The sequence below is a fragment of the Choloepus didactylus genome, chromosome 6, assembly GCF_015220235.1.
Source record: "Choloepus didactylus isolate mChoDid1 chromosome 6, mChoDid1.pri, whole genome shotgun sequence".
Lineage (NCBI taxonomy): Eukaryota > Metazoa > Chordata > Mammalia > Pilosa > Megalonychidae > Choloepus > Choloepus didactylus.
The window spans coordinates 154,332,338-154,574,400 of NC_051312.1; the positions used below are offsets into that span (position 1 = coordinate 154,332,338).

Here is a 242,063-nt window from a genome sequence, read left to right on the forward strand (position 1 = left end):
GTCCTCAAGAAGGCAAGGAGATCCTGTCTTCTCCTTCTCATCTGCAGAGTAGATGGAGCTGCCCCAATATATCAGCACTCTGCTTTATGGAGCCACCTCCCTGCTGCACCTGGAAGGTCCAGGCTAGTTTTGCATCTCTGCCACCTGAAGGCCAGGGTGTGGAGGCTGTGGCATGCCAACAGTGTCTCTGCAGACTGAGGATGTGGAGGTGGCGGAGATCTGCCTTCCTCCGCTCTGCTTGTCCCTGGGCTCCCAGGTTCCTCTCTGTCCAGGGCTATTTCTTAGAACTCCTCCGTCAAGCCTCTTTGAGGGCAGGTGCCACTCGCTGCCTCCCTCTGCCTTTAGCCCACCCCATGCCATGAATAAGAATTCCTTGAGAGCTCTTTATAATTTACCAAGTGCTTGCGCTCACGTTTTCTCATTTAATCCTCTTTAACAATGCTGTGAGATAGGATTCTCCGTACTCTTTCTTGACAGATAAGAACCTCAGGCTCAGACAGATTTAGCAAGTTGCCCAAGACCTCACAGCTGGATCTAAGTGAGCTCTTCTGGCACCACATCCTATGCTTTTTGCAATTTCCCTCATTAAATTAGAGGGAGAAACTGCTTCTCCCCACTCTGTTCAGGGCTCCCCTGAAATGTCTCATCACCCCTGAGCAACAGGGTATGACAGCCTGAAAGCTGAGCCCTGAGGGGTCTGGGAGGCTCTGATTCAGCCCTCACCCATCTCCCTCATGCTGCAGGAGAGCCTGGAGCTCCAGGCACGGCAAAATGAGGGCTCAGCAAAGGAAGAAAAGAGGGAGAACAAATGGAGGAGAGTTGGCGGCCACCTTCATGCCCAGTCCCCACCCAAGGACCCAGTTTCTCAGGTTAGAGACGCCTGTTGGTGGGATAGAATGTTGAAAACTCAGGGTGCATTTTTAAGGGTTTGTTCACTTTCTGTTTGGTTTTCTTCAGACAGAACTAAGAAAACTATTAGACTTTGGCCTTGGAGTCCCATGTAAAAACTGCGAAGTAGCTAGGTGTGGAAGCAAAGCAAAGATGAAGGCAGAAGGCAGGAGTCTCAGAGCTGAACACCTTCTCCTGGCCTAATGGGGCTGGGGGGTGTGGGCAGAAGAGGGGCAGATCAGGAGCTTCCCTGCAGAGAGGAGGTGCTGAAGGGCCCTGCGATGGGGCCTCAAAGGTGATCCAGGTGGCTGTGGAGCAGGCCTGCCGTGAATGGATGTCGGGTCGGGTTGACACCACAACTCTCATAGTGTCCACCAAGAAGAGAAGCACACGGGGACCAGCCACTCTGGGGTTTAGACCAGAATCATGGACTGCAGGGAGGATGCAAGGCGGCTTAGCTGTGACCCATTTCCAGAAGGACCCGAGGGGGAGGAGACCTTGCCCATTCCTGAGCTGCTTCCCTGCCACCTGAAACAGCACGGAGAAGATACCTGCCAGGGCATCGGGCAGAGGCTTCCAAGGGGTTGGCCAGGGAGCCAAGAGAGGTCAAGGGAAGGGGGAAATGGAAGGGAGGTGGTGTCGAGGACAGTGACGAGGACCCCAGGGATCAGGTCACCTGAAGGTGAGAAGGAGACAGAGAACCAACAGGAGGAGGGGTGACACAGGCTGCAAGGAAGAAGACAGTCCTCCATCCTCCCCCTTTGCAGTCATCGTAAACTCATGGACAGGTGGAAGCAAGCACGGGTGGCAGGCTTGGGTTACTCGCAGCCCTGCCTGGCCACCTTCCTGCCCGGCCACCTTCCTGCCCACTTTCCTCTCCTGGGTGGAAGGGGCTCCACTCTCTCCCCACCAGCCTCTACTATTCCATGGGGGCTACGGCTCTCCCTCCACCAGTCTCTACTTTTCCATGGGGGGTGCATTTTCTGTTTTGCTGGGCTCCTTGCCCCTCTTATCCTTTAACTGCCACCATCGATGTTTGTCCAGAGTCTCTCTGTTCACTCACCTGCCTCAGTGGAAAGTTGAAAATCCAGAAGACGAGTCTCCAATTCCAGCTCTGTCCCTCAAGGTCTGGGTAGCACTGGAGGAGTGCCTTTTTGCCTGAACACCACAGTTTCTTCATTTATGAACCTCCCATGAGAGTTGTACAGGGATAATAGAGCAGATGTAAAGGACTGCAGAAAGCACCACAAGATGAGAGACTCTGGACAGTAAGTTTATTTTCAGGAGTGGGCTGGTAAGCTCGTTTAAGGGGAGATTATTGATCCAGATGTCAGTGTCCTCTCAGTGCCACTGACCACTGCCCCACGCCTTGTCCACCTGGTCCTTCACACCTTACACACCTGCATACTTACAAATCCTCCATACCCACACACAACCATACACCTACACACCTAAACACCTCTATACACTGTACATACCTGCATACCTTACACACTGTACACCTACACACCTCACCCACATGCACACCTCTACATACTTTACACACTGTACACCAACACACCTCACCCACATGCACACCTCTACATACCTTACACACTCACATACCTACATACCTCACATATCCACACCCCTACACACTTCTACATACTTACACACCTAGACACCTCTACACACCTTATGCACTTACACACCTACAAATCTTACAAACTTACATACTTCACATACCCACAGGCCGTAAGCACCCCACACACCTCTACATGCCTTGCACACCTATACACCCCCACAGCTCTACATACCTTACAGCCTTTGCAACTGCCTTGTCCCACAACAGAAGGATAGGCATTGCATGAGCCGGGCTTGGTTGAAGGTTGAATGGCTTTATTGACATTCTCTAGGCAATTAATCCAGACTGAGATCTGTGAATTTGACTAAGAGGTTTCACTCCTGAAGCTCTAGGCTTTTAGCTTCTAGGTGGATTTTCAGGGAGCCGCTAAATATGTATGAGAGAGAGAGAGAGAGAGAGAGGAATATGGAAAAATCCAATAGTGAAAGGGGAGGAAGAAGTGTGAATAGAGACAAAGGAGGAGAGGAAATGAGACCCCAAGGATTGCTGCGGGAAGGCTGTTGGGTAGAAACAGGGTAAGAGAATGGGGGAGAAGTGCAGGGCTGGGAGAAGATGCCAGGAGAGACAGGGAGGCTGAGGAGCTGCCGCGAGGCGGCCGGTGGAGCAGGCAGATGGTACCGCAGAGACAAAGACGAGCGACCCAGGAGTGGGCAGGCAGCGAGGCCCCGGCCGCCAAGCCCTGTGGGTTTCCGCGGGAAGCAGATGCTTCTTCCGAGCAGCATCTGACGGCCTGAGCACGTGCGTCCTGGTTGACTGCAGGCCCAGGCAGGCTCCTGGGCATCTGGCCCGAGCCCACGGGAGAGGCAGAGGAGGGGTAGCCCTGCCCCTAAGAGAGGGAGGGGGGGCTCCGCTTCTGCTCCCCCAACCTCCCCCAAGCTCCACCCACCCCCCTCCTTGTTCTCTCGAGTCTTCGTGGATCCCGGGACGCAATACGTTGCCGCAGCACATGCAGAAGCAGGCTGCGTTGGAGGTGAGTGTGCGCCTCGTTATCCCTTGGGTGGAGGTGTGCGCCTGGTGTGCAAGCCCGCGGGAGGGGCGCTGTGAGGAGAAGGGGCTCAGGCCGCGTGGAACCTGAGTCAGGTGTGGTGGGCGCGTTTGCTGTATGAGCCAGCGCTGCTGTGAAGATGGGAGCTGCGCATCCAGCCACCCAGGCCCCGAAATCCATTCCCCCCGGGGGCGACACCGGGGTTGCCCCGAGCGTCCTGCGGCTTCTTTACAGCCTGGCTGCCTCCGCCCCCCACCCCTCTCCAAGGATTCCTTATGGGGGTTGGAGAGAAGGAGGCCTGAGACAGGGAGGTTTATCCAGAACCTGAGCCCTTTCCAGTCCACCACCCTCCCCCACCCCCATCTCTCCCCCAGATGCTCTTGGCATCTTCAGAACACCGTCGGGACGTCCCGATCCGCCCAGCAGCAGGCAGCCCCCATAGACTGAGGCGTCCCAAGATCAGCGTTACTACCAGGGCCCTCTGAGCGGACCAGAGCCGAGCCCTGGGAGGGAAGGTGCAGAGGGAGGGGAGAGGAGCTGGAGAAGGAGGCACCATCCGAGTGAAAGACAGGTACCAGGGAGCAGATGGGCCAAGGAGAGACAGAAGTTAAGTGGGAAGAAACGGGTAAACAGCAGACACGAACCACCAGCCAAGCATATGTTCCTGCAGCAGGCACCCAGCACCCAGACAGGGTTTGGGGTGCGGGAGGGGCCCTGCGCTGACGAGGAGGGGGAGCATTGGGCCGACTGTGGGCAGACGGCTGCTTGGTCAGAATTACTGACTCAATCGGGCTCCAAGGAGTCCAAGAAAAAAAGGAGCTGCACCCCAGGCTAGCAAGGATGAGGCACTGGGCAGGGTGGAGGAGAGACACTCACGCGGGTGCCCAAGGGACTGGTCTCTGGTGGAAGAACCAGAGTTCCTAGATTTGGAAGTACGGTGGCCCGGGGCCATCCCCCGAGACCCCAGTGCTGAGACCCCTTAAAGGTCAACGCGACGCAGGAGAGGAACCGAGAATTGTTGCCTCCCAGATCCGGATCTCTGGAGCCCTGCAGGGTGCTCTCCTGGCGGAGGGGGGCGGTCCGGGCTGCAGCCTTAGTCTGGGTGACGTCATCCTTGGAGCTCCGACAGCGAGGGGGCGGGGCCGGGCTCGTAGGCTCCACCCCAGGCCGCTTTCTGCTGCCCCCACCCCCACCCCACCCCCCACCCCTGGGCTGCCCAGCTCCCTCCCCGCCGCAGCCTCCTAGCCAGTCTCGCGGTACCCTGCAGAGCAGCTGGAGGGAGGAGGGTCCCCCAGAGTCACAGTCTGCAGAAAGCAGGACACAGACAGGAGACTGGCTAACCTGTGGCCCCGAACCACCACACCTGCATTCACCTGGGGCCCTGCAGTCGGTCCAAAAATGCCCATCTGCTTGGCCACAAACCAGGGGTCCCACTGGGATTTCTTCTCTGACCACTGCTTCCAGGAGGAGTAACTGCAGGAGCAAGCTCTAGGCAGGGTTTAGCTGAGCTGAAGAAAGAAAAGCCCTAAGCCGAATCTGAAGACTGTTCTACACCTCAAAGCCAGCCGGCCCTCCTGCAACACCCTCCCTTTACCTCTCACATGCTCTGCTGGACATGAGCCAACTCTGGGCCAGCTGCTGGCCTCCTCCCATGCTGGCATGGGTCCTGACTTCCTGCTCCCTCCTCAGAGCTGCCCCAGCCTGTACCAGCCACGCAGGCCTCTGAACTAGGTAAAAGTTCAGCCTACCCCTGCCCACTTTAGATTTAAGGTGCTCTTGGGGATGGCAGCTCTCATACCTGTCCAGGGCAGCACAGGGGCCAGAGCCAGCCTGGCCCAGTCTGTGCAACTTGCCACGCAGCAGGGCCTCTTGTTCTGAACGTGGCTGCTTGGCATGGCCCAGGGCCCCGGAGCAGAGAGGAGCATTCCAACCCACAGGCCTCGGAAGCCTGGGGGCTGGGCACAGCGGTACCCGCATGGCTAGAGCAGATGCTCACCTCGGCTCCAGGGCCCGCCCAGCCGCTAAAGCAGTCAGCTCTGTAGCCACGATGTGTCTGGGGGTGAGGGTGGAACTAGCAAAAGGCAAGAAGGGACTGGGAGTCGGACTTCCACTCTGATTCACCGAGCCCTAGACCAGAAGCCTGCTTGGCAAAACCAGTGCCGGGATGGATTCATACCAGCATGTGCCACCCCCAACTTTGCTGTCTCTTGAATGCCATACATGCAACAAATCTCCCTAATGATCTATGTCACAATGCATATTATGCTTTTCAGGGGGGTTTTCTTAGAGATCTGACTTGATTGCCATAACATTTGCACGATGGAGATAGAGCAGATAGCATTTTAATCCATTTTATAGATGAGGAAACTGAGTTTACGGATGACCTATTAGATACAAGGTTTATGAGGATATACAGATGCACAAAAAGATTTATTAACACAGCTAAGATGAGATTCCAGTCACCCTGACTCCTAATTGGCCCAATCCTTCCCCCAAGTTAGACTTCTCTGCATACTCGACTCCAAAGGAATAGATGCAGTGAAGGGACTAGGGGAAGAGTTTCCCATTCATGGGATGGCTGCTCAAGGAGGGAGTGAGAAAAAGAGAGAGCAGGAAGATTTGTGTCTTGGGGTATACTGTCACCTAGCTTGTGGATATGAGACAGGGTGGGGGGCTGTGTGAAAATTCAGGGATGGTGTGGAGGCTTTCATTCCATTTGCATAGTGTATGCACATATAGGCCAGGTATGACTGTCTTTGTGTGTGTGCATATGTTGTGTGTGAGGAAAGAGTGCATGCACGAGTGTGTAGCAATGGTGCAGCACATGCATGAACATCAAGAAGTACAGACGAGGAAGGTAAAGGTGTTTCTATGCGGAGATGTGAGCAGAGCTCTATGTGTTTTTCTACGTGACTATATGAAAGAATGGATACAGCAGGTTCAAGGAATGTGTGTGTGCACACGAGCCTGTGTGTTTCGGTGCACAAGCATGCACGTGGGAGTGGGGATTGATGTAGTAAGTATAAGTCTAGCACCCTCTAAGAAGGTGCTCCCCACTAAGACTGCATCAAGTGCATCTCTGTCCTCGTTTGAAAGGAATTCTTAGAGGGTCGTCCTCCCTGGGACAAAAAGGACAGCTAGCCAAGCCCCTGCAGTGCCCAGCAGCCTCGTCTACCCTGCAGCACCGCCCCCTTCACTCCATACCCCTCCCAAGTCCGCAGAGGACCGGGAGAAACCTCGGTCCAGAGCAGATCAATTATAGCTAATAACATTTACATTCTGGCCTGGATGTGCTGAGGACGCCCTGGGAAAGAGGAAGGAAAACGTGGCATGGATTCCACAGGAGGGACCTGGAGCTAACGCGGAGCCTGAAGTATCCTCGCCACCCCCAGCTCCACCAGACCCCGATGCCTGAAACCCAATCCAAGCCCACTCCTGATTTGGGTTAATGCAGGGGGTGCGGTGGGGAAGGACCCACGTTTACCCACCGTGGAGCAGGCCAGTGCCCACCTGCCCACCTGCCCCGCTGCACAAGCAGGGCCCATTCCGCAGACCAGAGGGAGGGCATCCTCTGTGCAGAGTGGCTCTAGTCTCTTCCTGCCCAAGAAATTTGGCTTGTGCTGAGCTCTGCCCCCTGGAACTGAGATTGATATAAGGCTGCAACCTCTGCCAGACCATCCACAGCCTCTGCCCCAATCATGGATCGGGGTGCTAAATCTGAGGAGCTGCCACCACAGCCCAGCTCCAGCGGTCAGTCCCAGAGGGAACAGGAGTGATCCTGAAGGAGAGGCGGCAGGTCTGGGGGTGGGTGGGTGCCCATGGCGACCAGCTCCCCAGCTTCAGGGAACTGGGGGTTCAGCATCCCGGCAGCTGAGGGTTCAGGTCCCAAACCCCTCTGCAGACTGCAGCATCTGGAAATTGGGCTTTCTCTCCCCCAATCTCCAGTAGAGGACACACCCACATGGCAAGCAGACATGTCACACCAGGTCAGAACCAGAAGTACTTGAAAGGACAGTTTCCCGAATCCCTCATCTCCTCTCACAAATAAGAAAGCCGAGACCCCAAGAAAAGGGAGGGGACTTGGCCAAGGTCACAGAGCTCATTAGCTGCCACACCAGCATTACAGCCTGTTCATGAATGGATTTGCCTACAGTTTGGTAGAACTTAGACATTTGTCAGAAGAATATATGGCCCAGCATCCCCATATCCAAATGGCTGTCTCCCCCTCATCCGTGCTATGGAAGGAATGCTGTCTGATTAAAATTCAGCTGCATACCTCTTGCTGGAAAATGCAGTGCAGGGCCCAGGCAGCTGCATCGCCATTCTTAAAACAGGGCTTTTCAACCCAAGGTCCGTGAGTGAGCTTCCTGGAGCTCCCTGACCCCCGCAGACCGTAGGCAGGCTTTTGAGTGTCTGCGTTCTGGACATTTTTTTCCGGAGAGAGGTTGGTAGCTTTAATCGATTTACAAAGAGATGCATGACATTAAAAAGGTTAAGAATCACCGCCTGAAAGCATCAGGAATCCAGGCTCCAGAGAAATCAGATCTTAGCCATCGGTTGCTAGGCACCTTAACAGCGTTCGGAGACATGTAAGAGTTGACAAGATCATTTCCTAGATTTGTGATCGTATATTTTGTAATATAAAAGAGCTTTGAAGCTCTAGCATGGTAAGTCCCTCCAGGGCTCACTTCAGTGTCCTCAAGAGCCTGGATCCATGCCTGGGACATAAGAGGTACAAATAAAATTGGATTCATTTACTAATCTGTGTATTACTTTCCTCCATGCCCACCCCTACTTGGTCTTCAGCCATCTTAAGAATTACAATAATTTGTCAAGAGACAAGAATTACAAAAGTCATTTTTTAAATTCGATTTTTAGTTTCAGGACACTTTTGGTCTTCTCAGTCCAACCAAACCCCAAATTTAGCTCTCCAGGCTCCTGGTGCACTTGGGGCACCACATCCCATGACTGCCCAAGAACCTTCCGGAAGCCTTCTCCTTCAGCCTTTTCCAGCATGGAAAGGAGAAGCTCCAGAAAGCAGGTGGAGATGTGCTTGGCTTGCCTAGGTGACACGAGTGCCTGGTGAATGGAAAAGGCCGAGAATTCACTGTCTCAGACCCTGAACCCCAGGACTCTGAGTTTTCAGGTGAGAAAAGGGCAGAGTTCCATCTCCGACACGGATCGGGATGGACCCCAGCTTCCTTCCCGGCAGGGCTCTGACCCGTCTGCCTCAATAGATTCTGGTTTGGTCTTTCCCTTTCTTGGCCCACAAGGGGGATTCGGGAAGTGGGGGCAAGGGAGGGAAGCAAGGGAAGCCCATCCCGGGACAGTGTCAGTTTCAGGAGGAGGGGAGAGTTGAAGCGGATTCTTGGGCCTCACCAGGGCTGCCTCCTCCCCGCCTCAGCCTCCTCTCTCTCCTGTGGCGAGAGGAGCACTGAGAGGTGGTTGTACAGCTGCTGCTTCTGTCTGGAGCTAAAAATAGCCTCCTCCCTGCTGATGTCCAGCTCAGAGCTGGGCCAGAGCTGTGAAGTGGACTCCCAGGCAACGGGGAACAGAGGGGAGCGAGAGACAACTGCCTCCCAAAGGGGCGAGGAACAGGGAGGGGAAAGTCTTGGGGACCTGCATCTCACCTCTGATGTCCTCTCTCACCTGAGGAACTGCCCTTGGGAGGGGATGGGGTTTCTTACCCCTGGGTTACTGAGGGGGAAATGAGCATCAAAGGTTCAGCGTCTGACCTAGTTCATGCATTAAAATCTAACATTTATGAAGTACTTACCAGGTGCCAGGCTTTTTAAGCACCCAGAGGGTAAAAAGTACCTCTGTTGTAGGCTTATTTTTATTATTATCACCTTTGACGGGGAAACAAAGGCCAAGGACATTAACACATCAAACTCACAGAGCCAGAAAATGTTGGGGCCCAGTCTCAGCTTGCACGCACAAGATGTGGTGGGGCCCGGGCTCAGTTCACATGCACAGGACATGGTGGGGCTAGGGGCTCAGTTCACATGTGCAGTACCTGGCAGGGCCTGGGCTCAGCTCACGCTCATAGGACATGGCGGGGCCCGGGCTCAGTTCACGCTCGTAGGACATGGCGGGTCCCGGGCTCGGTTCACACATATAGGATGTGGTGGGGCCTGGTCTCCAGCTCACACGCACAGGACATGGCAGGGCCTGGGCTTGGTTCACACATATAGAACGTGGTGGGGCCCGGGCTCAGTTCACACATATAGGACGTGGCGGGGCCCGGGCTCAGTTCACGCTCACAGGACGTGGCGGGGCTCAGGCTCAGTTCACATGTACAGGACATGGCGGGGCCCAGGCTCAGTTCACACATACAGGACCGGACTCCAGCTCAGTCCGTTGGTCCAGAGCCCACACACTTAACCACAACAGCCAGAGACTCTCCGCAGAGGTTCCCATCCGAGACAGATGCAAAAAAGGCTGCAGTAGAGGAGAAAATGTCCCAGAGATTCCCAAAAGAAGAGCAGCATGAGGTGAGATTTCATGATGCCTAAGGCTCTGCCTTCTGCAAGAGCTCATTATAATCTTGGAAACTGATATGTTCCTAGGCCCAGGACCCATTTAGCCATTTCCTCAGATTTGCTTCAAAATTTTAGGTCCATCCTTTCTAGCTGCCCTTCAACTCTTGTGTGCCTCCATTTCCCCATATTCCAGAAAGGAGCAGGGCGTGATGCTCAGCTAACTCACAGGGAGCAGGGGTGGAGGAATGGGAGGTTGGGAGTAGAGTGGAGGGCAGCTAATGACCTTTCAAGCCAAGTAATTTAAACAGTATAGCAGATATGGATTTTGAAAGACAGGGTGAAGGTGGGGAGAGGATGGAGGGAAGGATGTAAAGGGAGAGAGGAAATGAAAGGAAGGAGGGTAAAAAGAGAACCATGGACTGCCACCTGCTTTCTCTCTAAAGTAGTGGAGCCTAGGGGCAGGGCTCTTCCTGCCAACCCTGAGAAGGAGCTGAAATGGAGAGAAAAAGCCCAGGCAGCAGGGACAAGCCCTGGTGTCAGCAAGACAGTGGGGAAGAGTGAGGGGGACGGTGGTGGCTCCTGGTCCCGGGGAGGCTCTGCAAACACTACTCCAGTCTTGTCTCCCCTACAGAGGCCTCCGTGGGTCTCACCTTGTGTAAGGCCATCCTCCCACAGCCCGCTACTGCAATTAGCAAACCCATTCATAAATCTTGCATGGCGTCTGTCTGGAGCTGCCTTTTCTCCAGGAGCCCAGGGCCAGCTCTGGAGCCCCAGTGCAGAAAGCTGCTGACTTCTTCAGCTTTCGAGCCTCCTGAAGGAAGCAGCAAAGCCCCATTCCCTTCCTGCAGGAGCCCCCTTACAAGAGGTGGGGAGAGGGGGGTCAGGAGACACAACGAAGTCAGAAGAAACTGGGGATGGGAAAGGGAGTAGGAATATGTATTTGGCAGTGGCTCATGTCTGTCAGGCTCTAAATGATGACATTATGCAAAGGCCCGCAGAATTACCCTCTACTGAAGGTGATTATACCCCGGGAGGACAGAGTGTGACAGGGCCTGAGACCGGGGCCATCTGAGCCAGGATGCCTGCCTTCTCTGGCCGCATGTTTGGGTGTCTGTGCTTTGTCGGTGGCATGTGTGTGTGTGCTTGCATGCTCTGTCCAGAAAGCTGGTGACTCACTGGAAAGGGGAGCTTTCTGATCTGAAGAGCTCATATTCTGCTATTTTTATCTCCTCTTGTCTCTGCCCATTCTTCCCCTTGTCTTTTCCACATGTAGGGGAATTTGGGACCTGGGAGGGCTGCGCATGCGTGTGCTGAGAAAGGTTGGTCTGGGAGGTGGAAGTCTGTGGGGTCCGAGGCAGATGCAAGCATGGGGCTCATGGGTGCTGAGTAGCATATTCAGACCTGTTTGTGTGCAACGTGCTAGCGAGTGTGACGCGGCCAGAACCGGGTCCCCAGCACTTCCACGCCTCCTGGCCTCTACCCTCGGGTGGAAGGTCATGTCTATGGCTGCCTCCCCCAGCTCCTGTAGCCACCCTCACATCTGCACATGCCTTCCCCAGATGGGGAATGCACAATCCTGGACCTCCTTCCTGGGGAGGGCCCTGGCCCCTTCTGCACCCAGCCACCCTCATCCTCACTGAAGAGTCCTGAACTCAGGCCAGTGAGGGTTTTCTCTGCCTCTGATGGTCAGCAGGGAATCCAGGCTGCTGCTCTGGGCTGTCCTCTGACCTGCCCCAGGTGATCCCACGTCCCTCCCCTACTCCAGCGGTCATCAAGCTCCCCGGGGCCAGCTCATCCCAGAGAGGGGGGCTTGGCGACCACCTGGAGAGGCTGGGCAGGGGCCTGGTGCTGAGTGCCTCCTGCTGCCGCATCCCTCTGACCCAGAAAGAGGGTGAAGGGGAGTGGGAGCGTTTTGATGCCTCTCTCCTGAGCAAGCACACCAGGCAAAGAGGCCCATGTGGCTCCCAGAGAAGGAATTCCAAATTGTTCTCCTCTGCATCTACCCCACTGGGGGCGGGGGTGTACCATGCTTTTCAGGGTTCTGGAATACCTGTGTGAGTGCCCACATCCAAGACTGCAGCATGGAGGGACACATGCTGGCAGAAACTTACAGAGCTGGTCCCATACGGGCTCCTGCGACCACCCCACAGGGACAGACCCTTGCTCCCCCCGATCCCATCCCCCCACCCCAGACAGGTGCATCGAAGTACACACCTACCATGCCCACCACGGGCACAACTCTGCACGTGCACTCCCAGCCACTATCCTAGGCCATGGGGGGCTCCCAGGTCCTCTAAGTGTTATCTAAATGGGCTGGAATCTGGCAGGCATCTCCCCTCAAGCTGGGAGCCCAGCGGAGGGGCACTTTTGTCTGTGTTCTCTATCCAGAGGCAAGATAAGAAAGGGCAGCTGTGGGATGGAACAGGGTGTCCACCAGCCCCCTCTGCTCCACTCCACACACCTCTGGGGCAGCCTGCACTCCCTGAGTGGTGCTAAGGAAGGTGAACCAGAGTCCCTGTCCCCAGGTTTCCCAGGCCCAGCCAGGAAGGTGATGTCTGTGCCACCAGCCACACAGAATGTGCCTCCTCGGCCGTATCTGGGCATGTGGCACAGGACCCCCTAGGGGGGAGCACCTGTTTCCTCCTTCCCCAAGAAGTGGGCAGGTGGTTTCGCCTGGGCCTTGAGCAGTGAAGAGATTCCACCAGGAATCTCTTGACTGTAAAGGTGCAGGGATGGGGTGTGCAGGGACTGAGCAGGGCCCCCAGCAGTGAGTGGCAGGGGTGGGGCACAGAGAGAAGTGACTGGGCTCTGCCATTGCCACACCAGGGGTCAGATTCTGCCTTGACCATCTCCAGCCATGTGGCTCTGATGGCAAGAAGAGATTTTGAATGGCCTCTCCTTTTACCCCGCACAGATGGGGAAAAGAAATGCCATTCTTGAAAGATCTGGCCCTTCTAAGTGGGGACATTCTAAGCATGTGAAAAGGGAGAATAATAATAGGGGTACCCACGTTGGTTTTCAAGAGAGGATGCTCTAAGTTATCAGTTCTAATCATTAGCCTGTTTTATGGACTAAGGCAGTGGTTCTCAAAGAGGGTGGGGGCTGGAGGGAAGATTTTGCTCCCAGGGGACATTTGGCAATACACAGAGACCTTTTTGGTTGTCTAACTGCAGGGGGGTTGCTATTGGTATCTATTGGTTGGGGCCAGGGACGCTGCTAACACTCTACAGTGACCAGGAAGTCCTCACAATCCAAAACGTAAAGAGTGCCAAATTGAGAGACCCTGGGCTAAGGCGCTTGGCTTTCTCCTGAAGGCAATGAGGTGATAATGACAGTTCAGCAGAAGAGGACATATTGAAATCAAAGGTTTAGAACGAAAATTCTAGCTAAGTTGTGACACGACTGGAGAGCTCAGGGAAGAGGCCACTCCAGATATGCAAACAAGCAGAATGTGGCATGAGAGGGATATAGTGTGGCAGTTAGAACAGAGGGGAGGGTACACATTCCAGGAGCTTGTGAAGGACAGAATTACGTGAACCTGCTGGGGGTGGGGAGGGGAGGACTGGCTGGTGGGGCTGGTGCTGCCTACCCATAGCTTATGAAGAGAAGATTCTATTTAGAAACTGCAACCCCACCCCCACCCCGCCCCAGGGAGATCTTTAATTGGGGACAAAACCACCTCCAACGATCTGGATGCCAAATGCTCCCACTTCTCTTGAGTGAGAGGACCACCCATCAGAGATCCCTGGCTGCAACCTTCTGGGCAGGAGAGACGGGGGCCTCCAGCAAAGCCCTCTCTCCCTTCTGTTCTCTGCAGCCATTGGATGGATGGAGCAGGGCAGGCAAGCCCCAGATCAAAAGATAGCCGTTCTGCATTCTGAGGGCCCAGGACATATCTGTGGCTTTTAATTATGATTAAAGACCCTGCAGCCAGCCTGTGGGCAGAGAGGAAGGATTTGGGAACCCTCAGGCAGAGCTGATCATCAGAGAAAATGAGCTCTCCTGACAACTTCACTTCCCCCTGCCCCTTGACCTCAACACTTGGATGAGCTCTGGAGAGAAGTTAGGAGGGTGAGGGAGAAGCCTCAAACAGTCAGTAAAGCAGCAGGTGGGCATGCTATGTAGGCGTCCTGTCTTGGGCTCAGTGCTGGGGAAGGTACTAAAGTGGTTTATAGTGTCATTCTACTCTTATGAATACTACAAACCTAATTGAGAAGGCAGACTAATGGGCAGAGGACAAAGAGGCAATTGTACAGGCAACCTGATATGTATGGAGTTTCTTGGGAGCTGACGCCCGTCCCTGCACCCTGGAAAGCTTCAGTTGCCTCCCCCATGATAAAGAGAGCTGCTGCTTGTCTGGATTATGGTTGGCTGTGGCATTTCTGATTCATGGGTGCTCACTGCCAGGAGCTCTGTGTTGAGAAGGATTCTGAGGCAGGATTCAGGCTTAGAGGAAGAGATGCAGTTGATTAGCAAGGCTTACCAATAATAGCTTGCTTACAACATTTGCTACTTATTAGCCATTCCTGATTAAGAAGGTCAACTGACTGGGGTCATTTCTATACTCTGTGATTCTCTCAAATTCTCCAATGCTGTGATGCTATGATTTAAATGTTAAATTTCAAGGCACTCATTTGAAGCATGATAAGTGAGAGGGGGAAGAGATTCCTGTGGGCTGGAACGATCAGGGAAGGCTTTGGGAAGGAGGTGGCACTGAAGCGAGGCCTTGGAAATGGGGAGAATGTGAATAGCTGTACAGCAGGTGGGAGGACATTTATGTGCATGAAAATGGGGCTGATCATGGCCTGCTCTTGATACAGGAAGAAGGAAGTCAGTACAGCTGGAATGAGCTGTGTTTGTTTGGGACACATAAAACATGTGAGTCTGTTTATGAACAAAACCAAGGGCTGACATTTATTGAGAGCTCAATAACTCTCCTTGCATTATCTCCTTCAAGCCTCACAACACACCCTCAGCTTAAGGACTATTGCTAGCCTTCACTTTTAGAAGTGGAAGTGGGACCGGAGACACCTCAGTGACTTGCTCAGGGTCACACAGCATGTTCACAGGCTTAACCTCGCTGCTCTATTGCCACCTACTCTGAGGAAACCAACAACACAGTTGAAACTTGATTAGCTATGGATTCTAAAAGAGGGGCTCAAGGAAGGCCTGGCCCCAAGGAATCAGTCATGCACAACTCTAAGCCAAGAATAAGGCAGGGTGAACACTGTGGCTCCCACCAGAGGCTTTTTCTGAGTCATAAATACTCTATTGGAAGCAACTTAAATTTCTCACCAATATGGGGATAAAGACAGGAGGTCTTTCCTGGAGAGAGTTAAATTCCAAGGGTGGATCCCACCACAGCTTTACCACAAGCTCAGCAACAGAAGGTGGCAGCCAGAATGAAGATCTCATTCCCGGGGAAGCTTAACCCTGCGTCGCCCAGGGCCGCAGCCTCCAGGCCAGCCCAGCTCTGTCCCTGCCTGGCCCCTGGTGGCATGCCGGGGAACTTCTTTCTTTTTTCCCTCCTCCCCCAGCCCCGTCTGTCTGGTTCCTTCCTTTCTGCTGGGGGAATTCTCCAAGCTCTCCCCAGCTTGGACTCTGCCCTGCAATGGGACTCAAAGAGGGGCACCTTCTCTTCCTGTCCCCACTGCTCCCCATACCCTTGAACCCCACCAGCCCATCAGCATCTGTGCAGATGGAAATCTGGGGCTCAGTAGGAAACAAGCCTGGTGCTCCCCACCTTCCTCATAGCCTCCCTCTCTGCCCCGTGCCCTCCTCTTCCTCAAGTCCCCCACCCCACCCAGGACCCCTTGAGGTCCTCCCCCTGGCTTGTCTGTTCGGCCTCAGGAGGCCTCTGACACTCTTGGAACTTCCTGGCCCTGGGGAGGGGGCAGAGCTGTACTGTCAGGTCTGGAGGCTCCCAGGACCCTCCTGTGCTCTCCTGAGAAGCTCTCACTCTTCTTGTTGAGTTCGTCCATCGATGGAGGGTCTGGTGTCCTAACTCCCCATCAAGGAGTTCTTTCCCCCCTTCCCAGCCACTGGGCATGCAACCATCCTGACCAGTCAGGAAATTTCTTCTCATTTCTGTCTCAGTTGCTCAAACCTACCCATCCCTTCTTGCTCTGGAGAGCAGCGGGTCATGATGCTGTGGTGGGGGAAATACCACTTTTTGGCCTCTCCTCCCCCTAGCTCCTCAGACCCGAGCCCAAGCAGGCACACTTTCCTTCCGGCAAGCAGCCTATGAGGTCAAACAGGCTTCTCCAAGATGACTCCTGCCACTTGAAGGGGCTCTTATGGAAGGCCCCCTGCTCTCCACAGATTTCTGAACTTTGCTATTTCTTCCTGATGGATCCAGTGACCAGATTCCCTCCTCCAGGTGAGCAGCCAGCAGAATCCCTGCTCCTCCCCACTCCTGCCCCTGAAAGCATCCTCTCCCTCCCTCCCTCTTTCCTCTTTTATGTATCTCTTTCCTTTTATACACACACACACACACACACACACACACACACACACATGCATGCACGCAAGCACATTATTTCAGGCCTTATCTGGAGCTGTCACGGACAGAATTCATGTTGCGATAGGCAAATTGGCTCCAGTGTCAGGGACAGGAAACCCGGTGATGCAGCTCTCTGCCTGGAGAGCAGAGGGAGGGCGGCCTCTGTCAGTGTCCCTGAAGGGGACCGCAGCCCTGGGATGTGCCAGGGACTCTGCGGCGTTCTCACGGCCCCATCTGACCACTGACCCAGGGAGGGACACAGCGGACATCCCCAGGGGGCAACCGACATTCCCATGGGCTTTGCCAAGAGAACCCAAACTCTTTGCTAGTGGGAATAAAAGATCCGCGGCCTCCGGTGCTGGAAGTGCTACTTATTGAGAGAGGGCAATTCTCTTGCTCATCGACAGAGCAAGGTCCCAGTTACATAAAGCCCTAGCAGACTTGGGATAAGCTATGACTAAAAAAACTTTCCAAAGACAGTTGGTGATCCTCTAGCCTCCCCCGGCTGGTGAGAACTGCCTCCACAGAGAGAGGGGCAGAGAAGAGGCTCCAGAGGGGCCTGACTCATCACGTACACAAGCACTCCCCAACACGCTTTCCCAAAACGGTTCCCCTCCCACCCAGCCACCTCCTACAGGCTGGGTGACAAAGATGCACGCCCCAGAGATCTTGCCAAGTTTGGGCCAGACGGAGTCCAGGGAACATGAAAAGGGGGGCAACCCCCAAAATGGGCAGGCCTGGAGGTGTGGCAGATTCCCCAGCCCACTCATAGGAAAGTTGCCACCTGACCCCACCTGAGCAGTTAATTGCTTTCTAAATGGCTTGGACAACTTTTCCTCAAAAAGCTCAGGGCTCTAATTAACCCTTTCTCTCTTTCCCTGTTTTCATGCATCTTTGCATCCATCTGTTTATCTCCTAATTCATTCATCAAATATTTATCGAGTTCCTACCATTTGCCACATACAGTCCAAGCACTGGGCTCTCCCAGGCACTCCTTGAGGACTTTGCCTTCAAGCTGGTGAGAAAGACAAGAAAAAAGGCTACAGTGGGAGGAGTGCAGGCTCCAGCAGCACCAAGAGGGCACCTGCCCAGCTTGGGAGGGGGTGTGCATGGATGCCTAGTGGGAGGGCTTGCCTCTAAGCTGAGATAGGAAAGGGAAAGAAATTCCATTTCATTCAATAAGGGTCTGTGCCACGCTTGCTGTGGCTGAAGCACAGTGTTATGCACACTCTAGGAAAAGGAATGTAATGTGGTCTCCTCAAATAGCAAGAGGGAGATAAAATAAGCATACAAATGACCCAGGTAGACTATGAAGCACAGTTAAGTGCCTCCAAGTCGAGGCTCCATGGAGCCCTGTGGAGGGCTTGAGAGAGCCGGGGAGACAGCCCTTGGGAAGATCTTCTTGGAGCCATGGGCCTGGGTTCATCAGGGGGATGGAGAGAGTTTGGAGGCAGAGATGGGGTGGAGAGGGCAGTCCAAGCAAAAATAATTTCAGCAAAGTTTAAGGAAGTGATCCATGGAAATATTAAGTGTTCAAGGAGCATGACGAATACAACCTACTCTCAAATGTTTAAAAAGTAGACAGACAGGTGGCTGGATAGATGGATGGAGGGACAGATTGATGGATGGACTGACAGATAGACAGAACGATGTAACAAATGTGACAAAATGTTAAAAATTGGTGGGTCTGGGTATCTGGGAAGGGGGTTATATTGGTGATCTTATTCGGGTACAGGTTTTTTAAAATTATTTTTGCAAAAGTCCTGTGTTTAACATTATTTCAAAATAAACAGTTTTTAAAAAAGAAAAGAAAGTGATTTATGTAATGGATTAAAATAAAGTAGGGGCTTTCCAAACTGTCATGCTGCCCTAGCACCTCCCACTCCTTCGTTAGTAACGCAGGGGCTCTGCCCTGTCCTGCTTCCCCCACATCTCCAACCCTGCCATTAGGTCCCTTGGTGACCAGCCCTGACACCTGCTCATACAAGATAAACAAGTTCTTCTCCTCCCCATGTCCTACCTGGGTTCATGCCCTGCCAAAGTCAGTCAGAAACCCTCATCCCCACTCTTGCTTGACCAACTGCATAACCGTGCCCTGTAATACTATACCCTATAATACAGTGGAAACAGCCCTGGGTTCACTGCAGCCTTTTGCCCTCTGCCTGCTGGGTTGAACACTTGCTCCAGTCATGTTTCCCTTGTGACCCCATGAGGCCTGCAGTTCCTCTCTGTTCCTTGAGTATTAATGAACTTCTCTTTCGTGCATCTCTAGTGCCACCCATCCTTGCCACACCTCACTCTTCATATAAAGAAACTTACCACTTAATCCATAGAAAGGAATGAAGTTTTGATACATGCGACAACATGGATGAAACTTGAAGGCATCAGGTTGAGTGAAATAAGCCAGACACAAGTGGACGATTCTTGTATGGTTCCATTTATATGAAATACTTAAGAATAAGCAAATTAAGAGACCAAAAGTAGATTACAGGTTACCAGGGGCTGGGGAGGAATGAGGAATGGGAGTTACTGCCTTAATGGGTGCAGAGTTTCTGATTGGGATGATGTAAACGTCCTGGAAATAGATAGTGGTGAAGGTTGCACGACATTGTCAAGCAAGGCCCAGAGAAGTTAAGGATTGTTTCTCAAGGTCACAGAGTTAGTAGAAAAGCAGGTTCAGGTTCCGTGCTTTCTCCCCCTTGGATGCTGTGGTCCTGTGGTTATTTCGTACCCCCTGCATCTCTTCTGGAACCGGGGGACTTATGGTGCGCCTCTGCCAGAGGAGCTCCCACTGCAAAGCTAGGAGTGCACACAGCCAGAGGCTGCAGTCCCCAGGCTAGCAATCCATCCAGACCCCTTCTCCCAAGCAAAACAATCACCCTTAAAGATGAGTTGGGTCTCACCTTGGCCCTGGCCTTGGCCCTGCCCTACCTGAAACATCTGGAATTAATATGGCTGTTCTTCCTTCGGCTTGCTTGCCCCCGCTCAAAGGCTGCAGCCTTTGAGCTCTAACCTGTTACTGTTTTCTGTTCATTCCCAGTTCCGTGCCCGTGCCCATTTGGGTGTCTCTACTTCCAACTACAAGCTCTTAAAACACCTGGATACTGCACGCAGAATTCCCTTTAAACATTCAAGCCTGGGACACCAAACAACTGAGCATTTAATGAGAGCATTTTGCTTGAGAGGAGAGAATGAGGAGTTGTAGTAGCAAGACGCGACCACAAGGTGGTGTGGTGAGGCCGGTGAAATGGGTTCGCCAGAGCGGGGAGGGGACACATCCCTTTCCCGCCTCCGCCCAGAGTGAGCTCGGGCTGGAGAACTCTCTCCCGACCAGGCTGAGGATCGGTGCTCACCGGTGGAGTCCTGGCACATGGAAGGAGACTTACAGGGTATTTGCTCTTTGTGCCCCTTCTCTCCTTTCATCAAACACCCGGGGCCAAGAACAGGCTCCTGAGGGTCACTGCAGTAGATCCTGCCCCAAGGGATCACCCCTTGGAGGAGGGCGGGGCAGTCCTGGTGCTAGAAGGGGACCTGGGAGGCTGTGCCCTGCAATGGAGGAAGGCTGTCTGTGTACGTTTGTGTGTGTGTGTGTGTGTGGTGTGTACACGTATGTGTGTCCTTCTTCAACGTTGAGAGCCTGGTTGGTGGGCAGGGGTTATAGATGCTCTTTTCTTAGTCTAATCAGCTTCTTGGGAGCAAAGCCAATTCCTAGAGGGAAGCCACGCACGGGAATTTTCTGCTGACCCTGAACTGGAAGTTTAGAGGCGTTGTCATAAGAAGGGTCCTTCTATTCTCCATCCAAAATCCATCCTACACTTACACCATGCAAATCAAAATTTCTTCCAATCAATTCACATCTGTCGTTAAATAAACGTTTCCACAAATGTCCTCTTCTAGATATACCTCTGTAGCTTTCCACAAAATGCTTTCAGAAACAGATCCATACAGACACGTAGCCATCCCCATCGTCATGTGTAGCCACGCCCACCCTCTCACTGGCTCCTTCCGTGCGAGGTCCCCACGGGGAGGATCGTGTGTTTGTCGAGCTCCTGCAACTCTGCACTCAGAAGGGCATTCACGTGTGCGCACACATACATGCACACTCACACAGACAAGCCAAGAGAGCAGGCACAGTGTGATTCACAGACAAGAATAGCAATCTCCACGGCGGGCCGAGGGCCAGTGGCCGTTTGGCCTTGGAGTGCGGAGGTGTTTTCCGCTGCGTGCACTGGTGCCAGGTCAGCGCGGTGAGACGGAGATGGGAGGAGGAGGGAACGCGGAGAGCCTGCCGACGCTCCTGCCTGCAACCCCTCCTTCTCAGCCAAGGGTCAAACATACATAAGAAAGGGAGCCTCTGATTTGGAATGCTCTGTGAGGTCAGCAAACTGTGAGGCAGACCCGCCCACGAAAGGCTGGTCTCAGCTGGGGCCCGGAAGGATGACCTCAGACCTTTGAACTTGGCCTTTAGCAGTCAACCAAGGGTCAGAGTGTTTGCTGATGCCAGAAGGAGAAGTTATGTGCACATGGGTCAGGGCGGGTGAGGATGTGTGCGGAAAATATGACAGAGCGAGGCAGCGGGGAGAAAGGCGAAAATGTGAAGATGGAAATCGGTGATTGGTAAAAGGGGAGAAGCAAAGGAGTAAGTCAGAGAAGGCAGAACCAACGGGATATAAATAAGGGATTGTAAACTTAGAAGGGGAAGAATGGGAATAAAAATAAAAAGCGAGAGAAGAGGGAATCAAATCTGAGATGTGAGCAGATACAACGAGAGCGTGAAAGCAGGGGAACTGGAAGGGGAAGGAACTGCGGAAGGGAGAGAGTAGCATGCTCCGTCCCCCGGCTGAGCTAAGCTGCACTGGAGCTGAGAGCCCCATCCAGGCCCGCGGGGAGGCCGCCCGGCTCATCTGTGACTTACACGCACAAGCTCCCCTCAATCCTGATTAACAGGAATTAAGCGGCAGATAGCTAATCCTCCCTGCCACTCCGTTATGAATGCTTCCAGCCTCAGACGCTGCCTAGAGGCCAGGCAGCCTTGTTACTTAGTCGCGGCTTCTCTTCTCTCTGCCCGGTACCTCCGGCTGCTGGCACGTGCTACCCAGGGTTCCAGCTAAGAGCAGGCGGGCAAAGAAGGTGGGAAACTCGCTCCAAGTCCGTGAAGAGAGAACTGATCTTCTGCATGTGTGTCCTTTGTTGTTCCTGCTTCCAAAGTATGTTTGTGCCTGTTGCTGCATTTAAATTATCACAGAAAACCTGTGAGGTACAGAGGAATATACATATATACTTCCCATTAGAAAATTAGGAAAACAAATCAGAGAGTAGTTGAAGGACTTAACCAAGGACTACTCAATATACAAGTTCCGCTATCCTTGCTCCCAGCCTAGCATCTGGAAAATGATGGCCAACTTGCTTCCACCCTGGGGTGACAAGAAAGGAAGAAGAGAGATGAATTTAGATAGTGGCTAGTAGAAAGCTAGGTATACTGTGAGCACTTAAGGAGTGCTTTGTAATTGGCCATTTGTTAGGCTCAGCCATAGGTGAGGCAAGACATAGACCAGGAGAGGAGGATTGAGGGGGAAAAGTAGTCCCACGAGAAAATCATAAAGGCACGTAGGAAGCTGGTCAGAGAAGGAAGGAAGTCAAGCAAGAATGCTTTCCAGACACCATCTCAGCCTCTGCAGATCCTGTGGGGAGCTTGGTGTGAAAATCACCCCTGAGAGTCTGTCCCAACTTGCCGGCAGCAGCTAAGGACCCCAGGGGGACATGCACTCAAAAGCCCTGCCTGAGCATGATGGACAGGGACTCTAGGAGCTCCCCCCGCCCCTCGCCCCTCCTGCAGTGGCCAGAAGAGAGCACGGGTGCAGGCCAGGAGAAGCCCAAGGAGACAGAAGCTGAGAGCGACAGAGCACCCACACCATCTGCTGCCGACGTGAAGCAAACTAGTCTCTGGTTTCAGAGGCTCACCACTCTACTTAAGGGTCATTGACTCAGATTTGTAGAATGCGTGTATCTTGAGAAGTGCAGAGTCCAGAAGAAAGGCAGTTGTGTGCTCTACACGTATATGCACAAAGAATGATACAACGTGATAGATGCCATTTCAGAGGTAGCTCCAAAGTGCATAGTGAACGCAGTATGTGTGATGAATTCTGCCCAGGTGGGTCAGGGAACCTAAGGTGCGGTTAGCTTTATCACATCATCTCCTTTAGAGAACCTTCAGGAACTCTCTATCCCCCATCCAAGGCCCTTTGCTAGATACCCATATCCCTGCTCTACTGATTTGGAAGTTGAAGATTTCATTTCTACCCTTTTTAAAATGAACTTAAATTTTTAACCAAACGCTTTAATTTTAAAAGTCTTAATTTAATCTAAACTCTTACCATCCTCCCAATACTCTGGATTTCTTCCAATCCTGGTATTTCATGTTATTAATGTCAAGTGTCTTAGTTTTACCTTTCAAAAAACTCCAATGGATTGGTTGCTATTATTTTCATTGTTTTTTAGAGTCAATGCTTACTTAGATGAATTTTTTGCTTATTTTTGCCTCTTTCATCCCATTGCTTCCTTCTGGATACAATTTCCTCCTTCTCTTTTTTTATGCTTTTCTTTTAAAGCATTCTTTGGTATTTCTTTCAACAAGTGAAGAGGTGACAAGCTCTCTCAGATTTTTTGCCCTTACTCTTGAACCATATTCTAGCTGGGTTTAGACAGCTGACTTCTTTTTTGCTTTCAGCACTTTGAAATTATTCCATTTTGTTCCAGCCTCTACTATTTATGTTGCTATTCATTTTTAAATAGCCAGTCTTTTCAGTGTGACTAATTTTGAGATTTTTATTTCAATCTTTGTGTTCTAATATTTTATAATGTTATGTCTAAGAATTACTCATGTAGCTGGATGTGACTAAACAAATGAGATATTTCTGTGTCTTATTTGGGACTCATGGTGCTTCTTCAAAGTAAAGATTCATGTCTTTCATCAATTCTGGAAATCCTTAGTCATTGCCTCTTCAATGAGTGCCTTTTCCTTATTATTATTATGTTCTCTAGAACTCTCAATCTATATGCCACATCTCTTAACATTGTTTTCCTATTTCCCATTTCTTTACCTCCCTGTGCCTCATCCTGGTGATTTCTCAAGATCTATCTTTAATTTCACTCATTTTCTTTAAGTCTACTATTTAATATATCCAGTGAGAGTTTTTTCCCCTATATGTTTCATTCCCATAAGTATTAAGAGGCTCTTTTTTTCATCTGCTTGTTCTTGTTCAGTGCCTTTTATTTCTCTGGGTTTCTTAATCTGTTTATCTCATTGTGATTTGTAAACCTGCTCATTTTATTGTCTCTTTTGGATTATTTTGTAATCTCAAGTTTTAGGGGAGCTGATTCTTCCACTTGTGATATATGCCAACTCTACTTAGTGGTGAGTTGTTTCCTCCTGTGTTTTTTAACCTATTGTAAGCTTGTCTTCATCAGGGATTGTTTTATTCTACATGGGGTCCTTTACGTTCTCAGTTGTAGAAGTACTGCTAGGAAGAGTTTTGCATTTGCTTCTACTTGGTACTCCAGAGCTTTCCTCAGTGTGAGAACAGGTTTTACAGTAATTTCTGGGCTTGGGGACTTTCACACCATTGGAGACAGTGTAAGTTCACGTCCTGCACCAGTCTGTGATACAGGCCTGGAGATCTGAGTTTCTCACAAGAAACTGTAGTGTTTTTTTCCCCTCACCCAGAGCTTAGGGCAGAAACTGACAGATGGAGTTTTTCTTAACCACCCTCCCTTGATGGAGCAGGTATTTCAATTCCAAAATTTTGTTTCAAATGGGCCTGAAGCCATGTTTCCTGAACTCACATGAGGGTTAAAACTGCACCCCAAGTTCTACCCTCCTCACAGTTCCATAGCTTTGAAACATTATTTTGGCTTTAAAATCTTTCCTTGTTTCTGTCTCTTGGGGAGCTCTTTCTTTGTTTCAACTAGGTACGCATTTTAACTTTGCTTTATATTTTATTCACAATTTCTCTCTGGGATGGGGTGGAGCAGTGGACAGTCCGTATTTGCTCATTCTGTTATGTTACCAAGCTCCTAAGTCCTAATTATTTTGTGCAGGAAGGTCTTTTTTTGTGTCTTGTTTCCTGATGTATCCCAAGTGTCTCTTGAGCCAAGTCTTTGTTGATTAAATGATTAAAAAGAATATTCACCAGGGTGACTTAACACTCCCTAACTGCTGTGCCATGTGGTTAAAAATAAAAAAAACATTTTGACAGAATTATAGTGAGAAATTTAGAAATCCATAATCATAGAGTTATATTGAACAAAACTTTTCCAGAAATGGATAGCTGAAGCAGCCAACAAATAAACAGGATACTAAAGTTGAGTACATAATAAATAAATTTAGCTGAATGTGATATATATTTAGAACCCAATACCTGATCATTAGAGAATACACTTTATTTGTTTAAGAACATATGGAACATTTAAAACAATGGACACTTACTAAGCCATAAAGCAAGTCTCACCAAATGCCAAAGTGTTGATATTATACAGACCTTGTTCTCTGACCACAGTGCAATAAAGCTAGAAGTCGCAATATGTCATAGCCTCTGTTTTAGTTCATTAAAGTTGCCAAAACGCAATACACCAGAAATGGACTGGTTTTTAATGATGGGAATTTATTAGCTTACAAGGTTACAGTTCTGAGGCCGTGAAAATGTCCAAATCAAAGCATCAACAAGATGATGCCTCCTTCCTGAAGACAGGCTGCTGGCAATCTGGGACTCTTTGTCACATGGGAAGGCACATGGCAGCATCTGCTGGTCCTTCTCTCCTGGGTTTTGTTGCTTTCAGCTTCTGGCTGCTCCATCTGTGACTTTCTTTCTGAGCTTCTCTTCATGTCCTTCTCTGTTAGCTTCTGTGTGAGCCCCTCTCTCTCAGCTTCTTATAAAGGACTCTAGGAAGAGGATTAAGACCCACCTGGGACATGTCTCAACTGAAATAGCCTAATCAAAAGTTCCCACCCCCAATAGGTCTACACCCACAGAAATGGATTAGCTTTAAGAACATGATCTTCTGGGGTCCATAAAACCTCCAAACCATCACAGCCTCCAACCCCATATACTGGGAAATTAATAAAGCAGACCTCTAAACAGCTGAGTCAAGTAGAAATCATAAAGGAAAAGAGAAAATACTTGGAACTGAGTGGCAATGAAGACAATATATATTAAAACTTGAGGGATGCAGCTAAAGCAGTACTTAGGAAAGTCATAGCCTTTAAAGGTATATGTTAGAAAAGAAGGAAGGTTGAGAACAGTGTTAAGTTCAAGAAATTTGAAATAGAGCTACAGAGAATATGTGACACCACAATCCAATGTGACAAGTTCTATTATAGATGCATGCACAGTGCATTACTGGAGGGCCACCAGAATCATCTCAGAGAGGACAGTGGGGTCAGGAAATTCTTCCTGGAGGACAAGGTTCCACAGAGTGGCTCTTAGTGGACATGCTGGAGTTAGAAAACTGACAAGGCTGGAGGGGAGGGTGATATAGGCAAAGGGACCACGTGGTAACTTCAGTGGCTTGAGAGAGCATGACTAATTTTAAGAACTATGAAGAGATCAGCGTAACTAGATGCTCATGAGCATAGGACTTATTTTTTTCAGCCAAGACTTTTTTTCCATACTAAGAGGTTTTAACTTTGTTTTGAAGGTGCCACTTAAGAATCTTAAGCAGAGGAATGACATGAGCAGATGTCTCTGCAGGACTGCAGGGGTCTTTCATGCCACAGATACTCACTGAACAGTATTGTTCCAAAATTGTGCTAAGCTTGATTTTGCAAAGAAAGGTCTAGATTCAGGAAGACCTGCTGGAGACCATTTTAACAATCCAGATGAAAGATGACAAGCCATGTATTAGGCCAGTGGCAGTGGGGGCACCCCATCCCCATGGTGGGTGCACAGAAGCATCTTGTGTCTTACCACTTAGCTGTTTTCTTCCTGACATCTGTTCTGGGCAGCAGCTAGTGGACGATGCCTGCCTGGAACAAAATATTCCCTGGAAAGGAAGAATGGGTTAAGGCATGAGCACAGACTATAAAGGATGCAGAAGCGAGTCAAGTTCTGTGATCCTTGCTGGGCTAAGAGTGGCTGGTCCCAACTGGAGCAAATCTCTGATGTGCTTCTTGAGTGCTCTGAGGACTCTGATATCACCCCCAGAGCACTTCTCCTAATCTTAAATTTTGTTAGAATACAATAGCACAGGATTAAACAGAAACTGTACAGTTTTATTCAGATCCCTTATCTGATTGCTTAAGATGCATGGTATTGAATAATCTCCAGAGGAAAGGCTTCCTCTGGCAAAACTCTCATCAGTGTAGAGATCTGTGAAATGGAATCAGTCTCCTCTCTTTCCAGTTCTGTAACGGAGCACTCAGAATCTCTGCAATGGCAGCTGAGAAAAAAAAAAGCCTCCCCAACCCTGGAAAGGTTCAAGCAGTGCAAGCTACCATGCCACCCCCTCAACCCATAGCCCTTGGGAATAACTTCTCCTTCCCAAGGTCCTGGAAGAGGGTATTGACTCCAGAAGGGACTCCGTGTCAGGCAGAAAGTTCCCTGCCGCTGAGGTGGGAGATACGTGCAGGCCCTGGCCTCTCTCCAATGCTGCCAGGAAATAAACACTCAATGGTACAATTTGAGTGAAGAAGAAATTAACTCTAATTGGAGGGCTGGGATAAAAATATCCCCAGACTGTAAACAAAGGAGTTCGAGCATCCTGGAGGCACATAAGGTTGAGCATCATAGCACTACAGGTACAACATGTCTCCACAGTTAGGGACCCCCCCAGCCCAGCCCACCCCTGAGACCTGCACACCCACCTCCTTGAGCAGTGGGTGCAGAACTCCTGGGTTTCACTCCAGGACAATTCCGACAGTGTCCTGGTGACTCATTAGTGTCCTCAGCCCCGAAGCACGGTCTAGGAAAACAGATATTCACCTTCAGGTCAAGTGGAGGGGAAAAAAAGAGCTAGTCTGTTTTATTTCACCACAGCTGCCCTTCCCTGAAGAGGCCTGGGGACTGTTGTTTACTAAATATTCTGGACACCCTTTCTCTGGCATCTGTAGGAGGCATCCATCCAAACTGGCTTCCCACATTCTCAGATAAAGCCTTGAGGCAGACATGTGGACAGAGAGAGCATGTGTGATATGAAACCCTGGAATTCTTAACTGGGAATTCCTAATCCTCAAGGACCTCAACCTTGGGGAAGAAACTTCTGTGTCAGGTGGGCCTCTACCATGAGATGATCACAGTTGCCTGTTGGTTTTTTTGTTTGGTTTTAATGTGCACCAGTGAGTAAAGAGCCCCTGGCTAATGGGGTTGTAACAAGGACACTCGAATCCCTCCTCTAGCGCAGGTAAGGGACACGTCTACATTTGGTATGAAATTCCTATTTAGAGACAGGCATACATGTGCATGCATCTATGCACGCACATACACATACACACTCACTAGCATAGGAATTCCTAGAATACTTTTAGTGAAACGTGGAAGGCTTGCTAAATATCTTCTTAGGAAGGTCTCTCTAGGAACTCGCTTAACAAAACCTTGGCATCAGTATGACCTTCCTTTTCTGGCTGAACCACTACGGAGGAACGTGCAGATAAATCCAATGGCAGAAGAACGTTCCTTCCTTGCATGTCATAAGCAGAATGTCTTGGAGAGGGTGGAGGTTCTGTCTGGCACTGTTTCTTTAGATGGGGGGGGGGTTCCTTCTGTCTAGAGAAACTTTCAGAGGAAAATCTTTGATGAGAAAAAGCAGAGGATGAAGTTGGGATGGAATGGGAGTGAACAGAGTTGGAAATATTGCAAGGAAGGCAGGACTTGGAGGGAGGGGGAAAAGGAGCAGCAGAAATTTAGCCAGGTCTTTGCTAAAGCCCCAAAGAAGAATGCTTTAATGGAACGGCTTTGGGGTCAGAGACTTATTCCAGGCAATGGATCTCACTTCTCGCATGCTGTGAGGGCTGATTTCAAGTGATTGTTCAGGTACAGAATGGCATGAAGAAGTAACAGAAGCCATATCATATTACTTTGTAAGAATCTGCAGGCATGACAAGAGAATAAACACAAATCAATGTAAAATTCCCCCTTTGCTTCTCATTACCTCTGACCTCCCTGCACACTGATGGTCCTTGTCTTTATCAAGGCTCTCCAGAGAAACTGTAGCCATTTTGCCTGATCAGAACAAAAGCAGTAGGGAAGGGAGGGGGCAGAGCCGGTAAAGCACATGCTGCTTCACTGATTTATTGCCCCAGGTGCTTTATCTTGCCTAACACTCACAGAGACCATTTGAGGTGGGCACAGACTCGAGGCTTAGGGGAGTTAAGTAACTTGTCCAAGTTTACGAAACACAGGAATTTGAGTCCTTGTCTGTCAAATTCCAGAGCCAGTGTTTTGCTTTCTGTAATCCGGGAAGGGCAGTCACCTTGCTTCTACTCAGAGATGAGTCTTACAGGAAAACCCTACTCTTTTATTCACCACTTGATTTGCAAGTGCTTTCTTTTTTTTCAAATTCAGTTTTATTGAGATATATTCATGTACTATGCAATCATCCATGGTGTACAATCAACTGTTCACAGTACTATCATATAGTTGTGCATTCATCACTGCAATCAACTTTTGAACATTTTCCTTACTCCAAAAAGAATAAAAATAAGAATAAAGATAAAAGTTAAAAAGAACACCCAAAGCGTTCCTTCTCCCCCAAACCACCATATTTTTTCATTTCATTTTTTGTCCCCACTTATCTACTCATCTGTCCATACACTAGATAAAGGGAGTGTGAGCCACAAGGTTTCACAATTACACAGTCACACCATGTAAGCTCTATAGTTATGCAATCGATTTCAAGAATCAAGGCTACTGGGTTGCAGTTTGACAGTTTCAGGTATTTCCTTCTAGCTATTCCAATACACTAAAAACTAAAAAGGGATATCTATATAGTGGATAAGAATGCCCTCCAGAGAATGCCCTCTCTACTCTATTTGAAATCTCTCAGCCATGAATCTTTAGCAAATGTTTTCTTTTAGCTTAGCACAGGTGTAACTAGTTACCTGAGTTTTTTTTTTTAGAAATATGTCTCTCTTCAGTAAGCCGCACATTAGAAATAAGCATCCTTCTATGGATAATGCTGTGAGAGAAGCACAGAATCCAAAGCATACTCACTGAATCCCTCCAGAGCTTCTGTTCTAGCCCCATTGAGCTCTGATTCCCTTCTGAACAGGTGAGAGCTCTCCAGGCAGCGATGACATTATAAGAAGGAGTAGACCACTTTCCCACCAAACACGTCCTCCCCTTCCCTAGTGCATCAGTAGCTGGGCCTCCATCCCAGGAATGTTTCAGCCACTGCTAATGATGTGCAGACTCCATCTATGGAGAAAAATCAATGTTTACAATGAAGCACCTGCCATCCACTTTCCTAGGAACTTCTGCCCCTTATAGAATATTCACGGAGCCTTTCTTTGTAAACTCATTCTGGGTTTCAAAAGATTCCTCAGCAGAGATGATGGTTTAACAGACAAAACCATTTCATAATGCAAACACAGGAAATCCAGCGGGAGAAAAGAGACACTGGTTAGGGTGACCAAAATGGTTATTCCGTTAGGCAAATAAGCCTGTTCATATGACCAGGAGCTAAAGGGAATAACAAAGAGAAGAGAGGGCAGGAAAAAAAAAAAAATCAGTTGTCTTAAGTAGAATTTTCTTTCCCTTATAATTTCTCTGTTTGATGAATGGAGAGAGGACATCACTATAAAATATCTTTTACATAGGAAATCACTTGTGATTTTGGAACATGGCAAACTGAAAAAGAAAGGTCTAGGGAAAGAAAGACAAATAGAATTGTAATGAGCGATTAAGTAATTAAAAATTATTCGATATTTATGAGATTTCTGGAAATGTAATTAATTTACCCTTGTAAAGATTTGAGCAATTAAAACGATTTATAAAGAAGATCATGTTATGATGGCAATTGAAGTGTATTTTTGACAAGACCTCATGTTTCTTGGCATATATAAAAATAATTTATATGTATTCATTATATATACATATATAGTTTTACTTTGTAATAACAAACTAAAACCAAAATGTAGGATGACTGTGTAAAAAACTGAAGTCCTTAATTTGAGTATTAAAAACATATGTTGTTGGAAACTCTGGAATCTTTTCTAACAACTCTATTCAGAATTCTGTTGTTTTGCCATTGTTTCCCAGAGTATTAATGAGGTACTTTCTATATTAGATATAATACAAGATATTTCAATAATCTGTCACAGTATTAAATGACACTTCAAAACTTCCTGCATACTAGGATCCAATTTTCAGTCAGTTCATTGTATCCTTCTTTTCATCATGTCCACTTGCCCTCATAGGATTCTTCTCCATTTTTCTTCCCTAGTCTTACCATTTCCAATATTCAGAAACCAGAGCAAAGAATCAGTCCACTTTTCTGTGGAAGGAACCATAGGCCGTACCATCACAATCTTTTGATCTACCACAGAAACAAGCTGTTTATTTTAACAAGACTTCACTTTTATGTGCTCTATAGTGTATGCCTTGCTTATGTTTTAAGCAGATTTCAGGGCTTCTGACTTTCATCATACTTGGAATCAGGGCCCCAAGAGATGCAGGCAAAAATGTTTCTAACATAATAGGACTGCATCTTTATTTGTAAAATAAGACACTTTGTCTCCCATATTTTAACTTGCTGTTTCTTCCCCGATCGGTAGTGACAGATTCATTCCACAGCTATGGACATGTACCCATCCCTACTCTTGTACACGGTTCTTTACCTTCCTCCCACCAAGATCGTTCGAAGAAACCCCGCTGGCCGGGGTCCAGAGCATCCCTGCATCCCTAGCAACCCGACTTCGGCTTCTGCGGTAGCCATGGAGACAGCGCCGGCGGGCCAGGGGTCGCCATGGAGACCGGGGGCGGGCTGGCCTGGGCTGGCCGGCCGGCGCATGCGTGTCGGGAGGCGCGCCCGCCGCGCCGCGGGCCCCTCAGCTCCCCTCGAAATGGCGCTGAGGCGGCGGCCAGGACAAGCGCTCCGCACTCCCACCGCCGCGCTGCCCGCTGCGCTGCTGTTCTTGCTTCTCAGGGGTGAGTCTGAGCGTTTCTGACTTTGGGAGAGGAGGGTCCGAGGGCGATGGGAGCAGAGGGGCCGGAGCGGCCGGAGACGGTCCCGGCGGGAATAACGGTCCCGGAGCGCGGAGGGGCCCGGCAACCCTAAGGGGGTCTGCCCTGAGGAGGGCCGGGGGCTCCAGGGACTGGGAGCGCTCTGGGAGGGGGGGCTCCAGGCGCCGGGGTGTAACGGGGATTCCAGGGGCCGAGGGGCTCCTGGGGTTGGGGGCCGGAAGGGATCGGGGGTCTCCAGGGGCTGGAATCCCCGGGCCCTGGGGAGGGTCGGGGAAATCGGGGGCCTTGAGGGGCTGTGGGAGCTGGAGGGCTCCAGGAGGATGGGAGGACCGGGTCGGGAGACTCCACGGGCCAGGGGCTGCAGGGGGATGGGAACACGATGGGTGACTTCCCGGCCCCGTGGGTAACCTCCCTGCCCGTGGATGACTTGCCGACCCTTGGATGACTTCCCGACCCGAGAGGGACGTGCTGGCCCGGGGGTGACCTCCGGGCAGTGGGAGCACAGAAAGGCGGACAGCACTTGGGTCTGGGGGCTCTGGGACACTGACCGAGAAGATATCGCCAAGCGAGGCCGTCCGGGAGAGAGGTGGTGGGTGAATCAGGAGGCAGAACTCCAGGCCTGTTTTGCTTCTTTGTCACAGCCCTCGGAAGACCTGCTCATTTGCACTTTTGCTGTAAACAAAGGAACTGAGTTGGACAAACCCATCTTTCCTGGAAATAAAAATGGCCTGGATCTCAATCCAGCACCTTCTTTGTCTCTGCCTTACAGAGGAGACCCAGCAGACCTTTACCCTGAGTTAGCATCCCGAACATTTTGATGAGGATGCACTGATACGCCTGGTGGTTTTGTGCATTTTGCCTTTTCCACTATTTGGAATTCTTGTTAGATCATGTGTCCCAGTACAGTTGGACAGAAGGGCTAAATAGTCTCCCTTAGTGAGAGTTTACTATTATACTAGGCACTTTGAAGTCTTCATCTCTCTTAGGCCTTAGAGCAAATTTGTGAGGTGGGTTTTGTTAATTTTCAGTAGGAAAATTAAGACTCAGGTCTATTTTTCAAGACTGCTTTCCTAGTAAGTGGTAAATAGGACTCAAATCCATGTTTTTCTAAAGACACTACAGCAGACTTTTCCCTGATTGCCATCCACAGGTAACAAAACCAAGTCCTTTTTCGGTGCCATGGATCTTAGGTCGTTTTGTTGTTTAACTTAGTTGCCACTGTCATCCCATGATGTTTTCCAGAATATGCAAAACAAAAACAAAAACAAAAACAAAAAACAAAAAACATGCAGTGACTGTTGGAGAGCCGGGGTGGACAGACCTAAAACAAAGCACCCCTGTATTTGATGGTCATTATCGTGTGATGTCCACAATGGTGGTAGGGAAAAGGGAGGGTCTGGAAAAGAAGCTGTGGAAACAGGGATTTGTGATTGAGGACTGTTTCAGGGCATAGTTGGTGTCCATACAGTTTGCCTGAAATTGATTCCAAAATCAGTGAGGTTGGAAAGTGGAAGTGATCAAAGGCTAGCCAGGGGACACGGGTGTCAGGAATGCCCAGCTCCTGCCTGTGTCGGCCACACTGACACTGAGTCCTATTCACAGACTAGAACAACTCCCCATTGTTGAAAAGATCTGCTCGCTCCAAAGTTTACAGTTTTTATTGCAGAAATGCTTGGCAGTTCAGGAATGAGTTTCAACTTGGTGGTTTGCTAATAAAACTAGAAAATGCTAAGGACTTCATAAACCGTTAACATCCGGTTTTGCTTTGCCAGAGGGGCTACTTTTGAGGTTTCTTTCTTCTCTCAGAGATTGTTACTATTGTTTTGCCCATTTGTGGAAGAAGTATCACATACAGAGTGATATCTGTTGCTTCGTAAATTTGGAAGTCTTTAAACATTTGTGTTATTCCAACTTTTAGTTACTTGTGTTATTTCATTTGACCGTGAAGTTCTTATTAGGGATCATTTTAACCAGATTCTCAAATGTTCAAAGCTCTGTGGTTTTATATACAAAATACTCTTTTGTTGACTTGGTGACAGGTGCAATTCTACTTTACATTCATTTTTGAATGACTATATAATAATTACTGTTGGGTTTAACAGTAACAGTATGTATTCTTGGGATAAGACAGTTTGTGAACTGAAGCTTGAAGTCTGAAAATCAAAATTTCTGGGAAAGTTTTGAAAAAAAATTTCTAATTTTTCCATTTGTGTCTATTTGGACTCCCGAAACCTTTTTTAGAATGTCCCATTCTTTTAAGTTAAGTTTGATTTCATTGTAATTATCTGACAGATAAAATCATTATCATATTTGCATGTATGTTTTTGAAGGCGAACAAAGAACACCTGCCCTGCTTCGAATCAGCTGTTCATTCCCAGATGACTTATTGATGGCATTTGTTCTTGAGGCTTTAGACGTGGGATACTGAATGGATGGCTAGTAGAGACCCTTAATTAAAAGTAATTGCAGTATTACATCCGGATGAAATTGTCATACACAGAAATATATGCACACACAATCCCTAAACCTTCCTTGACTCTATGTAGCTCGCTCTTCAGGCAGCCAGATATAGTAGATTTAAATCAATTCTTTTGAAAGAAACCAGATTTTTATCAAGCCACATAAAGTAACAGAAGAAGCTATGAATTTAGTACATCCAACAACTAGCAGCTGTGTGAGATGTGATACTAGCAAATTCCTTCTCCATAAATTCTTTGAATTTTTTAAAAGCACAAGTGGTTTAAAAGAAAAGAAAATAATGTGTGTGCATGAAGTTGGGATGTATGAGTCTGCTGAATAATCCACTAATCATGAAATTGGATTGTCTTTTAAGATATGTTTATAATCAGGTGGTATGAATGTGATGCTGTTAGGGCTGGGTGCAAGTTTCAAATCATCTGAATCGGCCCTCTGAATTCTTAACTGTATATGCACATAGCTTTACTGAGGTATAAAGAAATCCTGAAAGAAACTTTTGGTAAGCCTGTTCTTTTATACCTGGTTTCACAAGGATGGCATCCACGAAGGTACTCAATAAGAAGTCCTAAAGCTGTAATTTACTGCATCTTTGCCACTTGTTAGGGGTAACAGTGATACACAGAAAGCTGAGAATTAGCTTTGTTTTCCAGTGTTCGAGGAATGCTATAGTATTTTGTGTTTTGTTTTCTTTAAGTAATGCCTATTGCATGTCATATATGACATTTTCTATGAGTAGTTAATGTGGCATTAGGGGTTCCACTGCAGGTGGTGTAGAAAGATCAAAATTTTAATAAAACTAGGACTATATAAACATTTTTCTTATGTCTTCTTCTGTTTACAGAGTATCCCAAGGCCCCTTCTGTGGTTCAGCCAATCAAGTTCTGCCATAGCCATGATTTCTGTTTTGCCTAATGTAATCACAACTCCCAGTGATCCTTCATATGTCTAAATAAGTATATATCTTGTCTCTAATTCAGTTCAGTACAGCAGGCTTTTATTGAGAATTTATAATATTCCAGGCACTGTTCTCAGTGCTAGGGGTGCCAAAATGAACAAAGCATCCCTTGAAGAGCTACGATTCATGTACCAGTATGAGTGTATGCTGAATTGTATTGGTGTTTATTTGCTGGGTGTAAGTGCATTTTATCTTCTCAATGCTGTTAAAAATTTGTTGGAAACAGAGGCTGACTTTAATTTCTTTTGTATCTTTCAGAAAGATGACTGTAGTACATATTCAGTTTGTCTCTTTGTCGCCTGAAAGTCTTAAACACTTGCTGTGTGTCTAGGCATATTTTAGCTATCTTATCTTAGTTCTAGTGGCCACAGGAACTTTCAGAAGATCTTGGTTGTTACTATAGTAGTTTCTGTGGAAGAAAGAGAATGGTAAGTATTTCTTGACTTGGCTCAATTTCAAAATCTTTCTACTATCTACTGTATGCATTTACAAGGTTAAGAAGAAGAAAAACTTGGGGAACTTCTGATATGATTTAAGTGTCATGAGCAGCAGGTACTAGTAGTATATACCATATGATTACAATTATGTAAAAAAGCTTATGCTTAGGGGAAAAAATCTGGAAGAAAATGAACCAGAATGTTGAGAGGTGCAGTTTCTGAGTGATAGCTCTTATGGCTGATTCTTTTCTACTTTTCTCTGTGTTTCTGGCAGATTCTTTTAGTCTTATGTATTTTCCAAGTTTTCTTTGAGGGTTTTTCTTATGATGAAAAAAATTGCATATTGCTTTGCTTTCCAAAAGATACACTGGTGGAATTTTAAATTTGGCATTAGTAAGGATTTTCTTTTAAACTTACCTTGTGTAGTTTAATGTGATAGTATATGGATAGTACCTTTTTCTAGAGTCTTAATGAATATCAGCCCCACTGGCCAAAGGAGAGGCAGAAGTTCAGTTGTTAGATCATGCATTCTTTGGGAGTCATTGGAGAGATTAGCAGTCATTGGGGAGATTAGCTGTCACTGGCTTTTGGGTGGGGGAGGCAGCTGTGGCATCCTCAGCAAATGGATAACTGGAAGACTGAAAGAGCTGAAGAGAGCTGATGAGAGTCCACTCTCCCCACCCCACCGTTTTTTGTTTTTTGTTTTTTTCCTCCTGAAATTGTCTGAGTAATTGCCTTTGTCTGCCTCTTTGGAGTCAGCCAGCAATTACTGAGCACCTACTTTGTGCTAGCCAGGATCTCTGGTTTCTTTGTCTTGGGTGATAAGAATGAAAGGTTAAATTGACTTCCTTTGAAAGTGGAATTTGCAAGATGTTTCCCAACTTGAGCTGTCAGCTGACATACCCTTACCACTTTTTCCTGCCTAACATGGACTTCCTTGCTAGATGTTTTTTCTCTAAGGAAAATATTCTGTCTTTAGAATGAAGCACAGCTGTCTGGAGGATTAGAGAGAATGCAGCAAGTTCGAAGACAGCTGCATCATTTTTGGTGGGGGTGGGAGTGGGGTGTGGCATATTTTTTCCTCTCAAGTGTCTCTGTCAGGTGCTGAAATTTTTAATCAGTCAGTCCAATTTGTTTTATAATCTCGTTTTCATGGCAGTAAAGTTTTCTATTGGCCAAACAGGGAAATTTAAGATATATGCCTCTCCAGACCAGAATGCTTGTTAACAGCAGCACAGCATTTGGGTAAATGTTTTGTATGTTTAGAAGTAAGAGTACTTACTCTGGAATGGCTTTTAGAAGACTTTCAAGAAGGAACTAGACTCTTAGGGGTAATTTTGATTGATGTAAGTGCAGATTTGGGGAATGGTGTGGAGAGCTGGGAAATGGAGGAAGTTGGGGATGCATTTGTTGTGTCTTGTGACCAAAGAGTTACAACAATGATAAGTAATCACAGCTACCATTTATTGAAAATCTGCTGTGTGCCAGGCACTATGCTAATTGCTTTACCTGGTTTTCTTAATTGATCTCAGCAGTCAGTTTTCACAAGTATCATTTGCAGATGATGAATCTGAGGCTCAGGCAGGTTAATTTACCTGGCCCAAGGTCACAGCTAGTAAATAGAGGAGACTCTATTACAGAGAACATTAGAGAGTAGATTGTAAAAAGCACTTTAACTGCCAGGCTAAGAAATAGGGATTTTATTATGGAGGTTCTAGAAATTATTTGGCAGTTTGAAGCAGAGAATAATATGATCAAAATGTTTTTAGGAGTATTGGTCTGTTATTATATTCAAGAAGACTGGAGAGGGAAGAAGGCCAGTTAGGAAGCTTTTGAAATAATTCAAGCTAATAACTTCCTTTAGTGTCTGTCTCTTGATGTCAAACTCAGCTTTTGTTTATATCTAAACATATGTTTATTTTAACATAATTTTAGATCAACAGTCATATTCTCTTAGAGTTTTGACCTTATAACACTAATGCTTTCTGGTTTGTACTATTAATGTTGCAAAGTCTGCAGTCAGACATACTGTCAATTTTTTCCAGGTTGTCTGTCTTCGCTCTAGTTACTTTTAAGATCTTTTCTTTGTCTTTGGCATTCTGAAATTTTACTACAATGTGACTAGGCTGTATTTCTTTTTAATTATTCTACTTGTTATATGTTGTACTTTGTGTATCTGTGGGTTTGGCTTTTTTCTAAGAATTCTTAGGCAAATTGATTCAAATATTGCCTTGCTTCTATTTTCTTAATTCTCTCCTTCTGGGACTCTGATTAGATACAGACTTTCAATCTTTCTGTCATACTTTCATATTCTTGCCTCTCTGTGTGGCATTCTTGGTTATTTGCCTTTGCTTTATAGCTAACTACTGCTTCTAACTGTATCTAACCTATTATTTAACCAATGCACAAATTTTTTTTTTTTTCTTAATTTCACCTATTATCTTGTTCATTTCTAAAGTTTTTCTTGGTTCTTTTTTATAATCTGGTCATTTTAATAGTCTATTTTTGCCTGCTCATTTTATTCCATCATTTATGTTTTACATATTTGATGCACAGTTATTTTATATTCCAAATCTGATACTTCAACTGTCTGAAGTTCTTGGGGATCTAAATCTATTATCTGTTCTTTCTGACAACTGTTACTTACAATGCCTTGTTTCTTTGCTTGTCCGATGATATTTGATTGTAAACTCCTGTTTGGTTGATGTTATTGTGTGAAAATCTGGCCCTAAGCTGAGGATGCTTTCTTTGATAGAATATACTTCTGCTGCGTGCCGGGGCTGCCACCTCCTGGGATGACTCTAGCCCCTTTCAGGAAGCCTGGCATAATTTGAGGATCTCAGGCTCGTCTGGTCTGGCCTTCCCTACCTTCCTGCCACCCGGGGCTCTGCCTCCCCACTGAAGTATTAAAATGAGCATTTGCCCTCAGGGTAGCACCCCTCACCCATCTTCCTACTTTTTGGCTTCAGCCCACAGATTTTTTTGATTTGACCTTTTGGAGATTCCTCTACTTCCTGTGAGCCCAGAGATGCAGTCGAACTAGGTTGAGGCAGGATCTAGTTACTAGAGTGTGAGGGCCCGTCCAAGCCAGTGCACTGCTGTAATCAGGAATCACAACTTTCTGAACCTGTTACCCCTTTTGATTAACGAAAGAGTTACAAACCTTCTCTAAATGTTGGTATTATGAAGCTAATATTTTTATTTTTGTTTTCTAAATATAAAATACAATTAAAATATTGGCCCATGGAGATTCTGCCATGCTTGCCAGAAGTTGTCTGACTCGTGCTAAGAATCACTGAACACATATAGTCCTTCCACTGTCATCTGTGTGCTGGGATTGGTTTGTCTGAGATGCAGCCACCTCTCATTCAAGACTTGGTGACTTAACATTTGGAGAATTGTGGGTCTTCCACACGGATGGCCACCTGGAACCATGGCTCCTTACTCTGTGAGGAACAGTACTGGTGGTGGCATTCAGAGGCAAAGACCAAGTCACCCCAAGCTTTCTAGCTGAAATCTGATTGTGAGGTGCAGATTTCTACTGTTAGCTGAAAGGCTCAGCCCCTGTACTAAGAGGATGAAAACCGCCCACCACATCTTTGGAAGGGCCCCTTGTTGGCAGCCTTTCAGATACTTTTCTGGATGAAGGAAAGAGCTCAGCATCATGGGTGCTAGGCATTCTAGATTCATTTACCAACTTTGCATGGGATTCACTTTTGGACCTTGGGGAAATAATATTGGTTTTAATCCAAATCACTTGAAAGTAATTTAAATTCCACCTCTCTCACACTGCCATCAAAATATCCGTGTTTCTTTCCCCGTGTTATTAGGTAACTCACTTTAGCCAAATGAGTTTTAGATCCAAAGAAGTGATTTTTTTAGGCATATGAGAGAATTTTTAACTGACTAATTAAATTAACTCACATTTGCTCATTTCAAGTGTAGTTGAAGTTTTGGAAACCCTAGGCAAAAGAAATTTCCACTTTTGAAAGTTGAGAACTGTTTTAGAGTCAGGTAATCTTGGTTTGAAACCTACGTCCATTCTAAGAGCTTGGGAAGGTTCATCTTTCAGAGCCTCCATTAAGTTCATCTTCCAGGGCCTCCATTTTAAAAATTTGCTACAACCTTACTAGAGTTAGTGTTTGAAGAGTTCCTATGCATGTTTACCATGAAAAAATAGGATAGCTAATGGTTACGTTGGTGCTCCTGATTCCATTTCATTTCTTAGCATTAGATACACATTTTTCACTCTGACCACATTTGGTCTAGCTTTTAAAGTCCTGTCATAACAAATAATGAGGCTAGCACCTTAGCAGTGTGCCTGTAGAGCAGTGGTTTTGGTGTCTTTTATCTACAAGGTACTGTCTTAGACTTTGAGGGTACATCACTGAGGTAACTTATGCTATGAACAGCTTATAGAAATGGTGAAAGCTAGGGACCCTCTCCCAGAAACGTTCATCTGTGCACCCACGTATATGAAAGAGTTTATGTTTGGGGTGGGGGAAGGATTTACAAGCCCCAGAAGCACATTAAGAACCTCAGGTTAGGAAGCCTGTTCTAGGGTCCAGGTTCCCAATGGGAGGCAAGCATCCTTAGAACTTCTGGAATAGATTCTAATGGCATGTGGAGTTCAGGAGTGGCATAAAAAGTATGATTTTATTTTTCTGTTATTTCTTTGTTCCACTAATTCGTTAAAGCCTGAGTTTTCTGTTGGACTATTTTAATGTCAAACATCTGGTCATACTCTACACATTTCCAATTTAAATTTCTCTCTGTAGGTAGGTCGGAGAATTTACTTTGATTTAAATTGAAAAGCAAAGCATGCGGGTAATTGTAGATATACTTAATTTAATGGTGTTCACAGTGCTTCATCCTGTTGGTATACATCCAGGAGGTAGCCAGAGTTAAGGCACATGAAAAACAGAATGAAATGCAGAGATGGAAGTCCTGCTGGAATTCTTCCTCCATCTACCCCTGATGCTGTTTCTAACAGATTTGTTGCTGTCTCTCTCTCCCATAACTTAGGCTGCATTTGTGCTGAGAGGAAAGGCCTAAAAGGAGGGTTCATAACATTGGATGAGGATTGAAGCCAGAACAAATATTTTTTCCTAATGTTAACCCTATGGCTAATATCCCACATGCTGTTTGCAAATTCCAACAAAATATTCCTCCGAGTGAGTTCAGAGTTAGGTAACTTTTTTGAGGAGGAGTATATTTTGTTCTCTCTTTGACTCACAGCTTTGACTTTCTGTGCTCCTCTTGTCAAGTACGTTTTCTACGTGCAGAGTAAATAAATCTGTTAAAACTTTGGTTGCTTCTGTTCTTAGGTGTGAGCAGCACCTTTTAGCTCACATTTTTGAAAGCTCCTTCTAATGAAACCTCTAGAAAGAAAATTTAGCTAGAGTTTAGAGGCTCCAATTTTAAGCCTCATGATATCCTTTTCTCTAGCTCATCTATAGCAGAATTATAATTTAATATGCTTGATTGAAAAGCCTCTGTTTTGAATGGAGACTGCCTTACTTCTGCGGGAAAAAAAATCATTGTATTTGGCTTTCCAGATGACCGAGATGAGGCACTTCATTTGGAGAAGTTGGGAAAATAGAGTTGGATTCTAGGGAAGTGTTGCTTTTTCCTTTCCTTTTATAAGATTATGGCTATGTGATGAAGAGAAAGTTGATCATAAGGATTTAATTTATTCACTTTCTATTAGGGAACCAACAAGATTTGTAGCATAGTCTTTGGCTCTGTGGAATTGTTTCATCATGGTCTTCTGAATATCCCTTGTGCATTGCCATTTCTGTTCTTTTGTTATCATTGGCCCATGCACCCAAAATGTAGAGCACCCTCCTCTCTGCCTATTTAAAGCCTACATGTTCCCTAATATCCAGCTCAATGTACTTCTCCGTAAAGCCTTCTTTAGATCTCTGGCAGAAGTGATCTCTTCCTCTACTGAATTCTTATTTCTCCGGGAAGAGCATATTAGACCTGGTTTTGAATCTTAGCTCTGCTATATGACTTTTTGAAGTTAATTTCCTTATCTATAAAAGAGTAATAATAATGCGTAACATTGTAGGATTGTTTTGCAAACCAGCAACTATATGTAAAGCTCCTATCAAAGTGTCAAAGTAAATAGTAACAAAAATAGTGTACAGTAAGATAAAATTAACTACCTAGTTCATATAAAGTGTTTAGCTGAGTGGCTGTCATAATAGTAAGCTCTGACATAGTGTTAGGTTTTACCTCTCATCAATAAACGGTAGAGATTTACCACTGTTAGTAATTGCTGCTGCGGCTGCTACTGCTGTTACTGTTATGCTATACCACAATTCATTCGATCCTTAATTCTTTGGAGGCACATTTAGAGTGACGCTAATCAAGCTTAGGATTCAGGAATTGCATTTGCAAAGGGGCCCATTCGAAGGCCCTGGGATTCTCCCCAGCAGTGTCTTCACTTTTGCAAAAGTCAGATGCTTTAGGTACCATCAGTGAAGACCGCTCTCCTCTTCTGCCCTGCCTTCCCCTGTCATACCTCTCCTTGTGTTGGGTAGAGCTGGAATGGCCACAGGTATTCTTCCCAGGTTTTGTAAGTTACGCTGGGAACACATGTAGTTTGAGTGGAGTGGGATGTTTATAGTTGACATTGTTAGCCAGCCTGTGTAACAGGCACATTCCAAGCTGACTAGTTAGGCATTGTGACACAAAGTTGTAGGGCCTGATGAAACTGCCAATAAAAGCCATTACCATGCCACTGCAGGGAGGGCACAGCTGAAATACTCGGTATGAGTGTGCCTGTTTCAAAAAATGTTAAAGATTAGTCATTCTATAGGAAAACTTGAAATGGCCTGAAATGTTATAATTTAAATGTGAAAGAAATCTGGCAGAGGTTTCTCTAAATTTAATAACAGTCCTTAAAACTTTACATGATTTGTCAGTAATGAATATTGCACTTCCCAAATAACATAAATAACACAAAATATAGAAAAATAACATAATATTTTTATTAACTCCTTGGTACTCTCTGTAAGCTTTCCTACACATTTTAGGATCTTTGATCACCTCATCTTATGACAATGATTTTGTAATACTGTCTATGGAAATAACAATGACCAGTATGACTGGTCAAAAATTTAATATTAACAATGGTAATTAAGACTCCTTGAGCATCACTGGTCAAAAATGTAATATTAACAGTTTAGGAAAGTTTCTTTCCACTCATAGTTTATTATTCATTATTGATAATTTTTCAATTTTTTGTTATTAGTTAGCTACTTATGTTATTTGTTAGCTTTTAAATTTGTATTTCTGTGATTTCTGTTCTCATTCTTAATAAACATTCACTTTCTACCTAATTTTGTATTCATAATTTTGCATTCATTTTCCTAATGAGGGCCTCAAAATTGTATAAGCTTCAGGCCCCACAAAGCTTGGAATTCACTGCAATGATATTCTTTCTTGAATCACATTTTTTGGTATTACATCACCTTCCTAATCTAAATCTTTAAGGTTAATGTATTTTCCCTGTATATGTATCTTGATTCTTCAGTTTGTGACTTGGGGGTAGAAACCTTGTCTTATGCCTACCATAATGTTTGGAACATAATAGGTGTTCTGGTTTGCTAATGCAGCCATTATGCAAAATACCAGAAATGGATTGGCTTTTATAAAGGAGATTTATTAGGTTACAAAGTTACAGTTCTAAGGCAATAGAAGTGCCCAGACAAAGGCATCAACAAGATGATACCTTCAGTGAAGAAGGGCCTCTGTCAGCTGGGAAGACACGTGGCTGGTGTCTGCTGGTCCTTTGCTCCCCAGTTGTGTTTCAAAATGGCTTTCTCCAAAATGTCTCTGGGCTACTGTCTTCCCTCCTCCCTCTCAGCTCCTGTGTGTCCTTGCTCCTTTCTCCCAGGGCGTTTCTCTCTAAGCATCAGGGGGTTGTCTCTTAGCTTCTCTGGGGTGAACTCTGGGCTTCATCTTTAAGTTTAGCATCTTCAAATGTCAAAGCATCTCCAAGCATCAGTGTCAGCTCTTGAGCTCTCTTAAGTACTCAGTGAACTGATCAAGATCTACCCTGAATGGGTGAGGTCCACACCTCCATGGAAATAATTTAATCAAAGGTCTCACCCACAGTTGGGTGAGTCACATCTCCATGGAAAAATTCAATCAAATGGTTCCACCAAACAAGATTGGGTTAAATGATCATGGCTTTTCTGGGGTCCATGACAGTTTCAGACTGGCACAATAGGTAAACAAATATTCATTGATGAGGGCATGGTGCAGCCTAAGAAGATGAGTTTCTGTTCTTTAGTTGGGGGGTTGGAAAGTTTCCAAGTGCTTCACTAGCTATTGTAGACAAGGGACTGACCAGTATTTCTGCTGAAACAGATTATAACCTGGACAGGTGAGAAGCCATCTACTAGTTTGGATGTTTCTTAATCTTTATTTTAAAATAATTTGGAGTCAGAAGATCTGAGTTCCACTTTGATCTCTGACATTTTCTAGTTTCAAAGCTTCCTAAAATATCTGAGCTCTATTCTCTTTATCTATAGTGAGAAGATTATAATACCCACTTGACAAAATTGTTATGAGGACCAAATGAGACTGCATGTGAAAGTAGTATGTAAATTATAAAATGTCATGCAAATGTAAATTTATCATTCTCCATTTTATTTCCTCAAGGTCTTGAAGTTTCATTAATCCTCTGGTTCTCCAAAACCTCCAGTTGCAGTTCTGGTTTAGAGGAACCTCCTCTTGTAAGAGATTCCCTTGTAGATCATTTTGATGAGATAGCAAGTTTTTAAATTTATTTTTCCTATGTAGGAAGGATATTTCATCTAAAGAAAAGATTGTTGTCCTGAGTTTTTCTTAAAGAAAAAACAAAACTGGTTTTAAGTTTCAAGAGTGAAAAAGAAAAGTTTCTCTTTGACATTCTTGGGTTTAAAAAGTGGTTCAGTGATATTTGTAGAAAAGATTAGACCTCTTAGCCTGCGGGAAATTTTCATGCCTTGAACTAGCAAACTTGGAATAAGAAGGGTCAGTGGAAATTCCAGCAGATCTTTAAGGACAGGTGCTGCCAATATAAATCAGTGGGTTTACTTTAAAAATAAACAGCTTATTAAATAACTATTAAGAATGTATGAGTTAAGGGCAAGAAAAGGCCATGTGAATTGAGAGGCCGCTTTGTTCCGTAGGTTGTTTCCACCCGAGACTTTTAGTATTGCCTTTTCTCAAACAGCTCCTAATGAAATTAAGCAATAGAAATGTCATCTCCTGAGATAGTTGTGCTAGGCAGTGTTAGAGGCTCTTCTGAGGAAGGGAATATTTTTTTTTCTTTTGTATATTAGGGTTAAAGAGGGAAGAGTATGAAAGAAAAGGAAAACTCTATAACTCAACAAATAAAATACTCCTGTTTAAGACCTGTACAGTATATATTTTTCAAAGAATGCGTCAACAAACCATATTCTTGGATGTCAAACAAAAGGCATTAAATTCAGTCTCCCAGATCTCTCTCATGGATGAAGTCTTTAGTGGCTGCAAATACTCATTATTGCTCAAGAGTTAGAGACACTCATTGAAGAGTAAAACCTTGGAATCTGTCTTGTTATAGACCTAGCTAGATAAGATACTTTAAAAAAAGATTTCCTCTTCCTAGAAAAGTTGTTCATGTTGGGTTTCTCTGGAAGAAGAAACTAGGCAAAATCTAGTTTCTTAATAACTAGACTGGTTACCAGGAGACCCAGGTTGCCACTGATTTACACTGTGATCTCAGCAAGTCATTCAATCCTTTTGTGTAGTTTTCTACTCATAAAGGTAATATTTACCTTTCTCAACTGACATGAATTTTAGAGCTGAAAAATACTGTAAGGCAAGGTTTTTCAGCCTTGGCACGATGGACTTTGGGGCTAGATACTCCTTTGGGATGATGGCTGTCCTGTGCATTACAGAGTGTTTAGCAGCAACCTGGCCTCTAGATGCCAGTAGCAGTCCCCCCAGTTGTGGCAATAATAAATGTCCCTGGACATTTCTAAATGTTCCCTGCATGGCAGTAACTCCCCTGTTGAGAATTGCGATACAGAGATTGTTTAACAGGAATCACCTCAGGCCTAAAGGAGTTCAGTAACCAGTTTTCAGTCCCATCCATATTAACTGGTAGAGCTGGGACTAGGACCCAGCTTTATTATACACTCTCAACCCAATCCCCCAGTTTCCCCCTAAACTAATTCAGAGCTTCATTTAATGTCAAAAGCAGTGGCATAAGTTCAAAATGTTGTCACCAAAGCAAAACTGACGAATCTTCTACATTTACCAATGATGCATTACCTGCTCACTTCCACTTCACCACCCCCAAAGCTCTTACTGTACATCCTAAATAACCTGTTTTCCTGGACCCTTAAACACTTACACATGTATATCCAACAATTATTAAGAGCAATTGGGGGGGGTTGGTTTGGAAGGTCTGATGATAGATGTGATGTGTGGGGTATTGAAAACTTTAGTGAATTCACTGCAGGTGAAGAGTACAGGAGACTTTGTCTCTGGAACCTAACTAATGTTCAATTATCAGATAAAATTGACTTGTTACTGTAGGTTTATGCTAAACCATTTTGCACCTTTCATTCTTATTTTATATACTTCCTAATTTGTGGTTTTTAATAAAGGCAAATCGAAACACATAGTAGTAGCACTTGGTAAATGTTGCTTGGTTGTTTAATTCCATAGCTGTTGTGTCATTTTACCATCATATCCTGAGTTTTCAAAACGTAGAAATTGAGGTTTGGCTTGGGGACATGATGAGGAAGATATAGAAAAGGAAAACTAGATAAGAAAGAGCAAATTGGGTAATATTAGTTGTCAGAAAAGAAAATCAATGTCAGGTGGAAAGTTTAGAAGCTCTAAGTAAGGCTTTGCTCTAAGGTCAGGGTAACAGTCCTCTGAATTCCTTGCTCAGTGGTGGATTCCTGAGCTGGCCCCCTATTATATACCCCTATAGCTCTATTTTACCTTTAAAGCATTTACTGCAATTATGATTAATTATGTATGTAGTTATTAGAATACTTTTAGAATGCGAAGTCTGTGAGAGGGAATTATTCGATGTATGTATATCAAAAATGGTAGGTGCTCAATAACATTTAGTATTTGTTGAATAAATGAGTGGATGAATGGATGAATGAGCAAATATAGATGGTAGTCTTCTTCATAACACATTCATCAAAATATATTCTTGGCAAGTGAATGTCTGAAAGTCTAACAATGGTTTCTTTTCCCGAGAGCTAATAAATATACTAAAATCCTTAAGTATGCTCCCTGGAGGCACTGTCATCCTTGACCAAGTCACTGTGGGGTTCATGTTCAACCTCAGACATCAGGGGTGGGAAGTGGCTGCCAAAGTTGGAGCTCACCAATTGCTCCCTATTGCTTTGCAATTAGGTAGGTAAAGTCAGGAACTTCCCCTTTCCACAAGCTCATTGCTCCTTTCCCTGATCCCTTTTAATCTGGGTTCCAAGGTCAGGCAACCACAATATGGAAACTTCTGCTCTTGGTACCTGAAGCAGAAGTGAGGGAAACTGTGTGTTTTTCTTGCCACATCAGCAAGACCTGAGGGGAGCGTCAACCAGCTGCCAACTCTCACCCCTCCCCAATCATGATTGCCCAGGTGGGGCTTTTCACCTGGTACTCCTTGCCACTACCCATCTAAGATAATAGAAAAGAATAGAAGCGGGGGTGAGGTGGGGGTGGGTGGAATGGGGTGGGGTGGGCTTTGTTTTGGGGTGAGATTACAGTGCGCTCAGTGTACCGAGACACAAAAAAGGTGACTTCATGAAGCACTGAATTGGGGGAGGAAGAAACATGCCCTTAAGTGTTTTCCAACTGATACTGCCACAATCAACAGCGGTGCCTGATAGGTGCACTGTCAGGTTTTAACTCTAGTCATTTGGAAATATGGTTTAGGGCCTTGCTGCTCAAATGTGGTCTTCAGAGCAGCAGCTTGTAAAAATGAACAACCCCAGATGTATTGAGTCAGAATCACTAGTCAACAAGATGCTCAGGTGATTTGTATGTACAGTAATGTTTGAGAGACACTGGTTTAGATTATTGTATAATGTGTGGATTGAGTGGACCACCAAAGTAACATGAGCATTTGGCAACTTGAGTCTTACTTTTAGACTGTGATGTTTCAAGGTATTTGATATATTGAATATATTTAATATATTTAATTTCCTTCTAAGAAGGTAGGAGAGCAGTATCTAGTGCATGAGAAGAACAAGGCCACCTGACAAGTTAACGAAGCAGTCACAACTCAGGACTTCTATAGAGTGTTTTTTTTACCTAGACATTTCATTTCCATTTACTTTTTTATTTAACTTACCTAGTTTTGTATTTTATGTTAGCACAAAACTTTCAAAACAGTCTTCTTGCACCAGTGGAAAAAACAGGAGTTTTCTTTACTTGTATATGCAAGGAGATATTTAGAAGACATTTCAGATAGGTGTATTTTCCCATTTAGATTTGGACTGTTTTGTTACCAAGCCTGATTTTAGCAAGTTGAGGAAACAAGGCTGGCTTCTTTTCTCTCTTTCTATTGGGCCTTTTGTCTGTCACATTTGTTCGCCAGACTCAATGCTGACACTTTTCTAAGGTTTATTGCTAAAATTTAAGTTCAACACACAGCAAATGAATCATCTTTCCTTTGGTGGACTTAAATACATCCATTAACATTTGCCTTTAGGTGGTATTTATATAATAAGCTAATATAGCTAGAGTGAGCTCTACATTTAGTACAGATATCAGAAAGGGCCTGGATTCTCTGACCCTCTTCCTGGTCTGTTCAGTTCCATGCAGAAGCTCCGGATCTGTGGATTGGTATGGTGACTTTTTTAAGTTGAGACAGAATTTAAGGCAAGTGTTTTTATGCTCTTTGTCTCACTTCATCATACCCCAGGGTAAATATATAGGAGTGCTATGGGAATTTCCTCTATTTTAAGATTTTTCTCAAATCCAGGGATCAGTTATTTGGGCTTAGGACTCTTTCATTCAAGGGAACGGAATCTCTTTGAAGTCCCATTTCTGATAGCCAGAAGCTTGCTCTGCATTTTGCTTGTCCGTAGTCTTTCTTCCTTCAAGCAAAGGGTGGTTGTGTTTCGACATTTCCAGCTGTCCCATGCTTTGAATGTACTCCCTTGGTATACCGTGGTGCTCAGTTTATCAGTAACCAACACATTTGGATTCTTCTTTCCTTTGGCCAGAATAACTCTTTCCCTCTGCTGTATCAGTAACTAAAAGACTCCTCAGTTTGTGGTTTCTCAAACTTAGTATATTTAACTCAGTTTATTATTATCATTAAATGTTAACTGAATGCCCACATTGTGCTCATCACTTTCCAGAACTGTTTGGGGATTACAGAGAGGGAGGGAGTCCATCTGTAGGTCATGGGAGTCCTGGAGCAGGGCTGGAATATAGTCACTGCCTCTGAGAGGTTGCTTTGTCGTGCATAATAAGGAAGAGACTTCTTTATTGTCCCCATCCATATCCCCTACCCACTTCAGGCACGGTTCCTTGGGCTGGAGGGAAGCGAGGGGGAAAAGGGTGAATATGCCTTAATTCCCCCTTACTATCCTTCTCTCCCCCAATAGTTTGAACTTTACTTAGAAACAGTTTCTAAGAGGGAATTTCTCAAATTTGTATTATGGAAATTGGCAAATTGTAGGAACAGATTTTGATATGCAGTTGATGTCCTACATTTCAGGATGCTTTGCCTACTGGATTGAGTCTCAGCTGGTTATTTGTTCCACATCATGCACTCAAGAACAGTGTACATTAATGATGCTTTAATTTTAGAATTAGTGAGATTCTGAACAGGTACCTCTAGTGTCCTTTGATGAACCTCTTTGGAGCATTAATGACACAACTTATTGTCTTTTGCAGGGACACTTCTTCTTATATCTTATTGGTACTTAGCTTGCACTGGCTTTGAGGAGAAGGCTGACTTCTGACCTCATAGTCAGCTCTTGATTTTTTCCACTAGAGAAGGGAGGCATTGTAGGGAATGGAAAATCCAAATTGAGAGAATTAAAAAAAAAATTTAAACTATTTTTTACTTTAAATAACATTTATTCTGTTTCTGACCAAATAATGTTACTTTGGCCTAATGTTTTCTTGATTTCTTTTTATAAGATGTCACTTTTATTGTTCCCATAAATCATGGAAAGTAGTTTTAAGGAGTGATCTTAAGGTTTTTTAATTTAAAATCTATTCTTAATTGCCTTATTCCATGTATATACTTTACTTTGCATTGTAAGATTGATATTGAATTTATGTGCTCTAAGGGCTCTAGCCCTTGAGTTCTTGAAAGTTTAGTGCTTGCAAAATTGGGGGACTATGTTAGTTCTTTTCTAATCATTTTCATCTGTGACAAATTATAAACTTTAAGGCACACACAGGAAACATTTCCCTCTACCTCTTCTACTCCCTTCCCCTAATCATATGGATCAGATCCATGCCCTGGGACTAGTCAGTATTTATGGAGTGCCTGCTCTTCCTGCGGGGCATTGCATGAAAGTGCCACCCGGGCTCGGACCTGAAGGAGAGGGCGAACTGCTCCTTCCTTCTTCTGGAACCACACCGTGCATGAAAAGTACGGTTGTAGGTAGGCTGCTTTTTAGGGAGAGGGTAGATGCAAAGGTTCAACGTCAAAGGGGAAAAGCAAGAGCAATTCCAAATGAATTGCAGTTTTCTGTTTTGAAAGAGGTCAACTGATGAAACAAGCTAGTTCTTGTGAAAAGCACAATAACCAAAACTAGATGAAAACCATTGGAAGGTTCTTGTGACATATATGGGAGAAAGACAGTAAACTCTATCTAAGCAGGGCTTTGCTTTCCCTGCCTATCTCAAGTTAGAACCAGTGGTCTCCAAGGCTTAAATGCCCACTCATTTAAGGTAGGGAAGGTATACAGATATGCATTGTTCTTTGTAATTGGGTCAGCTGTTTTCCCTATAAGTGGTTCAGGCATACTTGTTTTTATTGCATTTGTTGTTGTTGTTGTTGTTAGGTTTTAACACATTAGAGGTTTGTGGCAACTCTGCACCGAGCAAGTCTATTGGCTCCATTTTTCCAATAGCATGTACTCAGTTTGTGTCTCTGTGTCACATTTTGGTAAATCAGACTTTTTCATTATTATTTTATCCATCATGGTGATCTGTGATCAGTGATCTTTGATGTTATTCTTGTAATTGTTTTGGGGCCCCACGAACCACACCATATAAGATGGTGAACCTAACTGATAAATGTGTGTGTTCTGACTTCTCAGCCGAGTTGCACGTCCCTCACTTTAAATGAAAAGCTAGAACCAATTAAGCTTAATGAGGAAGGCATGTTGAAAGCTGAGACAGGCTGAAAGCTAGGCCTCTGGTGCCACACAGCTGAGTTGTGAATGCAAAGGAAAAGTTCTTGAAGGAAATTAAAAGTGCTACTACAGTGAACACATGAATGATAAAGCAAAACAGCCTTATTGCTGAAATGGAGAAAGTTTTAGTGGTCTAAATAGAAAATCAAACCAGCAACACCATTCCCTTAAGTCAAAGCCTAATCCAGAGCAAGGCCCTAACTCTCTGCAATTCCATGAAGGCTGAGACAGATGAGGAAGCTGTAGAAGAAAAGTTTGAAGCTAGTAGAGTTTGGTTCATGAGGTTTGAGGAAAGAAGCCATCTCCATAACATAAAATTGCAAGATAAAGCAGCTAGTCCTGATGTAGAAGCTGCAGCAAGGTATCCAGAAGATCTAGCTAAGAGCATTGATGAAGGAGGCTACACTAAACACCAGATTTTCAGTGTAGACCTAACAACCTTATATTAGAAGATGCCATCTAGGACTTTCCTAGCTAGAGAGGAGAAGTGACTGTCTGGTTTCAAAGCTTCAAAGGACAGGCTGACTCTCTAGTTAGGGTTAATGCAGCTGGTGACTTTAAGTTGAAGCCAATGATCATTTACCATTCCAAAAGTCCTAGGGCCCATAAGAATGATGCTAATTCTATTCTACCTGTGATCTGTAAATGGGACAAAAAAGCCTGGATGACAGAACGTCAGTTTACAACTTGGTTTCCTGAATATTCTGAGGCTACTGTTGAGACCTACTGCTCAGAAAAAAATATTTCTTTCAAAATATTAGCGCTCATTATTAATTACATAATATTATATAATTAGTTTTATATAATATTATAATTTTCTTATTTAATAATGTTACATAATATTAATGCACTTGGTCACCCAAGAGCTCTGATGGGTTTGTACAAGATTAATGTTATTTTCATGCCTGCTAACAGAGCCTCCATTCTGCAGCCCCTGGATAAAGGAGTCATTTCGACTTTCAAGTCTTAATATTTAGGAAATACATTTTTTAGGGCTATAACTGCCATAGACAGTGATTCCTCTGATGAATCTGGGCAAAGTCAACTGAAACCTTTCTGGAAAGTGACTCATGGGAGAAGGTCAAAATAGCAACATTAACAAGAGTTTGAAAGCAGTTGATTCCAGCCATCATTGATGACTTTGAGGGGTTTGTGACTTCAGTGGAGGAAGTAAATGCAGATGTGGTGGAAATACCAAGAGAACTAGAATTAGAAGTGGATCTTGAAGATATGACTGAATTGCTACAATCTCATGATAAAACTTTCATGGATGAGGAGTTGTTTCTTATGGATGACAAAAGAGTGATTTCTTGAGATGGAATCTGCTCTTGGTGAAGATGCTGTGGACATCATTGAAATGACAACAAAAGATTTAGAATATTCCATAAACTTAGTTGATAAAGTAGGTTGGAGATGATTGATTCCAATTTTGAAAGAAGTTCTGTGGGTAAAATGCTATCTAACAGCATTGCACGCTGCAGAGAAATCTTTTGTGAAAGGAAGAATTAATTGATGCAGCAAACTTCATTATTGTTTTATTTTAAGAAATTGCCACAGCCACCCCAACCTCCAGCAGCCACCACCCTGATCATTCAGCAGCCATCAACATCGAGGCAAGACCCTCCATCAGCAAAAAGATTATGACTTGCTGAAGGCTGGGGTGATGGGTAGCATTTTTTAGCTATAAAGTATTTTTTTTAATTAAGGTACGTACATTGGTTTTCATAGACATAATGCTAGTGCACACTTAATAGACTACAGTTAGTGTAAGCATAACTTTTATATGCACTGGGAAACCAAAAAATTCATGTGACTCGCTTTAATGTGGTGGTCTGGAACCAAGCCTGCCATATCTTCAAGGTATGTTTGTAAAGTCTAACAACACTGCTGAAGTGGCAGAGCGAAAGCCATTGTTCCATCAAACCAAGAGCATTGTCAAATTGCACTAAACTGTGAACTAGACAAATAACAACCCTTTATCTTTTATTTTTCTGGGCTTGGTTTGTATGGTGTACTGGTTTTTAGCAGTATGAATTCAGAGCCAGCTTTCTGACCTTGGCAAAACCTTGCTTAATTATGGCAGCTCCACCTGCTGATACTTGTGAGGAATAGTTCAATAAGCTCTCCTTCCCTAGAATATCTTTCCCACCAACATTTCTGCTGATATGCCACCATTAGAGACATACCCTTGGTTAAGGCAGAGTATCCAGAAAGTCTCCATTTAAATGTACCTATGTTACTTTGGGGAGGAATGAGATGATATCAGTGTAAGATGAAGGGGTTAAAGAAAACCCTAAGTAAGCAATGGCACTTGGCCTTGAGAAGGCAGGCCCATGACCAGGTTTCAGAGTTATGTCGACACTATTGTCAAAGTTGTTTCCATTTGCTTAATTTTCTTTTTGTTTTATTTCACACTCTGTTCCTTAGAAGGTGTTCTGGTTTGCTAATGCTGCTGTTATGCAGAATACCAGAATAGATCAACTTTTATAAAGGGGTTTATTTGATTGCAAATTTGAAGTCCTAAGGCTGTAAAAGTGTCCAAACTTTTTGATGTTTGATGTTCAAAGGCATCAGCAAGATGATACCTTCATCAAAGAAAGGCTGAAGGCGTCCAGTACCTCTGTCAACTGGGAAGGCATGTGGCTGGCATCTGCTGGTCCTTTGCTCCCAGGTTGTGTTTCAAAATGGCTTTCTCCAAAATGTCTCTGGGCTTTTATCTTAGCTCCTCTCTCTCAGCTCCTGTGCGTCCTTGCTTCTTTCTCCCAGGGTGTTTCTCAGCATCTGGGGGTCCTCTTTTAGCTTCTTTAGGGCAAACTCTGGGCTTCATCTCGTAGCTTAGCATTACCATATGTCCTTCTGTCTGCATCTCCAAGCATCTCCAAGCATCAGCAAGTGTCTCTTCAAAAGTCTCTCTCAGCTGCTCTGAGCTCCTTCTGTCTGTGAGCTCTCTTGTATGACTCCAGTGATTTAATTAAGACCCACCCTGAATTGGCGGGGTCCACATCTCCATGGAAATAATTTAATTAAACGTTTCCACCCTAATCAACATACTATTTAGTATGTCCCCACAAGATTGCATTAACGAATATGGCTTTTGGGGGAATATAATATATTCAAACTGGCACAGAAGGGTATTAGAGGAAACATACCTAATGAGTCTATTAAGGTCCTTGTCTCTCACTCACTTTCCCACTCTCCATCTGGTGATGGTATTGGAGGAGGATGTTGTCATCTGGAATTAACTATAGTGTATTTGGATATTAAATTCTGCTTAACTTGATCTTTATAGTTTTCTTTCTAGATTTATGCCCTTTCCTTCTTTTGCTTTTCTAACCTTAACGTTTTATGCTTTGGTTAGCATGAAAGTGGAAAGCTTCCAATAAAGTTACCCTAAATATACTTTTAAGTTGATGTGCTGCTTTTTGAAGTTGCTTCTGCCTTTACTGTTAAAGTGACATGGGAAAGTGACATTAGATCTTTTATGAGGAAATGGAAATTAATCAATGGAAATGAAGATAAAAATGCATCCTTATTACTTTAAAGGGTTTCATTATACTTGATAAAGCTGTTTCCAGATTTTCATTTCTGGTTAGAAAAGTACTTTGAGGTAAATCCCCCTAAAAGCTCTCCTTTAAAATCATTAGTCGGATCCTTTCTCTGGGTCTTCACTGAAATGATCACATTTTTCTGATCAGAACAAGGTTCTACGACTAATTCTGTAGGGATGTGTCTTCTGAAGAGTGATTACTTTGTGCATAACATGCAGGGTTCTTTACTGCTTTCTACCCACAGAGACTTTCTTGCTGAGGAGGAGGTCCAATACAGGAAAATTGATGGCTTCTGAAATCCATATTGAATTCATGGCCCAGATGGTGAGGAAATTATCTTGGAGACCTAAAAATTGGTTGGGTGGTAGATTAAAAAAATTTCCACAATTAGACTCCCATCCTCCTTAAGACCACTTTATAGAGTTCCCACTCTTTTATTTATGCATCTGAGATCCATTTCCCAATAGACAGTGAGCTCCTTTATTGCACGCTTGAGTTTGTAAACCATGGACACTTGTGAAGTGGTTCTTTAATTGAATACCAATAATGGCTAACATTAGTTGAGTACTTTCTATGTGTCAGGTATTACACTGAGCACTTTACATAGGTTATCACATTTAATCCTTACAACATGATAAAAGAAAAGCTTTTCTTGCAATTTAGAATCTCATAGCATTACTGAGCAGTTCATGAATCAGGCAGCATCCCATTCAAAAAGTAGCAAGGAGCTCCGCCAAAGGGGTGGAAAGGGGAAGGTCATGTAGTGTGAACTCAGAATCAAATTTGAGGAAATGTTCTGATTGGCTGACATTAAGTTTTCATTTTACGTAGAAGGTTCTTATAAAGTGGGGAGCAGATATTCAATGATTAGTATGGTATGCTTGTCCATTCTGATAAGTTCTCCCTACTGGGCCAAAACCAGTTTTATCACCAGGGGTTGCTTATTGGCAAACCTGTAGGGTATGTTCCATTTTCTCAGAAAACCCCTGCAGGTCAATTGTTTTTGTCTTCTGAAAAAAGACCTTGGAAAGGGGTCCCTCCTGGCAATGCCCAATATAGGTAACCGTTTTATTTTACTTAACAAACCTTATGAGAGAAGTCCTATGATTAACCCCATTGTATGGATGAGAAAACTAGGCACAGAAAGGTTGAATAAGATCCCAGTCACAAACACCTCCAGTAGGGACAGGATTCAAACCCAGGCATTCTAGAGTAGGAACTCTTAACCCACTATGCTGTACTTGCTTCCTTATTAAATACTTATCTAGCAAGTGGTTTTTGAACAAATATTTGTTGAGTAAAAGAATGAATGAACCAAACCTAAAATTAATTTTCTGAAATTGCAGGGATGTTTTATGTCCTTTTAGGATAAACTGAGCTCATTGTAAGTGGTCAGCCATGTGTGCATGGAGCTGTGCTTGGTGCTGCTCACAACTCAAGAGGAAATTGCCTGTGTCATAAACAGCCAGCGAGTGAGTGATAACAGTGCAAACACTGCAAAAACGTTGTCTCTTTCCTTAGCCTTCTTAAAAACAGAAACACGTAGGAGCAGTTTAACAGTGAGTCTTGAGTTATGAACTTAACATTCAGAGCTTAATGGTCATGATGCATTGATGCGATGTTATTACCACTTATAGAATGGCAGAGGATTCAAATGTCAATTTAAATGCATTTTCATCCCTGTTGTACAGCAGATGGTGTGCTCTGAACCACCAAGTATTTTAAAGAGGGACAGCCATTTGACTATAAGTAGACTGTTGATTTGTTCAAAATAGGACTAGAATATTGTTTCTAATAGTGGAGGCAAGGAATTGATGTGGGTAGGGATACTACTTCCTAGTGGAGAGAGCATTGGGTTGTGAGTCAGCATATCTGAATTCTAATCCTGTATTCGTTTAAATTTCCTGTTGTTAGTTTAGCTAAGGTATTTCTGCTGTTAATACTATTGTCCTAGTATCAGAAAGTATCCTAACTACACTAGAAAGTAGTGCCTTTGTGCCTTTGTAATGATGTGGTGTTCTTTTGGCAGAATTTTCCACCTGATCAAATACTCCATTCATTTAGTCTTTTTACTCATTCCAGTTTTTATTCCTTGGTGTGTGCCAGGAATTATTATAAGTTCTTTATATGCAGTAACTCATTTAATTACCTCAAAATACCATATGAGGTAGGCAGTGATGCATTTCACAGATAACAAAACTGAGGGACAGTAGATCCCAAAGTAGCATGGTATGCCAGTTTGGATATATTTTGTCCCCCAAAACGCCATGTTCTTTGATGCAGTCTTGTGGGGGCAGATGTATTAGTGTTGATTAGATTGGAATTCTTTGATTGAGTGTTTCCATGGAGATGTGGCTCAATCAACTGTGAGTGAAACATTTGATTGGATAATTTTCATGGAGGTGTTACCCCACTCATTCAGGGTGGGTGTTAATTGGATCACTGGAGTCATGTAAAGGAGTTCACAGACAGAAGGACCTCAGAGCAACTGAGAGTGACATTTTGAAAAGGAGCTGCAGCTAAGAGAGGACAAAACACCCCAAGAGCAACACTTTGGAGAACGCCATTTTGAAACGCAACCTGGGAGCAAGCGGATGCCAGCCATGTGCCTTCCCAGCTAACAGAGGTTTTCTGGACGCCAATGGCCTTTCTTCAGTGAAGGTACCCAATTGTTGATGCCTTACCTTGGACACTTTTTGTCCCTAAGACTGTAACTTTGTAACCAAATAAACCCCAATCCATTCTGGTGTTTTGCAAAACAGCAGCATTAGGAAACCGGAACACATGGTAAGTGATGGAACTGGTATCAAACCCTGGCAATCCAATCCCAGAGCCCTCACTCTTAATTACTACCTCGTGCTACCTCTCAGTGAAACATTTCTTTCTCAAAATCCATTTGACAAAACATCTATGAGCCCCTAATATATGCCATTTACTGTGCTAGGTACTGAGGATTCAAAGGTGACCAAGACTCAGTTCCTTGTTTCAAGTCATGCCTGGTCTAAAGACAGCATTTGTACCTGTGTGCCATAAAATAGTCTAAACTTAAAATGGTATTTATTTAAGGCCCTTCCTGATCCAATCCTATTTAAGGCCCTTCCTGATCCAATCCTAACTCACCTCTGCATCCTAAAATTGCTTACTTTCATTCCTTGTCATCTCCTCCATGTACCCTGTGTTCCTGAGATACCTGGAATATTTCACTGTCACTTGACTATTTGAAGGATTTTCATCACCTTTGCAGAGAAGGTACACTTTCATTGCCTTCCAAATACCAACATGCTAAGAAAACCTGATTAGTTCTGAGAAGATTGTTTGGCGAGCATGGAATACAGTCATGGAAGTTGCCTGGTATCCAGGATTATTTCATTCTGGTCCCAATGGAATCTTAAGAAGCTGTGCAGTCTCCACTATGCAGTATGCCTTCGTAGTGACCAAAGATTCCTCTTTAACCACAAGAGCTCTCTTCCCCCTTGGTGTGCTAGACCAAGAGAACCATTCTATTTCCTTGGATATCTGTTTCCGAGTTTTCCTTATCTGACATTATTTACCTCACCAGCCTTATTTCAGCATATCATTGCAATAAGTAACAATTTTCAAGATAGACTTTTGTTTTTTAATTATTTCATTTGAGAGAAGCTGCTCCTGATAAGATTTGAGGGAAAGCATTTAAATTTCTTCTGTACCAGATCTCCAAATCATATCTAAATCAACTGCTAAAGAGCTAGTCCTGTCCCACAGTAGGAAAATTACTTTCTGTTTTGGTTTGCTAAAGCTGAAGAAATACAGTATACCAGAAATGGGTTGGCTTTTGTAATGGGGATTTATTAACTTACAAGCTTACAGTTCTTAGGCCATGAAAATGTCCGATTGAAGGCATTAACAGGCAATGCTTTCTCCCTGAAGACTGGCTACCAGCAAGCTTGGGCTCCTCTGTCAGATAGCAAGGCAGATGGCAACGTCTGCTGGTCCTTCTCTCTTGATTTCATTGCTTTCTGGCATCAGTGGCTTCCTCACCTTCTCTGGGGCTTCTTTCTGTCATCTTCTCTCTCTCTCTCATCCTCTTATGAAGGACTCCAGTAAGAGGATTAAGACCCACTCTGGGGCATGCATCAACTGTAATAACTTAATCACAAGATCCCACCCACGGTAGTCTGCACCCGCGGGAATGGATTAAAAGAACACAATCTTTTCTGGATACATACAGCTTCAAACTGTCATACTTTCCATCACAGAAGCTGTTTCCCATTCCCACCTAAGTGATTGGTAAAGAACAGGGCAGGTCCCTATGTGACTGGGTTCAAATCATCCCTCTTAGAGTAACATGTAATCGGAGTGCTGTGTTAATAACTGTTCTGGTGGTTTAGTCAGGAACTTGGGGCCACTCCATGTCCCACTCCATTACAGAAACAAGTAGGGTTAATTAGACTCTCTCTAAGACTAGCCTATGGCTTAGGGCCTCAGATGAGACAAGCATTTCACCCTTTACCCTCCCACTTTTATCTCCTGGTCAGAATATCCTTGTTGGCCCCGTCTTACACGATGAAGAAAGGCAGTGTGAATCTGGTCCAGGCAGAACAGCAGGAAGGGTACGAGCATGTACTCTGCAGTCACCACGTTGGCTCTTGTAGCCTCCACTTAATAGTGACCTGACCCCTCGAGTCAGTTTCCTCATCAGTAATTGGGATAATAATTATAGTGCCTACTTCGTAGAATTGTTGGGAACAATATAAAAGTTCATTGCTTATAAAGAACAAAGTGGTTGGCATGTAGTAAACAATCAGGAAATGTTAATGAATGTGCGTGCACATGTGTGTATAATGGCACATGGGTATATTCTATACCTGTAAGTATCTTTTGTTTATGTAATAGACATATGCTTACGTATCTGTAGGAGTTTTGTTTAGATTGTGATTGTAGTTTGACTTGAAACCTCCACTTCCATTTCTTAGGCTGAGTTTAAGGCCATTTTAAATTGCTTCCCCTGCAATAAAAATGTTGCCATATGAGTTGGGTAGTGTTTGTACAGAAGCTGTTCTTCAGATTTTAGTGATCCACTCATTTGCTGAGTTCTAAAAATATAATTCTTGTGTTTATGTATGTTGGGGTAGGGATGGAGTGGTTAGACTTTCAGATCTCTGAGTTGTTTGGGTGCTATGAGTACACTGAGTTTCCTTTATAACTGTATGTGAAATTTGGTGGGTGGGTATCCTATTAATTTATAAATCTAGAGAAGCTAAAAGTGAAAACATTCTTTATTGAGAGATTATCCAGGAAGAACACAGAGATTTGTGTTTTATTGTTTATCTAGTGAGAATAAAATTTTTTTTCCCCTAAGCTTCAGTTTTCTTTAAACGTGTGATTTTAACCATTTTTCCTTTAATCATTTTCTTACTTTCCTATTCTCCTTCATTGCACATTGTAGGATCTCATTCTGAAGTTCAAGGACAGAGCCAAAACTTAATTCTGGGATGGTTGGGGATTATCTTTTTATGGTTTGAGAAAAGTTAGAGTTCCTTCCTTTTTAACACTGTGATTTTACTGACCCCTGTCTTTTCCCTGCATAACAGTAGAAAATGAAATTGCCTAAATTTTGGTTGGTATCTTCCCATAGTTGAGTTAAATGATGGGTGTGTGTGAGGTGGGGTGCAGGAGTATGGCATAGATGTGGGAAAAGTATAGTAAGAGCAAAGAATCCTCATCTTACCAACAGCAGTCTGTTGATAAGGATGTGGGTAACAGTCTGATATTATTACACATCAAGGAGAAGGAGAAGTTTAGGATACCTCCATATTTTTGTCCAGTTTTGAGAGTGAGAAATTGTGGTTTTACAGTTACTGCTCCTTTATTTAGCAGATCAGAGCCATACTGTTCAATTTATTGACTTTTTGTAAAACAGCTTTATTGAAGTCTAATTGACATATGACAAATTGCACATATTTAGAGTATACAATGTGGTATGTTTTGACATTTGTACATCCTTGAAGCCATCACCACAATCAAGATATTGGACATAGCCATCACCACCAAAAGTTTCCTAATGCCGTCTTGTAATTTTTCCCTTCTGTCCCTCCATCTCCATTCCACTCTGTCCTACCCATCCCTAGGCAGCCACCTATCTGCTTTTGGTCACTATCTGTTAGTTTATATTTTCTAGAATTTTATATAAATGGAATCATACTGTATGTGTTCTTTTTTTGGTCTGGCTTCTTTCATGCAGCATGATTATTTTGAGATTCATCCATGTTGCGATATGCATCACTAATTCATTCCTTGTTTACTACTGAGTAGGAAATAGTATTCCATTGTATGGAAGTAGCACAGTTTCTTTATTCACTGTTGATGGTCATTTGGGTTATTTCCAATTTTTAGCTATTACGAATAAAGTTGCTGTGAATATTCATGTACACAGCTTTGAATGAATATGTGCTTGATTTCTCTTGGGTAAATGTCTGGTAGTAGAAGGGCTGGGTCAAAAGATAAGTATATACTAAATTTTTAAGAAACTGCCAATCTGTTTTCCAAAGTGGTTGTACCATTTTGCATCCCTACTGCAGAGGAAAAGAATTCCAGTTCTTGAACATCCTTGCAAACACTTGGTGTGGCAGGCTTTTTTTTTTTTTTTTTTTTTTTTATTGAGATTGTTCACATTCCATACAATTATCCAAAGATCCAAAGTCTACAGTCAGTTGCCCACGGTACCATCTTACAGCTGTGAAATTACTTTTTTTTTGAATTTTTAGAACATTTTCATTACTCCAGAAAAGACATAAAGACAAAACAAAAAGGAAAACTCAAATCCCCCATACCCCTAACCACCCCCCCTTCATTATTGACTCATAGTATTGGTATAGTACATTTGTTACTGTTGAAGAAAGAATGCCAAAATACTACTAACTGTATTATATAGTTTGCAATAGGTATACTTTTTTCCCTATATGCCCCTCTATTATTAACTTCTAGTTATAGTGTCATACATTTGTTCTAGTTCATGAAAGAGATTTCTAATATTGTACAGTTAATCATGGATGTTGTCCACCACCGGGTTCACTGTTTTATACATTCCTGTCTTTTAACCTCCAACTTTCCTTCTGGTGACATTCATGAGTCTGAGCTTCCCCTTTCCACCACATTCACACACCGTTCAGCGCTGTTAGTTATTCTCATAATGTGCTACCGTCACCTATGTCTGTTTTCAAACACTTAAGTTCAACCTAGTTGAACATTCTGCTCATAGTAAGCAACCACTCTCCATTCTTTAACCCTTTTCTATATCATGGTAACTTTTATTTCATGTCTATGAGTTTACATATTATAACTAGTTCATATCAGTGAGACCCTGCAATATTTGTCCTTCTATGTCTGACTTATTTCACTCAATATAGTGTCCTCAAGGTTTCTTCATCAACCCATTTTTTTTAAAGATGGTTTTGTTCACACCTCATACCTTCCATCCTAAGTAAACAATCGATGGTTCCCTGTATAGTCACGTATTTCTGTATTCACCACCCTCACCACTATCTATATAAGGACATCTCCATTTCTTCCACAAAGAGGAGGAAGAGTCAAAGAAGGTAGAGAGACAAAAGAAAAAGAAAAAGGGAAGAGGAAAAAAACATGACATCTAGGAAGCAACAAAAGGAAAGATAGAATTCTACTAAAGTAGAATAAAGATTCAGGCAACATCACCAATGCCAAGGGTCCCATAGCCCTCCCTTATGTCCCCCTGTTATATGCATTTAGCTTTGGTATATTGCCTTTGTTACATTAAAGGAAACATAATACAATGTTTCTGTTAATTATAGTTTCTAGTTTGCATTGATTGTATTTTTCCCCAATACAACCCTATTTTTAACACCTTGCAAGGTTGACATTCACTTGTTCTCCCTCGTGTAAAAGCATATTTGTACATTTTATCACAATTGTTGAATACTCTGGGTTTCACTGAGTTATACAGTCCCAGTCTTTATCCTTCCTCTTTCATTCTGGTGTCCCACATGGTCCTAACCTTCCTCTTTCAACCATGCTCACAGTCATCTTTGTTCAGGGTACTTACATTGCTGTGCTACCAATGTGTTCCAGACCTCTCACTTGTGTCTTTTCCTAACTGTCTGTAGTGCTCCCTTTAGTATTTCCTGTAGTGCAGGTATCTTGTTAACAAACTCTCTCATTGTCTGTTTGCCAGAGAATATTTTAAATTCTCCCTCATATTTGAAGGACAGTTTTGCTGAATATAGGATTCTTGGTTGGCGGTTTTTCTCTTTCAGTATCTTAAATATATCACAGCACTTCCTCCTTACCTCCATGGTTTCTACTGAGAAATCCGCACGTAATCTTATCAAGCTTCCATTGTATGTGATGGATAGCTTTTCTCTTGCTGCTTTCAGGATTCTCTCTTTGTCTTTGACATTTGATAATCTGATTATTAAGTGTCTTGGCATAGGCCTATTCAGATCTATTCTGTTTGGGGTACGCTGCGCTTCTTGGATCTGTAATTTTATGTCTTTCATAAGAGATGGGAAATTTTTGTTGACTATTTCCTCTATTATTGCTTCTGCCCCTTTTCCATTCTCTTCTCCCCTGGGACACCCATGACATGTACATTCATGCATTTTGTGTTGTCATTCAGTTCTCTGAGATGTTGCTCATATTTTTCCATTCTTTTCCCTATGTGTTCTTTTGTGTGTAGGCTTTCAGGTTTCTTGTTCTCCAGTTCCTGAGTGTTTTCTTCTGCCTCTTGAGATCTGCTGTTGTATGTCTCCATTGTGTCTTTCATCTCTTGTGTTGTGCCTTTCATTTCCATAGATTATGCCAGTTTTTTGAACTTTTGATTTCTACCTTGTATTTGCCCAGTGTTTTCATTATACACTTCATGTCTTTTGCCATATCTTCCCTAAACTTTTTAAATAGATTTAGCATTAGTTGTTTCAATTCCCGTATCTCCGCTGAAGTGTATCTTTTTTCCTTTGACTGGGCCATAACTTTGTTTTTCTTAATGTAAGTTGTAGTTTTCTGTTGTCTAGGCATCTGTTTTCCTTGGTTACCCCAATCAGGTATTCCCAGACCAGAATGGGCGCAGATCTCAGAAGGGGGCAAAATTCAGTATCAGAGCTCCCTGAGGGTGTGTCTTAGAAGATTGACACACCTTGTGAGGCCTCTAGCCACTATGCTTTTCCTAACCTACCCAGCATGTAGTGCCTGTCAGCCTGTAGCTCCTGACTGGTGCAAGGAAGTGTGGCTCCCTTAGTCCTTAGTTTCTGTTTTTGCTGTTTTCTCCTAGGCTCTGGGGTCTGGTTCTGAATGGAAGGCCAGTAGTAGGGCTGGGCACCACCTCCTTCCTCTTAGGGAAGATACACCCCATAGAGAGTTTTCATTTGCATTTAAATAGGTTCTTTGTCTCTCTGACTCTGATGTCTCCACCCTTGTCTGGGTCAGAGCCCTGTGAACTGAAAATATCTGCAGCTTTCTCCACTGAGCCTCCCAAGTTGAGAGAGAGAAAAAGGGACAGAAAGCCCCCCTTCAGGGCCAGTCCACTGTCCCCCCAGCTTCACCCACCAGCCAGAGATAGCACATGGTCCTCTGGGCTCCCCGTCCTGGCACAGAGAAGTCCTCTGGCTCTTTAAGGTCAGTTGTCACTAAAAGCCTCTGTCTGCTTGTTGGAGATTTGTAGCTTGTATTGAGCAGTCCACGTTTGTTAATCAAAACCCCAGCAGGAGCTGGACTGAGGTATGTTTGCTTGTTCAGAGACTGCTGCTTTCTGTCACAGCGAGGTTTGGCAGTTCGGGCTGTGGGGTGGGGGGGATTCCCGGCTTGAGTCCGCAGTCTTTACTTACAGATTTTATGCTGCAGTCTCAGGCATTCTTCCCAATCCATGTTGGTGTATGATGTGTGGACAGTCATGGTTGTCCCCAAGCAGTTATTCCAGATTATTTACTAGTTGTTCTTGGTTGTTTATTAGTTGTTCCAGGGGGACTAACTAACTTCCATTCCTCTCTATGCCACCATCTTCTTTTTCCAGCTGTGTCAAGTTTTTACATTTTAGCCATTTCACTAGATATGTAGTGGTATTTTATTGTGGTATTAATTTGCATTTATCTAATGATTAATTATGATGAGCCAAAAGCATCTTTTCTTGTGTTTATTTTCCATCTGTAAGATCTCTGTTGCAAATTACTCAACTCTGTCATTTTAGGTTGAAAGCAGCCATAGATGATAAGTGAATGAATGGGTGTGGCTATGTTTTTATTTACCAAAAAAACAAAAACAAAAACAAAAAAACACTGGGCAGCAGGCTTCGTTTGGCCTTTGGATCATAGTTTGCTGCTTCCCTCATAGACTGTCTTGTCGTCTGCAAATGAAGTCAGTTTTACTGCTTTCTTTCCAGTCTGGATTATTTTCTTACTTGATTGCACTGGCTAGAACCTCCAATACAATATTGAGTAGAAGTGGTGAGAACAGATTTCCTTGTATTATTCCTGATCTTAGGGGAAAACATTCAGTCTTTCATCAAGTATAATGTTAGTTGTAAGTTTTTCATGGTTTCATTTACAAACTGCAGGCATTCCTTTCTATTCCTAATTTTTGGTTTAATTGGACCACCTTTTGGGTTTATTTTCTCTATTGTTTTTTCTGCTTTCTATCTCAGGCAGTTCCCTTCTATTCCAAAATATTTATCAGAAATAGACATTGGATTTTGTCAGACTCTTTTCTACACCTAATGGAATGTTTGTATAGATTTTCATTTTTGGTTTGTTAAAATGGTAAATTACAGTGACTGATTTTTTTTTTTAAGTTCAGTTTTATTGAAATATATTCACATACCATACAATCATCCATGGTCTACAATCAGCTGTTCACAGTATGATCATATAGTTATGCGTTCATCACCACAGTTTATTTCTGAACATTTTCCTTACATCAGAAAGAATCAGAACAAGAATAAAAAATAAAAGTGAAAAAAGAACACCCAAATCATCCCCCCATCCCACCCGATTTGTCATTTAGTTTTTATCCCCATTTTTCTACTCATCCATCCATACACTAGATAAAGGGGGTGTGATCCACAAGGTTTTCACAATCACACTGTCACCCCTTGTAATCTAATTATTATATAATCGTCTTCAGGAGTCCAGACTGCTGGGTTGGAGTTTGGTAGTTTCAGGTATTTACTTCTAGCTATTCCAGTACATTAAAACTCTTAAGAGGTGTTATCTATATAGTGCATAAGAATGTCCACCAGAGTGACCTCTCGACTCCATTTGAAATCTCTCAGCCACTGAAACTATTTTGTCTCATTTTGCATCCCCCTTTTGGTCAAGAAGATACTCTCAGTCCCACGATGCTGAGTCCAGATTCATCCCCGGGAGTCATATCCTGCATTGCCAGGGAGATTTACATCCCTGGGAATCGTGTCCCACGTAGGGGGGAGGGCAGGGAGTTCACCTGTCGAGGTGGCTCAGTTAGAGAGAGAAAGGGCCACATCTGAGCAACAAAGAGGTACTCAGGGGGAGACTCTTAGGCACAATTATATGCAAGTTTAGCCTCTCCTTTGCAGTAACGAGCTTCATAAGGGCAAGTCCCATGATCAAGGGCTCAGCACATCAAACTGCCAGTCCCAGTGTTTGTGACAACATCAACACCAGTCCAGGCAAGGAAGTCCAACACTTCTGCACCTTTCCCCCAGCTCCTTGAGGCTGGGCAGGGTGGGTGGGCTATAAATATATTCTTTATTATCTGCCCAAATTACTTTGGGATGTGTCACTGTTTCACTCTAGCCTATACTAACCTACCGTATCTCACTTCCTATTCAAAGTTCCATGTAATTGTGGTGTTTGAACAAACCAACTATAGAGTTGTACTGTTTAGAAAATATATCTCCTGTACCAAATAGACATCTCTTCCCTTGGTCTCATATGGAAGTTGAAGTTTTAAAACACAGTCAGTTTTGACTTTTACTCTTTGGCCTGGTTTGCCCAGGTCTTAACCAGACCTGCTTCATTCATGTCACTAATTGAAGTCTGGGCTCTTTTTCAGCTTTTTTTTTTTTTTTTTTAAACAGTGACTGTATGCACTAATACTGACATTCATATCTGCCGAGCTCTAGCTCTGAGTTTCAGGTGTCTCAGAGATATGCATTGTTCCAGAGACCAATCAGGTTATACACTAGGGGATCAGCATCTCAAAGTTTAGAGATAGGCATTACAATTCAGGAATAGAGTTAACTGCTGTAAGAGCTTACAATCTAGGGGCTATTACAATAATCATGTCCACATTAGGCTATGTTCTAAGATTCAATTCTGAGTTTACACATTGTAGTTAGTCCATATTGGTGAGGCATTAAAGTATTTGCCTTTATTTCTGGTGTACTTCACTCAAATACAGTGTACAGGATCCATTCACCTCGTTGTGTGTCTCACAGCTTCACAGTGACTGATTTTTGAATGTCAAACCAACCTTGCATTTCTGGAATAAGCCCTTCACAACGGTCATTATATATTATCTTTTAAAAGATAGTTTGATTTGATAAGCTAAGATTTTGTTTAGAATTTTCATCTGTGTTCATAAGGAATATTGGCCTTTAGTTTTCTTGTAATGTCTTTGTCTGGTTTTGATATCAGGGTAATGTTGGCCTCATAAAATGAGTTGGGAAATATTTCCTTCTCTACAGTTTTCTGGAAGATTTTGTTCAGAATTGGTATTTTTTCCTTAAATATTTGGTGGAATTCACCAGTGAAGCTCTCTGGGTCTAGAGTTTTCTTTGTGGTGATGTGTTTAACTACAAATTTGATTTCTTTAATAGAAATATGGATATGCAGTTCCTCTTGAATGAACCTTGGTAGTTTGTGCCTTTCAAAGAATTTGTCCATTTCATGTAAATTGTCAAATTTGTAGCATATAGTTCTATATACTCTTCCCTCTCTACTTTTTTAATATCTGTTTAATTGTAGAGACAGTATCTCTCTTGTTAACTGATATTTTTAACTTGTGTCTTCTATTTTTCCTGGTCAGACTATCAATCTTTTCAAAGAACCAGTTTCTTGATTTTCTCTATTTTCTGTTTTCTGTCTTTTGATTTCTTCTTTACCTTTATTTCCTTTCTTCAGATTACTTTGGGTATAATTTGCTCTTCTTTCTTTAGTTTCATAAGGCAGAAACTGAGGTCATTGATTTGACCTTTCTTCTTTCCTAATTTAGGCCTTTTGTAGTATAAATTTTGCCCCTATCACTGCTTTAGAGACCTACCACAAATTCTGATATGTTGTGTTTTCATTTTGATTCAGTTCAAAATGCTTTCTAATTTCCCTTTTGATTTATTCTTTGATCCATGGGTTATTTAAAAGTGTGTTATTTTGTTTCCAAATATCAGGGATTTTTCAAACATCCCTGTTATTGATTTCTATTTTAACTTCACTGTGGTCAGAGAACAGACTCTATATGACTTGAGTCTTTTTATATATATTGTGATTTCTTTTGTGGCCCAGTCTACCTTGGTAAATGTTCCATGTGCATTTGAGAATTATGTTTATTCTGTTGTCTTTAGGGTGAGTGTTCTATAAATGTCAATTAGGTCAAGTTAGTTGGTAGTGTTTTTCAAATCTACTATATCCTTACTGATTTTCTGTCCACTAGTACTATTAGTTATTGAGAGAAGTATACTGAAGTCTTCATCAGTAACTGTGGATCTCTCACTTTATCATAACAGTTCTCTCAGTTTCTGCTTCATATATTTTGAATCTCTGTTATTAGGTACAGAATTGTTTCGAATTGTTATGTCCTCTTGATGAATTGACCCCCTTATCATTATGAAATGAACTTCTCTGTCATAGGCAATATTGTTTGCTCTGAAATTTATTTTGATATTAATATAGCCACTCCACTTTTCTTTTGATTAGTGTTAGTTAGCATGATATATCTTGTTTCTATCCTTTCTGTTCTTTGCTTCCCTTTTCCTCTTTTCTCTTTTTTTTTTTGTTCTTTTGGATTGAGTATTTCTTATGATTCTATTTTATCTTCTTCGTTAATTTATTAATTATAACTCATGACTTTTTAAAGGGTAGTGTTGGGTATTTTGTAGAATATCCCTCAATTTGAGTTTGTCAGGTTTTTTCTCATTTTTTGACTTGAGTGATGGATTTTTTTTTGGAAGAATAGCACAGAGGTGTGGTGCCCTTCTTGTATTATATCAAGGTGAATATAAGATCCAAGGTGAATATAAGATCCAATAAGACATGCTACTGGTAATTGCTGTGACCACTTGGTTTAGGTGGTGTCTGCCAGGCTTTTCCAATGGAAAGTTATTATTTTTCCCTTTCCACACTCTATTTGTTAGAAGTGAATCACTAAGTCCAGCTCACACTCAAGGGGTGGGGAATTAAGCTTCACTTCCTGGAAGAAGGAGTATCAGAGAATTTGTGAACATATGTTAAAGCTACCACAGTAAATAATAAATATTTTGGGAGAGATAGTCCGAGGCTATTGAAATATTCTGTTTCTCCCTAAATTTTCCCACTAATTTTGACATTCACTGATGGGATCTTGCCTTCAGCAATTACTACTGTGGTGTTCTGATGGAGATTTTCTTTTTCCCTCCTTATTTCTGTATTTGTTAATTGGAATTCTTCTACCTGCTCCACTCTCCCCACTCCCCCTCAACTTCTCAGCCATCATTGTCACCATAACTTCATAGCATTTAAAAAAAAATTTAAGCCCAGGTTTTGCAGTTTGAGTGTGTTTCCTCTTATTGATATGTCAGTGGAATAAAACAAAAACAAAAATAAAACAAACAAATAACTATTCTCTATCTTCTATACAGTGGTTCTTGGTACATGAAATTACTGTACATTAAGTCCTGGGTCCATGAAGTGGCTCATCCATTTAGATTCTCATGCACACTGCTTCTCATGAAAACAGCTAAGGCCATTTCCATGAATGTCTGAAGGACCCAACTAGAGGAGATATGCTGGATGGGATTATGGCAGTATGTCTGCAGTTGGAAGGCAGATGTAACACACTCCTCTCTTGGAATTCTCTGATACCATAATCTGTGATCACATGAAATAGTCTTTACAGGACTGGGCTCCCACAGAGAACTGTTTCATGCCGAGGTCTTATGCTCAGGGCAAGTGTTGGGGATAATGTATTTCCAGATGAGGTACTTTACAGTACAAGAATATGCCTTGACACATGTTCTGCTTTGAGTCATAATGTTTGTCACACCTCCCTCCTTCTAAGTAGGTCTCATTACAATGACTGGAATGTTTTATGTGTTTGTGCTTTGGAGCCAAGAATATTTTACAATTGGTCTGATTGGTCTGGAAGTAGAAAAAGTGACAGTGCCAGGTTCATGCAAATGATAGTGACTCCCTTTCCACGAAGCATTTGTGTAATTCCCTTCTCTTAACTTGAGTGTGGAACTAAGCTGTTTGTGAGAAAAGGGGAATGTTATGCAATTCTATTTAGACTCTGCACAGACTCTTTTTGAACCACGAAAAAAAATGAGAAATCATTGCAACATTACAATAGAAGTGGTGCCATTATTCTGGGCCATTCTTTTTTCTCCCGTCCTCCCCTCCCTTTTCCCCTCCCTTCTCCCTTGCCTTCTCCCTTTCCCCTCTGTTTTCCCCCCTGCTGTCCCTCCTGGGAAACAGGATAGTGATTTCTTTGAACACTTCTAGCTAAGGTAATTATGAGATGGAGTTTCATTCTGGTGTTATGTTTGATTTGATTAGTCAGGGATTTGTGGTCAAGAAATCTTTGATGGCTTTGGTTTGGAGAGAGTAAACAGAAAACAGGAGCAGCAAGATAGTTGTGATAGTTTGAAGGTGTTATGTACCCCAGAAAAGGTCATGTTCTTTTGATCCATTCCTGTGGGTGCAGACCTCTTGTCAGTGGGACCTTTTGATTGTTATTTCAATTAAGATGTGACCCACCTCATTCAAGGTGGGTCTTAATCCCGTTACTGGAGTCCTTTATTAGAGGCTAAAACACACAGAAGCTAAAGAAATGAAATTAAGAGAAGAGCACAGAATAAGCCCCAGAGAAGCTGGGAGGAAGTCACTGAAGCCAGAAGCTAGAAGCAACGAAACCTGGGAGAGAAGGACCAGCAGGTATCACCATGTGCCTTTCTACTGACAGAGGAGCCCAAACTCCCCAGTAACCCAGCATCTGTTGATGCCTTAATTGGGACATTTTCACAGCCTTAGACTGTAAATTTGTAAGCTAATACATCCCCATTGTTAAAGCCAGTCCATTTCTGGTATACTGCATTTTATCAGCATTAGCAAACCAAAACAATAGTGTACTCAAAACAATAGCATCTCTTCTGATAGCTTCCTGCTAGCTTAACATTGGAATACCACATGAGAATGCTCTGACTCTCCATTTAGGGTTGCCATTGAAAGAGTTTTTCATGGAGCGTATGTTCAGTTAAATTACATAGATTTTCCTCTAAAAATTGAGATATAAGACAAGAAACTCAGTGGTCAGATTTATCTGGATTTCCATGATATTTTGTTGGTCTCTTGGTATTTTATTTTTAAGGGTTCTGTTTGTTTACATAAACATTTAGTTTAGCCTCAATCGATGTGGGTAAGTGTAGCCAGGGCTTTGGCTGCCTGTGTTCATCTCAGAACCCATATTTGATTGATTTGCTCTGTAGTGTTGGCTGTGTATGTGGTGACTGGGTCTGGCAAATATCATTGACTTGTGTTCTTTCTCCTCCTACTCTTTCTCTTATGTTCCTTAAAAAAAGTGGGTAAGGAACTGAGACATTGTTGAAAAGGCTATTTTATGGGATATTTTCTTCTTTAAGATGTGTCCTGCTAAGTAAGCCTACAGAAATACTCTATCTTGAAGAATAAACATGTGGATGTGCTCCATCCACAATCCTGCTTGCCAGTTTAAATTTGGACATGAGCCCCAGTGGGCAAGTGAAGTCCCACAGTGATGCTTGCTGACGTGCACCCATGTGCATTTACGCTGCTGGAGTCATGGTCAGGGAAAAATTCTTCTGAGCAGGAGACAAACTGGACAGAATGCCAGAAGGCTAAATATAACTTGTTAGAGAGCCAGACATATAAACTAGTTCTTAGCAAGCAACACATCCGACTTAGAGCGAAAACATTTTCTACAAGAATTTTTTTTCCCTCTTGGTTTATAGTAATATGAATGAACCCAAAGTAATTTAATTTTTCATGGAGAGCTAAGACAGCCATTGATTTTTCTCTTTTAGCTGTCTCTGCAGTTAAATAATAATAGCCACTGTGAATGACAGACACCCCTTTATCCCCAGTATCCCAGCACTGCTCATGAGCCAACAAGCCTGTTTTGCTGTTTAGAGTAGTTTTATTTCCAGAAGAGAAAAAGACAGGTACTTTGCACTTTGGGACCTTTAGCTGTCCAGATATGGGTTGGATGGTCATCTTTGGGATTTAGTTTTTCCTGGATTCTCTTGGCTGTTTCAGGAGGCTTGCCCAGTGTGCAAAAGCTCTTTCAAAAACTCAAAAGAAGCTGGCCTCTACTGAATCAGGGAGTTTGTAGGCTGCGAATAAACATGGCCTCAACATCTGTTATGGCTTAAATAAATTTTTTATATAATAGTTTATGTTGTTGTTAGTTCTTTTTAATGCTCTAGAAGCATTTTATAGCCAGTAATTCTTCAGCCTAACGAAGGAAAACAGGCTTCATTTGTATGCCAACGAGAGAGCTATGCTTCCGTGGACACACATCCACAACTGACAGCACGAGTGACTTAATAAGGCCTCCCACAGGGGTCTGTACGTAGAATCATCAGGGCAGCCTGGAAAAAATATAGGTTCAGAAGGCCTTTCCCAACCTATGGAATCAGAATTTGGGGTGCACCTGTGCCCTAGCAGATGAGGAGATGGGCTGGGAAATGGTATTTTAAACATGTTTCCAAGGCGTTCTTCCTATAACTTGCCTGGCATCCTGGCATCAGATCCCCAGGCCCTGGTGGGATTTCTGAAGTCTCCCAGAAGTGAAATAAGAAACTGCAGTTGTTGTCACAGCTGCTAAAATTAGGAAAGGGAAGGGGAAACAAAGAATACTGTAGTTCCAGAGAGAGGATCTGAGGAGCTGGTGAGCCGGGGAAGGCCATTGTGATCCTCAGGGTCAGGATTTCCTCTCCTACCTTGTCCTTCCCAATTGCCTGGTCCTGCTCCCTCAGCTCCCCTGTAACTCAGTCGCACACTGTCAGGGAAGGATGAGACGGCTGTGAAGACCACAGGGCGGCTGTCCTTACAGGCGCCTTTTTTTTTTTTTAAGGCCATTTCCTTTGAAAATTCATGTAAGAAGGGATTTTGCTAGAACAATGGGATATAAATTTAGGCTTCAGGGTCTGACTCATTTTTTCCTTTTACTTCCAGGTTCACTTTACTCCTCTTTATTGCTGTCTCTTTTGGTTCTGCAAAGATTTTAACAAATGTATCTTCTTATAAAAATGATAAGGAAACAGAGCAGGGCAGTAGGGCCTGGGAGTCAAAACTCCTGGTGCCTGGTTTGTACTTTGTGCTAATAGACATGCACCTCTCTAGGATCTGATTCCCTATCAGGGAAAGGAATGTGGCAATCCTTCCCTACCTTGATGGATGCTGGGAGGCTTAATTAGTGTTCAGCCTGTGCTGCGAGACAACCCAAACGATACTCAGAATGTACAGTTTGTTAAATTCCCAGCAGCACTATGTACTTACCCTTTAGTTCCCTCCTGCTCTGTTAATTATCAGAATGTGTGTGGGGTGGGGTGAGGTGGGGGGAGAAGTACAGTGTCTGCTTTGTTCTCGTTTCCTCTGCATCAGTTGTGGATTCTGCAGGCAGGGCTGGCAGTCCCATTCACAGACAAGTGCCCCAACAGGTTTGTTTCCCCACTTTTAGCAGAATAGTGAACTAATCTGCAAGAAGCAGCTTATCATCACATTTGCTCCTCCTCAAAGGAATGCCTTTGCGAGTTTCATCATCTCACTTCTTTCTGTCTGTCCTTCACTGTCTGAGTGCTGCTAATTGGTTCCTTATAAGTGAACATTTGCCTTCCATATAGTGGACATCCCTTCTCCAGCCCACCCTTGTCTTACAAGGAAAAGCATCTATTTCCATTATACACCCGGTATCTAGTGGGGTGGGTGGGGCATCTGACATTGTAATTCTTGAGTCTAGTTGCTTAACTAGATGACACTGAAATCTAGAAATTGACCCCAAGGCCCTCTGGCTCTCTTCTGTGCCTTTGTTTTGCTCAAGCTCCCTAACCAAACAAGGGAAAGGCCCTTGTTTCTGGGAGATGACTCACATGCAGATGAGTGGCCTCGGTGTGCCCCACGGCTGCCAGCTGCTGGCTGTTTGTGTTCTCTTCTGCTGAGCCCTGCTGCAGTGTGCTGCCTGCAGATTGGGTCATATGCATGGCTCTGCCATCGATTTCTGACAGCAGAGAAGGAAATCTGACAAGGGAAGGCCCTTTGCTCTTTATTTGAGGGTAGTCCACATTTCTGGCATCCTCAAGGCAGGAATCAGAGCTGTGTTACTTTTCTACACGGTAGTCCATCTTTTCCTTAGACTGTTTATTAGTGTAGTTCAAACACATTGGTATAGGTACAGGGGGATAGGAGGGTTACTTACCCTGGGTAGGTCTGAGAACTGTGCAGATGAAGATATCAGAAAATACATGACAGAGCTAGGGTAGCAAAGTCACACTTTCTTGGTCAGGTCTTCCTGTAGAGGAAATTCTGCCAGATAACTGCTGTTTCTGGCATGAGGCATAGATTTGGAGGTAAATCTGTTCCATTTGTAATGTATCTGAGTCCTGGCTTTGTCTCTTTCTCCCTAAGTTCTCTTGTTCAACAAATCTAGTTCTGGCCTTCCCACTCTTTCTGCCTCTCCCTCTCCCTCTCCCTCTCCCTCTGCCTCTGCCCTCTGCATCTGCCCTCTGCCCCTGCCCTCTGCCCTCTGCCCTCTGCCCTCTCCCCTCTCTCTCGTACTGTGATGGGATAAGAATCAGTAGGTTGGAGATAACCTGGCACCGATGCATTGGACCATCTTAAAATCATTTTGGACCATATTAAAATCATTGAGCATTTGGGAAATAAGTGGTTAGATTATAGAGGAGAAATTCTCAAACTTTTTTTATTTGTTCTTGCCACATTTCTCACCAAGCACACACACATGTAGAACCAATCAAAATGTTTAATCCCTTCCATGGAGTCATAGGAAATAGAAGGGACTGTGGGCATTGGAGTGTGATGGAAAGAGTGGTAGATGTGGAGTCTGAAGACATAGGCTTTAGTACCTATGTCTTCCTCCCTTACTGTGGACCAGGGGCAAGTCACCTACCTGCTTCACCACCTGTAAGTGGGAAACAAGATTCCTTGCACTGACTGTCTTGATGGATGATGCTAAGGAAGGAGTCATCTTCTCTTCCTTCCCTACCACTGGAACTGTGACATTTCTGATGGTCCTGGTTTCAAGAATGAGAAATAATGCTATTATAATAAGCCATTGTAAAGCTTGATGTCTCTGGAAATACAGAACAAGTTCACTGTATTTCACATGAATATGTACAAGGAGAATGGAGTGACAACTTTTGCCCCTAGAATAACCTTAAGAAAGCATAGAAGAGAAAAACAAGATGAGAGTGATGTGAGGTTAGTTGGTGTTCAGCTGGCTTTTCCGTCCTTCCAAATGCCCTGTTGGAACTTCTCACTGTTCCTCTCTGCACAGGGTTTCTGAACTGCCAGGTCTGTCTTCTTTGGGACCAAGTTCCTTTGGCACATACTGATTCCCACGGTGAAGCAGTGTTCTGGTTTGCTGGAGTTGCCGTTATGCAAAATACCAGAAATGTATTGGCTTCACTGAAGAAAGGCTGATGGCGCCCAGAACACCTCTGTCAGCTGGGAAGGCATGTGACTGGCATCTGCTGGTCCTTTGCTCCTAGGTTGCATTTCAAAATGTCTTTCTCCAAAATGTCTCTGGGCTTCTGTCTCTCTTAGCTTCTCTCAGCTCTCTACTTGGTTCTCCTAGGGTGTTTCTCTCTAAGCATCTGGGAGTCTTCCCTTAGCTTCTCTGGGGCAAACTCTGGGCTTTCATCTCTTAGCTTAGCATCTCCGAATGTCCTTCTGTCTTCATCTTCCAGTGTCTCCAAGCATCTTTTTCAATGGCCGTCTCCAAAATGTCTCTCTCAGCTTCTCTGAGCTCCTTCTCTCCGTGAGCTCTCTTAAAGGACTCCAGTAAACTAATCAAGGCCCACCCTGAGTGGGTGGGGTGGATTTACACCTCCATGGGAATAATTTAATCAAAGTTCTCACCCTCAGTTGAGTGAGTCACATCTCCATGGAAACAGTCAATCAAAAGGTTCCACCCCATGAGATGGGATTAAAAGATCATGGCTCTTCTGGGGCCCATAACAGCTTCAAACCAGCACAAGCAGTGTTGTAGGTTTTTTTTTGTGTGTGAGTTTTTTTGTTTGTTTGTTCTTTGCTTGTAAAAATTAAATCGGAGCCATTTGGGTATTGTTTACAGCCCACCCACCCCCAACATACCCCCAAAATGTTCCCCTCCTGGGTTTTAGTCTTGGCTTGACATTAAGCTGGTATATTTTTAAAATTACTATGAGATTAAGAACACACCAGCCTGAGTTTTCTCCTTAATATAGCTGGGAATGCCATTCAGTATGGTTTTATAAATCTCTGGCTCCTTCCAGGGACAGCCCTTTGGGAACAGAACCCAGTGTCTACATCCTCATAACTCATCCACCCCCCGGCCCAGCTGAGGTTAAATACAATTTAACCAGAAACCCAATAGCCTTTGTCAGCTGTGAATTCAAGCATATTTTGATACTCAAAATTTAGAATTTCTGTATTTAGTGTAGAGTTAGGAATCATTTTTAACTTTTCATTTATTTTCCTTCATTTTTCTTTCTGTCTTTCAGGTCTCTCCTTTTCATTTCTTCCCCCCTCCCTTCCTTCCTCCTTCTTTTGGCCTGTTTCCCCTTAATCTTGCCTTAGACCTCACATTGGATTTTCCTGGGATTCTTATTTGTATTATTCCACTCATGGTATTCAGGGTTGGTATATTTTCTGTCCTCAGGTCTAAAGGCATTTAATTTGAAACTTACTATTCCCTTGACTTCTAGAAGGTCACTGATCCCTATATAATTTAGCAAATAAAATAATAATAATAAAAAGCCTCTCCTAAAATGTTTGTTTTTCTTCAGTTTTTAGTGAAAGAAGGGTGAGGAGTTTTTTTTTTTTTTGGGGGGGGGTGACTGCTATTTTATTTATTTAAGCTTTCCTATGCTTTTTAAAATTAAATTCAGTTTTATTGAGATCTATTCACATACCATAGAGTTATCTATGGTGTACAATCAGCTGTTCACAGTACCATCATATAGTTATGCTTCATCACCCCAATCTATTTTTGACCACTTTCCTTACACCAGAAAGAATCAGAATAAGAATAAGAAATAAAAGTAAAAAAGAACACCTAAATTATCCCCCCCCCCATCCCACCCTATTTTTCATTCAGTCTTTGTCCCCATTCTTCTACTCATCCATCCTTACACTGGACAGAGGGAGTGCGATCCACAAGGTTTTCACAATCACACTGTCACCCCTTGTAAGCTACACTGTTATACAATCATCTTCAAGAGTCAAGGCTACTGGGTTGGAGTTTGATAATTTCAGGTATTTACTTCTAGCTATTCCAATACATTAAAACCTAAAAAGGGTTATCTGTATAGTGCATAAGAATGTCCACCAGAGTGACCTCTTGACTACATTTGGAATCTCTCAGCCACTGAAGCTTTATTTTGTCTCATTTCACATCCCCCTTTTGGTCAAGAGGATGTTCTCAATCCCATGATGCCAGGTCCAGATTCATCCCTGGGAGTCATATCCCACGTTGCCAGTGAGATTTACACCCCTGGGAGTCAGGTCCCATGTAGGGGGCAGGGCAGCAAGAGGGTGAGGAGTTTTTAATAGAAGTTTACGTTTGGGGAAATTGAAGGATACAAATTCACATGGAAAGTCAATAGGTGTATTAAAAATAGGGTCAGGCAGGAGTTGATGCTACAGTCTGGAAGCAGAATTTCTTCTCCAAGAAACCTCAGATTTTGTTCTTAAAGCCTTTCAACTTATTGGATGAGACCCAACCACATTATTGAGAGTAATCTCCTTTACCTAAAGTCAACTGACTGTAGACTTCTAAAAAATACCTTCACAGCAACACCTAGATTACTGGTTGACTAAATAGCTGGGTACTATGGCCTAGCTAAGTTGCCACCAAAAACTAACCCTCACAGTAGGCTAACCAGTTTTCATCTTTGTGTCCCTCACACTTATCCTGGTACCTGACACCTGGAAGATACTCGTTAGATCCTTGTTGATGGAAATGATTCCTATCATGAATGGGCTGAAATAAAAAAGCTACTGCATGGAATTAAAAAACTAGGTTTAGGTGCTCCCAGGAAATATTTTTAGCTGGCTTATTCAATTGGTCAGTTAGGGGTTTCATAAACTGTTTGAAAAGTTATATGATCAGTGCGAAATATATATGATAAATATTTCAGAACCACTTCTCTGTTGTTTCCTGTCACATCAAGGCTAAGTCAAAAAGAGAATCCAGAAAGAAGGCTTTCCTGCAGTGAATTGTAGTAAGGTTAATGTAGATTATCATGTTACTTGAAGGTTTGTGATAGGTTCTTCATAATTTATCATGTGTCAACTTATCTCATTTAAGAACATTTTTTGAAAGAAAACTGTTTGGAATCAGAAAAAACCATTTTCCAACTTCTGTTTAATGACTTGCCTTGCTTATGATCTTAGGCAAGCCGTTCAATCTTTATGTGCCAGTTTTCTCATTATTATAAAGCCAGATTCAGAATAATGGCTTCATAGGCTTGTTGGAGGCTTAACCAAAACAGTGTACATGACAGTGTTTTCAAATAACTTTGTATGGACTATATTTACTGTGTAAGAATAATAAGGGCCCATATGTAGTATCAAATTCAAATTATCCCTTTTCTGTATTCCTGTCTTCATCATGACATTTTAATTTCTAGCTTAATACCTTATATTTTATAGCCTGTTTGCACTTTTAAAAAAAATCATTTCCTTTATTATAGTTCTCACACTATTACTTTGCTACTTTGAAAGGTCAAGGTGAAGTATTTAATATGATCAGTTTCTAACATATATAATATTATTTTAAATTCAAAGATAGCTTATTGACCTGTGTTCATTTCAATTAATGAAAAATTTTCCTCTCTGACCTTTCACATCTTTCATTTACATAGTTTTCTTGCCTCAGTGAACCCAGAGACTGTAATTCTCTGTCCATCTCAGATAGTCTTTTTCAAAAGTCCTTAAATCATTGGAAGTTTCATCAACTCACAAACATCACCAGCCTTTCCATACTAACTTCAGGTCACCGTAATGCTGGGTGGTTAACAGAACATTCCTGTGGCTTTTAAAAGCCAGAATCAGGATGAAGGATTGCAGTAAACCTGGAGGGCACACAGACACACCCTCCCATGATGTGATTTCCATCCAGTAGACTTCATATGGCAGAGGCAGTGTAGCTGCTAATGACTCCATTCCACTTTTCCCTGCTAAAATCAGCTACCACTGCCTGCCTGGGTGGAGCCCTAGAAAGGCTGCTGCAGCGACTGTGACAGCAACAGGGCTGAGGGTCAGAGGTGCTGCCTGAGGGACACATGGAGGAAGAGACAATATGGTCTGGGTACATAAAAGACATTTGCTCTATGTTCGTTATTCATTATTACTATTATCATCACCCTCACCACCATCATTTCCTTCAAGTGGACTTACTTTTCTCACAGGAAGTACTAGAATATGCCTCATTGAATTGAAAGAGCTACAGCTACCATGACTGGAGGGAATTCTAACATGGCTAATCCTAAGGAATTGGAGTCATCATAAGCTGTTATTTGAGGATACTCCTGGCTATTGAAATACCCTCTAGGGGGACCTTCTCTTTTATTGGAACGTCTAGGTGACAGAAGCTGTTCTTGGTGCCTGAAGCCAAGTCTAGATGTGGTCTTCCAAGGGAATGCTTTCCTGGTTTTCTGTAGCTCTAAGGAAAAGCCTCTGAGGCAGGGGCATAGCAATGAAGAGTAGGGAGCAAGTATCACCACAACCTTACTTCTCACCTGAGTACCTGGCAAAGGTAGTCCCACACAAGTATGGCCAACTGATTTTTTTTTTTTATTTGCTATTGCTTGTAATTTTTTTAAATTCAGTTTTTTTTGAGATATATTCACATACCATACAGTCATCCTGGTGCACAATCAACTGTTCACAGTATCATATGTTTGTGCATTCATCATCCTAATCAATTTTTGAACATTTTCCTTACTCCAAAAAGAATGAAAATAAGCATAAAAATAAAAGTAAAAAAGAACACCTAAAGCATTCCATCCCCCCCATCCCACTTCATTTTTCATTTAGTTTTTGTTCCCATTTTCTACTCATCTGTCCATGCACTGGATAAGGGGAGTGTGAACCACAATGTTTTCACAATTACACAGTCACACCACGTAAGCTACGTAGTTATGCAATCATCTTCAAAAACTAGAGGCTACTGTGTTGAAGTTTGACAGTTTCAGGTATTTCCTTCTAAACTAAAAACGGATATCTATATAGCACATAAGAATGCCCTCCAGAGTGACCTCTTGACTCCATTTGAAATCTCTCAGCCACTGAAACTTTATTTTGTTTCATTTCCCTTCCCCCTTTTAGTCAAGAAGATTTTCACAGTCCCACAGTGCTAGTCCAGGCTCATCCCAAAAGTCATGTCCGGCGTTGCCAGGGAGATTTACACCCCTGGGAGTTAAGAGGCTGACTGATTTTTGACAAAGTTGCAAAAGCAGTTCAATCAATGAAGGAAGACTAGTCTTCTCAACAAATGGTAATGAGCAATTGGATATTGTTGGCAAACTACCTACTCCCCACCCCTCCCCCCCAAAAAAACAAAACAACAACCTTGACCTAAATCTCACAATTATAAAGAATTAACTTAAAATGGATTATAGATGTACATATAAAACACAAAACTATAAATCGTTTAGAAAATAGCATAGGAGAAGTTCTTCAGGACCAACAGCTTAAAGAAGAATTCTTAGACATGTCACCAAAACCATGATCCATAAAAGAAAAAAGAATGATAAATTGGACTTCATAAAAATTAAAAACTTTTGTTCTGTGAAAGACCTGCTACCAGACAAAAAGATAAGTTACAGACTGGGAGAAAATATTTTCAAACCACTTATTTGACAAAGGACTCGTATCTAAAATACATAAAGAATTCTCAGTACTCAACAGTAATAAGAAATAATCCAACTAGAAAAAGGGCAAAAGACATGGATAAAGAGGAGACACAGATGACAAATAACAACATGAAAAGATTTCAACATCACTGGCCATTAGGAAATGCATATTAAGACCACAGTGAGATATCACTACACCCCTATCAGAATGACTGTAGTAAAAAAACAGTGACAACACTAAATGCTGGCAAGATTGTGGAAAAACTGGATCTCTCTTACATTGGTGGTGGGATGGTAAAATAGTACAACTGCTCTAGAAAACAGTTTGGCAGTTTCTTAAAAAATTAAACATGCAACTACCATATAATCAGCAACTGCACACCTGGGTATTTATTCCAGAGAAATGAAAACTCATGTTCACATAAGATCTGTATACAATTGTTTACAGGAGCTAGATCTGTAAGAGCCCAACTCTGGGAATTTCCCAGATATCCTTCAGTTGGTGAATGGTTAAACAAATCATGTTATGTCCATACCATGGAATACTCCTCAGCAGTAAAAAAGAACAAATTATTGATACACACAACAGCTTGGATAAATCTCCAGAGAATTATGCTGAGTGAAAAAGTCAATCCCCAAAGAATACATATTGTATGATTTATTTGTAGAACATTCTTGAAATGACACAATTATAGAAATAGAGAACAGATCAGTGGTTGCCGGGGGTTAGGGATGGTGTGGAGAGTGAGGGCATGCCTTATGTTGAGGTCACATAGGGGAGATCTTTGGATGATTGCCATGGTGGTTACAGGAATCTTCTCATGTGATAAAATGACATAGAACTAGACAAACACGTTGTACCAGAGTCAGTTTCCTGTATTTGATATTGTACCATAATTATCTAAAATGTAACATTTGAGGGGAACTTGGTGAAGGGTATATTGGACCTCTCTGTTCTATCTTTGCAACTCACTGTGAATCTAGAATTATTTCACAATTAAAACTTAAAGTGTTTGTTTATTTCTAAAATGATGATGGTGAATATTCCATTGGATATGTTAAAAAGTGAGTAATAGTTTTATTTGTGAATGTCAATATTTACAATATCCCAGAAATCACATACTTTGCAACTATTTAAACTTATGTAAAGGATTTTAGATACCAACTCAAAAATTTATACAAGATTACATCATTCTTCTGAATACATGAGTAGAAAATCTACTGGCTTTCTCACATTCAGGACCAAGGTATACAGTGAGAATACTTTGAGGTTGTGGGTAAATTTGCAGTGGCTTGTGTGAGTCTGGCATTTCATGGAACTTTAAAGCTTTGCTTTTGGACTCTTTAGAAAACACCAGCAGTAGGTAGGGATTCTGCTGTTCCTACCCAACTGATGGTTAGTAAATAGAGAAAATTGTTGAGTCTGTGTTTACTGATACACTTTGTCTTTACTGAAAAGTGGTATTCTCATATCGGTAAGACATTTACAGTTGGACTGAAGATATGGCACTCCACCACTTGTTTCCTCATGTATAATCTGTTTTGTTTTCTGTGTATAATCTGTTATAGCATCTATCACATGTTGTCAAAATAGACATGAAATTATACAGGAACTTGTTTATCAGGCTCTAAGCTTTTTGGAAGAATCCATTTATTCAGAAGTTTTTATTTACCAACTGTTATGTGCCAAATGCTGTTCTAGGCTTTAGAGATGATACATGAATAAAACATAAAAATCTGTGCTCTCATTGAGCTTATGTTCTGGTGTTAGAGAGCAGGTAGGTACCATATTGATTCATCTTGATATCTTCAACCCTAGCATAGTATGTGAGTTAGTTGGTGCTCTAAAAGTGTGTGCTGAATGGACGAATGTTCATTTTTTTTATATTCCAGATTGGATTTCCTTGACTTGAGCTTTTCCAGAGAATCATTTAGTTGAATTCAGTTTTCTCGTAGAGTTATAATGTGGGCACTCTCTTCATCATCCCGCTTAGGTGTAAATGATTGACTCTTGGACTTAGAAGGGATCTTAGATATGTGTAATTGTTTCATTTGACTCTTTCTAGTCAAAATCTCCTAGTCAAATTTAAAAATCCCCTCTAGAAGTTGGTGTATTGAGTTCCAAGTATATTGTGGTTTCAGCATGTGATCTTTAAAATTCAGTATTTTCTGTACTTTTTAGAGAGTTTCTGAGATCATATCTCAAAGAGCATCTTTAATTTATATTTAGCAACCTAGTAGGTAACCATTGGATGCTGGACAATGGGGCATTTCCTGTGCAGGAAGAATGGTTTTGTTAATAGTCCCAGCAAACAAAACATTTATCACAGTAACTAATAAGGCCATACTCCTGAAATTATTCTTTCTAGAATTTTGATTGAAGAAACCAAAAGATGTTCATCGTTTGGCTTGCTAAAGCTGCCGAAATGCAATATCCCAGAAATGGATTGTTCTTTACAATGGGGGTTTATTAGTTCACAGATTTACAGTTGTAAGGCCATGAAAATGTCTCAATTAAGGCATCAACAGGACAATACCTTCTCTGAAGAAAGACCAATGGCATCTGGGGTTCCTCTGTCAACTGGGAAGGCACATGGCCGAAGTCTGCTGGTCCTCTCTTGGGTTTAGCTTCTGGTTTCTGTGGCTTCTCCAAAATGTCTCTTGGCTTTTGTCTCCAGTTCTCCTGGGGGCAAACTCTGAATTACATTTCTTAGCTACTCTGAGCTCTCTCTTTCCCTGAGCTCTCTTAAAGGACTCCAGTAAAGGATTAAGACCCATCTTGAATGGGTGGGGTCACATCTCCATGGAAACAACCTAATCAAAAGTCCCAATCTGACAATAGGTCTGCCCCCACAAGATTAGACTAAAAGAACACAGTCTTTTCTGGGGTACATATTCATCAAGTCCCTTTTTTATTTTTAGACTTATACCCACTGTGATTGATTGAGCATATATATACAGTTTTAAAGACCAGAATTTGATTATGCTGTTCAAAACTATTAATTATGAGATTGCATCCATACAGAAGCAAAACTGATTTTATGTTAATTTATATATTATGAAATAGATCCCACAGTATCCCTATTCCCCTTCTACTCCCATCTCTCCACAAAACTCTTTGAATGGGCTGTCTTATGTTCTCTCCCCATGGTGGCTGATAAGGTTTATGAATGTATTAACTCATGGAAGTCCTTTCTATTCTATGTAGATCTCACTAGCAGTCTTAGTTGCTTTTTTTAGAGCTATCCATCTTATTGTCTATTAATTTTAAGAGCTACAACTTCATGAACTCCACAGCCAGTCATCTGATTCATCTGAGAAGCATTTCCCCTGGGCCTGCCTCCTAGGATGGTTTCTTTCCCACATGTCTGCTATGTGCGTGCCATGTCATCCTTGGTTTCAGAGGATCTCTTGGGTGGAAGCAGGCCAACTCCCTGAAAATCATTTCATAGGAAAAAATATACACATATTATATATTCAATAATATATTTATCATAAATATATTCATATTTTAATAAGAATAATATATTTGCAGAAAGACTAAACTACCCATAATCCTTAGCCTTCAATTAAACATTTCTCAAGATATTGCTAAGAAGAAAATATTTTTATTCAATGACTGTACTCAAGAAGAATATTCCCTAATGAGCTTTTGGTATATTAGCAAGTTTTGTTAAATTCTGTGAGTTAGCTTTTAGCCAATGGCTTCTCAGTTGTTCTAAAGCCTTCTTAGATATGTCAGGGGGAAAAGATTTTTGGATCACACGTTTGAAGGAGCAGTGCACAAAGTTACAATGCCCTTTGCTTAGAGAGCTCCTTCCAGGGAGTGCCAGTATATTGAGCAGTTTGTTTTAGTTGGGCCATCACTATGCTTGCCCCCTTTGGAGGGGAGCAAAGTCTAAACTCTGCAACCTGTTATCAGGGGCCAGGTCATGGCTCCTTGGCCAATTTGAGAATCTGTCCTTTCATCATTTCTCTAAATCCAAATTCCTCCTCCCTTCCTAGTGAGAAGTCTTATTAAATAAAAAAGAAAGGATCAAAATTTATACTTATGGTGAAAGATTAGCTGGATCATGAAATAAGATAAAGGAAAAGAATGGGTTGCTGTCACCAGCTACCTACCTACTGCACAAGGATTAAGAAAGCACTCGGAGTGCACATCTTTCTTAGCTGATCTAGGAAGTTAAGATCATGAGACCTTAATAAAGGCTTTCTATATGAAGACCTTATTTGGGGATGGTATATTTTCCTACAGGACAATTAGCTGAAAATAACCTTTTGTAGATGGTCAAGGTACCTACTTGATTTTCATTCTGAGATTAGTTGAGAAATTTCTAGACCATAGTAAACTGGTTTCTGATATTTGTTGAAGCACAAGGGGAGCCAGATGCTTCTAAATACTAGTTTTAAAAGGATTAGCATACAAGTAGCAGATCTTGATTTCATGAGTAGTGTAAACTTAGCTTATGAAAATCACCATGTTGTTACTATTTTTCTCATTTCACCAAAAGACTGGTGAAACCTTCTTCCTGGGCTGGAACACTGGCTTATTTGCTAATACAGCGAAGTGGACTTTTAGCTGATCGGTAACTATCCACTGAGAAGGTCAATGCCACCCAAAAGGGAAAAGCACAGGCCAGAGTGTGAGTTGGAGGGGAGTATGCCTGTGGAGGACAGGGGAGGGTGGAGGGAGAAGGAGCAAGACACAAACACCCATGGGGTGCCAGATAACAGACTTGGAAGGAGTTTGTGATGACTCTAAGCAGAAGGGAGTGCTTGAAGCAAGGTCTGCAAAGCTCTAAAGAGCTTGGTTGTGGGACTAAGGAGGAAGTGAATTCTCAGAACTCTTCTTTTTCTCTTGGTTCCTTTCAGTGAAGGTCAGACAGAGCACGGTGAACTTGCTGTATCTAAGAGGCTTTGTTTAGGAATATAATATTTTCCATCCTCTGTGGTTAATGACTAGAGCTTTCACCAAGGGGAAAACCTGACCTCAGTCCAAGTTTTCTCTGCTGTTTTAGAGATGGATTGTCTCTGACTTTCCTTTTCCTTTTCCTTCAGGCTGCTTGATAGGGGCTGTGACTCTCAAATCCAGCAACCCGAACCCAGTGGTACAGGAATTTGAAAGTAAGTACAAGGGAGATACTATTAAGAGAATGGACACCATCTAATGGGCATTTGGTCATTTTGCAGCCACCACGAGACAAAATACATATACAGATGGCGGCAAAGTGCTGGTTGGGGTGGCCACCCAGCAGTACAGGTGACGCACGTGTGTGTCAGAGACCTATTGCCTGGACAGGCCAACAGTTACCCAAGGCTGGTTTTCTCATGTCTAAAATCTAATCGATTCCTGCTCTGGCTTTGTGCTTACACATAAGAGAAATGTCTTATCTACAAGCGGATGTTAGGGGGTCAGTGTATATATATAGTACAAGTCCTTGTTAAACGCCTTTATTATTTTCCTGGCTGAAATCCATCTTTTATCACTGTCTCTTGGTGCCTCGATGTGGTTCTGTTTTCAATCTACAGGAAAGATGACTCCCATACCAGAGAGAGCTTGCAGGGTGTAGTCATGCAGGTAAGCCGGGGAGTGCTCTGTGAGCACTAAAGACCGTTTTCTTTTTTTTTTTTGCTCATTAGGTGTGGAACTGTCTTGTATCATTATGGATTCACAGACAAATGAACCCAGGATTGAATGGAAGAAAATTCAAGATGACCAAACAACATATGTGTTTTTTGACAACAAAATTCAGGGTATGAGCCTGTAGTCTTCTGCCTGCTGACCTCTCCTTTGTATACCAGGCCCGGGCGCTTCACTCATGGCTGGAAACTTACCTCTGACTGACCTACATCAACAGCTAGGACTGTGTTTTATAACTTATGGAAAGTTTCAAAAATATGCAAATGTAGTGAGAACAGTATGTTGACCTTCCCTGTACCTGTCATCCAGCTTTAGCAAGTCAGGATTTTAATCCATCCCAAACCCATCTTTTCGAGGAATCAGAGTGAATTTTTTCCTAGACCATCTTTTTCTTATGGTCCTGACGTTAGTGATATATGTGAATTATCAGAAGGATCCTGGGTAGCAGAAAGGAGATGAGTGTTTTCTGAGCATTGACTGTGTACCAGGCCTGGTCCCGGGTTCTGGGTACCATCTTGAGAAGGCACTTGCTAGACAGGTTAGCAGGATATTATCCCAATGTTAGAACAGGGATGTTTTAGTTTCATTATTGCTAAAGGAAATACCAGGCAATAGATTGGCTTCAATACAGTTTTGAGTCTAGGAGAAGTCCAAGTCATGGTGATGCTTTCTTCCCTAAGACTGGCATTCTGGGGCTGGCTGCTGGTGATCCTTGGTCCTTGACTCCTCTGTCACATGGCAATGCACATGGCAGCCTCTCCTGGCCTCTCCCTTCTCTTCAGAGTTCTCTTGACTTTCAGCTTCTGGCTGCTTCCTCTGTGGCTTTCTCTCTGTGTGTCTGAATTTCATTTTGCTTATAAAGGAGCCCAGCAATAGGATTAAGACCTATCCAGAATGAGTTGGGCTACACCTTATCAAAAAGTCCTCTTTGCAATGGGTTCACACCCACAAGAATGGATTAAGTTTAAGAACATATTCTTCTGGAGTACATGGCTCCAAACCACCACAGTCCACCCTCTGGAACCCCAAAAGAAATGTTCTTTCTACAAGCAAAATACATTAATTCCATCACAACATCCCAAAAGCCTATGTCATTTCAGTAACAATGCTACGTTCAAAGTCTCATCAAAATCAGTTATAAATGTGGTCTGTCCTGGGGCACAGATCCCCTCTGTCTCTGGACCTATGAAACCTAGAGAACAAGTTACCTGCTTCTAATATACAATGGAGGTACAGGCATAGGATAAACATTTCTGTTCCCATTCTCATTCCCATACAGAGAAATTGAAAGGAAAACAGGGGTCACAGGTCACAAACAATTCCGAAAACCTTCAGGGCATACTCCATAAGATTTCAAGGTCTGAGAGTTATCCATGGAATGATGTTTTGTCCTCTAGGCCTGATGGAATGGCAGCCCCACCCGTTCTAGGTGCTTGCCCAGCAGCCATGCTTTCCTTGAACACTGGGCTGAAGGCTCTACCCTTTCCAAGCATTGGGAGGGCAGGCAGACTCTGCCATCCCCGGGACACAGGCTCCACCTCCTCCAGCATTGGTGGTGGCTAGAATCACCAGCAGCCACCCTGGAGTACAGGCTCCACCCTTGCTGAACCTTGGGGTGGTAGCACTCTTCCTGAATAATGGAATGGAAGGCCCACCCTCTCCAAGCGCCGGGGCAGACTCACCCTTTCCACACACGTGGATGGGTTTGCTCTCTTGGCCTGAGAAGATGTCTTCAGTCCAGACCTTAGCTTCCATGGACCTTCCTTTGAAGTGATTTTTCCCTCAGTCTGTCCCTTCTCTGTCCCTTTTAGTCAAGGCTGGCAGGGTTCATGAAGATTATGCAAACGACTTATTAGTTTTGCATGTAATTCACAGGGGTCCAATCCATCAGACAAAATAACTTTCCACAGATCCTTCCTTGATAACTGCATCTCCAGTCCTGACTTCCACTGAAATGACTGACTGGATCCATGTTCAGTTAAACCCTCACATGGAGCACTACTCTCTGGGGACCTGGTTTCCAGAAGCTCAGAATATTCCAAAGCATCAATTTCTGGTTTCTTTGTGCCTAAGAGTTCAGTTCTTAACTTATCCCTTTCCCCTCACATTTCACTGTAAGCTGCAAGGAGAAACTAGACTGTACTTGACATTTAGCCTGGAAATCTCAGCTAAAAATCCAAGCTTATCACTCTTAAGTTCTGCCTTCCATCTGACATCAGAATTCAATTTCACCATGTTGTCTGCCACTTTAAAACAAGGATTGCCTTTATTCTAGTTTCCAATAACACATTCATCATTTATTTCTAAGGCTTCATTGGAAGTACTTTTATCATCCAGATTTCTACCAATAGTCTTTTTAAAGCAATCTAGGCCTTTTCTGTAAAGCACTTCACAATTCTTCCATTACCTCTACCCATTACCCAATTGCAAAGCTGTTTCTGCAATTTTGGTTATTTACAGTAGCAGCATCCCATTCTTAGTACCAAAAACTGTGCAATTTCCTTGTTGCTAAAGCAAAAACTATGCAGTTTGTTGGCTTAAACAGTGGGAATTTATTGGCTCCCATTTTGAGGTTAGAGAAGCCCAAACCAAGCCCTCATCAAAGCAATGCTTTCGTCCCAAAGACTGGTGTTCTGGGGCTGGATGTTGGTAATTCTTGGTCCTTGACTCCTCTGTCACATGGCAGTATACATGGTGGTCTCTCCTTTCTCTTCTGGGTTCTGTTGATGTGCAACTTCTGGCTGCTCCCTCCGTGGCTCTTCCTCGGAATTTCCCTCTATTTATCAAGGACTCCAGTAATAGGATTAAGACCCATCCTGAATGAGTTGGGCCACACCTTAACTAAAGTAACCTCATCAAAAGGTCCTACTTACAATGGGTTCACACCCCAGGAATGGATTAAGTTTAAGAACATATGTTTCCGGAGTACATGGCTCCAAACTACCAAGCATAGGGTAAGCACAGGGGCTCTGGGATATGGAGTGGAGCTGGAAATGTGCTTAGGGGAGCCTTCCCAGAAGTAACACCATGGCAGAGATGAGAAGAATGGCTAATTAGCCAGGCAAGAGGATGGGGTTGGGGGAGGTGGGAAAGGGTTTTGGGGCAAGAAAGAATGTTAGGTATAAAGATGTAGAAACAAAAAATAGCTTGGCTTATTGGAGAAACTGCCAGTTCTGCACCATAGCTGAGCTAGGAGAGGGGGTGAGGGTGGAGTGTCTAGAGATGAGGCTGGAGAGTCCAGCAAGCCCAGGGGGAAAGGTTGAATGCCATTGGTAAATGGACATCATCTAGAGGGGCCTGAGACCCTGAAAGACTTTAAGAAGGAAGTGATGTGATCACATCAATATTTTAGAAGGATTGAAACAACTGCTTTGTAGAGAACAGATTGGAGATGGGGAAAACTAGGAGCAGGGGCACCCCTTGCAAGTTGCGCTACAGAGACCTGGGTGGGAGAGGATGGTGGCCTGGACGCTAAGGCAGAGGCAGTGGGAAGAGAGGACTGTGCTAGGACTGCACTGGGACTAGGGAGGGAGAGGGAGGAGTTGAAGGTGACAGCACGTAGGACATTTTCATTCTGACAGGAGGGAAGGACTTAAGATGAGGTGCAAATGCAAGCTTATAAGTGGGGTGGCTTCAGAAATGTTAATAGTTGAGGATTCAGAGATTTTGTGGAAACGATCTAAATTCACAGTCTTTCAGGAGTCATAGGCTCTTTGAAGTTTGCTTTTTCACCTATATGAAGCTTTTCACCTTTTTTTTTCTTGAAGAGATGGAAATGCTATTTTCAGAAAACAAATTCATTTTCTTTGGCAAATTAGGCTGCCCCCACTAAACCCTGTACATGCAGTTCTGATCATTGGAGAAACAAAGTGGGAATTTAAAAACAACAAAAACTTTGTTTCTGGGAATTAAACATCTTACCCTTAGCAGTAGGGATGGGGGCTAAAAGGGAGAGTATTTACCTCACAAAATATGAGGCTGGAGGAAAACTTGAGTATATTTGGTCTTTTCTCTTACTTCAAAACAGGACTACATCCAAAGCACCCTGATAGATTTTTATTTACTATCTTCTTACATGGTAGAAATTGTAATCCTCTACCAATGACTACTATATAACAAACCTTTCTATTAGATGTGTTTGAAAATGTTCATCCTCTATTGTAAGCCATCTTACTATTTTTATTATATTATGGTAAACCCTTCATATACATGCCACCAATCATCAAGTAGGTTTAGTAATAATTAGTTTCTTCTTTTTTCCTAATTCTTTCCTGTTTGTTGTTCTTCAGGTTCTTTATGCATCTTTCAAAGAGTGACTGTCCTATTTTTTAATTTTATTAAGATGTAATTCACATAGCACCCCCCCAATGTAAAGTGTACAAATTCAGTGGTTTTTAGTATATTCACAAAGTAGTGAACCATCACTGCTAATTGCAGAACATTTTCATCATCCCACGAAGAATTCCTGTACTCCCCATTCCTCTTCCTCCCAATCCCTGGCCACCATGAATGTGCTTTCTGTCCCCATGGATTTGCCTATTCTGGACCCTGCATATAAATGGAATCATAGAATATGTAGTTCTTTGTGACTGGTTTCTTTCACTGTGCATGATGTCTTCAAGGTGCATCCATGTGGTAGCATGCAGAACTTCATTCCTTGTTATGTCTGAATAGGATTCCACTGTATGGCTGTGCCACAGTTTGTCCATTCATCTGTTTTGTTGCTTGATGGACGCTTTGGTTGCTTCTTCCTTGGCTATTATGAATAATGATGCTGTGAACTTTCATGTGCAAGTTTTTGTGTGGCCCTGTTTTCATTTCTCTTGGGTCTGTGCCTAGGAATGGAATTCTGGGTTATATGCCAATTCTTTAACATTTTGAGGAACTGCCAAACTTTCCAAAGCAGGTGTACCATTTTACATTCCCATCAGCAATATATTTTTCCATATCCTCACCAACACTTGTTATTGTCTGAATTCTTCATTCTAGCCATCCGAGTAGTTGGGAAATAGTATCTTATGGTTTTGATTTGCGTTTTTCTAATGACTAATGATGTTGAACATCTTTTCATGTGCTGATTGGACATTTGTGTATCTTCTTTGAAGACATGCTATTTAAATCCTTTGCCATCTTATAACCAGATTATTTGTCTATTGATGAGTTGTAAATCCTTTATATTATTATTGATACTAGTTCTTTGTTCACATATATGCTTTGCAAACATTTTTCCTCCCATTCCATGGGCTGTCTTTTCACATTCTTGATGGTGTCCTTTGAAGCACAAAATTTTAAAATCTGAGTACAATTTTTCTGTTTTTCTTTTGTTGCTTGTGCTTTTGTTGTCAGATCTGAGACCACTTGCCTAATCCAAGGTCATGAAGATTCATGTCTATGCTTTTCTTTTTCTGAGAGTTTATCATTTTAGCTCTTACATTAGAGGTCTTTGGTGTACAAGGTGTGAAGTATGGGTCCAACTTCATTCTTTTGCATGTGTGTAGATCCACTTGTCTCAGCACCGTTTGTTGAATGTTGGGTGTTTTAAAAATAGTTTGCTTTGTTTTGTTTTTCTTGTTTAATGGTGAATCCCTCCTGGGGATGATGAGAAAGAAATGAGGTCCCTGGCTTCAATAACAGAGAGACATGTAATGGATGTCTCTTACAGACCAGGTAATATTTTGGGTGCTCAGGTTACAAATAGGAATAAAACCCAGTTCCTGTCCTCAGGGAGTTCACTTTTATACAAGAGTAGGAACAGAAACCATTCTGCAGTCTTCTTACTGTGGCATCAAATGCTGGCCCCTGAAATGACCCTCTTTAAGTGGCAAAGACATCTTTAAAGAGTCTTTTAGTGCCCCATGTTTTTATTTCTATAGGAGACTTAGCAGGTCGTGCAGAAGTATTGGGGAAAACATCCCTGAAGATTTGGAACGTGACACGGACAGACTCAGCTCGTTACCGCTGTGAGGTCGTTGCTCGAAATGACCTCAAAGAAATTGATGAGATTGTCATTGAGTTAACTGTGCAAGGTAGGAACTCATGTGAAGCTAAAATATTTTTGCTCCTTTGAGGTTACAACAGACGACCTACAGAATAAAAAACGATCAGTTCCTATTTTGATTTCTTTCTTATCAAGCTGCATCTGCAAAGGTATCACATGACTTAGGGAGGGAAGGCACAACTGAGCTGAGGCTGCTTGAATTGGGGGAGAAGAGAAGGGAAATAAAGCCCCTGTGTCTTTCCTCCATCAGCTCCAGGAGGGGCTCAGACACACTCCTCCATACACCTTCATGAAGGTGAAAGGAGCTACAAATGTGTACTCTTCATGGGCAGAGTGGTGGCAGATCACATTCCCTGGCAGATGTGATGAGGTGCATGACGGGGGGCAAGAGCCCTTGTCTGGCTCTCTTGTTTTTGGAGCTGATTGCCAGCTTTGATAAAAATAGTGCTGTGTTGCTGGGATTTTAAACACCAACCCATACTCTTCCTACAGTGAAGCCAGTGACTCCTGTCTGCAGAGTACCCAAGGCCGTGCCCGTTGGCAAGGCGGCCACGCTGCACTGCCAGGAGAGCGAGGGCTACCCGCGGCCTCTCTACAGCTGGTACCACAACAACGTGCCGCTGCCCACAGATTCCAGGGCCAACCCCCGATTCCGAAATTCCTCTTTCCTCTTAAACTCGGAAACAGGCACTCTGGTAAGCTCTCATCTAAGAGGTGAGGATGGGATGTCTGTTGGGGTAAGGGATGCCTATTGTTGACGAACAGGTATTAAGAGACATTAAAACCTCCTTTGTAAGACGGGTGCTAAAAATCCAGAATGTTGGAAATTCTACAGGAAAAAAGCCCCCCTCTAACCTTTTAAACAAATTCTAAGGGGGCAAAATAATGGAGAAAACCTGAGGATTAAATGAGGCTAAAGGGAGATATTAAACACATGCAAGAGGTGGGCTTTGTTAAGATCCTGACTTGAATAACCAACTGTAAAGATCACTAGGAGACAAACCGATTACTGGCTGGATATTTGATCACAGTAAGGAATTGTTAATTGTTTTAGTCATCATAGTATAGTGGTTATGAGTGTTTTTTTTTTTTTTTTTAAAAGAGCCCTACCTTTTAGAGATACATACTGAAGTATTTATGGACAAAATGTTTGGAATTTGCTACAGAGTAACCCAGTGGTGGTGGTGGTGGGCAGTGGGGGGCACCGAGGCCATCACCAGCATTACACCAGGCTCGGATGACATAGAGGTTCTTTGGGAGGTGCCTTTTGATCTGCAGTGTATCCAGCCTCATACCATGGTAGTAGCAAGTCCTATTTTAATAAGATCCTTCTGGATTTGAATTGCCAAACTATAGCCTGAAGAGCAATCAGAGCCTCCTTTACCCAAGTAAAAGTAGAGAGCCACCTCTCACCCAGTATGTTGTTAGGCTTTGTTCTCCAAATACCGAAGTCCTATCATCGTTACAGAGCTTTTCGGCAAGAGTGTGCGGGGAGCAGACCTTGTCCGTGTTCCGGGTCAGCTGGCTCTTGCACAGGATGGCAGCCTCTTCTCTCTCTTTTCCCCTCAGAACCCTGCCCTCTGGATGGTCCTAGTTACTCACTTGTAATTTCCTGAGACAGGTGTTCAGTGCCGTCCACAAGGAGGACTCCGGGCAGTACTACTGCATCGCTTCCAACGACGCAGGCTCGGCCAGGTGTGAGGAGCAGGGCATGGAAGTCTGTGAGTTATGTTTTGAAAACATTAATAGAACATTTTTAACTTAAAATCAGACGATAAGTTTAGACAACTCTTCTGCCATGAGTCAGCTTTTTGTAGAGCTGACGATCCACCAAAATCTACTTGGATACATTGAAAGGAAAGATGAGAAAGTTCGGAATAATAGCTAAATGCTCAAATAATAAGTGGTTCTTGTGTGTATCTCCTCAAAACACTTTTTGGTCTTCTAGGTTGGCAGCATAGCTAATTATAAAACTTGTAACAGTGAGTTTAATAAACTCCATTTCTCTGGTTACTGAAATGTAAGGTTGCCTCTAGAAATTTACCTAGTTATGGCCATTTTGCAGGAACTGAAACCCAGGTCTTTAGCCCAGTAATTTTATCCTGTTCTGTGATGATCCTCTCTCTAGGGTATTGGTTCTAAAGGGGAAGTGTTGGGGGAGATGGGGGCAGATGGGTTATACCAGGATCTCTTGCGGGAGCTTTGTGAATCTTTCCCTCCTCCCTATTTGCACCCCGTATTGCTGTGCTTTCCAAACCTGCCTGATCACAGCAGTCATTTGGGACCACGTTTTACAGATTCTAGACCCCACCCCAGAAGGTACTGAACCAGTCTCCAGGGGAGGTCTGGAAGTGTGTATGTTTAAGGCAAGCATTCCAGGTGATTCTTCTCATCTGTCAAGTATGGGAAACTCGGCTCTAGGGTAGTTTCCTCCTGGAGAAAGACTCCTGGGCCTTGCCTGAGACCCATTAAATTTCTCAGGATGGGGCTTGTGAATTGACATTTTAAAATCAAAATTTCGAGTCAGTCTTTTAAATGCACACTTAAATTTGAGAACCACTATTCTAGGATAAGGGAATATTTTGAAAAGTTCCAAGTTCCAACTTAGTTGGCATTTGCTGATATATTCCTTATTTTCACAAGCATTTTTATTTTCATAAAAGAAACAGCTACCAGTGCTACTACACTGAAGATTTCATATAGAAATAAGAAAAGGGATGAGGCTGATATGGCTGGAATCAAAGGGCTTTCCTCCAGGGCTTTCAGATATGAGACAAACAGACTGAATGGTCAGGTTCTCACCTGGTATTTTTGACTTTGAAATACTTTATGTACTGCTCCCTTCTCCCAAACAATCCAAAAGGAGGCCCTGGGAATAGGGATGTTTCTTCCTTAGGTGCTTGACTCTGGTTCTCTCCTAGTAATGTAACCATTTCCTCCACTAACAATATTCTCAGGGATTTAGCCAAAGGATTTTTAAGCCTTTTATAAAATGCCAACCCCATTTTAACAGAGTTTTAAGTTTAACTGCATTTGAAGTCTGAGTACTTATTATAAGCGAAATAAAGAGTTATGGTGTCCTGTATGTTCTAGGCTAGAAAGAACGTAAGTGTTCTCAGTTCTTCTGGATGGGGTAGGCATTAGGTGGCAGAGGAGTGGTCAGGATTTCTTATAAGAGGAGATTGTCATCTCTTCCCTCAAACCTCTTTCTCTGCAGATGACTTGAACATTGGTGGGATTATTGGGGGGGTCCTGGTCGTCCTTGTTGTCCTGGCCCTGATAACATCGGGCATCTGCTGTGCATACAGACGCGGTTACTTCATCCACAACAAACAGGAGGGAGAAAGGTGAGCTTGACCTCAGAGAGAAAACAAAGCACGATCTGCCATCAGTGTGGCAGCCAGCGGTCACTGAACTGCCCTTTTCTCCTACTTCACAGCTACAAGAACACAGGGAAGCCAGATGGTGTCAACTACATCCGGACAGATGATGAGGTAAGGAGAGGAGAGAGAAAGGGCATACAGCAGGGAAAATGGCACTCCCACTTGGAAACCAAAGTTGGTCCCATAGGAAAGGTTTCCAGATGATCTTGTAGAGACCCCGAGCTCATGAGCCTGCTCCAGTCACGCAGTCTGCTAATGGCATGCAGTCTGCAAGCTCTAGTAGATGCTAAAGCCTGATTACTTCATTTGATTTCAGTTTTGCCATAGGTTTCCTCTGCAGGGAAATGTCAGATCTGACCCTGCTTTTCCCTGCCCTCTCCCACCAGGGCCCTTTGACTGGTGGAAGATGGCCACTTTCTCACTCTCTGTTGGCTTTGCAGGGCAACTTCAGACACAAGTCATCCTTTGTGATCTGAGATGTGACAGCGTGGCTGCGAGCACATGCAAATACCTCCATTAGCAACTCTGATCAAGGGCAACCTAGGAGCAAAGTGCACTTGGAAAGAGCTAGTTCTTCATGCAAAAGCTTTTTTTTTTCTTTCCCAGCCAAAGTTGACTGCTGCTCCTTTCTTACTTTATAACAAGCCACATAAATAAATAATTTTCCTCAAGATGGGCATAGTGATCACAAGAAAGGACACAGAATTAGTTCATTGATTCCCAATATGTTTCTGGCATGATCCCACATAGCATCAGGGTGATTTTAAATGTCTTGCTCACATAGACCCGCCTGTGCTAGGGCCCTGTGGAAACACAAACGTGATTTACTTGCCATTGTCATCTGCGCACTGATACTGCGTGAGGGTGGCAGGGCAGCTGACCAGCCTCATCCTGGGGCCCGGTGTGAGACTTACCACACAGGACTCTGGAGCAGCCAAGTTGGAATCAGATGGACCCAGAGAAGAGGCTTTTTATGCAGTTAACTTGTTTTAAATTGGCCCACAGACAGCACTGCACAACTTTTTAAAATCTTTTTGATCAGTGTTGTCGTGGCCATCTTGGAAAATTTTTTTGGATCAGCATTTTGTAAAAACAACCCAAATCAGGAAGGTAAATTGCTTGCTGGAAGAAGAGGTCTTCTTTCCTGCAGGGACCCTGCTTATCCATGGAGGCTTTCAGTAGTTACGGGAATCCTTCATCTTAGGCTGAATCTGAATGGTACTGAAACAACGTTCTGTTTTTCTATGGGTGGGTCTTGTTTATTTTATAAAAACTTACATTCTAAATTTTTGCTAAAGATGTATTTTGATTATTGAAAATTTCTATTTAAACTGTAAATATGTTGTCATACAGTGTTAAATGACATATTTTTTTAAAAAAAGTTCAACTCAAGGTGAGTTCCAAGCTATAGTGTTAAATTGGAAAATATCAATAATTAGAATATTTTACCCAAGGAATTGTCTTAAAGAGGCTTACTGGAACATTCCTTTTTTCCATATACGTTTTAGCATTTTTCACAAGAAAACTTAACGTATTTATACATTTGACTGCTGTTGCTTAAGAAACCTTTAAAAAATTCTGATTGAGCAAAATTAAAATCGCTTTGCTGCTCTCCGAAAGAAACATAAGGAGCTCTCAGGTTAGCTTTGAACTGCCGCTTCCTCAGATTATGGAAACTACCTATGCTCAGAGACCATCTGGAAGCATCCAGGCCCTAACCACTTCAGCTGTCTCCTGGGCTGAGCCACAGCTCACTGCTCTGCACTGCCACTGGCTGCTGACTTGGAAGTGCTGCCAAAGAGCCCACTTTGATTTCAAAGCCCTGACTATGGCTTTATGTTCTGATTAGCTTTAATATTGTTTTCCACATACCATGCAGCACTCAGTTCATTCCAGGACAGTTTTAAGGTGGACACTTCTGGAAAGTTGGGTGTTTTCCATGTGGCACCCAAGCCTTTGGGTTCCCTGACATTAGTATGACAAGTTTTTTTTTTTTGGTTCTGGATGGTTCAGGAAACAAAGCAGCTACTGCTATTTGTGTTTTAAGTCCATTTTAATTATTTGTACATCTCATACAACTATCCATGGCCAAGGGCCATTGTGAAACAAAATCTGTCAACTACAATATTTTTTTAAAGAAAAATGAATTCCATTATTTCTCTTTGCTATGAAGAAAGCACTCTGACACCACAGGTTCTCTGCCTCCCTTCCTAATAAACCATAAGAAGGTGGCAGTGGGCCCAGCCTTTTGAAGACAATATTAAGATAGTGCAGTCTGGGTAAAAACACCTGGTGGTGAGGAAAGTGAAATACCTGAATCAAAAGGTTTCTAATTTTGATTTTAAATTTCCATCTGCCTGAGATACCGCTCACTGTGGGGGACATTAGAAACATCATTCAGAGGCCTTTGTTCAAGAGCAGAGGCCCCACCTTGAATCCATTGCTGTGGTACACTCACGATGTGAAGTGGTTTGAATTCAGCAAGGAGCTTCTCAAAAAGAGCAACTCTAATTCCACTGTGTGCTTGAAGGACAATTTTTATGTAGAATGTAGTCATCTTGTGATTAAACTTTCAGTGTCTTAATTTTTGATGCTTTGACTTTTTTTTTTTTTAATTGAATACTTGACTTATGTTGACTTTTCTTTTTTAAGTTATGAGATACTTTGCCACAGGATGTTTGGCAGAAGTAGTGGGCAGCTGCAGTAATTGCTTTTCTTCTGCATGTTTCTCCACTTCTTAGAATAAGACTCGACTCTCCCTTCCTCTTCACCTCCTCTTGGAAGAAAGGAATAGCTTTCCCCTTCTCTCTTTGCTGGGGAGTAACACACTAGCCTCCATCTGGCTAGTGACAGGGTAGCCTTATTGCCTCCCTTTTTTATACACTAAAGCCTTAACCCTAGTGCCATGGGCAACTGGGTCTGACAAAGCAGAGAACAGTGAAATGTGGAGTCTGGGATGTAGTTGCCTCTTAACTGCAAAAATGTAGACAGAAAAGGAAAACTGATGTATTTTTGAGACACATATGTGACTAAAGATTCAAGAGACCTCTACAAGGCTAATATTCTGCCCTTCGGTGTGGATGTTGCTGTACATAGTTATTACAGACCTGTACTAACACACATATAATTTGGTATTTGTTATGCCTCGTTTATAAAAAGCTTTAAAAAAAAAAACCAACTCGGCCTCATTTCTTGCTTTCTCATTTTCTCTTATGTTGGGTTGACTGCTTCTTCCTGATATTGTTAGGCAGTACATTTGAAATGGTACAGTCCCAGGTGTAAGGAGAGCCTTCCATCGTCACTGCCTGCCAGGTGCCACTCAGTGCCTGAACTGGAGGCAGATCTGTCCCCTGGAGAGCTGCTTGGGGACTCGCTTGAGCGGTGACAGATCCATGCTGTGTTACAGCCCACACACGTGGCAGTGTCAGAAGCACAGTGACCTTCCACTCACAGAGGAGCTCTGTTCTTGTTTCTATAATATGGGGACTAAAAACATGAACCAACCAAATCTCTTCCTGGTCCTTCCTGGAGAAAACATAAACACATGTGTTTTCAGCTTGCCTAGATTCATGCCACCATTGTGGCACAGCGGTCCTTAGCAGGCTGGCACGGCCCAGCATCAGAGCTGCACTGGGGAGAGGAAGCAGCTCCTTCACAAGCAGGAATCTCACTGATACACCACCAAGGAAGTCTGCTGTTAGGAGGCAGACAAGTATGGGACAAAGGCAAGAGGCTGGACAGATGAACCAAACCTTACAAACAAAATGAAAGATTTGGCTTTGTTCTTCCTAAACGCTTTATGTAAAATTAAAATGACTACTCATAATGCTCTGTTGTACAAATGGAAGGCTGCACTTAGGCTTAAACTTTATTCCAATTTAAAAAAGCTGTACACTTAAATCAGCACTATAAATAAAAATATCACAATCAAATTTTGCCATTACATATGGGAAAGTATGTACCATAAAGAATTCAAACTCAGCGACTAGAGGCTTTGATTTATATAAAAGCAAAGCAAAGTGCTACGTTGTTTTCCTTTACAGAGCTTAGCAGAATGTACTTGACACTTTCAAATGGAATAAAGTTATAATATTAAATAGCTACACTTTAGGGCTAAGAAAATCTAAACCTAGCATTTCTCTATTATTTTACAATTTTTCACTGCATATTTCATAAAAAGAAATAGAGAAGATTTTCCAGCAAACAACATAGGTGGACTGTTCAGGAACGCTGGAATCAAAGGAGCGGCTTTGGGATTCCATACTCGGGTGTTTCCTGAGGTGTGGGGAAGTGGTTTGTCTGCCTCTCCCCAGGCAGGAAAGCAGCAGTCTCCTGAAGTACACCGTCGCCTTCGGGACACTCCCTGGAATGAACTGTTTTAGTTGGCTGTTTTCAGGGGGGTCTTTCGGAGAGATCTCCTATTGGGGGTTGGCTCATCTTTATTCCTGGCCAGGGACTTCACATTCCACTGCTGAGGCTTTGGAGCCCTAGGGAAAGGAAAGATACAATCGTTCTGGAACAGAAAGAAAAACCCTGCTCCAAACACCTACCTCAGAAGGAACTCTTGGTAAACTTACGGTTTATCAGGCAATGATAAACATAAAATCTCACTATCTTGATTCTGGGCTTCAGTTTTCTCTGAAAAGGTCAAACACAGACAAATTTAGTTTTTCCAGAATTCCCAAGGTGGGCAATGTATCAGACAGGAAGCGTTTCAGGAACTTGCCTTTGGCTGAAGAAGGAGTCTGTGGTATGCTTATGTAGCTGACCCCTGCTCCAAATGTCACATCATTGATGGTCTCTGGGTAAGGGGGAAACATCATCAATAAAAAGCAGGTCAGACACAAACAGCAAGTAAGCAACCTGGGAGGACAGTCACAGGGTTTCTGCCATTTGTAGCCTCTACATCCTACAAATCAGTTCCCAAACATAAGGACCCCTACGTGCCCTGGACAGTGAGGTCCGGACCCAGCCGTTGGGCCTCCTGTGTGTGACCTTCCGGCAGTGCGAAGACTCCTTCCTTCCTGGAAATTCCCTTCCGTCACCTCCACAGCACTCATCTCTCTGGACTCTCCTATTTCTCTGTTACCCCCTTGGACTTCTTTGCAGGCCCCACAAGTACTCAGTGATTACTGTCTCTGGCTTTTTCTCACCCACTCCCATGTCCCCAGTTACTACCTCTATGCAGTGACCCCCACTTCCAGCTCAGGCATCTTTCCTGAGTTCTAGTTCCACGTCTCCTACTGTGGTTCCCCAAGATCCCCTGGTGTTTCCTCAGTTCATCACCTCATACTCCTTCTATACTCCTATCTCAAAAGTAGTCAGCTCAGTGAATTGTCAGCCCAAGTCAGAAAGAGAAGGTACTGTTTGCTCCTCCACAGCTGATCAGACACCAGGTCCTGTCAATTCAGACTTCCAAACATCTCTTCATTCCACTGTTTCCTCTCCTACCTCACTGGGCTTGTGCATCTTGCCCTTGAGCCATCCGTGGTTTCCAAGCTCACCCTCAGGAGGCAGGGTAGCCAGGTATTTAAGAATTATAAAAACAAGGCTCTGTCTCTTACTAGCTGTGAACGACTTCTCTAAGAAACCTCAAGTTTCTTCATCTGTAAAATGGGGGTTTATGTCAGGATTAGAGGAGATCATTCATGTCAAGTGCTTAACACAGTACTTGGTACAAGTTAAGTGTTGAAGAAATATCAGCAACTCTAGTCACTAGTTAGTCCCTTATGTCACCAGAGTTTTCTATATGCTTCCTGCTCTACCTCAGCTCCTTGACGGCTCTCTGGAGGAGGGCCTTCCATCCCTCCTTCAGTCTGAGTTGGGCACAGAAGCCCCCCCTGCAGGTTGGCCCCAAGCCCCCTTTGCAAACTCACTTGCTACATACATGTGCCCAGGTCCATCTGTGTCTGCCTGTTGCCATCCTCTGGCCATGCCCTACTCTGTCCCTGTCCCACCTGCATCTCTGCACAGGGATGTTCTCCCAGACCCGAGACCTTTCTTAGGGTCCTGTGCTCCTATTACCTCACTTACCACAATACTGTAACTAAATTTAGTTAAGTTGTGTTTCTTCCAGTAAAACCATACTTATATGAATAGCTGTTTCTTATCTTCCTTGGCAGCCCCCTCCAGTAGCAATGCCATGCTGGAAATGCAGTTGAGGTTTGGTAGCTGGCTGCTGGAGGCACGTGTAGAGTGTAAGGAAATCTGCAAAATGAGCTTGGTGCTTCCTACCTTTCTCCCCCACACCATGACCCTCCTGTGGGTGCACATCATCTATTTCCAGTCTGTGTGCAGTGCTATGCTCCTGACAGCTGCTCCAGCTGACTGGCAAGGGGAGAGCCCCGTATCTGCATCCCTGCCACAAGCGAAGCTTGGTCCTTCTTGGTCCTGCTTACCACTGTCCCTGCGAGGCCTCTCCTTGTGCTGCGTCTGACCCTCCCCTCCCCACTCCCACATTCCTGGTCCTATCCAGAAGCTTGTATACACTGCAGGGAGCCATCTCCATCCCTTACAGAAGCTCTTCTGCCCTAGGTCTTTTGACACCCAGTGCACTCTCTGCTTAGAATCAAAGGCAGAAAGCATCTTTTCTGCCTGAGTTACAGCAATAAAAGGGTCTGGTCCAGTTAAAATCCTAGCTCTAAAAAATGTGCTTTGCTCAGGTTGAATACCAGTGGGAGACCAGAACAGCTGAAAACAGGTAGCACTTCTCTCACTAGCTCTGTGGAGCTGAGACCACTTCCTGACAGGCATTCCCACCAAAACTCAGCCCTCAAAGGAACATGCATTCATAAACCAGAGAGAAAACAGAACAGAGTTCTTTTAGGTTATCTAACAATTCTCCCAGGGAAGAAGGCTAATAGGGGACCCTTCCATCAGCACTTCTTCCTGGTTCAAACAAAGAAAGATCCCCAGAGACTGCTTCAGCAGGAATTTTACACTTGAGATAAGAGAAGTATTCTACTGATCCGGTGACACCGAGAGCCTTATTTTCAGTGCAATGACACATCACACCATGCGCCAGGCCCCACTGCTCACTCAGACCAAGTAGGGGGCCCATGGTGGTGGTGGTGGGGGAGCGCAGCAGAACGAATGCAACCCCCCCCCCCACCACTTCATCAGCATATGGTGCCTAACTGCCAAAGCAGCAGCTCCTGGTGCCCGAGCCAGGAACAGACACACAGAAAACTGTTCTAGTCGAAAGAGCCTACACCTCTTACGTATATATACAGGCGTGACAGGCAGGAACCTGCAATTACGCATTGCCTTTAATGACAAAAGCTTCATGATTCAGCTGTCATCTGGAGAGAGGGGTGGAGGCTGGGAGTTCTGTTCATCCATTAATCCCCCATAAAACAGGACTTAAGTGAACTTCATTATACCTGTTAAATGCTATTCTAGGAGGTCCCAGCATCACAGGGTGACAGGCCCAACAGCAGCCAGAGAACCTGTGCTGACTGGGGGCTTGACCACAAGAGGCCCGCTGCCCTGCTGCCCCATCCTCACAAAGGAGAAGAGCATGTGACACCACCTCACTGGATCATAACGCACAACAGGTGTCTGACAAAATCGGAGTCAGAAAACCCGAGTCTGAGCCCCAGCTCTGCCGCTCATCTCAGCACTCATCAGAACCTGCGTAGGCATGCCAGGCTGCAGGCCCAGTGGGCACAGGGAAGAGGGAAGCAGCTCATAAACCAACAGCAGGGGTGCAGGGTGCCCAGGAAGCAGAACCCAGTTTGGTCTGTGGGGCAGGGAAGGCTTCTTCTGAAGGGCGGGTAGGCAGTAACTTGGGAGGGGGACGCTGTAGGATGGCATGAGAAAGCCCCGAGTCTGGAGGAAGGCTGCAGGGCAGGAGCAAGGCGAGGCAGCGAGAGAGGGGCAGAGGCATACGGGGGACATTCCAGGCAGGGCCTCATCCATTGGACTACAGACTTCGGACAGTAAGAATTTCCTCATACCGTACTCATTTTTTCAAAACAACAATTTTTATGGGTTTTGAGACAATAAGAAACTATAAAACAAAGTAATGGGGAGAAAAGTATTCTACATTTCTAACTCACCTCTAAACACCACCCACTAGAAGCAAGACACATGTTCTCAGCCTAGCGCACAGTGTGGGCTGCGGGGGCTCCATGAGGTAACACGGAGGTGCCTCCTAGTGCTAACAGTGATGAGTGCACGGAGCAGGACGGGCTTGGCAGGGCTGAGCTTCCCGGGGCAGGAGAGCAGTGGTGAGGAGAAGGTTCCAGAGCCACTACCTGAGGCTCTGGGCTCTGCTTCCTAGGGCTGATGGGAGCTTCCCTTGAGGGAGTGAGCAGCAGTCAGCACTTACGGGTTATGATGAAACGCTCAATCTGATCTAATGCACTATAATGCTGCTGAGTATAAGGAGAGTCTTCATCCAGTGAAAAGAACTAACTAACTTGCAGACAGAGTTTTCCTGCTGCTCTAGCAAATGACTAATGACTGGAGGAGAGGGATCAGGGAGAGCCAGAGAAGGCAGTTTACTCAGATCTGCTACTTACTGTCAGGTGTGCTGATTGCTCGCTGAGCTACCTGGTTAACCGCTCCGTGAGACTCTTGGTCCAAGCTGTAGGAAGAGGCTACGAGAAAATGAGAAAATGGAAACTGCTTTAATCTGTCAAAAAAAACCACTGAAACAATATCAAAAAGCGAAACAACCAAATGAAAACATATTTGTAAGCTATATGGCAAAGTTAATATTCTCAATGTTTAAAGTCTTTTTATAAAGAGGCAATCTAGAAAGATATACAAATAAATGACTAACATGTCCACTCTCACTGGGCCTTAAAGAAATGGAAATGAAAACATCACCAGTTTCGGTCTATAAAACTCAAAAAGAAAACAAAAAATGACAAAAGCAGTGCTTCTAAGTAGGAATGCCGACACTCATGCCCCATCCATTGGTGGGGGTATATAATTTGGTATGAATTGTGCAGAACAATTCGACACTGCCAAAAGCTTTAAAAATATTCACGGCCTTTGACTGCTGGGAATTGATCCTAAGAATTACGTACTTAGAGAACTATATGTACAAAGGTGTTCGCTATTCACTGTGACACGATATCAAAAACCTGGCAAACACCTACACTGTCAATCGCAGGGCAGCGATAAGTCAAGGCACTTCCACAAGATGGAATGCACTGAGGTCACTGAGGGGGATGTTTTGAAACAAACTCATGGAAAAATGGTTACTATGTAAATGTGTGTAGGGAGGGAGGGTATAAAACATGTGCGATGATCAGGGCTTTATAAATAAGACAAACAATACACGTGAGTGTGAGGAGGAGGGGGGGTCACGCCCAGCTGCTCTGGTGAGCTGACAGTTCACTCTGTTCTTCAGATCTCCTATCATAAATATGCACGGTTTTATTACCTTATAACCCCAAATCCCCAACTAGTGTTATTTGCTTTAAAGATAAGAAAACAAAAAGCATTTTAAAAGGAACAAGAAGCCTACTGACTTCTTTATTTTTTAAGCTGTATACCCGCCCTTTCTGTATATGCTCTGAGACTAAAAACTGGGTGAGTTCTGACTCTTCTGGCACCAACTAAAGGCGTACCGTGATCGCTGGTTCTGTCCAGACTTCCAGAATTTAAAGTGAAGGGCAACACTCCCAAGCTCTGACTCCGGCGCCTGCTGTTCGATTCCATGGCCTTCTTGACAGAGTTCAAGATGGCAATGGTGCTCAGGGACATGGGCCTGTGGAGGAGATGCCGCACACACTTCATTCCTGACTCCCCTCCATGCAGGAAGCAAGGGGGACAGGCATGACAGTCCCCACCCGCTTCCTTTCAAACGTGCTGCTCATTCATACTCATTCCAAATCCCAAAGGGAAGAGCCGGGTGAGGTGCCCGTGAGTGCCCAGTGGGAGCAGCGACTGGGAGAGACAGCTGGTTCGGCGGGTTCTCTACCTGGCTTTGGGCACCAGCATCAAGGGCCCAGGTTTGGGTGAAGGAGGCAGACCCGGGGCTCCGCCGGGACTGCTCACGCCGGGGTCCACAGTAGGACTTTCTTGGCCATCGGGAGCAGGCATTATTTCTACATTCGGAGCAGCCTGTGAGGGAAGGCAAATAGAATATTCAACTCCTAGCACTTTTTTTTTTCCTAAGGCATCTTCATACACTGTGAGCAAATTCATAATGTATTTTAAAGCCAGGTCAACCCTGAGCCAATAGAACTTCCTCTTCAGAAACAGAGTATTACTGGAAGACCAGCACGTGCAAAGGCTGAGGCATTAAAAGAAAAGGAAAAGGAGTCAGTTAACTGGCAACATTTTTTAGGACAGCAGATCTGTCTGGATTCCTCAGGGCAGCGATAACACTGTGCTTCTGATGGTGAGCAGCCGCTAAACCCCGAAATACCCCGGGGAGATGGTGTGTTCTAGAGAGGAGGGCACGTGGCAGGAAGGCAGAAAACAGATGGAGACGCCAGGAAGACCTGGTTATCCACTTGTCACCACTCTCGGGGCACTCACAGCTGCCTGCAACTACCCTTGCAAAGCCTGTGGGAGAGGATGCTGTCCACAAGTCCGTCAGGGTTAAGAAAGGGGCACTGCTGTGGCCCAACGAGAGGACTCCCACAGGTTTAACTAGGATGGACCTCTGATCACATCTGGATACTGAGAAATGCTGGAAAAGCTGACAGCACAGAGCAGACTGGAAGGCGGAGGCAGGCTTAAGGCGGGCCTTGGATCTACCTGCACCACTGGTGCTGCCTCAGCTCCTTCAGCTGTCCTGCTTGCCTCCACCTGCCTTGCCAGCTCTTGTTCCTGGGCCAGCTGTTCGTTGTACTTCTTCATGTCATACTCAAGTTCTGCTGCCAGTTGTTTGTCAACTGCAAAGAAATCCTTGATTTCATCTCGATAATCCTGCATCACCTCCTAAAACAAGACCCGGAAACATCCTTTAATGTTTTCTGGAACAACAACAAACAAACAACTCTCTCTAGCACAACTTGACAATAACAGGAACTTTAGGATTGATTTTGCTGAGAGCAAAGTATTTCCATTCCATTAACAGGTTAACTGACAGATGGCATATTTCCAAGAAATACCAACCACACTTGCATTTACCACATGCAAGCGAGCATGATGTGAGATGTTAACTAACAGTTGAGATCTCTTAGGAAGCTCCCTGCCTATCTGCCAGCTAACAGGCAATCTCCCAGGTTCCTGGTGGGAGACAGGACATGGAATCATGCAATCTTAGCTTAATACAGAACTTCTAGCAGGGTGCAGAGCTGCCACCGACAGCTCTCCCCTTTCCATCCCTGGAGACCAAGATGGGGGCGGTGGGTGGTCTGGCCTGGCCCTGCAGTGTCCACACTCCAAAGGGTCTTGCAGTTACTGAGGCAGGTCCAGGGTCTCTGAGGAATTCGTCAGAAGGGACTGCAGAGGGGAGGCAGGTGGATGGGGAGCCCTCTGGAACAAGCTGCAAAATGCAGTGAATCTCAAAGGGGCTCCTCCATCTGCACTGGCTTCCCCATAGCTCTCAGGGAGTTAGGGCCATGGCTCTAAGGCCATCTCTGGGTGTTCTTCTGAAGACTGCAGAAGACCTCTGACCACTCTCGGCCAGGCTCCAAGACGGCTGCCAGGGACAAAGCCTCTTTGCCCAGAATTAGGGGGACAGAAGGATATTTTACAGCCCCAACAGGAGGGAAGTCCCAATAAGCAGAAGGAAATCCATCAACTCTTCCAGCTACCACTAGGAGTTGGGCTCCACAGGCAGCAGAAGGAGCATCTGGCCACCTTAACAGAAGGTTCACAATGGACAAGTGCTGGCTGCTGAAGTAAAGCAACAGCATGGCCATACGGAAGAGATGGTCTTAATTTTCTTACATGGGTAAGCAATCAATTTAGGATCTAAGCTCTTTTTTTTTCCTTCTTGAGGTGTAAAACAGTTAAGCAATAAAAACATAAGGATTGCAAGTTCTCATTTTTCCAAACAGTGAGCCTCAACTCCCCTAGGATAAAAAGCTATTTGAAAAATTATATTCAAGGTAATTTTGTTGTAGCCCTTTTTAAAAAAAGATTTTCAGCAGCATTTTTGAGGAAGAAAAAGGCACAATGTGAACAGAGGACCAATTCTGTTCCTTTCTGATAAACATCTTGCCCAGAAGGGTCTGAGGCAAGGTGAGCTCCTAGCCTTGCTCAGACATTGGGGATGCTTCACAGATATTGGCTCCAGTGTGGCTTCCCCACAACACTCCCAAGGCATGCTGTTCAGGGCAGTTATTTTCTGATCTTGTCAATTTGAAACAGTATTCAAGGGAAACACCCTAAAATTAAACATGATGGACCAATTTTCACCTTAACCCTCACAAAAGTGAGCTAAGATGATGACTTTGTTCTTGACCACCCTTAAGAGGATGTTCAAAATGGACTCTAATCGTCACCGAGGTTATACACGCTCAGAAGAGCCAGTGAACTCTTCACAAACTCAATGGGAGGAAGACAAGGATCGACACTGGTGGAACTAATTGTCAAGCTATCGCCTCCTCAACGATTAATTAAAAGCCTGTCACAGTGGGATTGGGAATGCCATAAGGACCAAACTCCACTTTGTCTAGTTTATGGATCGATGTGTAGAAAAGTAGGGGAAGCAAACAAACAGACAAAGGTACCTAGTGTTCTTTTTTACTTCAATTGCTCTTTTTCACTCTAATTATTATTCTTGTTATTTTTGTGTGTGTGCTAATGAAGGTGTCAGGGATTGATTTAGGTGATGAATGTACAACTATGTAATGGTACTGTAAACAATCGAAAGTACAATTTGTTTTGTATGACTGCGTGGTATGTGAATATATCTCAATAAAATGATGATTAAAAAAAAAAAAAAAAAAAAAAAAAAAAAGCCTGTCAGGAGGTGTATTTCTAAAAAGAGCCAGTTGGCCCTTGAGCATCTTGAGCTCTCTGCACCCGCACAGTGCCAGAAGGTTCCACGCCAGGGCAGCCGTGGGCAGCACCTACCCTGAGGTAGTTCATGAGTTCCCGCAGAGCCGGGATCTTATTTTTCTCCAGCACAGTCTTCAGGGAGATGATAATTGGAATAACATTCTCTATGAAATTCCTCTTCTGAACCTGTAGTAACAAAAACAGAGGGCTGTTTTGGAGGCATAAACTTCTGAAGGACAAAGGCTTCCTTGCTCAACTCAGTTCTTAAACCATCACCAGTCTAGTATTCTATACAAGTTGATTTCATACTTTTAATATGATGTTGGGGATATATAGGACCCACTTTCTTACCAGAGACTTGGTAAGCATTACTGCAAAACACTTAGAAGGCTTTGTAAACTAGGAAGGGGATAAATATTCTTATTTTCTAAATGAGGAAGGGAATTAGAAATATGCTGAATTCTTGTCAAAAATCCCCACATAAAGCAATTACAGACCCTTGGCTCCTCCATCCATTCAACATCTTCCCCTTTGGAAGGAAAACAAGCTCAACTCTGGACACCCAAATGATAAGGGTCTAAAAATGGCCAAGCATGAAGACAGTCAGCTCTGTCTCTATTGTTTTTGTAACTCCACGCACATTTAGGAAAGCACTATGTATTTACATAGAACGTGATATAACCAAGCCTTAATATCAGCTTTATCAAGAATGGTCATGCACCATGAATATTTTGCAAGAAATCTCAGAATTAACAATCTCTTAGAATTAACATGTACCACACATATACAAAATTTGTCCTTCTGAACCTGAAAAGTACTTTTTTTATTCCCCCTCAAAGTCACGTTAATGTCCATTGCTTGCAAACCACTCACTTCTCAAAATTATTCTAAGAGTTCCTGAAACAGGAAGGCAGCAGTCAGAGAAGTAAGCAATTTAATAAGTATGAGCCTGAACAGATGGTGAATTTGGTGGTAGTTTTAAAAAACAGCATATGTGCTTTTGCTCAGTAAGTGTCACCAAGCACCTATGCACCAGAGTCAAAGCTGCCCTCTGGGGACCCAGAAATGAGGGCAACAATTCCTGCCTCCAAGTCACTTCTGGACTTGTGTGTGGGCATTCAATGAGTGGCCCAGGGCAAGGAGGGGCTCCGGGAAGGAAGTGGGAAAACAAGGTGCCTATGAAGGACAGCTTCTCTGGAAGATGCCTCTGGAACCCTCAGGAGGGCAGGAGGGCGGGGCACAACGGGATACCTCAGGTCTGAGGGACGAAAGGCAATCTGGAATGGAGAGACCAGGGAGGGGGCGGCGTGGCCCACATCCAGCGAAGAGTTTTGCGTGCCTTGGAGAAGAATCAGGATTTAATTCAGAATGTGACAGGAAACCAACCTATATTTTTAAGATATCTTTAGTAAAGTCTAACTTATAGTCATTAAAATTTACCCATTTTAAGTGAAAGGTCCAGTGAGTTTGGACCAAAGTATATAGTAAGTAACCAGTCCATAATCACATACAGAACATTTCCAACACCCTAAAAGCACCCCCAGCCCTCTGCAGTCAGTCTGCCTCCAACCTATTCAAGCAGGAGAGTAAAATGCTAGAATCTACACCCAGGAAAGACTGCTTTGGCAGCAGCGTGGTGCCCGACCTGGCACAGAAAGGGTGCCGAGGACACTGCTGGGAATGGCACTGGCTTAAACAAGCTTGGCAGCAGTGGAAATGCCAAAGGGAGATGGATCTGCGAGATAAAACGGATGGATGTCGGCAGGATGTGGTCAAAGTCGAGGTCTCTGGAGTCAAAGGCCCTCAGGGGCCAGAGGGGAAATGCCAATTCGCAATCTGGGCCAGTCCTAAGAACATGGGGCCTGGCGAGGGTGACAGTGGCAACTGAGCTGTTCCCCTAAAATGGATTCAGTTCAAAGGCTGACCCTCACTGGCCAAACAATGCACGTGCTTGGATGCAAACTCTGGTCTGGACAGAGACCACGGGAGAAGGCAGAGGAAGGTGTTTTTTCTTTTTTTCCAGAGGGGGTGGAGTAGGACAGGGAGAAGAAGAGATGATTAATTCAGTTTGACGGATTAAGTTTGGGACGTCTATGGCACACCCAGGCAGGCAACGGGAAATGGAGGTGGGCTTATGAGAGAAATGGAGGTGGGCTTACGAGAGAAGTTGGAGCTAGAAACACAGATTTGGGAATAACCACCACCGAGGTGGGGGTCCCAGTCCTTGGTAAGAATGCCGCCAGCCTCTTGGGCGCGCCAGAGGCCCACCCTCACCTGCGAGATGAGCTTTTTCTGAGCCTCCTGCATGACGACGTTTGCCAAAGCCATGTCGTCATCCTCTGCCAGGAGGTCCTTATCTGGCTTGGTTCTCATGGCCAAGAGCTTGATCTCCCTTGAGCTGAGGACATCAAATGTGTCTGCGAGGAGCTCGCTGGCCTCCATGTCCAGGGGCAGGACACCGTCTATGAAGCACGCTGGGAGAGAACAGAGACTGGTTTGGGAGAGCACGCAGCCACCATGTGGGGAGGGGACTCTCAGCACCAGCAGGGCCCATTTGGGGTTGTGGGCAGGATCTGCATGGGGGCAGCGGGTGCTGGAGGAGGACAAAGAAGGACAAAGGGACAAGGGCTCTCCTGCAGCAGGCACTTCACATGTGTACAGACCTGCTGTGGCCGTCATCAGCATGGCATTTTATTTCAAAGACACATTTTGTTCCGAACACGCCAGGCCTACCCAAAATACTAAGGCAGATTTTGGAAGTGATATTGAATCGCTGCTCATCTGTGAAGTGTTCTAGAAGAAACTTGTAGATTTTCATTCGTTTCTCCTTGTTTGTCTTTCCCTTCAGTGAAAAAAGCTGCTTCTCTCTATGGCAAAACAGGACAGTTTGACTGCATTAAGTGTTTGGGTGAACAGAACTTTCTACACATTTCAGCAGCGTCCAAAAGTGTACGACAGAGGCTTCAGTACAGCGATGAGCTTCCAGTGCCCCTTACAGGCACTTCCCTCAGAACCTATTCCCCTGAGTAAAGGGACAGTAATGACCCCCACGATAAAACACCTGGCTCAGGGTCTATCTCCCCCCCTGCACCTCCCCAGGGCTCCCCCACTCCCCAAGGGAGAGGAGGCTGCCTTCATTGACACTGACCTCTCGGACTGTGGGAACTTGTTATACTTCTCGTGCTTCTCATAGTTGTTGAAGTGGAAAATACACTCAATGAAGTGCTGAAAGAACATGACAGGGTTCCTCTTCAGTAACAGGTGTACCAGGCAAAATTCCCCAAAACTGCGAAGGACAGAGAAACCAAAGGAAGAGACCCATTTGGAACTTGCTGACAGCCTCTGAGCACACACCAAGGGCACCACAATCCAGAGCGGGACTGTGAACGGGGGTGAGGGCTAATCTACCCCAATAAGCAGCTTCATGCAGAACAAAAGCAAGATACACATTTATTTCATTCCGTCAGTCCTTTTGGAATCCAAGTCAGTGAACAGGCTTTCTCAGCCTGGTTTCTCCTCACGATTCTAAGGAGGTGTTATTATTCAGACACAATTCCAGCAGGAGAACCAACCCACCAACCTCCCCAGAACTGCTTCTTCAAGCAGAGGCAGTCCTTGCAGCTAATGCAATGAAAACGGCTGCCTGAAAATGAGCTCTTGGCCTTCAGCCCCCATCTTCAAGTTTCTTGCCCACAATAATGAACAAAAACCAATTTCAGGAGCTGGAATTTTTTCAAGAATGAGGATTAATTACAAAGCTTCACAGAATGGGGTAACAGGGCAGGCATCCACCACAGTGACTCACTCTCACCAAGCTTCTCCAAAAAGTTCAAATATCTTCCCCCAGAACCCCTCGTCAGCAGCAAGCCCTGGACACACTCCTTTCCACGCGCGCCCCCAGACTGGAAGAGGCTTCCACCACACGTGTCCAACACCAGACAGTGCATGCCACTAGTCCCGCACCAATTTAAAGTGCAAAACTCTAATGGTTTCCAAAGCCCAATGTACATGGACAAAAGCCAAAACGGTCCAGCCTTGGTTACCCATCACTGCAGTGATGAGAGAACGCCTGGTGCTGATTTCTGCTGAGGGGTCGACCGAGGCAGTGAGAGCTTGTTTTGGTCCATTCATACCATCCACAGCAATGCTCCCATTTCGCCCCAGAGTGTAAACACAATTTCCATGTACACAGGAGCACTGGTCAGCTCTCCAGGGGAGAGAAGCAGTGGCCAGGATAATCCCCACGTTTTACTCGGGCTGTGGAATGCACGAGGATTCTGCAGGAGATCAACCTTTCCCTAATGGTTTTCCTTAGGATCATGATAAAATCAGTTTGTATCCGCAGCACACACCTCAATTAAAAGTTCAGCATCGGGATGGAGGTAAGCCTGGATAGCACTTCTGCAGATGGTCCCACTTTGACTACTCACCTAGGAAATGAGGGAGCAGCCTGACTTACAAATATGAAAACAAAACGAACAAAACTCTATTTCATGGAAGGAGATCCTCAAGGAGAAATTCACGAGGGCCAACTAGAAGCACCTGCCTGCTCTAAGACTGGCCAGTGTATTGGACACTGTGTTGTCTGGTAACTCAGGCTTGGCAGGCAGAGAAGGGCAAGCATCAGATGAAGTTCTTTCTAAACAAGGATTACCTTGGTGAACCATCAGTGACAAACAATGGACAAAATCTTGAGTCCCAACAATTAAAAAAAAAAACAAAAAAAAATCTCCAAAAGAAAGAATAAGCATTCACCTTCTGGGGTATTTAAAAATAGTTCAATTTACACAGCACAGCAGTTTTCATATCTGCCTGAACTTCCACCTCAGATTTGAAGTCACTTTTGTGGAAATGTAAAATTATAGATTGAATCCAACAATTCTTCTGCAAGAAGAGGGTCTGCTTTGAACTCTGGCTTGATGTCAATTGCTATAACTTACTTAGCCTTTAGGTCAAGAATACATCTAGGCAAATAAAGTACATAGAGGCAACCAAAGGACAAGACACTGCAGCGCCTGCTCCCAGGGAACAATTTTAGCAAGCCAGACTACAAATTCAATATTAACATTAATTACACAGAGGATCCACACGCTCAGGGCTGAAAGCAGCACGAGAAACCAGAAATCCCATCCAGGAAAATATCCAGCACTAACCTTGCTGCTGCATTGACTGTGACTTAAAAGGGCAAGTTTCAGCCTCGATGGGATTAAGACTCGCAGATTCTACTGGCTTGATAAACTGGGGAAGGAGGACTATTTTGGGTTTTGTTTGTCAGCTGAAAAGTTAAAAGAAATTAATATTCCTTGGAGCATCCCTTTAGAGTGACAGAAGACAGCACTTTCCAGGTACCTGGATTAGAAAATGTCACTATTCTAAAGAAAAAATAAGTTAAGGACACCAGTCAGCATCCTTTCTCAACCCAGAACTATTAACAGGAACCATATATAATCAAACCTCCAATTCAGGAACACTGTTGAGAGAGTTTACACAAGACTAATTCCATTACATGGAAGATCAGCTAAGTCTGAGTAACAACAACCTGGTGAAAAAGTGTTCTCTCTCCCTGAGAATCAAATCCAGGCTTCAAGCAGCCCTAGGAGGCCACAAAGGAACAGCAGTCTGTTCACTTCCGTTTTCAGATTTAGTTATGAAATGTAAAACTCTGACTTCTTTCAGCTTTCTTCCCAAGCCAAACGCCACGTGCCAATCTGACACAGCATCTGCTCAGTAAGAGGCCGCTGTCAGGAACTCGCGCTTCTGTGTCTGCTGCAGATTAGGATGGGGGCTCAGACCCACGTCCCCCAGAACTCTACCTGAAACTTGAGGAAGATCTTTCCTGTTCCTGTTGGCCTTGGTGCATACCCCTTGTTATCCGCCCCCTCCTGTACTCTTATCCCCATGTTGTCCTAGGCTTCCTTCTCCCTCGCCTAACTTCCCATCACTCCTTCCCCCTCCTTGCGTCTCTCTACTGTGTACTGTTCCAGGTCCCTCACACCTTGGCCCTGCTGTCCACAACTGGTTCTCAGAGCAAGCTGGCTTTCCTCCAAGGACACCACTTCCCTCACAGCCCTCTTGAGGGCAGGATACTCGATGTCCCACACCCACAGTCAGGGGACGAGGACTGTATTTTCCCCAGCTCCCCAACAACACTTTCATGTGTTCCTTTACCATTTTTTACCGAGTGTCTACCAGGTTTCGAGCTCTCATCCAGATGAGAGCAGTAAACAAGACGAACTCTCTGCGCATCAGGAAGCTTGTCCTCTACCAGGCAGACAGATGGTATTCATACACTACAGACCATGCTGCCAAAAGTGCTCTGAAAAATGAGAGGGCTGGTGAGGGGGTGGGGGTGAGGCTGACCGCAGACCAAAAAAACTCTCCTCTACCTGCTCATGTGACAAAGCTCACCTCCTCCTCAGGTGCCTACTGACTGCCTGTGGCACCCTCTCCTCCGTGGTGACTGTTCCTAGCTCTCCATCCCACATCTTGACATCATTCAAGTGTCTTCAGTGTCCAGGCAGAGGAGCTTGCTCAATGCCCTAACTCTCTCTCTCTTCTTGGCCTCACGGACTCCAGTGGCTTTCTCATCTCTACTCTGTCTGCACCCACCAATCCCCCACCAGGGCCACATCCTAGACCACATCGCTGCCCTGGAATACCCTTTCGGATACCACGCGGTCCCTCTGTAAACCGCAGCCTCCTCCAGCGTGCCGGCTCCCTCCCTCACTCTATTCTACAACTTTATGGAGCCCTCCAGAGCCACGGCTGCTTCTTTTTCTCCCAAACTAACCCCTCTCTGTCGTTCCTCCTTTTTCTGCCTCAATGGCCCATTATTTTAGTTTCTATCCTTGAAACTCTCTGGTCCCCTGCCTTCTCGTCTATAGCATTTGTGCAGTGAAACTAAACCAGCCCCTTGTCACTTGGTTATCCCCCCCAGGATACTACAAGGCCACCACCTTTTGCAAACTCAGCAGCAAAAGCACCCCCCTTCTCTGGTACCAAAATCTGTGCCACCACCTTGTGGGCAGAGGGGAAAACACATCACACACTTTTGTAGCCCCAACATTCTGGGTTTATATAATCAATTAAAAATGTCATGCAGATATGCATATGCCAGAATTCTCAGGATCTCTACCTGGAAGAATAATAAACTAAACTCAATAGGCCCTGCCACTATTGTCTCTTTGGAAAAATTAATATACTTAATATAAGCAGACAGGCCTGGCCTTTGGCCTAAAAACTGGGGAACCGACTAACTTAGATTACAGTCAGCAATACAGTTGTCAGCTTCTCGAAACCAAAAATCATGGTCCACATTCAAACCATTGCTTAAACAAACTCAGAAAGTGGAGATAAAAGGGAAAGCTTCAGTGAGGAAGGATTAAAAGGGATGAAATGACACTGATGACCTTACTAAAGTATAAAGTATCTTTCTCTAGCCTTCTAATTTCTTTCTGATTCATGCTGACATCTGTATAACAGGTTCTGCATACATTTTATGCACTGATCGACATGCTTTTTAACATACCATGTGTAGGAGCTGGCAGAAGTGGAGAAAACAAGAAATACAGGTTAAATAATCACCTTCACTGCCAGGCTCCTAATTCTGCCTGTCCCTGGGCTACCTGTTGTTTAAGAGAACCAGAGGGCCTGTGTCCAGCGCTGTAGATGCAGAATAGAGGTGAGAGGGTGTTGCCTAGATACCATAGTCTCTTTTCCAATCATGTAACAAAGAAAAAGTCAGAGCCTCAGACTTGCGCTTCTAGCTCTAGACAGTGTTAATTAGACCATTAGTCTTCTACTAGTTTGTTACGTGAAATGTTCTTCCTTTGAAGTTACACCCAGTGAAAACTGAGCAGGAATTCTTTCATGGAATGCAGTACAAATCATTTGTGACCATATTTAGAACCAGAGGGACCCATCATTATAAGCTATTTATAGTTAATGAACCCTATCAAGACCTTTTCCCAACTGCAGTGCATGCTGCCCTGGCCTTCAACATCTGATTTCCCAATTGCAAACTTGCTTTAAAAAGAATAATGCATACCACATAATATAGGGCAGTCAATTTGTCAGATCATTTCTCAACCCCTTGAAAAGAAATCTTAAAAAAATTATAGGATAAGAATTAACAGTTGGCAAAGTAACCCTTTTTGCCTTCAATTCTCAAGAAACACCTATTTCCAAAGAGCCTCATAATTTGTATACTCTATTTCACACTGTGTAATTCTATCTTAATTCCTAGAATTTCCTCCTACAATTTCTGCACTGAAAGTCTGCACTCTTTATCAAAATTAACATTTTGTTGGCCTAGAAATCAACATATTAAGTTAGCAGTTAATGGCTACTGTTCTTTACAGTTTAATATGACAAAGGCACATACATACTATTCTTCTTTATTCCTTTCAGAAGAGGGGACAATGTTAGCAAATGTAGTCGATACTGAGATTGATGATCAATCTCAATAGATCTGAACAATCTCAATGGGAATTCTTTTTAGCTTGTAAAATAAAACTTTGCTATACACTTTAGTAATTTAAAAATGTGTTATTTTCCTAAATAACTCAATTCCAAACCAATCTGAAAAGAGATCTAGTATATACCAGAAATTAGGTAAATCATGCAGTTGTCTGACATTTGAGGGAGACGATTTACCTGGCAATGTCTGGGTGCGAATCTATCAGAGTGCTCACAAATCGAAAGAACAGAGAGCCCTTCCATTTCACAAATTCCTCCTGGACAAAGAAAAACCAGTGTCTATCAGAATGGATTTTAATATATAAATCTTAAATGTACTCAGTCATATAACCAACTGTTTAACATCACACCTGTCAGACATTCACTCTGTCCCTGGCACATTCGCTTCATCAGTTAGCACCACCTTCCTACCCATTTTAAAACACGTACCATTTGTTAGTCACAAGGACTAGTGGGGGAGTAAGTGGATAGGACAGCATAAAGCCTACTGCGTTAGAAAAATGACTCAAGGCATGCGGCTTTAAAAGGGGAGAGCCACTGATGCCATCATTAAGAGACAAAATTTTATAAAAAGTTGTGTGTAAAACATTCTAGAAATAGATATGTAGCTTAATTAAATGTCTTCTTTGTAAAGACCAAATGTTATTTTCTCATCACAATAGGCAAACATATGCTCTCAAGGTAAATAAAAAAACCTAAAACTCTATAAAGCTTTATTATTCACTAAGTTTCTAAAATATCAGAACAACCCTGGGAGATGGCCAGGGCAAACATGATTCCCATTCTACAAATGAAGAGGTTAGGTCTGAGAAACACTGACTTGCTCAAGGCGAAGGAGAATGATAGGACTGGAGCTGGAACTACTTGTTGAGTGAAGTGTGCTTTTCTCGACATGCTGTTTATTTGCAAAAATTAAACTTTACACTGCTTGAAAGGATATCTGAACAAACAACCAAAATGAATACTGGGAAGTAACAATCTGCTTAAAAGGCTGTGCTGAACACTGGAGGAGCAATATCCTACACCAGAGGTAGCCCATTTCCCACGCTATTCCAATGTCCCCTCAAACCACAAGCTATGGGGGGCAGGAGGATGACACGCACCTGCAGGAGATTGGTGAGCAGGATGAGTGTCTGCTTTCGGATGAATGGATCCGAATCCTTCAGGCACATGGAGATGTTGGGAATGTATCTGTCCACTAGGACAGTGTACCGGATGCAAAGGTCACACATGACGATGATGACATTGTTTCGGACGGCCAGGTCACCACACACCTCGAGCTCCCGCACAAGAGCTGGAATGCTCTTCTTCGCGAGATCCTCATGCTGCAAACACAGCTTACCTGTCACAGAAGAGAGCCAAGGCTTACTCTAGTCTAATTCCAGGTATGAATTACTCCAGACATAACCTGCCATGGGTTTTATTTAAGTTAAAACATCATGTCAACAATCACAAACAACAAAAAATGAAAGCCAGACAGACCCTTAAGTTCAAAATACCTTAAGGAAAAAACACCCCTAGGGGTTTCATGAGCTATATTCCATGGGATACTCCTTCACTCTTATAAAATTATGTTCCTTTCAAAGCCAATATTTCAATTTTGCAATTATCTACTTACCTGGAAAGTGACAAACAAAACCCAACAGATGGTCCACTTTACTTCTGATTACACGTGTACTCTGAAAGCTGTATGTCTAATGAATTTGAAACTTGAGCTAGGTTAAGATGGAAAGAGACGACTGCTCTTATTTCTTGTTCATAGTTTTTCTCATTTATTTTATATCTTGTTCATTGTTAGGAGAAGGATGGCTACTAAGTTTGGTTTGTGTGAATTTTGTTTTGTGATCTGGGGAATGTGTTGCTCTTATTTGCGATTCGATATTTGAAAATAACCACCATTACCAAAAAAACAGTTCATAACTCTTATCTAGCATAAAATATACAAACTAAGGGGGAAAAATCAAATTATCACATAGAGGTCAGTGTTTTCAAGATTAACAACAACTAGAGTTCATGGAGAAATATTCTTAATAGCTCATCTACCTGTTCTGCAAAGTATCAAATAAACCATTTCGTTTCATAAACTGAACTTCAAATTTATTATTTTATTCCCAGAATTAAAGCAGTGCTTGGAATACAGGTCTTGTTGAACAGTCTTCATGGTGCTACGTGACAAGAATAAAAATATTATGTAATTGTAATAAATTAACAAAATCTCAATAAACAGCCAAAATCCCTGCAGGGAGTGTTTCGAGTTTTGACAGTCTTGGGTTGTGGCCCACACAGGCTCTCATTGTTAGCACTCAGTTAGGGGCTGCAGAGCTGGGCGCTTCCATCAGATTACCTCTAAAGATCACCAGAGCCAGACTAAATACAGATTCAGCAGTATAACACACATTGATATGGCCAGGCTTCTTTAAGGGAAGAAGTCACGTCTGGAAATGGAGGGCACAGCACCATTTTCCCAAGTGTTGTTCTCACCTAAGGTAATGACTGCGTGTGCTCTAATCACGGAAGGCATTGTGGAGCCACTGAACTGGGAGAGTGGCTGAGAGGCAGGGGCATCACTGTTGGCTTGACACGATGTCACTGAAGGGAAGGAAAAAATGATTTTTGTACAGTACTGCAAAGGCCATCACAGCCTTGAGACAGCAGGGGCAGAGGATAACTGTCAGTGTCTTACTGGGATCCGTGTCAGCAGAAGCGGCTAGGATGGACTGAATCAGAAGGAAGACACGCTTTTCCACTTTGGCTGGACACAGCTGGGCAATATCTCCTAAGGTAAAAATGTATTTCACCTACAAAGAAGATTATTTCTGCAGTAAGAACAAGGCAAAAGAAGAAGGAACTCTAGCTAGATTAAGGATTAGCTGTCAAAGGAACGCTTTCTTTGCCCCACCCCCACCCCATAAGAGCTTTACAAAAATCATTTCATAAAAACACTTGGCCACTGTTAAAATTCTGCTACTACTTTATGAAATTCATCCACAATTAGGGTGACCATTAATTTTATCCTCTAAATCTAGACACTTCTGTGAGTGAAAAAGAGTGCTATTAATAGATATGCTGTAAACCAGGGTTACCGGGCAAACTGGGACCTCCTGTCACCCACCTAACATCCTGCCACCCACAGATGTCACAGCTATACGGTACAATACAATGCCCCAGGCTGAACGTGTGCTCTACAAGTGAAAACAGTCACAGTAGCTTCCCTCTAAAAAGTTACATGAAGAACTTCTTCTGCAAAGTATTTCTAATCATATGGCTTTATTTTAGTTTTTCTTATATACTTACCAATGACGTTATTTTGAAATTTGCAGTTATTACTTTCAATATTAGGCATCCTTTCATGTCAATAAATACAATAAATGTGTAAGGACTATGTAAGCATACCATTTATGTTGAACCATCCTTGCATGCCTGGAATAAACCCCACTTGGTCATGGTGTATGATTTTTTTAATGTGTCTTTGGATACGATTTGCAAGTATTTTGTTGAGGATTTTTGCATCTATATTCATTAGGGAGATTGGCCGGTAGTTTTCCTTTTTTTGTAGCATCTTTGCCTGGTTTTGGTATTAGATTGATGTTAGCTTCATAAAATGAGTTAGGTAGTGTTCCATTTTCTTCAATGTTTTGAAAGAGTTTGAGTAAGATTGGTGTCAGTTCTTTCTGGAAAGTTTGGTAGAATTCCCCTGTGAAGCCATCTGGCCCTGGGCATTTATTTGTGGGAAGATTTTTGATGACTGATTGGATCTCTTTGCTTGTGATGGGTTGGTTGAGGTCTTCTATTTCTTCTCTGGTCAGTCTAGGTTGTTCATATGTTTCCAGGAAATTGTCCATTTCCTCTACATTATCCAGTTTGTTGCCATACAGTTGTTCATAGTATCCTCTTATAATTTTTTTAATTTCTTCAGGATCTGCAGTTATGTCACCTTTTTCATTCATTATTTTGTTTATATGGGTCTTCTCTCTTTTTGATTTTGTCAGTCTAGCTAGGGGCTTGTCAATCTTGTTGATCTTCTCAAAGAACCAACTTTTGGTGATATTTATCCTCTCTATTGTTTTTTTGTTCTCTCTGTCATTTATTTCTGCTTTAATCCTTGTTATTTCTTTTCTTCTACTTGGTTTAGGATTGGTTTGCTGTTCATTTTCTAGCTTCTTCAGTTGATCCATTAGTTCTTTGATTTTGGCTCTTTCTTCCTTTTTAATATATGCGTTTAGTGCTATAAATTTCCCCCTTAGCACTGCTTTTGCTGCATCCCATAGGTTTTGGTATGTTGTGTTCTCATTTTCATTCGTCTCTATATATTTAGCAATTTCTCTTGCTATTTCTTCTTTAACCCACTGGTTGTTTAGGAGTGTGTTGTTTAACCTCCAGGTATTTGTGAATTTTCTAAGTCTCTGATGGTTATTGACTTCTAATTGTATTCCATTGTGGTCAGAGAATGTGCTTTGAATAATTTCAATCTTTTTAAATTTATTGAGGCTTGTTTTATGTCCCAGCATATGATCTATTCTGGAGAAAGTTCCATGAGCACTAGAAAAGTATGTGTATCCTGGTGATTTGGGATGTAATGTCCTGTATATGTCTGTTAAATCTAATTCATTTATCAGATTGTTTAGGTTTTCAGTTTCCTTATTGGTCTTCTGTCTGGTTGATCTATCTATAGGAGAGAGTGATGTGTTGAAGTCTCCCACAATTATTGTGGAAACATCAATTGCTTCCTTTAGTTTTGCCAGTGTTTCTCTCATGTATTTTGTGGCACCTTGATTGGGTGCATAGACATTTACGATTGTTATTTCTTCTTGCTGAATTGCCCCTTTTATTAATATGTAGTGGCCTTCTTTGTCTCTCAAAACATCCCTGCATTTGAAGTCTATTTTATCTGAGATTAATATTGCTACACCTGCTTTCTTTTGGCTGTAGCTTGCATGAAATATTTTTTTCCATCCTTTCACTTTCAGTTTCTTTGTGTCCCTGTGTCTAAGATGAGTCTCTTGTATGCAACATATTGATGGTTCATTTTTTTTTGATCCATTCTGCGAATCTATATCTTTTAATTGGGGAGTTTAATCCATTTACATTCAACGTTATAACCGTGAAGGCATTTCTTGAATCAGCCATCTTATCCTTTGGTTTATGTTTGTCATATTTTTCCCCTCTGTCTATTAATATCCTTTATTGTACCCATACCGAATCTCTTTAGTACTGAACCTTTCTCCAAGTCCCTCTGTCCTTTCTTTGTTTCTCTGTCTGTAGGGCTCCCTTTAGTATCTCCAGTAGGGCAGGTCTCTTGTTAGCAAATTCTCTCAGCATTTGTTTGTCTGTGAAAAATTTAAGCTCTCCCTCAAATTTGAAGGAGAGCTTTGCTGGATAAAGTATTCTTGGCTGGAAATTTTTCTCACTCAGAATTTTAAATATACCGTGCCACTGCCTTCTCGCCTCCATGGTGGCTGCTGAGTAGTCACTACTTAGTCTTATGCTGTTTCCTTTGTATGTGGTGAATTGCTTTTCTCTTGCTGCTTTCAGAACTTGCTCCTTCTCTTCTGTGTTTGACAGTGTGATCAGTATATGTCTCGGAGTGGGTTTATTTGGATTTATTCTATTTGGAGTTCGCTGAGCATTTATGATTTGTGTATTTATGTTGTTTAGAAGATTTGGGAAGTTTTCCCCAACAATTTCTTTGAATACTCTTCCTAGACCTTTACCCTTTTCTTCCCCTTCTGGGACACCAATGAGTCTTACATTTGGACGTTTCATATTATCTATCATATCCCTGAGGTCCATTTCGATTTTTTCAATTTTTTTCCCCATTCTTTCTTTTATGCTTTCATTTTCCATTCTGTCATCTTCCAGGTCACTGATTCGTTGTTCAACTTCCTCTAGTCTTGTACTATGAGTGTCCAGAATCTTTTTAATTTGGTCAACAGTTTCTTTAATTTCCATAAGATCATCCATTTTTTTATTTAGTCTTGCAATGTCTTCTTTATGCTCTTCTAGGGTCTTCTTGATTTCCTTTGTCTCCCGTACTATGGTCTCATTGTTCATCTTTAGTTCTTTGAGTAGCTGCTCTAGGTCCTGTGTCTCTTCTGATCTTTTGATTTGAGTGCTTGGGCTTGGGTTATCCATATCGTCTGGTTTTTTCATATGCTTTATAATTTTCTGTTGTTTTTGGCCTCGTGGCATTTGCTGAACTTGATAGCGTTCTTTTAGGATTTGTAGACCAATTGAAGTCCTTATCTCTAATTTATCAGATCTACAGCTTCGTGGAGTACACTTTCTCTAACTAAGGAGCAGGTGGCGTCCACGAGCCACCTGTTCTCCACAAGCCAGTTCTCCCCTGCTTAGCCTTTTTGGTGAGTGGGGGAGTGAGTCTTGTGGGGTCCAATTGGTGTACCAAGCTTGCGTGTGTAGTTGGTGTTGCCTGCCCTGTATATGGGGCGTGTTTTTGGGCAGTCAGGGGGGGGGGGTGGCTCTAACAATCAAATCTCCCTGGTGATCCTAGAGTTTTAAAGCTGCTGCAATAGTCTAATCCTTCAGTTCAGTCCTGCCACAGTTTGTCTCTGCCACTGACCCACAAGTCCTTGGTATTGGCGTATGGCTCCTGAGACTTGCAAGTGGGCCCCTCTTCCAGGCCGTGCACCCCGGGTCCTCTGTTGAGGGATGACTGTGCTATGTCACAGGTGAGTGCCGTCCCCCCAGGGCAGTTCTGGGCTGCTGGGCTGTGTAGGGAGGCTCCCAGTCTGCTGAATGGGGCTTTGTTAATTCACACTGCTCTACCTTCCCAACTCTGGGACAATCAGCTGAGGTTGCAGGGAAGGCTAATGTCCACGCCCAGTTTTGTGGTGTGTGCCTGTTATTTGAAGCACTTCCGTCACACTGGGTTGTCTGGGGCAGTTCTGGGCTATGGGGCTGGCGATGGGCAGGAGTGTTTCCTGTCCACCAGGATGATGGCTGTGAGAGGACACCCCCCTTTTCTTGGGAAGTTGTGGTGTTTAGTGAATTTTATCAGCCACTGGATTATTGCGTTTTGTCTCAGAGCTCTCCTAGTTCTGCTCTTGACTTGACCTGCCCAAATTGCAAGTCTTTGAAGCTTTCTGTATTGGGCTTCTTAGAGTAATTGTTTTAGAAAAACGAAAAAAGGATTAAAAAAAAAAAAAAAAAAAAGGGCCCTCCTCAGAGATCTAATGGGTTATTGAAATGCTAAGAGACAAAGCAACCAGGGCCATTAAGGAAAGGTCCACAGGGCAGAGAGATCAGCTTTTCTTCGGGATTTGCATATGCGCCTCAGGGCCCTTCCCCTTTCTATATTCACCAGAACTCCAAAAATCCTCCGCTTTTATTTTGGAGTGTTTCGTGTTGTTTTTTCTCTATGCCTGTCTCCTCTCTGCTGGGCTGGCTGCTCTCAGATTCTCTGGTGTCTGGTCTCAGTCTATCTATGGTTGGAGTTTGGATCAGTAGAATGAGTTTCCGATAAGGGCTGCCACTGCAGTTCTCCCTTCTCCTTCCCGGAGCTGACAGCCCCTCCTCCCACGGGACTGAGCCTGGCAGGGAGGGGCGTGGGTCCCCTGGCCGCAAAAACTCACAGATTTCGCTGATCTCAGCAGTTCCACGTTTTCATGAGTGTTGTATGAAGTATGCCCAAAGTCAGATTGCTCTGTGGTGTCTAGTCCACGCAGTTCCTTGCTTTCTACCTACTTTCCTGGAGGAGTAACTAAAACATACAGCTCACCAGTCTGCCATCTTGCCCCGCCTCCAAGCATACCATTTAAAAAGCACAGCTGTCCTCATAATTTATTTAACTGTTTCACTATTAACAGACATTTACGTTGTTTGTAATCTTTTGCTGCTGTTGGCTTTAGCTCTGACGGACACCTCTGCATGTCTGAACACTGCTCTATTTCCTCAGACATGAAAATCCAGGGTTCAAGGATATGCAAACCCGCTTTACGTTTTAATACATATCACCAAATTGTCCTCCAGATTAGTTTATTATTAGACACCTACCAAAAACATGCTTCCTCACAGCAACCACTAGTGTGTGTTTAGTAATAATTCAGTTTAATGGCTAACTAATATTGTGCTTTTTTTATCCCCCAAATGGAGGGGTGATGTGATACAATAAAATGTCAAATAAAGGCTCATTTGAGGGTGAGAAAGCTAATAGTAAGTGTACATGTGTTTAATAAATCCTGAACATATTATATCTCTTAATGGACTAAATAAATATTTAAATATACTTAAAGAAGTGTGACAAACAATATTTATTGGGTAAAACTTCTTCCTATGTATTCTGACTGAAGGGTAGATTTTGGTTGGGAAAAAAAACCTTAGAGGGAAAACTTCCTGGTTATAATAACTGTTTTTCTTGGTTTGGGCAGGGGACTCTTCCTAGAAAAATTAAAGAGCAAGGCTCCTCCAGAAATCCTGGGTCTCGCACAGTCTACATTTCATGGTCCTCTTACCTAAAATATCCAGATCCTGACTGATAAGGATACTTTTAACTATTGAAATGTGTGCAAGTGATGCCTCCAGCACAAATGGTCTTCTAGCAAATCTGAACATGGTCTTCAATCATGAGGAACTGCAAGTGCTAGGCTGCAAATCAGGAGCTGAACATAGGAAAAGGGGGCAGTCTGCTAATTTTCAAATTGATGTGGGAAATGGCCAATTCTAGCTAAATGATGGCTATACTGAGGGGCGTCAAAAAGCAGCTCATTATTTCTTTATTGGACAGTGTCAGATGTTGGAATCAATTACCATAACATATTTTGTTGACAGCCAGCCATTCAAATCAGCAAATTGGCTGGGGAATCTCTTGTACTGAAACAATTTCTAAAGTAGGGATGCAATGTAATACAATCCTGCTGCTGCAAGGTCATCTGTGTTTTGAATTCTAAAATATCTCATTTTATTTTAGATGTTACTTTAGAACTGCTCAGCACTATTCCCTAGCTCTGTAGTCTGATGTTCAAACAGCTCAGAAGATACTTTGTAATTATAAACAAACAAACAGATAAACCAAAAGAACAAAGACTACACTCACTTTATTTTCTTACCTTATTATTTCTAAGCTCAACTCTACCAAGCTTACAACACACATTTTGTTTTCCCTGAAGGAATCAGGTTCCCCACAGGATCCAACTGGATGAAATGTATACTATCAAGTTTTCTCCAAGTTGTAAGTATATAAAAATAAATAGGTTATCAATAAAAACGTCTTCTTAAAAAAAAAAAAATAAGCTCCAGGCTAGGAGAGCCCTTTCTTTGCCAACAGTATTTAAAATGCACATTATACAATTAAAAAACAAACAAAAAACCACCCAAATGATAGAGGAGAAAGAGGAAAGAGCAGACAAGAAAAGGCAGCTGCTCACCAGCAGGTCTTCCGGCACGTCCCCTGCTCCGCGCTCCTTCAGGACTATGTTGGAGAGGCAGTGCTCACAGGTGGCGAGGACATCCCCACACACTTGGGTCAGTAACTCCTGCGGCACGTTAGAGAGAATCTCTGAGGATCCCAATCATACAGCAGGCTATTTTCTCAGAAGAGACTCATCTTCAAAGGTACAAACCATAAACCATGAAAAACCCTAGCCATCATGCTTTTGTCCCTTTCCTCTTTCCCCACAATGTGGCCCAAATCCAAATGATCAAGTGTTAGCCAACAATCAAGCCATGAGAACTGGGTAAGGAGAATTTACACAAAACAGTATATTAATTATCTTTCTTTCTGTATTTGCCCTACAAGGGCAAAGGACCTAAGTTTAAGAAGATCTTGGGTTCTAATTTATAAAACTTCAGTAATAGAGTGCTCATCCAACAATAGAGAAAAACACTGTGATTTTTCTGGCTAATGCAGGTGATGAATCTACTGTGATACGTATTTTTAAAAGACATGAAACACAACAGAAGAGCTACTATTCTTCTAGAATTTACTCATCAGAGGAGAGCTGACAGTGTTGTGCCTGAGCTCACATGCCAAGGGAGGGCACGCCTGGTCCCACGCTCTGGCCCTTGGGCTTTAGTTCTGCCTGGAGATGCTCTAAAATGTCTAGATGAGCCAAGTGCCTCCGCCCTAGTGCGTCCATGTGCCCTTATGTCTGCTTTTTTTTTCAGCAATTACTGTATTGTGCTGAAATGGTCTCTCTGCCACAGCGCTGCAGACGCCTGAAGAAGGAACCTGTCTGACCACTGTCCTGGGCCCAGCTTCATGATTAACATGGTTCTTAGTCCAACTTGGCCTAAATGGTCTCAGGAGTATTGCCTTTACAACCCTTAAAAGAATTATTGCCTTCAAGAGTTTAATAGCCTGCAGAGCTGGGATGACAGCTGGTCAAGAAAGCCTCCTGAAATCCACACACTTCATTCTGCTGAAAGGACAAAGGCTGACTTGTTTGAACCTGGCTGGATGGTGGACCAAGACCTTTCAGAATCACAGAACCCGGGAAAGGGCCTAGCAGGCTGTCCTATGTGGGGATGTCTATCCACACGCCTCTACTGAAGGGGTCCTTTTCCCAGGCAAGCCCCTCTGTTTTCCAGGCAGCCTCAGTTAGTTTTTCCCTCAGTCAGCCACAATTTGTCCGGATATGTCCTTTAGTGACACCAAATAAAATCAATTCTTTTTTCATTTGAAAGTTCTTCATAAATTTGAATCTCACTAGATAGTCCATCCCACATAATCCTTCCCTCCTCCGGGCTAAATACCCCAGGTCCTTTAGCTATTCCTTACACAACTTACTTTTGTAATCCCCTCATCCAGTTGCTCTCTTTTGGACATGTTCCATTTTATCAATATTTCCCTGAAAAGTTATTACTGAAATTGAATTACACAGCATGTCAATGTAGTATGAACCAATGCAAAGAGGGGGACCATCAGTCTTCCTACTCTGGACACTATTTCTAGTAAGACTGTCCAAGAGCTCACAGATTTGTAAAATGGAAGCCGCAAAATGCTATTAATTCATTGCAAGCTTACAGGTAACAAAAATGCCCAATGACCTAAGTCTTTTCATTTAGCTCTTGAGCTATATCTCGATTATCTATTCTCTGGGTAATTTTTTTTTCAGTAAAATACAGAATGTCCATTTACAGAGAAAAGAAAAGGAGACGTGTGCTTAGGGGAAACAATGGGCCATATGGATTTATAATATCCTCAGAGCCTGGAAAATCTCAGGGCCTTACTCCACTGTTAACCACCACGGGAGATGGTATCAGCAGAGTGAAAACCTTGGCCCTTTCTCAGGGTAATAAGTTCTACCCCTCTTCTAGCTCTCAATTTCTAAATTTAAAGAAATTCTTTGCCTTCTTCCCAGGCTCTAAAATGATCCAACCAACCAGGGTGATGAATATAGGCCAGTAGTGATCAGCCAATGACTTTTCATGGCCCTGAACACCCACAGCAAGTGGTGAAAAGAACAGTGGACAGGAAGTCAGAGGTCTCAGTTCCAGTCATGGCCCTGCCACTGATGAGCTGCGTGCAGTCCCAGCTCCATAATCTCCCATATAAAATTTTCCCCATTTTTTCCCACATCATTTTTTTCTTATTGTTACTACATTCACTACAGAACAAGCTATTTTTTACTGTTTTTTGCTTTTCATATAGGCTCCCTATACTTAGATAATGTTCCTTATTTAAAGCTTTTCATATAATCTATTGGGTCCTGAGATAAAGGATTAGCAAAGGCAAATTAAATATCTAAGAGTGCCAAAAGGTAGATACCAAGAAAAACCAGACACCATTAACACATGAAAGAGCTCAGCCCTTTTAGCTAAGTAAATTCCAACCTGTCTTAAATTCCAAGCAAAAAAGCTACAGTACCTTGTTTTATTACATCTGTTATTACAAGTAGAAAACGTAACATATGAAGGGAGGGCTTTCTTTAAGGAACTTACAAACAAAAAAGAAACATAGAAAGGTAGCTAGGTGGCTCAGATGAAGCAATAATTTTTTTTTACTCCAGAAAACTTGAATATATTCCAGCAATTATTTGAACAGTTTTTTGACTTTTAGAATCATTCTTAATTAACCCCAGCCCTACGATTTTCCATCATGATTAGTCCCATCCAAGTATTCATCTTGTGATAAAAACAGAAGACATGATAATAAAATAATCTATTAGAGTTATTGACAGGGATAATTTTAGGAAGTCAAAACTCTGCATCACATAAACACTGATTCATATCTGTGTTTGTGTATCTACATAAAAAAAAAAGTTAGCTGTAGGCTATAGCTAAGGCAACTTTGGGAACACGAGTAAGAGGATACCAGCAAGGGGTCTTTGAGTATGGTATATGGTAACACGATAGGCATTTTCTAGGATTAGATAAGTCAAAATATCAGAAACCTTCTGGTCTGTAAGGAACCCACTGGGTGGAAAATTGCCTAAGCATTCTTGGAGTGAGGGTAGACATGAAGGAAGAGGACATACGAAGCTATTGCAAGTGCTCATGTTACAACTTATCAAAAGATAACCTTGTCAAATTCTCACCGGGAAATACATCTTATGAGCAAGCACACCTTCCGGGATGACACTTATACCTAGAGCCAAGGCGACAAGTACCTACAGGAACCAAATGTTTTTAGCAGCCAAGACCTCCTTGAGAGATGCCAACTGCTTGTCAAGTAGTTTTTCCTCGTACCAATGGCTGCGGGAGATTACACAACCTTACGGGTCCTCTATTTATGGAGAACATTCCCCAAATGTTAAAACAGAATAATATGTCCAAGTACAAATAAATCATAAAACATATCGAGGAGAGGTCACAGCCATACCTGTTCCTCCAGTGGTGTCTGGGCAGATGCTATACAAAGTCTCTGCAAAGTATCAACGGCTGAACTGATCACCTCTAAAGACCACTGAAATCCATTCAGCTTACACCTGATAACATCTAAAAAAGAAGTCAAAACCCTCAAAATTTAACTTCTTAAAAAATGTATGAATACAAAAAACTGAAGTGAGAGGCAACACCTTTTCACAAAAAACAGACACTCACCAGTCACCTTGTCCCGGATGCTCTTAGGAAGATGCTTTGCGATATGGCCAATAACACACAGGATATGTCCTAAGGTGTTTGAATTGGGATTCTGCTGCCTAGAAAAAGGGCAGGAGAAATATTGAGACATAACCAATGGGAACATTGCTGCCCAACAAAGTACTTTTCTTCTAGATTATTAGTATAGGAGGAAGTAGGTAGTGTGGCTTAGGAGTTCACACTGGGGGAATGTACTTAGACAAAGGACAAACTGAGAGCTTCAATGGATCCTTACTTTTCATATTATTTATATGCCAGAATTTTCAAAGAAAAGGTATCTATAAAGGAATAGCTATGAAGCAGCTCACTTCCTTAAGACATTAGTTTTGTTTCTAAGAATCTTTAGTGCCCACCAGTGGCTGAATTATAAGCATGCAAACCTGCTGATTTTCTCCCAGGACTGGATGATTCTGGTGTAGTCCAGCTTGGGTAAGGAGCAAGCAATCTTGGAGAGCAGCATCCAGGCTGGTGCAGAATGTTCCGTGCCAGTGTGGGATATCAAATTGTTTATAAAGGTAGATGAGAATTTATCTTTCTTAGACCAGATATGAAAAGCCTTATTTAAATAGCGGCTGGGAAAAGAGACAGGAAAGCAGAACTGTAACTATAAAAAAAACAAAACTGTTCAAATCAGATCCACTGCTCTAGGATCCTCAAGCAAATGAAACATCCACGCAGAGGTTCTTAGTGGCAGAATACCAGATATTGCTTTAAGTTTTATTATACAGAATTCCATTAGATTTATTTCCCCCTCCTTACATATTTATTTTTAAAACAAAGAATAACATTTCAAAATTCATTTGAGACCTTTCCCACCCTCATTCCCCCCAACATTTCTACACAAGCTTTTGGGGTAGCTACCAATAATCAATGCATCGAGTTTACAGGATTATAGTGACAAAGAAATACAGACACTTTTCATTCTTCAGTATAAAGATTGGAGAGAAACAGCATCCTAGCATTTAAATGAGGTCACATCAAACTAGTTAAAATTTGCTATGACCTGCTTAACACCACTCAGAAATACACATTTCAAATCTTTCTAAAGTAAAACAAAAAATGCTTCTGATTTATTAATCTGAAGTGTCCATGTTATGTCACTGCTGTTTTTAAACCATTTCTGATTTCACTCCTCCAGTAGCACTGAATGAGGTCATGTTACTTATGAGACAAATGCCATCTAACATATTTAATTAAGAAAAATACACTCTTCCCCCAATTACTTTTTCTTGAATTGCTAGAAACACACACACACACAGATTAACAAGATTTTCTCATTAAATAATAAAAGGATATTCTTAAAGCATGCAGAACAAGGCAACTATAACAAAATAAGCACATTCACATACCACAATAAACATGCATATAAACAGTTTTATTAAACATTTAGCTATTGGTTAAAAATTTATCCTTATATGTCTAGTGTTTTACTGCAGATAGCTCACAACATAATTTATATCCAAACACCACAGTATGCATGCAATCAACAAATATTTTTAAATATATTAACAAGAATCACAAAATATTAAGTGATATTTACTACCACATGAAGCCATGAGAATGGGGCAAAAATTCTCTGCACTTCCAGTTTTGAAGTCTCAAATGTGGCTGCTCTCTGACCACTTCCTTACCTTTCATATCCCTGCAAGCCAACTGAGCCGTTCACCGCTGCAGGAGCCCCACTGTGGATCACAAGCCATTCCCTACCTCGTCAGAATGTGATTCCACAAACAGCAGCCAGGTTCCTTTGAAAACTCACCAGTGACCTCTGTTCTAACACTAAAACCAGCAGAGGCTCCTTTCACTGCCCTCCATGTGACCTTGCTGACTGTGCGGACACTTTGAGTTCTCACACCCACCTGAGGTCTCTTCATTCCCCTCCACTATCGCCTTTTCTTCTCATCAGTTTAACTGCTGCATTCTTAGTACTCTTCTCTTACCTAAGTCGACTTCCCAGTGATCTCTCCACTTAGAGCATGGACACACAGTCAAAACTGAACTTCCATCACACCCCGCCCTCCATCCCCCGGACTGCCCTACCTTCGGCCTCCCTAACCTCCATCAAGGGCCACGCCATTCAACCAGCCACTGCAGTCAGAATTCTGGGAGCTCCCTGTGACGGCTGCCTGGCCAGTCCCAACTCACTTCCCAAGACTCAACTCATGCCAGCCTAAGCTTACAGAAGAAGAAGGAGAAGGAGGAGGGGGAGGAGGAGAAGAAAAAGAAGAGGAAGAGGAGGTAGAAGAGGAAGAGGAAAAAGAGGAGGAAGAGGAGAAAGAGAAAGAAGAGGATGAAAAGGAAGAAAAAGAAGAAAACCCAAACTTCTCTCCATGTCCTTCCTCTGTGCTCCCACAACCCACTTTCTACTAAAATTGTGAATTTATTTCGCCCTTTTCCACTACTCTGTGAGCAACATGAGTGGAAGAAGTATGCTGAATTCGGCGGATATCCAGAGTTTAGAACGGTGTCTAGAAAACAGGCCCGCAAAATGTGTGTTGAACTGAATACATTAACCATTTTCATCAACCCTCAAACCTGTCCTTTACCAGCTCTACTACCTCCACTTCTTAAGTAGCTCTCGGGCATACCCCACTCTTCCCCATTCCCAACGCCTCTGCCCTACTCCAGTTCCTCATGGCCTTTAACTTAAATCTTTTCAACAGTGCCTGTGTTCCCAGACTTGGGGTCTGCCCTCCTGGGCATGAACACAAATCATGTTCTACGCTTCCTGAAATGTACAATCCTCTATCACTCACCTGCTGTAAATTCACCAGTGCCTGCCTCCCACCAGTTCCCATCAAAAGTCCCATCTATCACAGCTCTCTGTTATCTGGACCCTGCACTCTCCAGTTTCATTTTATGCACAGCCCAACAAGGCGCCTCTTACCATACCGAAGATCTGTGGTGCCCGAGTGGTACACGTGACTGTGTCCACGGCTTTGCACCCACCCTTGCCCCCAGGAGAATGCCCTGTGCCCCATTACTAACCTTTACGGTTCAGCTCGAAGGTCACCTATTCTGTAAAGCTCTTTCTCTCCAAACATGTCCTGCTTACTAGACAACCGTTTAGTAACTACCGCATTCAATACTCCATCCTTTCTCCGCTGATTCCCTAGCTCACTGGTTTGCATGCTTTTTCATCTCAGGAACCCTTTTATCTTGTAAAAACTACTCAGCACCCCAAAGAGCTTTCATTTATTTGGGTTATATCTATCAATATCTGCCATGTTAGAAAATAAAACTGAGAAATCAAAAATTATGTTAACTCATTTAAAAAGAACAATACCCTCATTACATATTAACATAAATAATATTTTACAAAAAGTAACTTTTTTTTTCCAAAACAAAATAAATCTTTTGTAATCTCTTTAAAGTCTGGCTTAAGCAAAAGACAGGCAGACCCCAAACTGTTAAGCAGCCATGGGAAAACTCCACTATACTGTCATGAAAAAATGGGAGTGACAAATGGCAAATTACATATTAATATTTCTATAAAAGTAGCCTGACCACATGAACCCATCATACTTTGAGGACTGCTGCCTCATTTCCTACAATGGTTATGCCAAACTTCTTAACACTTGAGCTCCTAATTCTATACTCTCCTTCCTGATTTTGGGCAAATGCTTTTAATTACTATTTTACTAAGAAAAGAAAGGCCAGCAAGCTCTAATGTTTGTATTAATTCTCTTTCGCAATTCTCCCTCCTTATTCCCTTTTGGATTCCTTTTATCTCTGAATTTCTCTCCTCCTTTGTATAATGTTCTTTTCTAGAAACTTTCTCCATTAAATATTCTCCATCTTTTATTCATCCTCAATATTTTCTATCTACTGGGTCCCTTCCCCTCTGACTTCAGATATATCCAGGGGTTTCTCCTATCTTCAAATGAAAACAAAGCCTAAGGGTTCCTAGGACACACTTTGACTGTAAGATACATTTCAATTTCAGAGATGTTAACATGTGAAAATATGTTTTACAGAATTGGTAAAAGATATAAACTCAAACCAGGGAGTCAGGCAAACTTTGAAAGATAAGTAAAGAAAATCTAGAAAAACATGAGCAAAGAAAAGAAAGAGAGAGAAAAGGCTGGGAAGGCATAGGAGTGCCCAAGTGTGCAGAAGCGTGGTTCTGTCAGGGCACAGAATGCCCGTGGGAGAACATGAGACAGGTGAAGAGATGGGCAGACACTCTAGTACGGGGCACATTTTACACTTAGCCGCAAATACACATTTTACTCTGAAGGTGACGGGAAGACACTGGATGAAATCATGCCTTTAGAAAGGTACTCTGGTGGCAGAGTGGAGGCAAAGAGGCTGGCTCAGAGAATATTAGGGGAATTCCAAAAGGAAGTGACGGGGTTGGAGCTAAAGCTGCTGAAGATGGAGGGATTCCAGAGACAAAGGTGGTGTTAGTGAACTGCCAAGAACTGGGAAGAGGCAGAATGCAGACTGGGGGGTGGGGGATGGGGGACAAGAAGAAAGAGGAGACAGGTGAGCCCTAGATTCTGTATTTGGGTACGGTAGAGGCTGTGGCAGCATCAACCCAGAGGTGGCACACAGGGAGGGAAGCAGGCATGGAGAGAAGTCCAGGTGGTGGCTGAAAGATAAGCTGGAAAACTTTGAGATGGAGCTATACATTTCTACTTATAAAAATATTTTCAAGGTGTCATTATCTTTTAAAAATAATAAGAGCAATAATATGCTATATCATTAATACAGCTCAATATATATATTATTATATAATAGCAATATATTATTCAGCCATAAGAAAAAAATGAAGCTATGAGACATGATGCAGCATGGAAGAACCTTGAAAACATACTCAGTGAAGTAAGCAAGGCACAGAAGGACAAAAATGGTATGATCTCAGTTATAAGAGCTGACTAGAAAACAGCAAATTCGTAGAGACAGAAGGCAGATTAGAGGTTACTGGGGGAGGGGAGGGGAAAAAGGGAGTGTCTGAAAAATAAAAATTAATAAAGAATAAAATAGATGCTTCTAAACTTGTAACAGGTGAATTTATATGACCTTTGTTTACATGTACAATGGACAAAGCATTCGAGATTCTTCTGTGCAGAAGCTGGAGGTACAATGATCCCCTCAGCCAATGAAATATGTTTAGTTTTAATGTCCATAATTATATTAGATGATTTTCTTACATCTTATAGACACTGTTAATGTATCTGCTTTTACTTTTTATCCTGTTAACTTAATATTTACATATACAAATAAATTAAAATAAAATTGCCAATATGTTTTTTACTATCTCATTTAGCCTGGAATGCATCGTAAAGCTTACCATACAAAAAGGCAGGAAAAAAATATATACTACCATTAATTAAAATTAATCACCTCACACAATAAGAAGTGTAGTAAGTAGAAAGTGAGAACAGCTGCCTCCCCACACACTCTATAGAGATAACCACTGTTACAGTTTGATATTTGTCCTTCCAGATGCTTACAATGCACACATAAAAACACCAAACTTTTGATATATTTAAATATGTGATTGCAGCATTCTGAATCTTATCTTTTACTTGGCAATATGCTGTTGCTATCTTTCCATGTTGATTAATATATATAATTGTACTTTTTCATTTTTACCAGAAGTACAGTGCTGAATTGTATTCATATAATAAAATATATTTAAGTTCTTCCAATACATTTTAAGTTATATCTAATGTTTCATCTTGAAAAACAGTACTCTGAACACCTTTGTGTATACATCTTAAGAACTCATTCCACTGTGGATAAGAACCCAGTTCTGCATGTATTCAGGTTAAGAACCCATTCCAATATGTATTCAGGATAAATTCCTAGGAGGATGAATGCTAAGTCAAAAGGTGTGATGGTTAGGTTCATGTGTCAGCTTGGCCAGGTTTTGGTGTCCAGTTGTTCGGTCAAGCAAGCATAGGCCTGTTAACCATGAGGACATTTAGTGCATTTAAATCATCGGAAAGTTGACTGCATTTATGGCTGATTACATCTACACTCAACTGAGGAGACTGCCTTCAGAAATAAGAGATGTCTCATCCAATAGTGGAAAGCTTTAAAAGGAGAAGTGATGATTTCAGCAGTCAGAGGAGAGAACTTCCACCTCTACTTCAGGCTGCCAGCTTCTCCCAGGGAATTCATCCAAAACCTTCATCGGAGTTCCCAGCTTGAGGCTTGCCCTACGGAATTTGGACTTGACCATCTCTACAGTAGCAAGAGACAATTCTTATAAAAATATCATAATAATTACAGATATCTCCTGTTCGTTCTGTTTTCCTAGAGAGCCCTGACTTACGTAAAGGATATGATTTTTTTTTTTTCTTAAGATATGTGTTGCTAGGTTTTAAGAATTTATACTCTAGCCAGTGGTGTAAAAATGTCTATTTTTTCAAATTCTCAACACCATATTTAGCAAATTTGACATTTGGACAGGTTGAAATCTATTGCTTTATTCTGAATTCCTTTGATGGAGAAATTTAATATGAGACTTAAGATTTCTTTCTATGTTTACTGGCTGTTTATACTTCACCTTTGCCAACTGCTTTTTCATGTAGTCTATCTGTTTTTCTAATACAAGGTTCATCTTTTCTTCACTGATTTAGAAGAGTTCTCAGTAAATAAAGAGAATTGTCCTTGGTTATATTTTACAGTTTTCCCAATTTGCCCTTTGTGTTTCATTTACACTGTTGGTAATTATAATTCATGCAAGTTCTCATGGAGGAACAGAAAGGTACAAGGCACACAGTGCTGGAAGAAGACACAGCCTCTGCCCTTTTCCATCCTAGAGGGGTGTTCTGGTTTGCTAATGCTGCTGTTCTACAAACACCAGAAAGGACTGGCTTTTATAAAGGGGGTTTATTTGGTTACAAAGTTACAGTCTTAAGGCCATAAAGTGTCCAAGGTAAGGCATCAACAATAGGGTACCTTCACTGGAGAAAGGCCATTGGTATCCAGAAAACCTGTTCGGTGGGAAGGCACATGGCTGGCATCTGCTTGTCCCCAGGTTGTGTTTCAAAATGGCATTCTCCAAAATGTCAGCTTTCAATGGCCGTCTTCAAAATGTCTCTTAGCTGCAGTTTCTCTGAGTTCCTTCTGTTTGTCAGTTCTTTTATATGGCTCCAGTGATTTAATTTAGACCCACCCTGAATGGGTGGGGTAATACCTCCATGGAAACTATCCAATCAAAGGTCTTGCCCACAGTTGATGCACATCTCTATGGAAACAATTAATAGGTTCCAACCTAATCAACACTAATACATCTGCCCCCACGAGACTGCATCAAAGAACATGGCATTTTGGGGGACATAATACATCCAAACCCGCACAAGAGGTGATATCAATTAAAACTTCAAATAACATACATCTATTTAGACTCTTTTCCTAAAAAAAAACAAAAAACAAAAACCACTACTATACTCTGAACACTTCATATTTCTATTACAATGTTCATAGTTGTGCCATTCATTTCATTGTTAATACTGGTTATTTGTGCCTTCTGTTTTTTATTGGAGAATCCTGCCAGAAGTTTGTCTTTATCCTTAGGTCCCTCGAAGACTCAGTCTTTTGTTGTTGTGATTCATTAATATCTAGTCTTAATTTTATATTTCTTGTGCTGGCTTGAATCTGTCATGTTCTTTTAATACACTCTCGTGGGGGCAGAGATATTGTGGTGGGACCTTTTGATTAGGTTGTTTCCATGGAGATGCGACCTTGTCCATTTAAGGTAGGCCCTAATCCTTTACTGGAGTCCTTTAAGAGAGCTCACAGAGAGAGAGAGAGGGCTCAAAGAAGCTGAGAGGCATTTTGGAGAGAAACCAACTTATGTAATCCAGAGTTTGCCCCTGGAAGAAGCAGTGAGGGCCCACAGGAGTCCAGAGAAGCTAAGAGAGATGCTTAGAGAGAAACACTCTGCGAGAAACAAACCGAGAGCCAAGAGAAGCTAAGAAAGACAGAAGCCCAGAGACATTTTGGAGAAAGCCACTGAAACCAGAACCCAGGAGAAGGACCAGCAGATGTCACCATGCACCTTCCCCTGTGACAGAGGAACCCCAGATGCCATTGGCCTTTCCTCAGAAAAGGTATCATCCTGTTGACACCATGTGCCGGTTTGAATGTATTGTGTCCCCCAAATGCCATTATCTTTGTAGTCTTGTGGGGGCAGAAGTTTTGGTGCTGGTTAGATTTGCTTGGAATGTGCCCCACTCAGCTGTGGGTGATGATTTTGATGAGATGTTCCCATGGAGGTGTGGCTCCGCCCATTCGGGGTGGGTCTTGATCAGTGGAGCCATATAAATGAGCTGACTGGGGGGGGGAGGGAACTGAGTGCAGCTGGGAGTGATGTTTTGAAGAGGAGCAAGCTTGCTAGAGAGGAAAGTCCTGGGAGAAAGCCATTTTGAGGCTGGAGCTTTGGAGCAGACGCCGGCTGCCTTCCCAGCTAGCAGAGGTTTTCCGGACGCCATTGGCCGTCCTCCGGTGAAGGTACCCGATTGCTGCTGTGTTACCTTGGATGCTTTGTGGCCTTAAGACTGTAAACATTTAGTATTATGCATTTCCTTCTCAATACCCCATTAGATACAATCTACCAGTTTTGGTACACATTCAGTTCTAAAAATTGGAAATTCCAATTTATTAATTTCTTCTTTCCCTTTGAGTAATCTGGAAGCATGTTTTTAGATTCTCCAAAAGTTCTTTCTTTGGCTTTTTTCCTAATACATATTACATTATGCTGAGAAAGCATGATATGATTAATATAGATTTGTTAGTATCTGTCAAGTCTGGCTTTGATAATCAGTACAAGACCAATTTTTATAAGCAGTTCATGGAGGCTTAGATGTGTATTTCTAATTGTTGGGATGGAGCTTTATACATGTCCCATTAGGGACATACATTTCTTAATGGAGTAGGTCTTTTCTCCTGTAACTGATACTTTTTCCCCCCTTAAATTCTATTTCACCTAAAATTATTATATTTTTGTATTACTGCCTTGCAATCTTTTTCCATCCTTTTACTTTCTGTTCTCTTTGTTTTAGTTGTGTTTCTTATAAAAAGTATGTAGTTGGATTTTTTTTTAGTCCAATCTGTAAGGCTTTGTCTATTAACTGGTGAGTTTAAGCCACTGTAAGTTTTTGAGATTACTGATATGTTTGGATTAATTTGTATCACCTTACTTTGTACATTCTATTCACTATGCTTTTTATTTCTTTCTAGGTGTCACATCAAACCCCACCCCCCTTCCATTCTGCCTCATTTTGAATTGAGTTTTCTTCATTACCTTCCTTTACCTCTACTGGCTGAGAAGTTCTGTACGGTTACCCTTGGCTGCATGAAGTCCTGACCTAAGTCAAATGCTAATTACTATCTCTAGTAACTCTCATACAATACCAGGATCTTAGAACACTTATTCTGACTGCTACCCCAGCCCATTTTGCATAGCTTTCAATATTTTAGTTCACCTTGTTTTTAACCACCCCAATCAGCTGTCTTCATTGTATTATTTTAATATCTATGATCATTTTAGATTTATGGTATACCTACTTCTTACATTTTTTCTTGCACCCCACTTCTTTCCTCTGAATTCAGTTTCCTTCTTCATGAAGTATATCCTAATTCATAGATGCTCCTTTAGTGAGGGGCAATTGTCATTTTTGGTTGTCTTAAAATGACTTTCTCTCACCCAGCATATTGAATAATTTAGCAGGCATAAAATTGTAACTTGACTTGTTTGAGAAGTTTAGAATTGCTGACTATCCGTTGTGCTTGAGATTCTTAGTCTTTGTTTTTGTTTGAATCTTTTCGCATAATTAGTCCTCTGTCTTCTTAAGTCTTAAGTCCTTGGCCGTTTCATCCACAATCCAGCCAGCAACTTGCACAATCATTACACCCCGGCCTCGGATTCTCTGTCCTAAACTGGATTAAAGTATTGTGGTGTAGCAAGTGTCTTCTAACCCAGTCAGTTGCTGAGACAGATCTAAATCCTCTCCAGAAGAAGATATCACTACCCAGAATTTTACAATTCCTCTGGCATGTAATAAACACAGACAAGCCTTTGAGGGGACAAGACAATGTTACCAAAAACAACAGATCCACAGGGCCTGTAGAGTTATCAAGTGCATGGACTTTAAAATAACTGCTCAATATGTTCCAAGATTGACTTTAACAGAGAACTAAACGCTGTAACAAAGAAAAAAACAAAAACTCTAGAAGTGAAAAGTGCAATGACAAATTCATAACTCAGTGGATGGATTTAACACTGGAATAGATACAAGTGAAGGCTGCCAAGAATAAACAAGATAATATTAAAGAACAAAAAAGCAGGGGCATGAGATTTGTTCCTGTACAGCAAAACTGATATAGCTACAGTAGACAATGTGCTACTGGCACAAGGAGGAACAAATAGACCAAGGATGAACAAAGAACAGATAATTCTAAACTAGAATACTTGTATTAACACCTGATTTGTTATAATGATGGCACTGCAACTTTATGAATAAAGAACGTTATTTTCAATAAATATTGTGGACTAATTGGACATATATAGAAAACCTGAAACATCAAATTTTCTCCCTACACAACATATAAAAATCAGTTTGGGGGTAAATTAAAGATTAACCACTGAAAAGTTAAAGAAAAAAAAAAGGAAGAAACTTCTAGGAAATTATACAGAATAATATCTATATGACCCTGATATAGGAAAAGATTTTAAAAATATATTAAACGTAAAGAAAAATAAACGCTGATAAACTGAACAACAAAAGATGCCATTAAGAGAGAAAAGGCAAATCACAGTGTGGGAAAAGATATTTGCAATACATATAACAAAGGGCGTGTATACAGAATATATAAAGAAAGAACACTTCAAATGAATAAGCAACACAATAATAGCCCAGTAAAAGCTGGGCAAAAGACCCAAACAGGTAATTCACAAAGGTGAATAGCTAAGTGCTAATCCACACAGAAAAAAAGGCTCAATCTCATCAGTCAACATAGAGGTGTAAAATAAAATCACAACAAAATGTCATTATCCAACCACTGAAATGGCTAAAAAGAAAAAGACTGACAACCCAAAGTGCTGGCTGGGATACTGAGCAACTGGAACTCTCATGTATGCTGGTAGGAGTGTAAATTGTACAACTACTTCAGAAAACTGTTTGGCAGCATCTACTAACAGTGACTATACACATACTGTTCCTAGGTATATACCCACAGAAGTTTGTGTGCATATGTCCCAAAAGGACTATTCATAAAAGAATGATACATAATTCCAGTTAAAATCTGGAAACACACCATATGATCTAGCAATCATGCTCCTAGGTATTTACTCAAATGAGGTGAAAACTTTTGTTCTTACAAAAACCTGCACACAAATGTTTATAGCAGCTTTCTTCACAACTGCCAAAATTGGAAGCAATCAAGATGTCCTTCAACAGGTAAATGAATAAACAATCTGTGATACATTCATATAATGGAGTACTATTCAGAGATAAAAAGAATTGAGTTATTAAGACTCAAAAAGACATGGAGAAACCTTGAACATACATTACTAGGTGAAAGAAGCCAGTTTGAAAAAGCTATATATTGTTATGATTCCAACTATAAGAGATTCTGGAAAAGGCAAAACTACAAAGACAGTAAAAGGATCAGCGGTTGCCACGGGTTTTACGGAATGGGGATCAGAGCATTTTTAGGGGCAGTAAAACTGTTCTGTATGATACAGTAATGATGGAGAGAACACGTACATGACATTATACATGTGTCAAAACACACAGAACTATACAACACAGACAGTGAACCCTACTAAGGACTTTTATTAATAATCATGTGTCAGTGGTGGTTCAATTGTAGCAAATGTACCACACTAATAAAAGGGAAAAAAAGTGCAGGAGGACAGAGCATACGGGAACTCTGTACTTTCTGCACAATTTTTCTATAAACCTAAAACTGCTCTAAAAAATAAAGTGGATTTAAAAACAAAAAACAAAAAAACAGAAACAAACCTGGAAACAAGCCAATTATCCATCAACAGGAGAATGAATAAATTGTGGTTCAGTCCTAAATGTCACACATACATATACAGAAATGAAAATGAATGAGTTACAATTACCCAAAATAACTGAATGAATCTTACATTACGTTGAGTGAAAGGAGACGGATATGAAGAAAAATACATACCAAAGAATTCCATTTACATAAATTCAAAGAACAGAGAAAACTAATAATAACACAGCATCAAAATCTTGGTAGAGTCATCTCTGAAGAGGACAGAAGGAGTGACAGGGAGGAAATGCGAGGCTATTTCTGGGGCCTAGTGATGTTCTACTTGATCTGGGTGGTGGTTACATGGTTATGCCTTCTTTGTGGGAGCTTATGATTTCTATACTTTTCTAATGTTTTACTTCAATATAAAAGTCAAAAAAAGGAAAACCTTCCAGCAGCTCCCCATGAGCTAAGGAGGCATGCCCTGCTGTTTTGTGAAGAATGCCACCTTCAATTATCCTGAAGCCCTAAAGTGCTGGGGTGCATGATGAGACATCCCTGAGAAAAGTTAAAGCCTAGTGGATTCTATTGTTGGCCAAATTTCCCTCCTTTCTAGAAACCTCAGCATATAGTAGTTTATGAAGCACAGAAAAACCAGTATAAAGTGGTAAATCCCAATCATTAGGTTGAGAATGCCTACACTATGGGACAAGGCTGGAAGATACCTTGATTTCTCTGCTAGTTCCTGCGCTGATGTCATCTTCCTGCCTGGTGTGCTCTCTCTTCCACCTCTATCAAGATTCTCGCTATTCTTCAAAGTCTAACTCAGATCTCATCTCTCTCCATTTTCTGGATCACTCTAGATGAAAATGATCTACTTTCCTGCAAATGTCTGATTCTCACAAATCAAACTTAAAATCCCTTTCATTAAACTTCTTTGAATCAACCACTGTGTCCTAACACATAGTCGGTACTCAGGTAACATTTAATTAGTGAATACACTTTTAGTCATAGAGCTTTAATACCAAAAGAGACCTTAAGAGATCATGTAATCCACCTGATTCACAAATGAGAAAACTAAGGCCCAGAGGGTTAGGTGATTTGCCAGTGCCAATAAAGTGTCCTATGACATGAAATTCATCACTTCTCCACAGTATGACAGTTCCTCCATAACCATACATAAACGAGGATGGGAATCTTCCTCATACAGTAAAGAAACAAAAGAGAAAAGAAAAGCATCCAAGGTGGCACAAGCACAAGCGAATTTTAAGATTACTACAAATGCATCATTGTAAGTCTTAGTTCCTATACACCGTGGAAGCGCAGTAAATGGTAGCAAATGGAAAACAATACCACAGTGGCATTAAACCAACTAGGCCAATAAAGGGTTAGAAAAAGCTGTACTTGCAAGAATAAGGTCATCTTTCATACCAAGTATGGAAGGCTAAGATTAATTTACTATATCTATCAGTGTTTACTATTACATATTAAGACCGTATAAAACTGGAGAGTTCTCAGAGGAAAGCAAAGGAAGTGACCAAAATACAGCCACCACAAAACTGCTATGAAATCTGAATTAGAAGGTCAAGAAAATAAGACCAAAATTGAGCCTTCTTATATATTAGTTTGAAAAGCTGATTTTTCAGTATCGATACAGAAGTTTATTAATAAAAATCCTTATGGCCTTCTGTAAGGAAAACAAACCATGTGGTTAACGTACCTCAGATCCTGGCTTTCTGTAGCAAGGAGAGTAAGGAGAGCCCAAGCGAGCCCCTGGCTGTCGTCTGTGGTGTGAAATTTATCATACTGCTTGATGCACTGAAGCAGCAGCTGGTCGAGACACTCCAGGGCTTTCTCCTGCACCGTGCTCTCACAGTCCATCACAACCGGGATGACCCCTGTCAGCCAGGCTTTTTGTATCTGCACACATCTAGGCTGGGCCTTAGGATTTTATAATTTTAAAGTCATGAAGTCTGCTGCTAACAAAAGTCTAAATACTTATTAGTAAAGTTGTGATCAATGATTTGAGAGACATGTTAGAAGTAATCACACATACAACTGCAGGTAAACCATAAAGTGGAAAAAAAAAAAAAAACCCCAACATTCAAAATATATGGAAAATAAGGTTCAAATGCCTGTTGCTGTACATCAGTGTATAATGAAGTTTTAAACTTACACATTAAAGTCATTGTTTTTTAAGTTGCAAATCAGCACTTTTTTGGCAATTCAAGATCAAGAGCAAATATTTGTTCAAGGAGCAATTAAAACAGGTGCTAACAGAAAAAGTGGAAATACATATTGCTTAACGCCTTCTATCATAAAATAAAAAAATAAACATGCTTTTAAAATTCTTCAACAGCTAATTAGTTGGTAAATTATATTTCTTTTGGCAATATCATCTCCATATATGATATCATACCTATATGTGTTAACAGACAAAAATTAATGTACATCCCTGGCTTAATCAAATTAATTTTAAAGTTGATTTTTCTACATGAGATTTAAGCTGAAGCAAAAATAAAAGTCGACCATTAGCATTCTATAGCATTAGTTCCTAATTATATTTAACACAAAACATAGCCTATCATACATAATTGAAAGATGCCTCTTCCTTTCTTAAACCATACAGGTCTTTGGTGAATTTGGTAGCGTTTTGAATTGTTAGCCTATTGTTTAGCAATAGCCAACTATTATGCTGAATTATTGAGTGTCGAATCCCATGCATTAGATACATAATACCTGGTTCTCACCATGAGAAGGTCGGTAAGAGACTGGAGGGCCTGCTTCCGGACAGACACAGCAGGGTCCCGGCACTGGTCCTGCAGAATTGACAGTTCTTCTTTCATTCCCGAGATCTCACAGTGCTTCAGAATGCTCACCAACACCTAGAAGGCATACATACAACACCAAGCGATGACCCCCAATGGTATAAACACAAAAAGATAAGCTGTACAAGAAGGAATACTGAGTTTGGGTTCTTAACATATTTGGAGTCATGCATCCACCTTTTCCCCCATGACATCCCACATTTTAGAATATGATGAAAGCTAAAGCCATTCTCTGTAGACCATTTGACTGAACAGTACTGTAAACAAATATTTACAATTTCAGGGGTTTCATGAACCCTACTGAAACCCATCCACAGCCCTCAGCTTCAGAATCCCTATTCTAAACAAAAGACACTACAACGTAAATTTGGGGTTCTTTAAAAAGCCAGCAAACCAGTGGGAAAGCTTTAAACAGATAGTCCTTCTGCTAATCTATGTTTTTTCTATATAACAGGATCAGGGTCAACCAGCAGTTAAATGAAAAGCAAGTTAAGTAGCATACATGGCCCAAGGGTTTTCAGAATATTCTCCTGCATTTCCAAGATTTTAATGCTTATAAAGAAAGAACATAAAAACATCTATGAAAAGCTCCCACCTGGAGGGCAGACTTTCTAACATTGGTTTTCTCGTCCCGGAGCCTCTTTCTCAGCATGGCCAGGATGCATCTTTCTGCTGAGGGAATGCCAAAGAGTCATCATGGCCTGAGAAAGACTACACACCACCAAGAAAATACTCTAGTTGAAAAGTCTCAATAATTAGCTTATTTTAAATCCTAAAAAAACCAAAGGATGAAACAATGTAGAATAAGAAGAAAAACCCCTAATAATTAGCTATTCATAATAATGCAAAAGTTAGGATGGGATAATAAAAAGGGCACAAATTTGGAGCATTAAAAACTTGGTTTTAAATCCTGGCTCCTACCTCTAAAATTTGAGTGACTTATTTAGCTCTTAAATTTTGTTTAGCTATAAATAAGACTAAAAGCTTTCCTCCTAAGCACAGGATGCCTATTCTCTCTGCTTCTACTTAACAGTCTACTGGACTTTCTAGCCAGGGCAATTAGGCAAGAAATAAAAGGCATTCAGATTGCAAAGAAAGAAGTAAAACTATCTCTGTTTACAAATGACATGATCTGACATACATAGAATGTCCTATGGAATCACAAAAAAGCTATTAGAGGTAATAATCAAGTTCAACAAGGTTGCAGAATATAATAAGATATATATCACCCCCCCTCAAATTTAGTTCTTTCTATACACTAACAATGAATACTTCAAAATGAAATTAAGAAAATTCCACTTACAATAGCTTCAAAAAGAATACAATACTTAGAAATAAATATAACAAAAGAACTGCGAGATGTGTACACTGCAAACTACAAAATATTGAAAGGAATTAAGAAGACCTAAATAAATGGGAAAACAGTCTATGTTCATGGATTGGAAGACTTAACCTTGTAAAGGTGACAATCTTCCCAAACTGATCTACAGATCAATTTCTATCTAAATCCCAGATGTTTTGCTTTGTAGAAATTGACAGCTGACCCTAAAATTCATATGGAAATATAGGGGACACAAAACAGTCAAACCATTCTCCAAAAAGAACAAAGATGAAGAACTTACTCTTCCCAATATCAAAACTTACTACGAAGCTACCATAATCAAGAATTTGTGGTACTGGCATACAGATAAGACATATAGATCAAAGAAACAGAATTGAGAGCCTAGAAATAAACTATCACGTCTATGCTATGGACAGCTGGTTTTCGACAAGAGTGCTAAGCCCATTCAACGGGCAAAGAAAAAGAATAGTCACTTCAACAAATGGTGCTGGGTTAACTGGATATCCAAATGCAAAAGAATGAATGTGAACTCCTACCATATAAAAAGTTAGATCAAAATGCAGCAAAGACCTAAATGTAAGAGCTAAAACTATAAAACTCAGACAAAAACATATGTGTAAATCTTCATGACCTTGGATTAGACAAAAGTTTCTCAAATATGACACCAAAATCACAAACAACAAAAGAAACAGATAAAACGTACTCCATCAAAATTTAAAACTTCTGTGCTCAAAGGACATGATCAAGAATATGAAAAGATAACCCACAGAATAGGTAAATTTTTTTTCAAATCATAAATCTGATAAGAATCTAGAATCCAAAATATATAAAGAATTCTTACAACTCAGCAATAAAAAGACAACCCAATTTTAAACATGGGCACAGGATATGAACAGACATTTCTCCCAAAAAGATGTGCAAATAACCATCAAGCACATATAAAGATATTCAACATGATTAGTTATTAGGGAAATGCAAATCAAAACCACACTTAGCTTTACTTCATACCCACTATGATGGCCCAAATCAAAAAGGCAGACAATAACAAGTGTTGGCAAGGATGTGGAGATATTGGAACCCTCATACATTACTGGTGAGAATCTAAAATGGTGCAGCTGCTTTGGAAAACAGTCTGGCAGTTCCTCAAAACATTAAACATGGAGTTATCATATGATCCAGCAATTTCATTCATAGGTATAAATCCAAGAGAGTTAAAAACATGTTCACACAAAAACAGATACACAAATGTTCATAGCAGCATTATTTATAATAGCCAAAAAGTAGAAACAACACAAATGCCCATCAACTGATACATGGATAAACAACACGTATTATATCTTACAATGGAATATCATTCAGCTATACAAAGGAATAAAGTACTGATACGCGTCACAAAATATTATGCTGAAAGTGGCAAGACACAAAGGCATATAATGTATGATTCCAATTATGTGAAATGCCCAGAACAGGCAAATCCATAGACGTGAAATGGGAAACAAGTACTAAGGGTATAAGGTTTCTCTGCATGTGTGTGTGTGTGGGGGGGTGTTCTAAAATTAGCCAGTGGTGATGGTGGCAAATCTTATGAATATACTAAAAAACACTGAAACGTATACTTTAAATGTGAACTTAATGATATGTGAATCATATCTCAATTTAAAAAAAGAAAGCATTTAGCCCAGTGCCTAGCATGCATCAACTATACACATTTTTTTCAGATATAGTCACTGCCAACAATAAAGTCCTTTTAGTTTACCAAAAATAAGATGGGAGCATGGGCTCTTTACACCCGGTAATGCTAAATGAACACAATCTGATATGCTTGAAAAACAGTCTGTGCAATAGTAAATCTGTAACTTGCAAAGATTTAGCATTTTCCAGATTAAATTTCTTTGTAATATTTTAGCCACACAGTACCTAAGTGCTAACATCTAGCCACACAAACTTAATTCTGTGCTGATCTTCTAGACTGAAATGATAAACAGCAATGATCCCCATGGCCCTCTACTTATACTTCAGCACCTATCTCGCAGAATTAAGTTTACATGTACACGTATCTGTATACACTGATCTACAGGGTCCTTGAGAGAAGGAACTATACTGTCAAAGTCTGTATCTATAGTGTATAGCGTATATGAGGAAGGACCAGATGTTTGCTGAATGAATGAACCTAATTATGTAATTAATCCTCTGCACACACACACATACTCTTTCTCTCTTCTCTTTCTGTATATACCTATTTCCAAATCACTTCTAAAAACATTATTTCAATAAAATCTCTCAGAGATTCTGAGAGATGGGGAAGGTGCTGGGATCAGAAAATTTGACAGTTGTTCAGGGAGTTCTATTGACTGCCACATCCTAGGTTGTGTAGCTAATGAGTACTGGAGTTGGCACAAGAATTCAGACTGCCCCTAATTTCTAATACAGTGTTTTCCCCACTATATGATGTTATTTCATATTACAGGTGAAAAAGAAGCCCAGAGTAATTAGATGGCTTTCTCAAAACCATACAGCTAGACAGAAACAGAATTTGAGTAGGCACCGAGTCTATCTAACACATGATCCAGGTTTGTTTTTTTCCTTCTGAATCACACTGACACTCCAGATATTTCTGGGTTCAACAAGTCCACAAGAAGTTTGGTATCAACAGTATTCTGAATCCTGTGCTGGAGTCCATGAGAGAAAACCAATAACCACTCAGTAAATCTAATCTGTCACTAAAAAAATAGAACTTCAAATAAGTAAAAATTTGTGACAGTTCAAATTGCAAAAAATTTACAATATGTGTGACCTATTAAAAATCGGTTCATGCTGCTGGTGAAGGGAAATTATAACGCAAATTCTGAACTGTCTTTTCCAATGGAAGTTTGGACACAGTTTCCTACCACGGTATTAAAAGTGGATACTCGCTTCACACCCATGAGAATGGCTATTAAAAAAAATGGAAAATTAAAAGTATTGGCAAAGATGTGGAGAAACTGGAACCCTGATGCGTTGCTTCTGGGAATGAAAAATGGTGCAGCTGTCATGAAAAAAGGTTTGACAGTTTCTTAAAAAGTTCAACATAAAATTACCATGTGACCCAAAAATCCCACTCTAAGGTATACACCTTAAAGAAATGAAAGCAAGGACTAAAACAGCTATTTGTACACTAATGTTCATAGCAGCATTATTCACAATTGCCAAAAGGTATAAACAACCCAAGCATCCATCAACAGATGAAAGAGTAAATATAACGTGGTATATCAAACAATGGAGTCTTAATCAGCCACAAAAAGGAATGAAGTTCTGATACAGGATACAACATGGATGAGCCTGGAAAACATTATGCTGAGTGAAATAAGCCAGACACAGATAGGCTAGTATGAGTCCACTTATATGAAAAAACTAGAATAAGCAAATTCACAAGAGTCAGAAAGTAGAATACAGGTTACCACAGGCTAGGGGAGGGAGAATGGGGAGTTACTGCTTAATGGGTAAAGAATTTCTGTTTTGGGTGATGAAAAAATTTTAAGTTTTAGTGATGGTGACGGCAGTAAAACATTGTAAAAGTAATTAATGCTACAGAATTGTACACTTATAATGGTTAAAATGGTGAATTTTACATTATATATGCTACCGCATTAAATCTGTTTTAAAATTTTTTAAAGTGACTTTTGGGATAGCTTATTCAGAGTCAAGATACCATGGTAACAAAAGTAATGAGATACTAAAGCCAGGAACAAGGTTGGATGCCACAGTATTCCTTCATCTTTTCCCCATTCTTGTGATGATTTTTCCTCAAACACAAATTTAATCTCCTAGGTACTTTCCAGTAACTGGCTCTTTTATGTCAACAATCCCAACAGTTTAAAACAACTGACTTTATTAAGAAAATAAATACTTACTACTATTCTCTAAGCTGTACTGAGGTCCTGAAGTTCAATACATGGTAACTGGAATGTGGCTTATTCTGTCTTAAAAATGCAACGTAGTAATATATAATGCAAGGTCATCAATTAAAGATAACAAAATAGAAATTGTCCAATTTTAGAGTGAAAAAAATGTTCCAATTCTTAAGGGTGAATTAATCAGGAAAAAAAAAAATCCAAGGATTTTAGATTCTACTTATGGGTGACTAAAATGTAACAGTTTATTACCCATCTGATAGTGATAAAACCTGACATACCCCCAGATCCAACTGCTTCACCACTCTTGTCTGTACTGATCATCTCTGAGGTTCCTGAGGGGTAAAGTGGCTGCCTCTGATATGAAAATCCTTAAAAATAAATTTAAAGAGGGAGAATCAGTAAGCTAAAAATGTGTTAATAAGGTAAGCATGGCAGGTTACTCATCTAAGTTGCTACATTATTATTGAAATGAATTTCGATTTCTTTGATGAAGCAGAAAGGTGGAATATTACACAATTCAAATATTCAGCATGTCCTTTAAACAAAAAGACAATTATTCAACACTTGAAAACATACTGATCCATTACCTGATGAAATTCTCAGTAAGGTACCAGGGTGGCTCTCTATTACTGAAATTGCAGGACCTAAAGTAAGCAGATAGACAGCAGCGAAAAAAAGTTAGTTTTAGAAAATTTAAGTAAATATCCACAGAGGAATCACAATTAAGATAATCAGGCCTGAAGACAAGGAAGACAGATTCTAAATTGCTGACAATTAAATAATGCTCTCTTTTTTGAATGTCATTTGAAATGGATGTTAGGACCAATACATCCAATTCTATGCCTAACAATGCAAAGTTATATTAAAGACTGCCAACAATCTCTCTTCTAAAACATGAATATTTGAAATACTAAAAGGCCTTTTGATTTTATCAGGCTTATCTGTTTAAAAAGTTATTTGACAATGGAATGTACTGAGAGAGTTTTATGGGGGTGAAAACGCATCATCACATATTGATTATTTCTGTCACAGCAAAAAAGGACTCCCTGGCAGTCCAATTTCTTGATGAGCAGAAGATAGGTTTCAATAGTCACCGTACTTACTGTTAAGCAGTAGTTCCAGTATACTCTCCGATGCACTGGCAACAGACAACTCCAGACAGTGTGCAAAACTGGACAAGGCCTTGCTGCGGACAGTAGGTGCCTTGTCTAAACAACGGTCAAACATGATTTCCTGCACCAAGAATTTATGCTTTACAAACTTCTGAAGCTCCAGGGAGAGTGTACTATCCACCTCTCTTTCAGGTAGCTCTAAGAGAGCTAAGGCAACATCAAGAGTGAAAACCCTGTGTGGGATCTGGTGAAGCAAAAATCATAAGAATCTCCATCAGACAAAACCAAAGAAACCTTCTCTTGTCCAGATCTGGCTGTCGTTTATGCAGCTATTTCTCTTACCTTGGAGCTTCGAGAATATTTGTAAAGCCAGGCAATGAACGTAGCATATTCCAAACAAGGAAGTTTACTGAGCAGCTGGACAAGGGACTGGGCTGCATAATTCCGATACTCTGATTTATCTATCACCTGAAACACAAAAATAGAGGAGTGGTGCAGCCAACATCCACCTGCAGATAACTGAAACACATATTGTAATGCAAGTTGAAACTGACTGTCACTAAATGACCTTAAAATGTTATATAAACGACTTAACAAATTTCAGATTCATACTCCTCTGAAATAAGGTATATCTACAAACCCCCCCTCCCCTCCAAGAAAAATGCATTTACAAACTCAGGGAGTTTATGGGCTCCTAGGTCCACAGGGTTTAAGAATCATTTTTCCAAACTGCTATAAAAATTTAAGAGATAATCATGGAAATGCAAACAGTGACTGGATATTTGGTGATATTAAGGAATTACTGTGTATGTCATTTTCAGTGTGTTAGTATTTTGTGTTTATGTTTTTAAAGAGTTGTTATCCTTTAGAGATACATACTGAACTATTTATGTACAAAATATGATGGAATGTGATTTAAAAAAACCCACCCAGTGTATGTACTGTTGAGGGGGTGGGGGACGGGCAGGAAGAGCTGTAATGGCATACAACAGTTGAAGCTACTGGTGTGTGATGCTTCATCACACTCTTCTCTCCATTTCTGTATATGTTTAAAATTTTCCCAAGTAAAAAGTTTCTTTTTTAAAAGAACACTTTGTCTAGGGGAACATCTAGTGACTATTAAATAATACTGCTTTTAGTAATGATAGATTCATTGCCCAAAACAAACATACACAGGCATTTACCTGCATACACATACCTATATAGGCATATACTATATACTTAAATTATTATTATTATTAAAGCAAATGGTACCTTGGCACAGATGTGCTGGAGTAAGATACGAAGGACCGGGAATATATTTTCCTTTAGTTCATCCACAAGTGAGCTATTTAAAAGAAAAATATACTCACATTACCTTACACCTTTTATTGATTACAACACAACAGCAATTTTCCTTGACTTCATCCTCAAAAACCACTACTCTTCTATTCTAGATCTCCTAAATATTAAAAACAATCTACCTCCATATTACAAGAGTTGTTTGAGTGAAACAGAGAAACAGGATATAAAATGTCATAGCAAAGCACTGTCAAGTGTTTCCTCTGCATGGTTTGAGAGCTGGCACAAGTAGACAAGAATGAGGAAACAATCCTTCAGGCGGGGCGGAGGGGGGGGGGCAGGCGGGATGGACACGACGACAGAAGATATATGTAATAGGCTATGACACAGTACCACCTAGCGGTAGCTCAGCAAAGTGCTGCTACTTCAATACATTTGACATTTCTTACATTTCTCCAAACTTGAAACCCAGAAGAAATTATTATAATGCCCAGATTTGACCCATTTTTGGTGCTAAATATACTTGTACCATTATCTGAATAACACCGCAATTATCATCATGAACTCTCACTGAAGAACCAAAGTGAAAGTGTTTCCACTTAAAACATATTAATTATTTAATGTTTAAAAAATCCTTAGCTGGGGACATTTGCTCAGTGATCAGATGATAGTCCGTCTATATGTGGATTAAGAATCATGCACACACATCTCCAACCACACCGCACACTCTGTATGCCTGCAGGTACGTGCATGCTCACACACACACTCACCACTTCCTCCTTCCACCACCTCTATGCTCCCTGCCAGATGTTCAATGGAGGAGGGAAAGAAAAGCTAAGGACACGGCAGAGACGCCTTTCCCAGTAAAGCTAAGATGTGGTTTTTAAAGTGAAGCTGAGGGACTCATGAGGGGAATATTAGTCAATCAATTACTGCTAAAGAACAAAGAAAAAAATGTAATTCTTTCCTTTAGGAACTATTTTTTATAGGGAGAGGGGAACAGAAAAGTGAGAAGGAACAAGGGAAAAGTGGCAAGGGATAGAAGGAAAGAGGCTCAGAGAAGAGAGATAGAAAGATAAAGATAAGACAGAATAGCTACAGTGGTAAACACTGAAGCAGGCAGAAAGAGAGAAGTGACCACTCCTTAGAGGCTGACCTCAGAGACAGATGAGTCAAGCTGGAGGCTCCAGCCCATGGGCTGCAGATCCCTTCTCTCTTCAACAAAGCCCCAACGCAGAGGCTACCAACAGCCAGCCAGACCATGCATACCACTGTACCTAGGGAGTGAATCTGACCTCCCCAAACACAAATGGGCCAGAAGGTCTAACTCCACAGGTATCAGATACCTTGCTCAGCTCAGGGCCCAGTGGACTGAGGGGGAGTGAGGAAAGAGGAAAAAGTCACCTGATAAACTGCACTGCCTGGTTCCTGCTACGACTGGCTTGTGAAGTAATAGTCAAGGGGGTGCGATGGGACCCTTCACCTCCTTCCGGCATTAACAGGATATTTAGCAGTTGATGGAAAACACAACTAATAACCTAGAAGGGAAAATAATTTAAGGTCTGACGCCTCACAGACAGCGATGCAGGCTGCCGTAAATCATTTCAAGCCATCCGAAGGTAAGCCAGGTCAACACAGTTTCTGGGTGAACACTAGGGATGTGCTTCTTGACAATCACCACCAGGTGGTTGATAAATGTGAAATGTAAATAGTGTATGAGAAACGATCATAATGATAATAAATTCAACAGTTTTTTCCCCCACTCCCTGCATGCTATAGCTCAGAATTCAGGTCAAGTGGATAATTAACTGTCATTTATAAATGGCAAAGAATGCTACTGATACTCCCTTAGAAAGGGAAAGAACGATCTCTTGTATTTTACCTGAAGTTTACAAAGCACCTTGTAATACAGTATTATCTCATTTAATTTATTCAATTGATTAAATCATTCCTCCAGTAAATAATACATTTGCTGAAAACCAATATGTGGTAGATATTGCACTAAGCACTTTCACATATATTGCTAGATTTTACATTTAATTTTAACCTTACAACAACTTAATGAAGTAAACAAGACATATATTACTTGAATTTTGCAGATAATAAAAGAGACTCTCAACATGGTTTGTCCAAAGTCAAGAAACTAAAGGTCTGCTAAAATCAAGATTGTCTAACATAAAGTCAATTAAAAAAAGATAACACCTATATCTCTAGAGACACAGTGGACCTAACAGGATAAATTTTCGCACCCATTTATTAGTGTCTTCTACATAGGCATATGCCCAGCATTTCACATGCATTATTTCATTTAATGCTCCCAACAAATCTGACGGGATGGGAAAACTGAGGCTTTAGCAACTCACACAAGACGTGAATCTGGTAAGGACTGGAGCATATGAACACAGAAAACTCCAAAGAACCATCAAACCCCAAGACCATCTTCTCCAAGAATACTGCCCCTACAAACTAACTATATCACAGACAACAAAAGCCTCATGGCTATGGTTCATCTCATTTTTTTTTGAAATCTCACTGCTTTACTAATGACCTCTTCTAAGCTTAGTAACATCCTAATGCTTAAATAACCCTAATTCCAATACTGTGACAACAGTATTGGAAGTGACAACAGTAAGGTAACTTGAGGGGCAAAATCTAGATTATCAGTGATAACCAGTAGAATTTCTATAAAATAGCAACAAAAAAAAATAATACCAATACTAACAGAAATACTGAGGCATGAAAGAATTACCACGGAAAACTTGAAAATTTTATGACTGTTCTTTAGAGCAATTTGGTGACTATTTATATTAAAGTAACTGTACAGCAGCTTATCTGTTCCTCCTACTTAATTCACATTCGAATCACTTTACATGTCTAAGTTGCTTCAGCTATCAAGTATTTGGATATAAATTTGGTAATGAAGAGTAGGCAATAAATAGAAACAGTATTACTTTTTATTATACTAATGGTAAAGGTTAACAAAAGTGATGTAGTAAATTAAAATGTCATTAAATCAAATACTTAACATTTTCCCACTGTACAGTTCATATACTTGTAATTCAACTAGTAACTAAATTAGATCCTTGTTTTCCTTACCTTATCTCCTTCTCCATGAATTGGGGAACACAGCAAATACAATCCATGATATGCCAGTTCTGGTATGTACTTTGCTTGGTTAAGGTTTCTAAAGAAAGAGGGCAAAAGACTACTTAATGGATATGATTTTACTTGGAATATACTCTAACTCTATAAGCCATATTTAAATGAAAAAATCCTGCATGCCAATTACAAAAAAAGGGTATTTAAACTACCACCAGAACAAAACTTACCGTACTAAAAGCATTGGAAGATCAATGGCTCACCTGTCTGGTGCAATATGAAATTCATGAAGAACTGGTTCAAAACTGGTTAATGCCACAAAGATCTGGAAAACAGGATACCAAGAAAAGGCCTGATTTTTCCTGCTCACTGTAGCTCATTAGGCCAGCTGTAGTCTGCACCCTCTGAGGTTGATGCAAGGTTCCTGGAATTCTCACTCACCTCTATACAGTTCTGTATACACTGTGGCTTTTCCTTCAGGGAAAACTTGGGCAGAAGCCTTAAAAAATTCTTCAATACATAGAAGATGGCACTTCGAATTTGAGAAAGGTCCCGGGCAGAAAAACAAATATTGTCTTCATCTTCTTGTTCTTCTATAATCTCATCCATCTAAATTATGAAGAAATGTACAGCTGACTTGCTAACAATGTCTAATCCTTTGTCCCATGGTTTTCAATTTATTCGAACCAAGTCAGGTTAAACTCCAACAAGGAGCTGAATCACTACAGTGAGGACCAAGCCCCTTGACTGCTCCAGGCTTCCATGGTCACAGCTGTAAATCGTAGGACTAGTGACTGCTAAGATATTTTCCAGCTCTATAATCTGGTATCAGTGTGAATTCTTTTGTCTCTTAGAAGTTACAAAGTCAACGAACCGCTACCATCCTGTCTAATTACACAAGAATTTGGGATTAGCATCATTCTATTACTCTCTTACGGACATTTCAACCACCCTCTTTAACAATACGATTATGTGCACCAAATATGCTGGTTAGCGTGTTGTCGTGCTCACCTGGGAACAAGGATGGGGAGGTGCAAGGCAGAAAGGTACCTTCGGTAGTATACCAAGCCCAAGGGGCAACTTAAAGCCATATCAGTTAGCTGATGACACCTTGGCTTTTGGCTGTAATCAAAATGCCTGAAACCACATTTTAATATAAAGCCAATTCTTAAATAAATCAAACTGACATGTAGGTACATATATGTTTAGTATTCCACTTCTTACCTCAACATCCTCTTTCCTGGGTGGTTTTACTCTTTTTCTATTCCCTCTTGGATTAGCCTGACAGCTCTTAGGCTGTTCTTTCTTTCTTTTCCGATTCAAGTTAGACTCCTGAGGCCAGCTCTTCTTTAGAATCTGAATACACTTGTCAAACATCACTGGGTGAAATACTTGATTGGCTATACTGCCTATTCATAAAAATTAAAGCAGGTTAGATTTAATTGTCTTGAAACATTTCTGTAATAACAGATGAAAAGTTAAAAAACAAAAATACAGGTCTTTCATTAACTTTGAATAATACTGACTCTTTAGCAAAGAGGAACCATTATCAACTTCAGCTTTAGGGGTAAGCAATAGCGCTGAATCAGAAATAAGTAATGAGAGCATTTCCAGAATTCACACAGGGCTGAGCACATTTCAGTTTTGACCAGCTCTGTGGAGAGACTTTGTTTAAAACCAGGAGCATCCAGTAGAGACCTCAGAAGAAACACACCCTATGGTGGGGCTACACTAGCTCCAGAGTAAAGGCTACTCTTTATCTGCCCTAATAAAGCTTCCAAATAAGCCTTAAAAGATCATATTCATCCACCAATGGCTGCCTACAAAAGTAAGTGAATATCCTTGTTCTTAGGAAAAGTACTTGATGTATTAAGTGTATAAGGAGCATGATGCATACAACCTATTCTCAAATGTTCAGAAAGTAGATAGATTAGATAGAAAGACAGATTGATAGACAAATGGATAGACAGATGGACAGAATGATAAGGCAAATGTGGTGAAAGGTTAAAATCGGTGGATCTGTGTTATCTGGGATGGGGTGGGGTGGGAGTATGTTGGAGTTCTCTGTATGGGTTTTGTATTATTTTGCAACTGTCCTATCAAGTTTGAAATTAGTATAAAATAAAAAGTTTAAAGAAAAAAATGGGTTAAGACTGTGACAACCAAGAGGAGCCTAGGAAGATATGATGATTAAATGCGGTAAACTGGGTGAGTTATTCTCAATCTGGACAGGGAGTCAGGAGGAGCGGGGCCATATCAGAATTTCAAACTGGGTTGGGGGTAGGAGCAAAGTTCTTGTAGCTTGAAAACATCTCACCTCCAGTCTTATCCTACTCACACTAGATGCACTAGGTTATAGACACAGAATAATATCAGGAAGTAAACACATTTAAAGAAGAAAAGGAAAAGACGGTCTTCAAACACCTACAAGATGCCAGGTATTTCCTATACTTACTCTTGTTTAATCCTCAGAACAAGCCTATGAGGTGGGGTACCACTGCCCCACCGTGTAAGTGAGGCAACAAAGAGTAAAAGCTGGAAACAATTCAGGATAAAAACGACAAAAGGCTTGTCCTATCATATCAGGTATACAGACCTGGTATTTCCAGCAGCAGAAAATAGAGTCCAGCAGCATGCAGGCCGTATTCTCGATACTGCACACTGACGTTTTTCTTATGGACTCTTTGAACAAAGTGATAGAATAATGCCACCAGTGCACTGTGGGAGACACTGTTCTCCATGAAGAAGGTCCAAATGCTCTGGAGCAGGTTGGGGGGATCACAAAAGCAGATAATTAGAGAAATGGGAAAGGAGGAATAGATTCCTAATGATAAATGTTTGCCATCTTCAAAGGGACTGAAAGAAAAAAATGAAAATTAAATATTATTCAAATCTCCAAAAATAAATATATAAGAAATTTAAATAATTAAACTTCAAAAAATGTTTGGTAAGTTTGAAGCATAAAGACCTCTAAAATCATTAAAGTTTAAAACTGCATTAAGGCTTTTTGGGACACCCTAAATCAGACATTCCTCAGAGAAGTTATTCCTTCATCTATTTTAAAGGGACCCAAATGCTCTTTTCACTCTAACTGAGGAAACCAGAGCCATTTATTTAAATGTTCTACATGTTGTGGGCAATGAGAGTAGGAGAAAACACCTGAAAGTATCTCCCTCAATAGACGTCAGAAGTAAGCCTAGCTGAGAAAGGAAATAAGCCCTGGAATATAAACCTCAAATTTATAATTTTCATCATTATTGCATGCTTTTCTACTATTAAACACTTACTGATAAAATGGATAATTTCTATAAACTGAACACAGCAGCAATTAAATATGGTTTATCCTTAAGTACCCTGAAAAAACAAAAAAAAACAACAAAAAACAAAAAACAAAAAACAGGCACACCAAATTCAAGAAATCAGACCTTATACATCTGCTTCTCTACAAAGACAGGGGAAGTGGTAAGTGATGCCTTGGATTAGGCCCCCTACATTACACCCCACCGACTGCAACGGTCACCAAGGATTGCCCCAGAACACCCCCATCTTTAGGGGGAAAGCACTGCCTTGCTGATGCCTTGATCTTGGACGTCTCCTAGCTTCAAAACTGTCAGCCGATAAACTGCTGTTGTTGAAGCCAACCCATTGTATGGTATTTGTTTTAGCAGCTAGGTAATTGATATACTTACACACCAAATGATTTGCAGTTCTCCCGGGATTCATGGTAGATCCACCCTCCTAAAGCTGGATGTGGTCACTGGACTTACTGTGTCCAGGGAAATGCGAGCGGAAGCTTTGAGAGCTAGGACTTACTCCTCAGCCCCAACTCACCAGAGAGTCCTTGAGGCGAGGGAGCGGCTCTGCATCATAACCATCACTTTGTCTTCTAAGGCACTTAATGCAGTGCTTAGCACTACGCCTAATAAATGTTTAATCAGATAATTTAACTTTTAAACGGCTAGGTGAAACTTGTAATTGAAATATTTTTGATTAATTTAAATGTTTCAGAAGTTAATATCTAAGTATTTTTTGTTCTGCTTCTTAGCCCTTCCATTTTTTGATAAGCAATTTATGATCTAATAAGTGCTCTAGGCAGAACTCAATATTTAAAGGAACTCTGGATAAATGTTTGTAATTCAATCATTTCTCAGTTTAATAATACCAGATTTTCTTAAAGTTAAGGCATGCCTAAATTGTTATTTGCATTTTGCTTGGCTTTCTTTTCATATTTGGTTTGGTTTTTCTTCCTTGTTTTTGCCTTTCTTTCCCTTTAATTTGCTGTTCCAGAAGGCAGTTAATGTCTTGAAAAAAATCACAGACGAATACCTTGAATCTTTCAGAGGAAAGCTAACAGGATATTCCAATAACAGAAACACATTCTTTGTTCTACTCTTATCGTACACCTATGAACTGCATACTAAAAGGCTGAATTTTAGATTATAATAAGGGACTTTCATCTTCTAACACCTACAGAAGGCTAGTTTGATTTTTCATTTTTTTTTACCTCTGCAGATCCATGTTCTTCGGTAGCAAAGGGGAAAAGACTTTCATAGAGTTGAGTGAACACACTCAGTCTGTTCTCTGTGATTTCTGCTTCTACGCTGGGATCCAAAGGCTCCGTCTCTGTGAAGTCCAGATCCCATACTGTGTCCACCCAGGCTGGTGGAAAAATACAGCCAAATTAATTGCTGGTTTTTGAAGTAAAAACCAACTATCTTTAGACTCTAGGGACATTCAAGAGGAAAAAAATACATTAGTTATAACCACCCCCCCTTAACTATACAATGTAGGATTAATATAATTAAAGGAAAACAGAAAAGGTTAAGAAAAACTTTTTCTTTTTCTAGCTATGAGGTTGTCCACCTTTGAAAAATATCAAGACACCTTTATCTAGCAGTTCTGGGGAAAGAAACTTAAAACACTTAACGATCAGGCTCTACTACATGGTCAGTCTGGGGAAGAAAGAGGATAACTAAAGATGGCCTCAGATGTCACTTGTGAAAACCTCAAAACCAACTTAATAAACCCAAACAAGTGCATAGCACTTTACTGAGCCCTGGGGCAGTAATGCAATGTTTAAAAAACAGACATGATCTCCCCAGGAAGTTTAAACTAGAGCCAGGCCCACTCAGAGAAATGCCCACAACGATTTCAAAACATACTGATGGGAAGAACTGGGGTAGAGTGAGAGAATGTGACATTAAAGCAGCATTCCAGGCAGACTCGCCCACCTCTCTCAACTCCAAACCTCCTCACGCTTTTCTAACAGATTACCCTTCCTCAGTATTTTCATTATGTCATTCTCCTAAACCTAAAATGAGGACTAGATGGAAATGTGTGGACACGCCAGACAGGTTACTAATTAGGAGCTGCTTCAAATCAATACTCCTTAAATATCTGTTCTCCATTGATTTAGAGAAATGGAGCAAAGCATGGAGAAAGAGTAAAGAAAAACTGGAGATGGCAGGCTTCAACCTTTCTTTCATGGCTCTAAGCATTATATTGCAGTTAGTAAACAAAAAAACTGGGGTTAACTAGACTCATCATCCTTAGAATGCAAGTCGCTAATCATCTTTTGTCACTTGAGCTTGACCCTGGAGGAGGGAGACCCATTCTGCACTTCCAAAGGTATGCAACATGCTGCTTGAAAGATCTGCAAAATCCAACTGTATCTCTATCTTCCCACTGGTGTCTCAAGTCACACCACAGACTGACTGTCAAGGCGCCATACTCCTTTCTTGGCTTTCCTTGCAATAGCTCTCTCCTGTCAGCAGTGATCAAATGTGGAAGGCAGTACCCTGGTTTCCAGTCCTAAAATGATCTGGATGACTGCAGTCATACTGTCTCTAACATTTCTGAGCTTCTACTGCCTCATCTATCACATAGAGGTAATAATATCTATCAATTTCACAAGGGGAGTGTTCTATTGGAAAGATTTACTAGGAGATGAGAGGGTAAGGCTGAGAGTAAGGATGAAGGGGATTGGCAGTGAGAAGAGAGGGAACGGATAAAGACATTGTGATTTCTAGTTCATTCTTCCTCAGAGTAACTAAAACTTGTGGAATAAAAGCTTAAAGTTGAGAAAATTCTATACACTAACTTTATTTTTTCTGTGACCTGGAAAAGACTGCCCCAAAATTTTAGCAGCAGACCATCTCGGTCCAATTCACAATGGCCACAGTTCAGTGGGAACAAAGTTTGAAGACCACAAATTAATGCAGGCACAATGCTGAATCTCTCATGGGAACTCAGTACATTCTTTTTGTTGAAGATAAGGCAGAAAAAACCTTGCAAAGGCAGCAGTTTTGCTGGAGGGATACTTCTTAGATGAGGGGTTGTTGTGCCTTAGACCCAGCCCAAGGACGCATGGGGGTTCCCCATGAAGGAAAAAGCCATCAATCCTGGGAAAGGAGATGCTCAGGAAGATCTAAAGGGTAAGTCACTATACATTCTGTGGTTGCAAAGAATTAGGCAAAGTGACTCCTCTCCTATAAACTTGGTTTCCAGTTGCTGGAGATACTTAATTTTCACCTTGTTGTGACATTTTCCCCTCTTCTTTCAGTTCTCTTTGATTAGTTTAACCTGTATTTACAAAAATAACAAGAAGAGAAAAGAGAAGTCCATGAACTTTAATTTCTCAAATCCATAAATCCCTATGGACAGACAGAGCTGTACATTATTCCAGGTGGAAGAAGCCAACAGATGATTCTCAATTCAAGAAGGCAAATTAAAAGGACTCAAATTAATGATGGTAGGTCTTTTAAATGCACACCACTACTTTTGACCTCATTTCTGGATCATAAGCACTAAGGCCCAACAACAACAAAAAAGAAACTATCTGGTATCAGGAAATCTGGAATCCTATTAATGACTCTGCCTTTAGACTTCTGTCAAATCACTTAATACTCTATTCAAACCAAATCTCTCACCATCCCTCTGATTTTTCAACTGTTCATGGGATACATCTAATCTACCTACTTTACTAAGGATGGAAGATGAGGAAATTCATCATTCATTCACTCAACCAACAGTTTTGAAAAAATACTGTTGGGAAGCCACTATGATTAGTGCTCAGGATATGATGAAAACCAGAGAGTTCTTGTCCACAAAGATCCTCACCATCTCACACTTATGAGATATATATATATACACACACACATATACATACATATATATATATATACACACACACATATATTTTAAAAAGCCTGTAATAGAAGAAAGCCTTATTACAGATAGGATAATATTGTGCTTGCAACAATGGAGACGCTCAACCAATGACAGCCATTATTATTTTCAGAACGGATGAGTGTTAAAATAGTAACAGAAATGTAAAATGCTATAGAGCATAACAAGCAATATTACTTTGGGAAGGGGTACAAAATAGGAGTGAGAGGATAATTCTTTGGCTGAACAGAGTGGTTTGCCAGGGAAAGAAATAAAACTGCATTCCAGACAGAGAGCAGCATAAAAAAGCACAAAGGGAAAGAGATTGCAAAGTGTTCAGAAATGACCAAAATCATTACAACATAACATTTGAATGTGGAGGGTGAGAATTAGTATTTACTCAGCAGTTATTATGTGCCAGGTACTAAGTTAATCTTCACAAAATTCCTGTGAAGTAGATATTATAGTTCCCATTTGAGGTACCAAGAAACTGAGGCTTAGCCAGGTTAAGCAACTTGCCTGGTGATGCACGGATGCTATGTGGGAGCGCTAAGACACCAGTGGAAGTGTCTCGGACTCCAAAGATTACGCTCTTGGAAAAGCAGTTTCATTCGTGAGACGTTTGTGATGCCTGCGAGAGAGCCAGGTGAGCACATAAAGTCTAAGAAAGAAGTCTGATTGAAGAAATAGATTTGCTATTTAAAACCACAGGAAAAGATGCGGTTGCCAGGGAGATATGCAGAATGAAAAGGGGTAGGCGCAGAAGACAGATGCAAAAGAACCGAAAGAGATCAGGTCACATGGCAATACAAACTTCTTTTAGTTTTTATTTTTTTTTAACGGTCACTACAGTGAATTGAATCTCCGATTGTAACCCAGGTCTTGAAGTCTCTAGGGAGCAGCACAAACCTGAAGACACCGGATCCTGCCCAAGGGCCGAGCTCCGCCTAGCCCCGACTCCCAGCCCCTCCCCCGCTCCCGCACGCGCCGTCCCCAGCCCGGCCCTCCCGTTCCCCCTCCCAGGTCCCCTCCGCCAGCGAGCACCCCCGCCCCATCCTCTGCCTCTTCTCCCCTCCCCCCGGGCCGGCTTAGGTGAGGCCGCAGCCCCCAGCTGTGCGCGGAGCTGGGTCTCTTCCTCGTCCAGCCCTGCCTCCCTGCCGCACGCGGCTTCGCTCCTCACCCCGGCTGAGGTCCAGCGGGCACCAAGGTTGCAGACTACCCCCGAGGCCCCGCAACGCCACCATTGCACCGCGCCGCCTAGCCGCCCGCCAGCTCGGCTTTCAAAGCTCGCTGCCGCGCGCGCGCCGGGCGCTCCCGGCGACCAATCACAGCCCGCGAGCCGCCTTCGCGCCGTTCACCTATTGCCTGGGGCTTCTGGCGCATGCGCAGAACACGGTGCGGTATGGCGGTAGGAAGGAGCGGAGGTTTTTTGGGGTGATCTTTAATTTTCCATTTAAAGTAGGGACCAGAAACGAAATTAAAACCTAATACGATTTAGAAGGCTCGTTTTTCTTAAATAGGAAGAGACTTTTAAGAGCATTTGGGACAGGATACTTCCTGTCATAACTGCCACCTTTACCCCCTTTTGAGCAACATGCGTGCAGGTCAAAAGGCTGTCTTTGTCCTGTTCAGACCACATTCACAAGTACTGCATATCCTGATGTGGGTAACGCTCAACGTGTATTTAAAACTATAAGGGGATACAACCAAAAGGCTTCAAAAAGGCCACGCGCAGTCCTTGAATTTCAGGGACGTGGGTCCACGTTTTCACAGGAAGAGGCCGCAGTAGCCATGTCAACTAAGGGAACATGGCCACCCTCTCCCACCGCACACGCGCAGTGTCGCGCCCTGCCGGCAAAGCCCGGCGGAATGCGCACGCGCACGCCTCTCCACAACCGGCCCGGGCCGCCCCTCCGCCCGCACTGATCAGTGGTCCGCTAGCTGCCGAGCCCCGGAGGCCGGCCCGGCTTCTCCTGCTGCATCTCCTGCCAGCCCCACTCGGAGGGCGGTTGCACGCACGGGCTCCACTGCTCTTTTCCCGGCCCGGGCACTACGCAGTAGCCTGGATCGCGCCGCCTCAGCAGCTGCTCTCGCCCTGCTGCCTCCTCCGCCCCTGCAGCCCTCCTTCCGTCCTCCCGCCACGGTGACAGAGCGGCCGCCCGGCGTCGTCCTCCTGCCAGTGCAGCAGAGTGGGGCTGCCCCCGCCCCCGCCAGCAGCTCCCGCCCGCAGTCTTCCCCACCCCCCGCCCGGCTCCCAAGATCCGTGTCCAGATCCCTGGCCTGCCCTTAGGGTAGCTCTCGCCACCGCTGGCAGCGCCTCCCCGCCGCCGCCAACAACAGCACCCCTCCTAGCAGCGCTCCCTCCAGCAGCCATCCTCCCTCTAGCACCCCCTCGCCCCTTTAGCCGTTCCCCTTCCCCTCCAGCAGCCCCCTCCTCTAGCTTTACTCCCTCTCACCTCTAGTAGACCCCCGATCCTCTATACCTCACCCTCCAGCAATCATCCCACCCCCGCCAGCCCGGGACGGGACCCGCACCCAGCCCCTGGCCTTCCCTGGGAGCAGCCCGGCCGGGAGAAGAGGGGCGCTGCGTGCTTCCACCCCTGCGCGCCCCCGGCCCGGCGCGGCGGCGAGATGAGCTTCTTCGGCTTCGGGCAGAGCGTGGAGGTGGAAATCCTGCTGAACGATGCGGAGAGTCGGAAACGGGCCGAGCACAAGACGGAGGACGGCAAGAAGGAGAAGTATTTCCTCTTCTACGACGGGGAGACCGTCTCCGGGAAGGTGAGCTTGGCGCTCAAGAACCCCAACAAGCGGCTGGAGCACCAGGGCATCAAGATCGAGTTCATCGGACAGATCGGTGAGTGCGGCCCCCAACCCGGGCGGCTGGGCTGGGGCGCCGAACTCCGAGGGCAAGGGTGCATTCCGGCCCGGCTCGTCGCAGGCCTGTCGGACTCTTGTCAGGCGCATGCAGCCACGAGGCCCGCCTGTGGGGGACCCCTCCCCCGCCCCCCACTCTACTCTCTCACCTGCCAAAAGTGACAGCGCACCGTCATGGACTGGACGTGGCTGAGGATCCCAGGGCTGGCCCTGCCTGCCTTTTGGGATGGCCACCTTGCCCTGGGCTACCCCAGTGGCCTCTTGGAGATGCTCTAAGCTCTCCTTCTCTGGTCTGGCCGTGACTTGCAGCTGGGAGCATTGCTGGAGACCTCTCCTCTAACATTGGGGTCCTAATCACTGGATCCCTACAGCCATCACACCCTAAGTTAAGCCAGTCCTCTGTGCCTCCCTTCCACCTTCCCAGCCACCTTCGCTTTCTTTTTAGATGTAGGTGTGGGAGACACTGCTCACCAAGTCTCATTTGTCTTCTCTTAGCTCTGAACTGCCTACTTTATCCACGTTTGAGAAGACTTATCTTCAGCCACAGCCTTACTGCCCACCTAGCCTGTGTTTTTTGATTTCTTTATTAGAATTCAAGTTTCCAGTACACTAATTTTTTTCCTTAAAGACAAAGAAATGATGGGCCTAAAGCCACAATTAGTTGATAAAAATTTCTTGGTGCTCTATAGTCTTCAAGCACGATTATTAATCATTGGAATCAGAGAGGAAAAACAGTAACCACAGAGATTTTGGGAGCTGCCAGTCAGGACTGGGTGGTCTCAGTTCTGAGACTCTTTGGAGTCTTGTAATTATTCGAAGCCTCAGGTACTTCTGAAATAAATTGGTCAGGAGCAGATTCACTGTAAATTCTGGGAATCCATGCCCTATACCACACATTGCATGTCAGTGTTTTGAGAAGTCCTTGCTGGGGATACCTGTTAAACACTATTTCTCACATCCTGACACTTCAGCAAAGAATTTGTGACCTGCCTTCTACAGAGGCAGAATGGGGAGGAGGCCCAGGATTGGAGCCTCCTGTCCTGGCTATGCAGTCCAGAGGTCAGCCTGGAGCATTTTGCCTGTGGGATTTAAGAAAATGAAACCAGGCTGAAGACTGACTGATCCTATACTAATTGTTGTCACCTTAAAGCCAGAGTGCAAGAGAACTTTCATTGTACCAGGAAAGGGGCTACAGAATGAGTCCCATGCCCTCTGCTTTCTGGCTTAGATGGGCTGGATGGAAGAGCTGCTCAACAGCACAGCTGACGTTTGGCGCCTGATAATTCTTTGTTGTCCTTTGATGTTTAGCGGCATTCCTGGCCTCTGCCTTCTAGTTGCCAGTAGCATCCCCCAGTTGTCACCACCAAAAATGTCTCCAGACAGTGCCAAATGAGGATAAAAATCACTCCTTGTAGAGAGTCACTGGGTGGATGGGTTGAATCCAAAGCACTTAAAATGCCAACTATAATAGATGACAGTCAAGTCCTTGCCTACTTAGAATGGTTTTTTTTTCAGGTAGTTTTAAAGTTATTGCATGGATTCTTGGACTCTGTAACAAAGTGTAGACAGACATGTTCAGTCTGTGTCTGTGCCATCTCTCCCAGATGATGCCTCATCAGGAGGGGAAACATAAGGTAGAATGGCCATACCTCAGAAAACATGCAGTTAGCTGTTCCAGGAGGAAAAGTGTAAAAGGCTCTTTAGGCTAAGTGAAAGGTAGATGAGGAGGCTGCCTGCTGTACCTGCTTGGCCTGGTCTTAATTCCTTGAATCCCAAGACATCGTCCCTGCTGAGTTTCCTCAGTACCTTTGGTTTCTTCCACTGATAACTCTGGGAGCTGACTGCTCTAGGCTGGGTTGGCCATGTGATTTGGGGGAAGCCTGCCCCTCTCCGGGCCTCAGTGGAAAAATAAAATCACCGTGTGAGAAGGTGGAGCATGCTACAAGCCCCCAGAGAGGATTCCTTTATACAAATTGAAGAAATAGAGGCAGTGGTATTTCATTTCACAAACTCAATTTGTGACCTGGTTTATGACCAACTGTTAGCCATTGGCTTATACTGTTCACTCTTTATGTCCCCCCAAAATAAGATTGGCATGCTTACTTAACAAGGAGTGCATGTGCCAGCCCTATGCTTAAAGCCCTGGCTTCAGCCATGTGGACAGTCACACCTGCTGTTGCGTTAGCGCAATCCAGCTGCCGAGCTTAAAGTATATAGTTCACGCTCAATTATCCCCTTACCCAAGGGAGTAGTAATAGACTACTACAGACCGTGTTTCTCATGATTTGGCTCTAGAATATACTTCTTGATCAAGGACAAGGCATCAGAATGAACTTTCTAGTTATATGTGACCTACACAATGTAAGGAGTCTGTGTACCTAAAATACCCATGTTGTCTGATAGTCAAGATGCACCAGCCTATGTGGGGGCCACGACGTGATGTTTTTTAGCATCTCATGTTCCTTCTCTTCTATACCCCCATCATCCCCCCAAGGAAGCAGGGCATGGAGCATTTGTGTCCCAAAGCCAAGACGGTCTCTGTGAGCTGACCTGGGCACCAGAGCGAGGCTAGTGGAAACTGGGTTGTGGTTGTGTGGTTTTCTCCTCCATTGCATTCTGTGACTATGCATGAAGCAACCTGGAGGTCAGAAGTGGGTGTAACTTCCGTTAAGTTTTGAGGTCTGGTTGTTCAGGTGATATATGGGGGTTAGAAAGTTGATATTGCCACTTTCCTCCCTCCTCAGTGCTTCCCGTTTTAACTCAAGAAGATCATACTTCTTTTAACACATAATCTGTTGGGTTAGGGTCTTTCTTTTTTTCCCCTCCCCACCCTTCCCCTCCCCTCCAGCATGGACTTTACTAAAGATGAAGTGAGGGAGAATTGCCTGGCTTAAAAATGAAGTGATTTATATAATTAACCTTTTTAATCTTTATGGTTTCTTTTTTCTCCTGATGAACATATACTTGTCTCATCTGTGTGTTCATTATAGGGACAGTCTGGTATATAATTTGGGGGTTGAGCAGACTGGAGTTACTTAAATTATAGAAGCCCCAGTTTATCCTGACACCAACTTTGCCAAGGCGTTGGGAGGATTAGAGATGATATGCAGGCAGCTCTGTCCTTGACACATGTAGGTATTCGGTTAAAGGCAGTTAAGATGACATTGATTGTCATTTTCTCTTTCCTTGTTAAGAAAAATCCATCAAGAAGTTTTCAGGGGCTAGAACTTTAAACACCATCACCTGTGCAAAATGTTTCTGTGTTTGCTTCAGGTTAGTCTCCTCTTCTGAGCTACTTGTCTGCCTCCCCCTGTTGTCTTCCAAGTACCTGCGCCAGGTATGCAGATAACCAGGTGAAAATGATTTGGAAGGAATGTCACCCAGCAGCATCCTGTGCAGAAACAGCTTTTTGGGTTTTTTGTTGCATTGGATTACTTTGGGCCCAGTTCCTAACAGCTGCCCAGATATAGCGCAATAAAGCTCCTGCCTAGACCGTGTTTTGGAGGTAGGCAGGAAGAGGTGTAACTTCTGCTGCTGGCCTCTTTTCATTCTATAACTTTCCTTAGCAATCTCATCTACGCCCCTGACTTCACTGACTTCCTATATTCTGATAATTCCCAAACTGTTTCTTTGGCCTGTCCTAAACCCTCAATGAATTTCAAACCTGGGTTTCCAGCTATGCCTGGACATCAATACCCGGACACCCCACAGGTACCTCAAATACACATCTGCAGCAGAAACCCCTACCTCCACGCCAACCCCAGCTCTGCTTCTCTGCCTGTTTTCTCCATTTCAGCTCAAGTCACCTGGGTCCATTCAGCCTCCAAAATCTAGGCATCATCTAAGGCTCTTCCTGCTCCCTCTCCTGCTTCCACTGGCTTCTAAATTTTAGGCTGCTGTAACTGTAATATATCTTAAAACTCCGCTTGCTGTCCATTCTCAATTCTACTGTTATTATTTCTGTTTGTACTAATTGCCTGACTGGTCTTTCTGCCTTTGTTTCCCTGTTCCTTCAGCCCATCTTTTGGAAGGGGAACTTTCCAAAAGGGAGCCCCATTTTAAAAATTCTTCTCACTGAGTCCCTGTTGATTAAAGGGAAAATGTATACGCTTAGCATCCAAAGCCTTCCTGAACTGGTCACCGACTCCCTTGCCAGCCTCATCTCTCCCTAATCCTTCTCCTTCACTATGTGAGGCGTCTTAAAAATGCTGTGTTCCTTTTACAGTCTGGGTACCTGCTGCTTGTATATGGACATCATTCTGCAAGATCTGATGGTCTACCCAAGTTATACTTATTCTTGAAAGACCAGCAAATTTCATAGCCGTCAGAGATCCTTTAGAGTAGGATCAGACCAGGCTCTGACATTTTTGTACACGTGTCTGTCACCCTCACTAAATCATGAATGCCAGAAAGCCAGGGCACCTTCCATCCATCACTGTACCCGGGGCCATCTTCCCTCTGTCACTGCACCCAGAGCCTGGCTTCCTTCCATCACCATTTCCCTATTACGATCAGTGCCTCATACATGGGTGGTATCCAGTAAATACTGTTAATTGGATAAATTGGTCAGGCCTACAAATTAATGACACTGTCCTCTGGATATTTCTCTCACCTCCTCTTAGATAAACCTCAGTTATTTGAATGAAAGAAAGGGAGTCTAAAGATGTTCTGCTTGTTACCCTTAGGTTGAGGTGGATGTGGTAGATGAGCTGGGTGAGGGCGGTGAACTGGAGGCAGGGGGTGAGCCAGGTGGGGTCATGTGCTGGGTGTGGTGGGGGTGCTGAGCATAGGTGAACCAGGCGCAGTCAGTGAGTCTGGTGATCTGGTGCAGACTCACTGGGCCCACTGAGAACTCAGGGGCTCTCCCTGGCTGCCGTGCCCACCCTTCTCCTCCCCCAGTTGCTCCCTCCTCTGGGGAACCGGGGTAAGGCCACCTTCAAGCTGAAGGCAGTGCCCCTGCTTCAGCATCTCCATCACACCTTCTTATGCTGAGTTAAAGCTGATCTCTCCCTGTTGATAAGACAACAGGGACTGTCAGACCTGTGGTTCAGCTCATCCTGCTCGCACTGCTCAGATGAGCCCACCGAGAGCATAAGGTCCTGTCCATCTACCGCAGCCTGTATGTGTTCTGTCCTCAGCAGGTGTGTAAGCCCCGCTGGGACCGCTGCAGCAGCCCCTCTGATGGCCAGGTCCATGCCCCTACGATGCCAGGCGTCTCCCACGTTGTTCCAGGGCTGTGCAGTCTAAGCCAGGGCACTTCTGTAGCTGGTGGCCCTCATCCTTAGAAAGATGCCCTGTAATATACAAAGGCACAGGGTGCCGAGGGGAGCAGTGTAAGTTAGGGGAAGGAGAGGCCGTGTTTCAACTGGGATCACCCAGGGAATGTTAATAGAGGACGTGAACCCGAGCTGGGCCGCCATGGAGGCAGATGAGGTTAAATAAACAAGAAGGTCAAACTCAAGTGGAGAGCAGACAGGGCACTTACTTCAAAGCCACATAGATAATATCTGGGTATTTTAAAAGTTTTTAAAGGTAAGGCTCCTAGAGGCATCTGAATCCATCAGCACCAATCAGGTCTGTGCTTCTGGAGGCATCTGCATTTCAATCCATCAGCCTTTGAAATACTAAATTACATGCACACTGAGAGAAAGCCCTGAGGCGCAGTTGCCCTGGTGTGTTGGCTATGATCCAGGAGCTCCAAGTGGCGTAGGGCAAGCAGGAATGTCACCTCGGTTGCCAGCCAGCAAACAGTAGCTGGGAAAACTAGGACGAGGGGTGAGGAGGGTCTTGGGAGGGTTTGCCCTCGCCAGCCTGTGCTTCTTCCTTGCTGAGCAAGAAGCCTGGGCTAAATGTGGTCTTGGCTCCTGCACTGTGTCTTGGATGTCTTTGATGGGAGGACCCTGTGATGCAGAGCTGGCTCCATTTCCTTCCAAAGTGGCAAATGCCCTTCTCAGCCTTTGGTGGCAAGATTCAACCATGAAGACATCCTGAGTACAAAAGCCATTCCCTCCTGTTGGACTAAGAATAAAGCTAGGGACAGGGAAATTACCTTAATGAGAAACTTGGCTAGTCCCTACTTCTACTTGGAAATGTCTGTTTTCTCTGAGGCTCTGGTGGCTGGGAAGAAGTGGGGATGATTTGGAGTAGCGTCTTTGGGATGGAATGAGGTGGTTTACAGTCTCCTTAGGGCACAAACCTCTTGCTAGAACAGCCTTGGATTTTTAAATTACATGAGAGGAAACCAAACTTTTGGCAAATAGCTGCTATTTCTGTCCCCTCTGCCCCACAGTGTTTGCAAGAGAATTGCACGTGGCTTATAAATCATAAATTAAAAAGCCAAATCCAGCCCCACTTAGACCACACACTTGCCACTCTTCCAGGATGCTTGAGGCAGGAGGTGATACTAGTGTGCACCCTGGAGAAAAAGCGCTGGAGAGAATGTGATGCTATCACAATGTGGGGAACATGTTGCCTGCCAAAGGTCCCCAGCCGCCAGCCAGCCAGTTTCCCCTGCCAGGCCCGTTGGAGCGGCTTTGCACCGTTGCTAGGCTTCCTCGGTGCTGGCAGCCCCGGTGCTCTTGGATCCTCCTCTGTTGTGCTGATCTCTCATGTTGCCTGCGGGCTGCGATCAGATTTGTGTATTTTTCCATCCTTCTCTTGACCCTGGGGTTTCATGGACATTGGGCCCCACCCAGCCGTCTCTCCCCTGGAGCCATGGCCATAAGCCAGTGAGGTGCATGGGCCAGCTTCAGGCTCCACGGATCAGTGCCATCGAGAAGGGCTGGTGTGGCAAGAGGCCAACCAGAGCAAGTGGAGGGGCCCCTACCGTGGCCAGCCCTGGCCCTTTTCTACCCCTTCTACTGGGGACACAGTGCCTGGAGTGTAAAACCAACAGTAGGGCCTGCGTGTTTCCCTGGGTGAAACCCCGCTGGTTCGGTATTGACATCTCATCTAGCTGCTTTGCAGGGTCTCACTCACTGCCCACAATGCCACCACCCCTGAAACCCCTTAGTGTTTGGGAGAGAAGGTAGATTGTCTGTGATACAAGATCGATCAAAGTGTGATGACACGAGAAAGTCTGTGACAAGCTCTATCCACAGAATATGCTGTCAACTCATACAGAAGATCACCTGCTGGCTTGGGGTTCAGTTATCCACCCTGCTGCTCCCTTCATGCCTGCAGACAAATCCTGAAACAGAGTCCACTCTACTTCAGAATGTCTTCCTCTCAGGGTTGGTTCTGCCCTCAGACCAGAAAAGCACCACTTGGGACCATCTTGCTCCTCCTGGGAACAGGTCTGAGTACTGAGTCGGCTCTGGGGAGGCAAAAGATCTGGTTCCCTGGGCCTCGTGCTGTCAGGGTGGGCTCTAGAGCAAATGCTGCTCCCTGACAGCCCCCAAAGCTCCAGTCACCCCTGAGAGAGATGGCCCCCTGGGCTCTGGAGAGGGTGAGAGCCAGACCAGTGGGGCCGTTTCCTGGAGACTCCCCTCTGCACACCTGTCCCCTTCTCCCCAAGCAGCATGTAGCAGAAGTCACCATGCGCCCTGCCTGCCCTGTTCTGGGTGGTTTGCCCCACTGCAGGTGGGCAGTGAGCACAGGGCTTCAACACAGAGATGCCTGAGGGTTTGGGAGCTTGAGCTGTCACAGTCAGTGTGGGAACCCGGTGCAGTGCCCAGGGTTCAGGGTGCATCCAAGAAGCTGGAGGTATAGGCTGAGCAGTCCAAAATGGGAAAGGAAGGCCAAATGTATTAGTGAAGCGCATACTTAAATAGCAGAATGCAAACAAGCCTGAAATACTGGACAAATGGGTGGCATGAACTTAGAATACAGAAATACCAGAACCATTTCCAGAAGAGCAGTAATTTAGAGCAGTGCTTCTCAAAGTGTGGTCCAGGAACCAGCAGCCTCAACATCCCCTGGGAGCCTTATTAGAAATGCAAATCCTGGGGCCCCACCCCAGACCCACTGAATCAGAAAACACCAAGGGAGCAAGCTGGGGTTTAACAAGCCCTCCACGTCCCCCCCCCCCAGCAGCTGCTGTCTGAGATACACTGATTTAGAGGGAGGGAGTAACCTTAAAACTGTTATGTCAGATTAGCCACTGCATCTGAATGCTGGCAGTTAATATGGGTTCTGAGTCTTACTGCCTTTAATCCTTGCAAAACTTTTATGAAGTGGGGTGCGTTGTAATCCCTGTTAGACTAGGTCTCAAGAGTGGGTCTTCCTGGGGGGAATCTGCTCCAGTCTCAGCTGTGTGCCTCACATCCTTCACCTGTGAAATGGGGTAATAAGGCCCTGGCTGAGCATCTCAGTTCTTGTAAGATGACATGATCAAGTAACAACAAATACACTTCTGAAAGTCAGAGTTGTTAAATAAAATAGCGGCGGTGTTTTTGATATTGGTCCCCCGACACATCCCTTACTCAAGTGCTGTTCTCCTGTCCCAGAGCAGGAGTTTGTGGGGTTCTTTCTATGCTACAGGATTTCAGCACATAACATGGCAGTGTTTGGAAAGGAGGGTGGTACAGAGACCACCATATGGGGAGAAGAGCATGTGTGTGTGTTGGGGGGTAAGGGTTAGGAAAAGAAAGGGAGTCCAAAGTCAAGGCGGGAAGAGGTCTGTTCTGGGGGAAGTCCCTTCCGTCAGCGGGTGGAGAGTGGAAAGAGTGGAAAGACCCTCGCTGACCCTGTGCGCAGGTCAGGGTGTGACGGAGGAGGGCGGTGCTCTCTCTCTCTCTCTCTCTCTCTCTCTCTCTCTCTCTCTCTCTCTCTCTCTCCAGAACTCTACTACGACCGTGGGAACCACCATGAGTTTGTGTCCCTGGTGAAGGACTTGGCACGGCCTGGAGAGATCAGCCAGTCGCAGGCCTTTGACTTTGAGTTCACCCACGTGGAGAAGCCGTATGAGTCCTACACGGGGCAGAACGTGAAGCTACGGTAAGCTGTGCCCACCCCCGCCCTGCCCCCTAGGACCTGCCCATGTTGTGGGAGGACCCACGGGGGTCTTCATGGCGAGAGGGTCTTTGTTTGGGTGCTGGTGCAGCAGGTGGTTGAGCCCAGTGGTCTGCTGGTAGATGTTTAGCTTCTGGCTCTCAGGGAGGAAAAAGCCCTGGTTTGCTGCATTTGTCAATTTCCATAGTGTAAATATTCCCTGCACGACCTGTTTCAAAGTACCCTGAAGGCAGAGTCAGAATCCCCAGATGTAAATACTCATCAGAGCCTAAAATCCTAAAATGTGGCAAAGCAATTAGGAAGTGATGAGTTTTGAGTGTTACCCTCATTTTAAATATCATTTATTTAATTAAGTTTACATTAATAACCGTATGTGTGACAGCCGGTTCGTGTGCTTCTTGCCGAGCCGGCCCGGGCACAGCATAGCTGGGCGCTGGGGGATCCCATGCCCGGTTCAGCCTGCCACGCACACAGCCCGGCAGTGTGGTCTTGAGCAGGTTTCATGTGCTCTGTAACTCAGCGTCCTCCTTGAGAAACAGGCAACAGATTTGGATCCTAATTCTAGACTTGTCCCCTCCATCTCTCGGAGATGATGGGAAAATGCCACACGGCACGACAAGTTCTCTGAAAATTAGTAAACATGTTGTAAATAGATGTGATTATTTATTGCTCCAGGCCTGAAAACTCTGAGGCTTGGGTCTGACTCCTCAGAGCAGCTGAACTCTGAGGTCTGCACCAAGACCATGCGGTGTCCTGGGCTGAAGCAGGCTCCCTGCCGCCCGCGGAGCACCTGGTCTCCTGAGAGCAGCTCATCTGAGCACCGGGAGGCCTGGGCTTAGGACAGCCTGGGGACTGCACCCCGTTCCCTCCCCTTTTGTCTCCCTGGCTTCCCTCTTCCATCAGAAGAGATTTTGTGGACTCTTCTTTTTACATCTTTGCAGGGAGGCCTCACGGCTGGCATGTTCCCCACTGTCTTAGTTTGCTAATGCTGCAGAATGCAAAACACCAGAGATGGATAGGCTTTTATAAAACAGGGGTTTATTTCACTACACAGTTACAGTCTTAAGGCCACAAAGCGTCCAAGGTAACACCTCAGCAATCGGGTACCTTCACTGGAAGATGGCCAACGGCGTCCGGAAAACCTCTGTTAGCTAGGAAGGCAGCTGGCGTCTGCTCCAAAGCTCCGGCCTCAAAACGGCTTTCTCCCAGGACATTCCTCTCTAGCAAGCTTGCTCCTCTTCAAAACATCACTCCCAACTGCACTCAGTTTTCTTCTCTTTGAGTCAGCTCATTTATATAGCTCTACCGATCAAGGCCCACCCTGAATGGGCGGGGCCACGCCTCCATGGAAACATCTCACCAGAATCATCTCCCACAGCTGGGTGGGTCACATTCCAAGCAAATCTAACCAGCATCAAAACTTCTGCCCCACAAAACTACAAAGATAATGGTATTTGGGGGACACAATACATTCAAACCGGCACACCCACCAAAGGTAGTGTTTCAAAAGTGAATTCAGAGAAGGCAGCAACAGTGAGCTTGCAGTGGGATTTATTATTATTTAATTTTGGTTTTTGCACTAGTTTTGTCTTAAGTGTTTTTATGTTGGAAGGAAAGGCACTGCAGCCCAAATTAGATGAAGACTACAGGATTCGTGTTGAGAAAGCGAGGAGGCGAAGAAAGGAAAATTGGTTCAGTACAGCTTGTAGAGGATATGAATTCCAGATTAAGAGCTTATATCATACTTCCCAGGTAGAAGGAAGACATGAGTTTTTTGTTGTTGTTTTTTTTTGCTTTTAGGCAGGGGAGTGGCTCTCTAGTAAGATTGATTGTGTGTCAGTGTGTAGCATTTGGTGGATATGGGAAGTGTGTGGAGACAGAACAGCGAGCAGGCTTCTCCAAGGCCCCAGGAGTTTTACATTGGTGGGTGCGATGGGAGCAGGCAGAAGGCAAGGTGGAACGGTTGTCCACAGAATTCACCAGGGACACCACAGAGGAGGTGAGGGCTCAGGGCTAGCAGGTAGGAGAGTCACCTAATTCTAGAGATGAGTTTGAAGCGCTGGCAGAATACAGAGGTGGAAAAATTCACCGGACAACTGGAAACGCAAGCTTGGAGTGCAGGACAGAGGGGAAACTTCAGAGGGCTCCACTGGGCACACCTGTTCAGGGCCATGACAGAGGTTTTTCAAGAAGATCCGGGGAGGGGAGGAGAGAGCAGGGCTGGGGGGCTCGGACTGTAGAGGACAGAAGGAGGAGGATGAGAAGAGTCAAGGGCGATGCCTCCTGGGCAAGCACTCACTGGGAAGGAAGAGGACGTGCTTTACGTTCCTAATGCAGAACAAAACCACTGGATTTGGCAGCGAGAGGCCATGTGTTACCTTTTGGAGAGCAGTTTGTTGGGTGGTGGGGGCAGAAGCAAGGGGTCCAGAGCAGTGGATGGGGAGGAGGGCCCAGGGCCTCTCTTGTGACAGCTGTGCCTGAGGCAGGTCAGGTCAGGAGGGCAGCAGGCCTGGAGATCATTTTTGGGTATCGATGGGTTTGGGACTTGTGTAAGCTCAAAGGAAGAAGCCTTTAGCTAGAGAGAGATTGAATATGTTGAGAAGATTAGAGGGATTGAAGGATCAAGGTGCCAGAACAGTGGTTCTCAACCGAGGCTCCCACAAGTTAAAAAATGTAGATGCCTGAGCCTTCTCCAGAACCATCAGCTCGCAGGGGGGCCTGGGAACCAGGGTTTCTCAGAGCCCCCCAAGTGATTCTCATGTCCTCCAGGCTGAGAATCCGTGTGCTGGGTGGAGGAGAAGAAAAGGTGTTGAGAAACAGAGGAGGACACGCTGCTTGAGGATGCAGCCCTAAGTAAGAAACAGCGTGAGGCAGAGAAAGGAGATTATCATCATCTTGATGTCTCCTTGGTAGAGGGGAATGGGAGGGGAAGCCTGGGAGCCTGAGCAGTTAGAAGAGGGATGGGAACAAATGTCTTGGGGAACGTGACGGGGAAGTTACTGAGAGGAATGAAAGGGTTGCCAAGGAGCAGCCAGCGCCACACAGACGGTGGTAGCCTAAATGTGGAGTTGATCCCAGTTAGCATTTTTTAATAACTTCCTCCAGTAATGCTTGACAGGTGGTAGGGATTATCCAAGTTGTATTTAGATGAAAAAATCACTAAAGGGGTGTGTTCTCCATGGTTGGACGTTAGCGTGGAGCTAAGTCAAGGGGACCTAGCTAAGTCAAGAGATGCTGGGGAAGGCATCGTGGGAATGTAGTCACACAGGCCAGGCTCGGCTGCAGCCCTGCAGCGGCTGTGTCTCTCTGTTTTCTTTCCTGCTTGTCCCCTTCTGCAGTAAACCTTACCCAAGCATCCAAGTCTCAGCCAGAGACTCTTCATTGTTATTCGCACAAACCAGGTCCTTTCACCCCTCTGATGCTTTATATACACGTTTGCTTTGCCTGGAATGCACTTTTCTGCTATGTTTTCTGTTTATATGCCCATCACCCCCAGTGGACTGTGAACATCCTGTGAGTCTGTATTTTGTTCATCCTATATCTAGCACAGTCCTTGGCTCAGGAAATGTTTGTTCAATGAATAGCGGACTTTGTTTCTCCATCCTGTTCTCTTTAAAGTGTGAGTGACTTAAAAAAGGCTTGTGGACAGAATAACTTAAATGAATGGATACACAAGGATGAGTAGGAGACAGATCCCTGAACTCAGAGCTAGGAGCTAGTAGAAGAGATGAAGTCTGTAACCAGCACAAGTTAAATAGTGTTGGCACCACAAAAGGCTGAAGAATAGAGAAGTCAGAGGAGAGAAATCACTTTGACTCAGGGCAGAATTCTTAACCCCGGGTCATAGATTCAAGAAGGAATATGGAGGGAGTCTTTGAACTCCCTGGAATGGTGACCGCACAGTTCTTTGCGTAAGTGCATGCAGCATTTTTTCCGAGAGAAGGGCCCATAGCAGTGAACTGTCAGGGAGGGAAGGGGTTCTCTGGGCCGCGCGAGTCTCTGCCATCTCTGGCCAGCATCTGGACATGAGAGTGTCCATTCACGCTGCGACCACCTCGTACAGGTATTTCCTTCGAGCCACCATCAGCCGCCGCCTCAACGACGTCGTCAAAGAGATGGACATTGTAGTCCACACACTCAGTACATACCCGGAGCTGAACTCGTCCATCAAGATGGAGGTGGGCATCGAGGACTGTCTGCACATTGAGTTTGAGTACAATAAATCCAAGTAAGTGTCCTGGGCCCCATGGTTGTGGAATAGGGAGGTTAAGGTAGGACTTGATCCGAGTGCCAAGTAAGGGAGCCCCACAATGCAGCTCATCATGGTGACCTGCCGTGAGGGGAGAGACCCCAGAAATATAACAGCGGATATGTGTACTGGGCTGGCTAAAATGGGATTGCCAGGAAATAAAACTTCATGTTACTGAAACTGTACTAAATAAGAAGGTAGATATAAATGAAACATCCTGTGATGTCTTTCAAAATCAAGCTAAACAAACTGGACCTTGTTTGTTTTGGATTCTAGGCACACTTATTTCTTCTACTAATGATGATAATGTCAGAATACCACTCCCCTCTTTAGAAATTCAAGTGACAAAACCAGACTTTTTTGGTTGCTCCCTCCTGAAATAAAATGGCTTGTAGCAAAGAATATCTGATGCATTTTTTATGGCAAGCTGAGAAGCCATGTATGTTTTAAATTGTTTACTGTTAGAATGTTCAAACTCTTCTTTAACTGCTTGTATTATCGCAAAATGCACTGACAGTCAAAAGTGGACCACAAGCATCTTTCTTATGAATGTAACACATTCCTGAAAATGTTTGAAAGTTTTCATTCAGCTCACCAAGAGCTAAAACCTATCATAAAATGTCCAACAAGGGTTCGCACTGTGCTGCTGCCCTTGGACACCACGACCTCCAGAGGCTCGGTGCAATGGGAGCTGAGCCGCAGGGTTCCCCTTTGAAGGGGATGGGAACAGGTTTTTTTTAAAGCTTGGTACATACCTGGTACCTAGAAGAGGGGTGAAGGAAAGGCGTATTTTCCCCCTGCCTTCCAATCTGATGCCCACTGACCACTGCAACCCAGAGTACCCCTCTGGGGCTTCATCTCTTTGACCTGCCCCCACGATGGAGCTGTGTGATGGGCTGGGAGGTAGGTCGGCCCAGGCCTGGCAATGGGATGTGTAAGTGAACAGGCTTCCTACCCTTTTATCCTCAAAGAATCTGGGCTCTGGGTGGTCCTTCAACGCCTGTCCACCTGGGGATTTGGCACCAGCCCACATGCAGTGCCTCCTTGCAAGAGCTCACAGTAAGCTTATAATTTGGTATATAAGAGCCCCTCTAAAGGTCTGTGTGTAATGTGAAGTCCATTCTGCAAACCCAGTGCTGCTCCCTAAACCCTGCCTTGACCTCAGGGAACCAGTGCTGTGTGAAAGTGTATGTCTTGCACAGTGGAATGGAACAGACCACAACTGGGAGCCAGGCCTCTACTGACACCAGGAGACTGGGTTAAGGACAGCAGGAACTAAGCATGTTTGTGCCTAGGATTTCTCATCTGAAAAATGAGGGGCTTCCAGTAAGCCAGTGGGCTTCAGGCACATATGATGCCATGGAAAGGGTGGCGGGAAGGGAACGCCAGGGGCAGGGCCCCGGGCCCCCACCCGCCCTTCAGACCAGAACAGCTCTTTTATCCATCTTTGGTATGTATGCTTCTGCATAAGGCTTTATTCAGAATAAAGGAGTGGTTGATTTATAAAGGTATGAAAACCCCTAGAACCTAAGATCTCCAGCATTCCTTCTGACATGCACAAGTGGCCCATATGTTGCTTTTGTAAGTATTCTTTAGGGATCTCCTTAGAGTTGTCTACAGCCTTCCTGATTAGGTGGTAAGCAGAGGGGTAATATGTAGTAGTAGGAAGAACACAGGCCTGAGAATTAGGAGCCTAGTTCACATCTTGTCTCTTCCCCCTACCCAAATCCTGGTTTGTGTATTCATCCTCTTTGAGCTTCCCTTTCTTCACCTGCGCTGGAAGGAGGTTGAATTCTAACGTTCCTGCCAACATTCATGCCCCACAGGCCTGAGTTCCAGGATGAAAGACTTTGCTGTCCCCTTACCATGTGTCATACAGGGCTGTGCACGTGCAGGCTACCAGCGCAGGGGTAAAAGTTTGGGGAGCAGCAAGTCTTCTGCAGCGTGGCTGGGTTCCTAACAGCTCACAGAGCAGCGGCACCACTGAGCGGAGGCTGGGGGCAGGCACTGATGGAAAGTGGTTCATTCTCCTTTCTCTGCTGCCCCTGCCAGTCCGTCTGTTGGGGCAAGGCAGGTAGACACTGTTTGCTGTTAGCCACCTGCGCCTAGTTCCTGAGAGGTATTACCTGGAGACTGGAGAGGGAGGGAGAAACCTGGCCCCTGTGCTTGTGGACTGGTCTGTCAGTGCCCAAGAATGTCTCAAAAAGCACACAAACACAAAAGGCCTAAAAGGGAGAAAACATACTAAGATCAGATGAGCAAACATGATCGAGCAAAGTAACATTTAGGAAAAGCTGCCTTTGAGTGGGATATGGAATGCTGAGGGACAGCAGTTAATTGGGTTCAAGTAAAGAATATATTAGGAAATCATTCTGCAACACCACCACACATGGCAACTTACTCGACTGAAACCAAGAAAGGTATGTAAAAGTGCAGAGGGCCATCTGCTGGACAAACGTCTCATTTCCTTAACTTTCTCCTCCCCAGATACCACTTGAAAGATGTCATCGTAGGGAAGATATACTTCCTGCTGGTGAGAATCAAAATAAAACACATGGAGATAGATATCATCAAGCGGGAAACGACAGGGACAGGCCCCAATGTCTACCACGAGAACGACACCATAGCCAAGTATGAGATCATGGATGGGGCACCTGTGAGAGGTGAGCTCCCGGGACCCCTACAGCTCTCAGCCCCCTGCTTTTCCTCTAGGCCCATCCCAGAATGATGGAGGGGCTTAGGGGATTTTATTTTAAAGTAAGATCTACTTATTAACCTATAAATTCCTCATCTCTAAATTGGACACCGTGGATCTCACGAAGGAGGGCTGAGTGTTTGGAGCTTCAGGGTCCCCTATGCCATCTTCACCCAGCACAGCTCTACTTGGACCTCGTTTATATACTGTGCTTCTGTTCAGGATTTCTTTCCACGAGTTATGCCTGCTCAAAAGTAAATTGTTTGAAAAGTACTTTAGCAGATACAGTTTGAACATTTTTCTCTTTTTTCCTTTTGACATTCTTGCCACTTGGGAGCAAGAGAGGAATGTATGATACTCATTTTTGTTGCACCTAGCTCTGGTGAAATGGCTCATCACCGGTTTCATTCACCAAGCACTATTGAGCCTCCGAGATTATTCTGGCTGACACTGCCAGGTCCTGGAGGTGGCTCTGGGAATTCAATGGAGATGGTCACCTCCCCTAATGGAGCTAACGTTCTACCTGGTGGAGTGGAGCTACAATCAGTTATTTGAAAAACCCATGTGGTTATTTGGGAGTAGCAATCATTTATGTTCCCACTGGGTCTGCAGCAATAGATTTCAAACCGCTTTGGTGTTTCTGGGGTTTATTCAGTTTGTCCCCACAGTCTCTTCCTTGGGGAAGGAGGAGTGGCATAGATTTTGCATCCTGTGACACGGGGGACGTGGCAGCAGATCCGTGGGTGCTACCATGCCAGACCCATGGGGCCTTGGAGCAAACGTTCTTGGTGCTCTCAGATGTCCCATATTTTCCGCCAGTGGTGCAAATACAGCCAACTGCCGTTTTTCCAGTACAAATGAAACAGGGCACCGAGAGAAACAATATGAAACAGCAGATAATTAAAAACCATTTATATTTAGCTTTAGACTACATGATAGATTTGGCCTTTCCCAGTGGAATTACCGCCCTAATTTTGTTCCACTTATACCCCAAAAGACACAGTGTTAGAGCTGGAAGGCACCAAAAGTAATATGCAGTCTGATTCCATAATTTTCCAAATGAGAAAATAAAGGTCCTGAGAAAGGAACAGACTTACTTCAAAGTCAGACAGCTGGTTCCTGGAGGAAATGAGGGTTTTCTTCTTTCCAGACCACAGCACCTCCCTGCCAACCCATATTAGAGTGGGCATGTATTTGGGTGGGGAATATACTGATTAAGGATGGAGGGAGGTGCCATCAGGCTTGCTGGGGACATGGTGAGTTACCTGGGGTTTCCCAATTGCCTCTTGAAAACCTAGCAACAAAGCACATCATGTGTGATCAAAAAGAAAATGCTTCACAGCCACATGCCCATGCTGTTCATGCTCCTGCTGCTTGCTGTCCCCTATGCCAGAATGCTGAGGACGTCCTGAGGCAGGGAGCCTGGGGTCAGGCTCTGTGTCAGCAGCACACCCCTGGTCAGCAAAGGTCGGCCGCCCCCTCCTTAGGGCCTGAGCCCCGCTCACTGCGGGGGTTACAGAGCGGCGTGGCAGAAGGGGCCACATTTTCGCCCCAGCCCTCATTCCCTGCTTGCCCCTCACAGGAGAGTCCATCCCGATCCGGCTCTTCCTAGCGGGTTATGAGCTGACGCCCACCATGCGGGACATCAACAAGAAGTTCTCGGTGCGCTATTACCTCAACCTGGTGCTGATCGACGAGGAGGAGCGGCGCTACTTCAAACAGCAGGTGAGGCCCAGGACACCCCGTCCGGTCCTCATGGTGCCTGAGACAAGATGGGCAGGTATCACTCCTGCAGACCCACTAGGTGGAGGGTACAGAGAAAGGGGCTCAGGCTTCATGCCGCTGGTTGTCTCACCAAGAGGTGACCCCACAGCTGGAGCAGAGGTCTGCTTTCTCAGGCCTGATCTCTGCAGCCAGGCATCCTTCCTACCCATGGTGGCAGGAGCCCTTATGGCAGTGAGGGTTGGGAGGCTGCTGTCTTTGGCAGGAGAGAAGCAGAGGAGGTTTTTGCCCAGGATTCCCCAGGAGGAAGTGGGGAGTCTGGGAAACCTTTCCCGTGCTCCCTCTCATGGTGCCGTGTTGCCCACCCCTCATCCCCCCTCCTGCAGGAAGTGGTCTTGTGGCGGAAGGGTGACATCGTACGCAAGAGCATGTCCCACCAGGCAGCAATTGCTTCCCAGCGCTTCGAGGGCACAACCTCCCTGGGCGAGGCGCGGACCCCCAGCCAGCTGTCTGACAACAACAGCAGGCAGTGAGGCCCCTGGGGCTGAGATGCTGCTGGGCTTCTGCCCCAGCACCCCCACCTATCAACACCAGCGGTTAGAGGGGGAGGGGAAGAACGGGGTGTCACTCCACCGACCTGTTACTTGCAACCTGAAAAAAAAAATCATGTTTTTGACTTCACTTCTTTTCTCTGAAGGACCTAAGGGGCCTGGGCTGGGAGGCCATGTCCTTGGGATTCTGTAGCTGAAAGAGGGAATAGGGAAGGGGTGGCATCCCGAGAGCTAGTATCTCCCTGGAAAGAGGTGCATTCTGTTGCAGCCTTCCACCTGGGGGAGCCGAGACCAGGCATCCTTGGCTCTCCGTACTTCTTGATCTGAGATCCGAGCAGCCCGCACAGCCCTGGGTCCTGGCAGAAGTGGGGCCTGCCCCATCTACAAGGGCAGGGGGATGATGCTTGATCAGGACACTGCCTCCTTAGGAGTCTCGGATGTGGTGCTTTGAGGATGCCACAAGCCCTTCCGGCAATGCAGGGACCCAGGCACCTCCCTCCAGTGGCTTCTCTAGATTCTAATCAGTAACGCCTGGGAGGAACTGGAGCCTGTGGAGGCACCTTTCATCCGTGAGAAAGAGCTGGGCATAGGGAAATCCCAGGGCGGTATCAGCAGCGTTGAAAACAGGCTGAGCCCTGCCCCAGGGGAAAAGTGTGGAAGCCTGAAAATGGTCTGTTCCTGGAGGGACTCCTCTTTCCACTCTAAGGTCTGGGCCCCACCAAGCCCCAAGGGAGGTGTCCAGTGAAGAAGCCTTGATTCCTTTGTTCTCCGTTTAATCTTGGGGCTGTGGCATGGTTTCAACCACTTGAAGGTATTGTTCCTGCTACTGCCCAAGCCCCTTAGAAGACTCTGCTACTACAACTTCAGAATCACCCTGCTTGCTAAGTCACATCTTCATCTTCACCAGTTGGCTCAGAGAGTTTAGGATCAGTGATATGTTTTGTTTACAACATGTACAGAGCCCTCGTGGGTGTTGTTACACTACGAAAGAGGGCTGTGTTCACTCTGGTGCACTGTGCTCCAACTACAGGAGTAGAGGTGTGTGCTTCCTTCCCCACCTCACCTCACCTGAAAATGACCAGAGCCACGTTCCAATTGGCCTCCCTTCCCTCACAGAAAGAGCCAGTGCCCGCCATTGGCCAACAAGGATACTGTTCGGCTGAGTTCGAGGAAGCAGGGGCTTTACTTATCCTCAGAAGTCAGTACTCATGGAGCCTTCGGGTGCTCACGGAGCAGAGCTGAGACTGGGAGGAAAGGCATTTGGGAGATTTGAGGTTGACTGGGGGCAGCGGAACTGGGCAAGGTTGTTTCCCCCACGTTGGGTCCCACGTTGAGATGAACAGGATTCCCCCTCCAGCTGCCCTTTAATTATCGAGGCTGGGGCTTGAGCGTGTGAGGGAGGCAGGTTCTGTGGCTCTTCATCTTTCTCAGAACATAAGATTAGGCTCTGGTTGGCCTCCTGTTAATGGTGTTATAACTCCAAAGCATCTGATTCCTCTGCCTCCCAGCTGACAACACAAATGCATTCTCCATCTTCCCTAACATCTAAGACCTTTCTTCTGGGAGAACTAGAAGACAGAATCTGATTTTATTCTTCCACGCGCTGTGCACAAGCCAGATCTTCTGTTTTCTTGTACTCTACCCCATTCTCTACTTCTCTGTCCAACTGTGGAAGTGAGGGGAGGCCCCTGTACCCCCACTCCTGGGGGTGCGTCAATACCCAACCAAGAAGTGTGAGTTGTAAGCAAGCAGCTGCCATGTTTACACGTTTTTTCATGTGTGGTCTTTTCAGTGGCTGCCTTTTTAACAAAGAATACCGTTTTCATGATCTGATTAAATCAGCCCCTGTGGTTTTGGGGGCACTGTGTCCATGGTTCACCAGGCTCTTGTGCTTTCTTGGGTCTTACTCCTCAGACAGACCTGCTGCCCAGCCTATGCCACTTCCTTTCCCCGGTGCCAGAGCCCCTGCTGGGTGCTGATGCTACCACCTGCGGCAGACAAGTGCATGCCCAGGAAATGCATTCAGGTTTTACCCTTCTCTGACAATGGGTCCTGGAAGTGCAGAGGGTGGCAACCACGACCTCAGGGGCAGGCAATGAAGGCAGGCAGAGAGACAAGTTAGAGCTTTGTGGGTGTTTGGCAGACTGAAGGCCTCAGCCCTGCCTCCTGGTATTGCAGAGATTGTTAACTATTAGCTACAGTCAAAGAAGACGGAAGAGGACACCCTGCATCTTGCTGAGCAGCAAAAGGAGCCAGCCTGAAAGCCAAAATTCTGCATTGGATTCTAAACTGTACCCAATGTTGTTCAGAAAGAAAAGCTTTCCAACATTGTTTTGAAAGAAAAGCTTTCCAACACTGACATTGTGTTTTTTGTGTTTGTTTAGAAGTTGTGGGTTTGCAGAAAATCATGCACAAAACAGAGTTCCCATATACCACCCTATTATTAACGTCTGGCATTAGTGTGGTACATTTATTACAACTGATGAAAGCCTATTTTTATAGTTGTACTATTAACTATAGTCCACGGTTTACCTTAGGGTTCACAGTTTGTGATGCACAGCTCCATGGATTATTTTATTTTTATTCTAGTAACATATATACAAACTAAAATTTCCCCTTGTAACCACATTCAAATATGATTCATTGATGTTATGCTCACAATATTGTGCAACCATCACACCAATTTTGGTAATCCAAAACTTTTCCATCATCCCAAATAGAAACTCTACATTTTAAGCCTAAACTCTTTATTCCCTATCCCTACCCCTTCCCCTGGTAATCTATATTCTATATTCTGACTCTATGCATTTGCTTATCGTTACTATTTTGTATTGGTGAGCTCAATATTTGTCCTTTTATGTCTGGCTTATTCCATTCAACATGGTATCTTATCAGAACTTCATTCCTTTTTATAGCTGAATAATATTCCATTATGTGTATGTACCACATTTTGTTCATCCATTCATCAGTTGATAGGCACTTGGGTTGCTTCCACTTCTAGAAATTGTGAATAATGCCACTTTGAACACTGATGTGCAGATATCTGAGTCCCTGCTTTCACTTTTTGGGGTATATACCTATAAGTGGACTGCCAGGTCATATGGTTAATTCTATACTTAACTTTCTGAGGAACTGCCAAAATGTCTTCTGCCATTTTACATTCCTACCAGCAATGAATGAGTGTTGCTATTTCTCCACATCCTCTCCAACACTTGTAATTTTTTTTTTAATAGTCGCCATTCCAGTGGGTGTGAAATGGTTATCTCATTGTGGTTCTGATTTGCATTTTCCTTATGGCTAAATGATGCGAAGGATCTTTTCAGGTGCTTTTTGGCCATTTGTATATCTTCTTTGGATAAATGTCTGTTCGAGTCTTTTGCCCACTTTTAAATTGGTTTTGTCTTTTTGTTCTTGAAGGATTTCTTTATTCTGTATATTAAAACCCTTATCAGATATGTGGTTTCCAAATATTTCTCCCATTGTGTAGGTTATCATTTTACTTTCATGATAAAGTCTTTTGATGCACGAAAGTTTTTAATTTTGATGAGGTGCCTTTAATCTATTTTTAATTTTGTTGCTTGTGCTTTGGGTGTAAAGACAGAAACAGAGGTCCTGAAGATGCTTCCCTACATTTTCTTCTAGGAGTTTGATAGTTCTGGCTCTGATGATTTAGGTCTTTGACCCAATTTGAATTGATTGTTGTATATGGTATTAGGTGGGGAGGGGGTAGCGTCCACTTTCATTCTTTTGCAAAAGGAGATCCAGTTTCCTCAGCACCATTTGTTGAAAAGACTCTTCCTTCCCAATTGATTGGTCTTGGCCACCTTGTCAAAAATCAGTTGGCCATAAATGTGAGGGTTGACTTTTGAGCCCCTGATTTGATTCCATTAGTCTATATGTCTGTCCCTGTGCCAGTACCATGCTGTTTGGATTACCGAGGCTTTGTAATAAGTTTTTAAGATCGGGAAGTGTGAGTCCTCCAACTTCATGCTTTTTCAAGATGTCTTTGGCTATTCAGGGCCCTTTACCCTTCCAAGTAAGTTTGATGATTGACTTTTACATTTCTGCAAGGAAAGTTGTTGGAATTTTGATTGGGACTGCATTGAATCTGTACGTCATTTTGGGTAGAATGGGTATCTTAACAACATTAAGTCTTCCAATCCATGAACATAGAATGTCTTCCCATTTATTTAGGTCCGTCTGTATATTTCTTTTGCCAGTATTTCGTAGTATTCTATGTTTAAGCCCTCTACATCCTTGGTTAGGTTGATTCCTACATATTTTATTATTTTAGTTGCTACTGTAAATGGAATTTTCTTGATTTCTTCTTCTGATTGTTCATTACTAGTCTATAGAAAAACTGCTTTTGGGGTGCTGATCTTGTACCCTGCCACTTTGCTGAATTCATTTATTAGCTCCAGAAGCTTTGTTGTGCATTTTTCATCACTTTCTGGATATAGGATCGTGTCATCTGCAAACAGAGGAAGTTTTACTTCTTCCTTTCCAATTTGGATGTCTTTTATTTCTCTTTCATACCTAATCACTCTGGCTAGAACTGTCAGTACAATGTTAAGTAACAGTGGTGACAGTGGGCAAATATCTGAGTCCCTGCTTTCACTTTTTGGGGTATATACCTATAAGTGGACTGCCAGGTCATACAGTAATTCTACACTTAACTTTCTGAGGAACTGCCAGAAACTGTCTTGTCCCTGATCTTACGGGGAAACTTGCAGTCTTTCACCATTAAATGTTAGCTGTGGATTGTTCATATAAGCCCTTTATCACATTGAGGAACTTTCTGTATTCCTAAGTGTTTTTAACAAAAGGTATTAGATTTTGTCAAATGCCTTTTCTGTGTAAATTGAGATGATCATGGTTGTTGTTTCTTTTCCCCTTCATTCCGTTGTGATGTATTACATTACTTGGTTTTCTTATGTTGCGCCACCCTTGCATACATGGGATAAATCCCACTTTATCATGATGTATAATTCTTTTAATGTGCTCTTGGATTTGGTTTGCTAATATTTTGTTGAGGATTTTTACATCTACATTCATAAAAGATACTGTCTGTAGTTTTTTTTTTCTTGTGGTATCTTTATCTGGCTTTAGTATGAGGGTGATCTTGGCCTCATAGAATGAATTAGAGATTGTTCCCTCTTCAAATTTTTGGAAGAGGTTCAGCAGGTTCGGTGTTAATTTTTCTTGGAAAGTTTGTTAAAATTCTCCTGTGATGCCAGATGGTCCTGGGCTTTTCTTTGTTAGGAGGCTTTTTGGTTATTGATTCAATCTCTTTACTACTTATTGGTTTGTTGAGATTTTCCATTTCTTCTTGAGTTTGTATGTTTCTAAGAATTTGTCTATTTCATCTAGGTTATGTAGTTTGTGTACTTTTCTTCATACTATCCTCTTATAGTTCTTTTTATTTCTATGGGGTCAGTAGTAATGGCCCCCTTTTCATTTCTGTTTTTAATTATTGGTGTCCTCTTGTTTTTTCTTCATCAGTCTTGCTAAAGGTTTGCAATTTTATTGGTCTTTCCCAAGAACCAACTTCTGGTTTTGTTGATTCTATTGTTTTTGTTCGTTTAATTCTGTGTATCATTTGTCTCCACTTTGATCTTTGTGACTTCTTTCCTTCTGCTCACTTTGGGTTTTAGTGTTCTTTTTCTAGTTTCAGTTTGAGGTTACATTTCTGATTTGAAATCTTTTTTAATGTAAGCATTTAGAACTATATATTTCTCTCTCAGCACTGCCTTCGCTGAATCCCATAAATTTTGGTATGTTGCATTTTCATTTTTATTTGCCTCAAGGTATTTCCTAACATCATTTGTGATTTCCCCTTTAACCCATTGGTTGTTTAAGACTATGTTGTTTAATTTCCATATATTTGTGACTTTTCCGTTTCCCCCCGTTATTTCTAGCTTCATCCCATTGTGGTTAGAGAAGATACATTGTATGATTTCAATATTTTTTAATTTATTAAGACTTGTTTAGTGACCTAAGATATGGTCTATCCTCGAGAATCATCTGTGTGCACTCAGGAAGAATGTGTATATTCTGTTGTTGGGCAGTGTTCCACATCTTTGCTAGGTCTAACTGGTTTAGAGGATTATTCAAGTCTTGTATCTATTTCCTCATTGTCTAGCTGTTCTATTACTGAAAATGGTATATTAAAGACTCCTGCTATTAATGTGGAACCATCAATTTCTTCCTTCAAATCTGCCAGTATTTGCTTCTTATGTGGTGGGGCTCTGCTGTGAGGTGTATATATATTTATAATTGTTATGTCTTGTTGAATATGACCCCTTTATCAGGCTATAACCACTGTCTTTGTCCCTCTTAACTGTTTTTGACTTAAAATCTATTTTATCTGATATTAGTACAGCTACTCCAACTCTCTTTTGATTACTATTTGCAGGGTATATTTTTTTCCATCCTTTCATTTTCAACCTACTTATGTCTTTGAATTTAAGGTGAGACTTTTACAGACAGCATATACTTGGGTCATGCTTTTTATCCATTCTGCCAATCTCTGTTCTCTGACTTGCAAATTTAATCCAATTACATTTAAAGTGACTGCTGATAATGCAGGACTTTTTTTCTGCCATTTTGCTATTTAGTTTTTGTCTTACACCTTTTTTGCTCCTCTATTCCATTCATGCCTACTTCATATTTATGATTTTTTTGTATTGTACCATTTTGAGTACCTTCTCATTTCTATCAGGATGTATTTTTCATATTTTTTCCTTGTGGTTACCATGGGGTTAAAAATCTAACATCCTATATATAACAACCATATTTGATACCAACTTGACTTCAATAGCATATACACAACACTGTTCCTCCTAACCCCGTCCTCCCTTTTCTTGTACTTGTCACAACTTTGTACATTGTATGTCCAAAACCATAGATTTACCATTACCTTTTATGTATCTGCAGTTTAGCACCTGTACAGAGTAAGTGGCATTACACCAAAAAATACAATTGTACTGGCATGTATATTCACCCAAATGGTTACCTTTACCAGAGATCTTTATTTTTTTTTATGCCGCTTTGAACCACTGTCAAGTTTCCTTTCCTTTCTTTTCAGTGTGAAGACCTCCCTTTAGCATTGCTTGTAGGGCAGGTCTAGTGGTGATGAACTACATCAGCTTTCTTCATCTGGGAATGTCTCAATGTCTCCTTCATTTTTGAAAGAAGGTCTCTCCAGATATAAAATTCTTGGCTAGCAATTGTTTTCTTTCAGCATTTTTAAGTATTTCAACCCACTGCATTCTTGCCACCATGATTTCTGATGAGAAATAGGTAGTTAATCTAATTGGGACTCCCTTGTATGTAACATGCTGCCTTTCTCTTTCAGCTTTCACAACTCTCTCCTTGTTGTTTGCATTTGACAGTTTAATCAGTATGTAATGATGCATATTTTTCTTCAAGCTTATACTGTTTGGTGTTCTCTGACTTCTTGGATGTGTTTTTTGCTACATTTGGGAAGTTTTCTGTTATTATTTCTTTGAATATTCTTTCTGCCTTTCTCTTTCTCCTCCTTCTGGGACTCCCATAATGCATATACTAATGTGCTTGATGGTGTCCCAAAAGTCTCTGAGGCTGTTTTTGCTTTTTACAATTCTTTTTACTTTCTGCTCCTCAGCCTGACTCATTTCAGTTGTCTTTGAGTTTGCAGATTCTTTGTTCTGCTAGCTCCAATCTGACAGTGAAACCGTCCTGGGAATTTTCCATTTCAGTTATTGTAGTCTTCAACTCCTGTAGTTCTGTTTGGTTCCTTTCTGAAATTTCTCTCTCTTTACTGAGATTTTCATATTGCTCGTTCATTATTTTCCTGATATACTTTAGTTCTTTTCCTGTATTTTCCTTCATCTCCTTGAACATTCTTAACATTTTTTAAAGGCTTTGTTCGTATGCCCACAATCTGGTATTCTTTGTTGATGTGTTCTGGATTTTTGGTTCTCCCTTTAGATGGGCCATGATTTCCTGTTTGTTTGTTTCTCTTGTTGCACACTGTACATTTTAATATCTTAAAATGTTAACTCCGGGATTTATTCCCTGAGATGCCCATTTCTTGAGTTTGTAACCAGTTGGTGAGATGACAGAAATTTCCTTGAATGCCAGGAGCTAACAATACCAAGCAAACCTAACCAAAAAACACCTTTCACCAACTTTGCAAATTGGCTCTGTGTTGGATAGTGTTTTCCATCAGAGTTCTGCACCCCCATCAGAAGATAAGCCCAAAGCAAATGCAAAGTATAGGGTCCTCTCTGTCTTTTTGGGGTCTGTGTCTTGTCCTGGGTTTGTGCTTGCTCATGGCTGTAGGAGTTCCCCTGTTTACAGGAGTTTGAATGCCCCCTCTACCTCCAAGAAAATAACCCTTTTTCCTCTCCTGGGTGTTCCACTGCAGGTCTTAAACAGATAAACCTTTGCCCCAGTCTGTCCACTGCAACTGTTTCTTACACCTCTTTAGTTGTCTCAAGCTGCTTTTACCTAGAAGGCAAAGTTGGGGTGGGGGTGGGGGGCATGCCAGCATGCCAGAGAGGAGTTTACCAAGTCAGTCTTTCCCAGCGAGAAGGCCAGGCAAATGCACCCCTTCAACTGCCCTCTGCAGCTCTGAGGGAACATACCATCTTTAAGTCTCCTCCACTGCCTTTTTTCGGGGTGGGTTGGAACAGTGGCTGCCCTCAGAGCTAGGCCCCCAGCAATCTGAAATAGCTAATCAAAAGTAATAATTAGCGATCAGCCCACCCCCCCACCCCACCCCTTCCCCACTCTAGATCCTGGTGAAGTGGATTTTTATGTACCTTTATGGCACCAGAAAGCTATGCCAGGGGCCAGATAACACTGCTAGCTACCATGAGTGGGAGATGGGTGATGGTAAGCACCATGTGGAGAATGCAGTTTACTGGTATTTGTGGTAATTTACCAGCCACTTCCTCTTGCTCTTCCCTGGAAGATGTACAATGTTCTCCTGGACTTGGAAGTTTTGAAATAGTTGATTCAAACATTTCCTGCTTCTTTGATAGTTGTAGACTGATTCCTGGAGATTCCTACCTCACCCTCTTCCCACAGTTCACTCAATGTTAACATTTTATTGGAAAAAGTACACAAAACCCACCTTTACACAAACCAACCCAGGTCAATCACAAGCAGATCTCCTCGCAACTTCTTCTGTCATATGAAAGCTTAACTTTGGAGGAATTCCTTGGCCATTCCAGCAGCACTGTTCCAATTAACTCGGTTCCTTTTCCTCCAGGCTCAAAATAAAATCAAACTCTTCTACCAAAACAGGGAAGAGAGAAGGGAAGAATTAGGTCTTATGTACCCTCTGAGCAGGGAAGTTATGGCAGACTCCAGTAGGGACTTCATGTATTACTTTGTAAGTCATTCTCAATTACTCAGAGGCATTCCAAAACCATTTATCGAGACCCCTGCAATATGCCAACTCCTGCCAGGTACTGGATACATGGTAATAGGGAACTCAGGACATGTTCCTTCCCTCATGGATGTTCAGGGGAGGATTGCAACTCCAAGAGGCTAAATTCTTTGTCCCAGTTTAGCCAGCAAGTAAATGGGCATTCATGGGGCTGCAAAGGAAAGGGCCCCCTCTTACCTTGGGTCAGGGGCTGAACTGAGAGTCTCTGCCGAGTGAAAAGAGCCATATTTTTTAAAGGGCCACCAGTGGCTTTGTGCGCTTGGTAGTGGGTTTTCAGCTCAGCCAGGGGAATGAAACGCTTCATCATTCGAGTGAACTGGACATCCACCTACATGACAACAGTGCGCGGAATATAAAGACAGGTTCAGCCAAATTCAGCCCCCATGTGTCTGTGGCATGCAGAAGGCCCCTGCAGACGGGACTAGTCACCAGTATTCTGTACTAGCCTCATCAGAGTAAGGCTGAGCCATGCACCGGTACCTAAAGATGCCCCCAGGTCCCTTCACGAAGTAAGGAGAATGGTTTTTACCATGGACCATTTGGGGTTGTCCTTTTTGCTGGATGGGTCATAATGGGGATTGTTTTTCTCAAACTGCGTGTGGTCCGGGTAGGCCTCCTTCACGATCTGAAACCAAAACAAAGTCTCCCGTCATCTGCCTGTACAGTCAGCTCCTGGTAATCCCCATGGAAATTACCCTTGGCCAATTTCTAATCCAACTTTTGGAGGTGCTACCATCAAGCCTGTGTTTGGGAGAGAGGGGGACCAAGGCTTAGAGATGAAGAGAAAGCTGGGGTAGTGGGATCTGAAGGCTATCACACAGGAAGGGGCCAGAGCAGCTTCTCCACATCCCTGTGACAGGAGAGATGGGGGAAGAATGCTTTTTTTTGTTACCACTATAAGCTGTACGCCTTCATTCTAGAGGTGTGAGTCTCTCCAGAGGAGGGGATTCCAACTACCTGTCCCGCTCACCTTCATCAGTCCTGCGATGCCTGGCTCTTTGCAGTTGCTGTGGTAGAAGAAGGCTTCTTCCTCCAGCTTCATAGCTCTTAGGAAGTTCCGGGCCTGTCCCAAGAGAGAAGAAACAAGCACTAGCCTCCTCACCAGCCCCAAACACTTTACAATGTTGACATTCATTTGTTCTACCACATATAAAAATATATTTGTACCTTTTATTACAATTGTTGAGCACCCTAGATTTCCCTGAGTTAACACAGTCCCAGTCTTTATCCTTCGCCTTTTGTTCTTATGTCCCACATGGTCCCAACCTTCCTCTTTCAACCATACTCACAGTCATTTTTTAATTTCCCCCAAATCATTAAGAAAGTCTGTCTCCTTTGCCCAGACACCCAGACTTGTACCGAGACAGTGGCTGGAACACAGGCCATTTGCAAACTGAATGCAGTTGTCAGAGTTACTGAGGTATTTTTAAATATGTTTTAAGTTGGGTTCTGGGCCAAAGTGACCTTGACTAAGAGGTTCTGCTACTGAGCGAGTCATGGGGATGAGGCCACCATTTATCCACCCTGGTCTCAGGTGTGCTGTTCCTTATCCCTCACCTGGTAGTTGCGAACACCATCCCAGCATGCTGTCTGCCTGGGCTGCGCTTTGAGATCCTCAATGCCGAACTAGCCAACGAGAAATGATTAACACTGTATGAAAGCAGGTCACTCCTTCCCCTCCACTCAGGTGGTACCGGCTAGTGTGGAAGTATGTCCTTTACTGGGAAGCAGCTTCAGAGCCAATTACAGTGCGCAAATACAAGTAAAACCTATGTAGTTTTGTCTTCCTTGCTGACTGGATTTATTGACAAGATAATGCAAACGATAAAGTAATGTGCTGGTTATTTGCATTTTACTTATTGAAGTATTATATATTCCTTTCTATAATCCTAATTATATTACACAAAATTGGTGTACATTCATTCCCTGAATGTATATTAACCATCAGCAGGGAGACATCTGAGAGTGTGGCAGGTAGCAAGAGAAAGCCAACTAGGGCTGAAATGTTGCCTACATCAGAGATTGATGAACTACAGCCTTCAGGCCAAATCCAGCCTGGTGCCAATTTTGTGAATAGTTCTACTAGAACACAAACATGCCCATTTTTTTAATGTACTGCCTATGGCTGCTTTCTCACTACAATGGCAGAGTTGAGTAGTTGCAACCGAAATTGTAAAACTGACAAGCCCCTAATAGTATCTGGGCCTGTAAGAACAAGTCTGACAACACCTGCCGTAGATAGAGGATTCACAAAACAACTGACAGTAATAAACTCTTCTACTTTTATTCATTTTTATTTTTCCCCACTTTTCAAAGATAAGCTGGTGATGTAATCCTGTGGTGTTCCATATTCACTTCTCATTTGAAAAATAACCTGAAGTAACAAGACAAGTACAGAGTCTCACCTTCACATCTACCCCTTTCTCTAGTCGGCTTTCCGGCTCTGACTTCATCAGCCAGTGGCTGCTTGCATTCTTCCCACAGTTGTTAGAGGCTGGAGTCTTCTGAGGGCTGGAGTTCTCCACTTTAGCCAGTGACTCACCTGGGTTCTCAGATTTGGGATGCTTTCCTGATGGGCCCTTCTTGTCTGCAACAGAAGAAGTGACAAGAAAAGACCTGTCGTGCTGGCAGACAGGTGGCACCCCATTGTGGATATCAGACCTGCATCTGTCAGTTAACTAGCTGTAGAACTTCAATCATTGAACTTTGGTTTCTTATCTATAAAAATGGGATAAGAACACCTACCCTACAGAGTGAGTATTAAGGATTAAATAAAGGTCCTAGCAGAGTGCCTAGCATATATTAGGTAGTTGATAAATGTGGTTTTCCTTCCTTGCTTTCTCCTCCGTGCCTTTGCTCAGGTTATTCTCTCCAGTGAGGAAAGTGAGCACCTACTCCATAAATTTGAGGATTAAATGAGACAATTCACGCAAAGGGCTCAGAACAGTGCCTGGCATTATAATAAATGCTCAATAAATGTTAGCCATTATCAGCATCATCTCCTATATCTTTGTTCCTTGTTCACTGTGCCTCAGCTTCACTGGCCTGCTTCCTTTCTGCTCCTTGAAGATGAGAAGAGGTGTTGGAAAAACAGATCATTCAGGACCTTGTAGGTACAGTAAAGAGTGGATTTTATTCTAAGAGAATCAGAAAATGTGCTTGGAGCATGGTAGGCACTCAGCAGCTAATAGCTGTTCTTACTACAGGCCCTATATAGGCTCCGTAAGTTACCCTCACCCTACACAACCTGTGAGACTTCTATTCTTCATCTGGAAAATGTGCCTCAGCCAGACCACACATCCAGTAAACAGCAAAATCCACTTAGTGGATCGGGTGGACTGCCTCTGGATAGGGTCTAAGCTTCTACCCATTCATCATTAAGTGTCACGCACGCATGTGGAACAGGCACACCCTCCTGGCTGATTTCCTGGTGGTCCCGTAATAACAGGCACACTGTCAACACCACCTGGGTTGTTAAATAACTACAACTTGTTGCAATCTGAAACCCTGGCCATTCCATGACGTGGTCATTTTTCTGCCTTTACCTGCTTTGCTCCTGCCCTTCGCCCCTGTGAACATAAAAAGACCTCACATTTTTTGAATACCAAAACTTGGCCTGTGTAAAGCCTTCCCATTCTTTAAGGCTGAAATCAAATTCTCCTTCCTTCCCAAGGCCTTCCCTGATTCCCCTCTCCTCCGTGCTCCTAACGATCCCGTTTCCCGGCCCCTTTTTCACTTGTATGTTTGCATTTTCCCTCGAGGAGGAACTTTATATCCTTTACATCAGTACCCGCCACCCTGCATTGCGAGTGTTCTCCGTGTGCTCAACAGAGAGCGGTTTCTTAAATAAACAAGCAGAAGGGACAGGTGGAGGTGGAGGCGAGGAGACGCCGGTTGGGAAAGTAAAGGCGAAAATGGAGGGCGAGCTGGAGCAGGGGATGAAAGACAACCAACAAGCGGGAAAAGGAAAGCGCACTGTATCCAACGGGCCCCGAGGAGACGTCCTTGTGGAGCCGCTCACCTGGGTCCGCAGGCCCGGCCTGCCTTTTCCGGGGTCGCGGCATGGCCTCCCTGCAGGACGGGGAGGGGGATCCCACCGAGAGGGAGAAGAGGCAACTCTGCCTTCCCGGAAACCTGCGCAGGACGAGATGAAAACGACGATGACTCTCCAGGGTCTGCGCCCCGGGGGACTTTTGCGTAGAACACAGGCACGTGTGCTTAGACCCCTCCAACCCCTCCGCTCGTTGGCTTCGCCCATCCTCCCCTCTCACACCACCTGCTTTAACCTCTCCTCCGCTCTTACCCTGACCTTGCGTTTCTACGTTGACGGTCCTCCCACCGCGCGGCCCACCACTCCGCAAACACCCCAGCAGCCCACAGCCCGCAGCGCCGGGGACGTCTGGGAGTTGTAGTCTCGGCTCCTCCCGCGGACCTAGGCTCGGTGCCGGCCGGGCTGGGAAGAACTGCAACCCCCAGAGTGCAACGGGGTGGTCGGGCCGCCAAGGTCTAGGGCGCGATCGCTCGGCGGGGGTAGATCGCCACCATGCTGCGGGGCGGTTGTCGGCGCTTTGGCGCTCCGCTGGTCTGCCTGCGCGGTGCTCTGCGGACCCCCGCCGGGACGGGCCGCCGGGGCCTGGGTTCCTGCATCGACCGTAAGGCTCGCTCCGGACGGTGCGGGGCTGCAGCCCCCGTGCCCGGCCCCGCGCCGTCTGCGCCCGGGCTCCTCTGCCTGCGGAGCGTTCACTTTTGTGCCCCGGCCTGGGGCCCCTGTCGGCGGAACGCGCCCTTTACGCCCGGAGTCCCCTGTCCGCTGAGCGCGCTCTTTGCGCCCGGAGTCCCTTGTCCGCGGAGCGCACCGTTTGCGCCCCGAGTTTCCAGACCGCGGAGCGCCTCCTTTGCGGGCGGGTCCCGTCTGTCCAGTCTCCCCGGGCAGTCACCCGGCCAAACCCCGTGTCGTGCCCACAGAGCACCCCCTTTCCGCCCGCGGGTTCCCAGGCCCGGCCCGTGTCCTCGCCCGCTGTCACTTCTCGGTCTCTGGTCTGTGTTTTGCACTCCTCTGCGTCGGCTACCCAAGCTCCTCTGGCTGCCCACTAACATCTGGGCATGCGAGGGGAAGACTTGCCCTCTGAGACGTGTACCCGAGTTCCCGCGTTAGTGACAGCCCGGTGGTCCCCCCCGCGCCGGTAGAGAGTCACCTGCCAACCCGGAGGGGGCTTTCTGAAGAGAAACTGAGACGCGGAACGACTTTGATGCCATACAGATTCATACTTGTTACTGATGCTATTCATAATTATCTTCCTTAAATTTGGTTTACTTTATGAACCTCTTGGAGTATCACGCTTCGTAAGTTTGTTTATGAATAACATAACTTTTTGTGTCACTGCTACTTTATGACGTATATTCTGTTGCTGTCCCCATTCAGATAAGGAAATGGATGCTTGGAGAAATGAAGGCACTTGAGGCTTTGTTCTTTTGTTTGTTTGTTTAATCGTAACAATTATTGGTCATAAAAGTGATAATTCTTACTACCTGTTTGATAATAAGGAAATATGGTAGTGACAGATGAGCAAAAGCTAGGGATTATAAAAGAGGATTGTTCACAAATACAGCTTTTTTAACTTTACTCCTGTAACTCTAAAAACACCCTTACTGTTGCAAATGGGAAACTGCCAGGGATTACAGGCCTAAGTGTCTTCAGGAGCTTGGCAGATACTTTGCATGTGAGTATGGCTGGGGACCTAGCCAGTTTGGAACTTCTTTGTTAAGCGCCTAACCACTTTAGTCCTTCTGAAACAATTTTTACTTTATTTTAGATAAATGACAGTTTTCTTTATAGCAGACTAGTCTATCAATGCCTTGGCTTGATACCCAGATCTTCAGGTTCACTAAGGTGTAGGGTAATGTTTCTCCATGTCCCCAAACTCCTTCAATAGGTGCTGCTCTGTTCTGTCATTTACAATTTGGTTAACAAGGTCACTCTTGTTATAGCAAAGCAGCTTAGGAATTTTTCATATTTAACTTATCTGTTAAATATGAATTTCTGGTAGACCTGTAATCAATATAAAATGATTAATGAAATATTTGTTTTTTCACATAAAGTCTTTGAAATCCGGTGTGTATTTTACCCTTACAACACATCTCAGTTTCACTAGTGAGATTTCTGGGGCTCAGTAACCGCATGTGGCTGGTGGCTGCTGTGTTGGGCAAGACAGATTTTGAACATTTCCATCAGCACAGAAAGTTCTAGTGCACAGCACAGCTTCAAGTTGTTTTGGTAATTAGATCTATATATCCTGGCTGCCCATTGCTTTCAACTTAATAATTTTTACCTTCAGAATTTACCTGAATAATTTCTCTGTCATCTTTGGGTAAGAGGAGTGAAATTCATTGAACACCCCCAAACTCCTTTTCATAGTGCTTTATTCATGGAAGACAGATTAGAGCTCATTTAATCTAATTTCCTAATTTTACAGTTGAGAAAGTTTGTTCAATATCTGGCACAGTCCCCTTGTTTTGCGGATAAGGATTCTGAGCTTTAGAGAGCCGTACAATTCATCCTTTCAGAACCAGAGCTCAAAAGCCTGATTCCTCATCCACTGCTCTTTCAGGACAATTTGCTGCTGCTCCCCAAACATTCCTTGATGTTTGTTCCATTGTTCTCAAATGGAACAGTTGATTCCCTACTTCGAGTTAGGGTTCTACCTTGGATGCATTTGAAGAAACTTCCGTTATTTAGAGTTCTTTTTCTTTTCCTTAAGTTGCTATATCAGAAGGCTCTCGTAATCTCATTTTGGCCCATTTTCTATTTCTCTTTTCCTTCTTAGTGTGTGTGTGTTGGCTTCTTATATTCTGCCAGTAATTCTGGCAAAATTCATGAGGCCTGGTTTTTGTTCTGTGGTGGGTTTTTTGTTTGCTTGTTTGTTTGTTTTGTATTTATAGTGCATTATTTCTGGGAATTTAGGTATTTTTATTTAGTCATCATGGTTTCCTGTGTATAATTTACCTTTTAACTTTGCCTTTTCCACTTTTTCTCCCCCAAGCAATATTCTCAGGGTTTTTTTTTTTTTAATTCCCTTTTCTAAAATTGACGTGATATTTGTTATTTTTTATTTTTTTATCTTCATTTTATTGAGATATATTCACATACCACGCAGTCATACAAAACAAATCGTACTTTCGATTGTTTACAGTACCATTACATAGATGTACATTCATCACCTAAATCAATCCCTGACACCTTCATTAGCACACACACAAAAATAACAAGAATAATAATTAGAGTGAAAAAGAGCAATTGAAGTAAAAAAGAGCACTGGGTACCTTTGTCTGTTTCCTTCCCCTATTTTTTTACTCATCCATCCATAAACTAGACAAAGTGGAGTGTGGTCCTTATGGCTTTCCCAATCCCATTGTCACCCCTCATAAGCTACATTTTTATACAACTGTCTTCCAGATTCATGGGTTCTGGGTTGTAGTTTGATAGTTTCAGGTATCCACCACCAGCTACCCCAATTCTTTAGAGATATTTGTTATTAATCAAAAAAAGGTGTGATTGAATTATGTTGTGCTTGCTTATACATGATTTGTCAAACTATCTTCTGTTATCTACTTAGGATGGAATTCAAATCTATTTCTTGGATTGATTCCTTGAACTGCTTGTTTTAGGAAGTAGCCATTTATTCTGTGGAATATTAATAACCATTACCATTTAGTGAGCTCTTGCTGGGACTGAAATTTTGTAGCAGTTCTCTTTCTACAGTAGCGTTATTACTGTTATGTCATCCTTCGTAACCCCAGCATTGGTACATGGTAACATGGTAAATAGTAAAATATTCCTTTGTGCCATGGTTTATGTTAGGTTTTTTGACCAGGAAGAGAAGAGACCAGAGCTCAATTGGAAAAAGGTTTTATTTATGTGTAGGTGGGCTGAAGCCTGAGAAATGGCAACAGCCCGGAACAAAGGTGGGAGTAGTTTTATAGCTTTTGGGGACGCGGGTTGGGGGAATAATTGTTGGTGGGTAAGATAGAGAAGTAAGGATTTGAGTCAGGGGATTGAGTTGATGTCAAGGTAAGATAAGGAGTTGGCATCAGGGGTGTGCAGGGTAAGATAAGGAGTTGACATCAGGGAGATTATTACATTACGGAAAATGATTCTGTTCTTGCTCAGACTGCTGTGTTAGCTAAGAGTGGGTTTTATGTAAACAATTATGCCTTGTGGGAGAGCTTCTAAGGGTGTGTTGTGTAAGTGTTGGGGGTGGGGAGTTTTGCCTAACAGTCTAAAGGCAGTAATTTTGCAGGATTGTTGGGATAAACGGCCTGATGCCTCGTCAGGGAGCCACGAATTGTTTAGCCTTACCCATATTCCTGAGTCATACCCCCCATACGTTTCTGCTCTGAGCTTCTTGAGGTAGCCTAATGTTTAATCCTCATAACTCTTCATCTCTGATTTCTGGTTTTTGAAAGTCCCAGTCACATCGCCAGCAGTTGCTCTCACCTGGAGAGACCGTGTGTAGCTGTTAAGCAAGGATGTAAATCATGGCCGTAAACCATGGCCGTGCGTGTGAGCCCACAGTCTTCCTTTTCCAGTCTATATCACCACCCCTCTATTGCTGACAGGGTGACGCAGGAATGAGACACGGACACAAAGCTAAGAATTAAGGGAGCAGGGGGCCCACTTGCATCTCGTGCTAAGTGGATGACATTGCAGCCTTGCTCCAGCTAGTTATTTCAGGAGATCAGATGTATCCAATCTAGGTTTACGATAATGGTAGTCACAAGACACGCCTCTTTCCAGGGCGGGCCTGCATGGCATTCTATGCAGGCCTGCAGCTCAGCATTCCAAGCCACCACCCCAGATATGCCTCAGGCAACATGGAAGACTCAGTTTCCCACATATCCCCCTTTTTATTTTAGCTGCTGGCCAGATCTCTGTCTGCCACTTGGGCTCCGATCTGAGCCAGGCGTGGGAAACAAAGTAGCCACGGGGGCAGGAGACCTCCCTTAAAAAGGGGTGAGGGTTCAGACCCTCACAAAGCTGGGGGGGTGAGGTTCTGTGCCCCACCTTTGTTGGCCCCCAAGTTTTCTCCTGATGGCCCCTCTGCGACTGTGCCTGTCTTAGGTTGTTCCTTCCCTGAGGAATCTTACCCGTCTTTGGCTAACCAGCCATCCTCCGGGGCCATACAGGGTGATGTAAGGGAGGGGCAACGCCCCCCAAGAGGGTTAGTTTTGTCTCCTTGACAGCCTATGCCCCGTGGCCTCCATGCCCAACAATGGTTTGGACCCAGGCAGCCAAAATGAGGAGGGAAAACTGAACGAACTGTTGCCTTGTTGCAGCAATGGGGGGTTAGGAATATAAGCCCAATAGGTATAATTTTCAGAATGAGCACATGCCGGAGATATAATTTCTTTATCTGCCCCCAAGTTGTATGTCGGGCTTCCCTAGTTTGGGCTGTTGGCCCGATCACTGTTGTCTTCAGTGTCATACCCTGGAACTGCATCACTGGTGGCTCGACGTCCCATAGGAATTCTCTTTTCTTTGCTGGGTTCATGGTATGGCTTCAGTCATCGGGTGGGTATCCAAAGTGGTGCTCGTCCATCACCTGGGGAAACACAAGCATAACCTCTTCCCCATGTTAATAAAGTACCCATTGTCCATTCATTAGTTAGCATGTCCTTCCACCATATAGGAGGTGCTTTCTGGAAATAATGTTTCAATGTTGTCTTTTCAGCTGGAAAATGTCGTTCTGCGGCAGTGCCACCCAGTTTTTCATAAAAATTTAGAAAATTTAAAGTAAATAAAGCTTTTGATAATCGTTCAGGGGGAGTTCCATCATCTCCCCCTTTTTGTTTTGTTAACATAGTTTTTAAAGTATGATGGGCATGCTCAACAATAGCTTGTCCTTGAGGATTATAAGGAATACCAGTGGTATGACAAATGCCCCAAGTCGTAGTAAAAGTAGCAAATTTTGCAGATGTATAGGCTGGGCCATTATCGGTTTTTAAAGCATGGGGCAAGCCCATAGAGGCAAAACAGGGAAAAAGGTGAGTACGAACATGTCGAAATGTTTCACCGGTTTGTGCTGTGGCCCAAAGAAAGCCAGAGTACATGTCAATGCTGACATGAACAGTGGCTAAGCGGCCAAAGGAAGGGATATGAGTAACATCCATTTGCCATAAATCATTAGGGGCTAGACCACGAGGGTTAACACCAGGATCCTGCGAAGGTGGAGCAGTAAGCAGTTGACAATTAGGACAAGAAGAAACAATATCTTTAGCTTGTTTTCTAGTAAGGGAAAATTGAGTCATGAGTCCTTGCACATTAAGATGAGTAAGCGAGTGAAAATGAGAAGCTTCTGAAATAACAGGCAGTAATAATTTATCCGCAGCAGCATTGCCAGCTGCTAAAGGGCCTGGGAGGTTGGTATGGGAACGAATATGGGTAATATAAAAAGGAGATACACGAGCAGGAATAGCTGATTGTAGCTTAAGAAAAAGGTTAAATAAACAAGGAGGCAACTGTTGCTTAATGGATGCTGTTTCAAGTTTTACTAACTACATGAACAACATAGGCAGAATCAGATAAAATATTAACAGCCTCAGAAAAATCTGTTAAGACAGCTATTACAGCAGCCAGTTCAGCTTGCTGGGCAGAGAAATGAGGAAGATCTAAAACTTTGGACTTAGGGCCAGTATAGGCAGCTCGACCTTTAGATGACCTATCAGTAAAAACAATGGGAGCATTGATTAAAGGCTCACAAGAAGTATACTTAGGCAGTATCCATTGTGTACGTTTAATGAACTGGAAAAGATCATTTTTGGATAATGATTATCCACCTGGCCAACATAGTCAGCTAGAGCAATTTGCCAGGCTAGATGTTGTTGCAAAATAACTGAGAGTTCTTTAGCAGTTATAGGGAGCACAATTAAAGAAGGTCAAAACCATTGAGTTGTTTTGCCTTTTTTCTGGCTTGAGCAACTAAAGTAGCTAAGAGATCTAGATAAGGGGAAATGGATTTTACAGAAGAATTGGGCAAGAAGATTCATTCTACAAGTTTATCATTTTGCAAAAGCAAGCCTGTGGGGGATTTGGGAGTGGAAAAGATAAGTAGAGATAAAGGTTGTGTAGGATCAACAGGGGATATCTGAGCTTGTTGAACTTTAGCTTCCACTAATTGTAATTCCTTCTCTGCAGCTGAAGTTAAAGATCTAGGGCTGTTTAATTTAGAATCTCCACAAAGGAGAGAAAATAGGTTGGAAAGCTCATAGTTAGCTATACCTACTTTGGGGCGAAGCCAATTAATATCCCCTAGTAGTTTTTGTAAATCATTTAAGGTGGTAACAGCATCTCTGCGGAGTTGTACTTTTTGGGGTTGAATTGTAAGTCTACTGATACTAGAACCCAAATACTGTACAGGTAAAGTACGTTGCACTTTGTCAGTAGCAATATGCAATCCTACATTCTGTAAAGCTTTTTGAACAGCATAGAACAAAGCTTCTACTTCAGTCTCCTGAGGTGCAGAGCACAAAATATCATCCATATAATGGATTATATAAGCTTTAGGAAAATTTAAATAGACAGGCTGTAAAGCACGGTCGACATAATATTGACATATTGTAGGACTATTTAGCATACCTTGTGGTAAGACCTTCCACTGATATCGTTTAGAAGGGGTTTTATTGTTAAGGGACAAAATAGTAAAAGCAAATTTTTCCTTATCTTGATCAGCTAAAGGGATGGAAAAGAAAGTGTCTTTAATATCAATGACCACTAAAGCCCAGTTTTCAGGAATCATGCTAGGATTGGGGAACCCAGGTTGTAAAGGTTCCGTGGGCTGAATGACAGCATGATTTATTTTTAAAGTGACCACATTCTTTTCTTTTTCACAGGAAAAGCATTTTCCTGGGAAACGAGAGCCAACTCTCAAATTATCCTTGGCTTGAACCATCATTTCTGCTTTATAACCTTCAGTCCCAATATCTTGGCATAAACGAATATAGCCAGTAAGATCAGCTTTACCTTTAAATGGGGCAATGGCTCGTTGACAATCTTTATTAGCGTTTTCATATGCTAGCAGCTGCAAAATAGTATCGGCAGCCTCTGAATTAGTAATCTGCCGGTGTATTGCCTCTTGGAGCCGGGCAATGAAATCTGGATATGATTCTTTTGGCCCTTGTAAAACCTTTTGAAAGGATTGTGCAGCTTTACCCTTAGCTTCAGTTTTGTTCCAAGCTTGCAAACAACAACGGCGAATCTGCTCGATTGCCTGATCATTATAAACAGACTGATTTTCAACAGTGGAATAAGCTCCTTGGCCCAGTAATTGATCTAAATTTATATTTACTTTCTGTTGCCGATTATGTGCAGCCTGTCGTTCTGCATGCTCAGTCCACCAGGTCCTAAATTGTAGATATTCTCCTGGGCTAAGGACTGTACGGGCTAATGTGGTCCAGTCTATGGGAATTAGACGAGAACCTTCAGCTAAACTTTGCAATATGCCAACTGAAAAAGGGGAATGAACCCCATACGTTTGTACAGCTTTTTTCAATTCTTTAAGAACTGCAAATGGGACATGCTCATGGAAGTAAGTATAAACTCCATCAGGATAATTAGCGTCTTGTCCAGGAGGCACTTCCTCACGAACCGTAACAGGGAAGGCAACAGGACAACATATGGCCTCTAAATCTCCTTGCTGCCTGGCTTCTGCCAGACCCTGCTGTATGCTAGAGAGGCCGGGCTACAGCTATGTGCAGGAAGAGGCGGCGGAGGCGGCGGGGGCCATTCCTCCCAGCAAGGCGCAGGAGGTTTGGGGCATTGACAAGAATAAAATACTGGATCTTTTTTACCCTTATCATCCTCAGATGATAAGGACCAGTATTGTCATCAGACTCATATTTTTCCTCCTCATCATCAGTTTTTAAAGTTTTAAGAACTGACTTAATTAAAGACCATGTAGACCAAATAGTAACAGGTAAATCAACTCCTTGCATATGTTTTTGTTTCAGTTCCTTACTACCTGCTCCCAGTCATGCAGTTCAAGGGAGCCAAGGGTAGGGAACCAAGAGCAGTATTTTTCAATAACCTGTAGCAATTCTAAGATTTCTGACTCCCCTACCTTGACACCGCTGGCCCGCAGCAGCTGCCATAAGAGGGAAATACAGAAAACATATTTATTGTGTCCTTCAACATTACCCATTACCCTGCTTATAATGCTCGGGAGTCGTTCTACAATGGAACGCATACAAACACGGCCATCACCTCCACCCGAGTTCCAGCGCCGCTGTACCTCCTTCGTTCAAGCGATTCTTCTGTCAGGAACCAGGTCCGGTTCTTGAGTCCCTGTTCGGGCGCCACTTATTGCTGACAGGGCGATGCAGGAATGAGACACGGACACAAAGCTAAGAATTAAGGGAGCAGGGGGCCCACTTGCATCTCTTGCTAAGTGGACGACAATGCAGCCTTGCTCCAGCTAGTTATTTCAGAAGAGCAGATGTATCCAATCTAGGTTTACGATAATGGTAGTCACAAGACACGCCTCTTTCCAGGGCGGGCCTGCATGGCATTCTATGCAGGCCTGCGGCTCAGCATTCCAAGCCACCACCCCAGATATGCCTCAGGCAACATGGAAGACTCAGTTTCCCACACCCCTCAGTGACCAAAGTTTCAGCACTGAGGGATGGTGCTTTGGGGGTAGCACAGAGCCCCCTGCATGTCATTTCTCCACGTTAACATTTTCATAGCCCCCACAGTCACCTCAGGGTTTCAGTGTACCTCCAAGGGTGGGTAAACACTCCCGCGACAGACGGCTGTACTAAGAGGCAACAGAAGAGGCATAAATGCAAGCAATTTAAGTCTGATTTTCCCTGTGTGGGCTTCTAGGATTGTGGTTCTGTGTTGTCTGAACTCTGCAGCAGCCTTTCTCTGTGGTGGTGCCTTTCATTGGAGCTTTGCCTGCCTTCCTTACTCTTAGCTGTGGCCTGCTCCACCTGGAAGTCAGCATCACCTTGCAAAAGATGCAGCTGTCATAGTCTTCACTTGACTAAGTAGCTGTCCCTGCTTTCCAGTGCCATCCTGCCTTGCTGTGCAGGCTCTGAGAAAGTAGATAAAAATTAAATCCTGTGTTTGTGCCACTGAAAGACCTGGCTGTTTAAAGTGCATTTGAAACGCAATGATCCTTTGAATTGCAGTCACTATTTTATAGATAGGCCTGATAAAAGTGCTCTGCTAGTTTGAACTTTTGCAAATTGTTTAAAACTTCTCCCGGTGGATCCACACTATCTGCCTGTCAGTGTCACTCTATCAAGTCATCATTCTTAGTATTTGAGACCTAGAAGTGAAGGAATTACCCAAATTTTCTATCATAGAAATTAGGATAGAAAACTTTAGTCTAAACATTCTGACTCTAAGATTTAGTAATGCCGTAATTTACTAAATCTTAGTAAAACTAAGATCACTAAGTTACTAAGATTTAGTAATGCCGTAACCATATTTTCAACACTGGAAGACTTTCTTCATCATGCATATTATCAGTGAATGTCTTGCCAAGTGCATGGCCTTATTGTAGGATCTTTTCTTTAATTTCAAAAGTAAATCAAATTACACATAGCCTACTTTCCAGTTGATCTTCTAAAATAAAAATGTTGATGCAAATAGATAAAAGATATGCATATGTAGGGTCAGAGTTTTCCAAGATACCAGTACAGAATAGATAGGACATCCCAAAGGGAAAAAGAAAGATTTACCATAACTTGAGGGTCCATGTGTGTTTATTATTGTTTAATGTGGATTTCTGAGGAGGAAGAGATAAAGAAGAATATTGAAAGAATGAGCTAGAAGGTAAATGAGGTCAGCCAGACAAGCAGGAGTAAAGGAAGAAGGAAAAAGGCGACTGTTTGACCAGCTTCTTGACCCACCCTGTCCACTGTGTTCTCTGTGATCCTCTCTGCCTCCAACTTCTGCTTCGTTCTTATGCTGAGTCCTCTACCTCTCAGGGGCTGCAACTTTTTAATTAAGTGGCCAGGGGTAAGAAATCTGGAAGGTCACCACACTGTCCCACATTGATCTGCGTGTATTGCTACAGCTGTCACCTCCATCCGAGAAACCAATATTGGGTCATGGGTCATGCCAGTCTCCTGCTGGGACAGGCTCTCCTGTGTAGGGGAGGTGCCCCAAGAGGTCTGCTGCTGTAGCTCTGTAGTGCTTCTTGTTTGCAGTACTCTTCCCTGCCCACCACCCTGGAACTGAGTGTGTGCAATTCTACCCACAGCTTCCATGGGACTAAATGAAGAGCAGAAAGAATTTCAGAAAGTGGCCTTTGACTTTGCTGCCCGGGAGATGGCTCCAAACATGGCCGAGTGGGACCAGAAGGTACAAGTTTTGCTTTTTGCTAGGTGTTCCACCAGATGCCTCACCCTTACATTTACCTCCTCATTGTCCTAACTTGTTCAGTGTTTCTTCTCTGTATACCAGCTCTTACTGCAAGTGAAGTCGTGGGTTTCGGATCACCCCTTTCATACAAACCTTGCTTATCATCTCATAGATAGCTTTTTTTTTTTCAATTGAGCAAAGAATTTTTTTAAATGCAATTTTATTGAGATATATTCACACACCATATAATCCATCCAAAGTATACAGTCAGTGGCTCTTAGTATTATCGTATAATTGTGCATTTATCACCACAGTCAATTTTGGAACATTTTCATTACTCCAAAATAAAGAAAATAAAATAAAAATTTTAAAGAACACCCAAAATATCCCTTATATATCCCAAAATATCCCTTACCCCCATTATTTGTATTTTTTTGTCTTTATTTTATTACTCATCTGCCCATACACTGGATAAAGGGGATGTCAGTCACAAGGTTTTCACAATCACCCAGTCCCATGATAAAAGCTATATAGTTCCACAATCATCATCAAGAATCAAGGCTACCGGATTACAGTTCAGCAAATCCAGTTAATACCTTCTAGCTATTCTAATTCACTAGAAACTAAAAAGGATTATATAATACATAAGAATAATCTCCAGAATGACCTCTCAGTCTATTTGAAATCTCTTAGCCACTGAAACTTTATTTTGTTTATTTCTTTTCCCCCTTTTGGTCAAGAAGGCTTTCTCAATCCCACAATGCTGGGTCCAGGCTCATCCCTGGGAGTCATGACCCATGTTGCCAGGGAAATTTACACCCCTGGGAGTCAGGTCCCACGTACAGGGGGAGGGCAGTGAGTTTACCTTCAGAGTCAGCTTAAGACGAAACCACATCTGAGCAACAAAAGGGCTTCTCTGGGTGTGACTCTTAGGCGTAATTATTAGTAGGCTTAGCTTCTCCTTAGCAGGAATAAGTTTCATAAGGGTAAGCCCCAAGACTAAGGGTTGGCCTATTAAATTCTTAGGCCCCAGTGCTTGTGAGAATATCAGTAATTACCCAGGTGGGGAAGCTGAATGTTTCTACATTTTCCCCCAATCCCTCAAGGGGACTCTGCAAATATTTTCTTATTTTCTGCCCCAAATACTATGGGATGTATCGGGGTATTACATTAACCTGTACAGAATAACAAAATCTCATTCCCTATTCTAGGTTGCATGTAATTATGTTGTTTAAATATACTGACCAAACAGGTTAAATTAGATAGTGTGCTACAGAGAATATAAATTTTGTACCAAATAAGCATCTCTTAAATAACAGTTAAAACTCAGGAATAGATGCAACTGGTGTAAGAGCTTACAATCTGGGAACCTTTACAATAAGCCTTTCCCTGATAACTTGTACTTTCAAATTCAATTCTCAGCATTTGCTCATTAAAGTTTATATTAGGGAGGCCTTACAGTATTTGTCCTTTTGTTTCTGGCTTGTTTCATTCAACATATTGTCCTCAAGGTTGATTCACCTAGTTGCATGCCTCATAACATCATTCCTTCTTACAGCCACTCCGTTGTATCTATACACCACAGTTCACCCTTCTGTTCACCCATCAATGGACCCTTTGGCCACCTCCATCCATTGCAGTTTGTGACTACTGCTGCCATAAACACCAGTGTGCAAATGCCTATTTGCGTCCCTGCTTTTAGTTCTTCTAAGAATATACCTAATAATGGGGATGCAGGATCATATGGCAACCCTATGCTTAGCCTCTTGTGGAACCACCACACTGCCCTGCACAGGGGCTGCATCATTCTACTTCCCCACCAACAGTGAATGGGTACATTCCTCTCACCACATTTTCTCCAGCATTTGTGTCTTTCTGTTTATGTTTTAAACAGTCTTATTCACATACTGTTCTGGTTTCCTAATGCTGCCACTTTGCAAAACACCAGAAATGGATTGGCTTTTATAAAGGGGATTTATTTGGTTACAAAGCTCCAGTCTGAAGGCCATGAAAATATCCAAATTAAGGCATCAACACAAGTATACCATCACTGAAGGAAGGCCAATGGTGTCCAGGAAACCTCTGTTAGCTGGGAAGGCATGTGGCTGGTGTCTGCTTATCCCTGGTTATGTTCTGCAACTCTCTCAGCTCCTGTGTGTTCTTTAAAATGTTGCGTTTGGGATGTTTTGTCCTCTCTTAGCTTCTCTGGAGCAAACTCTGGGCTAGCATAAGTCTGCTTTCAATGGCCATCTCTAAAATGTCTCTCTCAGTTGCTCTCCAAAATGTCACTCACAGCTGCTCTGCTCTGAGTTCCTTCTATTTGTCAGCTCTTTTATATGGCCCCAGTGATTTAATTTAGACCCCTCCTGAATGGGTGGGATAACACCTCCATGGAAATAACTCAATCAAAAGTCTTACCCACAGTTGATTGTGGATAACACTCAATCAAAGGATTCCAACCTAATCAACACTTACACATGTTCCCCCACAAGATTGCATTAAAGAACATGGTGTTTTGGAGGACATAATATGTCCAAACTGGCACACACACCATACAGTGCATCCTAAGTGAACAGTCAGTAGCTCCCAGTATAATCACATAATTATATGTTCACCACCACAATCTGTATGAGAACATTTCCATTTCTTCCACAAAGAAAGAAGAAGAGGAAAAAATTAAAGAATAAAGAATAAAAAAAGTAGGAGAAACACTGCCACCAACATCCCCCTCTATTGACATTTAGCTTTGGTATATTGCCTTCGTTACAATTAATGGAAGCATATTACAGTGTTACTGTTGACTATAGACCCTAGTTTGCATTGATTGTATTTTTTTCTGTATACCATCCCATTTTCAACACCTTGCAAGGTTGACATTCATTTGTTCTCCCTCTTTTAAAAACATTCTTATATTTTTACATTTAATCACCATCATTGGCCAACTCTAGGTTTCACTAAGTTATACAGTCCCAGTCCTTATCTTCTAGTTTTTCATTCTGGTGTCATACATGCCTTCCTCTTTCAACCATGCTCACACTCAGCTTTGTTCATTATACTTACAAGGTTGTGCTACCATCAGATAGTATTGTGCTATCCATTTCTGGATCTATACAGTCAATCTGTTGAACATTCTGTATTCCTTCAGCATCAAATGCCCAATATCTACCCTCTTTCTATCTTCTCATAACCTGTGTTCTCAAGTTTAATTCTCAGAGTTTGCTCATTATGGTTAGTTCATATTAGTGAGACCATACAGTATTTGTCCTTTTGTTTTTGGCTAATTTCACTCAACATAATGTCCTCACATTTCATCCATATTGTTATATGCTCTGTGACTTTATTCTGTTATACAGCTATGTAATATTCGTTTGTATGTATTTACCACAGTTTATCCTCTCGTCCATTGATGGACATTTGGGCTGTTTCCATCTCTTGGCAATCATGAATAATGCTGCTATAGACATTGGTTTACAAATGTCCATTCGTATCTTAGCTTTCAATTCCTCCGAGTACATATCTAGTAATGGAATTACTGGATCATGTGGCAATTCTATACTTAGCTTCCTAAAGAAACGTCACACTGCCTTCCAGAGTGGTTGCACCATTCTGCATTCCCACCAACAATGAATAAGTGTGCTTCTTTTTCCACATCCCCTCCAGCACTTGTAATTTTCTGGATTTTTTGGTAATGGCCATTCTAGTAGATGTGAGATGATATCTCATTGTGGTTTTGATTTGCATTTCCCTAATAGCTAGTGAAGTTGAACATCTTTTCATATGTTTGTGAGCCATTTGTATTTCCTCTTTGGAAGAGTGTCTGTCCATGTCTTTTGCCCATTTTTTAATTGGGTTTTTGTCTTTTTGTTGTTGAGTTGTAGGATCTCTTTACATATTCTAGATATTAAACCCTTATTTGATATGTGGTGTCCATTTATTGTCTCCCATTGTGTAGGCTGCCTTTTTACTTTCCTGAGAAAGTCCTTTGATGCGCAAAAGTATTCAATTTTGAGGCAATCTCATTTATCTATTTCTTCTTTCGTTACTTACACTTTGGGTGTAAGGTCTAGGAAACCACCTCCTATGACAAGATCTTTAAGATATTTCCCTACGGTTTCTTCTAAAAGTTTTATGTTCTTAGCTCTAATGTTTAGGTCTTTGATCCATTTTGAGTAATTTTTGAATAAGGTATGAGATAGGGGTCCTCTTTCATTTTTCTGGATATGTATATCCAGTACAGAACATTTTTTTAATTAATTTTTATTTACAAACATTGTATATCCACCAAGCAAAAAACTCCCCCTTCCTCCCTCCACCTGTCCCTTAGTGACTTCTAATATCCTTTTGTCTCTGAATTTGCTATGTCTAGATATCACATATAAGTGATGTCATACAATATGTTTCCTTATCTGCCTTGCTTATTTCACTCAGCATAATGTTTCCAAGGTTCATCCATGTTGTAGCATATCTCATAACCTCGTTCTTTCTTATGGCCAAGTAATATAGCATTGTATGGCTATAACATAATTTTGTTTATCCATTCATCTGTTGATGGAAACCTTGGTCGTTTTAACCTTTTGGCTATTACGAATAATGCTGCTATCAGCATTGGTGTACAAGTATCAGTTTGGGATTTTGTTTTCACTTTCTTTGGGTATATGCCTAGGAGTAGAATTGCCATGTCATATGGTAATTCTGCATTTGCCTTTTGAGGAACTGCCATATTGCTTTCCATAGCACCTTGCCCCATTTTACATTCCCATAAAAACTGCACTAGAGTTCCAATTTTTCTGCATCCTCTCCAACACTTGTTATTTTCCATTTTTTAAATAATAGCCATCCTCGTGAGTGTGAAGTGGTATCTGTAGTTTTGATTTGTGTTTTCCTAATGACTAGTAATGTTGAACATCTTTTCATGTGCTTATTGGCCATTTGTATATCTTCTTTGGAAAAATGTCTGTTCAGGAGCTTTGCCCATTTTTAAATTGGGTTGTCTTTTTGTTGTTGCCTTGTAAAAGTCCTTCTTACAATGTGGATGTTACGCCCTTATCTGATAAATGGTTTGCAACTATTTTCTCCCATTCTGTTCATTGTCTTAGATTTCATGTTAACTGACATCACTGTAGGTTGACAAATTGGTAAAGAATCTCTCCGCTCTCCCAAATGCAAGCATCCTGACCCTCTCCTTGTACCCTCCAAAGAGAAGTCCATCTGAATCAGTTACTGATGACCCTGCTCTCCTTTGTACACAGGAGCTATTCCCAGTGGACGTGATGCGGAAGGCAGCCCAGCTCGGCTTTGGGGGGGTCTACCTACGAACAGACGTGGGTGGGTCTGGACTGTCACGGCTTGATACTTCCGTCATCTTCGAGGCCTTGGCTACAGGCTGCACCAGCACCACAGCCTATATTAGCATCCACAAGTGAGTGGCAGGCCTGGAAAGCACAGTGAGGCACGCACGTGGGCTGTTGGGAAATTCCAGAGTCACAGGGGAAAGATGGCACTCTTCAGGCTGAGTGCCTTTGAAGAGCTAGACTGTTAAAAGCACACACGAGATCTGTGGCCACCTGCTGGACTTGAGTATCTCTTCTTGTAAGTTGCTTAGAGAATTGGGGCTGCCAACCTTCTCCCAAATCCTCATAGTCATAGAAAGTGCATGTAGTTCTCTGTTTTTTGGGGAAGCTCCTTTGTTCTAACTAGAAGCGTCAACATCCAGGTGAGAAAAACCTTGGCCCCAGTTGTATCTCAAGAGTACGTGCTCCAGGAGCACGTTTAGTCTGCTCCCTTCCTTTAGTCTAATCCTCTTAATTGTGACTGTTCCCCTTCCCACTCTATTCTGCTTTACTCTGCCCTGTTACCCTTTGTTGTCTTTTCCCATCCCCCCAAATTTCCTCTCCTTTTTGGTGTCCCTTTCTGGTCCTTTGTCGTAACGGTGTATCTACCATGTAGCATGTGTGCCTGGATGATTGACACCTTTGGAAATGAGGAGCAGAGGCACAGGTTTTGCCCACCGCTCTGCTCCATGGAGAAGTTTGCTTCTTACTGCCTCACGGAACCAGGTGGGTTTGCCATCCTGCAGATGCGCTGTAGCAGGTATGAGTTGTGTGAGGTCGCCACGAGCCCCTTCTCCACCCCTTGACTCCTGTGATCTGCTTCCCAGGAAGCTCATTCCTGGGTAGAGAATTCCCATGGCCAATGTAATGGGCCAGGAGACCTCCAGGTCGAGATCCCCCTAGGCTGAAGAACAGAATCTCCTGGTGGGAAGCTCACTGCTAAGTAGTATGTTGGGAGATGGAAAAGGGTCTGATTGGCATAAGCAGTTTTCGTCAAGTACAGTCTGGATTTTAAAGTATTGGACTTGGAACCTTCTCTCCATCTGGGAAGGTTTCCTAGGGCATGGGTCAGTGCTGGGGCTCCCTGGACTTCCCTTACTTCTCTCACCTGCCTTCTCCACCCTCTCTGTCTCCCTGCCTCAGGAAGTGGGAGTGATGCTGCATCCCTTTTGACCTCGGCCAGACGACAGGGAGATCACTACATCCTTAACGGCTGCAAGGTACCAGCTCGCGTCCCTCCCATCTTCCCCCCGAACCTCCTGTCTCCTTGGCTTCTGTGTGTTAATACCTGTCATTTTTACATCTTTCCAAATAAAGAGAAACTTTATTTATCTTTACTCTTCCAGATAATTTCTTTTGTTTTTATCCATCCTTTTATATTCTCCATTAGATCTCTAATTTCCCCAGAGTTGGGGCAGCTACTTTTCATCCCTCTGCAGTCTCTCTGTGCCATTATATCTCTTGGTGTTCTGTGGCTGGAAGGACCTCTCTGCTTTTCCCAGACCTTGTGCTCCAAGAACTCCAGCATTTCTTGACACCTGTGCACCCCCACCCCCAGGCCTTCATCAGCGGTGCTGGCGAATCGGACATCTACGTGGTCATGTGCCGAACCGGGGGACCAGGCCCCAAAGGCATCTCTTGCGTGGTTGTTGAGAAGGGGACCCCTGGCCTCAGCTTTGGCAAGAAGGAGAAAAAGGTGAGTGGCTTTGGACAGGAAGCAATTTGAGCCGTGAGACCCAGCCACCACCTGACACACCCCTGCCTAATCCAGGAAACCAGTTTGCACACTTGCTAATCTGCCTTGCAGGCAGCTGCTTCTATTAAGTTTCTCAGCAGGAACATATAACACAGATGAAGGCATTGTCAAAGAGAGACTAAGCCACTGGCGGAATGGTGGGGTCACTGGCACGTCTCCTGAGCAGCCTCTCATTTCACTGGGAGGAGTTTCTCTGTCCCCACCTGCCTTTGCTTTGGGCCCACATTTTGTTTGCAGCTTCTTCCTGCGTTGCACTGTCATCCCTGGAAGAGGTGCTTTTTATTTCTTTAAATAAAAAATAAAGAAAAATGTGTTGGAGGTTTATGTGGATATTCCTGTAATATGAGAGGGACAGTGTTTCCATAGTACTTTGAGAAGTGAATATATTCCAAGGCTTAAAGAATCCTCTAGTCAGACCATGATCCTGTAATTATACTTGGAGATAAGGGTGAGACTCATTCAGATGTTTTAAACCAAATGAACAGACAGCTCATCTACCGGTATAATTAGGACTTCGGGGGAGATGTTAGGTAATGAAATGACTCCTAAATATACTTCTCACGCAGCTCCTCCAGCTCCCATATTTCCCTGCAGGAGCCTTCCCAATCCTTTGTAACTACCAAGAATTTTGAGGCCTGGAACCCCCTTCTCTTTTACAGCACAGCAGATACTTCCTGGGGACCTACTGTGCACAAGGCCTTAAGCTAGTCGCTGGGGCATACAAAACCACAAGGGTCACTCTTGCCTTGCTGGGGATTACAAGACTTAGGCTGTCTCATAGAGTCCACTGGGGGTTTTAAGATACATACTGATGTACAAAATCTGACTCATAATTTTGTTTTTTATTTAATTTTGAAATAATTTCAAACTTATAGGACAGTTGCAAGAATAATGTAAACCCATACAGAGAACTCCAGCATCCCCTCCACTCAGATACCAAGATCCACCAGTTTTAACATTTGCTAGATATGCCACTTGTTTGATACTGATAATTCTGTCCATCTATCTATCAGCCTGTCTACCTATTTATCTGTTTTCTAAACATTTGAGAGTAGGTTATATATACTGTGCTCCTTGAATATATAATTTCCATGTACATTTCCTAGTAACGAAGATATTCACTTATGTAACCACCTTGAGTACATTTATCTAGTCCAAGACTTTAACATTGATATAAAGCTTACAGTCAATTTTATAATTTTTTCATGTCCCAATAATGCCCTTTTGGGCCTTTTCTCCTCCATTATTCACATCCCACTCTGGATCATGTATTGCATTTAATTGTCATTGTCTTTTTAGTTGCTCTTTTTTTTCTTTTTAATTGTGGAAACATACATACAACATAAACTTTCCCATCTCAACCACTCCCCAGCATACCATTGGGTGGAATTAATCACATTCATAATGTTGTGCTACCCTCACCACCATCCATTACCAGACTCCAAATAATACTTATATTGCCTGTATTTTTGTAAAAGAACACACTCATAGAGGCACCAAAAATGAGGACTCTTTGGGGAAGGTTACTCTGGTACAGTTGACATTAAAAGTAGATTCTCTTGCTATGTTAAAAAAAAATTTCTAGTTTAAAAAAAGAAAATCTTGGTGCATGTTGACAAGCCTTTAAATCTGAACTTCCCGTTTTTCCTCCTTTTAAGTTCTTGTGGGTCTAAGTCCAGAGTTACGGAACCTGGCCTTCTTCAACAGAGCGTGCTGCCCTGAGTGAGGGACGCTGGGCAGCCACACAGCCCCTGATTTTTGCCAGGTGGGGTGGAACTCCCAGCCAACTCGAGCGGTGTTCTTTGAAGACTGTGCTGTCCCAGTGGCCAACAGGATTGGAAATGAGGGGCAGGGCTTCCTGATCGCCATGAATGGACTCAACGGAGGGCGGATCAATATCGGTGAGGACACCAAGGGACGGCAGGGGGTGAGGGCCAAACCAGCGACACACGACCCTCACGTTGGCCCTCTTCCTTTGCAGCCTCCTGCTCTCTGGGGGCTGCCCATGCTTCAGTCATCCTCACCCGAGACCACCTCAATGTGCGGAAGCAGTTTGGGGAGCCACTGGCCAGCAACCAGGTGCCTCCCGGGGACACGCCTCGCTGTCCACAAGGCCACCTCCACGGGAGGAATCTCTGGGAGGGGAGGGGCCCTGGAATCTGCAGTGGAGTCCTCCTCCCTTCCTAGTCAGCCGTGTGCTTCATACCTATTGATCTTTTTAAGGAGATGATAATACTTAAGCCCAGCGTGAGCGAAGTGGCCTTAGGATTTATCAGGCAGTGAACTCTCTTCTCTGTAGAGGACATGGGATGCTTAGGAAAGACACACCGTCAGCGAGTCCTTGTGCGGGTCCCAGAGCAGATGCGGGCTGGTCTAAGCCCCCACCCTGCCTGGTTCTCCTCTCCCTGTTGCTGCAGTACCTCCAGTTCAAACTGGCTGACATGGCGACGAGGCTGGTGGCATCGCGACTGATGATCCGCAGTGCAGCGGTGGCCCTGCAGGAGCAGCGGGAGGATGCGGTGGCACTGTGCTCCATGGCCAAGCTCTTTGCCACAGACGAATGCTTTGCTGTGAGTGGCAGTGCCCTCGGGCTCTCTGGGGCCAGGTGGGAAAAGCAACTGCTGGGTCTAGGGTAGTTAAGGGGTGTAAGTCAAGCTTTGGAACCCCGCCCTCCCAGGATGCTGCAGGGATCACTTTGGGGTGTAAGGATATAAAGCAGCTCAGGACAGGTCTGCCTAGAACTCTCATAGCCAGCTTTCTAGCCCACTCCATGCCCTTGGACACATTATTCACTGTGTCCTAGATGAGATTCTACCTCTGGAAGGTTCAGGGCGGCCCAGTGCCCTCTGCTTAAATTCAGTGTGGTGGTGCCTTCCACTGGGCAGGGGGAAAGCCGTTCCCACGCCAGGCTGCCTGGCCACCAGGTGGCAGCTGAGCAGCACATCCTAGCCCCGGAGCTCATGGGTAGCTGCTCCCAGCAGATGACAAGCAGGAAAGGCAGGGTCTCTGGGTGCCTATTTGGTAGGTGAACTTCCCTGGTTATCTCGACCACATCCAACGTGAAGCCCCTCTTAGGGCTTGCTGGTGTTCTGTGAGTTGTTCTCCCTCTTGGTCATTGACTGCAGGCTGCCAGATAGGCAGGCGGGGCAGGGAGGGCAGCCACTTACCCCACAGTCCTTGGGGAAGCAAAGCCAACTGCTCCCTGCCTCCCTGCAGATCTGCAACCAGGCTTTACAGATGCACGGGGGCTATGGCTACCTGAAGGATTATGCTGTCCAGCAGTACGTGCGGGACTCCAGGGTGCACCAGATCCTGGAAGGTAAAAACAGCCAGAGACTTCTCTCTTCCTTTCAGAATACTTCCAGGGTCCGCACTTTCCCCAGCCTCAGTGCCCCACGCTGACTGCAGTTTCCACCAGGCCCTGTCTGTTTTCTGGCTTCCTCTCTCCTTCCTTTCCCTGTCCTGCTCTGGAAGTGGGTGATACACGGGGCTCAACCCTGGGGAGTCAGGAGGCGGGACTCTAATGGGCTCTGTTCTGTCACACGGATGAGTCGCTCAGTCGCTCTGCTTCTGCTGCTTTTTCTTTGTCAATGGGAGAGAAGGATAGAATTGAGATAACAGATGAGAAAGCATTTTGAAAACTACCGTCCTGTCTTTTACTGTTACAACATACCCAGGTCCTCAGGGAGCCCAGAACTTCTGTCCAGTAATCTGTAAAGTGTGAGCCAGCGTGATTACCAGCAGCTTGGCAAATTGCCTATCTGCCATGTGGTCAGAAAGGTGACCAATATTGACAGTGGGCTTTTCAATATACTAAATCAGCTGTTTGTGAGCATCTTCTTGGTAGCCACAGGGATTCGGGCCAGGAAGTGTGTGCGCTCTAGGAGTCCAGCTCAGAGCTTGACTCCTCCACTCGACAGCCTTGTTCTGTGCAGTGTAGGTGGCTGGGGTTGCTCAACTGTGGGAAAAGCAGCTGGGCACAGGCTTCTCTCAGTGATTTTCAGTGGAGTAAAGCAGGGCTGCTTTACAGGGGCATACAGAGAAGAAGACCTCCCTACCTCTTTCAAAGCATGCCTGCTCACACTTTAACCAACATCAGAAGCTCTTGGAGGGCTTTTTAAAACACGGATTGCTGGGCCCACTCCCAGAGTTTATGACTCGGAACGTCTGGGGTAGGGTCCTGGAATTTGCAGCTCAAGCAGGTTTTCACTTGAGGCTGCTTACCTAGCTCACTCTTTGCTCTGGTGTTGTGCCCTGGTCATAGGCTGCAGAAGGTTAGCCGGCTGGTCTCAGCTGCAGTTCCTCAATCCCCAGTGCTCAAATGAAGTTCCCCATTGTCTTATTTCTTCTATTACTCCTAGAATTACTTGCCCACCCACACTTTGTGAGTGTGGGAAACTTGACCTTCATTATAACTTGTCTTTTAAATGGAAAAAGCTAAATATGTTCTGTTTCAGGCCACACTGTTACCACATCTAGAAAAATTCAAGCACCGGCCACTTTATCACTTTGTCTCGTTTTGGCCTTTGCTATTGGATAAATCTGCCATTTTAGATTTGGTTTTATTTGCAAGTCTGTGGTTACTCATTCCTTGTGGGGGTTCATATTTCTCTTTGCATTAAAGGCCACTGCTAAAAATAAAACAAACAACTGAGCCCCTCCTTTCAGGGAAATCCTTTCTTTTGTTCTTTTAAATTTCAATTCTCTGATTGCCCAAGAAATGCATATTTACTGTGAAAAACTTACAAAATATAGGGAAAATAAAAGGAAAAAAATCACTCATGTTTCCATCATCCAGAATTAATACTTTAGTATATCTCTTTTTGGACTCTTTTTTCTTAGGTACATTTAAAAAAAATTAAAATCCATACTATGCATACAGTTTTATCATCTGCCTTTTTTACTTACTATATTATAAGCCTTTTTCCCCATCAGGAGAGTTTTTTGTTTTTTGGTTTTTTTTTTAAAGTAAATATGAATCCTAGTTTTCTGACATTTTTCTGTCCTTTGGAGAGAAATCTGTGATAATCCCATCCCTCACAATGATACAAGCAACAGTTGTGGTTTAAATCCAGGACTACCCTGAGCTTGGCTTGGAGCACCTGGCCAGAGCTTCAGGGGACCCTCAGGTTTACCTTTCTCCCTTTTGCAGGTAGCAATGAAGTGATGAGACGGCTTATCTCTCGAAGCCTGCTCCAGGAGTAGCACCCAGGGCCCATGGACCGGCCTGGTGCTAAATTGCAACCCGAGTCAGTGTTGAATGGCCCATGTGGACTCTTCTGTGATGGTTGGGTCCTGGAGGGAAGCTGAGTTCCTCCCAGGGGCCCTGATCTGTAGGCAGCAGCTTCAGCTCCCGGACACTCCCGGACAGGAGCACAGTCCTCAGCTACCAGCAGAGGGAGCAGCCCCGATCAGGAATCTCACAGTCTGAGACCTGTGGCCTCGTCCTCCTGATGACTCCAGTAAGGGAATGGCGCAGCTCACCATCGGGCCAAAGCCACGCCTCGGACGCGCATTGTCTTCATTGGTCTGTAGGTCACTGGTTCACCAGATCCCTCCTCTTCTAGGGACAGGGGTGCCCCCACTGAGGGCTTTTGCCGATTAAAAGCAAAGGTGTGGGAAGTGGGAAATGGAGAGAAGATGTCCTCCTCTCCTTTTTTGGTTTCCTTTGTAGCACTCCTCTGAAGGGGAGTCAAGATAAAATGAGTCTTCGGGACATTCTAACCTGTGATTGAAGGTTTGTCTCCACTTCTGGAGAACCGGAGTATTGGGCTGAGATGGCGGTTGCTTTTTTTTTTTGTCTCTTTTAGAAGTACGTAGTGTCAGAATGATATTCAGGGTTTCTATAGCTTCCTGATAAGTTATTTGAGCATATTTTTTCCTGAGTTTTCTCTTTTTTGAAGTTATTCCTTTTTTTAAATACTTGTAGCCATAACATTGATAAATAAAACCTACTCCTCTCTGTACTCTCTCTGGTTCTACTTAAGTTGGTTTTTATTTTAGCCTTTTAAGTAAGCCTTTACAACCATATTTTTTATTGTTATGTTTGATTAAATGCTTGACTGGATTTTGAAATAATATTAAAAACCTTTCCTTGACCAATTTGCCGTCTAAAAAATAGGCCCCCTAAATTTGTAGTAGCTTTGCAGACTTATTGTTTATGATTTATGAAAGTAGATTTAAAGTAATATCCAAAGATGGGGACTTTCTGGAGAACCCTATTATAAATGATCATGATATTACATGGTCCCCTCTTTTGTGTAGAAAAAATATGCAAAACTTTCTGTTAACAAGTCAGTGTTTCATGAGACCAAATTGTGCTTCTTTAGCTACAACAGAGATATATTTTTTGGAATGTATGCTCTAGGTAGGAACCGTATTGGTCACTGCAGGGGGATAAGGCACGGGTATTCTGTAAAGTCTAAAATATGTTTGTGCCATCAAAGAGCTTCTTGTAATAGGGGATTAAGACATAGCTTCACAGTTTGGAGGTTCCTCAGAAAGCTAAGTATAGAATTGCCACATGACTTGGCAATTCCCCTACCTGGTATATGCCCCAAAAAACTGAAAGCAGGTACTTGCACACCAATGTTCATAGGGGCATTATTCACGGTTGTCAAAAGATGGAGGCAACCCAAGTGTCCATTAACCACTGAATGGATAAATAAAATGTGGTATGCACATACAAAGGAGTGAAGTCCTGATACATGTGACAACATGGACAAATCTTGAAGCGATCATGTTGAGTGAAAGGAAAAATTTTGTATGGTCTCCTGATTTGAAACAATTAGAATAAGCAAACTCACAGAGTCAGAATCTCAAATAAAGGTTACCAAGGGATGGGTGGGGATAGCGAATGGGACATTGGGGCTTCAAATGTGCAGGGTTCCTGTTTGGAACAAGAAATGATTTGGTAATGGATGGTGGTGATGTTAGCACAAAATTGTGAACATAATTAACAGCACTGAAATATATATATCTGAATGTGATTAAAGGGGGAACTTTAGATTTTAGATTGTATATATAATAAAAAATTTAAAAAAAATCCATGGAACTACACTACACAAACAACCCTAAGTTAAACCATGGGCTATAATTAATAGTGCAACTAAAAAATGTGCTATTGTCAACTGTAACAAATGTTTCACACCAATGCAAGGTGGTGGTGGGGTGGAATATGGGAATCCTGTATTTTATGCATGATTGTTCTGTAAACCCACAACTTCCCTACCACTACTACTACTGCTAAAGACATAACCAACAGTGCAAGGTTCCCACATACCTGCATAAGAGACCGAGATAGTTGGCAGGAGGGCTGAGGTAGGAAGGGATTCATGGGGAAGGTAGGAATTTAAGCATCTATCAAAATGTGTAATATCTGTGCTGGTTTGAATCTATTATGTACCCCAGAAAAGCCATGTTCTTTTAATCCAGTCTTGTGGGGGCAGATCTATTGTGGGTGGGATCTTTTGATTGGGTTGTTTCCATGGAGCTGTGACCCCACCCATTGAAGGTGGGTCTTAATAATTTGTTCAATGGAGTCCTTAGGAGGAGCCGAGGGAGAAACTTAGAAACAGAAGCTGAGCGAGACATTTTGGAGAAAGCCATTTTGGAATCAGAACCTGGGAGAAGGACCAGCAGATGTCGCCATGTACCTTCCCATGTGACAGAGGAACCCCAGATGCCATCAGCCTTTCTTCAGTGAAGGTATGCTCGTGTTGATGCCTTAGTTTGTACACTTTTATGGCCTTAGAACTGTGAAATTTGTAACCGAATAAATCCCCTTTATAAAAACCAGTCCATTTCTGATGTTTTGCATTCCGGCAGCTTGAGCAAACTGGAACAATATCCAAGAAGAATCAAGAACTCCACTCAGGCAGAGGAAAGAGAAGAGTTAAGTGGGAGCTGTTTGTGCTTTTATTTAATTGTAATTTGGAGTTGGCGTGGGATCCAAAGAAAATGGAAGTTGAGTCTGGATGGAGCATCATGAAAGTCAAAGTGGGTTTATTTGGTAAGGAGAGGAGAAGGTTTTTATGAGGAAGATGTGAGGAGACTAATGCGTCCATAAGAACATTCTAGAATGCACTTGTGGGATGACTGGGTAGGGAGAAACAGAAGGCAAGGCATACTCAACAGGTTCTTGAATAGTCGAGGTATGAGAGCATTGAGCCTGTACTTAGAAGGTGAAAGTGGACTCGGGCACATCAACATGTGTGCTTAGAATGTCCCCCCAGGAACGTGAAGACCTCAGTGATCAGTCTGTTTCCGGCACTGCAGCTCTCAGGCTCCCATTCTGACTGCAAGTAAAAAAAATGGAGTGCGCAGACAGCCTGTGGTCTTCAAACGGGGGCAATATTGTCTTACTGTTTGTCTTCCTTGTCAGATCTCGATGAAGTGATAGTTACTAAAAATGCATTTCTCACTGTCACCCCCAGTTGTTATTCAGAGAATTTAGTGTTTGGTTTAGTAGCCTGGCAAGGGATTTGATGCCTGAAGCAAAAACTGGCTTTGAGAGAGACAGGTGACAAAACACAGTTAACTTGGACAGACCTTATGGGCTGGGAGGGCTGGTAAGTACAAAAGAGCATTTCAGTGTATTGTCACAAGAACGAAGGCGCGTGCTCTTGTGGGCACAAGAAATCTTAGGGTTGTCAGGATGACGTGGTGGGAAGTGGATTTCCAAGTTGTCTTAATTCTTCATTACGTCCTAAAACTGTTTCCTGTTATAGTGCTATTACAAATGATTGAGGGGATAATTATGCTTTAATTACATATATATATTTTAAAAACCAGAATGTTTGGGCTACCTGTAATTAGGTTAAATTCATTTGTTAACTTGGGAGGTTATGGGGTCCAGTTGTTTGGTCAAGCAAGCACTGGCCTGATTGTTACTCTGAGGATATTTTGTAAACTTAAATCATCAGTCAGTGGATCACAGATGTAACGAACTGAGGAGACGGCCTTCAACAGTGAGTGAAGTCTCATCCAATCAGTTGAAGGCTTTAAAGGGGGAACTGATGATTTCAACAGTCCAGAGAATTTCCATCTCTCCTTCAGCCAGCCAGCTTCTCCTGGGGAATTCATCAAAAACTTTCATCAGATTCCTAGTTTGCAGCCTGCTCTGTGGAACTTGGACTTGCCCATCCCCATAGTCACATGTTTCTTTAGAGACTCTTTTAACACTACCCGTTAAAATTTTCTATTATTTTTGATAAATTTGAAATACCTTATTTACTACTTTATTACTTACCTGGTTATACTTTTAAAACACTACAGTTTGTTCAAAGCAGTTTGCTGTAAATTATCTCACATTTCCCGTTTGGCTTTTACAAACAGCCCTCACACAGAGTAGGCATTGGAGATCCTTGTCAGCCACGTTCAATTGATTTGGATTGAGTTGAGCCACAACCCTGTTTAAACTAATAACAACCAACTTGCTGTTGGGTGAAGAGATCTGGCTGGCTTTGGATTCGTTTTCTTCTATCCAGATCTGATTGCCCGCTTTGTCACTAATTGTGTTACTTTAAGCAAAACACCCTTTGCTTGTTTCCTCCTCTGTAAATTGGAGATAATAGAAGTTCCGATCTCATAGGATAATTAGTGAATCAAGAGAAAGAATCCAGAGGGAGGGCCAGGAAGAGAGTACATTAAACACTCTCAGTGAATATGTCAGCTTCATTTTACAGATGAACAAGGTGAAATGAGTGTGACTAGCTCAAGCTTGAGGTTGTAAGGCACAGCTCTTCCAAGATACTAAAATATCCAAGATTGTGACTGTAATAGTCAATCTGTGCTGAAAACCAAACATTTCTGGGTTTTGCCTCTCCAGGTAGATGGTGGGATTGCATTTCCCTTTTGCAAGTTTCACCCAAACATGCGACCATATGGACCCATGGCTAAGGTTTCTCATGGAGTCATACAAGTCAGTGGCCCAGACCTTGAGCTTCATTAGCTTTGCTGTAAACCTCCCTTTGTCCACACCCTCCGCTTTGTCTGAGCATTTACAGATACAGTCTTCTCTCCCAAAATCTATTTTCTCTTGGGCATCCAGAAAGGCTGGTTGGTCCTGAGTTGTCATTTGCAAGTGCAGTGTGAACAGGCCCTCTCCCTGGCCAGGGCAGCAGGATGACAAAGAGATTTTGGAACAGAACAGGTCACTGCTTCACCACTTCAAGAATTCTGGGTTAGTACCCCAGTGGAAAGGAAGAAAAGAGGGGCTGGAGGAGACCAGAGGGTGGGAGGCCCAGACTTCAAGCCTTTCCAGCTGACCTGTGGCAGGTAACGGATGAGAAGGGAAAAAAGGACAAACCAGGATGGATGAAATGTTCTTTCATTGCTTCGAATGGCACAAAAGTCATCAGGACAGCACTTTGTGGTGTAAAGACAGGGCTCCCCAGCTCCAGGTTGACGAGCTTTCCTGCCCCCACCATCACTTGTAAGCTGGTGCAGTCTGAGCTGCTGCACATCTGGGTCCTTCCACCCTTGGCCCCTGGCCTCTTGTCCCCCACACCGGTCTCAGGACTCACAGCCCAGCCCATTTGGGTTGCTCACTTCCTGCCACCACCACGGGAAAGGGATGGCACTGAGCCTCTCAGGCACATTGGAACCCCATGAAACATCGTTCTCTCTTTACCCTGGAATAGGAACAGGGGTGTCTATCTTGGGGGAGCCATCACTGCTTTGGAAAAGTGGGGGCCTGCGATTTATATCTAGCTCTATCCCTTCCCACCTATACAGTTTCACCCAAGTTTTTATAAAGAGCTCTATAGGCAATACTCCAAGACAGCCCACTGGTTAGCCACCCAACCCTCAGCCAGATTGGGGCCCTGAGCCCCTAACCTTCTGCCCCTTCTCCTACAGACAATCTACAAGTGCCACGAGTTTGCATTTTGTCTGCAAACCAGTCTGTGGGCTGAATAGAGTTCGTCAGAGTCTGAGAACATCTCTGGTTCATCCTTAGTGCTTTCCTGGCACATAGGGATGGGCTCAATGTTTATTGAACAAAGAGAAAGACGAAAACGCCATCAGCACCAATGAGATGCTAATCACAGCTGCTGGCAAACCCCATATAGAAGTTGGCAAGACAGCATCAAAAGTCAACCAATTGGACATGCAACAAATTGGTTGGAACCCAAGGGCATTAAGTTGGGTGAAAAAAGGCAAACTCAAAAGGTTACATACTGGAGGATCCCATTTATATGACACTGTTGAAATAGCATAATTATAGAGATGGAGAACAGATGAGGGGTTGCCAGTGATTGGGGGCCGGGGAATGTGGGAAAGCCTGCAGGAGCCTGTGGTGACAGAGCAGGAATGCATCCTGACTGGTAGTGTTTACTTGAAGCTACATGTGTGATAGAATTGCAGAGTGAAACACACACACACGTGCATGAATTACTGATGAAATCAGAATAAGTACACATCAATTTCATGGTATTGATGTTACACAAAGATGCTATTGCTTGGGGAGGAGGGGCAAAGGGTGTATGGGACCTGCCTGTACATTTTTTTGCAACTCCTTGTGAATCTATAATTATTTTGAAATATAAATAAGAAAAGGTCAGCCAGGTAGGGAGACACTCTCCAGACCTCGCCTTCCCTTCTCTCCATTGTGCTATAGCAGCCCCGGCTTTGCCCACCCTCCCTATGCTGCAGTTTTCTGAGCTTAGCTTAGGTGAGAGAACAGGTAACTCAGGGTTTGAGCCACAGAAAGGTGAGAGGACTGGGAGGACAGGTCAATGGTCTGGAAGGCAGTTTGGGCTGGACTTCAATGTTCACACTTACTGTGGGATCCAGGAAATAAAGAACCTTGTTGAAAGCTGGTTTGTCCTTTGTTGTTCTTTGACGGCCAGGCCTACAGCAGGCTCAGCTAAGTGCCTAATCAGGTGGTGGTGCTGTAGAGAGAATGCCTCACCAAAGACACTGGACTCCACTCTTTCTGCCATCTGTGGCCCAGGGAAGACAGTGAGTGGTTTGTGTCTGGGTGTGCTGGTTATTTTCTCTTTCCCTCTTCTTCTGTCCACAAGATTCTCTCTTCTCCCTTCTTTGTGCTAGCCTCTGTGAACTGCATCATTCACCTTCCTTGTCATCTGGTCCCTGGTTGGCTCCAGCTAATGGAGGCCCCAGCAGGAGGTCAGAGGGTGAGAGGGAGTGAGGCCAGAGTGCTCCTTCCTTGCTCCACCCTGCTTGGGCATCATTTCCCCTACTGTTCCTCCCACTGACTACATCTCTCCAGTTCCCCAGTCCACTCAGGCCTCAGACTCTGGGAACCAGTGCCCCTGACCTGAACTGCATGCTTTAAGGCCCCATCTGGGCCTCTTCAAAAGTCAACCAACTGGACATGCAACAAATTGGTTGGAACCCGAGGGCATTAAGTTGGGTGAAAAAAGGCAAACTCTAAAGGTTACATAATAGTGGATCCCATTTATATGATACTCTTGGAATAGCATAATTATGGAGATGGAGAATAGATGAGGGGTTGTCAGTGATTGGGGGCTGGGGGATGTGGGAAAGCCTGTGGGAGCCCTGTGGTGACAGCATGAATGCATCCTGACTGGTGGTGTTTCCATGAAGCTATGAGCATGATAGAATTACACATAGTGAAACACACACACATGCACACACTTCTGCACAGAGATTTTGGAAGGGGATAGTCCCCCTGGAATGCATTCCCTGCCTGCGGTCGGGGTTACTGCTTCTGGGGGGAGGGGCGGCCGGTAGCTGAGCCCTCAGCTCTCGGGGCTGCTTAAAGGGTACCGGCGGCGGGGGCTCTTTCCCGGAGGCGAGGGCGAGGCGGAGGACTTGGCCGGGTCCTCGGCGGGAGGCGTGCAAGGTGTGGAGGGCGGCGATAAGGACAAGACACTCTTCATCCAGTAGGAGTATGCGCCAAAGAGAGTTTATTCAGGGGTGATTACAGGTTATATAGGCTGGTAAGAAGGGCAGGGCTGGAAAGGAGGTGAAGCAGCCTTAAATGGCAATACTGAAGGGAGAGGGGCTAGGATTGGTTCTGAGAGGACGCAGGAGCCGTTGCAGCGGGCGGGGGTTGTTCTGGCCACGGTGCATGCGCGCTGGCGGTGGCAGGAGTGGCCTTGGCACAAGGGAGTGTGTGGGTAAGATAAGGGAGTGGGGAAAGGGCAGTTGGGAGAAAGGCGGTTTCCTCCGGCAAGCCTCCCCTGCCAGTGGCATTTTGGGTGAGGAAAAGGGAGCTGCCTTGACCTCGCTCCCCAGGCTCGGGGGGGCTGCAGAGGGCACTCACGCCCGTACCTACTACCCTCCCCAGGGGGTGATCAGGTCCCCTGGCCCAGGCCTGGCAAGCCGAGGTACAAGCTCAGTCACCCGCAATTCCCCTTTCTTTTCTAATTAGAGGAAGAGGCTTTACCGGAGAGGCCCGCTAAGGGTGAGGGAAGGGGGAGGTCAGGGAAGGGAAAAAGGGGTTGACGGTGGCTCAGCGAGGCTGGAGCTCAGTGTTGGTGTGGTGCCCAGGCGCTTGACAATGGCTTCGCTGCAGCGGGCTGGGCGAAGGTGAGGGGTTTAAAGTTCAGGGGTTCAGAGAAGCTGGAACTCGAGGTGAGAGCGATGTTCAGGTGATTGAGAAGGGCCTCGCGGTTGGCGAGTCGACCGGTGGCGTTGAGGTTGCGGAGGGTTGGCTGTCATCTTGGAGTGGGGGGCGTCAGAGGTGGCGAGTCGCTGATACTGGATTTGCACGAACGAGGAAAAAATGGCATCCGTTTGTTTTCTTACAAGCTGGACAATTTTGCGGATGAGGCAGGGTCCTAAGATGAGAGCTAGAATAATTATTAATAAGGGGCCAAGAAAAGGAAGGATGTATGGGAGGATGGGAGTGAAAAAACTGGACCAATAATTGGTGGCTTCACGATCTCTTTTACGCTTTTCCAGTCCTTCTCGGACCCTTTTCAGGCTGTCCTCGACGAGACCTGTGGAATTGGCATATACACAGCACTCTTCTCCTAGGGCGGCGCAGAGGCCTCCTTCTTTGAGGAGGAGAAGGTCAAGACCTCGGCGGTTTTGGAGCACTACTTCAGAGAGGGAATTGACAGAATTTTTTAGATGGTAAATAGCGTTTTGTAAGTGATGAATGTCTTCGTCAACAGCCGCCCTGAGGTGAGTTAGGGCGGAGTCTTGACTGGCTAGTGCAGCGATTCCGGTGCCAGTGCCGGCAAGACCTAGGAGGGAGGCAATTGTAAGGACGGTGATGGGCTCTCGCTTTTGCAGAAGGGCAGGAGCTGCAGTTTTTTCCAGACGGAGGAAGAAGTCTTCTTCGCTGTGGTATAAGACCCTAGGGATAAGGACAATTAGGAGGCAAGTTTCTTTATATTCGCTGATGACATTCGTGCTGAGACAGGGGGTAAGTCCTGTAGAGGAACAGAGCCATTGGGAGGAGTTATGAGGAATGAGAAATTTTGCCGAGCTGCTGGGAGATGAGTAGCTGGCACAGGCAGTGAGGTCGGGAGAGTTACTGGAGCGAGGGCGGACGCACTTTCCCGTATAGGAGACTGAATGAAAGGTTAGGGGGACGGCAGAGGTATTCCAAATGCATTCCAAGGGGCTGTTTTCTGTGCTTTCTGAAAAGGAGAGGTTGGAGGCAACGGGCTCGTATAGTGAGGAAGAGGTGGAGAGGCAGAGCCAGCAGGATGAGGTAAAATTGGGGTTGGAGGAGTTTACTGAGGTAAAGGCGGCTTGGATGAGGCTGAGGAGGGGAGAGGAATAATGAGAGGGGGGTAGAAAAGGTTGGGGTGGTGGGGTTGGCGATGCGTTGTTTGCAGCTGAGGTGCGGCCTCCGGATGCGCTGCTTGTACTTGAAGTGCGGCTGGAGGGCTGTGGAAAAAGAGGGTTAATGACTTGGTTGGGACCTATGCTAGAGGGTGTTTTTAATGCAGTATTTTGGCCTGGTTGGTTTACAGCCTCCTTTTTTATTAGAATAAGTGATTCTCGGTCGGTTCCTTTTTCATAGATTTTGAAGCCCCAAGTTTGACCGAGTAACCAGGAGGGATCAGTGGGGAGCTGCACTGTAAGATTAAGATGTGTGCAGGATCCCTCACTTTCTTGGCCGAGCCAGTTAACAGTAGGGAGTTTGCACCCTGTAGGGGCCCACTTTAGGGTAAGGTAATGATTAGGAACAGGAGGCTTCCAATTAGTGGCTAATGTTTCACACCCCCAGTATGCACAGTAGTACTCGTTGGGGGAATTACAGCACGATTTTCCAGGATTTGAGGATGGGCACATGTAATATTGGGCCTGGGGATCACTTACCTTTCGAGCGCAGGTTTCTTCGACTCTGGAGACAAAGGTGGCGAAAGGCTTACTCGGCTCCTGGAAGAGCTTGGTGAATTTATTAGGCCGACAGGCAGAGCAGTTGGCAAATGCTCGTAAGGCGATTCCCCAAAGGATAGGCCAAAAGGTGGCAGGTGCATTAATATAAGCAGACGCATTTAGAAATGCTCCAGTGCCCATATAGGCTTCGGGGGGATGATAGACTCCAAGGGCTGCGTCTTGTTCACTTTGCTTAGCTGCTTCTGCCTGGAAGTGAGCACGCCAGTCAACAAACTGACCGGGGTTAAGAATGGAACGGGCAAGCGAGGCCCAGTCTTGGGGGATGCAAAAGTCCATGCCGAGATCCTGCAGTATTTGGGAAGCGTATGGGCTACCTAACCCGTCCTCCTTGACGGCCCTGCGAAGCTGCTTGATAGTATCTGAGTCAATGGGATACCAGTCATACGGTTTCTGTGGTGTGGGGGCAAGGTTAAGAGGAAAGCAGCGAAAAGCACGAGAGAAAGGAGGACGCGCTTGCAGAGGGCTTGGCGCGGGAGTGGGGGTAGGGGGAGCGTTGCCCCAAGGGTTGCCTTGAGGTGTAGAAGGCAGCCAGGGGTTGTTAGTCGGCAGGGTGGGAGGAGCGGCGGCAGCTGCCGGTAGCGGCTCCGAGGGGGAGCTCGCCGAAGGGGGAGGCGGGAGTGGGAGGCCCCAAGCGTCGCAAGATGGCGGCGCGGTGGGCGTGGCTAAGACGCAAGATGGTGGATCAGCCCCGCCCTGTGAAAGGGCGGGGTTCAAGGCATAAGATGGCGGACTAGCTCCGCCCTGTGGAAGGGCGGGGTAAAGCGTATGCGGTTTCCGGCCCAGCTTAGGGCTGACGTCATCGCCGGAGCACTTCCTCCCCTCGATGGAAGAAGAAGGAGGAAGTTCGCCATCTTGGCGTGGCGCAGTGTTATTTTGCTTTTTGGGAGTCACTTCGAGCGCGTTGTTAATCTGCTCGACTAAGGACTCCGTGTCCGAGTCATGATTTGAATTAGTATCGCTATCTGAATCTGTTGGCTGGGTTGATAGGGCCTCCTTGGATTTAACGGGGCCTCGATCAGGGGGGAGGGAGCCTTGAAGGCAGGAGCGGATGGTTATCAAGGTGGGGAGCAAGCCGGGAGGGAAGCGCTTGCTCTCATGTTCCATGGCGTTGGTGACCCGATCAATAAGGCGATCATAAGTAACAGGGTCCCAAAGATGGCAAGTGGTGAGCCATGGGTTAAAGGGCAGCAGGAGGTCCCAGTATACTTGCAGCTGCCGGACAGACACTTTACAGCGATGCGTGTCTAGGAGACCCGCTAGAGCACGAACTTGAGGTGCCTGGCACGTAGATATACGATTACCCATAGCTGAGGGGGGAGGAGGGGGGGTTGTTTACCGAGCAGAGAGAATGAGATAAACTGTGGCCGCAAGGCCGAAGGAGACGGCGAGAGCGGAAAGCAGTGCCCTTTGGCAACGGGAGTAGTCGGGGGGGGGCGGTTGCAAAGAGGCACACGGCACCAAATGAGGAAATAAAGATACAAAGAACTACAGCAAAGTAATGGTGGGGAAGAGGGAGAGCGTTAGGAGGAACGGGGGTCATAGAAGTGCGCATACAAGAGGACGAAGAGAGCGTGGGGGAAGGGAGGAGCGGCTTTGGAGCAGTGAACCTCCCACGGCTCCGGAAGCGGCGAAGGAGAGGCGGCCCTTACCTTGCAGGCGAGGAAACGGGAAGCTGGAGAGGCGTCCGGGCGAGCGGGCGACCTGCCGAACTGTTGTGTGGAGACGTTCCCTCACACGGGGCACCAGTTGCGGTCGGGGTTACTGCTTCTGGGGGGAGGGGCGGCCGGTAGCTGAGCCCTCAGCTCTCGGGGCTGCTTAAAGGGTACCGGCGGCGGGGGCTCTTTCCCGGAGGCGAGGGCGAGGCGGAGGACTTGGCCGGGTCCTCGGCGGGAGGCGTGCAAGGTGTGGAGGGCGGCGATAAGGACAAGACACTCTTCATCCAGTAGGAGTATGCGCCAAAGAGAGTTTATTCAGGGGTGATTACAGGTTATATAGGCTGGTAAGAAGGGCAGGGCTGGAAAGGAGGTGAAGCAGCCTTAAATGGCAATACTGAAGGGAGAGGGGCTAGGATTGGTTCTGAGAGGACGCAGGAGCCGTTGCAGCGGGCGGGGGTTGTTCTGGCCACGGTGCATGCGCGCTGGCGGTGGCAGGAGTGGCCTTGGCACAAGGGAGTGTGTGGGTAAGATAAGGGAGTGGGGAGAGGGCAGTTGGGAGAAAGGCGGTTTCCTCCGGCAAGCCTCCCCTGCCAGTGGCATTTTGGGTGAGGAAAAGGGAGCTGCCTTGACCTCGCTCCCCAGGCTCGGGGGGGCTGCAGAGGGCACTCACGCCCGTACCTACTACCCTCCCCAGGGGGTGATCAGGTCCCCTGGCCCAGGCCTGGCAAGCCGAGGTACAAGCTCAGTCACCCGCACCTGCCCTCTTCTGGACCATGCTGCAGGTATCTTGTAATATGGGAATCACTGCCCAAATCACCCCATGCCCACTTCATGCCTGCAAAACCTTCTTTTCTGGGTTTGCCCTTCTGAGCTGGGGGTAGGAAGCACATGGGGTGGGATGTGAGCTGATTTGTACTCTCACTCTTGAACTCACAAATATTAGGGGAAGACCTGCTCTCATTGTAAGTTTCTCTTCCCGTGCCCCTTCAGCTTTAGGGGTGGTGATGTCTCTCCATTATTGCTAACCAAACTGGATTGTTTCCCTAACTCTGGCCATACCTTTATAAGTAGTTCCTGACATTTGAACCATTCGGGGAAAATTCTGCTTCCTACCAGGACCCTAACCAGTGCTTTGGGTGACTGCAGATGACAAAGCAGAGTAGGTATCTGGGCTGTCTGTATCAAAAGTTCTACAAAGATGTCCAGGATAACAACCTCACAGATATGCTAACATATCCCCACCTTGGCAGGATGACAATAGCAGGCTATTGTGGGGTGCCATGTGCTTTCTTGCATTTTTAGGTTGACAGAATGAGTAGCAGTGACCCAAGTTCCTGCAATCTCCCTAATGGGGAGCTGATTAGTCTCTATTTGCTACCATCTCACCCCAATCTATTCTCTTCTCTGCCCTGCTCTATGCCCCAAGTATTAGATCCCTACAGTCCACATCATCTGGGTTGCCTTATCATCTGGCTTCCAATTGGTTTTGGCCAATGGAAGATATTAGCAGTATATCAGAGGGTAGGAGAGATAGTTTGCGGCTATTTCCTCTCTTACCCCCCTGGTGACTGTGGCTTCTGATAGGTGACCATCCTTTCCCATCTCTGAGCCAGGCTCTGGCAGGAGAGTTCCTTCCCCTGACCCTTTCAAGCCTTGCTAATTCCTTGGTGCCCCAACATCTGTTCCTGGTTCCCTTAGCCCTGATCATACCTCTGGAAATAGTGCCTCCAATAAAATCTCTTCAGCATCTAAGCTCAGTGTGCAGTCCCTATTCTGCCTGGACTTTGACTGACATAAATGTTTAGGGAAGTCATGACCCTTTCCCCAGCTCTTCCTCCTGGGACGGAGGTCAGAGTGCTGTGAATCAGATACAGAGCCACCTCAGGCATCTTAGAGGGTTATCACAGTGTTTTTAGTTCTGATCCCCTTTGTGGGCACTTTCTTCCTGGTTCTTTCTGTTCAACTCAAGCTAGATGACTGAAGAAGTATATTTAGTACATGATGGTACACAAGCGACAAAAAACCACCCCAAACTGGCTTAAGCAAACAAAGGTTTGCTTGCGTTTTCTTGTGTATAAAAAGTCTGGGGAAAATCTACATGAATGGTTGAATCCGGGCAGTCAGTTGTGTCACCAGCATATTCTCTCTCTCTGTCTCTCCCTCTCTCTCCTTCTCGCTCTCCCTCTCCTTCTCTCCCTCTCTCTCCTTCCCCACTCCCTCCTCCCCCCTCCCTCCATACCCCCCTTTCTCTGTTCCTTCCTGTCTCCTCTCTTTCTGTCTCCACATCCCTCAATATTTTTGGCTCTTCTTGCCTCTCAGTTGGAGTTTTTCCTCAGGCAGTCTTTATTTACATGGTGGCTCTGGCAGCAGTGTTCCTACAGCCAATCAACTTCAAAGTCAATGAGAAGAGGTTCTCCCTCTCAATATTTCTCTTATAAATGTCTAGGGATGGCCCTAATTGAGAAACTTAGGTAACATGTAGGATGACTATATAATTTATTGTCCAAATGGAACGTTTTTAAAGTGAAAGGGGGTGCCATTAGCAACTACGCTAGAATAAGAGTCATCAACAGGTGTGGTCCTGAGCAAACCACGACATAAGATCACAGGAGTGGTATCCGTCCTTGAAACCATCACTGTGGCCAAAGATAAATTGATTTGACCACAGAGAGGTCATATTCCTTCCTCTAAATGCTGGGATTGGGGCAACCTCACCGAAATCTTATAAAGTGACAAGAGGAAGGGATGGCTTCTCAAAAGTAAGTCAGAGTATATTTCTATTTACAAACAAATGGCAGTTGAAATATGATATTTGAAAAGGTCATTTTCAATAACATCCAAAAACATAAAGCATTTAGGCATATATTTTTTTAAAAAGAGTGATAAAACCATTATAGTGAAAGTTAGGAAACATTGAAAGATGACATAAACATATGCAAAGATGTACCATGTTCATAGATTGGAGAAGTCAGCATTGTTAAAATACAAGTTTTCCCCAAACTTATCAATGCAATTCCAATCAAAATCTCAGAAGACTTCTTTTTCTTGGTAGAGTTTGACAAGTTGATTCTCAAAAGTATATGAAAATACAAAAGACCTAGATAGCCAAATAATATTAAAGAAGAATAAAGTTAAAGGTCTTATTCTACTTTACTTTATGACTTACCATGAAGCTACAGCAATCAAATCAGTTATGGTATTATCATAAGGGTAAACATACACATATATTAATGGAATAGAATAGAGCATCCAGAAATAAACCCACACATATGCAGTCAGTTTTATCTCAAGGGAGCCAAAAACATTTCATTGAAACAGGTCCCCCACAAAAGGCATGTTCAGATCCTAACTCTGGTCCTGTGGGTGGGAATTTGTAAATAGGACCTTTAAAGATGTTGTTAGTTAAGGTGTGCCCAAAACAAAAGAGGGTGGCCTTAATCCAGTATGGCTGAAGTCCTTATAAGCAAAGGAAATTGGACACACAGAGAGAAGTTGCAGGGAGCAGGCAGAAGCTGGAAGTCAACAAAACCCAGAGGAGAAAGAAGGCGCTGCAGTGGGTGTTGCCATGTGACAGAATAGCCAGGAACCCCCAAAGACTGCTCGCCAGAGAGAAGATACCTACCCCAAGAGGAAGCAAGCCGTCTAGCCTTCAAAACTGTAAGCCAATAAATTCCTGTTGTATTTGCTTTAGCAGCTTGCAGACTGAAACAGTGGGTAAAGGGTAGTCTTTTCAAATGGTGCAAGATCTATACATCCATTAAGGGAAAAAAAAGACCTTTGCATCTACTTCACACCATGAACAAAAAATTGATTTGGGAATGATCATAGATCTGAATTTAAAAAGCTAAAAAACTTTTGAAAGCTAAAACTTTCTTCTAAAGCTTCTAGAAGAAAACATAGTAGAATATTTTTCACAATCTTGGGACAGGCAAAGATTTATTGGAATACAGAAAACAGTAACCATAAAAGAAAAAAATATATTGATAAAAGGTCTCTATCAAAATTTAAAACTTCTGCTTGTCAAAAAACACCATTAAGGAAATGAACACATAAACCCAAAGAGAAAATATTCTCAATACACATACCTGAAAAAGAACATGTAAAGGATTCCCACAGCTCAACAATCAAAGAACATCCTATTTTTTTTTTAAATGGGTGAAAACTTGAATAAACACTTCAAAAAGAAGCTATAAAGATGAGCTGATAAGTACATGAAAATGTGGTCAACATCATTAGACATCAAGGCAACGCAAACTGATATCAAAATGTACTACCACTGCAAATCCACTAGGATGGCTGACATGAAAAAGCCAGCCAACATGTAGTAGTGGCAAGGGTGTGGAAAAACTGGAATTGTCATACATTGCTGATAGGAGGGTAAAGTTTGTATAACTACTCTGGAAAACTGTTTGCTTCTTTTTTTGTTGTTTTCTAAAAAATTAGTATTTCATCAGAGCTACGATGCCATCAATTGTAAGATGCACTGAAATTTTATATACCACTAAAAAAGAAAGAAAATGATGACGATTAAACTATGACTCCAAGCCAAACTGCCATCAACTGTAAAATGCAGTCCAATACCAGGGATATTAAAATGTGAAAATTTAGAATTTAGAAAATTTAGAATTGAGAAAAGAATTATCTACTTAGTGCTTACAAAGGTAACTATCTTATTTTTCTCCATATAGTTTGTATTGAAATCTAAGCCTTTAAATAATGCAACTATGTCTTACTCTGCACTGTATTAATCTAAAGTTGCCAGTGTTTCCAATGTCTTTAAGAATATGCAAAAATGTAATAATCTTAATACAAAAATAACATGTACTTAATATCTAGTAGAGAAACATTGTATCTTTAAATTTTACTAAAATTAAAGTGGAACACTTTTATAGATCTATATAATTTTACAGTATTGTCTATGTTTTCTAAGAACCAATTTATAAAGACATTAGAATTAACTGCTTTCAAGTAGCTATTCATATAATGATCAATTATGTCTTATACTAAGCAAACTCAGAAAATTTAATGACATTAGCTTTAATGTAGGGTCTAAATTTTTTGCTCAGATAAAAATATGTAATGTCTGTATTTTCATTTTTACAACATGTATCAAGCTCATTATTATTACAGAAATAGTCATTTTAAAATGATTAATGATTTTAAAACTTGATTTACTGAGACCTATCTATTTAAATTTAATTAGAAGCATTAGGCAATGAATTTTTTAACATCTTTATTGAACTATAATTCACAAACCACAAAATTCACCCATTTGAAGTGTACAATTCAGTGGCTTTTAGTTTATTCATGGAGTTATGCAACCATCACTACAATCAATTTTAGAACATTTTCTTTACCCCAAAAATAATCCCATGCCACTTAGTCATCACCACTAATCCTTTTTTCTACCCTTCCTCCATCTCCATCCCCAGCCCTAGCCAACCACTAATTTATTTTCTGACTTTTTCAATTTGCCTATTCTGGAATTTTCCTTTAAATGGAATCATACAGTATGTGTGGCTTTTATGTCTGACTGCTTTCATTTAGCATAACATTTTCAAGGTGCATCCATGTTGTATAGTACTTTATTCTTTTTATGACTGAATACTAATTACTGTGTTATTCTACTATTATTGTACAATTGTTATTGCATTGGACTTCTAAATCTTCAGTGTTTCCATAGCAGAAACTTATTGCTATGGCTCTCACTCTCCTTCTCCAACCTGATCTGGGTTTTTGGCCCTTCTCTAAACTCAAACTACCTGTCCCAAGCTGGGATAATGTCTCATCTTCACAGTAGATTCTCTGAGCCTCCTTCCCTGTTGTTGACCAGGCAAGTTCCTTCATCGAGGAAGCCAGTGTGATACATCCAAAACCTCAGGCTTCCCTTTTTATAACAGTTAATGGAGATCCTTGGATACCTTTGGGCATTTAAAAAAAAAAAAAAAGGTGTCACATCTGTCTCTTGTTCTCAGTTCTTCTTCAGCTATGAACACTTTAGTGTGTTTCCCTGCACAATTCTCTTATCATAAATGAAAACTCAACCTCACTGAGTTATAGATGCCAGGAGGGTCGTGATTTATAGGCAGACAGAATCCAGCTATGCCAATTTTAGTCTCTAGAACCTTCATTTCCTAAAATCTCAGGCCACAAATAGGCCCATCCTCTGAAGCATCTGAACATGCAATCCTCTATGACGTGATAACTATTTTTATCTCTGTCATCTTTCATGAGTAAAATTATCATGTGGGATATCCTCGGCGGCAAAGTATCAGTATGAGTAGTTTGTGGCAAAGCCTAATGCAATTTCCATTATAATCTGGCTAAAGCAGACCTGTGTCTTCATCGTAAGGGAAGAGGAATCATTTCACAAAGATCAAAGTTTATTTTTCTGAGTAACTGCTCTTTTTGTACTCTCAAAGGCAGTGCCCGGCTGTTATGCTTACTGATCCCCACACTGCGTGTCCCCTCCCTCCAACGTCCCCGAGCGCTGTCCTCATCTTGATCACTGACCATGTTGTTTCTCTTGTTTTAGGGGGACTCTATCTCCATTAAATGGCTTCCTAAACCATGTATCCCTTCAATAAAGACACAGAGAGCCTTTCATGGGCTAGGGGCTATATTAGCTGACAGTCTGCTGTCATGGGACAGATGTAAAAGAGTAAATAAGAAAATTATTTACACTTTGATGAGTACTCTGAAGGAAATCAACAGGGACTGGGGACAAGAAAGTGGGGAAGAGGCTTCTCAAGAATAGAATAGCTTGGGTTTGAGGCTCCAGGCTGATGCTTGGTTTGGGAAGGAGCCCCCCATTTAAAGGGAGGGAGAACATTCCTTACGGTGGGCGTAGCATCTCCAAAGGCTCTGAGTCAGAAAAAAAGGCTCATGGGTGGGATGACGGGAAAACAGGCTTGAACAGCAGGAGAGGAACGGAGGAAAGAATTCGGAGAGATTGGCAGGGGTTGAGACCCAACGGAGGGGCAAAATCCATACACAGTTTTGGGGTCTGGTTGTGCAAAGGGTAGCCCAAGCTCAACTATGTTGACTATCAAAGAATATCAGCCAGATTTTTTTTAAACCTGGGCTCAGATCCATTCTTGGTGGTCCTATAGAGGCAGAGCTCTGGGTCTTTGGGGCAAGGTAAAGAATTTGATTTTATCCTCAGCATTCTGAGAAACCATCAAATGAGTTTAAGGAGGGGAAGGAGTAAGATGATTTGATCAATGTTTCAAGATCACTCTTGTTGTTCTGTAGAGAATGGACTGGAGGGGGACAGAATAGAGGTAAAGAAGAATAAAAGTTGTCTTAATTTCCCTGTATTTTTATATTTCGCTTCCTGAAGGAAATTTGCTTCTCCCACTTTGTTTTAGATAACAAGGAAGAAACAGAGAAAATGCCCTCCTAGCTTTTCATCTTCCCTGTCTCTTCCCTAACTCCTTCCCTCCCTCCCTTCCTCCCTCCATCCCCCCTTCCTCCCTCCATCTCTTCCTCCCTCCTTCCTTCTCTCCCTCCTTCCTTCTCTCCTTCCTTCCTCCCTTCCTTCCTCCCTCCCCCTCCCTTCCTCCCCCCCTCCCTTCCTTCCTTCCTTCCTTCCTTCTTTCCTTCTTTCCTCCCTTCCTTCCTTCCTCCCTCCATCCCTTCCTCCCTCCTTCCTTCTTTTCTTCCTTCCTTCCTTCTTTCTTTCCTTCCTCCCTTCCTTCCTCCCTTCCCCTCCCTTCCTCCCTCCCTCCCTTCTTCCTTCCTTCCTTCCTCCCTCCCTCCCTCCCTCCCTCCTTCCTTCCTTCCTTCCTTCCTTTTCTCTTAGTAGTAGCTACAGATGCACATTTCTCATGTTTTCCCACTTACTGTATAGCACTCCACTGAATATTAAGCTAAATTAAATGTTTAGGAAACCTTGTTCCTGTATTGTGGTTAGGCTGTGAATTATCCAGACATTAAGAGGATGAGATTTTGTTTGCACATCAAGTAGGTTAAATTTAAATTCTTTATAGAAGCATGAGGCCAGGAAGCACTGAGGGGTCCAGTTTCTAAAGCCCTTCACAATGATATTTTCAGAATTCTGTTTCTTGTCTGAGGTATTTTTTGAGTTGTTTATTGTTTTCAGATACTTGTAAGCACCATATCATTGAATAAAACCTACTCAGGATGTTAACCTGGTTCCCCAAGCTGGTTTTTATTTTAACTTTTAAAAAACTTGATTTTTGTATATTTTTGTTTATTTTTCCATTAGATTTGAGTAAGCATTTGGCTAATTCCTGGAAACAACCATTTTAAAAAATCTTCCTCTAACAAATGAGGCTCTAAAAATAGGCCTCCTCCTTATTATTAAGAATTTGGCAAATTCAGTAACTTGGGAAATCAGTAGAACTCAATTTACAGTTTTCTTTAAAACAAGCATTTTATGGGGTATTTTGGGTTTTCTTTTTGTGTCTATCTGATAGTTTTCTTTATGGAGCAATGAAAATGGTCTAAAAGTGAGTGTGATGATTGCACAAATAAGTAATAATGCTGTGAGATACTGATTGTATAATTTGAATGCAATATTTGATAAATGAATATCTTTCAATAAAATCTGAATAATAAGACATTAAAAAAAGACAAGCATTTTTACATATAAAGAACCCCCATGACCTATGAATTATACTTGCACATATTTTCCTGGTATGCAGGGGGAATACAATGTTTTCTATTGACTATAAACTGGTGTTCTCAGAGACTAACGCTTGTGTTTTCAATTGCAGCTAACACTTGTCTATTTGTTGAATGCATGCTGTGTGGGGAGACAGGCTGAGTTAGGCCAGAGAAGTGCTTAAAATGTGGGTCCTGCCATCAAGGAACTCATCACACCCACTTCCCATTGCCAAGGATTATCTTGTTGGACTTGGATAAGATCCCTCCTGGTCCCAGAGTCGTGGGGGCTCAGAATCTGAGACAAGTGCTGGGCCAGGTGCCATGGCTGTCTGCAGGCCCAGACCTCTACCCTGCAGACAGAGCAGCTCCAGTAGGTCACAGATGGGAAAACCTTTCCAGAGCTGCATAACTCCAACTCTCTTCCTCCCTCTCCAAACTGTCCTGGGGTCCATCCCCTTCTCCAAATTACAGTTAACTGTCCCAACCAGGTACACCCCAGCTCCCACCCCCTGCCACACACACTCAGAACCTTTTTCTCTGCAGTTGAACAAACCCTCTGTCTCCTCTAATAAGGAAAGGCTGTTATCATCTCAACCTTGGA

General features: G+C 43.5%; 5 protein-coding genes and 1 long non-coding RNA gene across 13 annotated transcripts; 3 read left to right on the top strand and 3 right to left on the bottom strand.

Moving 5' to 3' along the window:
* Positions 1 to 25,293: 25,293 nt before the first annotated feature.
* LOC119535974 lies at positions 25,294 to 29,749 on the bottom strand. Its single transcript, XR_005217327.1, has 4 exons — positions 29,684 to 29,749; positions 27,340 to 27,437; positions 26,444 to 26,519; positions 25,294 to 25,419 (listed from the first exon to the last, which is right to left on the bottom strand). It is a non-coding gene; the product is annotated as an uncharacterized LOC119535974 (long non-coding RNA).
* Positions 29,750 to 31,471: 1,722 nt separating this feature from the next.
* JAM3 (junctional adhesion molecule 3) lies at positions 31,472 to 140,648 on the top strand. Of its 2 annotated transcripts, none has more exons than XM_037842001.1 (9): positions 31,472 to 31,618; positions 85,813 to 85,878; positions 86,395 to 86,508; positions 92,269 to 92,421; positions 92,886 to 93,088; positions 94,015 to 94,114; positions 95,611 to 95,740; positions 95,833 to 95,887; positions 139,406 to 140,648. In XM_037842001.1, exons 1-9 carry the CDS (start codon positions 31,480 to 31,482, stop codon positions 139,448 to 139,450), a joined length of 1,005 nt encoding a protein of 334 aa, XP_037697929.1. In that variant the 5' UTR covers positions 31,472 to 31,479; the 3' UTR covers positions 139,451 to 140,648. The 2 variants fall into 2 exon arrangements, with proteins under 2 accessions (XP_037697929.1, XP_037697930.1); XM_037842002.1 differs by lacking the exon at positions 139,406 to 140,648 and adding an exon at positions 96,217 to 98,360 and having other exon boundaries at positions 31,473 to 31,618.
* NCAPD3 (non-SMC condensin II complex subunit D3) lies at positions 99,610 to 164,206 on the bottom strand. Of its 2 annotated transcripts, XM_037841998.1 has the most exons (35): positions 164,074 to 164,204; positions 160,231 to 160,385; positions 158,323 to 158,485; positions 156,951 to 157,135; positions 156,168 to 156,335; positions 155,990 to 156,051; positions 155,724 to 155,811; positions 154,032 to 154,165; positions 152,601 to 152,673; positions 151,689 to 151,814; positions 151,338 to 151,590; positions 150,822 to 150,878; positions 150,513 to 150,602; positions 145,595 to 145,671; positions 144,922 to 145,056; positions 143,892 to 144,112; positions 130,588 to 130,779; positions 130,169 to 130,266; positions 129,948 to 130,063; positions 126,553 to 126,660; positions 119,856 to 119,970; positions 119,654 to 119,761; positions 118,276 to 118,514; positions 117,350 to 117,429; positions 111,843 to 111,980; positions 111,428 to 111,561; positions 110,969 to 111,168; positions 108,770 to 108,880; positions 106,499 to 106,681; positions 105,714 to 105,856; positions 105,361 to 105,500; positions 104,302 to 104,379; positions 100,503 to 100,577; positions 100,354 to 100,414; positions 99,610 to 100,263 (listed from the first exon to the last, which is right to left on the bottom strand). In XM_037841998.1, the coding sequence occupies exons 1-35, from the start codon at positions 164,135 to 164,137 to the stop codon at positions 100,155 to 100,157; spliced, it is 4,479 nt and encodes a 1,492-aa protein (XP_037697926.1). In that variant the 5' UTR covers positions 164,138 to 164,204; the 3' UTR covers positions 99,610 to 100,154. The 2 variants fall into 2 exon arrangements, with proteins under 2 accessions (XP_037697926.1, XP_037697927.1); XM_037841999.1 differs by lacking the exon at positions 150,513 to 150,602 and having other exon boundaries at positions 164,074 to 164,206.
* Positions 164,207 to 165,214: 1,008 nt separating this feature from the next.
* On the top strand, positions 165,215 to 186,295 carry VPS26B (VPS26, retromer complex component B). The gene is made up of 6 exons (XM_037842000.1): positions 165,215 to 165,747; positions 174,548 to 174,704; positions 178,783 to 178,947; positions 181,456 to 181,631; positions 183,246 to 183,388; positions 183,772 to 186,295. Exons 1-6 carry the CDS (start codon positions 165,525 to 165,527, stop codon positions 183,916 to 183,918), a joined length of 1,011 nt encoding a protein of 336 aa, XP_037697928.1. The 5' UTR covers positions 165,215 to 165,524; the 3' UTR covers positions 183,919 to 186,295.
* A 6,716-nt stretch (positions 186,296 to 193,011) lies between these two features.
* On the bottom strand, positions 193,012 to 197,809 carry THYN1 (thymocyte nuclear protein 1). 2 transcript variants are annotated; one of them, XM_037842009.1, is made up of 8 exons: positions 197,679 to 197,809; positions 197,397 to 197,509; positions 195,781 to 195,962; positions 194,933 to 195,001; positions 194,346 to 194,438; positions 193,905 to 194,000; positions 193,553 to 193,703; positions 193,012 to 193,218 (listed from the first exon to the last, which is right to left on the bottom strand). In XM_037842009.1, the coding sequence occupies exons 2-8, from the start codon at positions 197,437 to 197,439 to the stop codon at positions 193,172 to 193,174; spliced, it is 681 nt and encodes a 226-aa protein (XP_037697937.1). In that variant the 5' UTR covers positions 197,440 to 197,509; positions 197,679 to 197,809; the 3' UTR covers positions 193,012 to 193,171. The 2 variants fall into 2 exon arrangements, with proteins under 2 accessions (XP_037697937.1, XP_037697938.1); XM_037842010.1 differs by having other exon boundaries at positions 197,685 to 197,777.
* Positions 197,810 to 197,886: 77 nt separating this feature from the next.
* On the top strand, positions 197,887 to 227,647 carry ACAD8 (acyl-CoA dehydrogenase family member 8). 5 transcript variants are annotated; one of them, XM_037842004.1, is made up of 13 exons: positions 197,887 to 198,027; positions 208,639 to 208,739; positions 213,989 to 214,158; positions 214,686 to 214,795; positions 215,213 to 215,289; positions 215,628 to 215,765; positions 217,591 to 217,726; positions 217,807 to 217,904; positions 218,243 to 218,395; positions 219,042 to 219,144; positions 220,978 to 221,356; positions 223,374 to 223,532; positions 223,653 to 227,647. In XM_037842004.1, exons 1-11 carry the CDS (start codon positions 197,919 to 197,921, stop codon positions 221,028 to 221,030), a joined length of 1,248 nt encoding a protein of 415 aa, XP_037697932.1. In that variant the 5' UTR covers positions 197,887 to 197,918; the 3' UTR covers positions 221,031 to 221,356; positions 223,374 to 223,532; positions 223,653 to 227,647. The 5 variants fall into 5 exon arrangements, with proteins under 5 accessions (XP_037697932.1, XP_037697931.1, XP_037697934.1 ...); XM_037842003.1 differs by having other exon boundaries at positions 220,978 to 223,532; XM_037842006.1 differs by lacking the exon at positions 197,887 to 198,027 and adding an exon at positions 198,059 to 198,718 and having other exon boundaries at positions 220,978 to 223,532.
* The last annotated feature ends 14,416 nt before the right edge of the window (positions 227,648 to 242,063 follow it).

What these genes read in the sequence shown, in the direction of transcription:
- JAM3 (XM_037842001.1), top strand. Translation starts at nt 31,480, where the DNA reads ATGCGTGTCGGGAGGCGCGCCCGCCGCGCCGCGGGCCCCTCAGCTCCC. An exon ending in GGAGCAGGGCATGGAAGTCT is followed by an intron (nt 94,115 to 95,610) that starts GTGAGTTATGTT and finishes CTTTCTCTGCAG; the next exon opens with ATGACTTGAACATTGGTGGG. An exon ending in ACATCCGGACAGATGATGAG is followed by an intron (nt 95,888 to 139,405) that starts GTAAGGAGAGGA and finishes ATTTCTTTCTAG; the next exon opens with GTGTCACATCAAACCCCACC.
- NCAPD3 (XM_037841998.1), bottom strand. Translation starts at nt 164,137, where the DNA reads ATGGTGGCGTTGCGGGGCCTCGGGGGTAGTCTGCAACCTTGGTGCCCG. An exon ending in CTCTTACCGACCTTCTCATG is followed by an intron (nt 144,113 to 144,921) that starts GTGAGAACCAGG and finishes TAAAATCCTAAG; the next exon opens with GCCCAGCCTAGATGTGTGCA. An exon ending in CATCCGGGACAAGGTGACTG is followed by an intron (nt 130,064 to 130,168) that starts GTGAGTGTCTGT and finishes CTTCTTTTTTAG; the next exon opens with ATGTTATCAGGTGTAAGCTG.
- VPS26B (XM_037842000.1), top strand. Translation starts at nt 165,525, where the DNA reads ATGAGCTTCTTCGGCTTCGGGCAGAGCGTGGAGGTGGAAATCCTGCTG. An exon ending in CGAGTTCATCGGACAGATCG is followed by an intron (nt 165,748 to 174,547) that starts GTGAGTGCGGCC and finishes CTCTCTCTCCAG; the next exon opens with AACTCTACTACGACCGTGGG. An exon ending in GGGCAGAACGTGAAGCTACG is followed by an intron (nt 174,705 to 178,782) that starts GTAAGCTGTGCC and finishes CACCTCGTACAG; the next exon opens with GTATTTCCTTCGAGCCACCA.
- THYN1 (XM_037842009.1), bottom strand. Translation starts at nt 197,439, where the DNA reads ATGCCGCGACCCCGGAAAAGGCAGGCCGGGCCTGCGGACCCAG. An exon ending in AGAAAGGGGTAGATGTGAAG is followed by an intron (nt 195,002 to 195,780) that starts GTGAGACTCTGT and finishes CTCGTTGGCTAG; the next exon opens with TTCGGCATTGAGGATCTCAA. An exon ending in GCATCGCAGGACTGATGAAG is followed by an intron (nt 194,001 to 194,345) that starts GTGAGCGGGACA and finishes TTTTGGTTTCAG; the next exon opens with ATCGTGAAGGAGGCCTACCC.
- ACAD8 (XM_037842003.1), top strand. Translation starts at nt 197,919, where the DNA reads ATGCTGCGGGGCGGTTGTCGGCGCTTTGGCGCTCCGCTGGTCTGCCTG. An exon ending in AGCCACTGGCCAGCAACCAG is followed by an intron (nt 217,905 to 218,242) that starts GTGCCTCCCGGG and finishes CTGTTGCTGCAG; the next exon opens with TACCTCCAGTTCAAACTGGC. An exon ending in GGTGCACCAGATCCTGGAAG is followed by an intron (nt 219,145 to 220,977) that starts GTAAAAACAGCC and finishes TCCCTTTTGCAG; the next exon opens with GTAGCAATGAAGTGATGAGA.